General features: G+C 40.3%; 3 protein-coding genes and 2 long non-coding RNA genes across 5 annotated transcripts; 3 read left to right on the top strand and 2 right to left on the bottom strand.

Annotated features, from left to right (window-relative positions):
• The first annotated feature begins 2781 nt into the window (after positions 1-2781).
• On the top strand, positions 2782-7984 carry LOC116311327 (vitelline membrane outer layer protein 1 homolog). The gene is made up of 4 exons (XM_031728403.2): positions 2782-3055; positions 3981-4093; positions 6604-6907; positions 7911-7984. Exons 1-4 carry the CDS (start codon positions 2843-2845, stop codon positions 7911-7913), a joined length of 633 nt encoding a protein of 210 aa, XP_031584263.1. The 5' UTR covers positions 2782-2842; the 3' UTR covers positions 7914-7984.
• Positions 7985-13832: 5848 nt separating this feature from the next.
• LOC116311336 (raftlin) lies at positions 13833-138900 on the bottom strand. The gene is made up of 10 exons (XM_031728425.2): positions 138260-138900; positions 120559-120742; positions 83183-83360; positions 72390-72498; positions 64046-64508; positions 56314-56517; positions 44158-44276; positions 25418-25521; positions 19778-19853; positions 13833-19034 (listed from the first exon to the last, which is right to left on the bottom strand). The coding sequence occupies exons 2-10, from the start codon at positions 120704-120706 to the stop codon at positions 18387-18389; spliced, it is 2049 nt and encodes a 682-aa protein (XP_031584285.1). The 5' UTR covers positions 120707-120742; positions 138260-138900; the 3' UTR covers positions 13833-18386.
• A 14230-nt stretch (positions 138901-153130) lies between these two features.
• Positions 153131-153682, top strand: LOC120442606. The gene is made up of 3 exons (XR_005614814.1): positions 153131-153165; positions 153288-153370; positions 153474-153682. It is a non-coding gene; the product is annotated as an uncharacterized LOC120442606 (long non-coding RNA).
• An 896-nt stretch (positions 153683-154578) lies between these two features.
• LOC120442605 lies at positions 154579-169193 on the bottom strand. The gene is made up of 3 exons (XR_005614813.1): positions 169118-169193; positions 155583-155613; positions 154579-154644 (listed from the first exon to the last, which is right to left on the bottom strand). It is a non-coding gene; the product is annotated as an uncharacterized LOC120442605 (long non-coding RNA).
• LOC116311337 (inactive phospholipase C-like protein 2) lies at positions 158992-202752 on the top strand. The gene is made up of 6 exons (XM_031728426.2): positions 158992-159461; positions 181692-184172; positions 185279-185482; positions 191454-191529; positions 196984-197093; positions 198619-202752. The coding sequence occupies exons 1-6, from the start codon at positions 159210-159212 to the stop codon at positions 198823-198825; spliced, it is 3330 nt and encodes a 1109-aa protein (XP_031584286.1). The 5' UTR covers positions 158992-159209; the 3' UTR covers positions 198826-202752.
• Positions 202753-243793: the final 41041 nt, after the last annotated feature.

Genomic DNA, 243793 nt, shown 5'->3' with positions numbered 1-243793 from the left:
TCGTGGACCACAAACCCTTGACGTTTGCCATGTCCAAGGTTTCTGATCCATGGAGTGCACGCCAGCAGCGCCAGTTGGCAGCCATTTGTGAGTTCACAACAGACATTCGACACGTGGCTGGTAAATCCAATCATGTGGCTGACTGTTTGTCCCGTGCGCTGGTTTCTCCTGTCTTTCTCGGCATAGACTACTCCGCCATGGCTGCCGATCAGAGCGGTGACCCGGACATCCTCGAGCTTAAATCCACCCAGACGGGCCTCATACTGGAGGACAGACCCATGCAGGACGGTGGTCCTTTCCTGGTCTGTGACGTTTCCACGGCCGCCCTCGCCCAGTGGTTCCCGTTTCCTGGCGTCGTCGGGTTTTTGACTCGGTACATGCTCTCTCTCATCCGGGGTCCGGGCCTCTGTTAAACTGGTCAGCTCTAAATTTGTTTGGCCAGGCCTTCGCAAATCAGTTAAGGAATGGGCGTCAGCGTGCATTCCCCTGCCAGCGTCATGAAGGTTCATAAACACATCAAGGCGCCTCTGGAGCAGTTCTTTATACCCGCAAACGTTTCGATCATGTGCATGTCGATCTGGTGGGTCCTCTGCCGCCGTCCACAAGGTTTTACGCACCTTTGACAGTTGTTGACCGGACCACCAGGTGGCGGAGGCAGTCCCCTGGCATCCACTACTGCAGCAGTGGTGGCCAGGGCATTTTGTCAACCTGGGTCTCGCGTTTCGGCCCGCCCGCGGACATTACGTCAGACAGAGGCCCCAGTTCATTTCCGAGCTTTGGTCGGCCATGGCTGATGGACTGGGGCTAAAGTCCACCGCACAACCGCATACAACCCGCAAGCTAATGGGATGTGTGAACGGTTCCACCGGTCGCTTAAGGCTGCTTTTCGTGCCTCCTTACAAGATGGCAATTGGGTTGACCGCCTCCCGTGGGTTTTGCTTGGGCTGCGCTGTGCGGTTAAGGAGGATCTCGGCGCTTCCCCAGCTGAGCTTGTGTTTGGTCAGCCCCTCCGCGTGCCTGGAGAATTCTTGCCTGAGAACCCTCCCCTGCTTCGATCCATCAGTGCTATCGCTCAACCCACTTTTGCGCTCGCTTGGGTTCCTGGTCCTGTGCACCATTGCGTGCCTGACACTTTTGTTCCAAAGACTTTAGAGACTGCTAAGTTTGTTTTTGTCAGGCACGATGCCCACAAGACACCGCTGCGGCGCTGTATGACGGCCCATTCAGGGTTATCGAACCGGGCCAGAAACATTTTGTTTTGGATTTTGGGGTCGAAGGGAGACTGTGTGTGTTGACAGACTTAAGCCTGCACATGTTCTTCCGGACAGTAATGTAGTGCCGGCCCAGGCCCCTCGCCGTGGCCGCCCTCCTTCAATGGGGTTGACAGACTCTGGTTTCCCCAGGACTACCCCGGACCACCAACGTTTGAGCCTCCTTCTGCCTTTCCTGCTCGCCTTCACCAGCCTCGTTCACAGGATGGACCTTCTTCTGCCTGTTCTCTCCCTCCCAGGTTCAGTCGTGCGGGTCGTTTGCTTAGGCCCAGGGTCCTGGACTGAATAGAGACCTGACTGTGTGTTCAAGGGGGGGGGTGTGTGGCGGACCACCAGATGGCTCCACTCACACCCAAGTTGAAGGAAAGAGCTGGGTGGAGATTTTGGCGCTTACTGTATCTTAAGTTCTGAGAGACAGTGTGTGAATAAAACAGTTGGAGTGAGACACACGGACCTCTCGTGTCGTTATTTCTTACCTCCACACTACCATTCAGAGTAAAAAAAAACAAAACAGTAAAGCATTGTTTGATTTAGGGCACCACTACTTTCAGACTAATTAGCCACTATTGTATGTGTGTGTGGTGACCTCAGTTTTTCAGTCAGCTCAACCTTTTATGAAAAAAAGTGATGGACAAAATGCTCAATTCATGGTTTTCAACAGTAGTCCATAAACCAGTGAATGATGTCATGGTGGTTAGGTCCATCTTTTATAAACAGCCAGTGCCCTGAGGCAACAAAGCAACCCCAAACCACAACACTTCTCCCACCATGGCTCACAGCTGGTCTGAGGTTGTTCTGAAAATGTGCCTACTGTTACTGAAGCCAAACAGCTCTATCTCTGAGTCATCTGTACACTGCAAATTTTTCCCTAAAGAGTTGCCTGTAGGTTCACTGACTTACTCCAGTTATCTTCTAATGTTCTTTCTGAAAAGAAATGACTTTCTCCTGGAACACTCTAGCCCAGTTACATTTGTGAAATCTGTAGTTTGGGGATGTTTAAAAGCCCTTTCCAAACTCAAATGCATCAGCAATGGTTCTAAGAAAGAGCCTAATTATGGGAACCTGGTTATTATTTTAGTGGATTTGATGGTGTTGTGTCAGCCTTGTACAAAATGAACAGCAGTGTATGTCAACATTACTAATAGACGCTGTTTCTGCTTAGTTGTAGCAGACAAACTCTGCAGTCTATATTTGTAAGAATAGTATTTAACAGTTCTAGTCCTTGGAAGATTAACTTTAAAAATGTATAAGTGCAAAGGTTTGATTATGCAGAAATATGTCCTTATAGAGTTTCTGTTCCATGCATTCTGTGAAGTAAAAGATGAGTGGTCTGAAAGCCGAAAAACAGAGACTTCATCTCTCCAAACGCCACTAAAATCGAAATCTTTTCTTGTTCCAACACCAGCTGTTTATTCCCACATCACTCTGTAATGTTCCTCTGTAAATGATTCATCCTGCTACAAGTGGTGTATTTCAGAATCAACAGGGAAGCTATAAGAGCTTTGAGCCCGAGGCCCCTTTCACTTGTTAGTTGGCCTTTCAGAGTGAAACACAGACTCACTGCTGTCAATATGACAAGTCTGCTCGCCGTTGTGGCCGTGCTGGCTGTGCTGTCCGCTGGGTTCTGTGAGGAGCAGAAGAACTTCTTGCAGCGAGCTGGAGTGGCTTTCAACAGCAGGCAGTATAAATCTCTGCTTACTGTGAGCAACGGAGAGAGGTTTGGAACCTGGACCTGGCCAGAGATGTGCCCAGAGAATTTCTTTGCTGTTGGATTCAGTGTCAGGGTAAAACAGCGTCTCTCAAAAATGCTATAAACTTTACTTTGATTAAAAATGCATCTACTGCCACTGATAAGACAAACGAATACCTTATCTGATGGTTTTACACTTCCAGCAATTTCACATTTGACTTATTTTTCCAACCCAGTAATACTAAATATTAAATAAAAATACACAAAACCAAAAACACCCCACCCAAAAAAAACCTGAAAAAAAAAGCTCATAATTTTTTTTCTCGTGAAGATCAGGATATCGTAGCCATTGTTATACTTTTGGTACATGTTGTTGTTTACACTTCAGCAGCTTTTTTGGTTTTTGTCTCATCATTTTTAAAAGGAATTGAGGAATTGATTTTACTTCCATGCTTCAATGTATGATACTTTATTTATTTTACATGTTTGTTTTCTAGGTTATTGCTCATCTTTCTTTTGCTGTTCCTCTTTCTGGTTTATTCACGTTTGCTTGATTGACTCTTGATGAGCCTTTAGTTTATTGTCTTTATTTTATCAGAAGAAGTGAAAAAAAAGATCTTATTTTGAGGTTAAGAGGAGAACTGTTTTCAGAACTTGAAATAAATAAACTTGAATCAGTTTGTAATTGAAACTAAAATTTTGGTTCACAGATCATATTTACCATAAATTTAATTGTTCATCCTCTCCATACTGGCCTGATGATTTCTTCATCGCATGGTTCTAGTACAGAAGATGAAAGCTTAAATCTTTTTTGTGCATTAAACAGCATGCAGTGTAGATACTGGATTTCTCTCGCTGCTTCAGATACTCTGCAAAGATGAAAGTGGAACCTGAAAGTGTTGTGTAACCTGACCTGAACTTTTATCCTCAGTTTATCAGCTGCTTTACCGAGAAGCAGATAACAAACCGGACTGATGAAAATCGTTTCTGCTTCTGGGAACTGTCCTCTGTTTTCTCAGGTGGAGTCTAACCAGTACGGGGGTGATGACACTGCTCTGAATGGGATCCGCCTTGTCTGCGCAAAAGATGGAAACCGCAACTTCCTGTACACCATTGAGTCCCACACTGGCTAGTAAGCAGTCATTAGGTGCACTAATATCCAATCAGTCTTAATATTTGCCTGAATTATTTATTCATGCATTAAATCTCAGTTATAAGCCATGAACTAGAATTTGGGTTGCCAGATTATGAAATTTGGAGGTCTTTTAGTCTAGGTTAGGTGTAACATATGTAAAAGCATTTTTAAAAGAATTAATTTTCCTCCATTGTGTACCTGGTATACAAGTTTATTTATATATTAACCTAAACTGTATTGCTACAAAGGCTACATATTTCAGTTCAGGTCTCAAATAATAAAAAAATACCTCAAAATAAAGAAAGACACAATACAATACACAATAAAGATTAAATGTGCAAAATTAATAGACACAAATTAATTTACAAAGGTAGAACATATTTGAGGATTTTACAAAAGAAAAATACAGTGAAATGAAATAGATTTGTATTGTAATGTATTAAACAGAACAACATTTTTTAAATTATTTTATGAATAATGGTTATGGTATGGTTATTTTTCAAGCATCACAGAAAAACAAAACCCTCCACAAACTCTCTGCAAACAGATGGGCAACAAAACAACATGTTAAACACAAAATGTGAGTAACTTATGAGATAATAGTAATAATCATAACAATAATAATAAACATGACATTGTAATCTGTAGTGAGAATAGATACCTGGGGTCATCCATCCAAAGCAACAGGCAATGCACAAGAGAGGTGAAGAAGAGAGTGCGGGCAGGGTGGAGAGGGTGGAGACGACTGTCAGGGCTGATTTGTGACAGAAGGAGAGCAGCAAGAGTGAAACAGAAGGTTTAAAGATGGTAGTGAGACCTGTTGTGATCTATGGTTTGGAGATGGTGGCACTAACAGAAAGTCAGGAGGTGGAGCTGAAAGTGGCAGAGTTGAAGATTTCTACTGGGAGTGATGAGGATGGACAAGATTATAAGTGAGAACATCAGCGAGACAGCTCAGATCAAGCAGTTTGGAGACAGAGTTAGAAAGGTGACGCTGAGATGGTTTGGACTCGTGATGAGGAGGGATAGTGGATATACTGAGCAAAACGTGATGAATTTGGAGCTGCCGGGCAGGAGGAAATGAGGAAGGCCTCAGAGAAGATTCATGGATGCACTGAGAGAGCACATGCAGAAATGGTTGGTGTAGCAGGGGAGGATGCTAAGGTGAGATAGAGGGATATATATCTCTAACTTGAGGACAGACTGAATGTCTTTCCATGTGAAAGTGTACAGGAAACCAGTTTTACCAAAGTTAATGCATACGTAGAATATCTGTTGAACCAGATTGAAATGAGAGATGAAATACAAGGTAGTTTGAAAGCTTCAGAAGCAGATCTCCATTAATAAATAACATGAAAGGGCTCTTTCTTCTTAAGTGTAGGGGAGTCTTTCCAAACTTTGCATACAGAGAATAATGAACAGTGGATGTGAAAAGGTGTGATGCACTGTGATAGACAAGGGTTCACTGCTGTTCAGTGTTCAGGGAGAAGTGTGACAGTACAGAGTATTTTCATAATCTAAGTCAGACAGACAGATTTATGGGTGAAACAATACAGACAGCCTTGAATTCTATTTAAATAGACTTGTTTGATTTTAATTTTAGAGCCAGCTAGTTTAAATGAACTAAGGTATTTGTACAGCAAAAATAATAAGGGTAAAGGGTAAGGCATTTAAGGCTAAAACTGCGTGATAGAAGGAGTGAAGAGAAGAGGTGAAGAATATGCAAATGGTCAAATCTGCATTCAAAATAAATTGTTATTAAGGAGTTCTGATCAAAGAGTGTTGAAAGCAGACTGAAGGTGCTGGCTGACATGTTTTTCATGTATTTTTTTATGTTCTGGTCCCTGTTATATTTGTTATTTTGTTGTCTTTATTGGTCTTTTTAGTTTCTCATGAGTGTACGCCACTCATTCCTTTCATTTCCTTGTCCATTTACAATTTGTGCCTTCTGCATTTAGTTTTTTCCCTGAACTTCCTGAACTAGTCACACATGGATACAACTGTGTGATCAGCAAAAACAAACATAAAAATGATATTTAAGTATTCCATAGTCATTTATGTAGAAAAATAAACTGCAGTAGATCAAGCATAAATCCCTGTGGTCATATTTCTGATGGCACTGATTGTTTGAAGATCTCATTTAACCTGTCTCATAACAGATGTATTACCATTATTAGGTAGGTACAGCTAATAAGTACTTAATGTGTCTTATTGGAAGTGGCCTCATTTGTACAAGTTTTATTTCAGGCGGTTTAATCAAAATGTTGAGGTTGGAGCTAATTTCTAATGGTCTGTGTAATATTCTGTAATTTTTATGGTTCAAAGTGCTTCCTTTCAACAGGTACTTTGGAAGCAGCAGGATGCTGGAGGCTAATAGTTTTGTACTACGTTCAAAGAGGAAATTAAAGCATTGCCTCTGCCACAATCATAAATATGTTTGGGATGTTTAAATGTCAAGCTTATTTTCCTCCCCTTCATTTTCCCTTATTTAATCTGTTCCTGCCCAGCTTCGGTGACTGGTCCCAGCTTCAGTACTGCCCGAGCGGAGTGCTAACCTCTTTCCAGATTCGTGTGGAACCCCATCAGGGTCTGTTTGGTGATGACACGGCCGTCAACAACATCAGGTTCCGCTGCAGCAGTAACCCAACGCTGGAGGGACCCAGCATGGGATGGGGAGAGTATGGCCACTGGAGTCAGGAATGCCCTGATGGAGGGATCTGTGGCATCGAGACCAAGATGGAAGAATACCAGTATGGCCTGGACGACTCCACCCTGAATGATGTGCGTTTCCACTGCTGTGCATCTCAGCAGGTAAGATGAAGGTTAAATTGTTAGACTACAAATATTTGGTGAAGCACACATTGAATGTGTGTGTTTTAGATGATCTGTGGAAGAGAGAACAATTTTATTCCAGACATGTTACCAAATCAAAATGGTAAAATGTTAACCTTGACTCTAACCTACAGCCATAATATCAGCTCCATGAAATCTGGAGCAACTAAAAAAGCTGCAAAAAAAGCTTTTTTAGACGATGCCTTTGCAACAACAAACAGAGAACATGACTGTATCCCAGAACACTACACATGTGGTATTTCGAGTGTTTTTAAAATCACAGCCAGCTGAGTGACTCTGCCTCAGGATTTCTAATTAGCTTAAGAACTTTTGATGATCGTATGAAATTTTCTCCAGATGTTTCTGTATGATGGAGATGGAGGTTTGACTACTTGAGGAACTTTACCGCCAGATGTTCACATGTTTGGAAACATTCTGATATATTTCACAAGTCAGTATTAGTGAGAAAAAAATGTAACACGTTTCAGCACATTGTCTTGTTTACATTGCTAACTTGCCACTGTTACTCGCTGAAATCTACCTGATTTTAGCCATTCTTTGTACCGTATGTTCTGAAAGACAATAGAGGTGAATTATTCAGTAGAAGTTGGCTGAAATGTCAGCTGGTTTTATCAACGGTGATTAGAGTTTAGCCTTTTTGTTTGGCTTAAACCAGCTGGTTATGGCACATGGCTGCTGTGCCTGTGAGTCTGGTTCTGTTGGAGGAATCTTCCTGTTAAAAGGTAGTTTTTTTCTCTACATTGTCTCCAAGTGCTTGCTCATAACGAAACTTTAAATTTCTCCGTATGTACAAAGTCCTTCACAACTGAATAGTCAAATTAGTTATTGCTACAAAAGTTGTCAGAGATTTAGAGCAAAGTGATGAAGCTAGAAGTAAAATATGTAAATGTCACATAACTGGTCGTGTATACAAAATGTTGCTGTTGCTTTATAAATGTATGATTCATATTTTTTTCCACAGTGACTGCCAGCTGAGAAGCTCAGTCCAACGTCTAAAACTCAAAGAAGACGAATAATAAAAAAGCTCATCTGAAATGTGACGTTCCCTGTGATGTTTTTCCAGGCCCTGCAATGTCTCATGTTTTTTTCATTTGTCAAAAACATAGCCGAGTGTCACCTTCAACATCAAAAACAAAACGATTAAGAAGCTCTGCCTCAGATCAAGCCCTCATTTGAAGATCCACCATGTCATCCCATCATCAGCACGAGAACGGCATGTTTTCATATCCTGTCAAGTGAACCAATGAGTTCACAGTAAAGTCATAACAAGCATGAGCCGCTGACACAGCCATTTCCTAGAATTCCTACTGGAACTAAGGTAATTAAGAAATGACAAGAGAGGGGGTATTAATTAATTTACTGTTTAAGGCCTGACAAAGGTTGATAAGACACCGATTGGCACACACAGAGGTAATTTTGCTAATTAATCGGTGAGCAGTTAATCTGCTAACACAGAGTGCGTATGGAGGGTTGGGGAGGGAAGTCGAGGACGTTATCAAACTCAGAGGTAATGGTTTTCAGAACATTTTGCAAGTCAAGGAAAAGCGATTACAGCCTCTCACGTAGGCTTCATCTACATAGTGCCTCTTGGTTGTGATAATTAATACTGCGGTGCTGACCTCATATCTAAGTTCAAAGTGTACTTACTGGAGTCTGATGCTCAAGTGCACTTGTTGGTATCCTCAGAAAAACAGAGATGCTGACTTTGACAGGAGGAGGGGTCACATGGCATATAGTTGTGTTTAAAGTAAAAATACATCTCATCCATCATTTGCATTTTCCCTTAAATGTCTAAAAAGTAAAGGGAAATGATATATATGAGCACAGATGGCCTAAGGTGCAAAGGTCTGTCTATAACATCTTTCTTATGAAAGTCATTATAAACTCGGCTATATGCAGCCAAACTCAGTTAAAAAACAATAAAGTGATAGAGTTAATGGAGTAGACTAGAGATATGAATATTCTAAGGGCACCAGCAACACAAGGTGGATTTTTAGGGAAATGAGTGCAATAATCCAAAACCCCCAAAACTTTTAAATTACCCTACTGATCATTTCCCAAGTCACTGTTTGGATAAAGCTTAAAAACTGCTTCTACATTTACAATAGGTACTCCAGCCTGAGCAATCACTGAGTCATCACACTGAATATAAAACTAAAGACGGTATAAAAGATAGACCCTGAATCTGATCTGGGAAGTTAGCATTTTGGTCTTTTCTAGCAAGAAGCTACTATAAAAGGGATAAGTTATCAGCTACACAGACATACATATTGGCCACTGACTAGAATTTTACTCAGCAAAAATAAAGCATAAACTTCTTAGATGGTCTGTGCAACATTGAGTCATAATGTAAATCAGATGATCCATTAAAAATGCTTCAAAAAGCACTAACACAGTGGAGATGTTCTGTGTACTGGCTTGAAGTAGTTCTAAAAAATATTCACTCTCTTCAGAGTTATTCTGAAGGAGTAAATGATCCATAGAGGCTCAAAGTGTTTTTTATTTTTTATTTTTTTGTGTGTGTGTAAAAATGTTTTTAAAGCAGTAAAGTTGAACATTTTAACATAGGACTCTCTGGGAATTGACTCGCTTTGGAGTCAGTCTCAAATGCCTCCTGGAGGACCTGCAGTTTTTGGCAATCACACATCGGCTTTTATGGCTACGGATGTTGCCACTTGGGCAAAACATCACAGGTAGGTTTGAGCAAAGATTTCAGTTTGGGTTGAAAGAGTCGACCTTCATTGTTATTGTTATTAAAATAAAGTAAAAAATAAAGTTATGCAACTTTAAAAGGAAAAAAGAAACCGCCTTTAAGTGCTTGATTTTGAAGTCCTTTCAAATATTTGACGTTTAAATTCAGGGTACACCATAATTTTAATCTTTCCTTTTGCATGATTGTCGACGGAGTCCGGTGAGAATATTGTCCACAGTTGTTCTCTCTCACATGTAGTGGAAATACTGAGTATTTTTCATATAAGTGTGCTCCATGGATAGAGTCTGCAGGAGGCAGCACAAAAGCTCTATTCTCACATAGCTTCAACTGGACACCACACAGACATTGTAGCAGGGAGCTGGCAGGTTTAATGTCCATTCTCACTCAATCAGGTGTTCACATTCTGACATGCACCTCTGCTGGGTAATCTCTGCTTCTCAAAAAAACCCCAAAAAGTCCAGGGTTGCAGTGTGTGAAAATGGCTCTGATTATATATATATGAGACCGTTAAAGTGCCCCTTTAGACATATTTAAGTTAGTTAAAGTCTGGACATTATGTTTGTGTAAAACCGAAAGATTCTTTCTTTGCAATAATTCCATATTATGAAAAGATGAACATTTTTCCACAAACTGAAAAAATGTAAAATCATTGTTCTGTGTATTACAGCAGTGCTGCCAACTCTCTTAGACATTTTTTCTCTCTTTGGTGAACATTGGATTTAAGTGAAGTTGTGGTAGAACCCTCTACCCTCACAGAATAGACGTCAGACAGTGGATTTTTTCAATCAAATAATATTAAGAATAAGAATAAGAATAAGAACAACTTTATTTATCCCGAGGGAAATTCTCATGCTCAAAGCAGCAGGAGAGACAGAGGAACAGATGAAATAGATACAATATATACAATATATACAATAAGAATAGTGTACAGTAATTAATTAAGTAAGTAATATTAACTGACTAATCATTTCAGCACCAATACTAACAAAACCATTAGGAGTTCAGTCTATTTTGAAAATAATTTCTTTTTGCATTAGGCCTCAGTTAGTCACTAGATGGCAGTGCTGCACTGAAAGGGACTTTCACCCACATCTCACCTGTAACAGTGAGTTTTATGGCAAGACACAGCCAATATAAACATTATACTCCGATTTTATTCACTGAGTGCTGCGAGTTCTAGATGTATCGCTCCATAGCTGAAAACACTGCAGAGCTGTAGGCTCCACTCCAGAGACCCTTTAGGCACAGAGACCTGCAGTCTGCGTTGGAACAGCGTCAACCCCTGCCTGAACACTTTTACAGCATCCCCCAGCATATGCATGAAAACAACATTTTTTGAAGCCACAGAGAAACCTCATTATTCAAAAACGTGCTTCCCTCAGCAAACTGTTTTATGTCATTACCTGTGGGCCCTGGAGTGGAACCTTGTGGATGTAGCACCCTGAGGTCATAAGTTTAATATACAAACCACAGGATCACTGTGTTTCTTGCCATTTTAGTGGCTCTCCAGTGGGTCCCCAATCTGCCTCAAGAGCCATTAATGCCTCCTGCAGTGAGGAGAATGGATATGGTGTTTTGGTTGAAGGCAAAGCCTTCCTCTTAATGACCTTACTCTCCCCTGGGCTCTCAGCTCATGACTTATAGATCACACCGGCTGTGTTGAATCAACTGTAAATATAGTTCAGCTCAGAAGCACCATAGGGTTATTATAATGCGTGTCGGTCAGAGATTTTATGTGATACTGTGATGCATAAGGGACAGTTTTCAGCCTGAATTGGGTTGTTTTGATATAAGAACAAGACAAGTGGTATTTTTGTGGTGTTAGTGTGTAATAACTATCAAGTTGATCTATTCCAAGGTTCACGCAGTAATGAAGGTAATAACCAGATGGAGCAAAACTTTAAAAATGATCCTTTCACAGAGAGAAAATCTTAATATGAGGCTATAATTCTCTGCTGCATTATGCTTCTTTCAACATTTTCTCTGCGTTCAGTGGCCTGAAGTTGTCATTTCACGTCTTTCTGTAGTCCTCCAAGGATGGACTGTCCTTGTGCAGAGCGAGAACTCTGCGTTTTGAATAACTTCTTTTCTGGGTTCTGACACAGAGCACTTTATGAAGGACAACCATTGTGTTTCATGATTCTGCAGGGTGTGCGTGCATGGCTCGAAGGCTCAAATTCTTTTCTGCTGCTAGTACTCTTTGAAAGCCATTTACAAGTAGATGTTATGTCTATATGCCACAGTGTGACTTGTGCTGTGTATGAATATCCTTGTGTTGGAGGGGTAATTTGAAATATTAAACTTCCATTTCTAACATTCTGCAGAAATATTTTGTGGTCAGATTTTTTCTCAGAATTGTAGCCTGAGTTTTACGGTAGAGGAAACTTACGTTGTTACATTGAATAACTAAATTGGTATAGGAGACATTATAAGAGATAAATGTGGCACTCAAAGAATCTCTAATAGAAGTTGAAGAATTTAGTCAAAGTGTGCAGTGGTTAGGAGAGTTGCCTCACAGCAAACACTGTGTAACATTTTCATTTTCTCCCTGTGCCTTCCTGCAGTCCAAAGACATGCTTCTTAATTTAACTGGTGATTCTAAAAAGACCCAAAGGTGTGAATATGAGCGTGGACGACTCTTTCTCTCTGTTTTAGCCCTGTGACAGACTGGCAACCCGAATCAGGGTGTACTCTGCTACTTTGGCCTGTGACAGTTGGGACAAGCTCCAGCTGCAACCCTGAATTGAACAAGTGGTTAAGAAAATAGATGAACAGAAGGATTCACTTTTGCTTTCCTCCCATCGATGAGCAAATCACCAGAAACTGAAACAGGAAAGGTCACACTCCCTGGACTTCTAAAGTCAAAGGACGGCATACTTGCAAGAATTTCTTGCATGAGCTGTTTTCTAAAACTGAGCATTTTGTGGGGAGTTTTTTTTATTTATTTAGGAAAGTTGCTCAAGACAGTTTATACAGTGAGCTGCATTGCACCATCTGCCATTTTGATTTGACTGACAGCAGTCACTGTTGACCACCACACCTTCCTGCTTCTTACACACAGCTGTGCATGCATTAGCAGAAACCTAGTCTTTTTTCTGGGCACTATTAGCTCCCTGTCTTTTTTTTTAATGACAAAAAGCCCATTATTTTATTTCAATTTACATATCAATGCTATATTCACAAAACTACTATACTATATAATGTATATGATGTTGAAACAAAAAGGCTTTTTTTGAATGGAACCTTCTGCTACTGAATTTTAGCCAGAATTTTTGATTATTTAAATGTTTTAATTTAATGACTTGAAATTTCAAATTATTTCCTCAGATGTTTGAATTAAATGTTGAGATAATAACTAAAAATCTTGACTCCTGGATGGTAAAAAAAAATGTGTGAAAAACAGGCTTTCAAACCTTTTGTTTGGAAATTGATGTAAATATTATTTTAGCTATTTAACTTTCCATTTTGCACTTTCAGTGTCCCCTGCTGAGTTCTGGCTAAATTGCAGCCAATGTCTAAACAATGGGATTAATAGGAAGTGTGTAATGGCTCTCTGTAGGTCTTTCCATTGCTCACATCTGAGGTTCATCTCAGTTTCAGCGGTGTGGTGACAAATAAACCTACTTGTTACAGGAGGCTAGATGGAGGTAAGTGTACTTATGTTTTACTGTATCTGCAACCTGAACCTTCATGAAATTTTAATGAAGAGGTCTGACTGTCGCCCTACAGGAGGAGTCATACTGTACAAACATAGAAGAAGTGAACGTTTTGGAGAAGAGGGCATTTTAAATCTAATGTTGGGGCAAAAACACCAGAGTATTTAAGCTTTTTTTCCTCCTTTTTAACCAGGTGGTTCATCAAACAATCTTTTTGTTTTTTTGTCTGTACTGGTTACCGTTGAACTTGAGGTTATGGTTTGATTGTTACCTGAAATAACTGTGCTTTGGACATATCACAGCTGGTTATTAGTAGAATACTCAGTGGGTGTTGTTTTGTTTTTTTGCACTTCACTATTTTATTTCAATGAATATATAAGTCATACTTAGAGATAAAGTATAATATATGAAAATGCTTTAGCATGTTCGCCCCTAAGCTACTTTTCATTTGCAGCTGTCTCACTAAGCAAGGCTCCTTTAAAACTTTCACACAAAAGAAGCACGGACACGTGTACACATTAAATATAAATCATTTTATAATATACAAATTGTACAGATGTCATGAACAATAGGAATGTTGACATACTCAGGATAGCAAAGATAAAGAATACTTTTTTCTTCCTTGATAGCAATGCAAAAGACAACGGCACATGATCAAAGACACTCAACATTCAAGATGGCAGCTGAGGTGATAAAAAAAACTCACATCAGAGACAAAAATCTAAGAATACATTTTCCAGAGGCTGTGAGCAAGCTAAAGTGACAACACAGAAAAAAAACAAATAAATGACGGCATCCTATTAAATCATGTTCTGCCTTTTCTACTCTGCCCATTTCACACCATAGTAACACACAGGAAATGAACCATTACGTTTTTTTTTCTTTTTACAGCATTACCAAGAATGATTGCACCAGCGCCACTATTGAGGCTCAGAGACAATTATGCTGATATAAGACAGTATGTTACTTTTCCTTACAAGAAAGGGGAGAGGGCTGCGGACGTATATTTAATACTAACGTTAGATCTCCTTCTTTTCACGGACGGCTAAGTTAACACGGTTCAACATCATTTAACTGATGAAGTGTCAGATCCTATCTCACTTTTCTCTCCCTGTCTCTGTTTTTTTTTTCGTTTTGTTTTTTGTAGACCACAAAAATCACAATTACCCAGAGTCTCTGGAGTGTACTCATGTCAGAGGTTAGACTGCACAGCAACCAATCAGCCCTTATCAGGGGGAGATGGAGCCCCATAAGGCCACGGCCCCACACTCGATGGACGGATACAGGACCGGCTGTAACTTTTTGTCAAGGTTATGCTCATCCATATTTGTGGATGAACAACAGGAATGCAGCGGGAGTCGCAAAGCACTCGTGTCAGCTGAGATCATCTCATCGTTTTCATTTTCCAAACTCTGTTCCCATAGATAAAGACGGATCTGATCTATGTGTTTTCACAGGATGCCAAAGGGGAATATATGTCACAGTTTTTAGATTAAAAATGTGCAGAGATGCAAAAAAGGCGAAAGAAAGGAGCGCTGAAATAAATTCGTATTCATAAAACAGATGGATGACAGTTAAAATGTTTAGCGTGACGTTGGGGAGAAAAAAAAATTGATTCAATCTGAGGAAATAAGCTGACCAGGATTTAACAGGGGAATTTCTCAAATATTCATAAAGATCTTGTCTGCTATCAAAAGATGCCTTTTGGTATTGCCTTTCATAATTTACATTTATCGTATTCCGACTAAAACCGTGAAAGTGACAGCTGAGTCCTATTTGCTCGTCAGCTTCTCTGATACAACAGGTGGCATTACATATTTCTTGCTTATTATTATGTTCATTAAAGTTCAAACAGTCAAAAGCAGCTGAGTCAATGACGTTTAAGGAGAAGGAAAGAAAATACCACAGAGAATACTATAATATGACTTCATATCTTCATTCAATATCGGAGTGGTTATTTGTCATGTGCTCGTGCAAACTCCTGTGTACAGCTGTGGAAAATCCATTCTGGCTCAAACACAACCTTTGACCTCGTCTGCCATTAGCGATGACCTCACGCTCACAGTTCTGGTCTCCGTCATAGCGGAGGGCGAAAGGACAAGGAGCATATGCTTCAGGGGGGTCACGCATGCAGCGACCCCTCAGTTCAAAACCCACAACGGCCCTCGGGAGGTAGCTGGAAGCGTCAGTCGGCGATACATTTTTGCAAGCTTTAGCAGAGGCAACACAAAGCCCACAATAAAAATGTCCAAAAACAGAACAATCACAATAAAAAAACACATGTTCAAAACATGTTAAGAATGATCCAAAATATAATACCTTCATATAGACACACACATCTTTATCCTGTCGTTCTGAATCCCAGCAATAAAACATGTAACAACATCTTCAAAATACCAACACTGACTGTAGCAAAACGTTCCCGTTTGACTATAACAAACACTTAAATCACCATGGTGCCTCTAAAAGACATTTCTAATAGCAGACTGTGGGCCATTTACAGTATAGTGATAAGGCTAAACTGGTCACAGTTTTATATTCTACTCTACACAAAAACATCTGCCATTTTACATTGAAAAATCTCAGCGGCGGGTGGATTAATCTCCCGAAAGGAGAGCACTTATTCAGCATAATCGATCTTACTTGTGTGTAATTGAAGAGTTTCTTCTCCAGGAAGGATCCATTTTTCTTGACCAAGCTATCATTTATTCTCATAAAACAAAATATCCAAATTGTGACAAATTATACTCTGTATAAAGCCGGACAGAAGGTAGTTTAAGTTCTTTATAAATCAAATGCTAACGCTTTAATAAATAGGCTTTCTGACATCTTTGTGATGAGATGTGTGTAAGTTCTTTGCAAAATGCAACATTTTTTTGACACAAACTCTTCCTCCTCAGTGCAAATGATTCCCCGTGACATCACTGTTAATATGAAGGCTATTTGCTTCACATTGAGGTGTTTTGCTGTCAATACCTCCTCCCAATAAGTGACCCCCCATTATAAATGCATGATTACTGACAGATACCCCACTGACAAAATCCATTAGTGAGCTAATGAGAGCTCCGCACCGTCAATGTTGCCACTTCCCTCCCCTCCTGTTCCACCTTTTAAAATGGAAAGCTACACGATGCCATGAAACAGCACATTAGGACTTGGTTATTGTCAGAAATGATGTCTGGTAAGAGGTGCTTAAAGAGCTGGAGGTAAAATAATGAAGGAAATCTCAACAGGGAATGTGGGACACAAACGGCTGTTACTTTAAATGAGCCTATTCATTTCTTTTATTTGACTCTCTTATGCTCTGTGGTCTTTCTCTTTCACTGCAGCCTTCTTCTTTATTTCAATTTCTACCTCTCAATTCTGGTCTCAATAAACAACAAGGCTACGACATGTTCTGACCACACAGCTTAACCTCGTTTCCACACTGACAACTACTTTCATTTTTAGCGACTGACTGGAATGTAATTAAAAATGCAACTTTGCGCAGGAATAGATTTCCTGTATGTAAAAGCTAACTCTGAATATGAGTTCTGCCCTCGAGGTGCAAACATTCAGCTGAATTTCACATCCTTATCTAGCTTGGCTTTGAATATGGAACATTCTGTATGCAAGGTGAGCACACCAAAGAGTGATTATCGGCTCTGTTTGAAGCACTTGATGGCTTAGAGCTCAGCGTAAACAATTATCTGTTCAGCCTACTTTGGATTGCCTGTCGCAACAAATGCCTTTCCCATCACCTCTATGAGCTTTCTCATCCCTTCACATCCGAACTCACACAAGAGCAGGGTTTGGGATGATTTAGGATGTTTTTCTAAGCCTACCTGCCCTTTACATTGTCAGATGGGTTAAAGAGGCAGCCAAGACCCTACCTCTTTTTTTCTGTTCTCACAGCTTCATAAACTGGTAAGAGCTGGTCAAACAGGTAACTTTATCGCTGTAAGGCAGGAAAAGCTCACCATGCTCTGTTTTCTCTCTGTTAGGACTTATTTTTTATATGTATTTGTGTTTGTGTAAAACAATTTAGGGCTAGCTATTTAACCCTTTTTGAAAAGTTGCAAGTGGACTGCAACAAGAATTATAATGCAAAGCCCCTGGCCCTGTCAAAGGCCTGGGAACACCAGGAAGTAACACAAAAAAGGGAATCTATTAATTTTTGAATACCTGATTTTAGAACATTAGCAAAATGCAGTAGCAGCAGTTCTTGTTGAGAAGCTGCTAGATTGTTAGCTAAATGCATTAGTTAAGTCACATTAACTAAATGAGCTTCTTTCATTTCGTCTTTCATCTTTAATATAAGATCGTCTGGCCTGTCTGCTCCCTGTTGTTTTGCTGTCAGCATTTTAAACCATCACTGGGAGCGTAAAAAAAGCTCTTAAGCTAGCAGCCATTCTAAATATAACTTAGGTTGGCCGCTAATAAGGAAACAAGTTCATTTAGTTTATTCAAAAGGTGCATTTGCATTATAAACTGCTTCACTAAAACTGTCAACAAACCATTCAATTTATCAGGAGCAGGTTACAGTCTGATAGATGAGGCTAAATTCATTTAAATTTAGACGGCTAGCTACCAATAAGATTCTTTGGGGAACGCCTTTAGCAGTGAGTGTTTGATCTTACTCTTAACAATTTGGTCAACAGCAACACTCCTCGCAAACAATAAATCCAGTAATCAAAATGAATCCATGTTTGAAAACATTTTAAATGCTGGGTGACCAGGCCTTTAAACGTTAGCTTCATTCTGCACACGCTCTGATTTTGGCATCCTTCTCAGTGCTCTGGTTGTCCTCATCCAGCGACGCCACCCTGACTACCCCGCGTCAGCATTTCCTGTTTTAGATAGTATATACATTCAGTATGTGTGGCTTTAAATGAAGTTCTTTCCGAGCTACACTGAGTTAGGATGTGGGGGGTATCATCAATGAGCGATGGGAGGATTGGAGAATGCTGCAGCGATGGGGACCAAAGCCCCGTTAATTTGGATTAGGGACAACACTGGGAACCAGTTCTTAGGAATGGGGACTTTGAGAGGTAGGGTGGGGAATGAACCTTAACTCTAACGACTCAGGCTACTCTTGAGTCTCCTCTGGGCTTTGACATGTGGCCTGTGCATCAACCACCATCTCCTTGGCAATGATCTCCGTGTGTACTGATTCTTCCGTTTTGCATCTGACTGCATTATCTCCACCTTCATCTTTCTCCTCATCTGTCTCTACCCCATTTTCTATTACAACTTCAACCTCCGCTCTGCCCTCGTCCTCCATTTCTTTGGTCTTGCTCTCGACAGTTGCAATGGTTTTCATCACTTCCTTGAACTCTCTGTTTTCAGAAGGCTCTCCGTTCACTTTTGATCCTTCTCCATCCAGTGCTTCTTCTTCAGTGCCATTTTCCGCTCCTTTGTCTCTTGTTGATGCTCCTCCATCTTTCTTTGTGACAGTCTCCATACTGATTTCAATACCATCATCATTTTTTCTATCCTCCTCACACCTTGCCTCTTTCTCTGTCATTGTCTCACTTTCTCTTGCTGTCTCTCCCTCCTCTGTATTCGCCTTTTCATCCCTACTCTTATCTTCTTCCTTTTCGACCTTCTCTCTGTCATCAAGAGGCTTGGGATCTTCTGTATCCTTCTCAACTTTTGTTTTCTTTTTCTTCTTATTTTTTGCACCATCTTTGACGCAGTTCTTGTTGGACTTGCTTCGGGGCTTGAAGATTAATTTCTGAAACATTTACATTAGTATGTTAGTGGAATGCATTGTAACTCTGCAAATATGCTTTTGGCCACAAAGCAATGCAGGCAGACTTAATTAAGAATGGATCACTGTAGATCTAATATAGCGCTGGGATAACTAGCTAATTCAGACGAGTCTCATTGATGCAGAGAAGGAAATTGAGGCTATTGCGAGGGGAATTATTGGTGGCCTCGAGGCCTTCGGACTGACCAAACAAACAGGCAAAAAGTGAATGCAATATGTCCTCAATTACTTGAACAACTTCTGAAGGGTTCACACACACTGCAGGGATAGTGATAAACTGCACAGAAAAAGCAAAAAAATCTTGTTAACGATAGCAATTCCCTGACTCTTTGCGTCTGTTAAATTTGTTGCTGTGATGCCAGTTTAAATTCGGGTCACAGAAAGCATCAGCATAGATTCATTCCACTGCAGACAAAGGTTAGCTTTAAAGGTTATCACTGTTATTTAGGCTAGCCAAGAAAGAATTATAAGCCTCATTCCCCAAAACAACACACTTGTCTGTCGCTACAGAGCGCCTTATATCTAAAACAAAGAGGTTCACATTTATCCAGCGCTGTGTGTTGGCCAGCTAAAACAAAAACAGCTGTGGAATTGGAGGTAGCAAAAGGTGATGTTGACCTTAGATGTATGATGAGCAGGTGACAGAATGACTAGTGGGAGATCCCGCGATATCCAAGAGATACAAAGAGGAATGTGAGGTCACGTACCTTTGATTCCCTCCTCTTTCGGCCTAAAACGGGTCTCTGCAGGAAAACAATCTGTTTGGTGGACAGACTTCCATCACTAAAGGACACGGGGTCAAAAAGAGAAAGGGAAAGAGAACAGACCATCAGCTGAAATGGATATTCAACAAGACATGATTTTTTTTAAACCATTTTACTTATCAACGTTTAAACATTTAGAAATTCTGCAACGCACAGACAGATTTTTCTTATTTCAATATTTTTCTTCTTTCTGAGTGCTTAAAAAAGTGCTTTCTTAATCCAAGATAAATATGCACTACTGATTGGAGTAAAATGCTGAGATAACACGCACTCTTTTTGACCATTCGTCAAGATAGTCTAATAACTGCCGGCCACTGCTCATGCTTCACACTCTTATCTGACATTTTAAGGATATAGGCACACATTTGTAGCCCCACCTCTTCCCTGCTGTCATCTGTCAGTGTCATTTCTCCACTTTGCCTTTGAAAGATGCAGAAAAGCAGATCACACGTAAGCAGACAGTCTGCCTTTTTGCAACTTATGAACATGTTCTGCTGCTCTAAACACGCATTTCTTCTCTATTCCTGTATTCCCCCGACATAATCCTTCTTTCCATGCACATGTCTCACTCCTGTGTTCTGAGAAGGATAATCTGCAGAAGTACTCGCACAGTACTGACAGATTAATTGTGGCAGGAAATGCAGATTTGTTTCTGAGTGGGCTTCCTGTCTCACACATTCACTCTCCAGTCTGCTCATATTTTGTCATGCACAGCCCTTTTCTCAGCCCATTGTGCTCTCAGTAAATAGCTGCCCGCTCAGTTCTAACTCTTATCTCATGTGACAGCCTGTTTAGTGACAGTTTTATTGTTTTTTTCTGTGTTATTCAATCCATTTTCTCTTGCTATGATTGGATATGGCTTAAAAGGAGATACGTCCTGTGATAGTATCTGCCACAGGTTCAATAACACATGCACATAAAAGTCGGATGCTTTCTAAACTTAAGCCGCTTGCTCAACTTTGCACTTGAAGAAAGATGGCAGGTTTATGATCACTGCAGAACCTTAGGAGCCTGCTACAAATCTTCCCCTTCCCAACATCAAATAGACTTGAGACTCCTTTAGCAGAAGGCTTACTATCTAAACCATCCAAAGCCCACCACAACCTCTTTTTTTTTCCCATTACCTCTTTCCTTCCACCATTTATACATAAGCTATTTTCTAAGCTGTCAAGAATGCTGAATGGCTTACTGGTGAATCAAAGCTGAAAACTAGCTGGAGTTTCCAGCAAAAAGCCCCAGCCCATTAAGTTAGAAAGGAGTGGATGGCTTAGAAAATCACAGGCCTTTACTGAACCTACTTTTGGCTGTCAGTGTCAGCTGCACCATTATAACCTGAAGCTGTACAGAACAGCAATAGCCTGCACCCTTTTTTATGTGTAAATGTACCTGCTGGTGGCTTCATCTGTAAGGGGAAAAAGCCGGCTACAGAACTCAGCTGGAAATTGCCTCTTGAAATAAAAAAAAGAACAAAAAAAACTGACACATGCAATCAAACACCAGTCGTGCAAATTTTTGCTCCACAAAACTAACACACTGTGTAAAACAAGCACATGATTCCCGATATTAAGCTTTTAATACGTTTGGATACCTGCAATAATGAACAAGTTTGTCTGAACCTTCATTGTCTCCCTTGTTGTTGTCCCCCCAGTTAATGTAGAGAAATTTGCAGTCACTGTAGTTAATGGCTTTAAAATGTAATTACCATCTACATTAATTGAATGTGGAGAACATGAACGCATGCTCTGAGACAACTACATGAATTAATGTTGTGTGGAGAAGCCGCTGAGCACCAGTTAGCATTAATTTCAGACGCTGCTGAGATCAGTGACACTTATCTGAACCCTCCAGATGAAGTGCGGCCTGGAAACCCTCGCACTATGCAAAGCATGCATTTGCAAATTTTGCGTTTAAAAATGGAGGAGTCGACAGCACAAAAACAAGTGTAATGACTACTGCTAATCTGAAATAGATCATCAACCATTATTTTGGAGCGCAAAATGTTTTTCAGGCAGGGAGAGAAATGAGCGCCGTCTTGTACTGTATCTAGGCCGACTCTGATTAATTAGCCATGTTGTGCTGTTGTGTTGTGGCATTTTGAAAGAGAGGAGAGAGGGGGCCGTAGGAAAAAAACAAAGGATGAAAAAATAGAGGTAATTAATCAGCGATGCAGTGTAACAACAGCAAACATGACCAGCTGAGGTGGGGGCAGAGCAAACAATCGGTAACTGCACTCATGGAATTACTGCATACATCAAAGTACCCTATATTACGAAAGGACAGCTTCACATTATTCAAAGCTGATCTTAAAACAATGCTTCGTGTCTGTATACACATTAAAAGAATTACTGTCAGCTGACATCATTCCTCAAGCCCATACTGAAGCTCATACTGGGTGCAGAGAGATTATTCTTCAGCCATTCTTCTGTAAGTTATCTGCGGCTCTTGCTCTGCATTAAATTGCTTTCTAAATTTAAATGGGTGCATAAATGAGATGCCAGCAGTCTGAGTTTGACAAATCAAGATGGCGTGATCTGGAGTTAAAGTCTTTTTCGTATTTCTTCCACTTCTTTTTGGTGCTGAGGGACATGACAGAAAGAGGAAATCTGGACTAAAACTTTTTACCCAAGATGGAGCCCTTACTTGGATGAAAATTCATCAGCTGGGATGGGAAGCATCTAAATGCAGTGAGATCCCTACCTGACACTATGTGACACGCTGTGTGCTGTCCCTGCATCTGGACATGGCTCATGATTCAAAAAGATTACTTTAGCAGATGTGTTTTATTGCAGCACAACAGAGACATTGTGCTCAGGTTAGTTTTACATGCCATTTTATATAGCTTGATATACTATATCAAGCTATTTCTGGCACATGTTGCATGTGATCTGCAAGCATTTTAAGCTTTTTGTATATCAAAAATGACAAAGCATAGGGACACTGCTGGACTGTTCATCACACAAAGTGACATGTAAAAATAAAAAAAATCAGCTGTGATCACATGGGACTAGCTCATACACACTTTTGTAATAACTCATACACACTCGTGCACCTTGTATTCCTTTGGTTGGGTTTTTTTGGGTGGTACCTTTATGGTTCACCACAGTGGATCATCTGCCTCCATCTCACTCTACACCTAGGCTCATTTTCTGTCACACCAACCCTCTGCATGTCCTTTTTCACTACATCCATGAATCTTCTCTGTGGTCCTCCTCTTTTCTTACCAGCCTGGCAGATTAGTCTAATATTTCCACTATCCCTCCTCTTTACATGTCTGAACCTTCGAGTGCCTCACCTCTCTAACTTTGTCTTCAAATCACTCAACCTGAGCTGTCTCTCTGATCTTTTCATTGTTAATCCTGTCCATTCTGGTCTCTCACAATGAAAATGTTAAAATGTTCAGCTCTGAATCCTGTCTTCTTGTAAGTGCTATTATCTCTAAACCATACATTATAGCAGGCCTCAAGACCAGATTGTGCACCAACCGTGTCCCACTTGCTGTGGCCTGCTGACATCTATCCACTCCACCCTGCCCTCTCTTCTTCACTTCATTGCTTCGGATTGTTGACCCAGACGTTCAAACTCGTCTACCATCACTACATCTGTTCCTTGCATCTTCACTGTTACACCCGTCTCTCTCATTTGCACACATATCTGTCTTACTTCTACTGGCTTCTATCCAGAGCGTACCTCCACCTCTCCAGGCTCTCTTCCACCTGCTCCCTACTCTCACTATTGATCACAAAGTTGCTTGTGAACATCAGAGTCCACAGAGACTCCTGCCTGACCTCATCTGTCAGCCTGTCCATCACCACTGCAAACAAGAAGGAGCTCAGAGAAGATTCCTGATGGCTCTGAGTCCCTGTCCTCATGTATGTCCTGGACCGTCCTCACATACCTTTCTGCTACTGTTGCAAAGTTCCTCTCTTGGGGCACCCTGTCATATGCTTTCTCTAGAGCTACAAACCACAGTGGGAGATATAAATAATCAGGTAATGCTAAGAAAATGTCTAAATTAGGAGGTTGAGAATTCTTGTCTTTCACATCAGAGGTTAATACACAAACAATGCCTATTATGGTTAGCTTGTTAAATAGCCTGTTAAATAAAATGATCAAATGATTGGAACAGGTAGATAATTTACAGGAAATGCTGAGAAGATGTACAACCCCTTATAGGCTTCATGTCTTCACAATGTTATGTATGAACTGAATCATCTTTACATGTAACGTCTGTTGCGCACAGAAACTAAAAATTGTGTTACAATAATGTTAAAAATATAAACGACTAAAACATTCAGGAATTGGATGGCACAAACGGCACAAATCATCCTCTGCGTGTTGTGGAACAAACTCTGTTTTGAAGTGAACCCTTCAGTGTGACTGAGAGCATGCGAGGCCTTTGACCATAAGCGGATGTACACTCATACAGCAGCGATGAGTGATGAGTCAGCACAGGCTTAGATGAGGAACCGTTACATTTCTGTGAAGAGATTTTCCATCAACAGTCAGAGCTGCAGCTGCTGCGCTGCTCAAAGCTCAGCCTACGTTAGCAGAGATTTAGGTCAATTTCTGCCAGAACTGTCATATTTCTTTGTACAATAACTTGTGCATATTATATTTCACACTATGTGCCAGCTTTCACAGGAATGTAGCATATAACTACAAGTTTATAACTTTAGATGTGAATTTTAACTTGTACGATAAGCTTTTTACACAAGACCCAAATTTCCATTTGATGTTTCTTTTGTTACACGTGACATATTATGTTACTACTACTGCTACCTACTGAAATTAATATAATTATTCATGCAAAAGTTATGATCAGCTTCACCTCAAGGAAGCAAAAAGAGCGAAATGCTGCTTGATTCTTAATAATGAATAATAACTAAATAGTATTCAATTAGATAAATGCAAAAAACCATTCGAAATGAGCCTTTCTGTATGATTTATATTTTGAATTATCATACTGAGGTATAAATTTCCAGAAATTTCGGTCCTTTCCCATAAATAAATAATTAAAATGGACTTTTACTGTAACTTTTACTTGTTTTATATACACCTTCAACATAAGCCTGCACTCTTTTAATGAGTGTGTCGTTTAATGGAGACAACCTGTTGCTAGATGTATCCCTATGGCAGGGATATTAAACTTCATTAATAGGAAAAGTTATAAAACAGTTAAAATACAGTTAAAAGTTCAAAATCTGCCCACTTCTTCACATTTTCTAAAGCTGTCCAGTGGGCCAGACTGGAGTCCTGTTCCATGGGATTTATGCACACATATGGGGTAAAATAAAGCATTTTAGGTAATACTAGGTTAAATAGGGAAATGGGATTCAGTGTTTATTTTCCAATGTGTAGAAATCTCAAAACAGATTTTTAGAAATAAAAAAACATATATACATATATTTGTAAGTATTAACCTCTTGGAACACACTGAAATCCTGCAGCTCTAGTTCACACTTGTAAATGGACTTTTTCATCATTATAGTTGCCATTGCTGCAGTTCCTCCTGGCTGCCAACAGAGGTCATTAGATGTCACAGATTACTTGATCCCCCTTTAATAATCAGACGAATGGGATTACCTGTTAGTCTTGATTACAGGAGTTGGTAGCACACAAGTAAGCCTCCATCCATATGTGGCCAGAGACTGAAGCAGAGGAACATAATCAGCCTTCACCTGCAAACCCTGTGGAGAAAACAAGATGCCCATTACAACTTACAATCAACCCAAACAGCCCTAAAAATGCACATAATCCTGATCTTTTATCCCTTAAATGCCACATAAGCGAGCATATTATATTCCAGAGTGCAACTGTGATTACAGCTGTGAAGCATCAAGCTATGAAATGCAATCAAGAGCTGTCAGCTTTGCTTAGAACTCAAGTCTCATTTAGAAAAACTGCCTCCCTCTCAGATATGATGGCTTTCATACAATGTATGTCTGAAAGGTGGTTTTCAACAGCAGCGGACACAGGAAAGAATAAAAACTGAGACATAAATCAAGTGCTACAGAAACTCCCCGGCTGCCATGAGTCAACATTGCAACCATCTCTATTCCCAACAGGTATTTGTCAGCACTGTAAGTCCTTGAGCAAACACACTACTCATGTGAAACTTCTCACTTTGTGAAAACATTTTAATACCATTTGAGCTATTAAAATACAACTAAATGAGCCATATCCATGTTGTCTCAGTGATGGATCTAAATCAAACACAGGAGCTTATTTAGACTCGGGGGGCAACATAACGTTTTCAACATACCGTTGAGAACCGTACGTTGAAAACACAAGCACCTACACGCACGCACAAATTCATGGACACACGCTTTTCTGAGAGGAAGTGTGTGTGGTTTGCCGTCGTGCCATGTTAGACATCTTCTAAAAATGAAAAACCGCAACGCGTGTCAGACAGATTTTTTACACCTTCAACAACAAATGCATTTGCACGCGCACACACACACACACACGCAAAACACACACACACACCAACAGATTTACTACTTATTTAAACACCTCAAAGAAAGACCCCATCTTCACCAGGACTCCTAGAAATTAGGGGCTATGTATAATTAAGATCACTTGAAAGGCAAAAATAAAACAAAAGAGCATTCAAGCCGTTACAGCTCATCATTTCCAGACTGTTAAGCTCAGTGGTGCAGTGTGAGGTCTGATATGAGTCAAGAAGGCAGCGAACATGAATAAACTACACCAAAGAACTTCACAGGGTCTATTCATAGTGCAGCGATCATCTGTACAAGAGACCTGAGAATATTTCACACCTACACATGCTGCATTAGACGTCATGGTAATGAGAAAGATGAGGCTCTTCTCTATTTAAAGCTGCACCAGCAAAAATTTTCTTCAGCCTCCGTCACAGAGAGGTTGCGCTAGACGAGTGTCCCTTTTTCACTGAACGAGCTGCCTCAAATTCATGAATATATGGCTTCACAGTGAAAACCAAACCAGAGGCAGACCAGCTGTTTTTTTAAAAACTCTCCCTTTGTTTGGTAATAGTACAAAAACAAATCAATGAGCTATGATAATCGTGCCATTTTCTGAAGGCAGTCTATTTTAATTACCCCTGCTTAGTAGCAGGGATTGTATATAGTTGTCCACTGCAATGTTGCAAGTGATAGTGTTTGTCTGGTGATGAATTATTTTTTATGATAACAGATCGAGTTGGCAATCTAGAGGCCACACACAAAACTGTAATTTCTGATTAATTTTTGTAACTTCTTATTTGAATTCTCACAGATGTCTGCATGTAACATAAACATTAAAAACATAGTCTTGGAACTAAACTTTTACCATCTTTATTTAGTATTTGATTTTATTTTTGTGTGGGATGAGTGAGTTGAGAGGCTTTAAAAAACTGAGATTATAGCCATAAACTGTACATAAAAGATGGAAATGGCCACCGTAATATGAAGTCCCAAAGTGAGGAGTAGAGAAACTGAGGCAGACACAGACGAGGGAGCCGTAAGGTTGTTTACCTCACAGACCTCTATGAAATCAGTTTTTTAAACCAGAGGATTCCCCCCCGATGGCCTTTAAAGAGATGCATGTTTAAAACATTTATATTGTATAATGAATATTCATGTTATATAATGGGTTTTTAGGCTGTGTAGATATGATTGCATTTTTTCTGTATTCACAAAATAACTGTGATGTAAGTAATCGCAACAGTCACACTTAGTTGTAGTGAATGAGAGGACTCATAATATTAGTTCTTCTGCTCTTATCAGTTGTCTAATTCATGTGCAATTGTCCTGATTTGCTGTTATGTTGTTCATTTATATCTATTTGCCTGTAATCATGAATTGACTCACGTGTCATTTCAGACCTGACACTCCTACCTTCCACACTTTCCCACCTTTCTGTTCGCCTGCATGCCTTCCCTCATTAGTCCCTGCATGTATACCGCCAACATTTCCCTCCTTTGTTAGACTGTATTTATGCACTTTCCCTCAGCGAGGCACTTTTTTCCCTCATCTGTTTGTTTTTTTGACTTTTTTGCTCATATTGCCTCTTTTTTTCTTGGCTTGCTTTTCACCCTGTAAGAGACTTTTACCCGGCGTACTTGACTTTATTTTTATCCTGCCTGTTTTCTGTTCTGCTTTTGAGTCTATTTCTCTGAGCGGTGGCATACAATGGTATAACATTTACATTATATAATGGTGTAACACACATTTATACACAGTAAAAAGTGACCACTGTGCAGAGGACATCATCATCAAGGCATAGTTATGTGTAAGAATTTGATTTTGTTTTGTAGCATTCATATTTTGGGAAATAACACTTAAATGTAACAAAGCTTAAATGTGACCTACTGAGCTTTCGAATTTTCTTTCCAATGTTTAATGTGGATACTCACATTAAACATAGCCAGGGTTATTAAATAATGAGGTCAGAGTAAGTAAAAGTAATCCCCTTGAGCCAAAAGTACAGGCTTTAGATGTTTGGTTTCAAGTAACAGGTCAGCTTTTAAGGGATCACAATGCTAACACACCATGAAACACCAACTTATTGTGCGATAATCGCACACAAATATGAATAAAAGAAACAACCATGAGAATGATAAATGGACTGGCACTTACCTGCTGCTTCGCTATTCTAAACATTCAAAGTGCTTTTTCGTATAAGCCACGTTCACCCGTTCAGACAGACATTCATGCAGCGCTTTCTCACTTTCACACGCTCACACTAACACACCAGTGGATACAACAGGAGCAATTTGGGATTCAGTGTCTTTCTCAAGGACAGCCAGGTATCAAACTACCAACTTTGAGATTACTAGATAACCAATTCTGCTTTTTGTGCCACATCCCCTAAATGTGAACAACCACTATTACATGAATTACTATTAGTATTAATACAGCTGCTACAGCTGAAATGCTGTTATTTGACTAGCTTTTACGGCCAGCATTTGTTGTTTTAACGCACACTGTGTACAACTAAAAATACTCAGCTCAAGTGTTTCGATAGTTTATTACTTTGATACTTTTAATGCCTCCACCCCCACTGCCTCGACTAATACAATCTGTGTATATAACTTCAGCTGATTAATTATAATTCCACATCTAGATACTTCTTGCATAATTTACATAACTATTCCAGCTGCTGTGACTATATTACTACTACCCTCTGCTGACTGCTACTGGATTTCATGGTAATCATACAGAAGAATGAGCGCATCACTGACAAAAAGACTGATCAGCACGCAATGCTCATTGTTTTCTATGAGACAGACTTCAAGCAAAAACACTTAAACCCATCCCATTATGAAACTCTGCATTTTTCTTCCAGAGATTCTTATTGATCAGAGTGAAGCAACATGCACAAACAGACCTAAAGCAGCCACACATCAAGCTGTAGGTTATAAAGAGCTAATCGTTCGGATACAAGACACAGCTCCAGACATTATTTACACAAGCATTACTTTCTAAGTTCCTACAGGGAGCGGTGCATCTACATTTTTCGGTGGTTTATGTTGGAACCACTCCCAGAAACAGGCTCTCTTTCAAAGCCTGCCCAGAAAGTAAATTGAGAAATAATTTTTCTGTAATGGCTTGCTGTTCTTTGGAGTGGGTGAAAGTTAATCACAGTCCCTGGAGTGTGGCTCTTGCTCTCCCTGACTTATTATGCAGGGCCACCTCGCTGCATCAGCACTCCAGCACCAACCTGTGAGGCTAAAAAGCAAAGCAATCACACCGCCATCTTTGCCTTCGATGTTATCTGAGTGTGACTATAAAGGAGGGCCACACAGTAAGAGGACAGAGAAGAAGTATTTTAACCGCCATGGTGAAAGCTACTTAAAATTAAATCCATTTTTTTCTAAAAACATTTACGCCTTAGCCTAGCCATCCTATTACAGGATATCTTAGCAGGAATGAAAGACTCTGTCCTTCTCTTTCTCAGCCTTCAAAAGCTGGTTTCTTGCTGTTTAACCTCCCCTCTACCACTCTCAGACAAGGCACGGAGATATACTACCCAGTTTTTGTGAACATAGACCTTTAGACAAAGTTTTTTTTCAGGCCTGCAGCAGACGAGGGTTCACATCAGCTTGATGTTTAATGTGCACTCTCTGAATCAGCGATACGAAAACACAGCTCGGCTGTTTTTTCTTTAAACCCTTGACTCTGAACAACATAGACATAACAGCCCATAATTCTGTTTTTCACCGTCTCTGACTATATTTGAAGGCTATCGAGGTCAACAGGCTTGCAGACTCAGTCCAGTAATAATGAAGCAAATACCATTTAATAAAAAGACATTCAGATTCTGCAGCTCCTGATAGGTTCGTTCAACCCGGTGTGTTGTCACAGCAACAGAAGATTCAGCATCCACTTTTTAAATCCCTCCAACAACCTTTTCTGAGTGTCAGCAGCCTTCATCGCAAAACTAAAATATTCAATATTTTAGCTGATTTTTAAAGGTATTGTCTTCAGTGTTAAAACACCGAATAGCAGCGTATTGAGTGCTGGTCTTAGATGCTTTTCATGTCCAATTTGTCTGCTTGCTAATGGAAAAGCTACCATGCAACCATGCGCCTCCAGTAGAGGCAAGAGGTTCTTAAAGACTTCAAAAAATTCAAATCATAAAAACGCATTGTGACATTAGAAAGTGTACGTCTGCAGACAGACCCATTGGCGCTAATAAAACAGGCACATTGTGTCCACTTTGTTATGTTTGAGCCTACACAAAGTGCAATTATTAAGGCACGTCACATGTCCGGTGTCTTTTCAGGCACCACAGAATGCTGTTTTGTTAGATGCATTTCACCTTTACAAACAGGGTGTTTTGGGCCATTGGTGCACCAGCTGGTGCAACGTTGATGGCTGAGAGATAATGACCCATTTTCAAGACCTACAAAGGCAACCTAAGGAGGTTAGGGATGTGGTATAAGTTGCAGTTTTAACAGACAGAAAATCTTGTTTCACGTTCACTTTTACACTAATGTTCAAATTTTAATTTTTCTTGAGGTTAAAACCTCAGTTTTGACCTTCAAAACATACATTTATGAAAGAATATTATCAGTAGATCCATTTAGTACTACTTGTGACTGTGCCACACAGTCTTTAACAATACTATCTGTCATTGGTAAACAAGATATTTTTGATATTACCTAATTGATTTTATTTGCCATTACTCTACTGTTATCATTTATGTGCATTTACTTTTATAATTTTATTTCTTCCTTTCCTCCCTTGTCCCTCGGGGAACCTTTCCTGAGCTTAAAACTGGATTACTGCAACAATAATAAAGCTTACAGAGTGCATTCAATCTTTGGCTTTTACAAGGCATTAGCCTACTTTTGAGTCAAGACTAGGGCATGTAACCTGATAACACATGATGAGGTGGTTGGGCAAACAAAGGATCAGCTGGTGGAGATGTTAGTGTTCATCATATGTCAGTAAGGGCTTTTATTATGCACTTTAGAAGAGACAGAAAATATGGCCATTTGATGGTTGGAGCCGACAATTAAAAATCAGTCTAAGATCAGAAAAGCCATCAGCTTTAAAAGAAGCAGATTCAATTATTTTATGTTATAAAAAAAGAGAGGTCAAGAGAACAATTGTGATAGGGAAGGCCGTTTTTCTCTTTGCATCACTGTTTTTCTGTTCGGTTAGACAACTGGAGAGGAAAGGAACAAACAGTGAAGGTTCTGACTTAACTCAGACACTTCTGTTTTTCCTCACAAAATAAAGTACAAACACATCAGAAGGGATTAATTTCAGATACTTCAGATACTTTGAACTTGACACCTATTTTCCTATAATGCTTTTTTCTATTCTCATCACCCCTTCATGGTACGGTACATTGGCAGAGGTGAGAGACAAATCTGGTATTACAAGGAAAATCCCACAATTAAAAATGTAAAAGTGAAATTATTTGTTATCAGTGAAATTTACTGAAAGTTACGGAAGTGTAGAGCTGCCACCCAGGCAAAAGAAAAATACAGCTATATCACATTATGACATGAAAAGTTTATTGTTCTAAAAATATACTTTTCATGTTTGTACAGATACATAATATCATTATTATTACAATATACATAATTATCATGTTATAACAAAAAACACTTTCACGTTCTTACAACATAAATATTATATTGTACGAACATGATAATTATGTATATTGTAATAACCTGATATTATGTTGTACAAAAATGAAAAGTATTTTGTTAGAACAATAAACTTTTCATGTTATAATGTGATGTAGCTCTAACTTTCTTTTGCCTGGGTGGCAGCTCGACGCTTGCGTAGAAAGTACTTAAAATTCATTTGATATTTAACTAATTATTATTTATGATATCACAGTTGGGAAGATTAAATGAGGGAGTGCTGTTGTGCACCTTGAGGCGACTGTTGCTGTGATTTGGTGCTGTATAAATAAAACTGAACTGAATACAGGTTATTGAGCTAATTGGTAAATCTGAAACAGGGCATCTCTTTTCCTAGAAGATATTGCTTTTGTGCATGGTTCCCCAAAAGAAAGAAATAACTAACTGAACCAAATTTGTACAGCAGAAAATGGCCTGAATATATAATAACCTGAGAAGCTTTCGCTGCTATGGCTGGTTGATGTGGAGCCACTTTTTATGAAGTTGTAGTTAAGTTATGAACAGTACAGGCAACAGATTTCTATCTGCATTATTTGGCAGCATTTTCAGTTCTGGGACCTCCCTTTCACACAGGAGCACATCTACCCGCCGTACCGGAATAGACCCACAATAAAGAACAGTACAGTACAGTCAGCAGGCATCAGTGGGAACTGATATGACATTGATCAAAACTACACTAAAATGTAGTAGCTGGGGTTGACATGTGTTGCAAAGTGGCTTGCACATGCACTGCGACTCTCAACAGGCTTAAATAGTGTGCCTAAAGCTGACACAGAAAAACTTGTTTACAGCTCATTCAGAATTCTGGAGCTAGAATTTCAACAAGCTTCTAAAAGATCGAGCACTTTGCTCCATTTCCCAAATCTCTGGATCGAAGTCCTGTCTCTCAAAAGACAGATTTTAAAATACTTCTGCACTAAATGGACTTGCACCTAATTATATTTCTATATATTCCCAGAATTAGAACAAAACAAGGTGAAGTGCCTTTTAGTTTTTATGGCTCCAACATGTGGTACAAACACCTGAAAGCTAAACTGTTATTTAATTTAAATCTGGGCTTAAAATTTACTATTTGAAGTTGCTTATCAATGAACCAACTTCCCCTGCAACTTAATCCTCGATTTGTTTTTGTGTCTAGTGGATGGTTCCCCGTGTTCACATATGGTCTGAAGATTTAGTCATTACAAGGCAGAGTATAACAGCTGTCCCAGGGACATAACATAGAGGACGGGGTTCTCCCACAGTTTAATCACCACTTTGACATTGCTTTTTTAAAGGTTGCAGCAGAAACAACCTGTGCTACAGCAGACATTAGTGCACCAGATATATATAACTAGCCATCTGTGAACATGAGAAGCAACTCTAGTCTTGTTTTTTTAAACTTGTAATTATTGTTGTTGTATTTCTATCATGATTGTGCTCAGTTTAAATTCAAGATTCAGGATTCAAGAGCTTTATTGTCAATGCAACAATATACACAGTATACAACGTACTGAACCAGTGTGCTGTTTCACCCCAAGCCCCCCACGGTTTATAAGTATATAAAAGATATATCTCCAAGAGATATAAAGCTAGGAATTACAAATAAATAACATGCTAAATTTTCGTAAAATTAAGGGATAAAAAGGTACTAATTACTAACTATACAATACTATAATAATAACTATACAACACTAACTGTACAATAAACAAAGACAGGACGGAGACAATACAAAGTGGATTGTGCAGTAGGTACAGAGTACCAGGTTCAAGTTATTGTCAGGATATTGTAGACGAGACAGGACGAAGACATGCGCAAGATGCAAAATGTGCAAATATAGTATAATTTACATGTGTTTTCATTAACTATGTGACTGAGTGTGCAAATAAGCATATTGTTCTTAGGTCCAGTTTGTAGTGGATTTGTGGAAGTTTTTGTTGTTTTTGAGTCTTTTGGTGAGTATTATAAGGTGTTTGTAGAGGTGTTTGTGTGTATCAGATGTTTGGTGGTAGTGAGTTGAGGGCTCTGACTGCTTGGGGGAAGAAGCTCTTGCAGTGCATGTGACATGTGACAGTGACATATCGTGACATGCATAGATGTTTTAAATGTCTCTTTGTTTTCCACTTCATCTCTCTGGTAGGTACACTGGATTATCTGGATAGCGCTATACAAATACATGTGTCTTGACTTGACTTGACTACAGAGAAGTGTACGACTGGGTGTGTAGAAGGGTATAAACTGAGCCTTCAGCTGATGTGGGCTGTCACTGAGATCAGTAAATCTGCTGGGATTGTGGCTAAGCTGACCTGAACAAAATGTGCTTGATTTTAATTTCACCGATGCACGCACTGTATTGCTAGATTTAAGTTTTCCATAACCCTTCAATGTGACAGAGACCATTAATTGGTAAGTAAAAAAGAAAAAGAAAACTCTGCAACTGAGTCCTTCATTTTTGGGGGCTTACAGAGATACGAAATGTATTTGAAGGAAACCATCCGAGAAATTTAAAGGGAGAGAGGTGTTTTCATGGAACAGCTGACAAGCAAGGAGATCATTGGTCAGTCTCCAGGCAATGCAAACAGTGAAGTAAAAATACAAAGATGTTGGAATAGTACTTGGTGCATTTAGTAATGCTATCATTTTGTTACATGGTACATGTTACTGTTTGTATACCTTATAGAAACTGCACCCTATAAGCCCAAACCTCTCCCTCTGTCCTGCAGCTATCAGCATCATCGACACATTGCCTGGCGGAGCGGGTGCGACCTCTCACTTGCAGGAACAGTGCAAATTACTCTCGTTCTATGTAGGTCAGCTCTTCTCTCACCTCAGTCTGAGGAAATAGAGATATCATGGAGAGGTGATTCACATTAACGATCGCCTCTCTGCAGTGCGTGTACACATCCAGGCCACAGGCCACAGCTCTCACAGAACATAAACCAAATCAGATGTTTAATATGTAATTTTATAATGTAAATGGAACAAAAGGTTAGGAAAAAATTTTAAATCTGTATCCTTTGTTTCTAAGGCCATCTAAATAAAGTCCATGACCACGAGCCGAACGAATAAAATGTGAAACGTAAACTATTGAACTCGGTGGAGATGGATTATGTGTGCACCTGATTGCCAGACGATAGGAGTGACTGAGCACAGACACAATAGGTGTGTGTTTGTGTGTTTCTGAGATGTCTTAAAACCATTTCTTCAAAGATTCCTTACTGCCATACTGATGCTGTGATGTGGGGCCCTAATCCCATTTTAGACATCATTTAGTTTCTGGAGTCTGTGAAGTGCTGCTCTTCAAAGCCAGGGATGCAAGTGAATTCTTGGAATGAGTGACAACAATGTTGGCGCTCTTAAGCTCCTTTTCGCTTCCTTTGACTTTGGACTGCCATTCCTAGAATTTGAACTTCACTGATATTAACTTTTAATGTTTTTCTGCAGGAGTAGACACTTTCTCTAAAGTCCCCCTGCAGATTTTCTGGTTTGTCTTTTGGGTTAGGAGTTGTTGGGATCAAGGCGTGAGCAAGCAGGCGATATCAGTGTTTGAAGTGGCAAAGAGAACATTTTACTCAGTGGCAGTTGTACCATGATATCCATAGTTTTCAAAAAGAATAACAAAAACTGTTTACAGATGGTATGTGCTCGAGCTTTATTTTCTTGAAATAAAACAAAACCTGTCTTTTAAAAATCTGTCTTTTGATCCTTTTAAAATCTTAAGTCAGACACACACAAGATGGTAAAAACGCTGCACAAATATAGTGCTTTTAAACCTTAGATAAGTTTGACATAGAGTTTCAAAATGAGTCGACCCACTGGGAGCTATTGAAGGTGCTGACCTGCAGTGGGAAGTGGCTCAAGGTTCATTGGTTTGCCCAAGGACAATCAGGCAGGAGGGGGTGGGGAATCAAACCACCAACCCTGTAATTAATGGACAATCAATAAAACAAAAATAAAGCTTCTTACTATACTGTTGGTGGTACAGCCTGTCAGTCTATGGCACTGCCATTTGCGCTTGCCAAGGGTTGCTCATTTGTACTCTAATTTGTACCTTACAAAGACTAGTTTTGAATATCTGGTCAGAGGTGTTACATTATACCTTAATATAGTGGTAAACAATCATCTTTTGATACGGTACTTGTACAGCACTAGTCTGGTCTTAAGGACAACTAAAAGCTTCATCCACCTCAGATCTGGATCTACAGCCAACCTAGAGTCACCAATTAACCAAACAAGCTGTTAGGATGCCTGGGTCGTTGACCCAGGGTTTTGAGTTTATTATATTTATCATTTCTAGTCTTTGGTTTCTTTGAAGTTCTGTCTGATGGTTTATGTCTCTGTGTTATCCTTAGTTGCTGTCTCCCCTGTCGGCTATATCCTCGTGTCCAGTCAGTGTCTGTGTCTGCCCTGTTCCCACCTCTGTTCCCTCTGTAGTGCTTGCCTGTGAGTCTGTGTCTGTAAGTTCAGTCTGTGTTACTTCCTGTTTTACTTTGAAGGTCCGGGTCTTATGTGAATGTGTCCTGCTTTGCTTCCTTGTCTCGTTAGTTCTGATTTCTCCCAGCTGTGCCCTCCTTCTGTGTCTCATTCCCCTCGTTACTTCCCAGTGTACTTAAACCCTGTGTTTCTTTGAGTCAGTGTCGCGTCATCCCTCATGCTGTGTGTATCTCCCTGTGGCTCCCTGTGTGTGTTTTGTTAGTTTCTTCTCAGTTTAGGTTTTGTAGATATTCTTTGTTCAGCAACAAAGCTGTTTTGAGTTCATGACTGTCTCCGGAGTCTGCACCTTGGGTCCTATTCTTGTCTGCACACAGCCGTAACATGACAGAACAACGCGACCATACTATGGACCCAGCAGACTCCGTTTGGTATCGGCGACCCGCAGTTTCTGCCTTCCTCAAGGAGAGCGTGAGGCAGGAGGCTAAGCATGCCCAGGAGCTCCAGTCACCCTTCTATGGGTCTCGTTTGGCTTTCGGAGGGCGCCGCAGCCTCCAAACTGCCATGGCCACGGCCGAGCTGGCGCCTAGGCCACGGCCGAGCTGGCGCCTATGCCACGGCCGAGCTGGCGCCTATGCCTCGGGCGATCAGATTGAGCACGTGCTCATTCTCTCCAGTCGCTACACCTCCGCCTCCACCCCTGGATTACTAGTCCGACAAGAAGGTTAAGCGGCGGAGGAAGAGGGATTACGTGACGCCGGACGTTAGACTCACTCCGCTGCAATCCTTCGCTCTGTTTTTGGGTCTGCCACGTTCTGAGCTTCACAAACTCTCTGCTTCCTCGTCGCAGCCCGGTCTTTTGGAGGGTTCGCAGCCCAGTTTGCCACCTCCCACTTCCCGGAGAAAGCGACGTTCACGCAGTCGCCACTCTGTCTCTGCTGAGCCACTCCCGTGGTGAGTTATAATGACTGTTTTCATTCTGCTCCTCTAAGCTGGAAAAAGACAATCATATGAACACTGCTAAAACTGAGACTGTTAAGACTATTACACATGGTGGTGGTAGGAAGCTAAAAAACATTTTAGAGGATTCTGTGTTTTCTGACCCTGCTCCTTCGCCCAGTTGTGTTCCTGCTCCCAGGGCGGCTCGGGCCCAGCATTCCCCTGCACCTGTTTCAGTGCTTCAGGTGAGGGAGACTGAGGTCCAGCTGGTCCCTGCTCCGGTGCCTGTCGCGGCACCCGTACCTTCTCCTCGGGTGGGAGAGGCCGGTATCCGGCAGGTACCTGCACCTGTTTCTGACCTCGCTGGAGGCTCAGGTGAGCCCGTCCAGCGGTTTTCTTCAGGTTCCGGAGGCTCAGGGGAACTAGCTCAGCTTACTGCTAATCCACCACCTAACCCACCATTACTACCATCGTTACAACAGTCAATAGAACTTAAACTTCTATCCATAGCTCAAACGTTAGCTCACCTCTCAGCTCAGTCGCCTGCTCAGTTACCGTCTGCCTCCGCTGGAGGGTCCGAGGGGCCCGTCCAGCCTTCTGTTCCCGCTGGAGGGTCCGAGGGGCCCGTCCAGCCTTCTGCCTCCGCTGGAGGGTCCGAAGGGCCCGTCCAGCCTTCATCGCCACCACCTGCGGCTCCCACGCCGTCGCCTGCAGTGCCACCACCTGCGGCTCCCACGCCGTCGCCTGCAGTGCCACCACCTGCGGCTCCCACGCCGTCGCCTGCAGTGCCACCACCTGCGGCTCCCACGCCGTCACCTGGTCCAGCTACGGCTACGGCTTCGTTCTCGCCTGGTCCAGCTACGGCTTCAGCTCCGCCGTCGTCTGGTCCAGCTTCGGCGTCGCCTGCAGCGTCACCCTCGCCCGGTCCGGCCTCCGAGTCTTCGCCTTCGTCCGGTCTGGCCTCGGCTACAGCTTCGCTTGGTCCTGCCTCGGCCACGCCGACGTCCGGACCACATCCTGCGCCTCTACAGCGCCGGCCTCCTTCCAGGCCTCTGATTACACGTCCTGGTCCTGCTCGTCCTGTCCGGCCTGCTCGTCCTGCTCGTCCTGCTCGTCCTGTCCGGCCTGCTCGTCCTGCTCGTCCTGCACGTCCTGTCCGGCCTGCTCGTCCTTTCTGGCCACTTTCCAAGCCGATGATTGGGCGTCCTCGCCGTTGTGGACGGCCTCCTGACCTGCTCCGTCGCCGCCGGTGCCTCCCTCCCGCCCGGCCGGCCTCCTGACCTGCTCCGTCGCCGCCGGTGCCTCCCGCCCGGCCGGCCTCCTGACCTGCTCCGTCGCCGCCGGTGCCTCCCGCCCGGCCGGCCTCCTGAACTTTTTTCTGGACTCTTGGGTCGTCGTCCTCCGGGCCGGCCCCCTGAACTTTGTGTGACCTGTTTTTCCTGGCCGCCTGCGCCTGTCGTTCGCCTATGTTTTGTTATGTCGCTTTCTGGGCTCCGGTGTTTGCACCTTTTTTGTTTCTGGCTCCTTGTTTGGTTTGTTTCGAGCCCTCCGTCCTGGTTCCCCCACCGCCCGCCCTGGTTGGGTTGTTTTTTGTTTTGGTGTTTAGGTTTGGGCTGTCTGGGAGCCAGCCCTTTAGGGGGGGGGGTACTGTTAGGATGCCTGGGTCGTTGACCCAGGGTTTTGAGTTTATTATATTTATCATTTCTAGTCTTTGGTTTCTTTGAAGTTCTGTCTGATGGTTTATGTCTCTGTGTTATCCTTAGTTGCTGTCTCCCCTGTCGGCTATATCCTCGTGTCCAGTCAGTGTCTGTGTCTGCCCTGTTCCCACCTCTGTTCCCTCTGTAGTGCTTGCCTGTGAGTCTGTGTCTGTAAGTTCAGTCTGTGTTACTTCCTGTTTTACTTTGAAGGTCCGGGTCTTATGTGAATGTGTCCTGCTTTGCTTCCTTGTCTCGTTAGTTCTGATTTCTCCCAGCTGTGCCCTCCTTCTGTGTCTCATTCCCCTCGTTACTTCCCAGTGTACTTAAACCCTGTGTTTCTTTGAGTCAGTGTCGTGTCGTCCCTCATGCTGTGTGTATCTCCCTGTGGCTCCCTGTGTGTGTTTTGTTAGTTTCTTCTCAGTTTAGGTTTTGTAGATATTCTTTGTTCAGCAATAAAGCTGTTTTGAGTTCATGACTGTCTCCGGAGTCTGCACTTTGGGTCCTATTCTTGTCTGCACACAGCCGTAACATGACACAAGCATGTGTTTGGACTGTGAGACAGAACCAAATTACCTGAAGGAAACAGAGCAGTGCTAATGTCTGCAGCACTCTGTGGTTCATGAAAAAGAAAGAGAGAATAAAACTTGTTTTTCATTTGACTTAGATTTTACAGGTTTACTGAACACAGACCTTCTCCTGTCTTGCGCCTCAAAATAGAAGAAATGTCCAAACATGTAGAAATTACTAACTGGGCATACAACTTGGCACTTGAAAAGATCAAATAATTACCAATAAATACCTGTAGGAACAGAAATGAAAATACATGTAGTTACAGTTTTATATACAACGATTTCTGTGAAAAAACAGCTCTTTGAGCTTCAAATTATTTAGCAAAGCCACTGAACACAGTTGTGTTTTATCTTCTTGCAGTACTAATAATATCCATAAAGAAGGCAGTTTCTCATGGTAACCAGAGAGCCTCTTATCATTTTTCTAAGTTATGTATGAAATGCTGAAAACCCCTGCACAGAAGTAATAATTTCCCTCGAAAGGTTTATTTATTTATTTTGCTGTGATTATAGGTGGAGTAGCAGAGCCATTCTGCATCTCTGCTGCACCTAATTAGAGTAACAAACATCCGTGCCAGTGTTATTCTTCTGCTAAGAGGTATTTCAAAGGGTCAGCAGCAAAAACAAATTTTCTCTTATAGCTCCAGTGTACTGTATGTGACCATGAAGTGTAATTTCAATTTTCTATATTGATAGTTGGACCTTTGGAGAAATTGTACTGTTCAAATTCCCTCACCTTCATTGAACTGGACAACATACTAGTAAAGCATATAAAACCAACATTATGTGCATGATTGGATACCAGTGAAAAGGGTCAATGTGTTCTTTTGGGATGTGTATAAATTGACCCTTTAAGAATGACCCTTTCAAGACGAATGTCAGTTATTGTAGCTTCATATTGATTTCAGACCCTTCAAGTCATAGTTTTCCTTTTAAAGAGGTGCAAATAATTTTCAGTGCTTTTGTATAACCACAAAAAACCTGCACATTTGGGTCATGTGACTGTGCATTGGACAATAATCACATAACTGCAAACTGCTGGACCTGAATTTTAAAAAAGGGAGGATATAAGGACAAAAATGCAGCTGCATCACATGTCCCATTTCTGTTTCCCCACTTCAGTTTCCATATTTAATATAAATACGACATTTTGTAAAGGCTTAACCTTTGGGCTAGATAGTACATGCAAAAATGTTCTATCTAAAAAATATTTCCCCCTTAGCATCTTAGAGCTATCCATAAAATCTTTGTACCATGTTGAGAATTTAAAATATCACTTGTTGCACAACATGCATGCATCATAATAGACCTACCACTGGGTCCAGCTAAGCTGAAGTGGATAATGGGGCTATTTAAAAAAACATTTTAAGAGGTATGAAAGGTTTTCAGCAACATCACACTCCTCATACACATCAGGTCCACTAAGCTGAATATCACTTCATCTTTTAATAAAACACACACACACACACACACACACACACACACACACACACACACACACACACACACACACACACACACATATGCACGCACACAGGTGTTTTTGTGACTCTGGTTCTCTTTGCCTGCTTTATCTATATACAGAAAGACTGAAGCACAACACTGTCCTGCTAATGCACTTTGTTCCTCTTGATAAATAAATTCTCCCGCAGTGGCTCATGGCAAGCAAACATATTAAGACCAACCTTGACTGAAGTGTGCAGGCGCACATGTTTTCTTTGGTTATTGCTCCTGTGAAGCTCAGTGAAAGAAAGGAGGGCTTTCACTACATTAGTTTTGAGGCAGTGTCTGTATTGATTTTCCCATAGGACATGAGAGATGAGAAACTGGTCCTAATTGGAGTTTCATACCAGAGACTCTTGATGAGTTATTCATTTTCAGACACTTCACCACAATCCATATGTTTCATATTTGAGTCTTTTTTTTTTGCTCATATTCAAACAAGTATGTATCAGACACCTGACCAAAATCTGTTTGCTAAAAGAAATGTCTGCAGGAGCTTTTTAGCACTGATGGCATTTTTATGCACTTCTACATGCTTCGCCCACTTTACGCATGCTTTCAATTTATTTCTCTTGATTGTCACTGGATGCATTTTGTTGTTTTTTGTGCCGTCTCCCTCAAGGCACTGCTCTGCTGTCATTTAACAGAAACTGTTCCCACTTACATCTTAGTTTGTCAGTTTGACATTTATTGTTCTTGGTTGTTTTCTTCTCTTTCCTTTAATTTGCTTTGAAGTCAGAATTTTTTGCCCTATGAATATTTGTTTGTCTCTCACAGCTGTCTTTGTCAAATAATTTCTTATTACAACTGAATTAAACTAAATGAATGTCCTTATAAGACAAACATTTTTTTTTTCATCTAATCAAATCTAATCAAAAACAAATAACTAAAAAAAAAGAGGTAAGTTCTAATAGGCAGTCAGGCCCCATAGTTTTTGAATAGATGGCCTAATTCCCTATTGTGGCTTTTTTGATCCCTGTCAGTTTGCAGTCTCCACTGCGGGATGCCTGCAACTGCATATGGATGGGGGAACCAGGAGGGACAGGCGGCAGCGTCATGGGAGGCCTGTACAGTAGCCACGGGGTGAGCACTGAAGAGTCAAAGCTGATAACCAACTATCACCTCCGTCACACACGGCTGGGTGAGAGACCCTTGGAGACAAAGTCATCTGCAGGCATCTGTTAATGATCCTTCACCAAGTCCACCTACTGAGACCTTTTATGACTTTTGCTTCTCCTTTATAAATCCTGTTGGCCAAATGCTCTCTTTGTAGCATCAGCATCTTTGCTTCCGCTGAACTAAACAGTGAGTTTGAGCTTTGAGGGAGGGCAAAACTGGTTGTGTAACAAATGACTGAATATCTCATTTTTATTATTACTTTTTAGATTTTTTTTATAATTTCTGGATGCCGAAATGACATTTTATCGATCACCCTGGCTCACAAAAATCTAACTTACTCTGCCACTGTCTTTCCATCCTCTTAATGAGCGACACTCGACGTCCAACGCTGCTGGCCAGTGAGCGAGCCACAATGCCAAAGAAAACCTTGTGGGTATCTCTGTAACATCTGACAGTGACAGAATTTGATGCCTTTGAATGAGAAAATGTTGAAAATATGTTCCCCAATTATTTTTAAAATTGTATGATTTTTGTTATTATTACATTTACTTTAGTAGACCCATTTTTCTACTTTTAATGATGTAGAAAAATGGCTCTACTATAGCACTATTCTGCACTTTGGTTTAGAAACAGCATTAAAAGCTCAGCTCTTTTCACATCAAACTCTTCAAAGTAGATTCAACTCGTTCATAAGTGAAACTAAAGACATTTTTATCCCTTCGCTGATGAACACTGACATTCCTGAGATGATACACTCCTACTTAATGACAATATAAATGGTCACATGCCCTCACTGAAGTGATTTATTTTATCACTCTTTTTCTCTGAGCTTCATAAATCCAACAACCTGTCAGTATTTTGGATAAATAAGTATGTTAAGCACTGAGGGGAAAAGAAATTGACGTATATAAAGAAGAAGAAAAACACCTTCAATCAACATTGAACCTTTTTTTTTCATTTTAATTATCCTGGCACCAAAACAATAATGAGCTGTGAGGATACTTTGCATATCAATTTTCGGCAGTTATCACAAATAATGGGGATGATGTGCAGCCCTGATCGCCCTGACAGAGTGTGTTGTCAATCTGATTTGGCATGGTGCAGATCGGTGGGGTGAAACGGTTTTTGATAAAGTCCCAGTGGAGGAGCTGATTGGATCTCCTGGAAAACTGGGCGTTAGTTTGGCATCATTCTCAGTTAATGTGTCTGAGGAAGTCTTGAAATCCATTAAGCTGTAACAGTATTACCATTCACCCAGACGAGGGGAGGCTGTACTGCTCCTGCTAGATGACTGCAGGAGTCTTTTTAGTGGCACATATGGCCATCGGTGCTGGGCTGGTCAATCAGAGAGCCACATTTGGGGGACAAAAGTCTCCTTTCACACTTGGACAGCTACAGGCTGCTAAAAGTCTAAATTCAATTACAGAGATAGCATCTGAAAACACAGACACACAAAACCGAACTCGTCCACACTCAGCTGCATGCGCAAGCATGTATACATGCAGACACACACATACATACAGATGAAAGGCAACAAAATGGCCACAAATCCTTCAACTCCAGACAGAAATCAATTTCCAGCTCGGAACTTGTTGAGGAGAGACACTAATCATCACGTAGATAAAGGCTTGTTTGCTCCTGATAAGGGGAGCGACCGCGACACATGTCCCATAAATTGAGATTTGTCTGATTTGCCTTTGGGTTGTAAGGAAACGGTTGGCTGAAGGGCCACGATATCTAAGCGATAACTGATTTCAGTGCTACAGGAGTATACTCTTAGAGAGGGGGACACAGACTGGACTCTGGCTTTTAATGTGTGACTGTACATCCTTTAAAATATCAAAATCTGCAATTCCAAAACAGTCACATGTATGAAATGTACAAGAGCATAAATTCCCCTCTACTAGTGACAGACAGAACATAACCTGTGACTAGGAAAAAGCAAAAATCCCTCCACTCACATCGATGACGGTCCACTGCTCCACAACGATGGCATCGTACGCCGGGATGGCCGCGTTCGACTCACCTTCGCTCGCCTCCTGGAAGATGAAGACACTTTCCACTGACTTAGGCAGCAAATCTAAAGAGAAGGGGGAAAAAAAGTAAAGCCATGAAAAGAGTATTTACTGGATGGAGCGTGTCTGTCTTGTCTCTTCTCCGTCAGGGCCTCCAGGCCAGCGGAAATGGAATGATATCAGCCAGACACATTCACACACAACCCTTTATTACATAGCCAGTGGTGCTAGCCATTTGTATGAGCATTAGGCACTTATGCATTATGCAAGGAGACAGTGCTGAAGAAAGGAGCAGGTATTCCCCTTCTGGGATGTTAAAAAAGAAGATGAAACATTACGAGCTACATCAGTGGTTTTCAGGATCCAGAGCCTGCTGGTCTTAATGCTTGACGGTTAAACAGAGGCTAATTACAGCTAAAATAGGATTAAAAACTAGCAGTACTTGGTGTCCAGAGGACTGAGAAACACTTCTTTAAGAAAGGTGGACAGATTTTAGTGATGGCAAAATGTAGCAACCAATTTAATGAAGCTGGGCGGTAAGGCACAAAGCATAAATCCTTTTGCTAAGCCTGCATTATTCACCTTAAAAAGACTTAAACTGAATGAATCACATAGAGACACTGACATTGATGCTTTAGGCCACTTTTCAGATTGTGTGCTCCTGACCAAATAGATTTTCCAAGCTTCTCTTCTGTTGGAGGCTAACAATTGCAGGATTGGCATCTGAGAAAGAAACACCACTCTGGCCCCCATGAGCCAGGACCCCTCTCCACCCAATGTCTCTTGTTATTCATTTGATGCACATGCACATTACATCCAGGCGCACACACACACACACACACACACACACACACACACACACACACACACACACACACACACACACACACACACACACACACACACACACACACACACACAGACAAAACACGAGCCTCGTGGTCCAGTCTTCCCAGCAGGCCTGAGAGCTTTCTCATTACTCTCACACCATTTACACACTAATACAGTTTGCTGGGGCCCAGGCACCAATACGAGACACTCCACATTTCATTACTGGGCCCTAATAATAGGGGGATGAGAGGTGGCTGGAGAGCCTGTGGAGAAAGGCGGGGACAGAGAGATAGAAAAAGAAGAAGGAAGTAAGCAAGAAAGAGGGAGAGATAGAGTGGAGAATGACATTCCCTTTTATTTCCACCACCCGCAAAACCCATTCTGGACCCATGCATGCCCAATTGAAGACATCTTTCAAATGCAGACGTGGTCAGTGTTAACCCCCTCCTGCCACTTTGCCTTTGCTCTTCCTCTGTTCCCTCCATCACCCCCCTTCTTTCCCCATTCCTGCACTTTATCTAATTCTTTGGCCCGTCCTGCTTGGCATATTACTGCGAAGAAACCTTTCTGGAAGGTGTAAAGCACTACGGCCTGGTGTCGGTTCTCTGCAAATGCAACAGGGATCATTCAGGTGAGATCGACAGGGTTTCTGTCTCGTTGCTCTACAGGGAGCAGCCTGTCTCTGGTGATAATGCAAACAGACTCTTGGCAGAGGAGAGAAAGAGAGCGAGAACCAGGGAAGTGGAAGAGAAGGAGGTGGTTGCTGGGGGCGTTGAGTCCGTCAGGGGAATGCGCTGGTTGCGTGCACGAATAAACATTATCTTGTGCCTATTGACTGAGAGCTGAGCTGAGCAGCCAGCGGGCCGACTGAGAATAAGTTGTTTACACTTGCAAAAAACCACCGTGCGGCCTCAGTAAAATTGTTCTCCATCCCCTTGTGACTCACATACTCAAGGTCGTGGGGCGAGACATGCAAATACAGCTGCACTGAAAACAGGGAGTGACAGTGTCGGGGCTAAAAGACAAAGAAGCAAATGGCAGGGGAGACTCAGATAGCTGGAGTGGCAAGGTGACAGCGAGTGAAACGCACCAGCCGATACCAGCATCCAAATGATACAGGAGAGGCTCAACAGCAGGCACCTAGTGGGTGTAGACAGTGCTGACACACACAGACTGAAACTTAAAGTGCTGAGTGTTTAGTGTTTGCCGTGCAGGTGCTTGTATGTAGATGCGAGGTCCTTGGCTGTATCAAGTCACTTTGGAAGCTGCTTGTTCCTAATATTCATCGACATGTACACAAACCTGCTCTTGTGCATTGATTTCAGACACATGGTGCTTAAATCAAGCAAACAGTGGAACAGAAAGCACTCTGGATGTTTTTCTAATAAACTCATGTGCATCACTGCTGCAAACACAAACGTGAGTTACTATCTAGAAAACAACAGGGTGAAACGTATAAGGTCATAACCTGAAATTAACAGACTCATTAAAGATTTTGTTTGTTATATTAAAAAAAATGTTTTGACCCTACGTTCCATTTGTCATTTGTTTCCATACAATTCAATATGTAAACTAAGCAGAATACAAGAAATAGGCTTGAGTTTTGTAATCTATCACATCTGTTAGACATCAGATTTTATTTCTTTTTGGCAGAAGGCATTCTTTTGTTTCATGTGTAAGCCGTTTTAACCGTCGTGGTTCACTGGGACACTGAATGGAGCGGAGCCATAGTTGACTCCACCTCTATTTCCCCTTTGGACAAATCCCCGTTTGTCCACGCCAACGTATCCTAATGTCTTCATTTTTCAACTGATGATGGATACACTTTAAAAAGAAGAAAATTAATTAACATTTCTGTATTTTTGTATCAGTCTATCAAGACATAGTTGGTTAAATTAGTGGATAAACATATTAGTAATATAAAGGCTGTTTTCACTGTGGTAGCAGAACAATGCAACTTGTGTCCATTTTTCAGGTGGAAAACCATAAAAAATGGAAAACATTTTACATCAGGGTGTTGCTGACGTCGTGTCTGTTTGGTTGCTGCTTCTGATCAGTTAGTGTACAGTGAAATTTCAGAGGCACAAACCAATGATGTGGTTGTGAGAGCCTCTGTAGCTTTGACTGATTTTTCCTTTTTTTAGCTTCTACATATAGCAAGGGCTAAGATGTGGTGTTTCTTAGCTGACTCAATTATAAACTGTAAACAGCTAAAAATGTTGCATAATTTATGATCTGTTGGCAACAAGGCAACTATTTGGAACAGGTCGAACAAGTGAATCAATAGCTGAGATGTTAATTGAGCTGTAGGAGTTGTCTGAGACATGTTGGTGGACATGTTTGTAGGTTACAATGGTGGCTGTAGCTCAGGAGGTAGCGCAGGTCGTCTACTAATTAGGCTGGTTGTTCGATCCCTGACTGCTCCACTCCAGCATGCCCAGATGCTGAACTCCAAGCCTCTGATGTGTTCGTTGGAGTGTGAATGTTAGATAGAAAAGCACTTAGGAGTAGAACAGTAGCGCTTGTGTGTATTGTGGAACCAGCCCGTTTACAAACAGCTGGATTGCATCTCTGAATCCAAATGTATTTATTAATACATTTAATCTAGTTGCTATTATTACATTAAAAATTAATATTTTGAATATTTAACCTTTCTCAGCGCTATTAGACAGATCAGTGAATGTGAGTGAGCCCACTTTACTGCTGGCGAGCTGGAAAGTGACCATGCCTCAGGTCATGTCTGCTGACATGATTTAAACATGCGTGCCAGGTGCCGCCTCAGAGAGCTGGAGACAAACCGCTGACAGCTTATCTATATTTCAAACAGCACGAGTGGACATTCACAGCGAGGGACAACTAGAGAACGGGATGTCAGTGTCTAATGGGTGCGGATTGGATGTGGCTCTTCCCCATAGAGCCAGATGCATGACAGCTGGCAGGTCTGCACCTTTGGGTTACCAGGCAGACTTCAGCTGGTGAGGAGGGAACAGAGGGTGGGCAGCTTGGTGACTGGAATGCCACAGAGTGTCGCATACATGGGTCACATCTACATATGGGTATGAATACAACAACTATGTTTAAACAATAATATGTATTTTATATGAAATATGAATTTGTGCTCGGTAATATCATCCCTTCATTTCCATTTTTTGCTATGCTAATAAAGCCAAATGGGAGTTAGTCAGAGACTCTGTAAATGCACTTTTGGACCCAGCTAAAGAGAAATACTGAAAGTGGCCATTTTTCTTTTCTGACAGCTGTGGAATGGATTGATTCTCCATCCTTCTGGGAATTACATGTGTGAAAACAGGCAATTATGCAACTACATTTTTGTGACTAAAGCTGATGTGGGAGACATTTCTCACAGAAACCACCGTAAACATCAGCAACATTTGTGCTTCCTCACTACTGTCAGAATATTTGTTAGCTGTGTGCCCGCTGAGATATTGACACATACAAAAGGATAATCCAATCAAGTCATTTTAGACACTTGCAGGTTATGATGAATAAGTTTAATGCAACTCCTTTAAAAATCTACTCATCAATCAAACCAGTCTGTGTGATAGTGAATCCTTGTGTGAAGCATGAGCCATCTGAGTGCATTCGTATTTGGTCTCATGCCCAAAGACACTGAAGTGCTCCCAAATGTGCGAATCTGTTTCCTCGCTGGAACTCTGAGATTTTCTGTCAAAACCTACATACAGTCAAATGAAACTGTATCGAAATACATGCATCCTGTGCCAACACACCCACAAACACCAATTCTTTTTCTTTTCTGAGTTTCTTTCACAGTTTGATTAAAAAAAGAAACTTATTGGAATTTCATATTCACTGCCTCTCACTTTCTCTGTCTCCCTCCCTTTTTTCTGCCTCCGTTGGCTTTGCCCAAATTTAGAAAGCAGTAAAGGTTGACTGTCATGCATATGAATAGCTCAATGTCTCACAACCGGGTGACAAATCCTCATTGTGGCTCTAGAGATAGCTTAAGCTATACAAGTAACAAAAGCAAACTCCTCGTCAACACCATTACTGTCATTTCTTTAGTAAACAAACTGAGGCCCCCCCACCTTGGTTCCAGCTGGGAGGTAGTGCAAATTTGTATGCTGTGTTTATGCATGCGTATGTGCGGATATAGGCTTATGTGTGTTTCTGTTTGCAGCAAGCTCCCCAGTGTGAATGAATCTTTAATGCATGTCATAAGATTGGAGCTGTATGCAGCTTAGAGTCTGTAAATTTAATACAGCTATAATATATCCGACCTTGTGATCAGGCGAGGTCTCCACAAACACTGCTGCCACACCGTCCGGTACTTTCACCAGCTGAGCGCTTCATTGATGCACACACATACACGTGCGTATGCAAACAATGCCACTTAATGCTTTCTCATCCAGCTTCACCATGGAAACCCTTCTTTAGAAGTAGCATGGGGACACAGTGTGTTTTTTGTCTAAGTGTGCATCCCTTTGGACCGACCTGACTGTCAAGGTAACGTAGCACTTAGAACACAAGGCCTGAAGAAACATGAACAGCGATTTATTTGCTAAAAACAAAGGCTGGCAATTTATAAAGTCCAGCTCAACAATCTGTGATACTGATCACTAAACTTGCTAAACTTCAATCCTGTACTTTTATAAGTATACACGAGTTTATTGCTTCATGCAAAAAGCAGAAGGTCTTTGAACTACAAAACAGAGAAACCATATTAATGGTACCGATTAATTGTTAAACTTGTCTAAATATGAGAATGGTGAATGCATGAAGATCAGTAAATTGGAACTCTACATATAGGTAAACAATTCAGAGATATGAAAGCCTTATTAATGCTATGTACTAAGATATTTTATCAATATTCTGTGGTTTAAAAATGTATTAAATCATTAGTTATCCAACCATACTGCACAATCAAACTAGTGTATCACAAAATAATCATGAGCTACTTCTACCACAATATGAAAGTGTCAGCAATTTAACAAGATCACAAACATTATAATAGATAGATGATAAAATCATAGATAAAAATCTACAGGACATTTCTCTAAGTCAAATATGGCGGCCGTCCAACCTTGGACCCAAACAGCCAATCAAAAGCCAGTGATATTTCCTCACCCATGTATGCACACAGATTAATTTCACAACAGTTTGTGGTGCCATATATCTACTTATTAGTAAGGAAACCCATAGGTTTTGCTGGCTTACTGTATTGATACCAAATTAAAATTTGTTTATGACCTCTGCTTGGATGAATGTCAGGTGACTTTGAGCATATACTAGGAAAAGTAATTTCAAACCTTTTTGGGGCAAAGTCAACAATTTTTTAATCAGATTTGATTTCCTACTCTGTACTTGTGGTTTCACGTCCCAGTAACTCTTGGAATTTAAGTTATGGATCTCCTTGCTTTAAAAGAATCCACAAGGACTCTTTTGTTACTAAGACATGTATCTTGCCTCATTTCACCTGCTTTCACACTTTATATTTTTAGTGCATACATGTGTTCACGTTGACATGAAATATACTAAAAGTACCTCAAAGTACCCAAAGAGCCAATCAAAAGCCAGTGACATTTCCTCACCCATGTATGGGTGTATACTGACAATGGTCAAAAAGATGAGGGTCGTTTTTTTCAGACAGTGATTTTTAATGTGTCCTGGCATTACTTGGTCTATATGCATGCTCTCAATACAAAGTAGTTAAAGTGTACTAATAGAAGTATAGAACTGGAACACAGTGACAGACAAAAATGAGAAATACTGGGAATTTCTATGATTACTGGTTACTGACCAGTAATCTGACCTGATTACTGGTTTTCCACCAGCATTTGACAGATGGTTTCATCAGTGCCAGGCTTCCTAAAAAATTATTACATATATATAATCTGATAAACACTCTGGAAACCTTTGAATAATATTGGCTCCTGGCCAGTCTCATTGTCCATATTTCCTTATTTCACCATAATTTAGTTTCACTTTTTTGGGGAGCTGATGATAAATACTTGTTATGCATGGTTCTCTTGGTGTGGGTCATTACTCCAAGCACAGCTGTGTTTTACTGAAAAAAATATCAGAATGAAATTCATGTTGTACTTTCAAAAATGTCAACTTGTCATTTATAATCTGCTGTGGATTACACAGCATTACAACTGCTCTGAAGTTTCCAATCAGGCACATTTGTGGGATTTTAAGCTGATGCTCTGAGCATTTTTCCCCCAGGGTAAAAAAATGCCATGCTCTTCCTGCCTTCAGGCTATTTGCCTGTAAGCACAGCAGATGCTCTTCAGTTGCCAAAGCTTGACTTTGTAACTTTGTAACAATCCCAATCTCATCTTGTTCAGGTTATTTTGTAAGGAGCTGTCTGAGTTTTATATTCACATAGATTTTCTGAAAGAAAATACTTATCTGTCTAACACAAACAGACTTTGGAACTAATTTGGGAATATCCAATTTGAATGATGTATGTTTATATTGTGGTGGCATAAAGACCTCACAAAATATAACTGCACGCTGTATGTGAATTATTAGGGACTTGCTCTCCCCACATGCATAAAGCAGAGGTCAAAAGCTCCCTGTAAATTAATATACACATCACAAGGGGAACAAAAATAACCTAAGTATAATGAACCCGTGGCTGTTTAAAGCTTTTCTTCTGGCAGTGCTTATAAATAAGGGTTCTGTGTCAAATGTTAATGGACATGCATAATCACACAGCTGCTGAAAAAATCCTGGGGGGAAAACTTTGTCATTAGCAGGTCATATTTCTGTTGGCTGCAAATCAATTCATGTTATGAATAATAACAAACAGGTAGAGAGGATGAAAATAAGGCATCTGGTAAAGAAACTTTCCAGAATAATAGCTGTGGGAATACTCTGTTTTCTTAATTGACTTAATGAATTTACTTCACACGCAAACACAACTGGCAGCAGTTTTGATTAACAAATGATTTATATTAATACTTAGATTAATTATAGGATCACTTCCTGTAGCAGTAGGTTAGTGTTTGAATTCATGCTAAAACCACAAATGTACTATAACATATTATGAACCTTACTTGGTCGAAGCAGATAAAGGCTATAAGCTTTCACTGCAATGTCTCTTCAACATCAAGGAAAACACAGGGTATAATATTATAAGAACTATATCCATGCTAGCTGCTCTCCCTGCAGCTGGCACAAATAAGATGCTAACATCAGTATGGTAACATGCTCAGTGTCACTATTCTAAAGCCCTGTCAACAAGAGAGACCCATTGCAGAAGTCCCACGTACTTTGCAGCCGACAGCTGGTTACTAGATATGTCAGGTTCTAGCTGCATGGATAACTCGCTATGTATTTGGCAGTATTCTTCATTTCTATTGGTCCTTTCAATCACACGCCTTAAAGTTTAGGTGAGTTTAACCCAGTGCCTGCCCACTTAATGTCACTAACAGTCACTTATGTCACTGCTGCATGACGTTTCCCTGATATTTTAAGGTCTCTGGCAGCTACATCACTGCTAGCTGAGTAGTTTCAGTATTTATAACATTACCAAGTGAAGTTAAAAATGTCACAAGTCTAGCTTATATGTTGCCTGAATAGTGCTAGATAGAAAGTAAAAACATCCATCGATCCAGGTGAGACATTACTATAAAAATAAGAATTCAACATCAAGGAAAACACAGGGTATAAACAAAGTCATTAGGATTCTAACTATAAACTCTATATACAATATGCCCACAACTAGCTTGAAACTGCCACTGGACATTTTTTTAAGCCTAAAGCAGAGCTAGGGAGTGATCAGCTACTACTAGCTCTGTGTAGCTTGGTTACTCTGATATGTGATGTGAATTTTGAGTAAAAAAAAAACAGACTTAAAATAAAATGTGTGTACAAGAAAAACTCATCAACTGCTTTGAGTATATTTTAAATAAATGAACCCTGAACAAGTCATGAAAACATCCACATGTCACTCTAATGATCTCCCTGCATATATATCATTTATATATCCAGGTAGAAGTCTCATTGAGACCGAAAATCTCTTTTTCAAGAGAGACCTGACCAAGAGGGCTGCAGCTTTAATTATGCATGGCCTCCTCCACCACCTGTGCAGCAACCAAAACCTGACTTTGTGCACCTAGCTCTTCATTTCTGCTGTAAAGGTGAGTATATTAACATGTGAGTCTATTGGGGATGACTTGCAATAGATGCAGCCTCAAATGACCATTAGAGCACCATGTGGGAGCTTCCAAGTTATTACACTCTGAAACAGCTCTTAATGAGACTCAGTGTCTCGTTTCCAAGAGAGATCAATTGTACAAATAAAAGTTAAGTAAAAAGAATAAAATGAAATAAAAAGCTTGATTCCATTTTTCAACCCTGGATGTCGTTTCCTGATTCAGTGAGACATTTTATAATGAAGCTCATACAAACTAAGCCAGCTCAGCATTACTAAAGTAATAAAAGATGTAGAATTCAAAGCGGCACAACAAAATTAAAGTTAAAAAAAAAAATAGGGCAAAAGGTCAGTCTTAAAAAAATAGAATAATTATACTCATTAGACACACATGACAACCTAGCCGCTCTGTGTCTCGAGGCTGTAAATAAGGCTGTCACTGTCACTATATCCTCCCATCCAACCGCATATCTGTCAGTCCATCTCCTTTATTGTATTGCTGTCAAACATTTACACGTTGTTAATGAGGTTGAGATGGTCCCCTGCAACATGTAGATTGTCTCGTTCTGAATTCAGAAACTCTTTTCAAAACAACACTTTGCAGGAATGGATACCAATTCTAAAGCCCTAAGCTGCACGGCTGTTTGATGTAATTAGCTGCTAACAACAAACGGGGTGCTGCTTTGAAGTCATACTGCCAGCTGCTCTCAAGAGACCAAAATCCAAAAAGTACAGCATTCACCTCTATAAAGTTATCTGTTTTCCAAAGTGGTTGAGCATAAGCTGTGAGGCAGTGAAGGTAGAGAGTGCAGCTGATATGCTTTCTATCCTAACGAGTAAATTCACTGTTCAAGAGATGCATATCTTAGCAGCACGAGAAAAAATGCAAAATATGTTAGAGGACCTTAACAGGCAGAAAAAACGGAATCATAATAATACACTTCATTACTCCATTCTCAGGACATAAAATATGCAAGGAGGCACTAATTTGTTATCAGGTTAATTATCTGTGTTTCAGAGCTGCTGAGGCGTTCACTTTCCCAGATTAATGAATTATGACTCTTATTTACTCTGGCTGGCTTTTTTCTCCAGTGTCAGAGTAAAGCACAGAGCCGCTGGGGTCTGATGGAAGAGGAAAACCCAAACAGGAAATAGTTTAAAAGAGGATACCAAACGTCTTCGTGACTTACATCTTCCCAGCGTATGAAGATTATGTCAGAGACAGCACACTGATGAAACTGCAGTGATGCAGTGTCTTAATTTACTTCAAGGCCTCTAGCATTTCACAGTGCTGACCAGCATCTAATGTTAGCCATGTGTTGTATCTCATCTTCATTCATGTGTAGAAAAAGTATTTCAAAGAGTTCAATATGTGCTAAAATGTAATGCAGAGTTTAAAAGCTGAGATTTTTTCTAATATTATGATGGAATGAGGAAAATAAGCATAATTTCGGCTAGTTTTCTGATTTAGTCTTTGGGCGAAGGATCTGTTACCGAAACTTTGGTCCCTTAAAAACAGATTCTACAAAATCATATGTCGATATGTGTTTATAGAAATTATAATTTCGTAAGCATGCTAAAATGCTTACAATGCCAATGTTAAACACGTATAATCAGGCTCAACATCCTAGTGTGTTTGCTAAGGTTTCACCCAGCTACCGTTTCACTGTGTTTTACAGGCAGTTTCAACTCTCCAGATCATGCTAGCATGTTTCACCAGAGAAGTGAAAAACAAAGAGACTATAAATATCTTCATAAAATCTAAAATAAATATAATAAATATAGTAGACTGACCTGCTGCCGGACTCAAGTCATACGACTAGCACAGGTTACATGGCTTGAGATACTGAAATTTGCATCAAGTATTTTTCTCCACTAGGGGAATTAAGACAAACTCATTATTCAAGTCAATTTTACTGCAAAAACTCTTGCGACTACTTGTCGAGTAGTAGTTATGGGCTATGGAGAACAACTACTAGGATCTGCAGCAATCTGCTAGCAACCAAAGCAACCTAGAGCAAACCAACCATATGGGGGGCTTTTAGAGCCACACCCTCTTTTCAACCAATTTCACCTAGCAACCAGCCAGCAACCACTTGACAAATGGTTGGGGAATGCACAGTTTTCCCTACTGGTTATCTTTCTGGTTGCTTAAGATATCATTTCTAATGTGATTAAGAGCACAACCTTTTTTCTGATAATCCAAATTGTTTGCGTCATAAGTCAATAGTTCTTTGTTTTGTCGTACCATTCACTCATATACTTTTTCACAACACAGTATGTGAAAGCTCAGTACAGTACACTGAGCTAACTTGGTGGAAGGTGACTGGAATAATAAGACTGGCAAAGACAGCTGTGTTGCTTGCGTCATCGAGAGGACAGAAAAATGGCATAAAATGGGTAAAAACTGTGCAAAAAGACTTCAGAACTGTCTGTGAACTCATTATTAGTATAGCCAGTGATTTTTTATTAAACGTTTATAAAAAATAATAATAATCCTTAATTGGGGTCAGAATTTCAAACACAATAGTGATTTCTTCTGCAGTTGTCACACAGTGTCTATGTGAAGTTTCCATCCTACAGGATTGCACCACTTCTTGACACAGAAGGAGAAAAAGTACAAGAGCAATTTACAAGTGTTATTCAAATATAATTTCATTGCTTTCTGGAAGAAAATAAATGTTAGCTAATGCATAATTAATGCCATACAGGGCAAGGTGCATCATTACCTGTCACAGTCTTTTCATTTTATAGAGGTTGAAGTGAACTGAGCTTCTGCCTGACATTCACATTTTTACTGGCAATACAGTGAAAGGAAAAGGGGTAATTTGGGAAACTTTTTTATATTTAATAACTGTAATAGCTTTGAGCATGCTAGTGGAAGAATTATTCTGCTGAAGTCAAGAAGCCAAGCAACGATAAAGACTCTTTTGATATTTAAGGGAATATGAATGCATTATTCAAGTGTTTTTACATTTCAAACCTATCATTCTGCTTGTGTGTATGTGGAGTTTACCCAAAATCACAGTGTGTGGAACTAAAAAAAACACACTGAATATTTTCTCCAAAAATCATTTTTCTTAGAAAACCTGTATATGCTGCAGGAACAGCGAGTCAAGCCTGCTTACCATTCATGTTGCCCAGGTGGAAATATCCATCGACCAGCGAGGCTCCGTTGTTGAAGTGCTGGGTCATGTGATCCAACCAGTTGGCCTCCACCCCTTTGACCCCTTCGTCACAATTTTGAACTCGCAGAGGCACCTTGACAGTGTAGTACTTCACCTGGCCCTCTCGGATCGGTGGGTGGTTGTACAGCGCCAGCAGATCGACCCCTGTTTAGGCAAGACATAAAACAAAACCAGTCACGGTTTTATTGGTTTTAACTCACAAAGGTTTACGACAATACAGATGTAGCCTTTATGGAAGCCCCAGAATTTACTGTATTATTACTGAATCAATGCTGTACATTGGCTGCAATCCAGAATGTAGTTTGGCACTGTCTGTAGGAGGACTTTCCTTCTCTTCAGCTGCCAGTAGTTATACGAAATATCTGCGTAAATGGCTGCCTGAGAGACAGCCCTGTTTTGTTGCTGTAAAGCAAAGGACTGTCTGCAGTATTCATCTATAAAAGGATGTAGAAATGAAGCATTTCTTCTCAATCTTTAATGACTACTTTGGAAAATTTCTATTTCCTGAGACTTTTCAACACTCAGAAAAACATAGTTAAAATAAATTGGAAGTACATTTATTTCCTATGAGAACAACTATTAAGAAAACTCCGCCAATGCGTGGACAGTCAACAAGCTTCTTGGCCGAGAAAAGCTGGCTCCAGTGTTCATGGTCACCAGCCATCAACGGCAAATAACAATTTGTGTGCTTTCATGTTTTCCAGCAAGTTTATTTTCATTTCCTGGGAAAAAATGTGCCACTGAAAAGATGAAACTTCTCCACATAAAGCTGTCTATTACTAAATAAACAATACAGTAGAGGGGAGGGTTTGCGTTGGTCTGTAAAAAGATAAAATACAAAAGCTGAACTCAAAAAATGAGCCAGCACTGATGTGGAATTTACTGTATTAATATGAATACATTGAATCAAAAAGACTTTTCAATAAACATGACCCTGAATTGTCAACAATTTAATTTTTATGACAGTTTTTGGTGCTATTTTTGTCTCAACAAGCCAAGATTATGGCCTTAAGTAACAACAAAACTGGAGTGCATATAAAAGTAAAAATGAAAGTTACATTAATAAAATGTAATAATAAATAAAATAGTATTTTTCAGGAAAATGTGCGTGTTTCTTTCTGCATTGTTTTGTATTCGATTTCGGTTGTCTTGCGACCCGGTGTGTAGAATAAATCTGTATGCAAAACACTGTGGTAAAAAATTTAAACATTACCATATCTGGAACAAAGGTTCCACCTGACAGGTGCAAAATAGACGAGAAATGAGAAAGTAATACAAGGAGAGATTTATGATGCCCCAAGCTGGACTCACAAATACGCTGGAAATCTTTTCCAAGGATGTTGCTTCTCCAAAAACAAACGTGAGATGAATCAAAAGCAATTTAAAGCTACAATTTATCCTCCTCTTCTTTTTAATGTTTTCCAAAAGTGATGTAACTCTGCTGATGCAGAACTTAAAAGGGAGCGTTTCATTGTGACCAAGTTAATTCATAGTATAACCTTGAATAATGCATTAAAAGCGCTGCAGCTAGCTGTTGTTTACATCAAGCAGAAATATGCATAATGCAGTGGGCCTCTGGAGAGAGAAACAGGCTTGGAAATTTGCCCACAGTACGTATGTCACTGCTCCTTGCTCATATCATACTAAATCAAAGTGTAAAGAGTCTTATTTGTTGTGATGTGTGTGAGTGAAATATTTGCTCTGCTTAGCTTTGAAAAAAACACAGAACATGAGATGTGAGCGGGGGTTCGAATCGGGCCGAAAGCATTTCAAATCTAGCCTGGTAACATTTTCCCCTTTCTTTCCAATGCAAATATCACGCTGTCATTCCCCAAGTGAACCAGATGGATGAGCAGAATGTGCGGCAGTGCCACCCACCCAGCCACACACGCACTTGGGGTGGGATGATGGCGGTAGGGGGGAGTCATGGCTCAGTTGCTTTGGTTCTTCTGTCTGTCCATCCGTCCAGCAGACACCCAGGAAGAATGAATAATTTATAACCATTTCTTGTCTGGCTCCTCTGACTGATCTGACAGCTGGCCACCAAATTCTCTAAATCTTGTCATTTGTCACTCCTGAGAAAAGTCAAATCAGCAGCAGTACACTCACACACCCTCCCCTCATGTTGCCCGTGCTACAACGAGGACAATATGGCAAAGAAATCTTGGACAACATGTAACCACAAAGTGACTTCCCATTCAGCACACCTCTGATTTGCCAAAACAACACAATTTCTTGGTGTGAATGATTTTGTGGAGGGCTGCATGGGAAAACTGCTTTACAGTTTATGTGGACGAGCCTGAGATGGTGCATCACTGTAGTTTGACCCATCAATTCTTTCTGTATCTCTGTGAGCTTCAGGCAGGCCATGAAGACGACTGGGTTTGAAAAATTCTGTCATATAACTTAGTGATTTAAAATCGCTTTGGGTTACTGCTCTAAATTTTTGTAACCGCAGCATAATTAGATAACTAACATTAAAACCATATTCAACACAAATTACTTCATTTCTGTTGATGGGTGTTGTAGAAAGTAGTTACATGTGTCATTTATAACAGCTTGACATAATATAAGAGCCAGTAGCAAGAAACATGCCATATGGCCTCTGTCTGTCTCACAGTATTAGTCATTTTCTGTGTAATAACTGTTTTTTTTTTAAATGCATTATAGTTTATTACTGTCTAAGTATGCTACAATTATGGCTTCAAGGCTACCATAATTCAGGCAGAACGGTAGGGACCTCATTTTCTGAGCCTGTAAGAGTCTTTTTAAGCAGTGCTCTATTCAGTGGAAATACACAAAAACCACACAGCATTAAGAGCCTTGCCTATTTAGTAGGACACAGCAGGGAATAATGTACCAGAATATAACATAAGAACACTGACTTCAGATGTCCATCATGCTGGATAACAGTAGCTCAAACTGGAATCCAGGCTTTCATCTGGGATTCTTGAGTTTTTCAGAAATAATTATGTGGAGACTCGTGGCAGTTCAACCGTGACAAATCGTCAGTATTTTACGCCTCGGGAGTGAGAACGGGTTGGGCAGTTACACCCATTACAAAGCATTCAAAGCATCATTGTTGCATGAGGCTTTTACTTTTAGTTATAGTTAGTTATAATGCTACAGTGTATCATAAAGATTGTTAATATGGCTGATTTTTGGACCAGCCGGATTGCACTAGGCAAATTTTATTTTAAATGTCAGTCAGAAATGTATAATCATTTACTTGCTTTTGTGGTAGTTACATTGACATACCAGTTACACGTCAAGGAAAATGATACACTACACGCACACACACACTTTGTAATGCTCCTTGTGTAAACTGCATGGGAGCAGTTACTTTCTGAAGGAAGAACACAAGGTTAAGCAATCTTTTAAGAAACTCTAACCAACATCAATCTCTAAAACACATCTCCTGCCAAGTTCCTCCTGAAGCCAGCAGGACCCAGCACTTGTGCTCAGTGGCCTGTAAATGACACACAATAAAAAACAATAGCAGGACTATCATTTGCTTTTTGGATTCAGGCCGAGAACAAGACTTTAAAGCCAGAAAAGTCACCTTATGGGCAAATAAATGGACCTAGTCCATAATTTTTCTTAATGTTTCAGATACTTCCTGTGGCACTTTTTTCTGCTGCTGGGCAGTAAAAATTTAATTAATCCCCTAATAAACTGTCTCTGAAACACACAGATACAGAGAGCATGACTAAGTCCTTTGAACCTAATCACATGAATGCATTACATCAACAGGCAACAACTAGGCCTTTCAGAATAAAGTTTGTGCAGCTAACTCGACTGTTTTTGTTGCAGCTGACGGGGCCAGCTAACAAGAAAACGAGCGCATGAATGTGGTTGGGAGTTTGAAAGCATGCTGCTTCAAAGGCTCATCTGATGGCAGCTCTACTGTTCAAATAACGAGGTCGGCGGCAGCGGCACTGGCGTGATCTTAGCGGCGCAGCTTTCCAACTCCACATGTCATCATTAAATCTGAAAAGCTGGACACTGATCCCATCAGAGCAGAGATAATGCTGATCTCAGTGAGGAAAACCGAGCAGCTGAAAGACTCCTTCTGTGCACATTATGAAGATTTCAGACTTGTATGCGTCAGAATTAGAATTTCATGTACACATTTGTAGTTTTATTTAACTTAAGATATCTCAGGCATTTAAACAGCTGACAGCAGATTGCACCGATCAGGGTCAATTTGAGGAAAAAAAAATGGCATCCATGTGTTGCTCTCCTATTTTATCTCAAACACAATCACTGTCAGTTTTACAGCATTTATAGGTATTGTCTTTTTTACAACCAGAAAAGTCAGTGGGGGAAGACATCGAGAGATTGACTTTGGGCTAAGGTTGTAAAAAGTCAGTTTCCTTAAATATTGAAGAACAATAAATACTCAACTTTCACATTTTTTCACCATTGAATTTTAAAGTATGTAAACAAAGCCATCTTCTTTACCCATCAATGTAAATAAGGCTGCAATTATACTGCAGTGTTGATGTGAATATGGACAGCTACAATTTCTAATCAGTTTGACGTCTGCTTGAAGGACTAATGCACATTTGGTGCCCTGGGAGTTTTGCTTTTATAGATGAGGGAAACTGGAGAGTACACAAATGTCAGCACTGAGCTTTTTGTTCACACTCTATAACATCTAAATTTATCTCACTCAGACCCCAGCAGACCTGCATCTACTTGCAGATGGCGATAAGTGCTTTCAAATGCCGAAACATAACCATATCGTACTTTATTGACCAGGATTAATTAGTGCAGGAAAGGATAATTTAAAAAAAAACAACTGTTGAATTCAAAAGTTACTTTCACGAGCCACAGTTGTCATTCAGCTGTTGCCACCATGATACGCTTTCCATTTGCTCTTCCACTAAAGCGTCCAACCATTTCAGTCTTCAAACTTACAAGCTCAGTTTCTATCCAGAGCTTCGGTCTGAGGGAGGGTGTTCCTTTTTCAGTCATAATCCACAGACGTTTGCCATCTTCACTGCCAACACTTGCACAGCGCTCACCCCGAGATCTGAGGATTAGCGCGGACAAGCCAGCAGTAGCAGAGACTCTTGGGCCTCCTCAGCAGGCTGGGCATTAGTAAAGAGCGACAAGGGAGCTTGGCAGGCTCTCCTAACAACCCGGCTGGCTGCTACGCCGGCGCTGCTGGCGTTGCCGCGGAGATTCAGGGCGATGGAGGTGGGGATAGAGAGAGCTGTGAAGCTGAGGGAGGTAGAGGACGAGGCAGTGGGGGATTATCTCACTGCAAAATGCACTACAGGGAGGCCCAGATGGACCAGTGGGCTGTGGTTTGCTGCGATGCCAAGTGTGTGTTACCGCAAACGCATATAGATAAAAATACATGCAGACAAAAGCAAAATCTTCCATATCAATGAGTGCATTCATTATTCAACACCTCTTATTAGGTGCTTTGAACCTAAACATGCTGCATACTGTGCATACTGAAATGCAGTATATGCATTAACACTCCCACTGGGACGTGTGTCTAATGCACAGTTTGCACATTGCGTTGACACATATCACAAATAGGTTCTGTGGAAGGATGAGAGACTGTAGGGGGTGATAGCGGTGGGTGTCTCCATCTGTTAATCTGAAATGCTCAAATAAAGCTGAAACTATAAATGTTTGTGCTGATTTCAACATCAGAAAAGGGGGAGCTCATAGGTGTAGCTGTGCTTTGCTCACTTTCTGGAAAGACATCAATCGAGTCATGAAATGTGCACCTCCCAGAACTTCAGAACTCCACTTCATCAGTTAAGTGTGAGTGTGAATTCGCAAATAAGACGACTCCGTTTTGTGTAAGAGATAGAGAGGATTATATCCCAAGGCAGCACATTGTTGTGTAACATTGAGGCAATCACAAGAAATGACACCTCCGCAGTTGCCAAGTGTTTCAGGAGGGATGTACGACACAATGCTATTCTTCAGTTAAACAGCCAAAAGGTATGGCTTCAGATAAAATCCAAACATGAAGCCATACAGACATGTAGACAGATAGTAGCCTAAGATTAGAAACTGTGTGACATAATACGTGACAAAAGAAGCTTCGGTTTAGTCGGTCCCAGTGACAGCAGGATTTAGCCCGTAACTAATGTGGCAGCGCTGGTTATCGATTGTAGTTTGATTAAAGGAGACCTATTATGCTTTCATGTGTTTTCTGTCATTTATATACTGTTACAGTGGTGGATGCTCATATTAAATAAGATCAAACACTTAATCCCTGTGAACCAAAGCTTTGTTTGGCTCACAGGGATTGAGTCTCAAATGTGTTTGAAAGCAGCAGCTGTCCAGAAGAAGGCTGGCTTAAAGAGAGGGGTAAGGGAACGTAAATGGCTTGTTTCAGAGGGAGGATGAGCCATTTACTTAAGTGACTTTGCATTTTGAGTGCCTGCAATTGTCAATAAGAATGTGTTCTTCATCACTTGTCTAGTTAAATGCTTAAAACAAAAAACAAGAGAATTCAAATCGAGGACCACAATAATGTAGATTATTTTGAACTGCTAATCATGCACAGCTACTCTAGTAAATTCCCAAGTATATAGGGCTGGAAATTAGAAGTGAACAGGAATAAACACAAACCCGCAAAGTATGTGTTTTTATCCAATTACTGGGAAGTGATAAATGCTTCAATATCATTCATCCAGCATTTGCAATATGAAATGAGTCATCGTGAAGTAGCCCGGGTTACATCAACATAGTAGCAGCTACGGCTTTTCACAGTTTGAAGTTTTGACCTTTAATTATCTTAATTATCATTCCCTCATTAGGCTTTTCTGTGTAATTTGTAGGGATAGCTGTGCGGTGGGTCTCGTGTCATTTGGACTTAAGAGTCTTGTCAAGTGTGAAAGCTTTGTGAAGTTTTGAAATTTTGACCTTTAATTATTGTTCCCCCAGTGGACCAATTAGTCCTATTTAGTTAAAGGGGTCTATTCACACAAAAAACAAAACTGTTTATTTATTCAACTGACTAAAATGATGAGCAGCCGTGCTGAAGCTTTTTGTTTTATATGCCAGGAATTTGTGAGTATTACATTTTAAAAATGTCCGTTTCCTCTTTTTAGAAACGATATTTGTATCCTCATTACTCAAGAAAACTCTTGAAACTTTATGTGTGATTCTTGGATATAAAGTTGTTATTACAGATATATTTTGTTTAAAACCGGGCTATTGATTTAACTGTAACATTTTTGTGACCCAGTCGACTCTGTAGTCTGTTAATCTGAGTTGTGTCAGTGCTGTCGGGCTTGAAGATAACATGTTGACCTCCTGATGGAGGAGAACCTTTAGAACTGGTTGGCAGTAGTTCTAATCAATAAGTCTTTTGTGTTCTCCTTGATGATTGAGTGCAATGATGCTACTTCCATAAAGTGGTACTCATGTGTCCCTGCTTTCCCAAAGTGTTCTCATCATGTGGTGATATATATTGCCAGTTTGTCAGAACCAACTCACTACTTGAAAAAAACATCTTTGCATCTCTGTGGAAAAATAAGAAAAAGGTTTCAGGTCTTATCATCGCATTTCTGCACTCTTTCCCCAGATTCATTTATTTTTCACAGCTCTGAAGTCCTCATTTACATGATTTTTCCTTAACACATCTTTTCCCTCTTAGTTTCAGCGCATGACGGTAACCATGGAGAACACTTACCGTCACCTCTCCGCAGCCGGTATCTTGGCCTCTCCTTTGTGTCCGTGCTGCTGTCTTTGTTATTATTATGAGATGCTGAATCCTCCTCTGTCAGTGCCTCACTTTGTTCTGACACAGGAGATGCTGCAGGTGAGACCTCCTCCACCCCTGGCCCTGATTCATTCCCAGTATTCTCACTTTGATTCTTCTCCCCACTTGGTTCTTCTTCCCCAGCCTTGCCAGAGGCTTCGTCATTCCCTTCCTTCTCCACCACATCAGCTCCAGCTTGAGGTTCTGCATGGTTGGTGGGGCTTGAGGGGTTTGAGGGGCTACAGCTTCCCAGGGAATCAAGCACAGAGCAGGGGCTGGAGTGCAGAGACAGGGAGGGGGTGTCGGGTTCTCTGATCCTGGTACACGGGGCGCCGTATGGTTCCTGGACAAATCCTACAAACATCACCCCTTGGTCAGCAGCATCCTGTATCTGCTGTTGGGAGCAAGGACAATGAAGAAAAAATATTAAAAGCCAGAATGATGACAAAAAATGATTTACAGTGCCTTATTTTTGGTTAAATTCAAGTAAAAACAATCAGTGATTTGACAGAAAATAAATCAGATGCTGATTTATATCAGTATTATTAAGGCAACAACATGTAATCATAATAAAACATTATATTTTTGAGGTTCTGGAACCCTGGTGGTACCAAATCTGAAGTTATCTCTATATTTGTGATCACAGGACACATTTTTTGGTTACATCTCATCACACAAGCTGTTTATCTACTATTGGTCATGTAGAGTAGCTGCCAAAATGAGATCTTATAATCATCGGCTTCAGAGGACTCTGATTTGATCAGACTTTTATTTTTAGTTATGACTCAAAATGAAACCTTGAAAAATGACCATTGCTGCCAGAGGCTAAGTAAGTAGACTAATTATTCTAACGTTTAACATGCAAGATGAAGATGTCCACTGGTAATTTTATTGATGTTTTGGAAGCTACAACATGAGTCAATTGATCAATTAAGTTATCTGCAGACTAATTAGTGGCAAAAATAGTTGTTTTAGCCCTTGAAATGTCTTGAACAGTATCCAGTGATCAGGCTCCAGATTAAGAACAAGGAGACCCCCAAACAAATCTTTCCCAAGAGAGCTGAAACTAAACTTCAGGAGTTGGTTTGAAATCAGATAACTTGAATTGATAGTTTTTTTTCCTTTCCACGGCTTCATGGAGTTGTTTGCATCTGTTAAATTTTTGTTTTTCCTTTTCCTTCACTTCTCTTCATTCCTTCCCGGCAGCTTCTCCAATCACAGTTTTGATTAGATTGGAACAGCCACAACCCTGTACTCAGACCTGGGCCACATCCCAGATTCAGCGCTACATTGTTTTCTCTGTCTTGTTGTTGTCTGGCCTTTTATGTCAATATTGGGGTTCTGCTACAGAGCGAGATTGAAACGTTAACTGTCAGGGAATGTTAATGATGCCATTCTCCATTTCTGCCCCGGTCCACCAACCAACCCCCTCTCCAAGCCAAGGCGGCACCCGTCTCTATCTCAAGTAACATTGAGGGAAGAAAATAAAAATCAAATTGCAGGTTATTCACTATGAAATTAAATTGGAAAACAGTCACATTGTTTCCAGCCATATTGTTTAATATCAGCTGAATGCTCTCTGGGTGCTTCCACATCATATTCCCCATACCAATATGTTGAAATGGAATTGCTGAGATAAAAGAGAGCAACTGGTGTATCTCATTTAATGGTAATGCAGGCAGTCAGAGAGAGAAATGAATGGCTCTGACTGTCTAATGTTGGTGCAGTTGATAGAACAGTAGATTCAAACAGCAGCCTGTAATGATTGAATTTATTTTTGGTGCCATTATTATTGTTATCATCATCATTTCATTAAACCCCTTGCTTGACAATGTAGAACCATTCAGATTAGATTTCTTTCTCAAGAGACATCTTGACAATAGACCACCAGCATCAGGACTTTTGTTAAGATTGCAGATAACCACAAAGATAAATGACAAACTGAGAGTCACAAACAGTGCGTTCACACAACAACAGCAGAGCCAAAGCGACGCATGCACAAATAATGTCATATGTCTTTCAAACATAAACAAATAATTACATGTGAAAAAATGAGTAGTTTCCATTCACCAGAAAATCAAAACTGCAAACATTTGCTTGTATTGCATCCTTATATCAATTATTTGTCTTTTTCCCTCCTTTGTGTTGCAGTTTCCTGTCGCGCTGAGTCCACCTGCTCTCTATTTCTGTATCGACTCCTCGTGTGCATATACAATCTTAGTCTTTTTCTAACAACACAAGTGCTTTGAACACAAATGCTAATCTGTACAAAGCCATACTACCACCTCTTTTAAGGTGTATACAGTGTTAAGATAAGATAAGATGACCTTTATTAGTCCCACAGGTGGGAAATTTGTTTTGTTATAGCAAAGTGCAAAGTTATGTAGCAGAAATTAGAAAACACTGGAAAGCAATAAAATACAATAAAATAAAATAAAATAAAATAAAATAAAATACCATATACAATAGAATAAAATAGAATAGAATAATATATACAATAGAATAAAATGGAAATACAAATACTATATACAACTGAGTTGTATACAGTGTTGCTGGGGTTAGCACAAATTATTATCATTTCAATTCCATTTTATAAAAAATAGCACCAAATCACAACAGCAGTCACCTCAGGGCAATTTATATTGCGAGGTAAGACCCTACAGGAAGACAACATACCACAAATACTGATTTGATCTCTGGGATTTTTTTTAGCTTTTGGCTCCTGTTTGGTTTCACTATTATTCCAGGTATACTGCGAGTCCTTGGTTCCTTGCTCTATTGTGATTAGTTTCAATTTTTGTGTTTCCTTGTGTCATCTCTTTTGTTTGTCTTACATTTTATTTCCTCCTGATTGTTTTGATTGCCTGCACCTGTGTCGTATTTCTCTCACCTGTCTCTTGTCTATTAAGTCCTCTGTGTATCGACTTGCCCCTGTATTGCTGTGCTTTTGTGTTTCTCTGTGTCAAGTGCTCCATGATCTCTTGTGGGTTTGGGGTATTTTGTTAGTTTATCATTTTGTTTACAGTTTAAATAAATGCTTCATTTTTGTTTTAATGCCTTCAGTGTCCTGTGCTGCACATTCTGACACAATAAAAAAAAACCTGACAATGTAATCAGATGCAAAGTCAGAAGATCACAGGTTACATCTCATCATTTGAAATACTTAAACAAACAAACAAAAAAACAGTCAACCTCAGATTATTACTAGAGAATTACTCAGTTCATTAGGGGGTAGGTCTAACATTGTTTCCCTAGAGCCAAACAAATGATACACCAGCCAACCAACCAGAATACTGAATTACCATTATTTTCCTAACGTGGGACAGACATTGTTAACCCAGACACTAAAACCACATTTTGAGTCTCAAAAATGCCTTCAAACTTGTGGGGACCAGGCTTTTGGTCCCCACAAGTATAGTAAACTTCCAATTTTTGGTCCCCACAAAGATATAAATACACACACACACACATATATTGACACATTGTACTAGTAACTGTTTCTTTTTTTTTCTACACAGCAGAAATGAAGGTGATCCCTGCAAGAAAATGTAAACACAAAAGAATTCACAAAGAAAATAGAGCTATTTACACGGCGACAGCTTTTTACACTATTTTATGTTTCAAGCAGCTTAATAATAACTTGGAATAATTTTAAAAAATAAACTAACATCATTCTTGCTTTCTTAATATATTTGAGATCATCAGCTGTGCTGTATTGAAGTTATGTTAACTACAGCAGCAATCCAGTAATTATGGAAAGAAGTTGGATGAGTAGAGAAACAACAGTGCATCATTACTTTATGACATGAAGGTCAGTCCAGCGAGTTACCAGCATCACAAATTGCCAATTAACAATGCCTCAGATTAGAGTCAATGCTTCATAAGTTCACGCAGGAGGAACTCATCATCAGCACCAGCTGCTGGGAGGAGCCTGTGTGAATCAGGCCTTTAAGGCTGAACTGCTTCAAAGGAGCCACTACTGAGGAAGACCTAAATGCACCTCAAGGCTCTAAGAGATGTTTAACCGAGAAGGACAGTGATGGGCTGCTTCATCAGATGTTCTGACCTCAGCGCAGCTTCAACTGTTCTGGCATGAGTTGGAGAAAGTTTGGAAACCCTTTAAAAATCTTTAAAAACTCCAGGTGAGGCTAAAGTGTTCAAAGTCATTAATGGTTTCTTTGGAGAATCTATTTTTACACCTTTCTGCAGCTTCCACAAATCTATTTGTAATGTATCTTCAGCAATGATCTACAATGTAAAATGTGATGAAAAACCCTTAAAAATGTATCGCAACTTTTGACTGTTACTGTATAAACTATACACAACATCAGACACAGCAGAGTTATAATTTATATGTTAAAAAATGGTGAAAATGTGTTTCTATCACACACTGTGCTGTCTTCAAGTGTTAGTTTTTCTTTGTTTCAGAAAACAAATGAGCTTTAACGTCTAACAGTTATTGAGAAGTGACTTTGTAATTAGACTTTACTTAAACACAGAGAAAGCAATTTGACAGCTTAAACCTAAAAACTGAACCTTAATGCCTGCGTGTAAATGTCTTTGTTTTCCTTGGTTTCAAAGCATTTCATAAAAAAAACTGAACTACTCTTCTTGGCTTAAATTAAATTCTTATTATTGGATTATCATGCAGCGCTTATTGTCTACTAATGAGAGTAGTTTGATTTTCTTTTAGATAGAAAAAAGCGGTTCGAGAGTTACTGCAACTACAAGACTGCTTGTTTGACCACATCAAACAAGGGTTAATGCTATTTCTGAAAATGAGAACAATTGCTAATTCAGGAGTCATGTCCTGCATATACTGCTGGGGATAAAAGAGTAAATGGAGAATAAAATTAAAAATCAGCATTCCTCTGAACTTCTCAATTTAAATGAACACACAAGTCACTCTGGCCCAGATGGAGCCACCTCAGGTCAAGAAAATGAGGATTTGAGGTCGAAATCGCATCATTTCTCTTCATTAGCAGAAATGATGCTGAGCACAAACTTGATGAAAAAATATTCAGGAAGTAGCTTCCCTGATACTGCCACCAGAATATCAACAGCCTGTAGTGAAAAACCCATTTCAATTTTGACTTGAGACCACATTTTCTATTTCCCCTGTAAGTTATTAAAGTGGCACCAGGAGGAGGTGTCTGAAGGTCAAGATGAAAACCCCGGAGAGAGAGATAGAGAGCGCAGACAGAGTGAGGGTAGAAGTGACAGAGGCTAAAGGGATAATGACAGAGACTGAGACAGAACGGAAGAAAAAGGACTGAATATGAAAGTTAAAAAAAGGAGACGAAGAAAGGAAAATGGAGGCAGCAATAGAATCCGAGAGAGCGTCTCAAGAAAACTGCCCTCTTTGCTCACTTCTCTAGCACTCATCCATGTCCACTCTCCTTTTAATAGATTTGTAGCATGGCCTCCTGCTCCTACTTCAACAGGCGTGTAGCCGCTCAGTAGATTAAAATGATAACCAACAGTAATGAGGTCCTACAGGACTGCAGTTGCATGACTAATCGAAGGGCAAAATGCAGAGAAAGGTTCAGAAGCGGGGCTCGAAAGGCCGGCATCAGGGCTGGTAATATATAGATTAGGCAGGAGAGTTGAATCATGATGACGCAGCATTACCAGCCTGCAAAAGAGGAGGGCGTGTCGTATATATCATCTGAAGTGCCATTTCAAGCAGGCTTTCAGCAGCAATGTACACAACAGTGACATATGATACACAGCCAATTCATTATTAAATCAGTGATTTCAAATCTCTGGCTCCTGTTTGCTGCTTTCATCTTCTCTATGGAAAATACATCTATGCAAGCTGCTTGGTTTGCTAATTAACATTAGACGTGAACCATGAGGGAAACACGGCTTTTATCACAGATAGATATGCACAGCTTCTCTGAGACACGGGGGTAATATTCTGTATTTTAAAGTTATCGTAACATTTATTCTGCTTCATATCTCAACATGATGACCAGCAGAGGATTATCAATACCACAAATCATAAACACCAAAACCCACTGAAGTGCTAGCTCGTTTGCAGCTAGCTGGTGGACAAGCCACCAGCTACAGAACCAATCAGAGAATACGTGGAGAGCAAAAGACAACTGTAACTAGAGCGGATTTTTGACTAAGATTCAAAGAATGAGACCACAGTTTGATACCAAGTTCTTATAAAAAAAAAACATCACATTCACTAAATAAATGAATAAAAAGAACTTTATGTACAACTCTGGTTCTAATAATTTGGGTTTGCTCCTTTATTACTGTAAGAAAATAATTTATGAGACAGCAGGTGTTTACGCCAGGTGTCACATAAATTTATACCAGAATATTTCAATGAAATTTCTGATAACAATTTCATTTCATTGATGCTTACTGACAGCAGCTTTTCTAAGTGTAAGTAAATAAAGAGTATTTTCCATCCTTATCTTCCACTGAGCTCTTGCCATTAATGACGCTCTTTCAAGTTTGAAGTGTGAATCTATTGAAACAAGGTGGCAGCAACAGCAGCGTTAGCGTATAATAGTGACACGGCATCAAATGTAAGCACAAATGTATTTGAAGAAATTTCAAGTATAAAATAATTGGTTAACATTTTAGTTAAACAGAAACTAAACTAAGAGAACCTTGTAACTAATCAGGAGCTGCAGCATATTGTCACATAATAAAGATGAAAAATATTCTCAACCAGGGACATTGTATGTTGGGTTAAGCTTTTAAGCTTTTCCACCCTGTAACCCCATCAATAAAGTCCATTCAGCATTCATTTTTTAACAAAGTGCAGCTAGCAAGTGCACCAGTGGTGCTCTGTTCAATTATTTGCTTACATTTACTGCATGTGTCTTCTCCTTCATCGCCTTGTTGGTCTTAATAATGTGTTTTTGCTTGAAGTGGTGAAAAATTGTTTTATATAGGAAGTGATCTTAATACAACTCTAACAACAATGTAACAATGATTTTAAACTTTGACATTAATAAAAAAACACTAAAAAACAAACAAACAAATCTTACAATTATGGTTATGTGGTGCAATTATCCAACTAATTAAGACAGCTGCCGATTACTCTGTTACTACTTTAATACATCAGTTGTTTAACACTGAATCGGTCAGGTTACTAAGTATTTCATGTCAAACGATGTAAACCAAAAACAGGAAGCAGGAGAAGAATCTGTTCTTCTGAGGTGAGATGGAGGTGCAGGTAAAATGACTCTATTGCTGCTCATTATTTGCTAATTGTTGTTGGTCTGTCAGTATTTGGGTCAAGCTAATCTCATTTTGGATTGGATCTAATTATGTGGGTCGAGGCTGGAGATGCTCGGGTAACCTTTGATCAGATCCCTCTTTTATAAAGTAATTATCTTGGGTTTAGGTAGATTTTTTTTTTTTTTTACCATTCTTTAATCTGACTAATGCTCATACTAGACTTAATTACTTACTGTAGGTCTGGTGCCCTCTCTATGTGTCATAGCTTTTAGTTAATAATCCTAAACTATAATATTTTGCAAAGACTGTGGATCTTGTACTATTTGGTCACCATTTGCAGAACAAATAGTTTTCTTTGTAGATAATTTGCCATCATACTCATGGCAAAAATTGTTGAACATCAGAGCAGAAATAGGATTTTTTCACGAAAGAAAAACAGACAGCATTGCAGAATGTGGACATGATGTTGAGAGTATAGAAAGAGCACCTACTGGCTGCAACAACAAAATATCAGCCCATATATCTCTCAGTTAAATCACCAAACATCAGTATCCTATATCCGTTTGGCTCTACTGTAGTTTACCAATAACAATTCAACTCTGCAGATATGACTGAGTGGCAACAGAATGAAAGTTGTAATGTTGCTATTAATTTGTGGAGCATTCGCATCTTGCTACGTCTGCGTTTTATCAAGGTGTAAGGTTGCAATTATGTAAAAAATAAATAAATCAAACTTTTGTCACTCCTCTTCATTGGCAACTGTGCTCCAAACATTGGGTGACAAGGTGTTATTAAGAGATTACAACATGATTGCTTGCTGGCACAGCTGTAGGCATTTAAGTGTTGTGTTCTCTGGGTCTTCAGACAAGGTGACATGCTGAATAAAGCAATTTAAGGTTTGATAGCAAAAATAATGAAGTCTAGAGAAACCACCAACTACATTCATCTGCTTGGAATAAAAGCCACCGCAATTTTTCTACAATCATCCCTCCCTATCTCTTGCTATCCTCTTTCCAGCTGGGCACAACCTAACAAGACATTCAGCTTGGCATTTGTAAAACAGACCTACCTTCTTGACGTAGCCCTGGATGAGCTCTGGGGTGGGCACCTGCTCAGCAGACAGGCACTCTTCCAGCTGGAGTTTGCACGGTGGGCCGACTGGCTGGCTCCTTTCCACCCTGCATGCAACACAGTTGGGGTGACAATGAATTTCAGCCTTTCAGTGAACCGGCCTGTTGAGCAAATGCTCAGAATACATAAAACCACCGATGCAAACCCACATTCACAGCCAGCTTAAAATTATAAAATTACAGTCACAAACAGGGTGCTATTGACACCCAGGAATCAAATACAAAGAACCCTCTATCAACAAATTATGCTGCATCAAGAAGCTTTGTTAATGCTATTGTTGCCCAGTGGGAGGTAAAAGAAAAATACAATAACACTTAAGTGAGGCAAAGATCCACATGGATGAAAGAAAACACACACAGTAAGCAGGAATTTCAATGCAAATCTCATCTGCCCCCCCTCCTCCCTGCAGCCCTCCCCTTTGAGGCCATATCAGTATTTTGAGCACAGAGAATCTATTTATATGATATTGTATTTTCCTACTTTGTCCTCTGGAGGAAATCCCAGAGCCAGCCCCAAGGAGACTAATGCCCCAGCTTCTATCTCCCAGCTTCTCATCCTGTTGACAAGGCGAAGAAGCCCCACACACAGTTTTCCTCAGTGTGCAGCTGAGTCAGTGTGCACATACAGTACGTGTTTGCGTGCAAGGGCTACACGTCTGTGCTCTGCATGAGCTCTGGCTTTACACGGACACCTGATGTGCAGGAGGGTAAAAGATGCATGCATGCAAGCTGCTGTGTGTATTAGGGGCTGCCCTTGCAACTTCTCAGTTCAGGCTCTGAGTGAGCGTGCATGTCTCATCCTCTTTGTGTGTCGCTGTGTGATCCTTATGCTTCATCGCAGTGATTTTCCTGCCATGGCCCCACTGTATGTATCAAAAAGAGTAGTTTGGTGAGATGTATTCATGTGCTCAGCTAAGAAATATTTCAGAATATATTTTCAATGCAAACAGACCACAAATAGTTGTTTTCTGCAGGTAATTTAATAAATGTGAATTTGTATTAGGATATGCTTGTTGGTGGATTATTTTAGTGGCAGAGTCATGCTCCCTGCACTTTCCCTTGGTCAACTAGCCATCACCTGGCTCTTCAGCTTACAGATGAGTAGCATAGATAGTTTTATTTAAACCTAAGTAAAAAAAGAAAATAAACCTATTTACAAAATGTCAAAATACTTCTTTAATGTTTGGCTGGCTGGAGCCTATCACAGTTGCTATAGGGTGAGAGTCAGGGTGCACTTGGTACAGGTTGCCAGTTTGTCTCGGGGTCATACCTACATGAAAATTTCAAATTAAATGGCAACTGCAGTCTCTGAACAATTGACATTAACGTGAATATCCTTAAATTTCTGTGGCTGAAATTTCTGAAACGAGTTGGTGGGAATTTCAGGTTTGAGTAGGGAACTGCTAACTTTGTCTGAGATAGCGAACTTTAAGTGCACAGAGGCTTAAAGCGACAGAAGCTGAGACTGTTTCAGACAGAAAATGAACTGAGAGGCTGCATAAATGGCCAGTAAAAAATGAAAAAAGCACTTATTTTTGAGCTGTGAATCATGAAAGGTTTCACCAGTAGAGTTCCAGAATAAAATACGGAGCTGAAAATGAGCATAATAGCACCCCTTTAAAGTCCAAACTGTCAGATTTTTTAGGCATAAAAGACACTGTTATAGTCACAGGGAACCCAAGAGCTCATTTATATATATATTTTTCATTTCACTCTCATTTTCAAGCTATTTTTTTCTTCCTTGTCAAAAACATCGAGCATGTAAAGTAAAATATTGTATTGCATTTTCACTTTAAATCCTGGCCTATTTGCATATTAGACTTCAGAGTATGAGGGATTACTGAGTCATTTCACTTGATCGATTAAAAAAAAAACAGCGAACGCACTTATACTCAACTGTCACTGACACCCATCGCTCAGTGTATACTGCTGCTGCAGCATACAGCAGAGCAGAAACTGGGCCGGCTGACTTGTTAAGCAAAAATTTCACACGCTCTGTGAAACATTCATTACGACGAGCTGGGAGCTTCTTCTTCTTTTTTTTTTTGCAGCGTCATAACAATCAAAGGCACAACGGCAAAAGCCTGGTGGCAGTGCCAGAATAGGTACATGTATCCCCTGTTGGTTGCGACATAAATCTGAACCAACCAGCTCGGCTGGGCTTCAGGCACTTCTTCAGGAAACAAAACAGAGAAATGGAGACAGAGATGCTGTCAGCTAGTAGAGTTTACACAGTGCAGCAGAGAGGGAAGCATTTGTTTTGTTACAGTCTCAGTTTTTAAAATCTGATTTCACATTTTCGACCTTATGAAACATGCTTTGAGAAAACACCCAGAGGTTTATTGTGCAGTTATGTGACGGAAGTTAAAAGACAGCTTCAAAGGATGAAATAAAGTGTCCTTCACTTTATTGGATGTTGAAGGAAAATTAAAACGCCTTCTGATCATTTGCCATTAAAACAAAAGCGATTCAGTCCTTCTAAAAGACTTTTAAATAAATAAATCACTCTAAAGCAAAATCATTTCCTTTACTTTTGTGCTATTAAATGTTTTCTATGGAGGAGGTTTGGGAAACTAATACTAAATGTTCATGGAAGAGACTTCTGCAAGCAGAGAGAAGGAAAGGGCAGGGAAAAACAATTCAAACTGAGCTCTCAGTCCTGGAGGGAGGCCTTGGGTTAAAAATAGCAGCTGCATCACCTGCAGTCCATCTTCACTGTGTGAAACGGTGACTTTTCATGCAGCTTGCAGCACCGGCTGTCAACCCCTGAAGCCTCGTGTGGTTAGACGGGTGTCAAATGCCTGCCCACCTATGTGGAGCTCCCTCCTGTGTGAGTACACCTGCTCCACTCCATCCTCTCTCGTCTCTTGCCACAGACGGGTCACATGCTTTGTTTCTCCGTAGAACATCTTTTGTTAGACTAATCACTCCCACTGGAGCTGAACGTTCACATGGAAACTAATTGCATATTACCTGTTAATGGCTTGCTTTGGGATTTGTTTTAGCATTGTAGTGGCAACATCATCTGTAAATCTGTGGTTTCCAATTACACTTTGTTCACTGAAGTATGAAAAGTGATTCTGTTGATACATTATTGTTTTCCAGTGGACACCAAAGTGAAAAAAATGTCCAAAACAAGTTTAGTTGTTGTCTATTATTCAAAATATTATTCTCAGGACAACGCTCTGAAGAGAACTTTTGGCAACTTACAACACGATTAAGAAGAAGAAGAGGTTTGGCTATTGATTGGTAATTCCTGGCAATAACCACTTACTTCTTTGGTAGTAGTTGAGATCATAGCTGTCTCACCATAAACCAAAAACAGACTATTTACCCCTGAGTGTTGCTCAATAAAGAGTTAGGTAGTGAAACATCCAATCGGAGAGGCCACTGGCCATCGTCTGATCACTTAGCCACTTGGGACAACAGGCTAATTTTTAGTGTAGCAGGAGGCCTATTCACTTGTCATTGTTTATAAATACTGACACATCCATCCACCCATCCATTTTCTTCCACTTATCAAATTTAAAGATGCATTTGGGAAGGAGCCTATCTCAGATGTTATAGGGCAAGAGGAAGGGTACACCGAGGACAGGTCGCCAATCTGCTGCAGGGGCATCACAATTTGGGCTTGCCATTTCACCTAAAATGCATGTCTTTGGATTGTGGGAGGAAGCTGGAGTATCCAGACAAAACAGGGAGGGGGGGGAGGGTTCAAACTTCACCCAGAAAGGCTCCAGCCAGCTGGTGGACCAGGACCGGGACCTTCTAGCTGTGAGATGACACTGCTAACCAACGCAGCCCCAAGCCTCTTCTAAATCTCATTCTAATGTAATGACTGCTCAAAGTGCTGTTGCTCCAAACCACACAAGCCACATTGACCTATTCACACATTATTTGTGGGTTCAATACCTTGCTCAGTGGCACTGAGGGAGCTGCTGACTGAACGGCTGGTTAGTATATGACCAGTTCTACCTCATGAGCCACAGCTGGCCATTATGTTAAGGGGGAGCTGTGGCTTCACTGTTGACCAAAGTGGTGGACATACTAACCACGAGAGTTGTCACTCTCGTTACCCTGTGCTTATCTGCTTAAAGCACGATTACAGCATTGAATGCATATTCTTCAGCTTGCGGGCCAAACTTGCCTCCAGCAACCTGAAAACCTCACAGCAAATGACTCATCCCCTCTTTTACTTGCCCACAAAAACTGATACCATTGCTGAAATCATAACCTCGCACCTCCTGTAGTATATTTCATCGAAATATATAGCTAAAACATACTTTCACTTACACTAAGTAAGCATGTGTGCTTTCAGTAAAATGCTTTAAATCATTACTTTAATATCACCCAATTGAGAAAACGGCTTGAGAATAGTTAAACTGCACTCTCTGTATGCAAAAAAAGCTTTTCACTCACACGGCATAAAGAAAGTCAAGGGTGCATAAAAGCATTCCACGGCAAAGTCAGCGAATGACTCAAAATATGAATTTCCTTCTGGCCTTTTTGCATCAGAAACAAAGTCGTGTCAGTCCTCTCCCACCCCAGCTCATCTATTGCTATGACGACACAGTCAGGATGCATCTGAACCCATGTTTAGCACTCTGCCACTGTGGTGCTTTAATAATACAGCACAACTCTTCTAATGTCACATTTTCACAGGTTCGTGAATAATTTCACCAGAGCGAATCCCCCCGTAATGGTTTTCAGACCGTACCTCTTTATTTTCCTCCTTTTCCATCCCTCTTGCACACTCTCCACCCTTATCCTCCCTCTCAACCCATCTCTCTCTTTCATCTCTCACTTTCCCTGCAAGCACACAGGAGCTCTTTGCAATTACCCAATAATGATGAATATATCCCATCAGACATTGCCTGCTGAACTGTAACCCTATTCCATCGTGACCAAATTGAACACTGGAAAATTTGACAGTTGACATTTTAAATTTTCAAACGGTGCAATCCATTTTGTATGCATTTCTTCTTCTTTCCCACTGCAGGATGTAATGGGCTTGAACACCACCAGTGACAAATTAAAATATAGGGTTTTTAAAGTTTTACCCCCCCAACAAGATGTCAGTCAGGTGACTGCGTCTGAACACGTGTAGATGACATAACGGTGAATGTACACAACCTCTTTGTTAAATTCCCACAGCATCACCCCGTCCATTTGAATTGCCTTGTTGACTGAGCCTTTCACACTGAGGTTAATACTGTAGAGACTTAACTGGGATTGTGTCTGCAGACATACTGTGCATGTCAAATATAAATATAGCTGCTGTACACCAGTCAGCTCCTCTATTTTGACTTTCGCTTTGTTTTCTGTATAGTCACAAAAAGCTGTTCATTTTGGAGCGATGGATGAATGGCTGCCTGCTGACATGTTTTCATTGTAACCCTCCACATCCCCCAACCCCTCCACCCCTCCCCACCTTCTTCTTCTTCTTCTTTTGATCCCTGGGCCTGACAGGGAAAGCGAACAGCAGAGGAGATGTTCTCCTTTCTGGTTTTGCTGATTTCTCTTCCCTGATCCCCTGGTGGAGTTTTGGATTCCCTTGGGCTGATGCTGATGTGAGCAGCTGTCTCCACGGTGACAGACACTGCAGATAAAGCCTGGGCCTTGCATTCGGTTGAGGCCATCAAAGGATGGTAGACTTCCCTGCCCTTTTCACTCAATGTCTGTCTCTCCTTTTTTTTTAAACAGCATTCAGCCTCCTTCTGTCTTTTTCTTTCTGTCCAGCTGTGATTCTCTTTCATTCCTCTTCCCCCTTATGGTGTCCCTTTTCACAGGAGCAAGGCAAGCATGTCTTTAAGAAAAAAAATACAAGAAATGCAGTCTATTCAGCTGCTGCCCTTTCACTCAATGAGTCAATATTTTTGCTGTCCAGTTTTCCAGAGCCAAGGGGAGCAGAGACCATGTGCACAAATATCTGTGCATGCCAAAAGTGAGCCTGAAGTGTTCTATACAACAGCATCGGAGGTGATTACTAATGGACACAGAAGGGAGGGAAGATAAGGTGCCATGCATTCTAACTACACCAAACCCCTGCAGGTGGGGCACGGGTGTCCTGGGGAAAAAAAGGACTGAAACTAATTTGAATAAATATGATTGTTGACAAATCTGCAGATGCTTTCGTGTTGACCTTTATTTCAATAAAATCCAACTTGTGATATTTTTTTTTTTTTTGGCTTATGAAGGTTTCACAGCATCATATAAGGGCATTTCATTAATTTTCTTTAATGTGTAATTGTAATATAATCCATGCATTTGGTGTTAGCATAGTAAAAGTCAGCTTTATTTTCTGCATAAATAGAAAATAAAGCTTCTCTAATCATCAGGTTTAAAATGAATAACTCAGTTCTATTTTGCAGTTCTTTTGATAGGAAGGACAGAAAGGATCTTTTGATTATGAGATACAAATGTCATATGCAATGCACTTCAGTATAAGGCTAATACATATGGTTATCACTGTAGTTTTAGCAAGTGCTAAACAATGATGCAGAAAAATGAAGCCAAATGGAGGTGCCAAAATCTGCAGTTCCTGAAGCAGCCACTTGGGATCCGTTCCAAAAATAAAATCAATAAATTAGTCTGTAAAATCAATTCCTGTAGACTTCCATGTTGAAATCTCCAATTTTCCATTCTCTTGCTCTTAATTAGGTGTCACCTCAGTTAGAACTTGAGTTAACAAATAATTAAAGCATTTCATTCATTCACTCTCTCACCTGATGTGACACATCAGTCACATCAGGTGTCATCGTTTTGGTAATCGTTATAGAAACGAGTTTGTTTCACAGTCTCTGCAGCATCCTACTGTAAACGCTCTCTCGACCTCTCCTCTCCATTCATTTATTTCCTGAGCAAGCGTGCATCAGATGACCGTATAGCAACTAAGTCTTTTAAAAATGTTTTTCCCTTTTTCTGGCAGAGACGTCACTGTCTCCCAGTGGCTGTCAGGTGAGTGACAGTAAGCAGGGCATATCGTAACGACCTGCACTGCTCAACTCTGCCAAAATTACTGTAAATAATGATAAAACAGAAAGTCTGACAAACCCAAATTAAGTTGTCATGCTTGCTGTGATGAATTATCCCACACTGTGGAGGCTGTTTCTCATACTGTACAACAAGAAAAATCAGTGGAGGGTTTTTCTTTTTTGTTTTGTTTTGTTTTGTTTTTCGCTGAAGGGAGAAAAACAAGCCTGATATCTGCAGCAAACACTAGCAGGGATGAGGAAAAAGCAAGAGGTATCTTAAGACTGGCTCACTCCTCCAATGAATTTAAATTATCATCAGCATACAAGTGCACAAACTAATTTGTTTACTTCTCATTTGTGACTTTTTTTGAGCTGCATTATTTATCTTTTGTTCTGTTTTTGTGTAATGCTTAGTTTGCTTGTTTATTTTCTTTCTGTTATATTTTCCATAAAGATAAACAAAGTTTCATTTCATGTTGTTTTATTGAAACTTTATCACCTTCCTGGTTGCTTGCCTGTTTCTGTTTTCAAATATTTATTTCTCTGAACATCAACAATGAATTCCTGTCAGAGTAAGCCTCCCTTTAGTTTTATAGTTTTTCTTACATGATCACTCTGTGGTTGTGGTACAACTGTCGGGGCACGGCAGCTCTCATTATTACACTCCTTACTCTTGGTTGCTTGTAATATTGGGTATTGGTTTTCTGCAGTTATTGCATTGTCGCTGTGGGTGAAAGAGTTAGCTAAATGACTGAAACGTCACTGTAGATTAGTGACTGTGGTGTTGCATTTTTGCTCAGCAAGTAAAGATCTACAGGAACAGTTTGTCAGTATTTAGGAATGTGGTTTAAAGGAACAGTTCACTCCAAATTTTGCAGTTTTTTTTTTCTCTGAACTTTGGTGCTTTTAATATATTTACATTGTTTCGTGTGACACAGGAATTAAAAACAATGTGACAACTAGATTATATATTATGCCTCCAACTGTCTTTTCTGCTCCATCTGTGTGAGATCCAGGTCTGCATGACAACTGTGACTCACAGGCAGCCACAGGAGACAGCATTTTGCGGCACCATCATGCAGGGATGAGCTGAAGTGTTTGAGGGATTTAGAGTGTAACTGCTTTAAAACAAACAGGAAATAATAAATGATCTGAGCATGATAGTTTTTTTTAACACAATTTCTTCAGTTTCTCAGATTGATTTGGACAGTGGTTAGCATTGTTGCCTCACAGGAAGAAGGTCCTGTGTTTGAATCCACCATCTGGAATCTACCAAGTTCTGTGTTAGTTATTCACAGTAAGATGTAAACATGGTTATTTTGTTGGCTGCAATCTACTTTTGTGTATTGCAGGAGTTCTATGCAACAAATTGTCAATAAAACCAGACAGTCCCAGATTTAAACCCAGTGGGAGTTTCCCCCCAAAGAGGGACAAAGGACCCCCTGAGGGAAACTCCCACTGGGTTTAAATCTGGGACTCTCCACCATTGACCCTTAGAACTGAAGAAGCTTCTCGGATGAGAGGTGAAACATCTTCAAGCAACTCAAAGAAGTCCAGACGCTTTTCTTTCCAAGCTCCTTAGACTACGATGACCTGGATGACTGAGAACCTTCACAGACACTTCACTGTTAGCGATAAAAAATGGTAATACTGTAGTTTAAAGTCCACACTTTCAACACAAGGTAAAATGGAGACAAAGCTCAGATCATATTAAATTGGTTTCTTGATGATGGGTTCACTGTACTCAATTGACCTCCACAGTCACCAGATCTCAATGCAGTAGGACTTTTGAGGTGTGACTGAACAGTAGATTTGCATCCTGGAGGTGCAGCCAACAGATATGCAACAGCCGTGCGTTGCTATCATGTGAATTTGGACCAAAATATCAGAGGAATCCAACCAGCACTTTATTGAATCTATGCCACAAAGAAATAAGGCAGGTCTGAAGGCAAAAGGGGGTCCAACCCAGTACTTGCAAGATGTGCACAGCTCTATTAAATTCTTGGGAAAGGCAGAGACTTCTACAACCTGGATAACTCATATCCAAATAATCAAGATAAATAGTACTGCAGGAGGTAAACTACATAATTTGATTTTGGATGTACTCTTCCTTTAAGCTGTGAGGAATTTGATTTTTCTGAATTTGATGCAGCTCAGGTAGATCAGAGAGTCATCTTTATCCCGAGTGTCGTGCACATACATTTATATCAAGCCACTTTAGTAGAGGCGCAAATGTAAAGATAGCAAGTCAACGAGGCTCAACAAACAAGCCAAAAAACAGGCGAAAGGTTCAAGTGCTGTCTGTCAACCCATACAGACTCACACACATCCATGCCCTGCAGCCAGTGGACAGTTTTTGGTAAACAGGCCTGAATTCTTAGCTGGGCTTCAGAGCCAGACACAGCAGCCACTGGGGCTTCAACCTGTCTGCATGTCACTGCTGCCAGAAAGAGGAAAAAAAACATTCTCTTCATAGATTCTGTCTTTTTGATTGTCATGTTTTTATTTTAACTGACTTCACAGTTTGTGGTCCTGAATAAACTGATCACATTTCATGACCCTTGGGGCCATCAAATCCAGTCAAAACTCAGTGTTCTTCTATTTACAGGAAAAGCGATATTAAGAAGAAATCTGACCGGTCCAAAAGTAACCATCACCCCGTGCTGTCATTCACTGCCCCTTCATGTCCTTCAGCCACCATTGGACCAGCTCCCTGGCGTCCTGCCTCAACTGAAATGTGCGCCCACCCCCACAGTTCCCAGAAAAAAAACGGTGGGGCTCAGGCACGAGGCTGGAGGGCAGATGTAGGGGGCAGTAGTGACTTTGGGCCATGCAGCCAGTTTTGGCTTGAGCGCCGAAAAATCCCATGTGACAGCTTGCAGAGCCGCAAACAGATGTTGTGATGCTGTGGTGTCAACATAGCAACACTGGAAGGTTGTACAATTGATATGAGCCTCCACAGTGTGTTTTCAGATTACAATGATGAAAATCTTTTTACTATTATGCATTCCAAAAAAAGAAGTAATTTCTGAACTATAACACAATAGCAGTAAACATAACCATTATGTAGACCCTGATGTCTGCCACCAACCAGCCAAGCTACCATTTTTGCAGAAGATGAAGCAAAACCTGATTCCCACTAAGTGTTTTTCTGCATAATGACACCAATTAAGGTACATTAGTAATCTTAACAGGCTTTCTTAAGTGACTATAATGGCTTCATCGTTTTGTGCAAACAAAGGTCTTATTCCCACAAGTGTAGCTAAGATGTCTAAGGCCCATGAAAGATGATTGCCTCGGGGCCAGACCCCAGTCTTTGTTTGGTAAAATACTTTTAAAAAGAGCCCTTTCTTTCCAGTTGTCACAACCTTTTGGCTCTCAGTTTAATGGTGAGGCTGATTCTTGTCCAAAAAACGCCTCCCAAAACTTTTTTTTCAGTATTTTTTTTTACTTCAGAAAACTTCAAAGTAGTAAACTTTAGTAAACTACTAAAGTATTTTTACTTTTTTACATCCTTTTTCAAATATCTCTATTTGCAATTTTAACAGAAACACTTTACTGACAGTATGCCATCTCTTCGGGACGTTGTTGCACATGAAGAAAACTATATGTTGTTTTTTTTCATAAACCTCACAATGACTAACTTGCCTGGAGAGGAAGTAGCTTAGCTAAGATTGAGTAGGAATTAATAGTTTAACTCTCTCCTATGTAAACATATTCTTAGTCCAGTCAGTTACACATTTAAATGTTTCTCTTACCCATCATTTAATCGGACCAGTATGGCCCTGTAGAGCTGGTACTGTGGGCTGTTAGACTCTGGACCACAGGGGTGGATGAATGGATGAACAGCAGCCAGAATGAAACCCTGCTGGTAAAGCTCCTGCAGCTGACCTGGCAGCTCTCGCACTGATGAGAGGCGCAGAGTGGAAGTCCCACCTGAGAATAGAAGTGGGGAAGAAATGTGTTAGAGAAACATGTTTGCATGTGGAACAGGTTTAATGTGAGAGCTTACAGCTTAGTGATAGCTGCCGAAAAGTTCTCATGAAGGTTAAGTGTCATTTGTTTGTCAAACAAAGCAACCAGGACTATTTGGATTTGTGTTCATTTAAGTTTTCTGTGTTTTCCTGTCAGCCACCACTGCCTATGTTCATAATTCAGCTATTCTTCTGTTTACTCTGAACAAATTACAGACTCTCCAAAGCAATCACTGCTGTTGCAAGAGTGGGTTTTTCTCCTGGAAAAAACGACAAAGATGAACTAAATTTCCTCTAGTATGAAGTAAATTAAATTTAATTATTTGTTCATAAATCATGTTAGTGCACACTTCCACACAGGAATTTACACAAAATGTAATTTGAAGCCATCTAAATTACACAAAAACAGATTTCCCTCATCAACTGATCGTAACACAAAGTATATGTACATTTTTGAGGCAATAATTAGTTTTAAGCCATTAACAGAAAGACTTTTAGCTTGCAATAGCAACGTTTTGACACTGACTGTCATGGTGACAGATGCTTTCTTTTTCCCCCATTTAGTCTCTTGGCCTTTCTCAAACTTTCCATATTTGGCTCTTCTCTACCTTTCTACTCAATGTCCTCAGACTTTCCTCCATTATGAATCACCTGCTCTTGCTCTTCCTTTCGTCACACTCACCCATCGCTGACTCACTGTTGCACACCTGTTTATTTTTCTGGATCCCAGCACACAAATGTATAAGTATGGCAGCATGTTTTAACCTCACCCATTCTGCCTGTGCCTTCATTTGGGTCCATTTTCTTCACTCCAACATCAACTATGACATGCACACTTGTAACACTTATTCTAGCCTTCATGCAGCTCAATGTGTAGTGCACAAAGAAATATGTACAGTCACAAGGGATTTTACCCCTTAACGCCTAGACTATCATATTTAATACACAGGGCTGCACATAAGTGGTCCGCAGGTGCACATTCGCTGTCAAAATAAAAGATGCGCACCAGATAAGTAGTTGCAACGCGCGTTTGCGTACATAAGATTTTCTGGAGGAGGACAGACATTTGTTTAGACCTCTTAAAGATGTCGAAGAAGCAAGCTCCTTTAAGCAATTACTTTGATGTTCCTCCACCTCCAAAGAAATGTCAGAAGGAGTCCGAACCGCAAAAGAAGCGCGTATTCTCGGAAAAGTGGTTGCAGGAGGTGAGCTGGCTTCAAACAAATGATGAACACACAGAGATGTGGTGCAGAATATGCCGTGAAAATCCCACCCTAGAGGACAAAAACAGTGCCTTTTATATGTACGCAAACGCGCGTTGCAATTTCTAATCTGGTGTGCATCTTTTATTTTGACAGCGAATGCGCACCTGCGGACCACTTATGTGCAGCCCTGTTAATACATACAGTTTTTTGAGGTTTTGGGACTTCTACTTGATCTACTTTTTTCTCTTGAAAAATCTAAATAAATTTCACAATACACTTTTGAACAATTAAAAAATCTGTAACAAATTGAAAGTCAAACATAGTAATTAAAATGTAATTAATTTCTTAAAGAAATTTGTCAGATGCTTCAATAAACTTTCAATTTTTGAAAAAGATTTGCATTTTTATGGCCATTATTTTACAGTTGAGGCTTTAAGGGGTTAAAAAATATACTAATGGAAGTACTGAGAAATATTTCTCACTGCAGTTCTTGGAGTTTGAATCATTTCTGTCACACAACCTAATGACAGAAATTACCATTCTTTGTCACGGCTGTTAGCGCCTTTTGATTCACCCTTTTTTCTCTCACTTGAGCTCTTCGTCACTGTAGAAAAGTTTTTAGTCCAGCTAGACCTGCCTACAATTACAAATCTATTGACAATTATACTGATTCTTGTCCAGAAAGCATAACAGATATTGAGTTCAGATACTGATTTAAGAGTCATTTCCATCTTCTTGGCAGTTAGCTTTTTGCTCCAGCTCCTCAATCTGTGGGTTGAGCAAAATCCAGTCAAAGCTGATTGCTATGGCTCTGTATCACAGCAGCCCTCTATGTTCTGACACTCTGAGTTGCTCTCAGCTCAACTTAACTGTCCAAGAAGAGAGGATGGAGCCCCAACATTAATGAGCAGCAATCACTGAGCTTCTAAAAAAAGAAAGTTAAGGGCAGTGCTGCTGCTAAAAGCTCCTTCTCAGCATTATTTTCTTTCAGCAAGGACCCCAGACATACACTCGAGGGACAAAAACCTGCAGCAGACCGCAGCTGTCAATGGTTTCACTCAGGGAGCAACCAGCTGTAATACAACAAGCCACACACAGCTTCTGTCAGACAACATCGCCAATTTGGATGTATGGTAATGAGTGTGGGAAGAGAGAGTGGTTTAGGTTCAGGAATGCAAGTAATTGCATTAGAAAATAGAGCTTAATATCTGGATGAAGAAGAGGAATGATGGAGAAAGAGCCACAGCAGCGGTGACAACATAACAAGAAAGCCATAAAGACGTAAAGATGGGGCCTGGGCCTGGATGGATGATGGCTCGGATCACAGCAGTACGCTGTATGTGGCAACATTTACTGCAGGCTAAACAGCTGAGGTGAGTGGGAGAGAGCCAAGATAAAGAGCTGGGTGCAGAACGAGAGACCGCAGAGGGAAGAGACGAGAAAAGGGAGGATGAGGAGGTCTGGTTGTCTTTACAAGCTGTCACAAGACATGGGAAATGTCACTTTGGCTAATTAGAGTCAATGAAACTACACAGAACGAAAGGTTCAGATCCATGGGAAAAGTCAGTCTGCTAAAGTTCAATGGGAGGTCAGAGTGAGGGCGAGTGTGGGTTCACCTAACTGACGATGCCAGCAGTGTTGGCTTTTTGTGTTTGGTCTCAGGTAGAGTCAGCAATGCTAACAAGCTTTTCAAATGATCCCAGTACAGTCCATGAAAAGAATGAATCATCTTTAGAGAGGTAATCAACATGCTTTTTTGCTTAACTTATCAAGTAAAGTTTGATTGCACAGTGTAGTGGCTATGAAATAATGGCATAATCAGCATTTAGACTGGCTCCCTGCAAGCCTTGCTTTCATTATGCAGTTCTGTCTGCCACCGTGTGCGAAATCTCTCAGGAAAATTAAGGCTTGACTGCACAACCAAAACAGGAAAAGGATAGCGCTTTTGTTTTCCCCGGTAGCTATAGGTAAGTTGCCCATGTAGCTGAAGTGGCAGATGGTAGAGTAACTGTGGAAACTTTAACAACAAGAAAAGTTATCAGAGGAGGCAAAGAAGGTGTAGAGAAGAGTGATAAATCAGGACAAAAGCAACCTGGAGTTAGCATTATTACTACTAAATCAGCAAATGATTAAACTTGCCTATTCATTAGCCTTTTGCAACCCTTTCTTTTTAATTTTATTATTATTTTTTTGTCATTTTAAAGTTATGTGGTCTTTGCAACAGGAACGCTGGGGATGGGACTGGGTGTCACTTTCACTGAAAACATCAGAAAACCCAAAACTATACAATGCACTCAACATTCTAGTTTGTTTGTTTTTTGTAATCATGCGGCTCTGAGCTTTTTAAGACATCACTAGACAAACGTGCACGTGAGAACATGCCCATCACAGTTGAGTCTGACATAGCCAGTCTTTAATCTGCCAGCTCCCTACTTGCAGTGAGTGACCGTCACATCCTGCCTCCAGCACGCTCTAAACTACACGGAGAACATCCTCTGAGTGAACAACTTCCTGCTCCGTGCTGCATGAAAGACACGACAACAATTGAAAATATCCTGACCTGATTAGTTGTTCATGTGTAGAAATGGCTCTGATGTTCCTGAACATCAAAGGAGCAAAGGCTAAAAAAATCTACAAACACTAATAGTCTATTCAATACTCCAGCCTCTCTTTGTGTATTGAATTCCTTCTGCTCAAGATGTGGGGATTTTTTTTCTTTTTTATTCACACAGTTCAACACAAGGACACGAGGAGCCAGATTAGGGTCAGTCAGTCACTGCACATTTAAACTCGTGACACTCACACTGTCATACACAGTGTTGTTATTGTGTGAATGCTTGTGAGGCAGTGAATTATGACATAGCTCCTGTATGTATGTGAATAAAAAAATACATTTTGTTATCACAATAACAAAAGCAGTTAGAGCTGGTGCTGCTGGATGACATCAACCCTTCAAATGTTTAATGTGATTTCTGTATTTTTTTGTACTTTTGGATATTAAAAAACAAAAAACATTTTCAATACCAACACAATGCAATGCCTGCTTATTCAGCATTTATTTCACCAACCCAAAACACTTTATAACACCAGCACTGTGGTACATACATGCAATATTTCAGGAGTGCTTTTTATGAGCTAATAGTATGAAAGCATTATGCAATCTTATTTGTGTAGCTATAATCTAATTATATGCTCAAATGTATTCTGGGATCACTGTATTTTTTTATAATTTTATATTGTAATCCCAATTACATGCGATCCATTACTGCCCTCTCTTTGCACTTTGCAGACAAAGTCATGTGACACTGCATGCTATAACAACAATGATGTGTTGTGCTTTAAGCTGGCTACGCTATATCATCAGGTTTGCAACAGAGGCACAAGGGATTTGTGGAACAACCGTGCTCGTGCCAATCAGCTCCTGTGATGTAGATATAGAGCTGATTCAGTCCAAACCGCTACTCTTCCTTCTGGGTACAAATCCAGAGATTCATTGTGGAACGGCTAAAGTAGAAGACGAAGAAGATGATGAAGAAAAAGACGAGGAAGGGGAGAAAAAAAATCACATGCTGTTCCTCCAGGGAAAAAGAATGCTTCGGCTAAAAATACTCCTCCAAATTTCTCAATCACGCTCTGTCCTACTGTGCCACAATGCAGGAGCTTTAGAAGTTAAAAGGCGTGGAGGAATTAACACAAAGAAATAGGCCGCCATTGCAAATGGGTGAAACGTATTTTCCCCTCCTCCTCTCTCGCTGCTTTCCTCCACTGCTGACTGCCTTCAGAAATGGAATTAATCCTTCTGTGATCTGTGATTTTGCTTTTTTATTCCTTCCCTTTTCATTTTGGTGCAACATGAACACCCTGTCCTTTCCCCGGAGGGATGCTACAGCGTGTGCACGTGGTTCATGAGGTGCTAGATATGTGGAAAATGAAACCAACTTTGCTTGCTCTCTGATCCCCTTATTTGAGAAGAGTAAATAAGGAATGGTTTCAATTAGGCAGTGTGAACACTGCCGCTGGCAACTTCTTAAGTTGGCTTTAATCACTGTGTGAGCTGCTAATAATCTCAACCAGAGGCCTTTAAATACAGAGACTCTACATTTATTTATCAGACCAAATTTTATTTATCATGCCATCCCCAAAGCAATATGATGCCCAGTGCTGAGTTTCTCTGAATCGCTTGCTGTTGTAAGGATGTTTACTCTGCCCTAAAATCATGTTAGCCAAGGAGAATCGCTTTGTTTGCGTAGATGAGAGTAAATTAGCTGCCTTATAACTGCTCTATGCAAGTGTCGGTGTTGTTTTTGTACTGCAAATATTCCGGCCTTTTTGAAGGAGTCTGTGGTCGATCAGACAATGAATCTGGTAAACCTTACATGGCACACTGGCAGCCAATTACTTCACTCCATCTTTTTGTTTACCCTGGAAGAAAATTCTTGCACATATCAACAGAGAAGAGCCCTAAACTCACAGGAACAAATCGCTTTGTGACAAATAATGAGAAAAAAAAGAGCTTCTGGCTGACAACCAACAAATTGGTTTTCTGGAAAATTGTGTAAGCACAAAGCCGTCAGATAGAGACTGCCATTAAATACAGAGGAGGAGACAAAGGAAAGGCGTGAATGTATGTATGGATGTATGGACGGGGAATGATGGCTGTGTCCTCTGGATAACAGGAAGATGCATAATCATTTACTCACCATTTGCTGTGCGTGACAGATCATGGTTAAGAATAACTTAGTGCTGCATGAGTATGACTACTTATTAATATCAGAGTTTTACAGTGATCCTCTGAGCATTACAGGCAGATGAGGGAAAAACTGGAGCCGTTTAAAATTAAAAACTGTGGAAAAGTCCCATAAAATTCATCGAGCCATGGTGTATTTCTTACTTATTAAACATTCTGACTGAAGTTAAAAGTTCACGATGTTGGACGTTTTCCAACATATCCATGAGGCAGCCTCCAGGGCTGGTACATCAAGTCCATACACAAGTGTCACAAACTGCAGTTCCTGGAGTGGCCACTTGGGGGTGGCTCCAAAAGTAACTCAATCCCCATCGACTCCCATGTTAAAATGTTGCACTTTACAGTAGAAATAAACATGTTTGAAGCAAAGTTTTTTAATCCAAAAAGGTGAAGTGTTGAAATGTTTTATTTTTATTTCTATTTTTTATTCATTTATCTATTTATTCCACTGGACTGGTGCTTTGTTTTGGTGTTTTTGGAGCATTTTGATTTAATCATCTGGCAAATATTATGACCTAATATGAGGTGTGTGCTTCAACTTTGTTGTATTAAATTCTGGTATTTTATTTATATTGTGATTACTGCTTACTAGCGTTAATTTAGCACTCTATCCTCTCATCTAAATATCGTCACTTTGAGCTATATTTGAGGCTTCAATATGTAAAGCCCAGAAAACCAGTGGGTAATGTCATGGAGCCTAGGTCCATATTTTATATTGTCGATGATGATTTTAATAACTGCTAGATTATAGCATAAACCTTTACAAAAGCTACTTAATGAAGCTTATAGAATTTATTTTCTGCCGCTATGGCTAAAGTTGAAAATGAGCTAAATTATGTAAAAATGTTGAACTTCTAAACGTTAAACTGTTCACACTCCCAGTTCCCCACATCATGATGAGGACCCTTAAGTGTGAGATTAATGCACAGGGTCGTCCCTTTAGTTAAATTTTGCCTTGTCGCCTGATATACTTCATGAGGTCCCTAAATGTCTGTGATAGACAGGATGAGACTGCAGGCAAATGTGTGCTGCTGGTGTAGTTACTGTCCAGGGACACTTCACTGCTGAAGGAACATTTCAGAGAGGTTTGCAGCAGTGGGAGAAGTCTGAACTGCACAGTTTTCTTAACATTATGAAAAGGTATATTTTCATCACAAACAATATATTTTGCTGAACCTAATCAAAGAGTTTTGTAGCCTAAAGCCAAGAAAAGAGTGAGAGAAGAAGATATGTCAAAAGCCTAAGTGAATTGAACATGTAAAAATAGCTCTCCCAGACAGAACTCAAACATCTGCCTTCTGGTCGGGCGGCATGTCATTATATTGGCACCACTTCGCTGACCTCTTAAAACTTATTGCTTATTGTTCGTCATTTATTCTCATGGTGCACTATAGATATCAAAAAATTATTCTATAGGCATTCAAATTAAATCGAGAAAGAGGTCCTGAGCGAGCAATAGCATGTAATGAGTAAGGCGTAGGAATGGACTGAAGCCTCAGAATGACAAACTCACAGATGAAAAAGAATATCACTTATAAAGAAAATGCAATTAGCACAAGTAATAAGGAAGAAACATTTGGAACTAACTGTGATATACTGCGTGTGTGTGTGTGTGTGTGTGTGTGTGTGTGTGTGTGTGTGTGTGTGTGTGTGTGTGAGTTCAGCAGAGTTCATAGTGAAGATGTAAACAGTTTGAATATGCGTAAACGAGAGAGTTCAGCTGAGGAACAGAGTAAATAATAAACACCCGTTCCACTTACAGTGTTCCTGTGATGCTGACCTTCCACACATGGCCACACATATTTAACTGACTCATCACTTGGAACTGGCAGAAGCCCCCATTTCACATGTTCCATGTCTGGAAAAGACCCAGATATGGCTTAAAAGACTTATATTTACACCAACAAATCTGATCGCATCTGTCTGTGTTTTCCTGTCCTGCAAATCCACAGACCCATAAAAGAGTTCAGCCCATGTGTTAGAGATGTGACTGAAGCTGTTTGCCAGTCACACAAAAAATGACAGCCTGGATGACGAACAGGAAAGGGCTCAGAAGGAGATCTAAGCAACACGAACCGTGATGTTCAGAGTTTGCCAAGATCATCACAACATGCAACACCCCACGGACGGGGATGCAGGAATGCTGGAGCCGCTCTCGGTCGCATCTTTTAAAAGTTAATTCATATGCAAATTTCAATTTGATTATTTAAATGCCATTATCACAGTGTCAATAACCTGGAAGTAGCAACCTCTGCATCCCACTTACTGAGATGCATTCAATTACCTTTTAAGTATGCATCATAGACCTCCTTAGCATCTACTTAAGGTAGTTCGGGCGATTGGATGGTAATGCCTTCCAGTTTTTCTCAGCAACATTCATTGTGCATTCAGACTAAATATTTGCTTGTATCAGTGCAAGAGGCTACGACAAGAAAAGATTAATGTGTCCTTTCCCTGAATATGACCCAGTTGACCTACTGGGACTGGTGTTTTTACAGCATTTTTCTAGTCTTGCTCACCCTTCAAAATGCTGGCATCAGTGGCAGTTTGGGTTTCAATATCATTACCCCTTTGACATGCTGACTGAAAGAGCTGGTGGAATCAAAACACCAACCTTCTGGTTTAGCAGATGACCTGCTCTACATCATCAACCACAATTGTTTATGTACTGGTGTTATCACCCTGGGATTGGATCAAATACAGTGGTGCCTTAAAAGTGAACTTTCTAACATGTATTTAACATTGTAAAACCATCATATTTTCCTAATCAGCTACTTTTAGTGTCTAACCTTAACCAAACAGAGAGTGAAAAAATTGCCATCCAATAAACATTAAAAATAGTTCAACATATGAGTCAAACCCCAGTGTTTGTGCCATAACTACCTCACCTACCACCTCAGGCAGACCTTTTACTATTGCAGTGGAAACACTCCTATGTAATTTTAGAAAAGCCCATGATAAGCACAAATAGCCAATATAATGATGTGGTTGGACGGCTTGTTGGAAAATGCAATCCAGGATTAGAGACAGAGTCTGAAAGCATATGGCATACCAAGACAGGCTTTTACAACTCTGGACACACAGACAGATTTATTTATTTATTTATCCATTTTTACCTTTTTTGACTCCAACAACAAAACACAGTATTCACATTACAAACCACCTAAAGGCAACCTCACACATATTTGATTGTCCCAGAAAGCAGTTTTTCCATCTGTGTAAGATGTTCAAAGTCATGCCATTACATAGCAGACTTTATGTAGTGAATATGCATCTTCCTAAACACATATCTAAACATTTACAGCTTTCAATTGGATTAGTAACCTGACATCAGTACATCTAAAAAGAAATTCTACTTTCTACTCATTGTGACTACAGCCCAATATGATCGTAGACTGTGTGTAAAATGTATTTGCAGTTCTACATCCCCCATTTGTTTTTGGACTGCATGTTTTGAAATGTTATCGTTAGCATCGCGTCCAATATGTGCAATTATTTTTGGATCCATAAATGACCATTTTTAGACGAGACAACAGAGTGCTAACATTTCAGCTGATGCTAATTTGAATAGTTAGCAGGTTGCTTAAACGGCATAGGTGAAACATACAGATCCATACATTTGGTAATTAGTGCTAAGTAGTCCCAGAGAGCTGAATCTGTTCATTTTGATGTAGCATTTGCAGGAGCGTGCATGTTTTGAGCATGCATCAAGATATAGTGCTAACTAGCACATTATGGAATTAAATATAGGACTTTCACTGACCAAAAACTAGAGCACATTTTGCACTTTTTGAGCAGTCTGGACCTCACAGGAAGCCATCAAGTCATTATGTACTGTCAAATAATTCAATCAATAATCCACCAAAAGGTACCAACAGCACAAACATAGTACAAATGGCCCACTTAGCAGAGATCAGGTTTAGCAAGCAGCTATCAGCTACAGCAGCCTGTCAGCATTTCCGTCAGTTAAAGCAGCCACATTCCAAATTCTAGGCCTTAACAATATCCAAACGGATGAATTTTAGGGGAAAAAAACAAATCAGAAGAAAATGATTCATCACCATATAGCTCTCATGAAGGAAAAATTAGCTATGGGGACTAAACTCAGATTTGGTACCAACATGTAAACATGCTATTTTAAAAGGTGAAGTCATTTCAACCAGTTACGGGAATTGACTCACGATGTTGCCAACTGAAGTTTTTGGCAGTTTTGCAAAAACCAAATTAAACAGGTAGCTTCAGTTCAATAGTATCTTTGAGAAATATGATTGTCTCTAAAACTCTTTGAACACTTGTTAGCTTCTTGCTTACCGTCTTGTAAACCTTGCATTTCACTCTTGCTACTATCCTCCTTAAACAAGTTGCCACCGACATTCATCTCCACCTACTCCACCCTGCATATACTCTGCTCTCCACCTCTCTTGTGCACCGTCTGTTGTTTCGGATGGTTGACCGCATATTTAAACTCTGTTGCATTCTGTTCTTGGTTTATCCAGGATACATGTAGGTAAGACTTTGTTTGCTTGTGCAAAATTAGAAACACTTTCCTCTACCTCCAAGATTTTGTCAGTATGCTCTTGAGCAGGGCACTAAATCCGAACTGAACAAATGTTTCTTCTGTATTGAGTCCCGAGCAAAGCACAACACATGTATCCTTATTCTACTTTCCATGGATAAATGTGACTTTCTACGAATAATAAAAGTAACAAAATAAAAAAAATAAATCTGTCAACTTTGAATTGAATCCCTGCCTCTGACACTGGCTCACTTCCCCTTATAAACCCATCTGCCATGTAAGCACCTCTGAGCTGCAGCCTGCCGCATTTCCATCACTCACCACATTTAAAAATAAATGAGTAAATATGAAATTAATAAGCTGAAAGATTGGAGTGCCGAGGCTGTGCGCTCACACACGTCACGCACCGCCTCTGGGAGAAATGGTTCAACCACATTTGCATGGGGGAGAAAATAACCCAGCATATATTATCCACCCACTGCAACTGATTTTTGATCCTGCTGCTCCTATCTGCCACATCTCTCATTTGGTGATATTGACTCATATCATCATGATTAGAGAATTGTTTGTTTCTGCTAATACTAACAGCTCAATTAGTGGCTGATGTGTTCATACTGGTGGATAGAATTGCAGAGGACAGAGTGTTTTTATTTTGTTACCAATGAAAAGAAGTCATTGAAAATGCTGCTGTGTCACTGGGGACGGGGGGAATATATTCCTAGTATGACATCAGCGTGGCTTAGCACCCATTAACACAGACAGGGAAGAAGTAGACTTAGTTCACACCTGGTGATTCTCAGCTTTGTTTCATGCAATGTACCTGTAATGATTAAATTCATACCAACAACGAAGTTGGCTATTTGGGTTTTTCAGCCCAGAAATTTAAGAAGTTTTTTAGCTTCATTTTTATTGCAGCTGCAATTAAAATATTGGAATCTACTTTCTCAGCCCTAAAGACAAAGACAGATAAAATTTGTCCAAAATGGCATCAATAATAAGGCGTCTCAGTGGGTTACTGGTCACCCAGCTTTACACCCCTGTCCTACATTCTTCTTCGGTCATGGATCACACTCCTTCAATGCTTCAGTTACTCCTGTCTACTGTAAAGTTGAATTTGCACTAGCGCAAATTCATGAAAGACTCTTGTTACATCATGGAGGCACATTCGTAGAAAGAGCAAGGCCTAATTAGAGGCGTAAACTCTCAGCTGGATTAGATGGATAATAAAACATGAATAATATTAAAATTTTGTTTGCTTGTTTTTTCCAAAGTCCTTTGTTATGTTGTCCTCTTTGGGACACCTGGAGTACTGCAGTAATGTTGCCTCACAGCAACAAGGTCCTGGGCTTGAATCCAGCATCTGGCCAGGACCTTTCTGTGTGTAGTTTGCATGTTCTCCCCGTGTGTGTGTGGGGGGGTTTCTCTGGGTACTCTGGCTTCCTCCCGGAGTCCAGTGACATGCATTTAGTGGGTTAGGTTAGTTGGTGAGTCTAAATTACCCATAGGTGTGGATATGAATGTGAATGATTGTCTGTTGATCTGTTAGCCCTGCCTCTCACCCTATGGAAGCTGGGATAGCCCCACCCCAAAACGTATATATGGATATATATATACCGGATATTGCAGGTTTAAAACTTGCTTTTTAAAGCATAACTAATAGTTTTTCAATGAAGAAAACAATCTCACATATGACTGACATTTAACAAATTGTTTTCTGAACACAGCTGCAAAATAAAAATCTCCAGAAATCCTTGTTTTTGGCTACCCAGCTATAACTCAAGAGGTGACTGTGTGGCTCTTTTTATCTATCATTTATTTGACACAAGTTGCAATATTGTCTCCTTCCATCATGTCACCTTTAGCCCCTGTGCATATATGGCTGTGCGTACATTCGACAGCACAGCAGGGAGACACTTTGTTTTTAGGAGCGTTATTTAGTTATTTTCTGTTCCAAAGAAACCACCATGTAGTGCTGCAACATGTGTTTCCCAAGCAGAATTATAAGCTCTTACAAGTCTGTGCTCTCTCATAAAGTCTTAATAAAAGCTAAGCAACATGAATATACTGTAATTGGCCTTTTGGAACTGAAGGCACCACCCTGCTATTCTCTCTGTGAAGTAGTCATATCGTTATTCAGTGTCCAATTAAAATGGCCTTAGTCTCCTCAGGAGCGCTCCAATCCTGTGAGGACCACCTGCAGCACCCTCTCTCAGCCTCAGCAGTCCGCCTTGAGTCATTAGCCTTCATACGAGCTCAAAATGGAAATGCCAGCAACTCCTCTGTCCGCCGCCTCTTTTATTTTTCCCTGCTCTCCCCCTGCTCCGCTTTCTCTCATCCCTCTCCCACAGGAGGGGGAAGTTTTCTCTGCTTGCGTCCTCTGTACATTTAGCCCATTTTTCTGCCTCTGCTCTCGCCAGGGAATCTACCCCACTACCATCTACTCTCCTTCGCTCTCTCTATCTCGCTTTTACCACCACTGCTCTCTGCTGCTTCCCCTCCTACAAAAAACCCCACCATCCATTCCCTACTGCGTTAAGAAGAGCAAAATCTTTGAAGGGTCTCTTCTGCTCTTAACCTCTTTCTCTGCCTCTACAATTGAGAGTCTATATTCTGTATTTTTCTCTCATTTCTTGTCCTTAATGTCCAGATAGTGGTTCAAGGCAGGAGAAGGTATCAGCAGTGTGATAGTGAAATGAAAAAAACAGCGAGCGATAAGACCTCAACTTGGCCAGCATGGCCAAAACCAATATTTGCTGTTCATTGTAAGTCACAAGTTGTGCACAGTCCAAAAAGCCTATGGAATTAAACCATTTTCAAGGATATATAAAATACGAAATCACAGTGCAGACAGGCCTGTGTGGCATAATTATCAAACTTAAATCTCTAGTGCAGAACTTGTATGGCCCCTTATAAGGGGCCATACGAGGAAAAGCTCCAATAACAATAATCCCTGTTTGTCCTCGTACTCGATCAATTTCTTTTGTTCAGACGGTAATCATCTACTGAATGCTAAAATCCTTTTATTTATCCTCCTCTTTTTCTTTTCAGCCTTTACTTCATTGCTTGCAGTGTGTCTGTTACTGTGGTTGAGCCCCTTTTGAGTGTTAATAAACCAGTAATTGGTACGCCCATCCCAGCAGGTTGACCAGCTTCCCCATTTTATGTGAGACTGTACAGAAGTTTGAATATTTGTAGCCTGTTAACAGATACCCTCCAACTCCACTTTTAGGATTAGACATTTTTGCTAAAACTCATATTTATGTCTGGATAAGGTGACTCTGAAACATCTGAAGCCTGCTTTAGCTGCTTTCAAACCAGACTTCTAGGTAACCTTTTCATCCCTTTGGTGTTTTCAGTCAGGGCTCATGTCTGCTCCTCGCTAATGCTGGATCTGCTGGAGGTGTCTTCCTGTTAAAATGGATTTCTTCCTCCCTGCTGTCACTGTGTTTGCTCCCGGGGGATTATCTGATCATTGAGGCTCTCTCTCAAACACTGTGGAGTCTTTACCTTACGATACAAAGCTCCTTCAGATTACTGTTGTTGTTGTGAACTGGCACTATAAAAAAAAAATTGAAGTGAATTGCAGGAAACACTTAAAGCCTTAAAGTCTAACTCCAAACTATTTCTGTGAATAAAGCAGCAAAGGCTGTCATTATGGGTCGACTGCAGGTTAATCTGTCACCCTTTTTTGCCGCCTGTGCTGCGCCCATTGGGAAAATTGTAAGTAACCACAAAGTCACGAGCTATGCATATTTCAGAGGAATATGATGGAAACTACTACAAATAACAGACAAACACAGCTAAAAGAAACACTAGGATACGACTTTATCACTAGATGAGGGTGGTAGAACGTCAGCCTGAAAACTTTTGGTGCGTTTTTCTCACTTATTTTTGAATTTTGTGACACAGTACAAAAAGATTGTGCTGATGTTTGGTAAGCTTCTTGGATTTCAGTAGTGATGCATCCAGACAGAACCAAAGCTTAAATCACAGTTAAAAGGTTAAGCAGTTATTGAGATAGTCTTTACGAGACCTAACTTCTTTTTCCTTTAATTTATCCAACACTAAACAGTTGGAGAAGTCGCTTGAAATAAAATATATTAATCTTTCACAGGATGTAATCGTAAACCTGTAATCTGCTTAGGTTCTTTAGTTTAAGCTCGATCACAGTTCCACACTGTGACTAGAAAGCAGTAACATCACCTTACATTGGTTAGTATCTGATCACCATCGCACCCACACAGGATTTGAAATTCTGGTATAGTAAGAAAAACAAAGGAGTCGGTGGGCATAGTCAATATTTTATAAACTTCTCTGGCAAGGCAGACGGTTTAGAGTTTATTAGAGTTTACTGCTTTGTAAGATAAAAATAAAAAGGTCATCAGTCATGGATCATTAATAACCTGTATGAACCACACAGAAATTCAGGCAGTGGTTTAATTAAAAACAAAACAAACAAAAAAACCCACAAAGATATTTTATTGACTCTATTTTTTTCAATTTCTTTCTCCTTTTTTGTGACTGACATAAAGCTGAGTTCAAAGTACAGTGGCTCAGCGTGCACTGACAGACAGAGGGGACACTTTTGTCAGCTGTTTGAGGAGATGTGCTTTAGTAGACTTTAGTCTTTAAGCAGAGCCAATCTGACACCAAATGCAGACACCATTATTATGCACAGACACACAGAACGGTGCATGAAGCAGCTCCCGAGCTGCGATGCATAAAAACACTGCACAGATGTCCAGACTGATTGTGTTACGCTCATTAATGACATTAAAAAAAAATTAGCTGCACTGAAAGGGACAAAGTGGCATAGATTTATTTAAAATTGCATAAAAATCTGAGCCTGATATTTTGTTTATACTGTATTAATTTAACATATTGATTGTCTTGAAAGCTCTCCAACTTGAAATTCTGTTGCTTTTAGGGAAAACTCAGCTCTGTCTTGAGGGGTGTGGTCTTCCCCGACTCCCCCATAATTCCAGCACTGTCTCAGGCTTTTTCTTTCCAGATGTTTAGCAGATATGTTCACTGTGTGAACTATCTTTCATTTACACTGACATCTGGCAATTAGCACTAAACATGATAAAGAAATTAACAAAGCCATCCTTAAAAATGTAGATCTTATACAGTCTCAGCTTTAAAGATCTGTGTTACATTTCATTGTTTGGCCTCCAAAGGAGAGCAAACTGTACATTATTGTGTAAATGAAAAGAGACAGAGTTAAGTTGGATTTACTGTCCATTACATCCCTGCAGGGTGTGAACACTATCGACCCCTCTGCCTTTTCACCTCTCTGTCTGTGAGGATGTAAGGAGCAGTCAGGGCTCCTGCTGTGTGGACTAATCCATGTTTCTCTCTCCATCTTATGTCTCTCTCTCTTTCTCATTCTCTCTCTCTCTTCCTCGTCCAGGATGCCGTCATTAGCAGTCTCAGCTCAGAGTGCAGTTCGGTGAGGCCCTGGGGCCAAAGCTTTGTGCCTTAATTACCCACCTAATGAGTCACTGGGAAAGTCACTGGGCCTGCTGGTGCCTCCCTCTCTCCCCCTCGTTCTTTTCTCTCTCTTTCTCTCTCTCTCTCCCGCACACACACACACACACACACACACACACACACACACACACACACACACACACACACACACACACAAACTTACTGTATTTACTTCATTCCCCTTTGACTTATATGCTTAATCACTTATGGTGCGCACACATATAATCTCACACTTGCTCTTGCTCCTTCCACCTAATGACTGCAGTTTAACTCACTCACTCACTTTCTCGCCTTCTCACTGGTTTACATGTGGATGGTTGAAAAATTAAAGGAAAAATCTGAACTTTTGACCCCTGTAGTGAGCAGACCGGGTTGGTGTGTTTTGCTGTGCTAGCATGGTTTGGATCCTCTGCACCGTCCATGTAGTTGCTGCTCCACCTCTTTTCCACAGTCCAAAGACATGCATGATGATTGTCTGATGATAATTGGTAATTCTGAAATGCTGCTTGTGGAAGACATGTGCAGGGTCTACCATCGCTTGCACAAAATGAGCTGGGATAGACTCCAGTTCCCTCACCATACTAACTGGCACTTAAGTAAATGGATGGATGGGTTTGCAGGGTCAGTGCAAATCGATACAGAGTTGTTGTGAGTGATCACCTTCATTCAATGATGATGAAAAATTTCTATCCTGATGAGGGTGGTCTCGTCTACAATCACAATTTCCTCATCCATAGGCCACAAGGTGCCCAATAAATGGGATGATGAATACCTTTGTTAGATATCACTCTCCACTAACATCAATATGTCAAATGAGGGAATAACTTTTGGAAAATCAGTGTCATTCCTCCAGTAGAGTTCCAGAAACAAAGGAAAAGCCCAACGTAAATTGTCTTTGTATGGTGCTGAACAACTTAAAACCTGCTGGTTCTGTCACCTCTGTGTATGTATTCCTGTTTTCAGTTGCTTGTTTGGGCTCTTGGACTGTGTTCTACATAACCGGCCACATCTGAAACTACTAAAAAGACCACCTGTCCTCACTTAAACACCTAAACAGTTCCTGGTAAATCTCCTTTATCCTCTTTAATTTGACAAACAACAATACGGCACATCACAGGCAACATATGGCAGCGTGATGGATTCGTACAGCCCAGTTACTCTGCTGACTCTGAATAAACCTCTGTTCTCTTTGTGTTTAAATACAGAGGACTCATTGTGTTGCTGTTTTCACGAACATCTTTCTGTTCACGTCGAAAGACATAAAACTGCAGCTCACATAACTTGGTAAACAGCAGTTCCAGGACTGCTGCTGACATACAGAAACCACAAATGCAAGTAAATAACAGCGCCTTTCTCCAGTGATAAACTATATTGACTATATAATGGATGATTACAATAAAGGCTCGTTATTGTCTTAACTTTTTTACCACACAGACACAGAGCATGCTGGTTTTATCGCTAAGGCTCAATTCATTTTCTTACTAAAATGTTACGCCTGCATTTCCAGAAGCTTCCACTCTGCAGACACTGTTTTTGGTGAAAAAGTGTTGCTGCAGTGCAGCTGGAGGCCAAAACCTGAGAAACAGTGTGGTAGGTTTAGATCGTCTGTCTGTGGTTGCAGACAGATTTATTTATTCAGTGAATCCTGCATTGAATTGGTAAAGAAGCCAACAAAAGAGTAGTAATAATTTGTAGAATCCCTTCTCGCAGCATTATAAACCACTGTGTTGTGTTTTGTCATCTAGAAAAGTCTTCAAAGCCAATCGCACTCTGAGGATTTGCTACCTGAGGCAACACTGCCCGGCAGCACAGTTCCTGGTTTGAATCACTACTTACGCTCGCTTGTTCATTCTTTTACCAGCTCATTCTTTCTTACCTGCTTTGTATTGCTATTAGCCCCTTAACCACTCACTTAATCACTGCGCTGCTTCTGCTCATGTGTGCAGAAAAATCAATCGGAAGCACCTAATCAGCAGACCACATACTGAACGTCGGAGTGCAGTTATTCTAATAAAATCACATTATATTACAGAGAATTTCTAGACTCCAGACGCACTCTCTGTCTGTGCCTTCGCACCTCCTGCGCTCTCCCGCCTCACACTCTCACAGTAACACAACTGATGGAATCACACCTGCATGCAGAGCAGAATAGTTCGCTTCCTAGATGCTGCGAGCGGACATAGCTGCGCTAATAATGTGGGACTGAACTGCTTCTAGGGCCTGAATCCCAAAGCCATGAAGCTCTTTATTAAACCAGTTCGAGCATAACGATTACACTGAAAACAAACAGGAGTTAATCATGTTTTCAGGGAGCTATTGATTTTTCACATCACTCATATCAGTCTGGCATTATTCGAGAAATGAGTTCCTGCTCTAATGAAATCATTCCCGGAATGAAAATCAAGTTGTTTTTCTTTGACCTTTGCTTTTAATTAACACACTTGTTCATTATGACAAATTTGGATTATATATTGTTAATCATGAGAGTGAATGCAAAAAAAAAAAAGAAAATAGCTGAAATTTCAAACACTGGCAAAAACTCTCCTGCACTTTTATTCCTTCAAATCCTGACTCCTGTGGTTTGTGGTGCTCAAAAATCAAACCACACAGAATAAACAGGAGGAAAATGGTAAATGAAAAATTGGTGGAGCATCTGCCCTGGGGAAAAATTCAAAGTCTTGGCCAGAGGAGCGAGGAAAATCTCAAAGTAGAAAACAAACTAGACATGCTTTTTTTCTGTTAAGATGCCCTTGAGCAAGGTTCTTAACGGCCAGCTTCCCCGGTAGTTCTGCTGACTGGCACCAGACTACGGTTGTTCTGGACAACTCCTAGGTCTTAATGTCCGTAACGAAGTGAGTGTGAAGGGCGCTGCTGGATAAGAGCACACAGCAGAGGTTTCTGGGTAAATAAACATAAAAACAAATAGCCTGGATGGCCAGCTAAATGCTAATGCAATTGCTTTTTCTTTGTCTAGACAGAGCATTTAAGGCTATTTGGGCGAATGTCTAAATACATAAGCATTTCTCTGTATCCAGAGCACCAGGAGAAGCTTTTACTGGAGATGGGGTTCAAACCGAGTGAAATTCATCTACTGTTCCCTTCGCTAAATGACTTGAACGCTGTACAGCTTAATGAGAAAGCATGGAATCTCTTGATGGGAGGAAAACTACCTGTAATTTGTTCATCCAGTAATAAGGTTTCTATATAGAAAAGGGAAAAGATCTGTATCTTTTCTCTCTCTTTCATTCTCCGTCTCTCGCTCCCTTTCTCTGAGGAACTCAAGTGTGCCTCCATCACCAATCCTCCGGCTGACAGGAGGCCTCCAGAGTGCGTTTTGTCCGCACGACGCCACCTCCTCCGCTGACAGCCCTCAGTTGCCTGGAGACGTTGCTTGAGAGACAAGCTGCGGTAAATGAGCAGGTTGTTGATCAAAGTCCACGACGGCTCCACTGCTGCGTTCTCAACAGCGCGCCACTCAGGCGCCACACACCACTCTCGCTTCCTGTTCTCTGCTAACTACAAGTTGTGGGCTTTTTCCGTACAGTACACCCTGACATTAGCCTCCTGTCAAATCGCATTTGAAGCATTTTCTGCCAAGACGTCCCGGCTTGATTGGGGGTGGGGGTGGGGTGTGGGGGTTCTTCCATTAGCAATGCAAAAGACTGCAAATTTGACTTTTAAAACATGAGGTTCTGCGATGATTAAGCTCTCTGACAGGCTTGGGATGTTTTGGTGGCACTGTGGGTCTGCCATTAGATGCTTTGAGCTGCTGATTGTGGTGCATAATTTGCTCTGAAGGCTGCAACCAGGGCAAACAATTGTTGTTATTGCTGTTGTCACCTGTCAGCCAAAAAAACCAAATTCACTGCCGGTAAGGAGAAAATCAGCTCCTTATTGTCTTGTATGATAAAATGCTCCTGAGGATTTTTCACCGTTGTGCCTGTAAGAGTCTGGTCGGTGTGTGTGAGGCCAGTGGGAAAGCAAACATTCAAACATCTACAAGTAAAAGTAAGCAATGCATCTGCACTTGGAACTGCATCTGCTGGCCAGTAACAGCACTTTTTATTTAAAATGGGCAACAGCAAGGTGCCATAATGTCACTCCAGCTAACAACTACCATAAGTTCTACCACAAGCCACTACTATCCTACTCAGCACCTGACCTAATGGTCTACAATAGAGAAAATAGTGTGCACTATGGCACTTGAATTGCAGCTTGCACTGGAAAAAACTGCCATTTGGCTTAGGCCAGGTAGTTAACCTATTATGCTCAGTTCGGCTTCTCGGTTTAGCTCCCTTTCCCTTCCCATTAAGCCAGCTTTCTTCTGCTTGGCACCGTCCCTGAACTAAAAAGTTTATTAAATAAACTGACATCTGAGATTTTGGTTCACAGGGACAAGATTTTGCATACCCTGACCTTATTATTTGAAAGTTAAATCAGGTTTAACATTAAAAATAATAACAGTAATAATAATAATAAAAATTACCAAAAGAAATAAAAAGCATAAAATGTCAACTACAAAGTTGCAATTTGCTTCTCCGATTTTATTTTCAATTTTCATGAAGAGGTGCATGTTGCTCAGATAAAACTTGTTTTCCTTCATGGCAGTCTGCATTGGCAACTTATCAAAGTCACACAGCTTATAATCAGAAGTGCGCAGTCGCAAAAGTTGCAGCTGCATCTTAAAGGCAACATCAGCATTATGTCTCAGCACGCAGAACAGCTCAATGACTAATTGTAGGGTTACCCCAAAATTCCTCAGGCCAGTAAGCAACAGTGTGCTTGAAAATCTCACCATGTGCTTGTGAGTCACAGGTTTTTGAGTGTAATCATTAACACTATACCAAGCAGTGTCTAAATATTACAACAATCAGTGTTTTTCCTTCGTGCGATAGTTTTAAAAACCTCACTTTCTGCTCTTTCTTTTGATGTATATTCCTATAATAAAAATACTTAGGGGAGGTCTTGAATGATTAGTGATTCCGAATCACTGGTAAGTTAAAAAAAGTGAAGGTGTTAATACTTTTATTGAAAGGCTTGAAGGATTTTTTTTATTTATCTGGCAAAAACATTCATTTGGACTAAAGGAAGAATCAAGGTTCAAAGATCAAGAAGGAAAAAGAAAAGAAAGAAGTTGTTTTGGCTGTGTGGTAATTATGACCAAAATGTTATATGTTTTATAGAAAAAATTCTGAAACCATAAAAAAAATTCACACCCATTATGACCAATGGACATAGCCGCTGTGTTGTCAACCACTGATTTGTGAGGTTCCACTTTTGTGGTTACAATCTTGGTGTTTTAAAACCCGAGGGACGTAGTACACTCATACTGCAGCGACTTGTCAAAGAAAGCCCCGTTCAGAAGCACATCCGGCTTTATCCTCCATTTTGACTCTAATGAGGACCAAAGATTGTAAAATGAACATCATGCTACATGCAATAAGATTGCAGTCTGGTCACTGAGACCACAAACTCATCAGGAAATGTTTATTAAGGCCACAGATAATTAGAGTGTAGCATTGTTGTCTCATAGACTTTTATATACAGATATAAGTTTATGTATATACGTAAACGTCTTTTTTAAACGAGAGAAGTTGCCATCTCAGTGCAGATTTAAAGTGCTTCTCCATTAGCTTTACAGTTCAGTCTTTTATATACAGTCTATGCATTTAATAGTGTTCTGCCAAAACACTTCTCCCACCATCACTCAAACTCATAACTCATAAACAAAAGGGGACATGCCACCAGAGCAAAATGGTGACGCTAATCTTTTGTTACTACCTATAATGTTATACGAGTCAGGATTGGCATTAATGTAAAGTGCTACTTGACTGGCTGGCAGATGCGTGCAACCACAGTGCAGTAATTCTAGTCTTTTAGCTCTTAGGGACATTTAATCTTTGGTCCTTAAATATACTCCAGGGATGTGCAACCGGACAATTTACCATTTCTTTTCATATACTGGCGGCTGACGTGACCCTTGCTGTCCCCCTGTGGTAATTTCTTGAATGAGAGGCAAATTGTAAAGAGCTTTGAATAAAAGCCCTATATGGAAATGCAGTCCATTTACCGTTCCATATAAAATGCATAAGTAGTCATTATGCACACACACCGCCCCTTGTCTTTGCTGCTGCTTGTCTAAAAGTCTGTCAGTGGCAACTGTCAGATAATCCTCTCAGCCTCTCGGGTCAACAGGTAGAGGGGCTGTGAACTACTCCCTGAGTGCAAGATAAACATGGAGAAGTGGCATTTAGAGGTGGAACAAACTTCCAGAGGACATTTGCCACATTCCCATCATGGCCATCGTTTAATTCCAGGTTGAAATTTGACCTTTACTACCCATTTTGGCTTCTTCTTCTTTTAAGTTTATGTCGCCCTTTCTGGACTTCTGAAAGATTTTGATTGGTTAATCTTTTCACTTTATTGCTGCTTCTGTTAGTGTATTATTTAAAGTACTCTGAAGTGCCTCTGTGTCCAAAATACACTGTTCTTATGATAATATATCTTATAGCAGCTTTTCATGTGTTAACTTTTTACTATTTCATATTTTGTTTACACAATTTAAGCTGTCACATACCATAATTTATATGTGGAGAACAGGTCTTAAATCTTATCTATGAACTAACTACAGCTGATAAATAGTAGTAACGTTGCTGATGTAACACCGTAACACAGGAGTAAAGATGGGCACTGGGGAAAAAATGAAGCAATGTACACTTGGTACACACACACACACACACACACACACACACTTAAAAACACTCTTACAGCAAGCCCCAAGCCCTTGACATTCCTCCAGCTCAGCCATTGAAATGTCTGCAGCGAGAGCTGTTTTTGCCTCCTCAATTACTACCGAGGCCCTGACGGGAGAAGAACCCGACATGTCACTTCAGATACTCTGCTAGCAGAAAGCCTGTCCAAACTACCTGGCTGGGAGAGGTTCAGTGTCAGTGTAGAGCTGTGACAAGCACTGCAGGTGTGAGTAGGAGTGTCAAAGGTAGCTTTAGGGACATCACAATTTGATGCTGGATGTGCTGTGATCTTGATTCGGGGAAACATCTGGGAATTTGCACCTGTAGAAACGCACTTGTCACATTTTCCTCTCACCTCTGACATCTCAGCTACGCTTCTGTTAGTAACTATAACTGAAATCATTTCCTGTTGGAGTGGAGGGGGGGAGAGTGGAAACACCGGTCAGTGTAAATACACCTGAAATGGACAAAAAGTACCACTGAAAACCAGATAAAAGGTGGCATAACATTCAGTGGAACATAAAAACAGGCTCCACCAACTGTTAGTCTGTTCCACACTTACAAGTCGCGGAGTCAGTCTAAAAATAACAACAAAGTGTGAAATGGTTTCAGGCTTGCATATTGCTCTTGATTGTGAAACTGTACAAGGGCTCTGGTGACCTGCTTATTGCAGAACAGAGCAGTTTAAAGTTGCATCCAAGCTTTTTTCTGCCCGAGTCTCTAAACACTCAACCGACTTTCGACCTGAGACGCCCGTCTTCTTCCTGTTATTCTTAATCTGCCTTCAGACTGTACATTAATGTATAATAATCCAACCCAAATACAAAGATGAAGTGGTTCTGGTTAAAAGCCAAGTGATTTACATTATAGAAAGATGCAGGTCAGGTAACCCTCTCAAAGTAAATTGAGTTGTAAAGTTGGCACGATAAACCTGCAGGACCAAGCAAGCCAAATTGCTGTTTGACTGCCAAGGTGGACTTTGCTTAATTTTCTTTTCTCTTTGTCACAACAGTTACTTATTTTTCAAATGTTACATGATTTGCTTATACTGACACTAAAAATTCAGTAAATTTAATTTACTGGCAGGGAGAAAATATCCATCTATTAAGCTTGAATGCCATCAGTGATCAATATCCAACCTTTAGCAACTAATGAGATACTACTTGATGCATCTTCAGCGGCTCAGTGAGGTGCTGTACTTAGAAAACTATCATTGTCTATTGAGCTAAATGCTAACATTCACACAGCTAACATAGTAACAGTGACTGTGCTAAGTTACCTATTTACTAGGTATTATCCTGCCATGCAAACCATCTTACTGTAGATTTGAATATTAAAAAGCTGGCACTTGCTAATTAGCAAAAGCACAGTTGAGGCTGACAGGAACACCATAGTTTGCAGGCATTTAATGAGATGAATTTATTTTCATATGATAAAAATGAAACATGCTAAACACTTATTCTATACTAATATATGATAAGACAAATGGTTAACTGTCTGCACTGAAACAGCACCTTTGCACCTTTGCTATTCTACAAAGCATTCACACAGCAGTCCGTTCAAATCCTCACAGCATCAAATACAAATTCTGTCAAAGCCACTAAAGTCTTAGAGAGATAAAGTGATGCCCACTGGCCATAGTGAGACCGATGTCTCACTCCCCTTTTGTCATGTATGGATGACTGTGATGATGTCTTTTGTATCAAATTTAAAGGCACAGTAAAGCATCAATTTTAAGTGTATAGCTCTAATGTGAGAGGCGCCGTTTAACCCACATTCTTAACTTTTTCTACTTCTCCTTATCAGTGTTTGAGCCTAACCAGCGGCTGAAAGTAGAAAACATAAAACACCAAGCTCCCAAACGGGGCACGAACCGCAGTCTGCTGACTGACAAACTTGTGACCTCCGTACTCCAAATGCAAACGTTGCCGCTCTTTAAAAGAGCAACATTGTCTGTCAGCACCCATATTATCAAGACACCACTGACAAAGACCCCTTGTCCACATCTCTGCAACACCAACAGGATCTGACAGAACAGCATTATCTGATGCTCTGAGTGGAGAAGACGTTACACAAATACACAATCGCACGCCAACATCTGTGCACAGTAACAACTTGAGGTTCACTGAACACTACATACACCGGCATGTGGCGGAGCTGGGATGGAACTTCAAAGCCGAAACATTTATACCCAACCTGAGGGGTAGACTACGAAATAAAAGCAATGGGTTAGTGAGGTATGCTGTCCCTCAACACATAACCCAGTTTTGTTTAGACTTTTAGTTTTACAAGTAACGTCAGGAAAGAACTGCAGCACCGAGACTCTATTGAGACGTACAATACATACATCAATTTATGAATTAAGAATGGTTTTCTGCTGCGATCCACTCTTGCATGTATTACAGTTTAACATAATTTTTTTTTCATTTTCCTCATAACCCTCCATGACTTATTAGAGTGCGTTTTGCAGCACTTGATTGATCAATTTTGTGCGACAGAAGAGGCGCATCAGATTCCTGTTTTATGTGAGCGTGCACTGAACTGAAGAAGAACGTTTTACAAAGAAACTTTATAGCCAGTATCTGAGGTTGCAGAGCAAACTTCTTCTTAGTACACCCCTCTGCTCTACCACCTGAGCCACAGCCATCTATCTTATCTGAATCATGCTTTGCTTCTACTATCATCATTCAGTGCTGGCACCTCACAGCCTGGCAAAATAAACTTGGAGGAGAACAACACGAGGCAAGGAGAAACAAAGACATTTCAAATCTGTTGGACGTTTATGGAGAAGCTTCTATTCAAGGCAACCTGGAAGGCACTTCATCCTGCACATGCATGTTAGTGCAGCTGTGTCAAAAGAGCTTATGATTTAACTGTCTCACAAATTACATTATTGTAGTATTCATTCATGCATGTGGCACACATTTTAGCTAAATCACTATATGCGTAGCAGCTAGGACTGCAGCTAAATGCAGCTCAACAACACCGAATGTATCTGTGAGCTTTGAGGATTTTAATATGGCCGAAGTTGTTGTAATTCATCTTGTGGCGGCCATGAATGTCTGTACCAAGTTTAATAATTTATTCAAGAGTTCTTGAGACATTTCAGTTCAAATCAAAGCTTCACTACAGGCCAAAGAAAGGTAATTTCAGCCTTATATAACAACTAGACAATATATCATTTAATCCTCATTCAGACTTTGAGGTGGAGGTATATGGATGGATGGTTTTAGACAATTGAGATTTTCACTGGGCTGCACTGGAGGGCCATTGGGAACCAGGGACCAGGCGTATGCTAATAGGAACACAGTGCTAATCCATCACCCAGTCTCTACAGAAATAATTAAGTCAAATTATAGACAACCCCCGCAACCGCACCTTAATCTCCCTCCAGATGGGGACCCTGCCGTACAACAGGTGGCCTCTCCTCATATGAACCTACATCCCACCACTGTCATTTGAATCCCTGCAAACAATGGTGGACCAGAGCAGCCAGACATCCATGCGAAATATGAGACACGTACATAATTATGATGGAGCGAGCATACATGTGTGATATCTATTTCATAATTAACCACCTACTGTGACTCTGACACCTGTCTGTGTCTTTTGTCTGTGTTTCTAACAATGGGCTGAAAAAGGGATGCAAAAAGCCAGTGCGTTCAAATGACAGCCTTACACTTTCATAGTCCAGAAAGATGGAGTCGTCGTGCTCTGTTTTTAGGAGTCAAAAGAAGCAAACATAGCACCTGCACTCAACATACTTAGTCCTTTATTTGATTTTTCTAGTTTTGTTTATAAATTATCTGGCTTCATAGGAACATAATGAGACATATTTTCACAGCTGTGGTGCATGTGGACATAAAACCTGGACAAAATGGTTTTAAAACCGAGGTTTAATTTTAAAAAATACAGAATATTATCGTAAAACGTTCAACTGACATTCAGCTGTAAACCTGCCGCAGGTAAAACTGCACAAAGGTGACGAGCGCAACCATCATTCCCCTGCCAGTGATAGCGTCTGCACAGCATGTTTACACATATCATCATACAGTAAACTCTACCTAATCAGTGTGCTTTTGCCCTCAGACACAGAAGAACAGAGAATTATACATCCATGTTGCAGCTGGGGATGATGAACTCTGATTGCTTTCCCCTCGTCCCTCTCCCATGACTGCAAATTCATCACACCGACAAATCGCTCCCTGCATCCCACGTGGGTGTGAGCGCAATCAAACCGTAACGTGCACACAAGTCGACCCCAATCAGCACCCTGTTTTCGAATGCCACCCATTGATGTGATGGGTTGAAAACATAAGCAGGTCTGAAGCATCTCAATTCCCATTTGACGGTGGCTTCGGGCGAATTGTTACTCCGTGCCGGCAAGAGTGAAATCACATTAAAGGCCTGCGAGCGCACTGTACCCGCAGATAGGTAACTCACGGCACCGTCTCTCATCAGCTTTGCAAAGATTCAATTCAGCTTTGCTCCGCAAACATTTTCCGTGAAGTTCTCGCCCCATTTGTCAAATGCACTTAAATAAAGCAGCTGCTTTTTTCACTTATTGATGTCATGAGTACTGAAGGCCTTACTGGAGAACTGATTTCAGAGTAAACTGTCTCGCAGAGGGGCGGTGCTACAGAAACATGCACTGCTTCTGCCAATTCTTTCTAACGAGTAAAAACTTCAAACAAGCTTTTGAAAAACGTTTGCTTTCCAAATCCTAACACGTCCGCTGGGAAGGGTCAAGACGACTTCAGAAGATATGGAAGTTTTAGCTGAAGTTGGTTAATGGGAGTGGGAAAACATCTGGCAGAAGGAGAAAGACTTCCACAACCATTTATAGTGGGAACTGTTGGGATATGTCTAAATCATTGTCTTTCATCCATGCGGGTGATTCAGCACTCGCACAAACCAAGCCCAGAAGTTGGATAGAGGGGACGAGTATTGTGCTACGTCCAGCAGACATTCGTTAAATATATTAATGAATGTCTGTTTCTATGGAGGGCCACAACTACCAAAATGAAAAATACGTTTAGAAATAAATATATTCATCACTACATAAACTACTGTGCCAATAAATGCCAAAATATATAAATAAATACTTATTTATGGTTTCTTTTCTTTGTATTACTCTTTTTTAGTCGTATAATTTGCCTCTTTATTTCTTGTTTTCTGTTTTTAATGACATATACTGTTTAGAGTCATTTGTTTATTTACATTTATTTGGCTGTTTTGAGTCTCCGTACTCTTGAAGACATCAAGAAGTGAAGGTGCTTCTTAATTGTAATTTTATCTTGATGCCAAAGCCAGCACCAGACATACGCTGTGTTGTGTTGCTATCTCCAGTTTTGATGGAAAAGCTCCAGCACATGCACTACACCTCATCTAAGAGGGAAAAAAACAACCTTTGTTTTCCTGCCAGTGTCTATTATCACAAAACTGAAGACTTTCATTTCATTTTCAGATAAGTGCTACCAGAAAATGACACCTTTTCTAATACAGTGATTGATGGCAGTGAAAAGCAGGCTGGCTGCCGTCAATGTCATAAGTAATTTTTGTTTCAAAATCTGAATTTCGGTTAGCTGCTTGTTTTCCAAAATAAATTCATGGCATTAAACAGAAAACAACAAATGTTCAACACTTTATTTAAAACTGAAGCCGTTCCAAGCTGTTGTGAAGGACACAGAGTTGTACAGAAAGAGCAAGTTTGAAACTGTTTCTGTGTCAGCTGGAAGAAAGCTGAGATTTTCATTATAAAGCTGGAAAATCATAGTGATTCACAGTGTTTGCAGCATTTTCACTTTCCTAAGAAAAAGACTGGAATGGTGAGATCGTGCTTTGTAATGTCACTGAGCAAATACTCGCTGCTGGAAGAAAAATCATCACTCAGATTTTGATGATTGTTTGTTTTCACTTTGACTCAGAGATCACGTGACTCCTTCATGAGCTGAGAAAATTGTCCGACCTCTTGAGCTCATTAAATCATCTCGCAGCCACTGGAGAAATGCATAAGCATTCCTTAAGATAAAACCAACCTTTTTTATTTCAGATCATTAGTGCCAATATCTTTACGTTTTCACAATGATAACTTGTCTAATTTGTCTAAGCATCTATACAATACCTATCATCTGAGATCTGAGAGAATAACAACATGTTTGGCCTGGGCAACGCTCTGTTGTTGCCAGTAGGCAGGAAGTGAGGTCAAGGCTAAGGTCACTTCCTGCACATTCTGCTTGTGTGGCTTCAAAGGCTCCTCACTGTCTAACAATAGCTGTGGCTGCATGAAAGAACCTCTTTTTGTTTTTTTTCACACACATAAATACATTTGTTCCTCTTTGGGAGGTGCTACCAGGGCCAGGCCAGAGACCAGCGGAGGTGTTTTGTTAAATTTAGATTGTTTGCTCCTCTGCTGTGGAGACCCTGATTGCATTTCAACACAATCAATACTGGCATATTGGATCTGAGAGAGAGGGCAATAAGAGCCAATAAAGCTTTGAGGGGGCGCTCGGGCGTATTGTCTGTCAGGCAGGCAGAAAAACAGCAGAGGCCGCGTTAGAAGAAGCAATAAACAGGAAGGCTCGACAACACAGTGTCGTGTGCAAACACAGCTAAACGCGAGACAACCCGACCTGGACCAAGACACAGAGGCTCTGAACAGATGTCACCCAAAAACATGTGTATATGTACACAAACATACATGTAGGAGCCTCAAACGCCACCCACAGCCCCTATCTCAGATTCTATCTCTTCCCCTCATTTCCTCTCTTTTCAAGACGCTCACAGTCACTTGCTCATCTAATGACGCACACAGGTTCCCCACCCACATGCAGAATTAATATCTCAAAAATAAAACCCAAAGAGCCCCAGGATATGTTATTTTGCCATAGCACTGGGACAAGTCTTGATAACAAGGCCTTTTAGAAAGCGCAGTTATGACTGGAATCTCATAAATCTTCAGGGATTTTTAGATTAAAAAAAAATAAAAAAATCCAGACGCCTCTGCAGCTTTTCTAAACTTTAAAATGCCTCTCTAAATCTCACTTGCCATGGTACACCTGCTTCCATTTAGTTTTTTCTGTTAGTCTCTGGCCCTCTGACCTCCCATTTTATTCCCTACCCTCCCATCTCCCACAATAAGAACTGCCATCTGAGAAACCTGTAACACACTCAGTGAGCAGGCTCGAAAAATCCAATTCAAAACAGGTGCAGCATATTTTGGAGAGGGATGTTATATATATAAATATATATAAAATGTGTGTATGTGTGTGTGTGTGTTTGTAGAGGGAGAGAAATAAAAGACACACACATCATGTACCTGAAGCTGATCTGGGTTAACTACAACAAAGCCTTCAAACACACGTAGCAGCCTGCACAGAGTATGCAGCATTACCAGAAAAGCTAATCTTAAACATACTGCTGAGCAGGGAGGGAGGGCGAGGGCTGGGGGAAGAAAGAGGAAGGAACCAGGCAGAAATCTGCGTTTCCTGTTGCTGAAAACTTTGTCAGCAGTTGCAGCTGTTTGAAGCTTAACGAATGGAACCTGCTGAGCTCCGGCTCTGTCACACGCGCCTAAAATGCTGCTCTGACATCTTTGTCTCTGCAAACGATGGCTTGGCATTTTGCTGCCTGAGTGGCTCGAAACAATACAAGCAGCATCCACTAAGTGTGCCACTTACTATGGATGGAGGAAGAGAGAAGACGCTGTGATTCAAGCCTGAATTTGCACTGTTGGTTTGGCTAGCGGTTCATGGAAGATTCCACGATTTTCCGCTAATCACGCTGAATACCTTCATCAGGAGCTCTCAGTGTGAGATAGCAGGACTGTTCTTAAGGAGGTCCAGATTATAAATTCACTATTTTCCTAACATAATCACCACTTGCCCCTTTTGATTTCTCAGACCATCAGAAATACATTTCCGATTCAATTCACTTTGGGCTGCATCTAATTTACAATCATGTTTGGATTTCAGCTGTACAGCCACACTCTGAGCACTGGGAATATAATGGAAATATAATGTAAAAACCAGATGACCGTGAATTCAGTCTTCAATGTCATTCTCCCCTCCAATAGCTGCGATTCAATTCCACCTCTCAAGCTGGGGAGGCAGGGGATAAATCCAGGCTCCCCCGCCATCCCAAGGACTAATCTCCCCTCGGAAAGCCACTCCGGCATGCAGCGTTCCTGCTGACCTCTCCCACAGCTCTGTCTTATATCTGAGTGGAGTGACGGGAGGGAGCTACTCCTGTGTGTCACTCACCTGCTGCCACAGCTACAGCTCATATTAACAAGGGGACTCAGGGCTCCAGGGGTTTTGCATATAAATGATGTGTCTCATTCCCGAGATGATATCAAACGGTGTGTCTAGTTCTTTGTGTGTGTGTGTGTGTGTGTGTGTGTGTGTGTGTGTGTGTGTGTGTGTGTGTGTGTGTGTGTGTGTGTGTGTGTGTGTATATGGTCTTATGCCTGTTCACCAGTTTTGATTTCAAGGACGACATCTTTATTTCTCCGGTATTTCCCGACCACATGCCACAAAGCAGCAACATATTGAGCATGTTTTCAATCTTTCATTCCTCCTGATGTTTTTAACATTTCAAAAATCACATTTTGGGAAATAAGATTCGTGCCACGCATCCCTGAGTGTGTTCGCTTGTATTCACAGTCAAATGGCTTCTTTCCACGCCATCTAACACGAGCTTTCTCTCAGTTCCCCGTGGGGTCATGATCTCAATATCAAACAGACTCTCTGTTTTTGTTTTTTTCCAGGTCTTTCAGAGGCGATTGAATGCTAGCAGCAGAGTGACCGTGAAGCTGAATGCATGCTTTAAAATGATAAAGAAGCATGAGGCAGCAGCAGCAACTCATCACGCTCATGCTTAGTGCTGAGCTTTTATTACGTAGAGCTTTCCACTGATTTAGTCTTTCTTTCATCACCGTTTTTCTGCAGGAGAAGGTGTTATTTTCATACATTTGGTAGCCGGTTAGTAGCCTGAGGGGCCATTGGGGCAGGAGTTGCAGAAAACTATGATCTAACACCGTGGCAAGCAATTACTATAAACATTATTCACATTGCAGTAGTCATAGTAATGCGAACACATGAGGGCATACTGTCTTACTCAAGAAGAGTAAAACCGACACAGAGGCCGATGTCTTTGCCACATTTATTCCACAAGAAAGGTTTTGTCTTATGTCAAATTTGTTCACACAGACAGTGAGAATGGTTTCTGAATCACCACTTGGCTTTCACAGTGTTTTGTAGTGCTCTCCCCTCACAAGCAAAATATTATAACATGTGGGTGATGCTTACACGCTAACAGCCAGAACTGTAGGATGACCATATTAAAGACATCTACTCTCAATGATGTCACTGAGCGCCAAGAGTAGAAAACAACGTCTGAAACAGCTTTTAAGAGCAGTCTGAGACTTGTGCTGCAGTTATAAGTACACTGTTACCACGGTGGATGCACAGGTTTTTTCCCCTTGTCTCTGTATGTATACAGCCTGTGGGCACTGAACCACCAACTACCTACTATTCAAGCATGTTGTTTATGAGGGGCAACCAATCAGAAGAAACGTGGCCCATATGAGGAGGAAACAAAAGTAAAACAACTTGTTTCAGACAGCTGTTTTAGTTCTAGTGGCAGCACAAGGGCCCAGTATAAGGTAAACAAGGTGCATGTTGTTAATGCAAAGCTACTCTAGTAGGATAAAATTCTAGAGCTGTGAAACATAATGATAGGCCATATTTAATGAAATCGCACTACATATAAATCAGCTTTTATGTAAACTGTGACACGAAAAGAACACCACAGCTGGAGATAAAGCAGATAAGCACAGGCCAGCACGATCTGAATTTGACTCTGAGTTTAAAGTTTCGGCTTCCGACATCAAAAGATAACAAGAGCAACGCTCACAGGGGGATCATTATAGGGTGCCACTTAAAAGTTACAGTAACACTGAGCTGAAAGGGAGGTAAAAATGGGACGCACGTCTCGAGATTCTTGATTTTGCTGCTTTAAAAACTATCACAGTAAGGTACTGCGACAAAGAAGGTGAACTGAGGTCAGACAGGAAATAATAAATGACTCCTGGTTAAACACGTTGGTGGGTTTTTTGTTCTATTTTGACAGAGCAGTGCAGCGCTGTGGTGGCTTTAATCGCTTATGAGTTCAAGTGTTTTGGCCACTTGTAACACTGAAGTCAATGTTTATCTCTTTTGTTTGTGCGTGAGTATCCAGCAGATGCGGTGCACATTGATTGTAATGGTCTCACTCTTCTGCTGATTAACAAGTGGCAGTCACATGCTACCGAACGCCGGAACAAGACAACAAAACCATGGAAGAGAAACCCACAAGCCGGCGATCGTAGATTTAAACAAATGTTTAAAAGTGTTTCATGAAAAAAATATAATCAGTGCTTTTACCGCACCAGAGATACATTTGCAACACAAGATTGTTGTCTGTGTGTCTGTGGCTCAGGTGGAAGGTCGGGTTGTCCACTAATTGGAGAGTTCACAGTTTGATCTCCAAATAGTCTGAGATGATGGATTGTTTTTTCTTTTTAATTTGTTGCTGGCTTCACAAATCAATACATTACACATTCCAAGAATTGTGGTCAGGGTAAGGAGTTACAGTGATGGTTAGTAAAACAGTAATTCACCAGTAATTGTGTAAAAAGTGAAAGTATGTGCAAAATGCAGACAAGGTAATTGTCTGGAGAATTCATAGCGGGCCCAATGTGTCCCACCCCTGCACGCTCTAGCCGTTGCCCAAAACAAACAGACTTTTTCCTTTCATACTATCTGCTCTTTAGCCGTAGTTTGGACCTGACTCACCAGACATTCACATGTGAAAAAGACTAGAGTATGCCCTGCAGGACCGGCGGGGCCGATACATGCTTTGGTACAATACTGGGTTGGAATGAAACCCACATCAGAAAACTCCACAGGGTACCTTTTAAGAGCAGTAAAGACAGTTGATTTTAAGAGTCATAATTCATTAATTAAGAAAAGTATGTGCAATTACCTAAAGATGTAGCGTAACAAATGTTCTGTTGGAGCTGACAATGTAAGTATCTATATTTATGTCCCTGCCCCACAGCTCTACCAGAGACTATTTTCATATTCATAATCTTTGACTCTGCTTTAAATATTTTATAGGTTTCCTGGAGAAGAGGCCAGACACATGAATCATTGCCTACACTTACATACATGCTACAAGGTAATTACAGCCATGAGTAACACACTAACCCTTCAGCCTGAAAATCTGCTGATGCATGAAGTGATTCAGACACTCGACCATGCTCCCAGGATTGTTTCTCAAATGCAATGTGTTCCTAGCTCAACTAGGCAGACACACACACACATATTTTAAGAGATGAACAAAGGCAGAAACATAGACAGAGGCACACTGACAGTGACAGAGCGATAAGGCAAGACAAAACTGATTACAGTAAGTACCAACCCCCATCATTAAAGAGCATACTTGAAGATAATAATGTGGCCATGAACCAATGACAAACGCACGCAGTTCAACAAAAGGGAGGCACCCATCCACCTCCCGCTACCCCTTCAAGCCCCACCCTCATGTCAGGTCCCATATGACGGAGGATAGAAAGCCTCCCTGCCCCCCGGACGCCCACATTCCCCGGTTCCTTCATCCATCCAGTCCAGTCTGCCTGACAAACTAATGGAGACTAATCAACTGCCAGGACGAACACGTTGCACACTACATCTCCCTGCTTCCCGTACCATCCCCCCGCCGCCACTGCAACAGCCCCCCCCCTACCAAAACTCACCTCCTGCAATCATTTTAGCTATAACTGTCAGGGGCAGAAATAACAGAGTGATAGCTATATATAGCACCCTGACTCTCCACTGGCCTAGTACAAACACATACACACAAACACACAGCCTTGTCCCTGCGCACATTCATTCCCCATTAGCTCACCTTAACCTTTATGACCTCCATTATGCGTGTGACCTTATTCTAATCCTAATTCTAGATATAATGTTAAATTAACCTTCACCTGAACGCTGGAGTCAGCGTCTGTCTATTCAGTAGCTACAGGTCGGCAAATAAGTTTACACTTTGTAAATGAATGTCTTTTCCAGTAACACAGGAACCAGTGAGCTCAGTGTGTTTACACAGAGTCTGACAGTTGGATTCTAATCACTGAAAGCACAATACCCATTTGCCTATGTTTCATCTGTTTTTAAAAGTATCATCCAGGTTATGACTAATAGCCTAATAATAATGTGGGATTAGTCTTCTAAACGGCCCTAGGTGTGTGTATGCTTCAGTGCGGTTTCTTTGTTTTGATTCTGCGGGCAAGCTGCAAAATGTCATGGGAGTGAACTGGAAGCAAAGCTGAGTCTTTGAAAAATGAAAAGTACGCCTTGCAGTTGAAAAAGAGGAGGGAGCTCTGCTTTTGGGGGGCATTAGCAAAATTACTTTCCTGTAACAACAGCATGAAGAATAATGGTTATGTTAGCATGCTTTGATTAGTACTGCACACTTAATTTGGACAAAAATCTTGTCCGTGTGCGTGCAGACTACTAATGCTGTCTCCTCAGATGACCATAACATATATATAAATGTATGTATTTATATATACATATATGTGTGTGTGTTTGTGTGGACACATGTTTGCACCAAGTACTCAAACAGAAGAAGAAAGTGTGTAAAAATGTGTTTTTTAGCAGCCACGGTAACTAAGCACATATTTTCTTTATCTCGTGAGTCTGTGTGATTCATGCCAGCAAAATGCAGCCCAGGAGACACCTGCTGTAGTGGGAACTACCACAGAGGCAGTTTGGAGTGTAGTGGCATTGTGTCTATGTGCCCTTGTGTCTGTGAAGGTTCTCAGTCATCCAGGTCATCGTAGTCAAAGGAGTTTGCAAAGAAAAGCGTCTGGACTTCTTTAAGTTGCTTGAAGACGTTTCACCTCTCTTCAAGCAACTTAAAGAAGTCCAGACGCTTTTCTTTGCAAACTCCTTTGACTCTATGTGCCCTTCTGCCTGCCTGTGGACAGACTTTGTTAACACACTTTAAAGACCGGTTTAGTTTGACCCCTGTGCCGTCATTCACTGCACTTTAGACTCCCTATAATGTTTATCTTTATCTGGTTTAACTCAGGTTAAGATATCTTCAAAGATGGGTGTGGTGTGAGTACTCTCACCACAGCTGCAGCTGGTGAATTGCATTGCTTAGAACTAGTTCAATTTAAAATACTGTGGCTAGAATACTGTGCACTTTCTTTAAATCCAAGCCGTTTTCACACAAACCATCTTATTAGTAGACGTTTCATGCCATAACAAAAGTGAAGATGTGTGCTCCTCACATGCATTACAAAGCATACAATGTAATAGCCAAACCAAGAAGTTTGGTCTCTGCATCTCAGGAAACAGCACCAACATCAGTCTTATAAACACCTAACATTTAGGACAGGAAGGAGAGGCGGGGGGTTTCTGTCTGAATCTATGTGAATATGTGGGCATCGGTATATGGATTCTACCCTGTAAAAACAAATGAATCATTTCCATATTTCTTTCCATGGCTCAAGCAGTCTCAGTTTGACTTTAGGCGTAATCTTCATAGTTAGCATGTTCACTTTCTTTCCAGCCCACCAGGCAGGTCGGAGAGCACAGACATTCAGGGCAGCTGAATCATTCTAAAATCACAGTAAAACTAGCTGAACAGAAACAGCTTTGTGACCTTGAACAAAAAAGTCCGTCACCGCAGCAGGCCACCTTTTACTTTGTTTGCGTCCCCTGCTAGCAGCTTGGACCCTGCCTCCCATAATTAATGGCCGCCAGCAGGAAGTTTGACATGGATTGGTCTGGAAAGTTCTATATCATTAGCATGACGTGAAAGCATGACTGACTAATTGTCAGAAAAGAAATTATAATGGATGTTGCTATACAGGGAACAAGCACTAATTAACACTCTGTCATTACAAGAAAATGCTGATGAAAATTACAGCTTTTATTCCACGAGTGATAGATTTCTGGACTAGACAGATTAATTGTACTGGAGGTAAAGAAAATCACACATAGAGCACAGAATGGTGTATTTTGTTGCAGGTAATCCCTTGGAAAACTTGTGAGGGTCGCTGATCCCTTACCATGCAGAGATATGATGCAGCAAAAGCCTTGAGCTAGTCATATAATTTCAGCTGTGCATGTGAAAGAAGCATTAACTTAGATTGTTATGACCCAGCAGCACAAAAAACACATTAACATATCAGTTACAATACACTGATCAATAGCAGTGATTGTTGCACAGAGATTTGTGGACCTCAGTGGTAAATATTGTGGGTTGCACTCTAGCTCTGGTTTCTGAAATTAAAAGGATCGAGGGTTTCGCTGAACACATATAAAAGAAGGTTGTTCCCACAGGCTATCGTCAAAACTGAGTGAAGGTAAAAAGAGCCTTGTCCTTCTTACCGTCTTTGCCGATGAGGAAGTCCAGGTAGCGGTATGTGTAGGCCACGCCCACCTTGGTCTCCACCTGTGGTCTCTTCAGGGTGGAGTAAATCTTCCCTGGACTGTTCTCCTCTGATACTGGTTTCATCTTGCGCAACCCGCAGCCCATGGCTCCACAGTTTTTAGGTCACTCTTTACAAAGACCCTACAAAAAAAATAGGCAAAGTGCTTCTTTAGCTGAGCTAAAAAGTAGACATTGCATTTTGGGTGCTGTTGCCCTGCCATTCATTCTCATTGGACCACCAGTGTTGTGGAGCTGTGCTTAGCTGCGAAGACTTATTCAAATTTAAAGAAGAGCTCTTAACAGCTGACAGGCTCTTGTGATCACTGGGGAACAATTAGCATTCCATTGTGATGTTTCTGTCACTCACAAATTCATAATAATTCAAAGACTTCTGAGATGTAAGTGTTCTGTTTTCCATCTCGCTAGCTGAGCTACAGTTGCAAGAGAGGTTTATTTTTTGTTTTGTGTTATGGAAACAAATTGAACGGGGACTATGGACGAATTTTAAACTGCAACTTATTGCTTATTTGAAAAATTATAATAACAAATTACATGAACTGTAAACCCCCCTGTAAAAAAACTGTAAAAAAAAAAAGTTTGTTAAAGGTTACCCCAAAACCCGTGCACAGGATTTTGTCCACCAATGGTCAAAAACAATAATATACAATAACAATATATAGCTACAAACCAAAACTTGGCTTTCCAAGCTTTGCAAATGGCCAAAAGTACAATGTTGGCTCTTACTACTATAACCAAAATGGGAATAATTTCGTTGTGTTCACTTCTGCTGTGAGTTTCAATTGAGAGTTTTAGTTTATTGTTGACCACCTTATTAAAATTAGGCTATTTTCATTTATTAATTTGCAGTTTTGATCCAATTAAAGTAAAAAGTTGTTAAACTTGCTCAACTTTTTAAAATCCCTCCAGATTTAAAAATGTCAACAGATATAAATAAAGGATGTGTAATTTGGTCTTTTTTTACTGAATGAAACAGGAAGGTCAGGGTTAAGTGTCGTATGATAGTTTTGATACTATCATGATACTTTTTTGCCACATTAGACAAATTTGTAGTACAAATTTGATTTACCGCTCATTTTATGATTGCATGTTTAAATTATCACACACGTTTGAATGGCGAATGCCAAACAAATGCAGATGATCCACTGTGGCGGTCACCCAAAAGAAGAAGTCTTCAAGAATTTTAAGACTACTACATCTGGGAAATGACCAAAAAGTAAAGATTTCACTGAGTACTAACCTCTTCCCAGTAAAGAGGACCAAGCCCTGGGTGCAGACCTACAGAAGTGAATAAAGCTGTCTAAATAGCAAACAGATTTCCTAACCATATCAGTGCATATGTGATCACATTTTCCACTTCTTGTACATCACTCATTCTTTAGTAGAAGTTTATCCGATAATTATTTATCTCTAGTGAATGTCTGCCACATGGGAATTCCATACTATGTTTCTGTAAGGACAAGACGGTGCACACGCGGCACAGAGTTGTGTATTTTCTCCTGGAAAGCTTGTGAGGCATTTCTTATCATGCATTGATATAATGCAGCAAAAGCATGTTATAATATTAGCTATTCTTATAATTTGAGCTATGCATGTGAAAGGAGCATTAGTTTAGATATTTATGACCGAGAAGCGCAAAATCACTTTAATGGATCTGTTACAATGCACGGATCAATAGCAGTGATTACTGCGCAGAGGTTTGTGTATCTCATTGGTAAATATTGTGGATTACGTTGTGGAGTTTTGGCAAACCTAAGCAAGCGGTCAGGTACAGTCTCGCAGGTCCTCAACAAGCCAGGGTTTAAAATAAAGCTGTTTAAATAACAAATAGATTTTCTAACCATGTCAGTGTTTAGAATGTGTAGTTCTTGTGCATCACTGATTCTTTATTCTAATTTTAGATGATAATTATCTATCTAGTTAATGTCTAGTGCATAGCAATTCTATATGATATATCTTTACTATTTCATGAAATAGTCAAATGTCTCAGTTTCAACATTAAAATTTTTTTTATAAATAACAAAGCAGCACGGTGGCACGGTGGTTAGCACTGTTGCCGCACAGCAAGAAGGTCCTGAGTTCAATTCCAACATCAGGCCGGGGTCTTTCTGTGTGGAGTTTGCATGTTCTCCCCGTGTTTGCGTGGGTTCTCTCCGGGTACTCCGGCTTCCTCCCACCGTCCAAAGACATACAACTTGTGGGGATAGGTTAATTGGATAAACCAAATTGCCACTAGGTGTGAATGTGCGAGCGAATGTGAGTGTGAATGGTTGTCTGTCCTTGTGTGTTGGCCCTGCGACAGACTGGCGACCTGTCCAGGGTGTACCCCGCCTCTTGCCCCATGACAGCTGGGATAGGCTCCAGCGCCCCCCGCGACCCTGAAAAGGAGAAGCGGAAGCGAATGGATGGATGGATAACAAACAGTTTTATGAGATTTGCAAATCACTGCATTCAGTTTATATTAACATTTTACACAGGGTCTCAACTGTTTAGGAACTGGTGTTATAACAGACAATGGAAAACCTCCATTGCAGTAGTAGTACCTGATAGTGTACCAAAGTGTTTAAATAACACACTTATTGATATCAGTGAGCATCCCTAAGCAAGGACCAGACATGCACATGGATATACACACGCGCAGGAAAGCAAAGATTCTTCAGAAGGAAAACTAATAAAGGACAACATGTTTGGTAAACCTCTGTACATTAACATAAATAAATAAATATTGTTATAACCTGATTCCTAGGGAGGCCAAATTAGCAACAACCAGGGAGTGAGAGGCCTTAAAGGGCCACTACTACAGATGCCACCGCATCCCAAATGCTTTGTGCTAGCAACACTGCCTCTCTCCAGTGGCTTCATCTGGGAATAGGTGACATTTTATTGTGTGCCACTGATTAAACTCAAGAACGGATGGATGGATGGACAGATGGATAGATGGATGGCAGTGGTGCCCTCTTATTCCACCTTGCCTAATGAAGATCCCTCTCTATTACTCCATTATTCTCTGTACTAATTACAGCACATCGAAGGGGCTTGGTAGAATCGGAGTTGACCGTTGCTTCAGAGACGACAGGACAGGAAGTGAGGAGGGGCACGGGGGGTTCCGATGTAGGAAGGAGTGGGAGGCAAAAAAGGAACCAGCTGCAGACGGGGCTCTGTTAATGAGGTGAACGGCAAGAATGAAAAGGTGAGAATCAATCAAGGCAGAAAGAGGAAACAGGGGTGGCCGGGTTGGAGATTGTTCGCATAAAAGGGGTTTGGGTGGTGGGGGGCAGCGGGTAATGCATGGCAAGTAGAGTCCGGAGAAAAAAGAGAGTGTGCAATTAAAGTCGGCTGAATAGAAAAAGGATGATCAGCATACAACATGGAAGCAGGGAGAGAGAAAAACTGAGATTCATCACGGCTGTCGTGCCAGTGTTTCCAGTGGCACCGACATGGACGTCTTTGTTGGGCTTTATAAATCTCAACGTGTATAACAGTCATATTTCTCCAGGCCTCATAATAGCGCTCAGAAATGGACCGCAAGCAGATGGATTTATAGCTAATACCAGAACACAAGCACACAGCTATCCACCCAGCAAAAATGCACTGCAAAGACGCTAAGGATGACTTCACTGAACAATATTGAGATTAAGTCAAAAAATGAAAGCCATCTGCTAAAGTCATTGAAAAGATGACTAGAAAAATGTACGCCTTTATGCCTACGTTTGCTTGAAAAGTGAAAGGACACTTTTTTTTCCTCGATACTTTTTCCTCATTGCAAACATGTCAGACGACCAGCAGATTTAGACCCCAAACCGTCCAGCTCTGAAGAAATGTGCTAACCAATTAACCTAACATGCAAGAACAAAAGGTTGAGAAAAGATCCCCATGCAACACATAATGAGTACAAAATGTGCATGGAAGTAGATAAATAGCATAAACAGGTTTTTACTTATACAAACTGCTGTGATAACTTTACTAATGTAGACATTTTTACACCTGTAATCGAGAGGAAAAAATGCACAGGGGGTGATGTTAGTGAATGGTTGAAATTAGACTGAATTGACTCTCTTGTAATATCCTGAAAATATTACATTTCACTTTCAACCAGATTTAGACATAAAGGTGAAATCTTTAGAAACTGGTCAGTCAGCTTTAGCCCAGAAAACAGTATCCATGTTTGCGGGGGGATGTCCTCTTGTTTTGTATAGTGAAAGCTTCAGAAGCCTTCTAAATAGTTGCAGCATGTTTCTTATGTACTGAGGCATTATATGTTTGCCACTCAGCACGTGCCAAGCAGCACTAGTGTCTTGCTTCCGTTTCAAGAACACAAAAGCCAAGCACAATCTGCAGAAGATGGCACAGTCAAAGCCTCTAAAAGTGCTTCAGTCTCCCCTTAAATTGTCACTCAGGACTGCACTACACACTGCTACAGTTCATCGCGCAGCATCACAAATGACTCTGCCATCAAAGAAAACAAAGTTTTAAAAAAAAGAAAAAGAAAAGATCTTTTTCCCAAGTGTTGGATTCCTACTGTTGCCTACAGTTACTTGTAAATAGCTTTTATCATTTCTCCCTCTACCCTGGAGAGAGAAGGAACAACAAGAGGGAAGGCGAGGCTCTGTCATGTAGTCGACACGAGATGGAGAAGAAGTAGTCAGAACAATGGGATGTGGAGGAAAGGGGATGGGTTGTGGGGGGCTGTGGGAGGGGTGTTAGAGGAAAACAAAGTAGATGAGGAAAAAAAAACTGGAGGAACTCGTATTTGCATAGCTCCTTGAGCCCAGAGAGGAGGCAATGTGAGGTGAAGCCAAATGGGAGTATTTTTAGAGTTGAACTGATGGAGGAAATGTGACTTGTTTATAATTTTTTGAGGCACTTTCTTGCCAGGAAACTCTCATCTGAGGTTGAAGCTCTGGCCAGTTGTAGCACTGAAATTGCCCCCCCCACTCCGGAGATTGTGAAACAGAGAGTTAGGGATGCTTTACAGGGCTGACAGATACGGGGTAGTTATGGGAAAGAAAAAAAAGACAGGAAGAGGGCCATTGATTTCCCTTTTGCTGAATTAGCAACGATCCTTTTGCCATTTTGCTCCATCTTTTTTCTCTTGCTAATGGCATTTTGAGGTTTTATTTGATAAGAGGTTTTATTCGATAAGATTCCCTTCTCATAAGCCAAGATTGACATTCAGATGCTTTGTTGTGGCTGTGATGCACTTAGTTTTGGCCCTTACAAGAAAAACATCCCATAGCACTTTGTATTGTGCTGAATGCGATAGACAACATCAGGGGAGACGCTTGCCTTGTCCTGCCGTTTTTTTTCCCATCTGTCAATCAACAACAATGATTCAGTCCAAAGGTCTGCCTTTCTTTCTGTGCTCACATTGATCCCTTGAGTTCATAGCCTGTTGTCTCTTAGGATTTGGCACATTATTAGACCTAAACAAATTGATTTTCAGACACTTTAGGGCTTGAAGTCTCCACAGATATATTATCACCTGGCACATATTATCATTTTTTATGACTGTAAATTTAGCATTTGATTATTGCACATTGTTATTATTATTATTATTATTATTAAATTATTATTAGTAGTATTATTGTTTACTTATTGCAACAGTAAGGATTCTGAACAGCTAAACGTCTGGCCACCAAATGAAAGTCTACAGCCATGAACTTCACTGTTCTTTTAGCTTTGTTTTGGTCTCTCTCAAAAGTCAATTCTACTTGCTTACTGTCATAGGGCAAGGACCCCACAGTATTAGAAGGAGAACCTAAAGTAAATGACAAAGCACTGGGAAGAAAGACCTTGGGTGGCTTAAAGAGCATGGAATAAGAAGCATAGAGAAGGCAGAAACACCAACAAACAGGCCAAACACAAAGCAAGAATACAACACAGGCAGAAGTTAAACACATTAGAAGAGAGAGTAGAAAAGCAGCCTTAGGTACCAAAATTCAGGAATGGATTATGGTGGCCTAATGTAGAGAGGATGTCTGCCTCCCAAACTGATAGTTGAGCCCACAGAAGAGGCGCCTGACAGCTGAAGGCACAAGAAAGTTGCTGTCCGAGAGCAAAGTCATTTAAGTATAATATGATACTATGAGGTTTTTGAGATATGATGGGACCTGATCATTCAGAACTTCAGCAGAAGGATTTCAAATTATAAACTGCATTTAAGAAGCATTCATTGAAGAGTAGCCTGTAGACTGGGTAAGTCTTTGTTGGCATACTCTCGCTGCAGAGTCAACTAAAAATGGATAACACGCTAAAAGATGGAGATCCAAATTTTTTATTAACAAAAACAGGCTCACTTTCTATGAAATTCTAATTGTTATCCTTGTATGTGTCTTGGATTTGGTACTCAGAACATTGTGTTTGGTTGGTAATTGAGAACATTATGGAACAAGTGAAAATCTGTAAAACCAAAACAATGAAATAGTCTAAAAGGTGTCCAGAAAGCCCTGCTGATATTTACAAAGACAATAAGTCTTTGTAAATTTGTCAATACATCCAACAGCCTTCAGAATATGAACAATATTAATCTACTGTTAATGAAAATATTGGATTGAGAAGCTTTACATTCCAGTTTCGTAATTAGGAAATTGCACATCAGTGTGGACGATGATCGCACAAAACCCCGTCTTCAGCTTACAGGCTTCACAATACCAAATGAGTTACTTAATGCTGTCCGACTGAGATCTTCCCCACATTACAGGACCGTGTTACAAGGCTTTGATAGTAACATTGCTGAGATCAAACCCAGCAGCATGGGAAGCTTCAGAGTGGATTAATGCAAGAAGACATTAATTAGGACACTGTGTTCGTGTGTTCTTCCCTGTGTAGTCTCCTTTTTAAGCCTCTTTTCTTTTCTCACTCTCTCTCTCGCTTTGTCTCCCTCAGCCTCTTTGGCTTCTTCTGACTTTTGATCTTTTACAATCTGACAAGTAAAGGGGCGCTTGACTGTGTATGGTGATGGGTACTGCTGATCCAGTATCATCCATGGGTATTGTGAAGAGTACTGTCAAGAGCTCTACAAGGCTGAGTGGTTAGAGAGACCGCCATGAAAATCAGCGGACATGACCGGCCTCACATGAGGAAAAACGGCACTGGTTGTTGGCTGAAATGCATCGAGTGACTCATGTCTATGTTTTCTTGACAATCAACCCCTTGTAATGACTTATCTTGAGAAAAATGCATTTGCAAAAAACAGTGTTGGAACAAACCAATGTGAAAGTGCAGCGACTTGAATGGCCGCTTAAGGCTGGCTCCAATCTCCTGTGATAAAATGCCCAACTTTACAAGAGAAATCAGTACTTTAGCCTGTCTCCGTGTCTTTCTCCCATACACTATGCTAACACCAGCAACTCTGATACAGCCCACTTATATGTGTTCCAATTAAATGATTTACCGCTTTACCTGAACATGCTCAACTGTCAACTTTGTCTTCAGGCTGGAAATGAATAAGCTATATGATGTGTCTCTGTCTCTTATCCTCAGACCCCCCCCCCCCATATCCATATTGTTGAGCCTAAAACTTCAAAAACATATTGTGATGGATATACTCTTAAACACTTAAATGGTGGTGACTCTGTTAGGTGGAAGCAAAAAGAAGGTGAGTACAGCTCAGTGGGTCTGAAATCTTTAAGCTAAACAAAGAGACTTTTGCTCAACTACCAACAACTGTTGTCATAATTTCAGCGTGGTTTTGCACAAGTGGTTGACTTTCACGAGTCGCCTTTTTTTCTCTCTTTATAAAAAAACCAAAGTTGTTCTTTTGAAATGACGATTCATTTCGTTTATTTTTAGCTGAGACTGCACCTGGACCCCATTTATAATTATGTCATCATGTATAAATAGTGAATACCGTAGAATAATAACTGTTGGACGGTTAAATTTCACTCACCTTTAGTTGGTGATCTGTTAAAAAAACTGATGACATACACTCTCAGCACACTGACTTAAGTCACTGCCAGTCTTTGGTATATTTGGGAAAACCCCTTTACCATATGCTGCCACATGTACGTGTTGCCATGGTTACCGCATTAACCATACTTCCGAGCTAGACTACATATTTGAATAATGATTTTGTAACAGTTCACCATCAGCAGTTTCACATTTGTCATCATGCTGTTGCTGAAAAATCTCACAATCCTGCAGTTTCTCTGCATTACTTTTATACAACAGTCTTACGCTAAGTGACTCACGAGTTTACTTGAAGCTAGGCCAAAACCCTGCTTGACGCTCTCTGGCCCCGGATCTAGTCTCCACCAGTTACTGGCTGGCATCGATCTAAATGAACTAGGCGAAACTGGTAATATTGATTGAACTAAACAACTTAGTTGTGAAAGCACCATTTGCCTAAATTTAACGTGACTTTCATGAGTGTTTTTTGGGGAACAGAATCTTACAAAAAGCCTTGTTCATGGAGAGATCACCAGATTAGCAACTGATTTTTCCAATAACTCGGCCTCAAAAACGTCCTTCACTAACCCTTTGAGTTTCTGTCTCATTTCTGCTGCTTCGGGTGACAGCATGAGCTAAATGCCTGAGAAGGTTTGCACACTGGAGTTGGAAATCCCCTACTCTTCCCTTTCTTCCCTCTTTTGCCCTTGCCACCCTGAATCTTCAACTGTGGGAAAACAGAGAGGATGGAAAAGAAGAAAGAAAAAAGACAATGGACACTCAGGCAGGATGTTAATGCTGTGACCTTTTGTAATGACACGGTCCTTTCAAGAGAACGACCTACAGTAAGTGCGTTTACATGCACTAAGTAACCAGGTTATTCAGAGAATCAGGTTAAAAGCATTTACATCCCCTGTGGTAAGATGGTTATGGTAAATTTGTGTCATTCGGTGCCTTAGAAACCAGATTGTGTGTTCAGTAAAAGTGTACAGTAACAGTAAATTTAGCTTCCCGTTTTTGTCTTTTTATCATGTTCCATAGCCCACATAAAGCACAGCAAGAGAGAAACAGACAGGCAGAAAGCTAGAACTCAGCTCTGCTGAAATGTTCAGCTTTCAAAATACCTTCTTAGATGTATATAGAGCACTATACAAGGTGGACTTGCATGCATCACTTATTTTAAGCTGTGTTTCCTTTTCCATAGTATGTATATAAAAGACGCACATAGCCACCATAGTGGCACAGATTCCTTGTTGACTCCACATACTAAAGCCTCGTTTCATTTCTGCCATGCTGGCTTGTTTTTATTATATTGACCAGAGAGGGCAGTGCTAAAGCTAGCAACTAGATTGAACTACACGTGTACATTTTGACACTCACTGACAGTGAAGCACTTTGGATGGGCGGCAAGCAAGCAAGCATCTCAGTGTCTTTCAGCCTATGTTAGTAAAAGCAGAACTGGATCATAGCAAGCATAAGAATGAACAGTGAAAAGTTGGATCGTAATGCACGAGTTGATATTTTTGCTGATCGCTGATGTTTACTATGATACTGGGTATCTGACTTTGAGATAAATGAGTATGTTTTAGTGCTGATTATGTTCATTCTTTGGTCAGTAATTATTTTACTGTACTTCTCTTAAAGCACCAACAGTAGTAACATCTTGACTAGCATCTGAGGGAAATTCCTTTTTTTTACTGCATTATGTAGCTACATTTCAGTTATAAATGCTTTAGTGACATTTGAATGAGTTTAGATAACATTAAACTGACACCCTATGGTGGACCTGCAATTTACAATATATATTGTATTCAGAGGAAATTTCTGTTATATCCCCAGAAACCTCTGGGTTATTTTCCCATAAATTCTAAATTATTCTGGGTAAAACTGCACAGCTTGGCAGAGAAGGTGAGTTATATTATTGTACATTATTAAAAAACAGTTTTAGGGAGCACTGGTGACTACTACGGATGTGAATAATCACAAGTTACCATCATAAAGGTGCATTACATTTATTTCCAGCTGCATTTAGTAACTGGTAAAAAACAGTGAATGAAATCGTCAGTACTGGACTAAGGAGATGCTGCAGTGTGTTACAGCAGCTGCAGAAGATAGAACAAACTGGTTGAAAAAATTAAACTGGTAAATTTTTAAGTGATGAGTAACATTCAAAGAAGACTGAATCCTACAAAAAAGCTTCAAATTGGAAATGTTCCCAAATCAAACCTTTACTTACTCTCAAAAAGATGGCAATGGTTACTAAAAGAGACATTTTACTTTTTCCAACTCATTGAATTTATATTTGCTTTGAATGCCCAAGGACGATACATAATGGCAAGTGCGTGGCACAAAGAAAAAATGGAAGATAAAGGGTAACGGGTTTAGGCAGAGAAAATGGTCAAATAAGCAACGCTGTCTAGCCGAGAATCTCAGCCGTTTCAAGGCCCATAGCATCTCTGTGGTTCTCTACAGCCTTGGCCAACCTCTCCTTATGGTCTCAAGGCCCGGTTACAGTCCATCCACACACACACACATATCCCCACATACACATTCATCGAGGGAGCTATTGCCATGGGAACCAACCCCTCTATGACTATTCCCTTCTCAGGAGAAGAATAGGCACCAATCTGTCCCAACCTCTCGCTTTTTTTATTGTCAGATTCTCTCTTTCTTCTCTTGTTCTGGCTGCTATAAGCTCTCAGCCCACCTCATCACCTGGACTGATTCCCTGTTTCCTAGTCTCCTCTTTCCACCTGTTTCCCTCCTCTCCTCCCCGCATGTCTTTGACAGTCATGAGTTTGATTTGTCATGCATAATCTATCCACAGTGGGATTTGTACATTTCTCACAAGTGAAAAGCAAAACATTATCTCAAGTCAACCTGCACAAAAACCTGTCTTGGTTGTTTTTGCGCTGTAGCCAAAGAAACATGGTGAAAGAAAGCTTGTCATTTCAAGAAGGACGAGAGAAGAATATCCTGTTAAAAAGAGAAAACTTGCTGGTTGCCCCCTTTTCTATTTTTTCCTTAAACACGGAGGGGTTTGAAGAGATTTCCCGTGAGTGACTCATTGCTTTCTGTGAACTTGCTCCAGGCAGGTCATTTTTTATTAAAGCCAGCCGGAGCTAAGTTCTGAGATTTTCAGACACCCTATCGACATGTCCGTGTTGGACATTAACCAATCAATACTGCTGCAATTTTCTTGACCACCCATTACAACAGAAGTCAATTTGCCTTATAGAAATATCAAGAGGGGTGTTGTTTTCTTTTTCTGTGCTTTGAGGGTAAGCTGCTACACAACTGGCTGAACACTGGCTCTCTGGTGTTTGCCGTCTTGCCTGGAGGAATTATCCTAATATGCTGTCTCAGGTCTAGAAAAAAGCCAGAGGCTTGAATAACTTTGTATCTTCAAAAGCACGATCACTGTCATATTGCAGCCGAGTGAGGGAAAATAATCTTTGCCCAAAATCTTGTAACCAAGCATTTCAGACAGAAAGGATATGAGTTCCAACAGAGGCTGTCAGGAGCGGTCAGGATGGCCAGCCTAGTCTCATTCCTGGTGTAGCAGTTAGTGCCATATTGCCAGAGCTGCCGGCCTAGCTCATTTACAGAAAAAAGGAGTTTTTTGGTGTCAGAGCTTGATGCACCTGGTTAAGGCTTGAATGAGGCAGTTCTGTCACTCTCAACTCATCATTTTCAGTGCATTTTTCAGTGCATAAGGTTACTCTTGAAATGGGTGTGCTTTCGTAAATCTAACCAAGTAATTTAGTTCCAAATCCTAACTTAGCCCGGCGTAAAATTAAAAACAAAAAAACACCAGTATAAAGAAAAGCAGTACAAAACACTGAAATCCCTGACTGACAAACCTGCCACCACCATGCCTCTTCATCTCTTAGTGGCCAATATTATCGCTGCTGATGCATCAGGGCAATGAAGCCTAAGAACACCATTTGCATAATGCAGAGATGCGGGTAGTTTCTGATTAAACAGTAATATATTACAGCTCGGGATGAGAATGCACTGGGATGACTTCCTGACCCTGTGAATACCCTGATTGAGAGTCGGTGACATTGTACCTCCAAAACAGTTTTGTCTGATAATCGCCTGCCTTCAAAGCACAAAGTGGGTGTTTCAGAAGTCGAGCATTTAGTCTGGATAGCTTTTTTTTTTTTTTTTTTTAATTTCAAAAACTGATCGGATTGTACCATTCCTCTGTCTGACTTCCTGCCCTCTTCATAAGCTCTATGCAGCATGACGAAGCTTCCATCAAAAATAGCCTTGGTGCTAAGTATAAGTGATGCAGGGCAAAGAAGCGCTTCTGGGATGTTTGTGAAATGCGCTGCGGTGCATCTAGTGGAATCACAGGCATTGGCTCAGTGGACGCAATTAGTTCCGGCGGTCGTGTCGCAGCCAAAACAGGACGCAGACACCTGCAGTGTGATTCAATCATGAGAACTTCAAAACCTCCTGCCTTATCTAGCAGCGCATGATGTTTACTGTTTAAAGATTCAATCATAATTATGCCAATTATGAATTCTTGTTTCAGTTTGAGTCCTAAATACACATTGTCATGAAAATATCTGCAATTATACATGAAATATCCCCTAGTATCCCTTTTCTCCTTCTGAATTTATATTATATTGATATTAAGGTTGTTAGTCACCTTCAAGCATAGCAAATATTTGCTGTTTTTCATAATCCAAACCCTTGTGCATATATATGTCCCATATCTGAAGCTTGATGGAGTTTCTCCTTAGCATTAAACAAGTACAGCATGAAATTAGAATAGAATGAAACTGAGACACATTAATAATAAGAATAACTAAATGTACGAAATCTGTGTATTAAATGCTCCAGTGTTTGGTTGATTCTGTCTGTGGTTGTTTGTCCATACATACTCAGTGCAGAGGAGTGTGCACATTATGGTTTGTACCAACCAACGTTTGCCAATTACCTTAATCAAATTTCACACCCCACAGGGGGATAGACTGTGCCCGGATCAGATAGCAAACATAAGTTGATTAAAACATGTTTGCTAAAAGACTGGAGCGAAAGAAAATCAACACAGCTTTAGGAAATACACAAACTGCTGGCTGAGAGAGAGGATGAAAAAACATCTGAAAAAAATATATAACTGCTACTGCGTGCTGTAAAAAACAGGTTTAAATGTTTCAGTGATGAACATTCAAGAATACAATATCAGACTGATTCGTTCACCTGATTTTACCAAAAATAGTACAAAAACAACACGTCAAATGTTTGTTGAAGATATTTTTGAAGCTGCTACAGAGCCGTGCTTACCACTGCAATTCATTTTTTAACAATACTTAATGAGCATTTGATGAATGACAATACCAGTTGTGGTAATTTTGATGTAGTCTATTGTTGCAAAGCTGCTGGAACACAAGCAGAATACATTGACTAGATTTTATCGTCTGTTGCTCCAAAACCTGTACATATCGATCAGCATTAATGCTGCATTAAGCATTAATCAAAAAACCTGATGCTGGGGTTATAAATACTATAGTATCCCAGTATCCCCAGTAATACTAAAAACTACTTTTGTATTAGTTGCTCATTTGCAGCTACTGTTCATGTGTTCAGCTAGTGAGGGAAGGTACAGGCAGGCTTATAGCCCCTCCCCTCACTAGCAGCTAAACGTGTAAACAGTAGTTGACATTCAAAACAACCAATGGACATTTTCTGAGGACTTTTATGAGCTCAGTAAAGCTTGTGTATCAGCAACACTTTTGAACAGTTGTCTGTTAAATTATTAACCTTTCCAGCAAACTTTACCATTAGCCTTTTAGCTATAACAATCAATTGATTGTTAATAGCTGAGGCAACGTGAGCTGTGCCCCAGAAAAGACAGCAGTCTTATTTATATATTTTTTCATTGCATGGTGGATTTTTAACTGTAGTGTTTATTGACACTGGTTTTCGGATGTGTTCCTAATCCAGTGTAGTCATTTCCACTATAGTCGTGCCTGCATTTAAAAGAAAATAGAGATATCTGTGATTGAGTATTGGTTTTCAGCATATAGATATTACAATCAATTCTCTGAACTGTGTAAGTTACTTCATGTACTGCAGATGATGAAATTCCCAAAATCTTCTCAGTTTTATGTTGAGCAAAAACTTTCCTAAGCAATCATCCACAGAGTGGTGAATCCTTCCCATTTTCACTTCTCATCTTCACTGGGATGTTCTTTTTTATTCCCACTTGAGTATAATCAACCTCATTTGTTAGCAATGTTCCATCAGTGTTACAGGCATCAAAATTAGCATTGATTTTACAGTAGAACAAAGACATTAAATTGGCTCTTTTGACTTTGTATGATATGCAATTGCATATATGGCTTCATATGATTTGCAAGCTATGGCATTCTGTTTTTATTTACACAACTTTTTTGAAATCTTAGTTTGAGTTTCATGTACAAAAGGTTTACAGTTTCCTCAGGTAATAATAATTAATCATTACTAATGTCATAAATCTGTCGTTATAAATGTTAGTAAGTCATCAATAAAGGTTAATGAATCTGCCATTTAAAAAAAAATCATTTCAGTAGAATAAATGTTGTCAAAGTCATTAATAAAGAGTCATTAGACACACTCTAATAAGCTGTCACCAAAGGTTAGCAAGTTATTTGCATTTCTAAATGTTAATAAATCATTTATAAAGGCTTTTTTTAAAACAATAATCAATCATAGCTGCAGGTGTAAATGTTGAAGGAAGAGGTTTTATATGTATATATTGCCCATTATTCACAAACTCGACCTGCTGAAGCCTGATATTAAATTCAAATGAACTTTAGAAAGCATTTTTAACACAGAGTGGGGACACATGAGCAGGAGGAATGATTACATGTGCGCATGTGAGTATTGTACTAAGACAGAAAACAAGGGCACGGTAAATGTCATGCAAGAGGGTGAACACCAGCCAGAGGGATTTTTCATAGCCTGGCAAACCATACATTTTTTTATTACTGGCAACTAATCTACCGGTATAAAGCTGGCTACTGTGGCAAAACTTCAGAAGTGTTTGTGGAGGGTTTTCTAATGGTGTGAGTAACACAAATTAATATCTAATGTACAAAGACTAGATGCAGATATTTGTACAAATTAAACCAGAATTATCTGCATATACAGTTCATATCACTAGCGGTACGGAGAGAATGTTTTCTTGTAATTTCAGTGAATTAACCATTTGGACACATGGTTATTTCACCTTTTGCCCTGAGAAATTGTGCTATTTTCAATGTCACATTACAGCAGGGTGAAGTCCAAACCACAATCGCTTCCACATTTCCAAAAACCAGGCCGCAGAATGGTCAATGTGAGGGAAAGCCATATGGGGTTTCTCTGGAGAACTTTTTTTCCCTTTGTGTGTGTGTGTGTGTGTGTGTTTGTGTTAACAGTGTTTGCTGTACGTGTGTTCATATTCTCAAGTCATATGTATGTATGCATGCTCACATGTGCAGCACAGCATGTGTTCAATGCATGTTAATACATGTACGCTTTGATGTGCACAGTGTGATGACAGAGCGCATGGCTGTTGCATGGTTATGGTTTCCTTCTGTGTACATGCTATCTTTGTGATCTTTCTTTCATATAAATTATCATGACTTAGACTTAAATGTCTTTAAGTTTGTGTTAACGTGTGTGTGTGTTTTGTGTGTAGGTGCACACATTTCTTTAAAATTTTACTGTAAAAGCATCAGAGGAGAATATTTTGGCAGGTCCTCAAATATTTAAAGGGCTGTTTGAGGGTGAAAGCTTTGCTTCAGGTTTCAGGGTAGAATTAGGTTTAAGTTAGCGGCAATGAGGGTCATCACAACAATAAAAGTGCTGTTTGTTTGTGTGTGTGTGTGTGTGTGTGTGTGTGTGTGTGTGTGTGTGTGTGTGTGTGTGTGTGTGTGTGTGTGTGTGTGTGTGTGTGTGTGAGACAGACAGCCTGAGACGGAGAGAACTCCTGACCCACCATCGCTGTAGAGTTAATACACACCGACGTTCCGCAACTCACCAGCTGGAACTAATTAACAGCAGTTCACTCACTTTCTGTCTCTCTCTCACACACACACACACACACACACACACACACACACAGACACACACACACACACACACACACACACACACACACACACACACACACACACACACACACACACACACAAACAGCAATTTTTCCTCACCCCCCCAGCTTTTCCTGTCTCTCATGCCCTCATCTTCCTTCACCCTGCCACCCTTCCCTCAACCCCCACCCTTCCTTTACCTCCTCCCATCCCTCAGCTTGTTTTTTCCCTTTAAACCGCCTCTTCTCATACATGCACACATGTGTGTAGTGGATCACATAGTCTAGGCATGCAAACATCCACATGTGCTGACAGACACGGATTTACCAGCACGCATGCTGCACAACACAACACATGGGGAAACCCACTCCCTTGACATAGTGCAGTACAGTAGCACACAAATCACGCACTTGCTTGAATTTCTCCTCACTGTTACAGAAGGCACTGTCAGGGTTTGGTCTGTGATTGGATCCTGGTTGAGATAGTTGGCATTCCCAGCACAACTCTGCACCATCCATCATGCATGCAGCGCAACTATTGATGTGAATGTTTAAATAAAGGGTTTATTAATAGAGTAATGAACAGGTGTGGGGATGCAATGTAACACATTCACATTACTTTTGTTGGCAAACTCATGATTCCTAAAATCAGTAATTACATTATAGTTGCTAATCAGTTGTGTCACTTGCATTATAGAAGTTCTTTAATTATCTAAAAAGAAAAAGATGAAGCATGCTTTTCATCTACATTTGCATAACAGTTGCTTGACCTCAGTTACTCTCGGAGATATGAGACAATAATTTCGGGGAAGTCCACGACTTCTGAGGGGGGAGATGTACATTTCTTACTAACCATGAGTGTAACCGTCAGGTCGGTGCAAACCACATCTATGCACGACAGAAGCAGCTAGGTACTTCTGTGAACAAAACATCAAATGTTTACGAGCAGCTGCAACAGGTAACGAGCTAAACTGAAGCTAGAACACTGGATCAACAGCGATTTTCAAGCTGATCATGTGCCGAACCCAACCAAGGAGCCAAAACTTGATTTTCAACAGGTAAAAAACAGCAGTGGTGAAGAGGCTTGTACCAGTGTACAAAGAAGAGGAAATGCTGCCTCTGCTGTAGAATCACTGTTAAAATTACATTTATCTGTGCTCTATTGGCTGATAACTTAGTAACCTTGTTAACAGCTTTGTGATATTACTTAAATATTTAAAGACAAGTACTCTTATTGTGATAGGGAGTTGATATCTGTCATGTACGGTTTAACATCATATTGTTAACTGCCAGATAAAGAAAAAGTAATGCAATGGTTTGCAAGACACGGTACTTTTTACAGAGTAGATAGGTAATGGATTACTTTTTAAAAGCATTAGGTGATGTCTAGTGCAATACTTTTACCCGGCACTGATAGTGAATGAATGCATTCAAATGAGTGCATGTGTGTTTGGCAGCAGTAAATTTATAGCTTGTTGCTTAATACACTGCTCAAAAGTCAGACTTGTGGCTTGCGGCAACATCTAATGAATGAAATCTCAGCAGTAAACAACTGCTACCATGCACTCCAAGTTTACAGTGGCTGCTGTCCAGAGACACGGGCGTGCGTACAGTAACACATCTGCTTGAAAGTTCAAATTCATTCACATGCTCAGGAGCATGGAAACACAAAACAAACTTACCTCTTTCACAATCTCGTTGAAAAGTTCACTGCTTGGACACAAATGCAGCAACTGGACCAGTGCTTCCTGCAGAGAATCGCATTCTACTTCGAGGGGGGAGAAAAGCTCAAACAGAGGATGGGTTCAGGTCCTGTCCGACAAGCTGTCAAAGGCTGCCGCGGAGCTGGTTGGTTTAAAGGAACCACAATCCTCTGGGCAGGCAGGCAGGCAGGCAGGCAGGCAGGCAGCAGAGAAACAAGAGTGTTGATTCTGTGGGCTCAGCAGCAGCAGCTCCAGCGGTTTGCTTCGTCTTCCTCTTCACAACCTATTAGAGCTCAAACACACTTGCACGCTCACTGTGCTTAGGTCATGCTCAAAGTATGACTGTTGTACACCAATGTTTTGCAAGCACAGGGAAACCACATCCTGTCACATATTTACCTCCCTCTCCTGTCTCTCCCTTCCTTCTCAACCTATCTTTCTATGTAGTGTTCTCTCTCTTTTCCTGTGTCTTTCTCTCGCTCCCCTGTGATTGTCTGAAGCAACTGAGCGCTCTGACCCAGCGTCTGTTCAGAGCAGCCTCTCTGCCTCAATGTCTGTCTCTCCGGCAGCCGCACCAGTTCCACACGACTGACTGAAGAATCCATCTGAGGAGAGGACGGGGGAGAAGAGATGGGAGGGAGAGGAAAGGGAAAGAGGGAGGGGGAATGACAGAGGGGAAGCGGGGAGGGGGGTCTTCATTGGGAAATACCAGAGTTAGAGAGAGGGGGGAGGAGTAGGGGGGAGGGGGAGGAGGACGGGTGGTGGGTGTTGTTTAGAAAGTAAAAGACTTAAGAGACGAGGGCAGACAGAAAAAGTGATCAATATTTCGTTGGGAGAGGGAAGTAGAAGGAAACCAGTCGAATGCTGTGCCACATAGTCGATATATTCAAACCTGCATGCTGTGGGAATGACTGAAGAGTTTTGGGAGCTGGTGATAAGTTTGACTGAAATAGGGTTGCAACGGTTGATTTGTTGAATATGGATGTGTGTGTGTGTGTGTGTGTGTTTGATTCTCAGCATTTCACTTGTCTGTAGTGGTTATGCATATTTTATACGTCTGGGTCAGAACCTGTTAGAGCTCTGTATTTATTATTTAAGCTAGCTAGCATGTTGGACCACTGTCTGGGAAACAGGAGCTCTTAGATACATAAACCGTGATTTCCACAACAACAACACTGTTGATTCATGCTGGGACCGTCTGTCTGAGCATTGCCTCTGCAATGCAAACCATTTATTGACAGAAACAATCTGCTGACAGATTTGATAGTTTCGGCTTGTCAGTAATTTAATATCTGTATTTTTCCAGGAAGTGTCATTCAGATCAAAATCTATTCTAAAAGAGAGGCAAGTGTAGATTTTTATCGAGCCTTTGGATAATTGCTTTCATTTTCTGGACCGCAGTCTTAAAGTTCTGCTTCACTCTTATTTCTCTGATATTCCTGTTTTAACAACTAAAATACCTTCGTGACCAAGTTAGCAGCCGCTGAGGAAGGGCAATTTTAGAAACAATGGTGGTGTTTAAATTGCGTAATTCTGTACTTGAACTTGCTATTTTTAGTGCGCTGACACAGCGCTGCGTGCTGTTTACGCAGCACTATTTAAACATTTATAACTGGCAAAAAGCTGAATGTGAAATCCTTACCGTCAATGGTCATCATCTTGGCTTTATAGCAGAATGGGAGAAACTAGTAAACAGTTTTTATGCATTAAGAGGAAACATTATCAGCACTAATGAGGAAGTTATAACTACCTATCTAACAGTTCTATCAAGCACTGATGGCAGATGTGGTGTGAAATTTGGGGTGGGGTGAAAGATTGTCATCTTCAAGTATAGAGTATTAGATAAAGGTATAGTTGGAATCGTTAGCTAGGGTAAGAAAAAACATCTAATGTAGCAGTCATCATTTCCTGTACGCACAAAACGTGCTGTGTTTAATTTAAGATAACTCAATCTTGTTGAGTCAGGCACTACACCAGCACATTCATATCACACTAACAGAAGTATGCAAATTTAATGAGAGAATAATCAGATTAAATATAATGTCAGTTATATTTTTATGATGTGCATTCATGTTAAAATTCCTATTTGATATGCAGGCTTACAATAAGTATGATTATTGTCACTTTATTTTCTTACCATAACCAACTTAATAAAGTTGAAGTTGAAGCTTAATATAAATGCTGACAACAACATGTTCACCTTTGCTGCAGTTATTGTCACTAACGAATGAGGACAAGACAGCAAGAGCGATTTTTTCAATTTAACGAGATACATTTGGTTGAATTCGAGAACAAGGTGTTGAGGTCACTGATTCAGAATACCTGCTGAATGAAGATCTTGTACACGGGCCACTAATTTAACTGAGTTTTGCATTTGTTTCTCAAGGTTGTGGAGAAAGCTGTGGACAAATAGAGCTGTTTCCACAGCAGTACTCGGGTATTAGACAAAACAATATTATGCTGTTTTTAAGCCATGCTTGTTTCCTGTCTGTTAAATCACAGCTCAGGTTAAAAGTGGAATATTTTACCAGATGCTGGATGGATTCTGTACCAGTGTTTACAATCCAAATTACTCTTTTATACCAGCTATGCAATAATTTTGTTTGAATAGACCAAGACAGCAAAATGAAAACACATTAACCTGAGAGAGAGTCATCATAAGCACTGCTGCTAACCTGTTAAACATCAAACATGTTAGCACTGTCATGGTGGGCACACAGTTAACATTTAGCTCACAACACCTGACAATAGTGCCTGACAGAGGTGCTAACATGCTGCATACTCTAGTTTTATTAATCTGCATGTAGAGTGAGGCTTTCATTAGAAAGAAAGCACCAATCAAAGTTTGCTGTCAAATAAATGTAAAAATATGACAATAGTAAGAAGTCATTCTTAGATATTATGTATCTAACAAACTATACTCACCAGTCCCATACAACACGGTCATGACATTGGGCTCTTCTCAATGTCACGTTTAGCCTGAGAGTTGATTTACTTGCTCATTTGTTAGGGAGCACTAATCATATTGGCAAGATGTTTGAAAGAAAATCAGCCTCCAGGCTGCAAATTAATGATATGTCTTTCTTGAAAATGGAGATGTCCTGCCTTTGTTTGCCCTTTAATCTCCCTTCTCGAAAGCACACAGAGAAACTGCCAACACCCATATCTTAATCTGGGAAATGGGAGTCTGATTTTGGAAGGGAATTTTTCACCTCCAGAGTAAAACGGTGTGAGGGCTTGTTCTGGTAAATCATATCTTTCAAACACTGTGGAGCGGCTTAGAGTTGAAATCGCTGCATAAAAGAAAGTTTAATTGTTAATTTTGGGCATAAATTTGACTGGTTTTCCAGCTGTTTTAACTGAATGAAATCAAACAGATGCCAAAATGCTGGAGCCGCTCCGACTGGCACTGAGACTTGAATGGCACTAATGATCACCCACGGTGTAATTGTCAACATGATTTAACTTAGTGTAACAGCTAAAAAAACAGAAAGTAAAAAAAAAACAACAGATTAAAGAAGATGACATTTACATGATGCCATCTTCAGACCTTACACTTTAGTGGTTTTATTGTTTAGGTGCTAGTTAGGCATGTCTGTAATTGGTGGGAAACTTGACCCTAATGACTAAAACAAACACACAGGTCATGCTGCAGAATGGCTTTTTCCACTGGAGAACTGTGGGACGATGGAAATGGGACAAACAAAGTGAAACGAGTGATAAAGGTGAGCAGCCAAGCATAGTGTTTATGCAAGCTGTGTTTGTGGAAGCATCAGTCTTACATGACTGGCTGAGGACTTAGACAGACAGCTGATTGGATGTTTAAATAGGTCCCCTCATTTTGCAGTAAAATAATAGGAATGTTCAATCACTGGATCTATTGTTATTACTCAAGGTTTCATTCATTTGTGTTCTGTCTTTGGTCATCAACTGCCTTCCCATGTCCTCTGTAAATAGAGATGTGACAGTGCCCCCTAGTGTTCAGTGTGTATGATGGCATTGAACATAAACAAGGCTTTTAATGTGGCCTTGATTTTTTTGTGCCCTCTTCTTTTTTGTGTATGTATATAGACATTTAAAATATAGTTAGGCAAAATTCTGCCCCGTATAGTGAATTTTAGTTATTTATTTGTTTCTTCGTGTATTTATTTATTTTTACCATTGCCATCTAAATTTCACTAGTCAAGTCAAATGGCTTTATTGTCATTCCAACCATGTGCAGTGGTACAGTACACAGCGAAACAAGACAACGCCCCTCCAAGACCATGGTGCTACATATGACATGTAACAGACAATCAACACAGGACTACATAAAGCACAAGTGCAAAAATTGCAACAAAAAAAAAAAACACAAAACAAAGACAGACAGACAGAACAGAACGATACAGACACCAGACAGTGCAGACACAACAGTGCAATAGAAATGTGCAAAAGACAAAGACTTAGCATTGTGTAAAAAGTAACTTGGTGTCTGAAGGTGTGTGTGTGTACGTGTGTGTGTGTGTGTGTGTGTGTGTGTGTGTGTGTGTGTGTGTGTGTGTGTGTCACTGAGTGTTCAGGGGTCTGAACTATTATTATAAATCAGAACTTACCATTTAAATTTCACATTGAAAAGCCTGCATCCAAACAGAAACTCGGATAACAGTTATCTGTCCTTAATGAATGTACCAGATCTAAAGAAGTTGGATCCTGTTTACCATTGCTCTTTACATTTTATTGCTGGCTCCAGGATGCCCTGTATGTTTCTGTCTCTGTGCTCGCAGATTTCATCTAGCATCACTTTTGGTCAGTTAAATCTGCTGTATAAATTAACTTGACTTTCTACTGATTGAGTTTTAAATATAAAATACTCTGCAAACCATGCAAACATAAATACAGTACATAAGATGAAAACATGAGCTTTAAATTTAATACTTGGTATAAACTCCTGTATTCTTCAACACAGCCTGAAACAAGAAAGCTTACAAGAAAGCTCAGGCAAGCTCTAGGAATTTTTTTGGTATTGCATGGTGATTAAAAATCTGACAGAAATTTTCTGCCATGAGATGCTAAGTTCTGGGCTAACAGGTCTTAAATGTACTGAAAGTAATAGGCAAAGCAGTAGAAGAAAGTAAAAATTAGGTCCTTGAAGGAGTTATCTACCATCTATTTTTATGCAAAGGTAAATGAACCATGTGCCATATTAATATAATGATAAAACTACATTTGTACTTTAGATTATAAATGTTATTTAAATCTAAATTCAAATTCTAATGAATGTTTATAGCTTGAAACTTTTATGTAGACACCGTCTACATTGTAGATAACCGAAGAAATATCTATCTATCTATCTATCTATACACACACACACACATATATATATATATATATATATATATATACATAGATACATATATATATATATATTTCTAGGAAACAGGTAAATGAGTACAGTGAGGGGTGACAGTGAGATCTGGCATGTGGGGGAACAGATTGTAGTCTAGTGGCTCAGCATGAGGAACAGATTCACAACTCACAAAAAGTTCTAATGTGACCTTCAGTAGATTTTCTTAGTGTACAGGCTGTGATCAGCTGACCTGCTGCTCTTTGTGGCTCTACACAACTGAATTGAACAAGATGTCAGGTGCAGTGTCAGGAGCTATCTTGGCTGATTTGCATTTGCTAAACTTACAGTATGCTGCATATTGTCTTTATACTAGACTGTATACAGTTGGTGTAAAGGTGGAATTCTGTGTATTAAACTAAGCGTGATCATCTTAACTGCCAATTAGTCTACACATGATGTAACCGAACACTGACTATAAGGACCACAGCCACCGTGCACCAGTTCAAAAAAGTGCTTGACTATAAATTTCCCACAGCACAGCAAGCTAACCTCTTTATCCCATACAGACAACATGCAACATTTAAATGACACAAATTTAGTACAGTTACTTTGTTCTGTAGTATGTTTCATAATATGAAAATACATATTTTATCAAAACACATCATCAGTGTGTGATGTGCTTTGATCCAATCTGTGATTAAAAAACGCATTGCATGTACTGTTTAAATCTGCAGTATATCAAGTGTCACTGAGCACTTACCTTTAAATACAACTTCTTTCTCTCCTGCTCTGTCTTCCTTATCTTTCACCATCTCTGTGTGAATTTAGCTCTCACTCTTCTCTCTGTGAAATACAGCAGCTGGACCTTTAGCTAGCAACACACTGTGCGACAAATGCACACAAACCTTGACAAGCTAATACAAATATTGCATTTGAAATTACCTGACAGCTAAAAAATGTTACTTCCGTTATGCTTCCCCCTCTTTTATAGCGCCAGCTAAATGATAAAGTACTATGTTAGGGACAGCTGCACTCGTTCCGCGAGAGCAAAAGCTGTACCTGATACCATTGAACCAAAAGTAACAAGCATGAAAATGTGAGGAGTAGAAAGTACAGATATTTGTGTAAAAAACAGAGTAAAAGTAAAAAGTTATCAGAAAAAATAAAGGTTGAAGTAAAGTGCAGATAGCTGAAAATTCAGCTTAATACAGTATTTGTACAAAGTATTTGTACTTCGTTACTTACCTCCTCTGACCGTCAGTCTGAGCATGGGCTGGGTTTTTTTTTTTTTATATCTGTATAAATGCATGTGTAACACAGTCAGTATTATGGCCTTTGTTCTCACAATATTTTACAAATATTTGCCCCCAGAGTCAGAACAGTATTTAGGGAAAAGCCTGTAAATTATGCTGCCACTTTTTCCACAGAAGAACCCGAAATCATAAGAACTGCCTCCTGTGCAGACAGTTTAAGTCAGTTTCAAAGGCACAAAAATGCTCTCTCTGTCAGAGTGATTGCTCTTAATGTGCATTTGTTCTTGACATATTATTGCTCATGATCTGGGGGCTGTGTTCACCTGCTTGTACAGTGTGTCACTTGTATTTGTGGGATTGTGTCTGTAGTCATTAAATATCTTCTGCCCTTTAACTCAATAAAACTGTTAGCTTGATAAATAAAGGATTTTGTGTCAATAGTGTAATTGTTCTTTTTGTATGCTTTTACACAGCTATGTTTACAGACTGTTTTGCCATACACTAATTTGTCAAAAAAGACAGCACACCAGCATCCCACATACAGACAAGCTTGACTCAAATTTGACCTTTTGTTTAATATAGATATGCACATAACAATTTCATTTTCTTTGACTGCAAGACTCCTGAAGCCACATCATAAGACAAATGTACTAAATGACTAAATGATAACATGGTTTTTGTTCTAAAATATCGAAATGCTTAAGATTAGTGAAAAGGCATTAGTACTCTCACCAGAGATCTTTTTCAAGAACCAATTTAATCATGTAGATGGATGAAGGCTGCAGTGAGATTGTTGTAAGATATGTTAAAAATGTACAAATGTACATGTTACAAATGTATAATTCAGAAATAAAACTGATCATTGCAATTTTTTTCTTTTTTTTCTTACCTGTTGGCTGTACAGACTTTTCTGCAGAGTGAAAGCATTCAGTAGCCTTTTTTCTCTTAAAATCAAGAAAGACTTGAGCCTTTCTTGCACATTTCCACAGAGCCACACCTCATAAGGCTGTCAGTTTTCTGCCCAGGGTGTCTGCCTGCAGCTGCACTTCTGTTCTGTAATGGCTACTATTACTTTAAATGGTGTGCTTTGATTCTTACTTCATGAGAAGACCTTATGTTTCAAGGATGTATGCATTTCTGGATGTACACAATGCCAGTGGTACATGAAGAACTACTCCCATTCAATCCATCATTGTATGAATACTTATCACCACTGACAACAGAGAGCAAACTGAGTGAAGTTTGTATTTCTGACTGAACAATTGCTTTACAGCTTGTATAACTGGGTATCCATACGTCACATATCTCACTCTTTAAAAATAGCTTACATCATCGTTTGAACTTGCAGCAAACTTGATTTCATTACTTAAAGGGTAAAGCCACGCTGGTGCCACAGCTTTCAGAATGGCAGTGCGTGAGTTTTAGTCAGTCCACCACTTTGGTTCACACTGAAAAACATTAGCAACTATCATATGTTAAATTAATTAACATTAATTCATGCTTTATACATTTAACATCAGGTGGATTATCACAAAATGTATAAAAACCCACAGGACCATGACGAATGATTTTGGCTTTTCCTTTAGCATCACCATGGAGTTGACATTTGTAGTTTTCAGTGAAAAATCTGGGTAGCTATTATGGAATCCTATGAAATGTAGCAGGGACCATCATTATATTAAATTACATTAATCTGGAAGACCCATTTGTCAAAAGTGACTTCAATAAGTGCACTCAAACTCAAAAGAACAAGAATTACATGTAATTGAAAAGTTAGAGAGCTATGTCGCTATAAGTGGGGTTTTTTTAAAACCCTTTGTCTTCTTGTCTGTGTGAAATGTGTGGACAACTCCTGAAGATGCTGCAGTGCCAGTGCCTCTTTACTGCTAATGCAGTGCCAGTTTTATCAAGAACTAGTTCCACACATCTCCACAGAAATAAAAGTCTGGTGACTGTGCCGAAAAGCAAGTCACTGCAAAACAACCGGGCTCAAAGGCAGTATTATACTGTGGGAGGTTCTACCTTTTCTTATCAAACAAAACTTCTGTTATATAAGGCTATGTAACATTCAGTTTTCAAACCTGTCAAAATGACCTGTTTCTCAAAAGGTATCCAAAAGTTGGTACAAAATGAACACTGATTTTAACTGATTATCTCAGGGCTCTAGTACCATCACCACACCAAACTGTGATACTTTTTATGTTTATTTTCCAAGCTAGCACAATAAACTATGACGCTGAGAACAACTTTTCTTGTGAAACACAAAAACAAACCAGGACAGAAAAATTATCTGAAGCAAAAGTTTGCTGGTGACCTGTCCTGGGTGTACCCTGCCTCTCAGCCAGTGATAGCTGGCATAGACTCAAGCCCACCCGTTACCCCGAATTGGATAAGTGGTTACAAAAATCAGTCAATGATTGGCTTATTTGATGTATATGCACACATTTACATCCTCGTCCCTTTTATTTAACTTTTATTTATCATAAGGTAAAATTTATAAGATTAATAATTACTTTTGCATGAGGAAAACATGCACAGACACCAGGGGAAACCATGAGGTTAGCAGTAAGCTATCATGCCACCTTAAGTCTAATATATGTCGTTGTCATACATCCATATTCTCTTACCCAACTTGGGGTTGCAGGTGGCTGGATTCTACTCCAGCTGACATTGGGGAAGGTTCACTCAGGAGAGGTGCACACTAGGTTAACTGCTGATTCTAAATGGCTGTAGGTGTGAATGTAAGCATGAATGATTGTCCGTCCAGGGTGCACCTTGGAAAGGCTATTGACTTTAATAACGACATGTTGCTAAAGACTGAAATAAAATCAACTGTGAGTCATAATTAGTCCCCTTAGGATGCTAACATTGTAAAAATTTATGATGATATTAAAGTCAAAAGGCCACTTGTTCTACCATACAGGACCTTGAATTTGATAGGTTTGTCTTCTACCCATGCAACAGCCACTTAGTTTTACCCAGTTGTATAAAAAAGCCTATTTTCTCTTACGCATTACAGCTCATTTTGAAAAGTGCTCCCGATTTCAGTGATAAAAGTAACCAGTGTGACAGAGAACTGACAAAAAAGATTGTGCTATGCTCTGAATTGAAGAAATGTTGCTCCAAGATACCATTTCTACTTTGCCTATGTATAGTTCCTAACAGTTTAAGCAACGGTGTAAGCCACTCATTTCCAACATTTTATCTGCAGACAAACTGCAAAAAAAATTCTTGATTTCATCCCCAGAAAAATATTAGGAGAAAAAAAACATGATTAAAGGATTTTGCATGTTGTGATTTTCTGCATTTTCAGTTGCTTTTTGTGTTTGACAAACTGATCTGATCTTTAAAATGATTAAGGTTAAAATAATATCACTGTGAATTGTTCAACTGAATTTGCCTTAAAGATCTGCTGATCCCCATTCCTTCATGCTGTTGTCAATTAATCTTTTAATGTGTTGCATTTTGTGCAAATGCAAGTTATGGGCACCTCTTTAGCCTACCCAAGCAGTACAGCTTTAATCCGTTTTTATATAAAAGCATACAACTTTATCTTCTAATCCATCAGTATCAGTATTCCTTATTTGCTTTGACCTCAGAAACCTTTCCATTCTATGCTGTGTAAACACAGGTCAATACATCAGGTAGTCACTAAACCCTCGGGCTTAACAATTCCCTGTTTACTCGCGGTCAGGTGCACTCTTTTGAAGAAAGGGCCCCTTTAGTGCAATGAGACAGAATGTCTTTGTCCAATATCCAGTGTTTTCCCTCGATACTCCTGGAGGGGGATGTGTTCTGTTTTCGACTATACTGAGCACTTGACATGGATCTATATAAGGAGGCAGAGGAAAGCGCCAACTCACCTCATCGTCCTGAAGACCTGGAGCAGGTATGTAAGATCTAAGCATTTTTATAGTTTTTCTTATATATTATACAACAAAGGCAATAGAAAAAAATATACATATTTATATATTTTGGGGTGTTGTTTGTTTATTTTTTAACACGGATTTGTTTCAGAAGAATTTTGTCTTGACAGCATTTCAGTATTTATTTAAAACTATTTCATGGATGGATGGCAAGCTAAAAACTACACCAAAATAAAAAAAATTAGATCTAAATTCTATGAAATGCAACAATGTTTAAAAACATCATGAAAAAGAAAAAATGACTTTTGTTTTATCGTTCTCAGAGAAAATGCTAGCATTCCTCATTTGCATCGTGGCAGTGCATCAGGTGCTCTCAGCATGTGTTTTGGTGAGTAGAAGTGCAAAGTTTTCTTCTCTACTACACAATAATGTGGCATATGTTATCATATACTGCAAGAATTTTGCATGGGCTGAAAAGTCTATATATTAGCGTTTAAAACCTCTTTATTTGTTTTGTGAGTCCTCAGTAGAGTTTAAACTAAAATATTCTTTATTTTCATTCACTTGGTATTGTTGAATTAAGTTTTTCATGCAAGACAAATGATGCACAAGTATGCAATTCTCCACTATTATCCACATTTTGGGGACCATTGGGACACATCAAAGGTTTTGCAGTGTTAATTGTTTATGAACTTTCCCAGCACAGCAGTGAATGAAGTTGGTAAAAACAAACAAACAAAAAAAACAAAACAAATAACAGCATTAGAATCGCTACAAGTAGAATTAGCATTTGTAATCTGTTTCATTTATGAGAAATTAACTTGAATTTTCCTTTCATTTTCAAATGCTACCTTCCATGGTGTGTCCACAGCCAGGTAAGCACTGTGGAAAATGCATTAGGCATGTTTGCAAAAGTATTTTATTTTCATCATCATCTGAAACTGTGCCAGTAAGTCTCCCCGTAAGATTTATGCATTTGGCCCAGTTCTCTCTGTGTATTCTTTTCTTATGTCAAGTCATTTTAGAGCAATTAAACCAGGATATGTTTGTGAGTCATATCATGGATATTAAACCACAGGAGTAAATACCACTCCTTATTATGTCTGTAATCCAGTGTTACACATTGATTTTTAATGTCTGTGTGTGTGTGTGTGTGTGTGTGTGTGTGTGTGTGTGTGTGTGTGTGTGTGTGTGTGTGTGTGTGTGTGTGTGCGCGTGCGTGCACGCGCTCATGCAGACATTTGCCCACAAAATGCAACGGTTCAGGCTGAGATCGTAGACGTGCACAATGCGTTCAGGAGAGCGGTTCAGCCTTCGGCATCTGACATGCTGATAATGGTCAGTCGTGCTTTCAACTCTAACAGTGAATGTGGCTCCACAAGTGTTTACTCACAATCCTCAGCATTTGTTTTCCCTCCTTCGTAGGAGGGGATAAAAATGATAAAGTGGGAGAGGTTTACTGCACCTCACCCACAGTCCTGTAAATCATAAAAGCCTTTGCAAAATCCAGACTGTATAGTTTAATGATAAGGAGGTGACTCAATCCTAACTTCCAGTTTTTATCCAGTTGTTATTCAAGCGACTCAGATTGTATGCAAATGTATTGAAGCTGTGTGACATATTCAAATACATTACACCATTTTATTTCATGGATAGATTTAATCAGTCTAAAATATGATTTATATATTAATCACATGTGATTAATGTTTCTTTTATTGAAGTGTATTCAGTGTAGGAAATCAAGCCAGAGGTTCTGAAAGCAGGAGAATAACGCTGTTTCATGTCCTTGCCAAACATACTGTGTGCAGTGGTGTGAGGCTTCAGCAGAGAAGTAAAAAGAAAAATTGCACGTTTGTGTTGGAACCTTTGGTAGAATAGCAAACTGGCTTGTGTCAAATAGCAAGGGCACTTCAGTTAAAGCCATTTCATATTTGAAGCATTAGAATAGGATGTATTTTCTAACTTTGCATTCTTATTTCTCCCATTTTTCCAGGCATAAATGGGCTCCTTTTCAGCACAAATCTAACCAGAGAATGATTTTTTTTTCCTTAGGGATTGTGGGTGTATGTTCAAAATGTAATGTTTTTATTCTTTTTCTTTTATAGAGCTATAGCGATGAGGTAGCAGCCAGTGCTCAGGCTTGGGTTGACCAGTGTATTCTGGCTCATGGAGCACCCAGCACCCGCCTGCTCAATGGTATATTTCTCCACCCTTTATTCCTTCTGTTTCATTCCTTCTTCTTTTTTTTTTTTTTACCTTGCACCACATCTCCAAATCTGAATCTGTCTCAATTTAAAGGTTCCCTCTGAACTGAACAAACCTGTGATTGATGGTCAGAATCACAGTGAACTTTATCTTATCTTCAGTCTTAATACCTTCTTTTAATAACAAATTACACAGAGTAGAATATATTATCTGCGAGGAGATAATCATCTATAGGCTTTTAATGAACCCCATTTTATCTAAATAATTTAATCTACTGTGACATGAAAACAAAAGTCTACATTTGTAGATCCTAATAAATAATCAGTGCTGCCATGTTTCCCACTGTCAAAAAGGATATCACTTGGGCGAGAATCTGTTCTATTCATCTTCTCTTAAGTCGTGGACTGATGTCATCGGTGCGTGGCATAGTGAGGTAGAGCGCTACAATTACCCCATTGGATCCACCAACGGAAAATCTATTGGTCACTATACACAGGTAACAACAGCTTATACAGCGAGGTTTCTGCTTTCTTTTACCTGTTTGATAGCTGCTTCTTTTTATTAACCCTTTAAAGCCAGGGTTATCATAAGTTGTTTACATGACTTTTTGTGCATTTTTGAGACTTCGCCACCATCACTGTGATTCATTTCCCTCCAAAAAACTGAAATAAGTTGCATAGTAAATCGAAAGGAATAAAATGAAAAAAAGAATGGATGATGTAGCAAATGTGTTACAAATTAAAACTCATATATGCAAATTAATTCTACATGTTTTTATTCATCAGACGGTTCTGTAAACACAACATTTTCGATTAGAGCTTTTTTGGCAATGAATTACTGATTGAGACTTTAATGGTTAACTGTGGATCAAATGACAAAGAAAACGACTTCTTTCATTTGATACAGCTTTCAGCATCTTTGGAGTTGTTGTTTTCTCAATTTATTACTGTCTTGCTGAAGTCTTACAGATCTTTACTCAGCAAAACATTCACACAATAACAAAGTGGATACATGGTACCTAAGGAGTAAAACACAGAACCCAAAAGAGCATGAATCTTGGGCTTGCACTGATCAGGTGGCCAAACAACACAACTCCAGCTGAGTGAACATATTATTCTTGAACTGAAATAAACTGAAAAGTTTCCACATGAATATAAGCTAATATAAGCTTATCTAAGCAAAGTTATTCCTGAAAGTAGATCACAGAGCATTTTAACACCAGGGATGCCTTTTGTTCTCAAGTAGCCTCAGTTCTTGGTAGCTGTTTAATGCTTTTGGTCTAGACTGACAATATTATGCTGTAATACTATAGTAATATCTGCTGCTTTGTCAGATAGACATTTATATTGTGAATCACCCACTAAGGTCGACACATTAATAAAGTCTATCTGACACATTTGCTGTTTATCATGCTGCAAGAAACATTTTTGCACCACTCCGAGTAAACTACAGACAGTTATGATGAAAATCCCAAAGGTCAGCCCGTTCAGAAATGACGCACTGAACTACGGCTAATGATTGGCTGATCAAAGCGCTACATGAAAACACTGGCTCACAGGTATTCCTAATAAAGTATTCTGTGAAGATTATACAAAATACACAGAAAGAGTAAGAATTAAGTAGAAAGTGCAGACAGTGATAAGAGAAGTCCAAATGATTAAGTACAAATATTCCTTCTAGTTTATCGTTGTTGAATAAAAGTATGTTGCTTTCTGTTGCTGTAGGATGCTTTTGATGTCATGATGAAGGACTCTGTTTGTGTCTTTCTCTTTACTAAATATTCATTTTATGGTGAATTGTATGTTCAGGATGAGTGGCCCTTGCTGCTTTCAAAAAGAGAATCCAAACCTATTTAGAAAAATGAAATTTTTATATTTCAAAAAGCAGTTGTTTAATCACTGTAAACAGGCACTGTGTTTTTAGGAAGATAAATTTGTCTCTTTTAACTAAAACAAATGTAGTGCTTTAAATACAAATTAACTTGCAGAGTGTAGTGCCCAAATTTTTCCAGGCAGCCAAGAATTAGCAATCTTAAAACAGGACAAACATAAATGAGTTATGTTCATATTTGAGCAATCAGTAGCTATTTCAATGTTTCCACACTGGAGTATCTCTAAAACCAACGTCTTTTAGTTTTTCTCGTCAGGTCATATGGAACAGCTCATACAAAGTTGGCTGTGGAGCAACGCTGTGCCCTGACAACATCTATTACTATGGCTGCCATTATTATCGCGCGTAGGTGACACCTTTCACACCCGTAAAGCCTACAGTGGCTTTATTTAGCAATCTTATCAGTGAAGGTAATAAACTGAAGTTTGAGGGTGGAGCAAAAACTGAGCACACTTTTTATTTAACAGAGGAAACTTCAGGCGATGGGTGCCTTACACAGCTGGACCCCCATGTGAATCCTGTCCTAACAACTGTGTGGACAAACTCTGCAGTAAGTAAATGTATTACAAACGTGGTGTTTAATTACTGGGCTGGTAAAATGTGTTGTTGATAATGAAGACAATGAGTTAATCATTGACTTATTTTATTTATAGACAACCCCTGTCCTTACATAGACCATTACATCAACTGTCCAATCTTGAAAAACACCACTGGATGCAGTAATGAGCTGGTGAAGGCTTGGTGCCCTGCTTCGTGCACATGCACCACCGAGATCATTCCAATAGGCTGAAGGCTAAACTGTTGAGTCTGCAAACTTGGGCTTCAGCCCAGTACTGTTCACATGTTCTTTGTTGGTTCTCTGTTTGTGACACAAGAAAAGATACCAATGACATATGAAAGAGAACATGGAAAAAAATAAAGAAAAATCTGTACCATTGTCTGAAGACATTTTTTTAACACTTCACCTTTAATCAAAGACAGTTTGGTCGTCGTAGATTTCATTCAACCTGCTGATTGCAGATTGTGGACAGACCGTCATAATGAATTGCAGTATTTTGTCGGAACAAACATCAAATAAAGTGTTATTGTTAATCCACTGATGCTGGCAGCACCAGATGGTGCATTTAAATATTGACTCAGCACATACTCATACATTAAGTATTAGTACATTAAAAATAGCATATTCTGAATATGCTGAAGTTCAACTGTCATTAAATGACTGAATATGAACAATCTTCAGTAAATTGATCCTGTATGTAATGGTCATCATGAGCTTTATTATATTTACATACACATATTTATTGAGTTTACATTAATATGCATTAATTGCCTTCACATTCGTTGTTATTGTAAAATGTCGTGAAAGCCAGCAGAGAATTTCCCACGGTTAAAGATGGCTCTGCAATATCAAGAAGCACTGTAAAAAAGCTGCAAAAATGACATTTTTCTCATTAACTAGTGATGACCTAAAACAAACAATCAATAAAGCAAAGAAACGAAATGAAATATTGAACACACACTCAGAGATAAGGGTACAGTAAAAATCTATTTCAGTACCGACAGGTATAAATCAACATCGAGTGGAGGGGTTGAAGTTTTTAAGAGCAAAGTCTACATTCTATTAAAAAAATGTAAAACATTAATTGTATTCTTAGATTTGAAAGTTTTACTGTTGCTTATTTCTGTTAAATTAAATTTTTACTACATACATACTGGCAGAACATTGATAAAGAGGTATTATGTGGATTTGAACTTTCTTGGGGGTCTTTGTCCTCCCGGTGCTTGGTGGGTTTTCTCTGGGTACTGCTTTCCCTTCCACACAGTCTAAAGACGTAAATGTTGAATTAACTGGTGATTCTAAACTGATGCAAGAAAGATAAAGCTTTGATGGATCAGCAAGAAAAAAAAATGACAGCCCATTTCTAAATGTATGAATAAATATTAATTAAAAAATAGTGAATGCGCCCGACTGTATTAGTTCTTATACTAAAGAGCAAAATGGTTGAAAACAAAAAGTTAACTACAAATAGTAGCTCTTGTCAAGGGGACAACGGTAGCACCTAACATGGTATCACAGAGAACTGTTTGGAGGCACCACCAAAAAAGCTTTAAGCTGAACCAGAGCCAAAGGAAAATCACCAACAACTAAACTGTTTTACACACTTGTGCAAAAAGACTACGTTGAAAAAGGAAAATGCTCTTTTATATTTAAAATATAACAATGTATATGGGAATGCTGAGAAAGAGCACAAATGCACTGGCAGTTAGGGTGCATGGGTAGACTTTTTGTTTTTATTACTATTATTTGTGTTTTGTAATGCAAACGCGAATGGTCACAGGATAAAGTCAGAACAAACTTTGCGCTGCACAAAAAAAGACATTGTACCATTATGAGTCAGCAGATGTCTCTGTTGTACAACTCACCCCACCTCCTGCTTTTGTATTTCACAACACTCGCTTTGCCTGCTTTCATCTGAGGCAGTGGACTATGAACAAAGCCTACTAAACCATGTAAAATACCGTTAAGCCTCATCACTCACTCTGCGTGTCTTTTTGTAAAGGAGGCTATGAATTTAGGCTCTACGAATTACATATAAGGTCTGTGTTGAATATGCATGACTAATATTTTAAATCGCTTGATCACCCTTCCTAAAACCTGATTACCTTCTTTGGTAGTGTAGTTACTGTGTGAGAATATTTTCACAAGAAATTTGATGCAACAGTGCAATGGGCCTGTTATTTAGTAAGAGCCGTTACTTCACCTTTGAGATTAGTACATCTTGCGAGCACCGTCTGTAATAATAAAAGGGAATTAGACAAAATGGGAGCTGTTTTTGATTCATCATAAATACGACTCAGATGAACAACAACATTAATCATTCAGAACATGTCCTACAGTCATGCAGAGAAAGCAGTTTATATTTCAAAGCATTAATCTGTTTACTTTCAAAAGTAAGTGTAGAGTCAACCCTGCCAAGTGACTGTTAGAAAACAGCATTCCCTGTGGAAGAAAGGCTTTCCATGGAACATTGTCTTTGCTCTTCCTAAAAGCAGCTTAACAATATTTTGGTTATCCATCTATTTCCTGTATCTTCAAGGACTTCCTGTATGTGAAACCAATGAATAAAACTGTGAGATTAATGACATTTGGCCAAGAATCTTTTGTATGCACTTTCTTCGTGCTCCTGTTGACTTTTTTTTTTGTTTCGTGTTGTTTACTTTCTTTTTATGCATTATTCACAGCTGATCCTTGAAAAGAAGATAGTATGATACAGAAATATATAATAAAATTAAAGTAAAAGAAAGCAGAACTACACCAGCAAGTCTTATTTATGTTTTTTGGTGGGTTTTTTATATTCCATCCATCCATTCGCTTCCGCTTATCCTTTTCAGGGTCGCGGGGGGCGCTGGAGCCTATCCCAGCTGTCATAGGGCGAGAGGCGGGGTACACCCTGGACAGGTTGCCAGTCTGTCGCAGGGCCAACACACAGGGACAGACAACCATTCACACTCACATTCACTCGCACATTCACACCTAGTGACAATTTCGATTATCCAATTAACCTATCCCCACAAGCTGCATGTCTTTGGACGGTGGGAGGAAGCCGAGTACCGGAGGAACCCACGCAAACACGGGGAGAACATGCAAACTCCACACAGAAAGACCCCGTCCTGATGGTGGAATTGAACTCAGGACCTTCTTGCTGTGCGGCAACAGTGCTAACCACCGTGCTGTCTAGGTTTTTTATATTATCCTTGTTAAATTTTGTAGGTAGAATGAATGGCGACTGGAACAGTATAACTACAGGGTTTATTTTCCTCACCTGATAAGTGAAAATGAGCCCTAACTGTTAAACCACATTATCAAAATTGCATTTTCTCATTGCTCTGACATGACATAAGCGACACAGCAGGTGTAAGCATTAAAAATGAATTTGACCCTGAAACGCTTCCACAATTCACACTGAGCCCCTTCCCAGGTGGTTGGACCTAATCTAGCACATAGTTCCCCAGGTGTGACATAACACGAAACACTTGCCCAATGAAGGTGGCAGTTGTGCTATTACAATAATCAGCTACTTTCACTTGCAAGGGAGTTTTTGTGAAAGCAAGGAAAACCAGTATACATTGTCTTAATTCCATGTGACGAAGAAGAAAACACAAATGCACTATATCATCCACATTCCATGGAAGACATAAATTATTCAACATAATGATTATTGTGGCTGAAACGATGATAAAAGATGTGTTCCAAACTTCCAAATGTTACCATAAAAAGAGGATTTGGGTTGGTTTACACTGCATGCATGGTATGTCGTGTCTCCTTGGAATACAATACAGTGTAACCTTTATTTTACCTCAGACAGATAGGTAACGTCTTGGGTTTTATAGAAATTCTAATTCTTTGTATCCATTTATAGCTCAAAGGTTTATACAAACCTGGAATTGTTCTTGGTGACTTTGTGGTGCTGTTGGTTTTGTGGCCTTTTTGCATGTACCTTTGTTTTGACTTATGTGACATAAGTCAGCAAGAAAACACTTAAACTATGTGAGAGTAATGTGAAAGGCATGTGGGTATTTTACAGTGTGTGGCACGCAGGCTTGTTTCCTATGTAGGAAAGTGAAAGTAATTGATGTGTGTGTGTGTGTGTGTGTGTGTGTGTGTGTGTGTGTGTGTGTGTCTCTAATATTTCCTGGTAGTTTACAGCAGGGATTTCTAACTTATTTTAGTCAAAGGGCAAGCTAATTTCAGCTTAAGTGGGTAAGATCAGTAAAAGCATTGTGTAATCATTTATATTTAATAATTTAATAAGTAAACTTTATTACACGTCCAAATATTCTCTTCTGGACATGAAGTAAAACTTTGAGAACTATTCAGCTCAGCCACAGGTAAGGTTTTTAAAAATGTTGCTCAAATTTTTTAAAACCCTAAAAACCATTAAAAACCTTTACCACATTTTTATAACTTTACAACAAAGGGTATTACTTCTTACTCAATCATTTTTCTTATTTCCTGAGAGTAATTTATAACACTAATGATGAGCAGGTGAGCTCTTTTGAGATAAATAACTGATTTCGTTGGCTGTACATGTACATTGTATTTTACAGATCACAGTGTAAAGTAATAAAACATTTAAAAAAAAATATTTGACATCTTTATGAATTAAATCACTGGACTAGATCTATAAATACGTTCTGTATCTTTCAGTTTCAGCACCACCACAAAAGGACCAGTGGTACATTTTATTGATTAACAGGAGTAATTAAGGTTTATTCTGCAAATTTTACAATTTGCCAAACCATCAAGTGGACCAAACGGGCCCCTGTGGCGGACCGGTACAGGCCCGCGGGCCGCAAGTTTGGCAGCCCTTGTCTTTGGGTTTGATTGACAGCTCAGCCTGTTTCTCCTGCTGCGCGTTCACGAGACATACACAACTTTGTTCCATGGAGACTACTGAAGAAGTATGCGCGTGATTTAACGGGAAATCAACGTTTTCGTTTCTTTTCTCATTTTTCTTTAAAAAAACCCCTTAAGAACCGCTGGAGCCTGACCTGAAAAAATCAGGGGAAGCATTTCTTCATTTCTTTCCTTCCCCTAGAGTTTTAGTTGGCTGGGAAAACTAACTTCAAACAGCTAGCAGGCGAGTGGAGTTAGCTGTAGCTAAGCTAAGCTCGGCTCGGCACACAGTAGTGAAAGACACCAAAGGGTGCTGTGCTCAAAGAAGACGGGTCATTCATGGATAATGTGGGACCAGGCGCTTTAAAAGGCAAGTACACGAAACCGACGAGCGTCACATGAAGCTAATCGTGACTTTAGTGGAGATGTTAATTGACCTGATAAGTTTCTGTTAACGTTATTTACCTTAACGACCACCGGTACGCTGGTGTGGGTGGGTTGTTATTATTGTTATTACAGTTAAATGGACCGTAATGGAGTCGCTGTGTGTGCGAACTTGTGCAGAAATGCACAAGAAAGCATGCACATACATAGGAAAAAAACGGCTGTATTTGCTGCATTTGTGATGACAGTCTGTAGTGATTGCAAGTTAACATCCGCTTTCAGCGCACTGCTGAACGCCTTCTGTACAAAAGCTGCCACTGTTCACGTTACTGCTGTTACTACTGTCATGCTGCCTAATTATGCTAATCGCTGTGGTTTCTCTCCACAGAGCACAATGCACGGAGAAAACCCCTCTCTCTGTAGGAACCTGTCAGCTATCTGCACCGAGAGATGATACGGCGTGATTTGGTGTAAATGTTACATCGAGGCAATAGGCCAGGCAGGAAATTGGGAGTACGGCTGAAACATACGGCTTTGTTACCCAGCAGCTCGTCAGCTTGTGTGTGTGTGAGAGAGAAGGGAGCGTGTGTGTGTGCTCGAAGTGCCTATGGCGGAGTTTGGAGAGGACGGCAGCCTGCCTCCATTGAATCCCGAGGATACTGCCGTGCCCAGCGACAAGGCAGCTGGTAAGACGCATTGCGAAGTGTCGGTCTTGAATGGAGACTGTGGGATATCTGAAAATATGGTCGGCTCGGGATCCCTCGTCGCACCTGGCAGTCAAACCGGGGTGGACAACGCCAACACCTCTGCCGGTCTGGACACCAAATCTGAAATACCACGCAGGAGCAGCATTATCAAGGTAAACATTGAAGTTCAAGCCTCTGTGTTATACCATTCATTCTGGTGAGCCAGTGTGTGCACATCTACGCTGGACACAGGATGTTGGAAGTTACTGTGCAATCTTTTCTGTGTACATCTTTGGTTTTGTGCACCATGATTGCTGTGACATTTTCACACAATAGGGGCCAGTAATAGGAAGCACGTCCTGTACTTTAAATATGTCTATAGCAGAGTGTATTGTTGACTTTAGCTTGAATGTCAAGAAATTCTGGCTACTAAAGCACTTGTGCCTGAAGAGCCACTATACAGTTACCAGAAGAGAAGAAACAGACGTTTAGGTGAAGCATGTGGTTCAAAGTAATATGCTGTCTGTGCTAATTTAGGAGGGAAAACTAATGTGTGCAATAACAGAGATTAAATTGGAGAACAACAAATACATGTAAATGAAAGCTGACTGAGGTAAAGTGGGGATGAGAGAGTGGAAGGGTAATGATAGTAGCTGGTGCTCGTAATAAAATGTTATGCACGACTAAAAATGTTTAATGTTTCCCTAGTGCTGTCTGATTGTGGCAGATTAGACAGATTATCGTAATCATAGTAGTTACTCAGTGTCACTTATTGACTTTGGGAGCATCTTTCATTGGTTGAGGTTAAAAACATGTCTTTATAACAGTGAATTATCTTGAACTTACTTTAACCAAACATGCCTCAGCTTGGCAACTAGTGAATTTGGGCTTGCACCAAAGCGCTTCAAAACTTACCTGAAAATCACTAATTACTAATCCTGTTATATTTTTCAGTACATCTGGTGGTACACAGCAACAACAGCAAAAAAGTTGATAGTTAATTCACTGTACCTCATTTTCCAAAATATAAACAAATCTTTTTGCCCCCACAGTATAGCTCAGTCTGCTGAGGCTGTCAATCAGAGAGGTCTTTTGTATGTGACTGCTTTAACATTACGAATCATAAAACAGTCAGCTCCTCCCATGTTTTCCTCCTGTCAAAGTCAGGATGCATGTCAAGCAGCGCCTGACAAGAAGAACATTCCTGCATTGTGCGCATGGCTTGTTGTAATCAAAAAGTTCTGCACTTCCACTCGTAGAAAACAAAAGCCATACCCGATTTGAATTTCTTCATTCTGTTTTTTATAGTCGTCTCCTTGCGCACCTCTGGTCCACTTCCAACTACCAGCGCTGCAACCGTTTCCAACTGGAAGGAGTTGTAGAGCAGAAAATGCCGAAGCCAACCTTCTCAAGCTGTGCAAAGAGCGGCTTGAGAAGGCTGGTTGTGCATTTTCAACCACTTCTCACATTTTATCTGTAAATTCATTTGTAAAGCAATCACTGATTTGTCTGATTAGAAATGATCTGCAACTTATGCACCATAAATCAAATTCATCATGCCCCCCCCAAAAGAAAAGAAACGTCACGGCGCATTTTTTGCCAGAAAAATCCAGCATCTATGCAGCAATTTAAGGTAACTGTTATCATAGTATTAATATTATAGAAGGTAACACAAGGAAATGCAGCTGAGAGAAAGCCATGTGGTCAGCGAGAGTCTGCAAGCAAGACATTTAAGTCTTAACATGTTCTAGGTGCTGATTCTGAATACTAATATGGCTGCTGAAATGCACTAGTTTGCATGCTTCTGCGAGGTATGCAAATACTAAACATTTGACACATACAGAGGTCTAATCTGCTGGTGCGCATTTTGACTTTGGCTCTCAGTCTAAAGCTTTGTCTTTTGGTTTAGTCATCTCATGGGTGTAGATGTTGGGAATATTGCTTAAGGGTATCAAAGATGATGACACTTCCTCACGTTGCACATTATGTCGAAAGCCCCGAGACATTTTCTTTAGCTAATGTCAGCAGCTCAGTAATGTAAATTTTCCCACTGCTACTGTTGTTGTCACAATGTGAGTCACAAGACTGCACAGGAGATGCTGTCTAGACTGAACAAACTGCTCACTACTCTGTTCTTCACATAATTTGTACTCTCTGCCTGGTAAACGTTAACCTAGCAGAGACTCAAAATGGCTCCCAAAAGATCTCAGAAATGTATGCCTTTTTAATTAAAATATGTGTTTACGTTTGGCTTCTAGAGGTCAGTAAATTAGCTGTTAGACCAGGGATTTTATTTCCTCAGGGGCCTGCCAGATTTAAAATGCATGAGCCGTGTGAGGAATTTATTCAGAGGCACCTATCAGAGAGCAGCATGCTTTTGAGTGAAGTCTGTGTCCTAATTGTGCATTAACACAAAATGAGCACCCAGTTTTAGATCTGTGATGTTATACCTGAGCAAAGTTCTTCTGCTCTGGATGCAGGGCAGGGTTCAGGTGCTCACATTTTTGCCAACCGGTTCAGCAAGGCAGCAAATTCTTGGCAAATTGTAGCTGCTGAGCTTTGATGTTACCTGAAGATTGATGGGGATAATATCGAGATTTTCACCTGTAAAATTCCAAGTAATCTCTCACTATGCAAGAGTCCGTCTTAGTTCCCGAGACATCTGAGGGTGAGGGCATGTCTTAACACATGCTCTGTTAAGAAATGCTCTGAATTCAGACACGTTTATTTAAATATAAGAAATGTGAAGATTTCTGACTTCTTCTCTAAGATATTTTTGATTGAACTGAAAAATTTTTATTAAAGAAGATGCAGAGATCGATGCTCTTCATGCAACTGTCCAATTTTAGTTAACTGGTCTAGAGATTTCCACATGATGGTGCAGTGCCAGGCTATCCATGCAGATGAGAAATCCTTCTTAAATGCTCAATGACCTAAATTCAGTAACCGCCATATCAGATTGTCATGAAGGCTACTGTTGTACAAAGCATAACGAAATATGTGAAATGTACCTCAGGTCAGTTTGAAATGGTTTTGTGGCATTTCCTTAGCAACACAGCACGTAGATGGATAAATATCTAGTGAGTCACAGCAGAGACGACTTACGACAAGTTGGAGACAAAAAATATGTCACAGTAGGCCACAATTAAGAGAAGTCGGTTGGGTAAAAAGACTTGTGTTCATACAGGAAGTGAAATTATTAATCAGCAATGGATAAAAAAAAAGTAAAGAGAAAACCCCCACTAACAATAAAGCTAACTAAGTGGAATTCATCTTCCAAATTTTCCCTTTTTAAAGCTGAAATTATTAAAAAAAAAATCAAGTTGCATACGTAAATGTGGCTGTGAATGGAAAATAAAACTGCAACATGCTAATCATTCACTGTTCCACTTGTGTGATGACTAAACTCCCTCTGAACATCCTGAGGAATACATCCAGTAAATCAAGAATGCAGCAAGCTGTGCCCTTGACTACAAGGAAATCCTTTCTTGCAGGTATTTGTTTTTGTTCCTGATAGGTATGACTGATCAAGTAATGCACTGAGATGTTGGCGGTGAAGGAGTAGGCCAGCGTTTACGAGACAGCTTGTTTCACACCATCACTTCTTGTTAAACTCTTTCTCTGAAGCGATGGGAGGATGTGGTTGGGACATCACCCACCACGGTGTCATAGTAACAGCTTGTAGTACCTCTGTGCTTAACAACTTGACTTCTAGAAAGGTTTCTGTTTCACATAATTAGTGTGGGTGTGTATACATGTGTGTGGTTAAGAGTTACAAGCCAGTGCACATCTAATGCTGCATGGTTGGGGCCTTTCTTCCTAAATTACATACTGAGTTAAGCCAAAGTCCTTAGGTGACAAAATTACACCATTTGTAGAGCTTTTAATTTGGTGGTTGCTGAATAATGCTATACTCCACCCCAAATCTACGCTCAGCCTGCCGCTCATCATCCCAGTGACAGAAAACTTTGATGTGCCAGGACCTCCATAGAACCTGAGAGGGTTTGTGGAACCCTCGTAAGGTCTGTGATGGATTAGTTGACTAGACCAGGAGTCGGCAACCTTTGTTAAGTTTATTTGACCAACAAAATTCTGTGTGGAGCCACAGAATATATCTGAACGTTGTAATAAAAATAAAAATAAAAAATCCAGCTCCCTGTTACTAATCAGGGCTGCAGCACCCCTTACACTGTGATGAGAAGTTGCAAACAGTTCAGGTGGAAAGTAAGACAGATGACAGTCCTGCTAATGGTGCAATTTTGCAGTGTGTTGCTCTAGAAAGACAGTAGTAGGTTTTTTTTTTTTGTTTTTTTGTTTTTTTTTAAATGGATAAGAGTTAAGAGATACAAAGCTAAATGGTAGGACCTTATTTTACATAATTTTGACAAAACCTGATGCATCAATGAATTTATTGGTTAATCTAAACTAGAGATGGACCGATCCGATATTACGTATCGGTATCGGTCCGATACTGACGTAAATTACTGGATTGGATATCGGAGGGAAATAAAAATTGTAATCCGATCCATTAAATATCAAAAAAGCACCTCACAAAACTTGCGACATGGCGTAACTCGGCTCATAACCGTAGCACGTCGGAGCAGTGCGCTCACGTTATAGAGCGGCTGTGTGTATTTGTAGCCTCGCTACCAAACCAGCATTTCATCTCCGAGGAAGTTATCCCAGAGAGAAGTAAAGCAAGTGTGTAAGTTCATCTCTGAATGTTTGTAAAGCGTTCCCATGTTAAGCTTAACAACCGATATATGGAGCGACTGCCTCTCTCTCTCCCTCCCTCTCCTGCGGCTACTTCAATCATGAAACTGATCAATGATCAGCTGATCGGCTTTTCTGTCGCGAGTCCGTCTCTCTTCTTTGTTTTTGGCCCACTTTGCACCAGAAAGAGGAAACCAGCGGCTGAACAACAGCAGCACGTTTAAGCTTGATATAAGCTGTTGTTAGAATTTATTTAATATTACTTTCACACCAGGATCCTTTTCACGTAGCTGACGGCTGGTAACTGTGCAGGGGCGGATCTAGCAAAGTTTAGCCAGGGGGGGCCGATAGGGCATGAACAGGGAAAAGGGGGCACAAAGACATACTTTTCTTTCTTATTCTCATTTAAAATGTCTAGCTTTTAATAAATAATTATCCGAATCTTACACCCAAAGTTTTAATCTGATGTAAAATGTATAGAAGTCCATTACTGTATATAGTAACTATTAAGTCTAATATACCCTAGTAAGCTATAGTCTTTTTCCTTTGGGAAGGTACCATCTGTGCAGTCTGCAATTCTGTTGAAGAAAGATGTTGAATCTATTTAATTATTCTTGAAAAATAATTTATTTCTGTGCATTTTTTTTTTTTTCACACTGCATCAAATTAAAGTTGATTACGTCGATTAAGCATCATGAGGTGGAGGGTGGGGGGTGGTTCCCTATTTTATTTTATTTATTTTTTTTGCTGGGAGTTTTAGAACCCTATTAGTTAGGTTGCTTACTCTTTAAAATACCACAATAGGGAGGATGGAGTAGGTTTAAGTTTATTAGATTGATCAGTATTGCTGAACTATGAAATATTTTGGGTGCAGTGTATTTTTTGCATACAGGTATAACAGAATAGCTTTAGTGTTTTGTTTTGTTTAACTTGAGTATGAACTTATACAAAAAGCAGCAAGATATTAAAAAAACAGTTTTATTGATTAAAAAACACACTATATCGGATTTATATCGGTATCGGCAGATATCCACATTTATGATATCGGTATCGGACAAAAAAGTGGTATCGTGCCATCTCTAATCTAAACTAACACATTTCGTCATCAAAGTCAGACAGTAGCACAAACTAACCCATTCAGGTACCTATACATAAACATGTCGTTTTTAGCAAAGTAAATTCCTGTTTTTACCCGTGGACTCCTGTGGAGTCTCATGCCGATGCAGTGAAAATATTCTACATATATTGTATACTTAAACTATATTATTTATTTCTTGTAGACAGCTTAAATTGGTTTTGCTGCCGACCTTGTCAACACTCGATCATGCCTTCAGTTTCTGTGAAGGTCGGTGCTTCTTTCTGCTTGGGGCTGGCTTTCTACCAGGTAGGCTCGGTAAGGTCAGTGGATCTGTGGCTCACACAGCCCCAGAGTGGAGGGAAGAAAAAACTATCACAGACTGAAACGAGGTAGTTTACCCAGTGAAGGGTAAACCACCATTGTTCTACCACAAATCGGTTCTAATACATTTGTTAAAAATTGCAGCAATTGTTTAATAACCAACTGTTTAAATACTATCTAGATATTTACCAGAGTTTTGTTTGTGACATCTCGCATTGTCTCTTTTGTAGAAAATACTGAAACATAAAATATCAATGTGAATTTGGTCTGTAACACCTAGCCGTAGCTGAATGCAATGGAAAAACAGAAAAAGTCTATCTTGCAGTGGAAAATAATACAGCAGGAGAGATTAGAGTTATTTTTAGGTTATAGCTTGTCTTAATAATTGAAAACAGTTTTTACTGTTGTGATTTCATTGTCCAGTGGCCACATCCTCTCTATGAAAGATGAAGTTTCTTTTTATAGTGATGTTTCAAACCCTCTGAAGGTTTGAGAGGATTTGAGAAAAGAAACACTTTCAGATGAAATGTATTTACTTGTAGCTACATGTAATACTTGTAGTTATGTGTCTTTGTATTATAAAAAAAACCCCAAATAGCTTGAAAATGGAGCCACTGAACCTTTTTTAAAAGGTAAAACATCCAGTAATCTGTAGCTGTCCTGGTTTACATATTGAAGTGGACGCAGTGACGTGGTGGTAGGTTTCATCTTTAAACGATTGTGACATAAAATTCACACTAGTGGTTTATATGTAACAAACAGTGAGGAGACCCTAAATGACACCAAAACAAAATGTTTGAGGGCATTTCATCTACATTTTTTCACTTTATTGTGCTTTAGTGCTGCAAAAGCATTTAGGCACTGGTTCTTGTGATTGTAGTTCAAACACTCTGAATATCTGGTTTGGAAGGTTGTGTGTTCACAGATGTATGCGCACGTTCAGTAGTTTAAAGTACAACTCTTCTTTGACAGCTTGAAATTTAAAACAAAAATTTTATTTCTGCTACTCCCAGTTTATCTACTGGGATATGGCTACGACTTTTACTAGTCCATTTTCGTTCTTTTTTTTTTTTTCCTTCTTTTTTTTTTTTTTTTTTTAAGCGTTCACCTGTGAAGCTTTTGGGTGGCAGTGCATCTCGTAGCTACACTTTTCTTACCTCAGATCCTTTCGATTAAGTTGAATCACTCCATTACTTTGCTTTATAAACAACAGTTTTTTTCACAGCTCTGGTATGAGAAGAACACAAACTGTGATGTCCTTCTGTTAAAAGGGAAAACAATATGGCATTAATTATGGCGGACCAGCCGTGCTGTGAGTCCAAACAAGTTACTTCATGGTGATCTTCATCACTGTATCAGATTGTTCACTTAGTTTCAGTGGCAACTCATCCAGTGGGGCTTTTCCCATTTTTAAAGATCTACATTTACACAAACACTTTACATTACGTCAGTGCAGAACACTGAATGTTTTCTAGCAGTGGTTTGTTGTGTAAAAGCAGACTGTTTGAAGCGTGTTTCCTCCCTATAGTGATGAGCACAGACTGTATATAAAAGATGAATGTAGCCACTGTGATGCCACCCATCAGTTTTGGTTTCTGCAATGTTGGTTTTTGGAGGCAAAAGTTAACATATTTGAGCATGAGCTCAACATAATAGCTAAGTTTAGGTACCATAAAGCAGCAGTCCCCAACCCCCGGGCCACGAGTCGTTTGGTATCGGGCCGCGAGAATTGAGGTTCGGGTGTGAAATGTATGGTTTTCAGGGTTTTTATCGTTATTTTTTCTTAATCGTTTTTAACGTTAACTCGTTAACTTTTTTGGTACCGGTACTGGTTTTATTTTGTTGTATTTATCCACAACACCTTAAAGGCATAAACCGATCCGTAGTGCAAAAAAGGTTGGGGACCGCTACCATAAAGTGTGCAGATGTAATGCACACACACAAATATCAGGTAATTAGTATTAAGTACCAGACTATTAAAATACTAGAATTTCACTTCACAAAACTGAAACACAACTTATTGGATAATACTGGTGTTATCACACACTATTTAACAGATAATTACATAAAAAATGCTCCAGAAAACACCAAGAGGAAGAAGTCCAGTTCAGTGACTCAAGGACAGCTAAATATTTTGTATTTTTACTGTTTGGTTTATTAATGCTGACATAAGCTCAGTATCAACTAGAACTCTCTGCTGTTTCTTCTCAGCTCCTGGTATGCAATGCACATGCTACATTATGCACACCTTTTAAGATTTCAAGATCAGGTTTCATACAACTTGAAGACTGAGGCATCATTCAATGTCAGTCTTAGCTGGTAAATTCTCTGAATACTTGGCTTGTAGTGTTGTGGAAGCATTTCCTTGAGTCAAATATCGATAGATATACACTAAGGATGCTCTTACTGTGCCTGCTGTAACATACTGCAGTCATCAGTGTTTACCATGTTTATTAATAGCTTTTGAGCACTGGTGTTTCCCTTATACACTCTAATTAACTGTGCTATATAATTACTGTTGAATGCACAGCCATACATTCCTCCATGTGAGTACTCACACTGGAATGTATAAATGTACAGTCACTGCTTGTCCTATTTTAAACACCCAGAGCTAAATAAGTATGAAAACTAATTAGGGAAATGCAGTGTGAAAAAGAGTCTCAACAAACTTATTAGTCCCCCAGCAAGAAACCAACTGATATAATCCTTAAATTCTGCAGTTTAGAAAAAAAAAGAAAGACAAAAGGTCTGAAGTCTTGTTTAGGGCATGATTAAGTAAAGCGGGTGGCGAAACAATTTCCTTTTTAAATATGATGTTGCAGGTGGTGGTGTCATTGCTGTTGCATTGTCACTTTAATTATGCATGCTACTATGTACATCTGAAGTGTTACAACAGACTGGCCTATCATCATTTAGCCTGAATCTGCCAAGAAGAGATTATTCTCAAATGCAAACTGAATTTATTTTTCTTCTTCTTAAAGTTACTTAAATAATGCGGTGTGCGTTCCGGAGTCTTATCCATTTGTCCGAACTAGTGCCGCTGGCAGCCGATTGTATAATTTATTGATGTTTTTTTGACAGCTGTTCTTGATGAGCGTCCTACTGTGCATCACACATCTAGCCGTTGTGTTTACGTATGCAAGGCAACTTGCAACAGCACTTACCTGAATCACTGCCTATTAATTTACCAGGTCGGGTGTCACTGATTTACACAAGTGTTGTTTGCTTCACCAAGTTATTTCAAGGGTAGCTCAAAAAACTTGGCAGCAAATATATTTCTACCACATTAACGGCAGAAGTCCTTCTATGCCCTTGTAATGGATGGCATTATTTTATACTATAATATGCAGTCAAGTATATTTTTCACAAACACATTTTCACAGGATGATATGTAGTCCTGTGAAAAGTAAGTACACCCCATGGTTCAGTAGCTTGTATAACCATGTTTGGCAGAACTAAACTGAAGGAGTTTTGTGGGCATTTGTTAATGCACAGCTCTCTTCATTTCAGTTGAGATGAGGTCTGGACTTTGCTCACATGCAACCTGAAGGCAAGCTAAGCTGTGCTGCTATGTTCTTTTTAGAGAGAAAGACTTTCTCCTGGCAACCCTCGCAAAGGAGCCATATTTTCTCTCAGTCTTTTTCTAACTGTTATTAACCTTAACATTTTACATGCATGCATGAGGCCCGTAGAGCTCTTGAGTTTGAACGTTCTGACCTTGAGGTGAATTTGCTGGAAGGTCTTCTTCTTGGAAGATTTTGGCAGCGTGTTAAAACACCAGAATGCCCCAGACCAACAAACTGCCAAAACCCCTGGTCACACATGCTTTTGACTGATTGTATTTGATTAGCGGCACCTGGCTGCTACTTGGCTTCTTAATTTCTATGGAAGCGTAAGAGTGCGCTTTTCACAAAAAAAAACAAAAAAACACTTGCTATCTGAATTAACAAGACGTCTTAAAATCCTAAAAGAGCTTGTGTTGACTTTAAAGCTTGATTTCATTGTTAATGATGGCTCACATGATTTTTTTTTTGTAAATATAGTTTTCGCTGGAAACATTGGGATATACTAGTGCCTTTGTCTCATGAGCCAACATCATTGGTCACCACGTAGACACGTGGATGAATTTTGAGTGAATTACCCCTAAATGTATTAAGGGTTTGCTCCTCATTGCTTATGAAATCAAGGTTTCAGGGCATTAGAGGCTTTCTGGGATTTTAACATGTCTTGTTCATTCAGAAAAAAATGAAGTAATAAAATTTAATAGTTTTTTTGGAATTTTTGAGATAATTGTTTCATTAATTCAGGAAAATAGGGCCGCTTTTGTCAAGTGAAAGCACTGCATCTCTGTAATATATTAATTTAATTTCAAATGATGAAATAATGAAAAGAAAAATTCAGATAAATTGATTATGAATACAGTTTTTGCAGCACTACTATAGACTTCACGCTTTATTTTCTGTTGTCCCATTAGTTCTTTTAACGTGGATAGCTTTGGGTAACTGTAACTTCTACGCAGTAAATATTTAAATATGTAATACTCACATAAAAATAAACTGTGAGAAGATATTAATGTGTATATTATCTCCAGCTCTGTTTACACGGAGTCTTCTGTTATTGTAATTAGATCACATTTAGTGTTTATGTTGACTTTATAAACTGGGAAGCTTTGTGTGATTAAAATCACAAACTAATATCCTGCCTGCAGGGACCTTTAACAGCTGTTCTCTGGGAGTGTTTATCAATAACATTGTTCTTGAGTTCTGATCACTTTCACTTTGAGTTATGTTACCGATGTTAGTATGACAATAACATTAATAGAAAGGTAGTGCATTAATATGTTGGATTGATTCTGCATATTAACCTTTTGTAGTCCTTGAAGAAATGAAACAAAGTTAGTCAGGTCTTTGTTTTTTGTCAGTGCCTTCTGTTCAACCGTAAGAGAGTCCACGGATGAATCAGTTCAGCTGTTGTGGCGGTAATACGACTCCTGAAGGTGGAAATATGATGCAATTGAGAGCTAACGGACGGTGTTAATTTTGCTTGCATCGCGCTGCCTCATCATGGACGCCTTATCAGATGCTGAGAATGTGCCACTGCTTTTCAGTCTGTCTTTTTTTTTTTATGCTGAACTCTGACATGACAGTTTTGCTTCATATTGCCTGGTGGAGTTCTTACCAAAATGTGAAATGCAGTGTTGACCTGCCATCAATAATGCAAGAATTTCTCGAGGTTTAACAGTTTTACAGTCTACTTGGAGCTGTATCATTGCAAGACTTGTCTATAAGGGGTGTAAAGAGCCAAACAAAATTGCCAGTTTTTCAATCTGAAATCATAATTAATCCCAGGCCTCACTGTATGTCTTTCCTCTGCTTTGCTTCTCCACATTTCCTGCTTCCTCTTCTGCTTGACCATCTCAGATTTGCCTCAAAATTTATGGTCAAAAGTTTGGATATATAATGATGTGATGATAATGATAATATGGATATATAATGATTGCTGTGAATTTTTAGCTTCATTTATCAAATACTTTTAAAGATTTATTTATTTTATTTTTTTTACACGGCCTGTCAACCCACTTCCAACATGTTTGTCGAGCTAGTTTTACTTGCTGCTATGCTAGACCTGACTTGCAGTTCTGCATATGTGAACGGTTGTGTTGAAGTTATTCTACAGCTGGAGGAACTGACTGGAGAATTCCTCACAGAGTATATAATGATATATTTATGGAGCCTCGTGTGGAGCTCCTTGTGAATTTTTCCCCTACAACCAATACTACCACAGATAAAATTGCGGTGAACCCTCTGAAGGCTTACCTACCCAAACCTCATATATCCTGCAGAAAAGTCTAACTTTACGTTGTTTTTTATATATGTCGGTTAAAATGCATTTGTTTGTTTTTTCTTTTTGTCTTTTTTCCCTAATTGCCAAGACTTCAGAGAACAAACAAACGGGTTGTCTGTGGTGCTTAAAACAAAAAGGGGTACCGAGAAGGTTTGACATCCAACTTTGGCACCTAAAGGTTCACTGCAAATCCACTCGTTTGCTTGCTAACGTTGTTGGTCTTACCTGCAATAAAATTGGCAGCAGATTAACTGAGTATTCTAGCAGACTTGTTGGTCTCCATGTACAATGTTTTCCCTGCATAGAAAAACGTATGGTGCCTTCCAAAGAGCCAAGAAATGAAGGAGAAAAATCAGCTGCATGGTAGACTGAACAGTTTAGTTACTAGTTCAGCTGTTCTTGGATGCCATCTTAGCTTTTCAAAACAAACATCATGGACACTACTTGGCTAACAACTTGTCATTTACAAGCTATTGTCCAGTGAGCATTGCCTTCTCCTTTCTGACTCTAGTGGAGACCTTAATTGACAAAATGAATTTCATGTTGTACAGAGTGAGACTTCAAACCTGTTATTGAGGCAACAAATGTGGTTGAAAAATATTTAATTTAATCAATTAATTTAATTTAGGGTGTATTTTTTTTGCTTTAGTGTCTTCCTCGTGTGTCCTGTTCACCTAATCCACACTTAACCCAGCCAGGAATTCAAAGGTCACAAACAAACAAAAACTAAATGTGATATTTATAAAGCAGCTATTTTGTAGATGGTCACTGGTATAATATGCTCTGGAATCATTATTTTGGTTGCAATCTGTCTATTGCAGTCAGAGGTAGGGCTGCTCAATTAATCGAATTTTAATCTAGATTACGATCTGGGCTTTCAACGATCATTAAAAATGACTGAGCCGATTATTAGCACCTCCCTCGTGCTTTACTCTCGCGCTGCTCCGTGTGGCAAATCGAGCGCACCTCTCTGCGTTTCGAACACGCGTCACAACAATTAAGAGGACCCGAGGGAAGCTTGGAAAGCTCGGAAAGCTAAGCAGAAGTTATTTGGAGAGGAGAGGATAATGGCTGCTGAAGAAAGAGTGCCGTTGGTTGAAAAGAGGTAAAACGACTTCAGTGGTGTGGAAACATTATGCGTTCACGGAGTCAGACGTGGATCAAATATTGTGCAGTATTTTGAAGTTCACTAAACATAGATGTTTACATTTTTCATTTATTTTTTATATTGCAAACATTTGCACTGTTATCGGTATTTGCACACTATTTTATACTATTTTTTGACAATCTTTAAAGCCATTATTCAATACATTGTTATTGTTAAATAAATATCGTCAAATAATCGAGATCTCAATTTCAGTGAAAATAATTGTGATTATCATTTTTGCCATAATCGAGCAGCCCTAGTCAGAGGTTCAGGTTTCTTTTTGTGGCAATGAAAAATGTGTGTTAGTAAAGAAAATCAGTGTGGGCATCTCTTAACAGTTTAGGTTTTGCTTTGGAGTATTTGTCAAACCACCAGACTGGTTGTAGAAAAGATAATATGTGGGCATGTGGGCTGTTCTTTTATCTTTATGTCACGTATGTGGGAGTGGTTTGATGTTATTGCTGCCTAATGTCTGAGGTGACCAGCTGATATGTGTTTGTTTATTGGTCTCTGAATAAGACCCACTGAATTTGTAGGCAAATTAGCTTAACGTGGGAGAATATAGCATTGATCTGGTTTAAGCAGAACCTTTTAACTACTTTCAGTGAGATTGTTGTGCTTAAAGTAAGCACAACAGTCCTAATCAACTACTTCAAATTAATTCAGATATGCAAGTCAGATGTATAAAGTGACTCAGGGCAAAACTGCAGAAAACACACGCATAAATGTTATGCATAGAACATTTTATATTAATCATAAATGAGACGATAACACAATTCTTTAAATGCATACAGAAAATGAATGTCAGATGTGTTTGAGCAACATATGAATTCTTTTTTACTAGAAACAGCTGCAATAAAATGGTAATAAATTCAGAATCATGTTGGAATGAAGGAAGCAATTGAACTTTCTAAAATTCACCAAGTCAGCAGACAAAGTGTGGTGTTTATGTGTGCGTTCTTTGGAATGGTTGCTGAGTCAGACAAAGTAAGGAGATGGGGAAGAAGCAGTTTGAGACGGGATCAGAGATTATTTATTTATTTAACAAAGTAGAATCTCAAAAAGCAATATATTATAACCCAAGATTTTACTCCGTGAGGTCTAATGAGGTAGTCATAGTCATACCACTACATCGATGCAACCTGCAGTGACTGTACCTTCAGGTACCTTTGTTTCCTCCTATGCATTTATGGCTACTTCTTGCCACCATTTTTCATATTGACTGGAAGCAACTGAGATCTCGAAGCTTAGGTGATTGCATTGTAACAGTATCACATTTTACATTTATAAACATTGTGAATTTGAAATATAAATTAAAGAAACTTGTGATTTTGCAATAAACAATAACAGTGCAAAGGAGTAGCAAATGGCCCAGTCTTTATATTTGGAGGAAGGATGAAAGATCCACTTCTATGAAGGAATGTCTCTGAGCATATGTCACTCCCACGCTCAGTTCCAGTTTATTTTTCCATCACTGGTCCTGCTGACTGTTTTACCAGAATTATTTTAGATACTAGATTGTCAAATATGATAAACATGAGGTGTAAAGCTCTGTATCGAGTTTCCTTTGTGGCGTAAAGGGTGTTTGGAGGTGAAATTCTTTTCAAGGCAAGAGACATAACTTCTCTGCGGAAATCTGGAGAAGCCTCAAAGATGAAACACTGAGTCATTATTTCCTTATGAGAATTAACCTGGCCTTCTCTTCCCTCCATAGGGTACTGATTGCCCTTTTGACTGTAAGCCACTATGTTTTTAACTCTCTGAAAAGAGGTCCGAATTCCAGTTTACCACTGTAGAAAAGAAGAGAAGTGCTGTGTTGTGGAAAGGGGGTCTTTGACCCTTTTTTTTTGGAGTAGCATGAAAGGTTGCAAGCAGTGTTCATGGATTAAAGAAATGTCCTACATACTGATGGAAAATATTGTGGTGACCTTGGAATGAGATCTATTAATGGTAATGAATCAAAACTCAATTATGTTTGGTTGATGGCTGACATTTCTCTCAAGGTCCAGTAAATTCATACCAGCTATAAAGATAACAAGAAACCAGTTGCAGAAGGTTACATGGTCATGGGTAAAGGCTTAGAAAAAGGGCATTTGATGATAAGAAGAAGAAGCCTATTGCTTCTCGTTTCATACAGCTCATATCTACAGGACAGGTATCATTTACAGTATGAGTTTCACTGGTTTAAATTCATTACTAGCTTATTGTCATCACTTTGAATAGCAATTAGGAAACTGACTAATTACTCAGTGTTGGATTTTTTTCTTCCTTATCTCATTCTGAAAAGAACCATAACAAATTAACTTTTTGTGAGGGCCTTACAGGAAATTGAACAGAAGTTACCCCTGTGTATGTGTCCTAGCGCTTGTTGTGTAATTCAATTGATTGAGCAGGCTGCCCTCACAATGTCATGAAAGATTGGTCAGGGTATCAGATAAGGTGATCAGTATGCCCCTTTAGGCATATTTGTTACTGTTGTTTTTAATATTATTACACTGCAGATAATGCTATCAACGGCTCTTTACAGTTCACACAGTTTAATAAAAAGTAACAGCTTTTGTCTAAAACTCAGTAAAGAATCAACCCTGTGGAATATTAACTTTCTGTACTATTAATAAGTAAAGATTCTTATTAATATCACAGAATTAACAGATTAATTTATTGTAACTGTGACTAATGTCTCAATCTAATATTGAGGAGATGATAGGCTGTCTATGCCCGGAGAGCTGATGATGTAAAGCCTGGAACAGCTCCATAGAGAACAGTTGGAAGAAAATGGTGGTAAGCAATTAACTCAGCCCACCCAAGGCAATTTTTTTCTTGTTAATTGTATCCTCTTCTTTTTCAGTGCTGAAAATGTTGCCATAAAAAGACTTAAGTGTCAAATTTGAGGAAAAATTTTAACTGTGTGGATTTTGTTGCACATTTTGGTTGATTGTCAGGAGAGCAAGTCCTTTGGATTGTGGGCTGTAGAACATTAAATTGTAACAAGATGAATATGCTTTTCACTTCACCTAACAGCTGTTTCTCATTGGTGTAGTTTGTATTTGGCAGATAAGAAGGGTTTCTGCTACAATGGTGGGTGAATCTACATTATATGGGCAAAAGTGAGGCTACACCTTTTAATCACTGAATTCATATGTTTCTTTCAGTCCCATTGCCACTGGTGTATAAAATCAAACACTGCCAAGTTCCAACAAGGAATGAGGAGTTGCAGTGCTCTGCTTGCTCAGTAACTGCAGAGTTTCCTAACCTCCTCTGGTATTAACATCAGCATACAAACTGTGCACTGGGAGCTTGATGGCGATGGGTTATCATGGCCAACAGGCATTGCCAAGCATTTGACAGAGTGATGTAAGTCACGCAGCCACTAGACTCTTGAAAAGTGAAAACATGTTCTGTGAATTGACAAATCATGCAGTCTGCATTTGGTGAATGTTAGAAAAACATCATCTGCCTTACTGCAGTATTCCAAGTGTAAAGCTTGGAGCAGGAGGGATAGTGGTATGAGGTTGTTTTTCTGGGTTTGTGCTGGACCTTTTGGTTCCAGTGAAGAGAAATCTTAATGCTTCAGTTTACCAGGAAATTTTGGACATTCCAGCATGACCCTGCCTTAGTACACAAAGCAAGGTTCACAAAACAATGGTTAGATGACTTTGGTATTTGGAAGAATGTGAGTGGCCCGCACAGTGCCCTGAACCCAACCCAAAATGCGATGTCATAAAAGCCTATGTATGTTTATTTTGTGCAAGTGGCTGTATGTACCAAAACAGTCCTAAATGGTATCCAAATGCACTTTTTGACTCAGGAGCCAAGTGGACTAGTAGATGGAAAAAGTCCATTGGCCAAAAATATTTTTAATACTTCAGAATTATAAATTGCCTTTTGATGTTGCATATTGATTAGTCGCACTACATGTTATGACCTACGCAGTATCATGTATTGAGATGCACCCACTGGATTGGCTGGTGACTAGAATTGGTGCGTTTTCAGCTGATTGACCAGGACCAGCTGATGACTATAACTGACTCTAACGATCCACTGCCATGTGCCAATGACCCGTCCACATCGCTGTAATCGTAAAAATCTGGACGCACAGCAGCTGTTAATGTGCTAGAGCAGCATCTGCCCTTTACTTGTTTTCACAGCTCTGCCAATCCCTATATAAACTTAGTATGCTCGGAAGTCTTTTCTCGCTTTGTGTGTGGCAGCAGTTTGGTAATGTTAACTGTTCAACATTTATTAAATCCAAGGCTGAGATGATCTCCTCAGCTCAGCTCACATTAGACCTTTCATGCACTGAATCAAGAATCTTCCTTTCTACAGCAGTCACCCTCCTTCGGATGCTTTGAACCCTGGTGTAGGGATGTGAGCTTAACCAAAATTTAAATCCATTTATAATTGCAGCATCCAACAACTATGAAGAAGACAATTGAGATAATTTTCAATTTTCAATTTTTTTTGTAATCATGTGTTGTTTTGCATCTTCTTTTTATCTTTCTTTGACAGCTATGTTCCTTTGCTCTTCGTTAAACCTCAAACACATCCCCCTACAGGATGTGGCAGGTTTAGATCAGCTTTGATTACAAAGAGTAGTAAAAACCAGTTCAGCCCTTCGCACACACTTTGTTTTCAAGAAGCCCGGCAAGGACAAGCATAAAAAAAATGCCAGTTTTCCTTAAAAGTTCAAGAAATGCACGATTGTGTCAAACACCCAGCTATGGTGTTAATTAATCTTGGTCTCAGAACATGCCAAAATAATTGCAAGTAGATTTTTTTTCCATAATTGATCAGCCCCATCATATTCCTTGATTTGACTGGCTAGTAATCATGTCTTGGCTGGAGAAGGCATAAAGGTGGAATAAAAGATGGAAATAAAATTTGTGACCTAAATGAGTCGAGGACATAACTAGAGTGCCCGTTAACAGGGTAGAGATTCTTAGTATAGTTCATTATGACTGTTTTGGTTAGCTTCTCACATGCTAGGTGTTGGACACCCTGTCCTGATTTACTCACACTTTGTGGGAGTTAAACATTACCCCTGTTGTATCCTAGGAAGGTTTGTTCTTACTTAAACTCTACTTAGTCTAAGAGAAGGGATGGGAATGGATGTCATTTGCCAATCTACAGCTGGAGCAAATTAATATATGATAGAAAATAGGTAATTCACTATTTTGAATGAAAAGATATGCTTGGTTGCGGATTTTAGATTTTCTTCTTCCACTAATCTCCTTGTCTGGTGAGTCAATTTTGGACAATGCCATGGATTATTATTTGCCCCTAAAAGAGTAGACAGTACAGTTATTGCAGGCTGCCATCTTTTGCGCAAACTGACAAAAAAGGCCACAGCTGATCAACCCGCTCCATGTCAGTTAGATTACACAACACAAAACCTCTTAGAGATTAAGAAATGGATGGTTGAAATACCCAACTGAAAAGTTCTTATTTTGGACCACTGCACAGAAAAACAAACAAACAGAAGACAAATACTTGCGTAAATGAAAGGTGAATCTGTTAAACAGTATGGGAAAAATACAGCAGGTTGGCCTTTTTAAATACATATTCCTTTTTAATTTCAGCATGAAAAACTCGTGTGAAAAACAAGTTTTAGTCACAAGTTTCATTTATATTCACTCAGGAAATGGCAGAGCTGTTAGATTTATCTTGTGTTACCTCTTTCACACTTCATGTGACCAACAGACTCTTACCATATGGTACAGAAAAACAGCTGGGTCTGCACCAGGTCTGAACTCCTGTGGGATTTGACAGCAGTGCAGCTAGAGAACAAAAAGTCCCCATTTGCTAATTTTAATAAAACCGAATTCTCATTACTGGAAGATTGTGTATGTTTGTTGTTGTATACATACAGTATAGTGAGCTAATATCAGTTTAATTGCAATATAATATCTAATATCTTTCTTTTTCTTAGTTAAAATATTTTTTTACTTAATAAAACCCAGTGGATTGTTTTGTTTTTATTGATTTGCGTTGCGTGCACAAGCAGGAACAAGTCTGTTCTAGTTGTCCAACAAGTTTTTAGCATTGCCCCCAGGTGGTAACAGTGAGTTACATCAGGTAGTTTGTCGGGAAGCTCTGCAGCTCTTCTAGTCCCTTAGTGCTGCACAACTCAGCTAAAATATGCAAATATTTTTTTGTATTCAATATTTCTTTCCCTTGCTTTTACCGTTATCTGGTTATCTGGAAGCTGGCAAAACAACTAAAACTGAAGAATGCATTCCGAGCTGCCAGGCACGAGAAGATCGTATAGAGGGGCGAGATTAGATGTTGCTATGGAAACAGAGGACACATGGAAATCTGAAGACGACTACTAACAAAAATTTTAGTAGTTTTTTGGACCTCTGGACTAGACCTCATTTTATGTTTGGACAAAGTCTGCCACGTAACAAGTCAGCCACAACTATTTGGCAATGCTTTGTGAAAGGAGGGCGATCTTCAAAAAACAGTTCCTCTTGAATTTATTATTTATTTATTTGCACGAAATGGGTAATTTTTCCTCATTGTTTATATTTATTGCATATCTAACGCGATATACCCTGATATGGCCATATCTGAGTGAGGCTGATATCAGCTGTCCAGTACATCAGTTTTGGCTTTGTGTAAAGGTATTTGTACCCAGATGAAATTCATTTCATTCACTTAATTTTTGTTACTGTATATTTAAGCCTGTCCTGGCACAGAGCTAAAAGGTGATTTATGCTGCAGTGAGACTGAGGTGATGGTTGTTGTCGAGGATTTAGGTAGAACAGTAGAGGAAAGAGTAATGGGTCCCATGCGATGTCTTCAGTTGCACAGACAGTTCATAACTGCTCGCTGAGCCAGAAAAAAATGCAGTTTTCAGTCCATTAGGGAATTTAGACTCCTATGGGATCTTTGAGCAGTTGGACATATGCGGTCTTACTTAGTTCTCTCCCCCACTATCTTGCTGTCGACACACACACACACACACACACAGATATCGAACATACACTGAAACCATACATAAAGGCTTAGAATTAACCTCCTTTTTTCAGGGTGTCTGATGGTAATACCCAGGGTATTATCTCAGCATTGTGAAGCACAAACAAAACATTTAATATCTCATTTATGTTCTACTGTCGTGCCCTAACAATGCAGCACGGCTTTCCTTCTCTCAAAAAAAGTAATATAGTAATAAAAGTAAAAAGCCAAACCATCTGTAATAAGCATAATGAAATGAGGCTTAATGCAGAATATTTCTCAAAAATGAGAAACTTGAACCTCGATTGTCCTGTTGTGTATTGTTCGGTTGCAGAGGATTCAAAGAAGGGATGACTAATAGCGTGGCACGGTCATGTATTTTGGATGCTTACCCAAGAAAATAATGTTTCTGTGTTTGCTTACAGTCCTTGTTACCACACAGTGATGTTAAACAGACTGAGCGGGGGTTAGATAAGGTTGATAAGTACTGAATACAGCTTGTACTTACTGGTGCTATAATGTCTTGCTCATGAAATATATTTACACCCATACTTTTCTAACATATGGTCCTGTGGAACTTTTCTACTCTAATGAAGTTACAGCCCTTAATTGTTGACCACGGATCCCAAATAAAGGTCCTTTAAATCTGACTAAAAGCCAGCAGGGAAAGAAAGATCACCATCTTTCTTGTAACTGTTAACATTACGGGGAAATTGTAGCTAGCTTGATCTGGTGCTGTGCTTTGACTTGGCAAAGAAACAGATGAACAGAGATAAGTGATGGAGATTAATATGTACCCTATAAAACAAATAAATGTAGTTATAAATAGCCCATCTGATCATGATTATGTTGTCTTTTAAACACCATGTAAGGCTAAATGAAGCTGCACTTGCAACGGAAAATATTGTGGATCACCTGACTGAAAAAAGACTGTTGCATAACAGTTTTTTTTCTAAGGAAACATTAAATAGTAAGACAAGGGTGCTTTGGCAATTTATACCTATTGTAGTGCACTGGGTGTGTGCAGTATTTTTATCTCCCTATACTGACTGTATTATGGTTACTGCCTACTGATGACTATCCTAAAATCCACCTTTTTGCCCAGATCAGAAGGATTATGTAAGAATTCCCAGTTTAGGTTAGGGCAAGAACTGACCTTAAGCAACAGACTGCAAAATAAGCTCCATCCATGATTGTTACAGGGGCACAAGATAAGAGTCAGTGTCTGTTTTGTTATACTCCAACACACAGATGCTGATGAATCAATTTGGAAAAAAAATTACATTATATAATTGTTTCGGTCTGTGTTTCATCTCAGAAGCGCCTACTGACAGATTTGCTTGATCGGCTTGATCATTTCTGTTATGTAAGATGTTTATTACTACGCTTGGTTGTATAGATGGTTTTTATGTTGTAGAAGATTTTGTTTCAGCCGTCCATCCTCATCATTCCAGCTACTTTGACATCTTAATTGTACAAACTAATAAACAATTTCACTGAGAGTGGGCTGTCGGCAGCAGGGAGAACTATCAGGAGTGTCCATTGCTTTTGCTGCATCTTGACCTCTATATACATGATGTACTAATGAGTAGCCAATCCCTTTGTGCCTCTAAAAACAATAGCATTTCGGTCATTCAGTCATTGGATTAAAAGAAAATAAAGGTTGATGTTTCTACTGGAATGCATTGGAACGTAGTCTAGTTACATCATATAGCTGAACAATGCTGCCACAGGATGATTAATAAGGGTGTGGGTTTTTCTAAAATTGTGAAATGACTTCAAATAATGTCAAGTGTAAAATGCTGTTGTACTGAAGGAAACTGCTGCGATGGAAAGAGCAGGGTTCATTGAAAATGTCAGACGTGTGACTGCTGTAGATGACTGGATTCGTGTGGGCGATACTCTCCTAAGGGAGATTCCTTGTTGTATCTGTATAATACTCAGCGACAGGTGCCTTAAGTCAACCAACAAGGTTGCTGCTGTTGGACCAAGAATGAAGACTATCTGGGCAAACAGTATGTCAGAGTGGGCAGCATACTGGTAGGAACGTAGAGCTACATCAGTTGGGTGCTGTATTTAGATTTTTCTTGAGTTGGAAAGAAATTGTGCTACAGGTCTACTAGAGGGATTGATGACTTAACCTGGGGGAAAAAACAAAATAGTGAACCACATGGAACAGTACTTTTTTAAATATGTGATTTAAGTAAGCCTAGACTGGCATTATCCTTTTAAAGTTAGACCTTGATAATCACTGCGTACTTTCATATCTTCATTGTTGTTGTTTCCTGTACTTTAAATGAAAAGATTTCTATTGATACACAGTGTTTTTCTTTTTCTCTGCAGGATGGAAAACAGCGGAAGGAAAGAAAGAAGACGGTCTCATTCAGCAGCATGCCCACTGAGAAGAAGATTAGTAGTGCAAGTGATTGCATCAGTGCCATGGTGGATGGCTCTGAGCTCAAAAAAGTGCGATCCAATTCGCGCATTTACCATCGCTACTTTCTCCTTGATGCCGACATGCAGTCTTTGAGATGGGAGCCTTCAAAGAAGGAAATAGACAAGGCAAAAATCGATGTAAAATCTATCAAAGAGGTTCGGACAGGCAAAAACACAGATACTTTTAGAACTAATGGAACCTATGATCAGATATCAGAGGACTGTGCTTTCTCTGTCATTTTTGGGGAGAACTATGAGTCCCTAGACTTGGTGGCGAACACTGCAGATGTAGCCAACACGTGGGTCACAGGGCTGAGGTACCTGATATCCTATGGGAAACATACCTTAAATATGATTGAGAGCAGTCAGAACAACATGCGCTCATCGTGGTTAGGTGAGCTTTTTGATGAGGAGGATACTACAAACAGCAAGCAACTTTCTATATGCACTGCTGTGCAGCTGGTCAAAAAGTTGAATCCAGGACTCAAAAATGTGAAAATAGAATTGAAATTCAAGGAGCTGCATAAAGTTAAGGACAAATCAGGTTCGGATGTGACAAAAGAGGAGTTCATTGAAGTCTTTCACGATCTTTGTACCAGACCAGAAATATATTTTCTCTTTGTTCAGTTTTCCAGTAATAAAGAATTTCTTGATACCAAGGACTTAATGATATTTCTGGAGGCAGAACAGGGAATGGCACAAGTCAGCGAAGAGACCAGCTTTGAGGTAATTCAGAATTATGAGCAATCGAAAGAAGGCCAGCTCAAAGGTTGGCTGTCTTTGGACGGATTCTCTAACTATCTTATGTCCTCAGAGTGCCATATATTTGACCCTGAACATAAATCAGTCTGCCAAGACATGAACCAACCCTTGTCCCACTACTACATCAATGCATCACACAACACCTATCTGATAGAAGATCAGTTCAGAGGCCCCTCTGATGTGACAGGCTATATCCGTGCTCTCAAGATGGGCTGCCGCAGCGTAGAGCTGGATGTGTGGGACGGACCTGATAATGAACCTGTAATTTACACTGGTCACACAATGACCTCACAGATAGTTTTTCGCAGTGTCATTGATGTTATTAACAAATATGCCTTTGTTGCCTCTGAGTTTCCATTGATACTGTGCTTAGAAAACCACTGCTCCTTGAAGCAACAGAGAGTCATGTTCCAGCACCTAAAGAAAATCCTTGGAGACAAGCTCCACCTAGATCCTCCAAAACCTGAGGACTGTTACCTTCCGTCTCCTAATGACCTGAAGGGGAAGATCCTACTGAAGGGTAAGAAGTTGGGCACAAACTGCACTGCTTCAGAAGGTGAGGTGACAGATGAGGATGAGGGGGCAGAGATGTCTCAAAGGATGAGCATTGAGACTGCTGAACAACAGACAGTTGCACTCAAGAAATTTCAGCTGTCCAAGGACCTGTCTGATCTGGTGACTTTGTGCAAGTCTGTGGAGTTCAAAGACTTCCCAACAGCTTTCCAGAAACAAAAGCATTGGGAGCTGTGCTCTTTCAATGAAGTCTTTGCCAGTCGCTGTGCTAGTGAATTCCCAGGTGACTTTGTTAACTATAACAAGAAGTTCCTAGCACGGGTTTACCCTAGTCCCATGCGGATTGACTCCAGCAACATGAATCCACAAGATTTCTGGAAGTGTGGCTGTCAGATTGTAGCAATGAACTACCAGACTCCTGGCCTGATGATGGATTTAAACATTGGCTGGTTCCGTCAGAATGGGAACTGTGGCTATGTTCTGCGTCCAGCGATCATGAGGGAGCAGGTTTCATATTTCAGCGCCAACACTAAAGATTCAGTGCCTGGTGTTTCTCCACAGCTCTTGCACATCAAGATTATCAGTGGACAAAACTTCCCAAAACCCAAAGGCTCAGGTGCCAAAGGAGACGTAGTAGATCCCTACGTGTATGTCGAAATACACGGCATTCCCGCCGACTGCGCTGAGCAAAGGACTAAAACGGTCAACCAAAACGGGGACAACCCTCTGTTTGACGAGAGCTTCGAGTTTCAGATAAACCTCCCTGAACTTGCAATGGTGCGCTTTGTAGTGCTGGATGACGACTATATCGGCGATGAGTTTATCGGTCAATACACAATCCCGTTTGAGTGTCTGCAGCCAGGTTTCCGCCATGTTCCGCTGCAGTCTCTGACAGGGGAAGTCCTGCCACATACCTTATTGTTTGTTCATGTGGCAATAACCAATCGAAGAGGAGGCGGCAAACCTCACAAAAGGGGGCTGTCTGTACGAAAAGGCAAGAGGAGTAGAGAGTATGCAAGCATGAGGGTGCTATTGATCAAAGCTCTGGATGATGTCTTCAAAACAGCCATTCAGCCACTGAGAGAGGCAACAGACCTCAGAGAAAACATGCAGGTAAGGCATCAAGTATTGATTTTTTTTTTCCCACCCTTTTTTTGTGTGATTAATTAGAGTGGGTCTGAATTAACAGTGTCATCCAAGATATATTTTGTACTGCATGGATATGCATGGAGAGTTTATGTCTGAACATGTCTGAACAGTAGACTGAACATAATCTATTAATTATAACTAGATTTAATACAAAACATCTAAAGTAATTTAAAAGACTTCATCTTTGGAAAGGAAACAAAAACCACCACCCTGGACTGAATTAGATTGACCAAGTCCTTATGTGTGTCAAAGAATGGAGAGAAACGAGCAAACATAATGGCGAGATCCATGTTATAGAAGTTATTCATAACTTCTATTGTGTAAACTGGACCACATTTTTTTAATGGTACCAGTGATGGAAAACAATATAAAGCTGTTTGTTTTAACTGCTTAGCTTTAACCCACAGTATTTAATGGACTCCAGTCCAGACATACTTACTGTGATCCCTCTTTTCAGAAAAAGAGACATTTATGTCGTTGTTCAAGCTTTCAAAGAAATGCAAAGGGCTGCATAGGAAATACACTGCTCGAGTGTCTCTGCACTGTGGATGGTCTCAGGTTGTGTTTCTTCAGGCGTTGTATTAGGCTTTATTTTGGTAGCGTTGTTTACATTGCGGTCATTGTGTGATAACAAGCCACTGGCCTTGTGATTATAACACATCTTGGCCCTCCTGCCAGTTTTTCCCTCTGGTTGTTTATGTGGGATTTAAATTTGGCCTTTCACAGGAAGGTTAGGGTATCTGTGTCTCTGTGTGTGTCTGTGTGTCTTTGTGAACCTGGTGTCAGTGCAAAAGGATTGAGTGTTTATGAGTGGCTAATAAGAGCCAAAATGAAAGTTCCCACAGGTAATGAATGAGCTTCCAGCCACTTCCTTTGAGAAAGTGCTGTTCTGTGTGGTTGTGGGGCAGATGAAGGGCATATTTTCGAAAGCTGGAATATTAGGTTCCTTTCCTTTTAGACTTTTTGTAATGCTTATGCCATTTGATGTATGTTTTGCTTGGCATGCCAGTGTAAACCAGCATAATTTCATGCAAGCCCGACTGTAATTACGCTTTCTCTACTCTCTGCAGAATGCCATAGCGTCCTTTAAAGAGCTGTGCGGCCTTTCAGCAGTGGCTAACCTGAAGCAGTGCATCTTGGCCCTTTCCCCTCGACTGACTGGGCCTGACAATAACCCCCTTCTGGTGTTCAACCTCACTGAGCAGTACCCCAACTTAGAGCCTCAAGGCCTGCTACCAGAGGTCCTAAAGAAAGTCGTTACCACATATGACATGGTGAGCAGTTTTTTTCCATGATTCATTCACTTTACTACACAGTAGTAACTCTAGTGAATCTCATAAATTACAGTAAATAAAAAGAGGAGAGAGGCATTCAGTTCCATGACCTGAAATAATGCCTAGAAACAAAGTAGCAGACATAATTTAATCTCTTGTCGTCTGGATCTAAGTGTGTTCTGTCTTTGTTGTCCAAACTCGTGGTTCTTTTGCAGTGCATAGAAAAGAAAACTTAATTTGGATTTGGCAGCAACCCATTCTACTCATGCATGCTTTTGCCATCAACAGGAAGGGATGATCTAACCAGGCAAACCAACGCCAATCAGATCAATACTTGGCTTTACTTGACTTAATGGGGACACACAGAGATGGTTAGGTAACAGGGCTGGAGTTCTGTTAAGTAATAAAATCAATGTTTACAAGTTATGCAACATGCCATTGAGGCTATTCCCAGCTACACCATTAACCTTAAAACACGATGTTCTCTGACATTGATTCTTGGCACAACATGAACAAGGAGGCAAAAGCGATTTTCTAGCAAAAGCACAGCAACAAGAGAACAATTTTGTCTCTGATTTGAAAACTTAATAACCACATAGATTAGGTATCAACATTCAAGAAAAGAAAGTCCAAAATCTTTTTTTTTAAACCAGGCGGTAAACATGATTTTTACTGCTGGAAAGATGGACGTGTTAATACAAGACTGGCTTACTTCTAGAACCAGTCCCGTGTGGCCATTAGAGAAACTCCATTCTTGGCTCTTTTGCCTTTAGGTTCAACTCTTGATTCAAAGAAGGGGTACACACACCTGTGCTTTTGCATTATTTGTTATCCAAATGATACATTATGCATTAAACACTAAAAAAATGGAAATGGCAAAAGCTTCGTACCTTGCAACTCAAGGACGAACATAGGATTCAGATGCAGACCGATTAAGGTGACCCCTCTGCTCTATTCAGACATGAGAATGGAAAGCTAGGTAATTGGCCCTGATGGAAGGAGCGCCAGGAAAATTGAGTTGGAGAGGAAGAAAGAAGAAAATGACGGGTGTTTGGGAACTAAAATCAAATAAATTAAGATCAAGGGCTTAAGTGGTGTGAAGCTGCAGGCCTTGATCATCAGCAGAGTGCCAGAAGTGATGGCAAGCACAAAGGTGTGGCGGCAAAAGATGAGCTGACAAGTGCATACGCGTAAGAAAAAAGAGGAGATGCAACCTTAAAATAATGTTAAATAATGTATGGATAAGTACAATTAGAAATTCAGGTAGTGTGTCAAAATCCACTGCAGGGAGTAGCCAGGCTTTCAGCTCCTAATTGGCAAAAACAGAATGTGGGTCTCAATGCTGCCCATTTGTGTGCTAAGAGAAAGAGCTGGAGAGACTCGGTAGTATGCCAGCTCGAGCTCTTAGGTAATATGGTCTGATTTCTGTTTGTACTTGCAATAGATTAACTAAGGGCACAGAGTGTAGATGGAGAAAATACAAAGTCTTTGAAACACCGAACCAAGGGGACTTCAAAACCCTTATGTTAGGCTTTTATTGGAGAATAAACTTTGTTCTACCATGGTTCTGTTAGGATGTCTGTAACCGCATACATCAAACAAGACTCATTAACACAATATTTTTAATAACATTAAATTGATGGTTGTTCACAATATATTCTCTTTTTAGTTTTAGTTTGCAGAAATGTATCATTAAACTAACGTCACCTTGAAAATAAAAGACTGTTTGTGTCTTTGTTAATGTGGGTGGTAATAATAATAATAACGATGGCCATAACATTTAGAGGATGCAGTTTAGTGTGCAAATAGGGAGCAGTCCACCCACTTACCTTACTAGAATATGCCTTTAAAGACGTTTGATTTGCTGTGTCTGCCACCAAGACAGTAATTTCTTTACCCATCAGGAAAGTAATCACAGTGTGTGAGGCAGCTCTAAGTGCCGCAACTGCAGCTGCAGAGTGAGACAAACAGCCACAGTCACTTAGTCATGACTGCCTGTAGAAGAACATGGTGAGTCACCATATGGGTTTGTGCAATGGTGTCTGTCCCCCATACTGAGCACAGTATCAGGCAATGACTCTGCATAGTCATGCTTGGGGGGGCGGGGGGGACTGCACGTTTATATTTATCTTTAGAAAAACGTCTGCTGCGTCCTCACTCATTTTCTTAGAGTGCGTTAGAAAAAACAGCAGCTCAGGCCGTGACAAGTCTGTCGACATGCTCATAAAGGATAAGGCTGGCATTATTTCAGATTTTCCTTATTAACACATCTGAAAAGACCAAAACAGTAGGAAACAAAACAAAACAAAGCCCTCTAATTTCATGGATTATACACCCTCGATTCCTTTCCTCATATCCTCCCTTCTCATCTTAGTCCCTCCCACCAGAGATGTGAGGAGAGAAGAATCGAGGCAACGGGGATTCAACAAAATGAGACATCCTCGCCTCTCAGCCATCAATTTAAAGTGATCCAGAATAAATAAGGCACCGCAGCAACATAAATTTTGTTGTAGTCCAACTACTGCTGTATTTTATTGATTCAGATATGTGATCACATGATGCAATTCACAACGTGGTGCAATGTGACAGGGTAGGCTGTCATGCAGGTGATTAACCGAATTGCAAATAAATGAAACAGCATGCGAGTGCAAAGATCCAGTTGTTTGTGGTGTCGTCGTGTCACCTGGGATTGTAAAGGTAAGCTGTGTGCTGTGCCTTTTACATTCTGATGGTAAAATCGCTTCTGTGCATCCTCGAGTATTACTCCTCTCTCCTCTGTCCTTGAGAGGTATGTTAGGAATGAAGGCATCCTTCAGTGTGGTGTCCAGTGATGGATTTTGGAGTCACAGGCAGGAGGACAGAGAAGATGATGAGGCACTAAATAGAGAAATGAGAAAAGCCTAATGTGCTTCTGGAAGGAAGTTATATGGTAGCAAAATGTCCCATAGTTTTGATTTTGTTTAAAGAGACAGCTTTAATAAATACAAACCAGGTCTGTGGCACTTTTTCAAATTCTTCTTTACGTATTTTTTTGTGACTCGGCAACAAAATTCAGTTGCGGATCAAAATTTTGGCGACCGCTGAGTAACGTATGGTCGGCGTACAGGGAGTGCAGAATTATTAGGCAAATGAGTATTTTGTCCACATCATCCTCTTCATGCATGTTGTCTTACTCCAAGTTGTATAGGCTCGAAAGCCTACTACCAATTAAGCATATTAGGTGATGTGCATCTCTGTAATGAGAAGGGGTGTGGTCTAATGACATCAGCACCCTATATCAGGTGTGCATAATTATTAGGCAACCTCCTTTCCTTTGGGAAAATGGGTCAAAAGAAGGACTTGACAGGCTCAGAAAAGTCAAAAATAGTGAGATATCTTGCAGAGGGATGCAGCAGTCTTAAAATTGCAAAGCTTCTGAAGCGTGATCATCGAACAATCAAGCGTTTCATTCAAAATGGTCAACAGGGTCGCAAGAAGCATGTGGAAAAACCAAGGCGCAAAATAACTGCCCATGAACTGAGAAAAGTCAAGCGTGCAGCTGCCAAGATGCCACTTGCCACCAGTTTGGCCATATTTCAGAGCTGCAACATCACTGGAGTGCCCAAAAGCACAAGGTGTGCAATACTCAGAGACATGGCCAAGGTAAGAAAGGCTGAAAGACGACCACCACTGAACAAGACACACAAGCTGAAACGTCAAGACTGGGCCAAGAAATATCTCAAGACTGATTTTTCTAAGGTTTTATGGACTGATGAAATGAGAGTGAGTCTTGATGGGCCAGATGGATGGGCCCGTGGCTGGATTGGTAAAGGGCAGAGAGCTCCAGTCCGACTCAGACGCCTGCAAGGTGGAGGTGGAGTACTGGTTTGGGCTGGTATCATCAAAGATGAGCTTGTGGGGCCTTTTCGGGTTGAGGATGGAGTCAAGCTCAACTCCCAGTCCTACTGCCAGTTTCTGGAAGACACCTTCTTCAAGCAGTGGTACAGGAAGAAGTCTGCATCCTTCAAGAAAAACATGATTTTCATGCAGGACAATGCTCCATCACACGCGTCCAAGTACTCCACAGCGTGGCTGGCAAGAAAGGGTATAAAAGAAGAAAAACTAATGACATGGCCTCCTTGTTCACCTGATCTGAACCCCATTGAGAACCTGTGGTCCATCATCAAATGTGAGATTTACAAGGAGGAAAACAGTACACCTCTCTGAACAGTGTCTGGGAGGCTGTGGTTGCTGCTGCACGCAATGTTGATGGTGAACAGATCAAAACACTGACAGAATCCATGGATGGCAGGCTTTTGAGTGTCCTTGCAAAGAAAGGTGGCTATATTGGTCGCTGATTTGTTTTTGTTTTGTTTTTGAATGTCAGAAATGTATATTTGTGAATGTGGAGATGTTATATTGGTTTCACTGGTAAAAATAAATAATTGAAATGGGTATATATTTGTTTTTGTTAAGTTGCCTAATAATTATGCACAGTAATAGTCACCTGCACACACAGATATCCCCTAAAATAGCTAAAACTAAAACAAACTAAAAACTACTTCCAAAAACATTCAGCTTTGATATTAATGAGTTTTTTGGGTTCATTGAGAACATGGTTGTTGTTCAATAATAACATTATTCCTCAAAAATACAACTTGCCTAATAATTCTGCACTCCCTGTATGCTGAACATGACACGCGAAGCAGACACAAACAGAAAACATAATATTGCATTGCAGGATGATGATGAGATGAAGATAATATACACGAAAATCCAAAGAACTGTTAATAATCAGTGTATGAGTGATAATATTTGTGCAAAGTTTTGTTCAGATTAAGCACCAGTTAAGGATGAGGTGGGACTGCGTCATTACAGTAAGACTGTCAGAGCAGTGAATTACAGCCTCTGTTGGATTAAGTACTATATATTTTTCCCTCTATCCCTCTCTGTACGGGCCTCCCTGATTGCCCTCTTCTCTGGGATCTGGCTGGCAGGCTCCAAAGATCGATGTTGGGGCCACAGTGATGCTTGTTTTTGGCTCTGTCTCTCCAATCTCTGCAATAAAACCCTGTTTATCATTCCTTAATTTCAATGTTGGCAGCTGAGCCGGCCGCCTGGCTTCGCAGCACAACCTCTCTATGCTTAAGTCACACCGGGAATGAACAAGTCAATTACGACCATGCAGCATTAGGGTATAAATAGCATCCCCATCAGATGAAAAAATTTAAGCTATTACTAAAATAATTGTGGCAAAAGATCCAGATGGTCTGCCAGGCACCCTGTTTACTCCATGCTTATTTACCCCCGTCTCTGACAGCCTACATATGCACCATTAACCTCCTGAAACAACATGCTGCTGCCGTCTTCCTTGTGTTAAAAAAAGCTTTTTCGTTATTTATTTATTTATTTTTTTTGTTTACTGTTAGGAAGAAGCAGCGCTGGCATTTAATATGTAAATGGATTGCCACAAGAGTTTAAACAGTCTGCAGGTCAGCAGAGTTTGTGCACTCAATTAGGGGTGCGCATAAGACCAGAGGAGCTAAACTTAGCATCTGTCGCAGCTGCAGCTTCACAGAGAACACAGTAATGGTGTTGCTGCTTCAGAATGACTGACATGTTTTTAATTGAAATGACCTTAATTATCAGCACTTCCTTTGAAAAAAATACTTTCCAACCAAAGTAAGATTTGCACATATATATTTTTCTCATTTAAAACAAGACTCTGTTGGTGTTTTAGGAAAGAAAAGTAACTTTTAATAAACAACCTAATTGCTTGTGTCTCCTACCCTCTAATTTTGGCTTTCAAAAATGCAATTTAGCAGCCTTGCCCACTCACATCCCCTGTAATAACAACTTGTTTTCTGAGCACTCCCTGGATAGAAACTGCCTGCTAGCAGACAGACTGCTTCCTGCTTTGTTGTGGGATGCTAGTTTTTGCTGATGTGGAAACTAAAGGCAAATGTGAGCAAATATGTTTGTGTGCTTTCAGGTAATCCAGACCAGCAAGGGGCTGCTAGAGAGCTCAGAGGGGGTGTACGAGAGAATCCTCCAAACCCAAAAAGCAGGTAAGATACAGTCACACAGGAGGAGGAAAACCCTTAAAAGGCAGAATTTCCTGACACCATTAACCAGCATCTGAGTGTTTGCCTGTGGCCCCATGTTGCCTCTGAAGCCACAGAGGTGACATGGGATCAGTCAATATGAATTAATTAGAATTTTCTTATTTGCATCAGTGGAATTACCATTTGATTCATGTTCATTAATGTGATCCAGTCACTGTTTCTCTTTGAAAAGCTGCCATTCAAATAGAGGTGTTTAATTCACACCTGTAAGAGCCTCTGTCCTGTATTCTGATTACCTGGTTCGAGACTGAGTGAAATGGGGGAAGACTGTGTGAAGTTAATAGATGGCAGTCTATCCACACACACGCCATTCTATACCAGTTACAGCGCCATGCATTTATGGAGTCTTGGCCAGGGGTGGGCAATCTCAGTCCACGAGGGCCGGTGTCCCTGCAGGTTTTAGATGTGTCCTCGAACCAACACAGCTGATTTAAATGGCTAAATTAGCTCCTCAACATGTCCTGAAGTTCTCCAGAGGCCTGGTAACGGACTAATCATGTGATTCAGGTGTGTTGACCCAAGGTGAGATCTAAAACCTGCAGGGACACCGGCCCTCGTGGACTGAGATTGCCCACCCCTGTACTAGCTGATTGTAACATATCGACTTTGTGTCAATAAGGGAAAAGCGAATCCATTCAAGTTTGGTCATCCTTATAGGTCACTGGATTTAAGATGCAGCACACAGATGGGCTCCGGAGGCACCGTTCTTTCTTTAGTCTGTGTTAATGATTGAAGAGGACTGGCTTTTATTTTGGGGCAGTTCTCGTTTCATGAAGCAGCTACAGCAGTGAACCACAAATATGGGTAAAACCTCTTAATTTTGAAGCTAACGTGATTCATATTGTAGCACTTTCTCACAATGAATCCTGTCTAAGTAGTCTAGAGGGCTAATTTAACATCGAGTAAGCCTGCTGGAAACGCTTAGTGAGAATGGAAGGGCGCAGAGATGGACCATCATTACCACAGCTCAGCTTTATTGGCTTTCAGATGGATGACTTATAAAATATTCATTGTCTATTGTCTTGCTGCATCAGAGAGGATGACGACTGTGCCTTTTTAAGCAATGTGAATCAAAGGCATTTTGGTGTTTTTCAGTTCAACCACCTTCCAGACCATAACAATTACCAGCCAGTGGCTTTGGGCTAAAGATGTACTTGAACTTACTGACATCAGAAAGATCCCCCAAAGCCTTTGAATTTTTATTTAGACCATTTTCTGTTTGGTTCCAATTTGGACTGTAGCATGCACAATTCAGAACAGCTTCTGTCCTAAATGTATGACCTGTTTGTGTCCCTCAGCCATAATAACACCCTGTGATCTGTACGGCCTTCATTGTACACATCAAAAGGCATCTTTTTTTTTTCTCTTTTCTGGCTTTTGTTTGTCTGCAGTTTACAAATTTAGACTATGACGTTACTGTTACCGGCTTACCACAGTGAGATTACATGTGCCAGCTGTTGTGTTGTCTTATCTTCCATGTAAAGTAGTTAAAAAGATAAAAGCCTGAAAAAGATGCCTGCCAGGCATTATTAGATCATTTTTACCTCACAAAATTGCATTTCATTATCAGTTCTGTTGTGTTCCGGGGCAGATGCTTGATCTTGATTTGTTACTGATTTATAGGAGATTTAAAAAGTGGCCATTATCATATAATTGAATATGCTAGTATGCCTACGCAGGTTACCAAATTGAGTTTTGAATTAACCACATTTTAGTGGTAAAGAACGGCGCATCACTCTTGTTGAGCATTCACCTCTTTAGTGTAACCTGGCTCATAGCAGATTACAATTTAACTGGATCATAATAGCTAGTAAAGTGTTGTAGGCAGACACAGTCTGAGTATGGCATGTGAACAGTTCACTCGTTGATTAAATGTTATACGCTATATTCAGTTAAACTCTTGCAGAAGTTGCTCCTTGGTCCTACCTGACAAATGCAGCAAATGCGAGCGTTTCCTGGTTCAGCTGCGTTGAACTGCATGGCCTGTGTGGAATACATTTCGACCAATAGAAATGCAGAACGACATGAAACAGCATATAGTACACGTGAAAACCATGAGCTGCCTCAAAAATGTAGGCAGAGTGCAGCGGCCAGCGCAGTATATGCCACTTGCTGTGTGGAAGGGCATATAAGGACACTTGTAAATAAAACAATAGTCAAACAAATGAGTAAGACGGGAGTACAAATTTAAGAAGACAAACATATTTTTTATTTCAGAAGCTTCCATAGAAGCTTCATGGGGACTTTAATCTCAAAGTATATTTATATATGATTATCCAAAATCAGCTGGAGAAAATTAGACAGCCAACAATTGCAAACTAGGACACAACAGATGGCAAACTGATGAACTTGAACATTGATTTATTTTCCATCCCAAACTGACATAATTCTATCCCAGCGGTGCATGCAGCATGGTTTTGTGCGTCTGTTGAGTAGAAACTGGGTCAGTACAAACCCAATTCCCCCTTTACAGAAAGCAGAATGTTTCAGCAGGAGCAGCTATTAAAGCTGTGAATAATCCATCACATCAGATCAGACGGGGCCCAAGACGGAGGAGAGGGAGAGAGAGAGAGAGAGAAAGAAAAAATGGACGTAGGTGGTGTCGGCGAACTCAGTCAGGTGTTTGTAGCTCAAACAGGGATGTCACCTCCCTCACCCGATACTCACTTAGGTTCCAATTAACATTTGGGGGATCTAAAGCTGCTGCAGACTAACATGATCAGGACAGAAGATGTTCTTTTAAATGCCAAGTGCAAAATTACAGTATTCAGTGCAAAGTGGAGCCACTGTGACATTTGGCAGAATACAAAGCAAAGAGGCAAAGTTTATTTTACAAGTTAAAATGACAGATTCTCAAAAATCAAACGTTCTGATACAATCTTGTCCCTTTTAAGCTTTCTTTAATCTGTTTGTAGGGAAATGGATATTTATTCATTTATGATATTTTAAGGATATAATAACCATTACTTTGATTTTTTTCATTTTGTGGCTAATCATCTGACTGCTTGTCAGCTTTTCTACTTTAAGATGTAGATTTGTGAACATTTCTACAAAGATTCAACATTTTATCATCACTCCAGTTTATAAATACAGGCACACAACTGGTTACACGTACAGTTGTGTGAGTTCTTAGCTAAAAAGCTTAATTTCAGCAATGTTAAACAATAAATAGAAAAAAGCACAATTGACCAAGAAGCTATTGTGTTGTTGCAGCATCTCTGGGGACTGGCCCATTGTGGTAAAGAATGAGTTGAGATTTACTGATCAATATACGCTTTATCCTCACCCATGGCCACGAGCTGGGAGTAGTGTACTCTGAAGGGGGTCTGGGCACAGACACAGGGCGAAGAGCTCAGTGAGGGGGGGCTCAGAGCAGAGCCACAGCTCCCCCTCGGCACTGAAAGATGTAGTTCACGCCTCCTGGACACCACCTATGCGATGTGTTTCTGGCATGTCCTACCCAGAGCACTCCAGACTCCATGACATCCTGGAGAGTCCAAGTCTCTTGGCAGGCTTGGGAATGTCTCAGTGCCCTGTGGGATGTAGTGGGGAGAGGGAGGTCAGGCGTCTCTGCTTAGACTGCTGCCCCTGTGACCCAGACCTGGATAATTGCTTAATCTGGATTTGTACTCCATGTCTGATAAAATTAGGTTTTAGTGGCATGTGTGGTATAAGTAGATATGATCCTGTCTTGCTGAAAGAATTATGAATTTAACCTATTGAAAAATTTAGGTCATGCTGCGATCCTTCACATTATGCCTCAGCCTTCTCGAAGTGGTCTTTACTGTACAGTTGCCATCTTGCAGCATTACCTCAGAGATTAGAGTCTGAAATGCTTTACTAAGAACGAGCTTTCCCCTTTCTTGCCTGCCAGACTCCATAAAATGTTGCTAGGCAACCTTCAGTGTGAGTTAAGTGTGTGTGCGACGTGCACCTTCTTCAGCACTGTCATGGTTCACGTGCACAGCAGCAGCAGCAGCAGCTCTGTAGTTACAGTAGTGACCTGGAATTAAACAGATGTCATTTCACATTCGATTATAGCAAAAAATGGTGGCGAAAATACAAAAGTGCAAAAAACAAAAGTGGGACTTGGGAGCGGTGACGTGACATCTGCTTCAAATATGATAAATGTGTCACAACTGGCTGTGAATCCTGTCAGCTTCCTGAGGTTGTGTTCATGCCTGAAGTCTGGTGACAGACGCAAATCCTCAGCTGAGTGGCTCCAAAACAGCCCAGCCCCACACACCTATTATGGAGATTTCACACAAAGGGGGTTGGGGGGGGTTGTCTCTCTCTCTCTCTCGTGCACACCATGTTTCCATGGCAACAGCACTGACAGGAACTACGACTGGCTCAAGCTGTTATCAGAAGCGGAAATGTATGTGGAGTTTCCAGTGCAGAGATGTTACGCAGTCATGGAGTCTCTGCTCTGTCTGCCTTTGGTTTATGGCTCTCAGGCTGAAGTTTCCTGTTGCTGCACTGCAAAGCAAAGTCAACTTTAAACATGTCCTTAGTCAGACTCAGTCACGCAGAGGAAGGAGGGGGAAAAATAGGAGAGGAGGGAAGAGGTGGGAAAGCTCCTCAGGAGACAAATCCCTCCTCTGTGGGAGGCCGTGATGCTAATCCACAGTGAAAGAGCGTCGTGTCCGTCTCCCACACTCTCTCTGTTTCCGGGTCTCTTTTATCCCGCCTCACTGTTTCATTCACCTCAGTTTTTTTCTTTCCTTCTCTTCATCTGTATTTGTGTACTCCTGTCCCTTAGCATCCCTGTATTAGAAGGGTTTACACAGGACTTGCACACTAGTCACTGCATGATATAGATTTCCCATTGATGATGCTGAAGAGAGGCACAAAACAGTTCCCCACTGACAGGGACATCCCAGTGAAAATCAATGTATAAACACTGTGTGGATTCTAATAAAACAAAGCAGTGTCAAGAAACGTCGGATACATTTTCCTTCTGCGGTCAATGAAAAGCTGAAAAACAGACCACATTTTCCATCACATCTGCTTTCCACAAGACTGTTAATATTTTCATGGCAGGCACTTGAGTTTATGCTACAGGACAATCTCACCTGCTTTCCAGACCTGGTATGTATGTAACTGTGGCCACTGCGATCCATTATCACCCCGTATGTGTGCAGTGAGGAGACAGTAATGCTCTCCCACATCCGGAGAATCTCTATACTTCCACAGACTGAAGTTTTCTGCTGCTGGAGAAATGTGAAATGTCGACAGTACATGCCAGGGTCTTTGCTCGCATGTGTTTCCTCACAGTGACAACAAGCCTAGCAGCCAGTCGCATATCCCAGACTCCACTCTCGCAGCAGCTGTTCTTCTTTCCTAAACCAACACCGCACTGACTCGACACTCATTCTCTCTGTTTCTCTCTCGCAGCTATGGAATTTCACGAGAACCTCCACGACCTGGCTGTGAAGGAAGGCTTGAAAGGCAGAAAGCTGCACAAGGCTGTGGAGAGCTTCACGTGGAACATCACCATTCTCAAGGTGAGATTTTCAGTCACATCACTTATAAGTCAAGCCAGTTTTATTAATGGAGGCCAATGCCACCAAATTGCTTAAAGGAGCTTTGCATAATAACCTTTATTTATCCTACAATGGGCCCTGCTCGGTTCATCCTCTCACCTCGCTTTAAGCCACATTTCTTCTGATCCTTTTTGACATCATGACATCAGTTGAAGAAAAAAAAATGCCTGTAAGCAAGTACTTAGAGGAGTCTTGAGATTGTTGGGACAGGGATATATGCTCAGCTTACTTACTTATATCCTGCTACAATGGCATGTAGACTGTATACAAACGAAACAAAGGAAAGGAATAAATAGATACGCTACAGTGAGCTGCATGATTTATGGCTAAAAGCACAGAGAGTGTTCCCTGCCACAGCAACATTAGGAACCAGAGCTGATCACTGTTAATCAATAAGGTGTTACAGTGCAGATAAAGTTTTGATCATAGTCAGTCTGACAAGATGAACTAAAGTGCACATTGATGATTGCAGCAATGCTTTGACATCAGCTACTCTGACATTTAAAGGAAGTGACGACAGAGCAACACCCCGCGTCTCGTCTGCTGGGAGGAAATCTAATTGTAGGTCAGGAAAATGATCTAGTCGGCCATAAATGTTCTTTCACAGTGACGTGTTCCACAATGATAAAGGTTCTCAAGTATAAAAGAAACAAAATATGAAATTGTCTCTTCATATAACTTGTGTTTTAACTAACTTAAATTAACTATTTAAGCCAGCTGTGGAGTTTCAGTGTTAGAACTGCAAAGACGTTCGGGTAATGTTAATGCATACAAGTAGAACTAGGTGTGAAAAACAATTCAACTTTCATTAAAAACTCAATTGTATGTTGTGCTTATAAAACCAACTGCAGTGAAATTAAAGTATACAGGAGACGTGTTCAGCTCTGCGACCTGTTCGGGGTCTGACTCTGGCCCAGTCACAGCTGGGATAAGCTCCACCCCCTCTGTGACCTTGAATTAGACAAGCATTTAAAAAGATGGACGGATGGATGATTTGTTACATTTGTGACTGCACAGCAGAGGCACGAGGTAAATTTGTGGGACGTGTTTAGTGAAACTGGAATGTTTATGGACTGTGAGTCAGTGACCTTCACAAAGCATTTGTAATAAACTTTTCTGAGCCAATAACATCTAAAGTCTGACACTGACACAACTCTACAACACATTAATCTAAACACAGAGGTAAGAGCGATCAGCTCTGCAGCTTCCTCCCTGAGCCTGGTTCAACTAGAGGTCTTTAACCCCACTGTTCCCAAGTGCTGTTCATAGAGAATAGAAAATATATGCTAATAATATACCATGAAATATTTGGGGTGCTCTTTGATATTGTATGGTTTTCTTCATTTTACAGTGTAACACCCCTTGCGATGTTTGCACAGTGAATTGGCGTTGCACGAATGAAACTGAAAGAAGTTTTACAAGCTACAGTTTTTCCCGACACCTAACTTGCTGCTGTCTGACTCTGTGATCTGCGTTTACCTCTCAGGGCCAGGCGGATCTACTGAAGCACGCCCGAAGCGAAGTCCAGGAGAACCTCAAGCAGATCCACTATGCCGCGCTCACCTGTAAACTGACTAAAGGTAGCGCGGTGAGCGGTTCCTTCGGCTCCTCTGAGTCCAAGAGCAGATGCAGCCTCGAGGCCATCCCTGAGAAGGCCATGGCGGAGGAAGAGCTGACGGACGAGGACAACTAAAGACCCGCACACCTGACGCCCACGTTCACACCTCCACTCTGTTCCTGCCCCCTGAGCTCAAAACCCAAAGCTTGCTTTCACTCCTTTGGTCCTTCACCCAGACACTGCTCTGTGCACGCTAGTGTTTCTTCACATTCCATCACAAACATTCCTGCATCCCAAGCGCAGCTTTAACCTCTCCAACTTCTGCCATCAGTAAAATGCTGCTGCTTTTCCAGGCACGGGCTCAGTTCACCGAACAGTTTCACTGCAAGTTTATTCAAGTCTAGAAAACTGGTAAATTACTAATGGAGCATTTGCTACACATGTGCCACCAAACCTTCCCAGTCATCAAGCTCAGATCTCTACATCCTCCACCCCACTGCACAAGTTTGCTGCCATTCCTCTGACCCCAACTCTTCTCCTGACTGAACCAGGAGAGATGAGTGAACTACCAGCCACGAGACTGTTTAAGACATTCAGCTACTGTTTGGAGACAGTGCACTTCTACTCAGCAGAACAGGTGTTAAGAAAAGATATGAAGGAAAAAAAGCCGCGGATTGTTTTAAGAGATTTCCTAAAGCACAATTTTCTGGATTTACTGTATGAATGTAACGGGACAGGAGGAACAACAAGCCGACGGAAGAAGTCAATAAATGGTAGACGAACACATGTGAATGGGAGTAAAGAGCTGTTTACAATACTGAACCATGTTTTTGTCTGCCAAAACAGTATACTATATGTATATATGGAGTTTTCTGTTACCTTTTTTTCTGCAGAGTGCATCATTTTATTATTGTACACTTGGAAATACAAGATTTATTTTATAAAAGATATATGAATATGTCTGTGGAAATACAAAGTTTTATTTGTCTGTGGACATCTGGTAACGAGGTTTATCACGAGAAGTGACCCGAGTTTTCCCGGCGGAGCGCTCCAACAAGTCGAGGCAGAAGGATGAATAAGAGAATGTATTCATACAGTTTCTTTGGTGCAAACAACAACAAAGTCTCAAAATTCTGAACCAGCAACTGCACGGAAGAAACCGGTGACTGGACGTTAATGCACTCAACAGCTCGCAGTTTTAATCACATTTTAGCATTTCATGGGGGAATATCTTGGGCTTTTATTTTTGGAGCGTGCTCCTCCCACACGAGTGCTGAAACCTGTAATAAATATTAAAAAGATTAGAGATTTCTTCCAAGAAAAAAAAAGCCCAACCAATTCCACAGATATTCAAAATAAACCAAATGAGAAATCTGTTCTGGCTGTGGAAAAAAAAGAAACCTCATCAGCCTGTTTTCTTGTAATTACTTGGTTTTGCTGAGCAGAATCATTGAATAGATCCTACAGGGACTCATCTCAAGGCTTCAAACACTGCCGCTCTCTAAGACACAGCTGAAGACATGCGCACCATACGCACCTTTGGCCTCTGTCTTGGTGCAAAGGTCACAGTAATATTAAATGGATTTTCAATGGTTTTGAAAACAACAACCAAATAAAAAATAATTAACAAAGAACCGAATTAAATAGAACAAATTATTGACCCCCCAAAAAAGTGCTGGATGAGCCTTAATCTTATTACACCTACCATTTTTAACAGACGAAAACAACCACAAGTCAAAACCAGTGTTCAACAAACAGTGATAATCATCAACCATTACACAGTCCACAACAGCTGTCTCCATGATTAAGTGTTAAGTAATGAAATCTATACGGACAAAAGGGACCTAATTGAACCCCAACATGCTTGAAATCACTAACCTCATGTGTTGGGAGCTTGTGAGACAGGAACTCAGATTGTAGACTGGGTGGAGCCCCGTGACTTTGTCGCTGGTTAGTAAAATCCTGTTATGAAGCAGAGCGCTTTCCCCATTTGTTTAAGAAAACCCAAAGCTAGCGATTGATCCCATCGTCATTAGAAGCGTTTACGTTATTCAGAAAGCGAAGAAGTCGGTATTTTACCAGAGATTCCCCTACCGTCAGAGGTTTTTTGCACCCAGAGTCATCGCCCCCCTGCTGGCCATGAAAGAATACAAGTTTAAGGCACATTAGCTTCTCTTTAAAGACCTGGAAGCCGCATCCATCTTTTATACTTTCCATGTTTGAGATGCTGAGAGAAACTCAAGTGCACTTGGTGCCTGGAAGGTCTGGGTAGGAGAGAGTAATGTTGGCCAAGGTGCAGGGAAACCATTGTGAGTACACGTTAAGTCACAAGTTTTAGTTGCGTTTGTTCAATACTAAATACTGATTGGCTATATTTATAAAACCCTGCAAACTGAAATTTTAACCTGTGCATTTACTTGTAACACCAGGTCCTCCACAAACCTTTAGTTGAAAGTAAAACCTGTCTTGTTATTGCAGTACCCCGGTGCACCATGGCAGAGGTGCCACAGGACTCCTTGTGTGTCTGAGACGTTAGCAGCTTTGATAAGAATGGCAGTATTTGACACCACGGGTATGAGAACACGCTGCACTCACTTTGTATGGGAAGTACAAAAACAAAAGGCTATGGATTCAGTTTACGCCACAAAGATGTTTCCCTGAAATGCTTCATTTTGCATAGCACCACTTGTCCACTCTTAAGTTCTCACGTGACGAAAAACTGTATCAGACAGCTCAAGCAGTTTCTGTCTGTGATTAACAGCACTTTGACAACCCTTTGTAAGAATATAAACTCAGGTCTGAAGAGATGGCAGAGAAGGACACCGACTTCAAAGTAATAAAAGCTTCATAACCATTCCTGGTGACAGAGCAGCAATCAAGCCACAGTTACTCTTTGATTAAACTGTGCCTCGTTACTGCTAACTAAAACCAAGTGCAAGCAGGGACTGAGAAAAGGGTGTTGTCTTTAAACATGACTTTACTGTTACGTTCCTCCATTGACTTGCTTTTCATTTGTCCCTCCAATATTATCTCTATTTATAATGTCACAATAGTAAAGTAGATATTTTTAATTACTGGACAAAGGAGGCCTAGAAAATGATGTAAAATGCATTTGACATTTCAGAGCCTTTAAAAGGAGGCCGGTTATCCTCGTCTTTCATATATACATAAAAATAGTGGATGTTCATATTTAACATGGCCAGTTTCAAATATGGAGATCAGCCTTTGTGTGAGTGACCTCTGTGGGCCTCCTGCTATCCAACTGTGAGAGCGGATATCCCTAATGTGGTCACCTGAGGTGCACAGAAGCCCCACCCACCAATTTAAATGATTTGTTCATGAGGGGCAGCCAATCAAGAGAATCTGGTTTAGATCAGACAGATGATGACCTGAGGGACGGCACCGAGGATTATTCTGAAAGCTACTCTACACGAGTCCAACAATAATGTGTTGGACCACAGAAGGTCTCCTTTTGAAAATTTTCAATAGGAGTATCTATTTGTTGCCTTATGGGCAGAGCTTAATGATCTGTGGAGAGTACAAATTAAGTCAGTGCGACTTTGACACTGGTGTTGCGATTTAGGAAGATCCAGGATCATAAATCGATAAAGCGATAAGGCTGAAACCTTAAAAGTTTAACTTTGTGACTCTGCTCACCAGCTGCCCATCTTTTACACTCAACAAACATCACTTGGGTTGTGGCACGATTTTTCTTTTAAAACAGGGTGGAAGCCCTTTTCAAACAAGCCGAACATTAATATCTTTGTCCACAGAATAAAAATGATTTAACTGCTAGCTGTCAGTGTAGCCAAACACATCCATAAATGTCTGCATCCTTTTTCAAATTCTTCCTCGTTGCTCATGATGATGTGCGTTTTTTTCTTTTCTTTTTTTTTTTTAAAATGCTGTCCACACTTCCTGCAGATCATGAACCCACAACAAGACGTCAGTGCTGTGCCAGTTGGCGTATTACAGTTGTTGTTGAGAGCATTTCAGCTGTATTTCAAGTCTGTTTACCTGTCAAATAAAAAAGAAAATGAACTCAATAAACATTGTTGGATAGATCATGTGTTTGTGTTTGACTTTACATGATACTTTCTAACATGGGGGCAGGAATGGCTTCCTCGTTCTTAGGCAGTGTTTACTTCCTTCTGGGATCTGCTCTCTCACTGCACAGTGATCAGCTCGCCCGCCTCCCTGCAGCAACCGTCCTCCACTCTTCTTCAGGCTGTACCGTGTCACACTGACCTTCCCACTCCAGTCAGCCCTGCTTCTGCCTATTTTTGCCAATGTAGGTTGCTCTGTTAGGTAATTTACATCCCAGCGTCATACTGAATCCCCATTTGCTCCTTCTCAAAGAATAAGAAAATCCCTCTTGCGTTAAAGGAATATTCCACCTATTTTTCATCCCCTCCCTGCAGCTTTGACTCACGCAGGCCTCACTAATGGTTTCTAATCCAGGAATCAAATCCAAGTCTCCTGCTGCTCTTATTCCAAGTCACATTACAGCCTTAAGAATGCTAAATGTTCCCAAGGTTAGTATCGCTTTTAATATTCACATCAATCATGTTCGCAGTGCGCGAGTCCACAAAGATGTGACTATTTTCAAGGGCAGAGATGCCTCGCTCCAACTCCCCCAGCTGTGGGGTTTTTTTTGCACATGCATCAGTATTGATTAGCTCCCTGTGTGTTGAGCTGAGCAGAGTGAGCCTGGGGAAACAAAGCTTAGGCTTGCTTTGGATGGGTCTGTCGCCAGCATGCACGCTCACAAGCGCTCGTGCACAGGTAGCAAGAAAAGGCAGACCCTGTTTTATGGTTAAGACAGCTGTGCAGTTGCTACCAAACACATAAACTTTATTTATATAGCCAGTCACGGAGTGTATTATGTTTAGAGTCCCTAACTGAGAAAACTGCAAAAACTGAGAAAAGAGCAAGTAACCAATACTCGATTTGACACATGGTCACTAAAAAAGGTTTAATTGATAGTTAGCTGTGGTTTTTTTTTCCTTTTTTATTGGGGGTCAACCTCAATGATCTCTCCTCTTATCTTTGTATCGTCCTACCTGCAGTGGTGCCAATAAGCTCCCAAAGGTGCACACACGAGACTGCAGAGCCACACGTGGAGGCAGTGACAATCAGCTAAATGGGTGTAAAGAACACTGAAACTGACCCGAATGGCCCTCTGATGCATTCCGTAAAGAGCTTTTTAACTAGCGTTAGCATGTCACCTGAATGTTTATACAGCAAAATGTCTTTTATTAGCCATCGGAGAGTTCAAAACGAGGGTATCGGCACTTTCTGAGCCATGCTCTGCTCTCAGTGGGACTCATTAAATATTGTTCTATAGTGTCAGGGCTGCAGGTTTTACAATCTTACTAGTAATTTCCATCTTTGTGTTGATCTGCTAGATAACAAATCATAATTGAAAGCCTAAAAAAAAATGACGTATCCAAGCACTCCTTTCTGGAAAAGCTTGATTTAGCAAACGTCACCTGAAACGTGGCAATGTGATAATCGAGGCTGTCCTAACGTATAAATTTTGTGGTCGAGTAAATCAACTTCCTAGGAGAGCTTTCTTACAATGAAGAGGGCTCTCAAACAATACGAGGGCGGAGGGTTATGACACTAAACATCGTCTGGAATTAATCAGCAGACGAAGCCTGGCTCACACTTTCCCAGAAGTTAAGCAACAGCACTGCGGTTAAGACGAACGGATAGACGGATCGGTCTTGAGCGCAACGTCTGAACCTAAATCATCATCTGCATGTTTACAGCACTGCGCTGGCACTCAAGTGAACTCTGTGGGAAGCTGTTTGGACAAGGCATAAAACAAAAGGCAGTGCAGCTCAGGCTGTCAGTGAAGATGCGTTCTGTTTGGGTTTTCCAAGCAGACGTCACTGAATCCTGTGCTAGCTCCGACGCTGGCAGAACAGTGTGTGTCCCTCCTGCTTGCGTTGGAGGAGTTTACTGCAGCCAAACAGCGTTGACGTGCTGTGATAGACTCCAGATACCTTTTGGATATGAGGTCTGAGATGGAGTACAGGCCATCAGTTCATCAGACTTCATCCTTCTGTTTTTATATCACTCTATATCATGATATTTTTTTCCTCACTTGTTTCCTCAGCTTATTGATTCCTCCTCCATCCTCTCAACAGATCGAACTATTCTGATCTTGACACCTCGTCAGTCAGCAGTCGGATGACATTTAAAACCCCACGGGAAGCCTGTGTGAATGTGAAGAGTGGTGTGAATGACCCCTAAGCCTGGAGTGTAGAGCATAACTCTAAAGATGGGGAAAAGAAAAGACCGGCTAAATTCCCATGTTGTTATTAGCAGAGCCGGGTGGATACAGAATTTTCAGGAGTAAGAAAATTCAGACATAATAGATAACACACAAAACATAACCACAGAGTAGCGTGGAAATATAATGAAAAGGGAAAATGATGGGAGCCATTATTTAACTGTGTAACTTTTTTAAACACTATCCTATTGGGGTTGGTTAGGACTTCTGAGGCAGCCAATAGATACCGACAGGCCAAGCGGAACATAGCTCGGTCAGTGGCTTAAGCTGAACACTCAGGTGTGGGAAGAGTTTCCGAGAGGCCATAGAAAAAGACTTTCGGACTGCCTCGAAGAGATTCCGGCAAACCTTTAGGTGACTCAGGAGGGGAAAGCGGTGCTCTACCTGCTCTAAATATAGTGCGGGTGGGGTGATGCTGACTTCGACTGAGAACATTGTCGAATGGTGGAAGGAATACTTCAAGGACCTTAATCCCACTGGCACGTCTTCCGTGGAGGAAGCAGAGTCTAGGGATGAGGGGGATGACTCGTCTATCTCTAGGGGTGAAACAACTCCTTGGTGGCAGGGCCCCTGGGGTGGACGAGGTTTGCCCTCCGTTCCTGAAGGCTCTGCCTGTTTTGGACTGTCTTGGTTGATACGCTTCTAGTACTCCTGGATTGGCAGACTGAGGTGGTGGTCCCCATCTTCAAGAAGGGGGACCCCAGGGTGTGTTCCAACTATAGGAGATCACACGCCTCCCTGGGAAAGTCTATGCCAGGGTGCTGGAAATGAGAGTCTGTCTGTTAGTTGAACCTCAGTTGCAGGAGCAACAATGTGGTTTTCGTCCTGGTCATGGAACACTGGACCAGCTCTTTACCCTCTTGAGGATAAATGGCAGTTTGCCCAACAGTCTACATGTGTTTTGTGGACCTGGAGAAGGCATTTGACCTCGTCCCTCGGAGTGTCCTGTAGGAGTTGCTTTGGGAGTATGGGGTGTCCGGCCCATTACTATGGGCCATTCAATCCTTGTACAACCGTTGCAGGAGCTTGGTCTGCATAGCCAGCATAAGTTGGACTCGTTGCCGGTGGGTGTGGGACTGGACACCGAAGGGTGGCTGGCATCTCCCACAGAGATAAGGTGAGGAGTTTGCCCATCTGGGAGGAGCTCAGAGTAGATCCGCTGCTCCTCCATATGAAAAGGAGCCAGTTGAGGTAGTGGGGGGATCTGACAAGGATGCCACCTGGGCGTCTCCTGGGCAAGGTGTTATGGGAATGTCCCACCAGGAGGAGGCCCCGGGGTAGACCCAGGACATGCTGGAGAGATTATATCTCTCAGGTGGCCTGGGAATGCCTTGGTTTTCCCCTGGACAAGCTGGAGGAAGTAGTCGGAGAGAGGGAGGTCTGGGTTTCTCCGCTTAGGCTCCTGCCCCCGCGACCCGGCCCCAGATAAGTGGAGGAAGCTGGATGGATGGAACTTTTCGTACACTCGGTAGCAGCTTGATGAAGACAAAGACACTGCTTCACTCTGCACCACTGAACCCAGGGAAAATCTCGCCAATATTTTAAATAAACCACCATGATGTTACCGATTAATTGGCACAGTCCTGTTTTGAAGATTCAAGATGAGTGGTGTCACTGTCACCAGCTTCACCTTTTCAAACTGAATGTAAAAAATAAGAGGCAGACAGGGACAATAAACTGTATGTTTAATGGCCACAACGTGTCCTTGCTTTATCATCTAAAACTACCATAATTTACAACATCAGCATAATGTTGTACTCAATAATACTTGAAAAAGCAAAGTATTTAATGAAGGCTTTGAGCAAGAAAGCCAAGCACTTGCTTTGTCCCACAGACTTTCATACGACTGGATGGTTGAGGCAGTTCCGCACTGGCTTTACTTTTCAGATCAAGAACTAGCATTTCTGAGTGATAATGTAGAATACTTTATAATGTGAAAATCATAGTCACAAAAATGCATTTTAAAAATAATAATAATTTTATAACTGCTTGTTTTATTCAGCCAGCAGACAAAATAAAAAATACAAAAATGTTCACATGACTCTAGCGGTGTAATGGTTCTAATGTATTACTCCTGGACTGTTTAATAAATGCCATTGGGTTCAGAACTCCCTGTGATCCAAACAGCTGCTGCCAGAAGTCTTTTTATGTTGATATATTTGTTTTCCTGGAACTTGGCAGCGAATAATTGCAAGAGTTATTGTCCATCAGCTCTTGCATGCTAGCAGGATTAACCTTCAATGACGCATTTGCAGTGTGACTTTAATTGATTTTGATTTTACAACTTCATCAATCAAAACGTCTCCATGTGGTAATTCCCATAAAGTTTATTTAAATGGCTCAGTCTGAAAAAAAAAAATCAATACAAAAACAAAGTTAAGTGATTTAAAAGCTAAAACTGAACTACTGGCTTTAGTTGTTAATTTAGGATAAAGATGAATGTGTTTTTTTACATTTTAAGGTATTTGACATACAAAAGCGGAAGATTATCACACTTGGTAGCTGAAACTGGATTTTGTGCCTCCTTTAAATACTGGAAACAAAATTACCAAAAATGACCCTGATTAATTTTCTGTGGACCACTTTATTAATTTACTGCATAGCTTCTGTTGGTTGACACTAACCACTAATATTTTAATAATAAATAATATCAAAGTAATGGGTCACAGAAACCTTCCTTATCCCATGATGCATTTCTAAAATAAAACATGCTGCTATCGACAGAGTCCGTGCACTCTGGTCCTTTTATTGACCCGATATTGCGTGTGGCTCTGAAACGACCAGTCGTTTAATTGATTATTTGACTGACTCAAAATTAATCTAATGATTTTTTGCATCATTTATCAAGCACAAACGGTAAAGTGGTGGCTTCTCATGTCATCTTTTTTTTTTTTTTCCCCTTTAGGACTTTAAACAAAAAAATAAACATTTGGGTTTGAAGCTTTTGGCTGGAAAAGCATTTAAAAGAGACCTGTTGTCAAACTGTGGCAAAAATAAAGAGTTCATTTAAAAACCTAATCCAAACAATCCAACTCATGGTTATTCCCATATCGACTGCTAGATATTATCACCGATCAATGAAGAAATTGTTTTACAGCTCAGGGTTGTTTATTCTGTTTTCTGTAGCTAAGGGGGTATTAAGAGTCGCATGCTGACATGTGGTTTTCAGCAGCGGTTTATCATTTTTGGTTCCACACAGCAAACAGAGGACAAACTATTGTGAGGATATTTTTCCATAGCGCTAATTAAATAAAAAAAAACCCAAAAAACCCAACTTTTGTTCTACTAAAATCTCGTCCTCTCTTCGGTCATTTGATTGGTCCCAAGGGGTAATTCGCATCTCTGAGTGTGTGGATTGCAAACTGCTAGCCTTCCCAGCCTAAATGAAATACACTATATCGCCAAAAGTATTCACTCCATCCATCCAGATTATTGAATTCAGGTGTTCAAATCACTTACATGGTCAGAGGTGTATAGAAGGAACTAGGCATGCAGACTGCTCTCTGGAGCTCGTACAGTGATAGGATGTCACCTGTGCCACAAGACCAATTGTAAAATTTCCTCGCTACTATATAGAATAGAATAGAACAGAATAGAATAGAATAGAATAGAATAGAATAGCCCTTTATTATCATTGTACATCTACAATTAAATTGTGGGTGCTCCACACCAATTGTGCTGGAATAAAATATAAATAGTAGACAGCAGGAATAATTAGTAAACAACAGAAATATATACACGACTGAAAGTGATCAGTGTTGCAGGAAGACGTATGCTATATAATAGTCAAATGAATGATAAACATGGACTTTAGCGATGACTTTATGCTAAACCCTGTTTAATACAATGAATGCACCCATCCATCCATCCACTCATCTGCCGTCTAACAGGAGATTCCCAGGCCTCCCTCTCACCAGCCACCCCCTCCAACACTTCTGGGAGAACACCAAGGTGTTTGTAAATCAGCTGAGAGACACCATCTCTGGCTCCCGCTTTGCCTCACTCATGAATACGACAGTGATATAGCTGATTTCCTCAGCTCTGGTCACAAACTCATTCCAAAACCTTTTGGGGGAACGTTGGCTCACGGCACAGTGAATCACAGGAGCTCTGTTGTCTGGGGCAATATGCCCCCTGCAGGGTCTCCCAAGTCAAACTGGCCCTGGACTGGCCAGTGTTTAAAGGAGGAGGCCTTGGTGTTTCGATCCTTAGTGGTTCAAACTGGTTCTTTGGTTGTGGTACAGTGAAAAACAGTTTGTTTAAAGTGGTTCAGAGCCTTTTCCTGAAAATAAATCAGGTTAAAATAAACCAGAATTAGCCATTTTTATTACTCCTTTATTCATCCAGGTAAAAAAAAAAATCTAATTGAGATTAAAAATCTCATTTCCAAGAGAGACCTTAACTTGTTTAAAAAAAAGAAAAAAAAGAAGGCACATTTCAACAGAACAGTTTGTCCATCTTTAATTAAACATTTTAAAATGAGATGCTTCTGGGTGGTAATTTAAAAGCTCAATAAACTTATTAACTTCTGTTTATTAACCTGTATTGACCACCAGAAACAATTAATCAATAGACGCAAGCTTGTTGATATAAACAGCAAAGGATAACACAACACAAATTCCTGGTGAATATTCAATAATAGTATGGCTTTTTCTTGTAGCTGTAAAAGATTAAAACTCCTTTAAAGACATTTTGTAGTTATTTTTAGGTCCAGAGAGTGACAGTCTTTCAAACGAGGACATCAGACCATTCAAATTACCTGCGAATCACTGCAGACTCCCACTACATTTGTACTTCTGTCTGTGCCTTCTGCTCACGACTCTCCTCGCCTTGAGGCATCTAGACCTGGCACACACGAACGCCACACACTGCAGCAGTTACTTCTTCCATCCTTCACATCTTTTCTTAGTGAATATTTCATGCTCTGCTCGACACTAAGCTGCCTGTCCCAGAGAGCCATCTTTCCCCTTTGTGGGAGGCAAGTGTTTGCTCTTCAGTAGCACTTAGTGCGTTTTAGAGTAGATTAAGCATTGCCACGATCATGACCCAGTCATGAGCCCCATGGTGCAGTTAAAGGAGAGACCGAGGAGGCATATACAGGCCATGTTCAGGGAAGCTTCACTAAATTCAGACTCTCAGTGCTCATCTTAAGGCTGAAGCACAAACCTTCTCTTTCAAAAGATGTGAGGAATGCACTAGAAACTGGGCAGATGCCATGGATAACGCAGCAGCCAATGACACCGTTTTTCTCCTCTGGAACGATGAGATACTGTTTGGCAGACTTATCTCAGGAGACACTTAATGGAAGGAAAATTTATATCAGCAACAGCCATCAGGGCACTCAGTTTTACAAGGTGCCTTGTATAACCATGAAGCGTTTTATGCCTATAGGCAAGGAGTTAAGTTTATTTATTGACACTGCAGGTTTAGCCTGACTAAACGATGTTTCATGCTATTAACATCAAAGTAGCACAGCAGAGCTTCATAATTATCTACCTGTGGTGTTATTTTGGGGGAATATTCAGTGTTTTTTCTGAAAAAAGTCTAATTTATTGTGTTGTTTATAACAGAGATGATATTCTTATGGTAAAGGCTTTAAACTAATGTTTTACATTTCTGCATGAAAAGAAGATCGACATGTTAGGCCTTAGAGTGCTAGGAAGCATTTACACCGCATCCACATGTAAAGAATTTATGAAATATTGTGAACAATCTAACATTTGTCTGGAAACTTTTAGTATACTTATTAGGGTTGGGTGATATGTAGAAATTTTCCAACCGACAATTGTCAGTCCAATAATCGACGATGGGCAATATATTCGCGCATGCACAGACTTTTTGATGGGCGGAGCAATGTAATCATGCACAGACTGATTTGAGTGTTTGCAACACAGAAGTCCAAACACGGACAAACTAATTTCCCCCAAAAAATTAACGTTAACACATTAATGCGGCGTTAACGTGGTCATCGCGATTAACGCGATTAAACTTTTTAGTGCACTCAACCCATCTGGAGCGCAGAGTGAACAAACTTTGGACAAACTGCCCGAAATGGGTTGACAGAGACATTTCAGGGATTTTGACTCAGTCTGCGCTACAGATGGGTTAATTGTTAATCGCGTTAGTCGTGATGATGGCATGTTAACGCTGACAACAATAAAAAAAAAATAAGGTCGCCACTTTGGGATTTCTTTGGCTTTAAACCAGATGAAAGAGGTAAACCTACGGATGTAACCAAAGCAGTGTGCCGCTTGTGCAGACGTATAGTGCGAGCGAAGTACTCAAACACAACTAACTTGCATGAGCATGTACTTGTCCACCATCTGGCTGAGTATGCTAGGCTATCACCAGCTTCTGCAGCTCCATCAACAAGCATTTGGGCGTACTCTGAGGAGGGTGCATTTGCTCGCAGATTACAAAGGGTGCTGTTAAAACAGCGCTTTTTTTTTCTCCTGTTGACTGCTTTTATTAGCTCCATCATTATTAGCAAACTTACTCGTGGGCAAATAAATAAATAAATGAATAAATCGCTCTTGTAAAAAAGATCGATGATAGTCAATATATTTGTCCAATCGCCCAACCCTAACACTTATGGTGACATAACTCTAACCACACTTCCTTTTCACTTCTGCATGGACAGAACTCTGAAGCCCAGATTTCAGTATCAGATTGGTACTTGAAAAAGTCAGCGTGGTGCACCCCTACTAATTTGCTGCAAGTTGCTGGATTTCATCATCCTGCTCTGTTGGTTGCCACGTGTTGCCCGTCTCATCTGTGTGGATGCCCTTTTTGTTGGGAGAAGTGTTAACATTTTTCAACCAGCTACTGTGATGTGGGTTTGTTGCTGAGAAAACTAGCTTACAAAGCATGGAACAGCTGTTCTGTGTCCAGATAACATATGCAACATCCACATACAGCACTCAAGTTTAAGCCAAAGTCTACTAACATAAAACACTTTGGGCTCAAGCAGGGTTTGGTAATGTTATAATTTTCCTACTGGCATTCATCAGTCCAAGAACCAACAGTTGTACATTTATTCATTAAGGTGTGTTTGCAAACCCCAATGCCTCATACACTGGGTCAAAGAACAAAAATACTTGTAAATTATGCTAGAGTCAAAGCCCACACTCTAATGACTACCACAGTCGCATGAAGGATGCCTTGCAGCCACTAAATGAAGGAACATCCATAAAGGCCTTCCACAACAACAGAGACATGGTTCTGTGGAAGGCCAGCTGCCGACTGCAAATATATTTGTGCAGTAGCCCAACCCTAGCAAACTGTTTATACAAAACTGAACTAATCATCTTAAAGGATTAACTTCATTCACAGAGGTAAGACTGATCCGTTTCCCTTCTCACTTCTAAGCTTGATTTATAACCCTGCATTGAATCTGTGCAGTGCCTACACTGTAGCCTACGCAAGTGGCCGTCGCTGTTGTTTATCCTTCTACTTGTGCGCTGGTTTTTGTGAATTACTCTGCAAACGGAGCGGATCCTGTTGGACTTGGAGTTAATAAATACTGAACAACAGTTACTGCCCTAGAAACAATATGAATAAAAGAAACGGCATCTATAGAGTGATTTTCAGGGCAAAACAAAAAAGAAAAAACTACAGAGGAGAATACTACCTCTTGCATTAGCAATATTAGCACGCGAAATACAATTATAGCCTTTTGAACTCTTTCATGGAAGCATTATCAGTGCACTAATCAAGATAATGTGTTTACATGGCATATTACTACCAGATGGACTGATCACAGATGTGGTCAACATGTAGTTACATTTCTTGGTGGAAAAACACCAAGTATCAACACAAATATCATTTTTTTAAAACATTGTGCAGCTTTTCTTTAAGAGAAACCTCCAGAGGCTTTGGTTCAAAGTAAATCCAACAAATTGTAATGCATGTGATCAGTGCTGCTGCTAAAAAAAAGCGAGAATGATAAGCTGGCCGAGGTTTCAGGAAGGAAGCGGAGTTGAATGACCCATTCTTGGGGACAATGTCACACTGCAGCCTACAGTATTTCTCAGAGTGTGACACAATAACGACTTGTTCTTGCCATTGAACAGTGCAGCTCTGTTTGGACTAACGCCATAACTGCTCTGTCAGAATTCTGCTTCCCCTCGCCAGCTCTCCAAACAAACTCCGACTATACTATACCACATAATGGCTCCTTCTTCTCACACAAAGCAGCAGAATACGCGGAGTGAAAGTAGCTGATGTAATGGTGCGGTCACCGGGGCGTGCGTCTCGCCTGACTTGCTCAGAGGCACACTGGCAGGATATGAGCTCAGCCGCTCTTCTCCGGCACTGCTCTGAGCTGATACCATAACTCACGCTCACATCGCCTGGATGTAATGGTTAAGAGGAACACTGCACGCTACAGCACTAACGGCAGAGGAATGACATCCATTCTCAATCAAAGCAGATTGAGGGTGAGCTTTCCGTTACGAAGAGGGATAGCCTAGTTCCCTTTGACTTGATTAGAGTGGCTGGCGAGCCAATAAACTCTGGGACAGATATTAATGTAATTGCTGAAGCAGCTGGTTCCTGTCTGAGTTATGATCCATTGTTTGAGGGGAAAAACCAGAGAGAGGGGAATCAGAGAAAGAGGGGAAACAGCATGGTACAATAACCACTTGTTAAAGAGAGAAAAAGAGGAAGTGCGAGAAATTGTGTTTGCACAACAGACAGACAGTGTGTCTGATCACTAAGGCCCATCGACTTTTATCTCAACAACTGAAGTCCGTGCTATACCTTTTTAAATATTCACGTTTATCTTTGAGGGAGACGGTCACTGCATCGCATACCTGGCAGGAGCTCCTGTTCTTGCCCATAAAAGACCGCTCATAATTAGTCTCATGTTCCTATATGTTTGATATTTTAATAGCATGTTCACAAACACTTAATGCTGTTGAAAATGTGCGTCACCATTTGTGAATGCTGGTGGACAAAGAGGTTTTTTGGATTTGAAATTGCGGTCCTGAAGCAGCCAAGAGTGATCATTAACTGTGCTCGATGTTAGTTAGCTGCTGAGCAGCCAGCTGAGCAGTGAATATTGGAATATCAGCACAGGTCAGCCGATCACAGCTGCACAGCACCACGTTATTATCTGACTTATGTAAAGCAAATCTTTTCCTCACAATGTACAGCTACACCTGACCTTTAACCTCTCATTAGGCCCCGGTCACACAGGCCTAGAGACTGGTTGGCACCCCCCTGGAAACCTCGGGTCATTAATGGTCAAAGCACAGCCCGGTGTGGAGTTCCACCTTTTTTAATGAAAAAAAAAGAGGAAGATTAATAAATGTTTGTTAACTTAATGAATAATCAAGTTAAGTAACTGAGATTAGAATTACTGCTGCAATCGAGGAGCCTTAATCAGGAGTTTATCGTCTGACATGAGTCACTTGGTAGGTTCAACAGTACAATGTTGAACTAGTGAAGTAACTATTCCCTTTTAGAGATTTCTAAAGAAAGTTTTTACCACAAGCAGCCACATTGCTACACCTCGAGGCGCAATATCTTCAAGCATTATCTAAATTATTGCGAATTTCAACAGCCACCTTGAGATAAACTGTAAATACAGAACTATAAAAGTCAACACTGATAAATAACCTTGCACCAAAATAAAGTTTCAAAAAGCTCCAGAATTTATATTTCTACTAAAAGATCTTTGTTGTTGCCAAATTCTCCCTGAAGTTTCAATCCACAAGTCTTTTAGTACAATATCTATTTCTTAATATAATAAATAATGATAATAAAAGAAGGCCCAACATGTGTCCTGTGCTTCTTACCAAAGCTGCTTCACACACATCAGTTGTCCTCCAGTAAAAGCAGAGAGCCGTCATTGACTGTTTATCCAGACCAAAACACAGCTTCTCAGAGGCATTCATGTTGGATGCTGGCCAGCTGTCATCACTGAGTAAACACCTACATTATGTTATTTAAATTTACTCTTCTGGCACAAGAGGTCATGGGATATAGGAGGAGTATTCGTTTCCAATATTGTGCTGAGTAAAAAACACAAACAAAGGAAAAAACCAAGCTTGGGGTGCAACAGTTTTAATAAATGCCATCTGCAAGGAGATGGATGTGAATTATGACCTCAGTGACTTTCTATTAAGTCACTGGACTCGTAATTGAATCCTATTTAATTATCTGTTACTTTGTCAGAAGCCTCAGTTTTTTTTCTTTGCTTCTTTTTATATATTAAAATAAATGGTCTAATCAGCATCATGACCTTCTGATATATATCCAGTCTTTTAATTCATTCACAAAGACTACACACAAACACAGAGGTTGGCATGCTTCCGCCTTGCTTGCAGCTAGAATTCTTAACCAGTGTAACTCAGACACGAGGGACGATGAAGACAGCAAAAACCAGCCTAATGTTAAACAAGATGGAGCTACGTCGGTCACGTAGACACACACATTAGCTTCAGTAAGCAAAATATAGAACACAGCCGAGCTGTAGTGCAATAAGTAGCTGCTCTGTAAGAAAACATGACAGAAAACCTTAAACACAATGTTGCGAAATCAATCAATGTAGAGCAGTGAAACAAACCACGGAGGCCCCAGAAAAGTGCAACCAAACGGTGAGTTTATTAACACAGGAGAAGAAATTTCAGCATGAGTCTCCCCACAAAAATACACTGGATGCTGGTTTTATAGCACTGAGGATCACACCCCCACGTGCGTCAATTACAGGTCAAAAATACATTATGTACAGTCATTGTTTACAGACAATGGTACATCTTGTACATTTTTAATGGCTAGACACAGACATATAACTTCTCTTTTCTATAACACCTACCAAATAAGGCAATAAACTTCAAGCCCCCAGGGTCTCTGAGGCTGGTCACTAACTCTGGTCATCAGTCACCAAGTAGACTAAAGGGCAACAGGTTACAAAAAGAAGCAGAAGACACTTGGGCCTTCGCTCAGGCCTGTCACTAAATTCATGTGTATTGTAAGCATGCATGCAGTCAACCTTCTATGTTCTACAGTGAAACTTAAGACCCTTTTGGATGAAACATCAACTCCAAGTCAGCACAAATATGCAATGTGCATAAAATAATCATAACTAAGCCTGTAAATAAAAAGGTCAATGTGATGACAAACATCTTCAATGCAATATGAACCCTGTAAGAAATATTACTAATAAAATAATGCTGTAAAACATGTTATTAATGCAATTATAATAATGCAGGTTATATGGCAGCAATAAAATAATTTCTGAATCTCCACAACAACTAGGTCATAGAATATGCTGAACAACTGTCCAAGAAAAGGGTAACAGCAGCACCAGACCTGCCAATCCTGAGAAGCTTTGGAGATCGCTTCCCATCACGTGGCGTCTGGTCACACATCTCTATGTGCTAAAAGTATTTAGCTATCTAAGCTCAGTTGTTAAGAAATGCTAAAACCTCCAAAAACAAATGAAAAAAAACAAACAACCCTGATGTGAAACAATCATGAACAAATAAAAATATGACATAAAACTTTCTAAGTGGTTTAATCTGCTAATATCTTTTATTAACAAAATCAATGGTGTCAGTTAGGACAGTACATGACTACAGTGAAGAGCCAAAGAACCAAACCACTGAAAATATTTAATAAAAACAACTATAAAACTTTCTAGCATAAGATAAATGATCCTCTGTGTCCAAAATGCACAATTTTCTGTGTATTGTGCCAAAAAAAAAAAAAACTACTCGTGACAATGAGATGTGAATATAGACTCTGTGGCTAACCTGTAACAGCTGCATAGTTCTGACATTTGCCCTTATAGTTACAGACAGTTGGCCGTGAATCTTTGATCATAATAAAGATTGCAGTCAAACTAAAGCTGGTATTTTCTCACTGAAAAGAAAAAGAAAAAACAGAATTGCAATCCTTAACTGCCTGGAAGGTCTCCTGTGATGCAGACTGAGACAGGAAGATGTTGTCTGGAGAAGCAGAGAGTCTGACGTGGTTATCTGCTGCCACCTGGTGGTAAGAGGCGAGCATTGTAGTGTAAATCGTGTGCAGTCACAGGGGAGTCAGACACTTAACGCACAGCTGCGCACATCAACTGCACCCTGTCCACACAGCACTTCCTACTCTAAATAAAGACATGACCCGTTTTAATTTTTCATGTTTGCCGTTTCCAGGTGAGAACAGGCCAGCATCAGCACATTCAAGCAAACGGTCTGCAGCACAGCAAGGCACAAGACCTTTTGTATTAGAAATCAAAACAGAGTTGTCTTTACGTGAAGCTTACTCCTGGTAATAAAAACAGAATGCTGGCTTGCTCTCATGATTGTAGTTTTTATAAATTTATCTGGAATAAGAAGAAAAAATAATGTGTGGTTTATTTCTGTTTGCACATAAATCTCATTTCCACTAGATGGCAGGTGGAGCTCAGAATCGCCGCCTGTTTCTCCGTCCCCTGAAGATGCTCCTGAGTTTTCCATCTAATCATGTTTTATTCTGCTGGGAACTGCCTCCCAGAGTATCACACCTGCCCACTTCCTTTCTGCCTACATGCCGGGGGAATGCAGTAACCTGCTCCCACAATGCAGTGCAGATGCCCTCCATGAGGAAACACTGCTGTGGCACTGTGAGCATATGGCACTTTCTTAAAAAAAAGAAAAATAACAAAATAAGTCAGAACTTAACCTTTACTATGGTACGCTGTATATAAAAGCTGACAGGCTTAGAGGCTCACGGGGTGTGAAGGATGCTGAAGCCTTTTTTTAAAATTTAAATATAAATTTTGCATATGAATACAAGCTTCCCCCGTCTCCTCAAAGGCAAGATATATAAAGTGAGACTTGAAACTTTTGATGGTAACAACAGTGAAACTCTTCAACCATCGATCCTCTGAGAGACTGACTGTTGCTACAACCTGCAATTCATTAAAGCTCAGTGTAATCAAGTTTCATATGAATAAAACAGAAAATACGCGACTTATTTGCATCTTTATTCACAAGATAACCGTCTCACCCAGATGAATATGATTCAGCTGAGAGTGAGTGGCTCTAACTGAACAGCTAGAATAGCAATGATGCTGGACTGATATTTGTAAGACAGTTTTCTTACAAATCTGACACAATCAGGAACATGCTGTCACTAAATCTGTGGCCTCTTACAACCACACTCAAGTAAGCTACTGAAATTCAATATCTAAAAATAACCTATAGATATTTGAAAAGATGTAACATCTTTTCCATCTTTGTCTGCACAGAGTCGTGTGTTAGTATCCCCGGAGCCCTTTGTTTACTGCTAACCGCACTGCACTGCATTGTTTGTCAGGCAGGTTTGATGGAATCAGAGTCCATTAACATGGAAGGCAGCGTCGAGGTGACTTTAGCTCCTAATTAAAAACAGATGTGTCCATTTAATAGTCTTAATACTTTGTGGGAGAGCGAGACAATCACCGCAGAAATATCTATTTGCCTCATTAAATCGGGAGGCTTGATCATGATGAGAAGCAGGGTAATGAATGAAGACAGACATGTTTACCGGGTTGTTTAAATAGTGTTTGCTGGAAGGAGACGGGGTGGAATCTAGATGGACTGCTGTTTGGTGGTGGCGTGAGGAGGAGGGAGTCCTCGGCTAGGTGAAGACTTGTGGGATAAATGGCATTTGAAGTCAGGTTTATTAAAGAAAGAAAAAAAAAAAACCCCAATGAGCCATTGTTTTATGGATACTTGTATCTTTTAAATCTTACAATTGTTTCAAAGCTTCACATTCTCACTGGCAATAATTTCAGATCCATTTAGCACATAGTAAACATAGTTGCTTTCATTTGAAGCAAAACATTTCAAAGAGAAAGGCAAAGAAAGACGGTGACTGAGGGCGTTTTCACACTCTACTTTTTGCAGGGATGATGTCAAATGTCCATGTCCAGTAGTGGTTGGTATTTTGAGACAAATATATTTCTGTGACTTTTGTTCTGCTAATTTCCTGGTTTACCTCTTTGAGATTTCAGTTTGGTTAAAATAAATTAAAATCTTCTAAACGGCAATTTTTAAATACTAGCATGAGGTAGGGTCTCCTTTTTGATTTGTTAACACTGAAAAGGGTCATTGTGTATGATTTGGGAGTGAAGTGCAGTGAAGACATGGCTGTATTTGATAGATTTCTGCGTGCAACAACCTTCTGAGCTAACAAGCTATCCTGGAAATCATGCTAGCTAAGGTAACTGAGTGTTAGTTTTTTTGTGTCTTGTTTTTTTTAAGCAAATGCATCTACAGTCTCCAGTTTTGTAGGGGACCATGTCTTGTTAGAATATTTTAATACAGTGCCCAAAACAACTAGTTACCACCCCTGACACAGTTTGAACCAAATTCCACAATTAAATAATTAAGTGTAAAGAGTGGGCATGGTACAATCACTGCCCAGGTTCACTCAAATGGAAGAGGTGGACATGGTTCCGGGATACACTGTAATTCAGCTGTTTTCCATTTGACATCCTTGGATGACAGATGGAGTCTGACAGTGTCGACTGTCTTCTATGTCTGTGCACTAAAAACAAAAGCTGCAATAAAGCAGTGAATAGAATATAGAACAATATGCAATTTTCTTTTCCTTTTGTTGTGGTAAAGCAGACATACAGCCTAAACATCATATTTACGTGAAGTCAGTGGTGCCTGTTGGCAAGTTTTATCCATATATGATCCAGCAGCTCTGTGCTGCCTTAAAAAAAATATTCTTACTAAATATTAAAGTTGCTATATGCTATTATTTAGTTTACATGGCATGACAGCATAGCATACCACTTCCTTTGTCAGTGTATGTCTAGGTAGCTGGTTTCCAAACTTAACAGTGACAGATTTGTAAACACTTGCTAGCCTTACAAAATGAAGGCTACAAGCAATCATAAACTGCATAAACATGACCCACTGGTTTGTGGAAACCTTGGAAACTAATTCTGAAACCTTGAGTTTGCCATTTTAGCCAATGACATGTTGTTTTTGTTTTTTCATACAGTAGACCCATGTCAGTCACAACAGCCTGACCCTAAATCTAGCTTGCTTGTCTACTTTACTTTAAATGGGACCATAATTTACAAAATAAATTATATGATGCATAACACCAGATACAAGCCGCAGAGACCATAAAATGGTCAATAGTACCCTGGTTACTATATAATATACTAATACACTAATACTAATATACTGATTACTAGGGAAAACTGTGTATTTCGCAACTGGCTGGCAAGTAGTTGATGCAGGTAGTTGCTAGGTGAAACTGGAAACAATGAGGTATATGGCGCCGCACCGAAAACCTCCTTGCAATTGCTTTGGTTGCTAGCAGGTTGCGGGTAGTTTGCACGGAAAATGCAGATTTCTCTGCAAAAACCAAAAAACTGCTTGTTTTTAGTTTGTGTTATACTTTTTTCCAAGTTTGACTACAGCTCAGATTAAAAAAAAAATGGCATGTGTGTGCAGAGAAGTCAGCGTCTTTCATCCAAAATATGAGCGATTTTAGCAATCTGCTCGCAAGCAAAGCCATCACAAGGAGGTTTTTGGTGAAGCATTCTTTCACACCGATTTCGTGGCAACACCCAGTAATCACTCACCAACTGGTTGTAATACACATTTGTTTCTTGCGACCAGAGGTTGTCAAGGTTCATCAACTAGTCTCAAGGCCTGTGTGACTGAGGCTTAAATCATTTACATACGGTTGGAAAGATACACCATGTCAGGTATTTGAGAATTGCTCTTGTATTAGCACACAACACATATGCCAAGTTCATTTAATCCTAAAAACCTCAAGCGTTTAGTAAGGCACACAAGCACAGATACAGTATAAGCATGAACAAAAGCAGCAATGTGAGCCCAGTGGTGCAGTGTGGCTGCATTTTTATGTGTATGACAGGGATAAAGATGTGTGTGGACACTTCAGGCTTGCTCAGGGATCTGCTGTCACATCCCATCATCGAAGTGGTGCATTCACACCAGCCGCGGCTCCAGGACGGCTCACTAAGTGGGTGGTGAACCTTCTCCGGGTTGACAGCGGCGATCATGTAAGGATCAGTGTCAGCGTCACTGTTACAGTCTCTGCATAGTGAAAAAAATCCTGCATCATTTAATAAACTGAAAATGAAAATTGTTTCTGAATCACTGTCAGCTCTGTCAGATTATTTACAACAGTGAGAGTGTGACCGACGGAAGGAGAGCCTGTTAAACAACGAGGACAAACAGACTGAGAGTAGAGTTGTTAGTTGGCGTCTTGACAAGAAAGGACCAAGTTTAATGTAATATATAAAACTGACACACTGCAAATGTCCCTTTTTTGGTGCTACATTAACATCCTGGAAAGTTGATTCTGTTCATCTGCATATAGCATTTTAGTGGGAGAAACATTTATCACTCATCAAGTGACTTCCTCAGCCAGAAGCAAGCATCAACACTTTTTTCAACACGAACACATTTTTCCTAGCAACTGGTGGCTACAAGACAGCCTCTAGGCCTACGTGTCAAGTCAGTCTCAAGTCCAGCCAGGCTCTTCTGGAAGAAGAAACTGCAAGACTCAATACGAGACACAGCTGTACAGAGAAGACTGATGATTTGAAAGAGGAGTGAAAGAAGCCATCTATGTCCACTGTGAAGGACCATCCTTGAACAGAGGATGACACCTACAATCCAGTTTTAAGATCTCGTCTCAGATGCCCACTCACATCTTGCGACAGTTGATCTCAATAGGTCACATGATAGGATGAGGCAAGGTCTCACAAAGGTTTCACCCGAAACCTCTGCTGATAATACGTATGTTCCAATTCATAGGCCGCATCCTTCGAAGGCCGCATTTGAAGGCCGATTATGTCCCAGCCAGGCGACGAAGGCTCTCCCAGTTCGAAGGCTGCTCCGAATGCGGCCGACAAATGCGTCCTTCATTTCCCCGAATTTGAGGATGGGTCGGGTGTATCCTTCATGGCCGAACCTATCCCAGAATACATAGCCAATTCCAGTTTCCAACAATGGCGGCAGCTACTTAGTTTTAATATTACTCTTTCTGGGTCAAAAAATAAAGTTTTAAGATATTTTTCAGGCAAGAATGTAGCTGTGTAAACTTCAAATATCTGCTCGGTTGATCAAGACATCACTTATTTGAGTGCTCTGATGTTTTTGGAGACGTCTGTTACCCACCAGCTCGATAGCTAGCCGGGAGGTCGAGGCTCAGTAGAGCCGGTGAGAACGCCGGACTCCCCGGAACATCACTTTCAAACCCCCGGCGTCTTTCGCTACTCAGGTTAAACATGATATATAAGTCACTTAGTGTTTTGTTTGTTCGTGAGTAAATCGGTTTGACTGAGATTAAAGTTATAGTTTCACAGCTGAATAAACGCCAAACAGAAAACTGATTAAACAGAAGTGTGAGATGGTCGAGAATTTACTCCAATGTCGTGTTATATATTAGCGAGCGAGGAGCAGACGGCTGAGTTTATTAAACTCCACCGAGACAGCAGTGACGCCAATCTGAAGGCTAGACCGTCCCATTTCACAGCCTCGCACTTCCAGCCTTCTCGGTCTTCAAAGGACCCGACCCACGTAGACCGCGAAGGCCTCCAAAGGACGCGGCCTATGGATGCTAATGACCCACACCCTTTTCACACCTTGGATCGTGTGATGAGGCACATGATCAATAGTGGGTCAGTGACCCTCTTAAGGAAAAACTCCTGCTAGGGATTAAATACCTGGGACTCTCCACTGTTTAGTCTTAGAACAGAAGGAGCTTCTCAGATGTGAAATAAAGGGTCTTTAAGAAACTTAAATAAGTCCAGTCACTTTTCTTTCTCCTTAGCGTATTCAACAATCATTTTCAGTCATGGACCAGCTCCTAGATATTTCGCACACATTACAGTACAAATCCACAAAAAATACAAAGACATCAGAATTTCACTCAGCAAAGTCACTGATTTTACTGCTCAAATGTAAAGTCCCTGCGATATATTCATCCTGCTCTCGTCACTTCTTCCCCTTTAGAGCACCATTTTTATTCTTTTTTTTTGCTTTGGCTTACAAAACATAATTTATAATGCAGCTGTACAGACAAACTACTCTAAAACACTCACTGAAAAACAAATTATTGCATTCTTAATGTCAACAGTTAGGCACACATTTTCTACAAATTACAGAGAACAAGATCAGGAAGTAAAAGTAATATATTACCCAGCGAACTTCCTGCCATCAGAACTTAGAAAAGGCGCCCACTTTTAAAATCAACGGAGCGCAAAATAATTGAGGAAATATTTGGGTCTAAAATTCAATTCACAGGGAAAACATGGTAAAAATGGTAAATGGCCTGTATTTGTATAGCGCTTTACTAGTCCCTAAGGACCCCAAAGCGCTTTACACAACCAGTCATCCACCCATTCACACACTGGTAAAGCATAAAGTCAAACTTTGTAACCCAAAGTAAAATCATGACTCAAACATATAGTATTGAATTCTTGCATCCTTCGCCACTTTTTGTAGAGTTAACTGAAGAAATGGGAACAAACTCTCCTTCTTCTTCTTAATGAATAAACGCAAGACACTCTGCCTCCTTGAAAATAATATATGACAAGCAGCTCAAGACTATAGCAAAATACTGCAAATACATAAACTACATGGTTTTTTGTTTTTTTTTAACAAGACAACAGTATTTTGGCCAGTGTAGGTCATTCATGGAGTGTAAGCATGAACTGCTCACAAACCCAGACAAAAGAATACTGATGTGGCTCACTTATTGGTTGTGAGTCTTATAAATAAAGTTTCAAACCAATTAGCAGAAAACCTTTCATCGTTACACCTCTACCTCAGTTTCTACTTAATTTCAAGCCTCAAGAAAACCACAGGGCAACATATGTCCTTAAATTTGAAATAAAAAGTCTGAAGGCACAGAGACTATTATTAATAGGCCATGCTCGAAAGAAGTAATTTAATCAACTGGGACATTTCTTATTCTCTCCACTTGAATTCACTGTAAAAACAAAGCTTGGCAGCTTGTCAATCAGTCACCCAGTGTACAGGTTGTTGGTGAAGTTGTTAGCGTTGATAAAAAGCTAATTGGCACTGGACAGATCTGCTGTGTGCGCTGGAAAATAAAAAGATCTCCAGAGATCACAAGTCACCTCCAACTGGGAGCTGGCAGGATGTGTGTGTGTGTGTGTGTGTGTGTGTGTGTGTGTGTGGAGCGAAAGCCATGTGAAACAGACACATTAGGAAAGGTCAAAAGGGAGAGTGCGAGTTAACGAACTGAGGATACGGAAAGAAAAATGTGATGATGAAGATTATGTTTTTGTAAGGTTTTAGAAACACTTTATTTTAAGTGTAAGAAGAAGCAGCAGCAGAAGAAATTATTTGCATAGACAGCCAGTGGAGTATCTCATGTGGGTGATCTGGAACTTTTTTTCAGTTTCATCAAATAATGTTTAATATTTGGTCTTAATCACTGATTTGACTTTATATACTTTATATACTTTTTAGGGCTGAGTGAGCGCATGGCAGATGGTAACAGAGGAGGAGCTCAGAGTGCAGGTAGGAGTGGCAATGTGAAGGTGAGCAATTAATGAGAGACTTGAAAGTATGATGCAGAACGTTAATATTAACATAGTAAATATGTTAAATTGACAGTAGAACATAATACAACAGTATTTTAAAAAAATAACACAGGCATATAAAACAAAACATTTCAGGCAAGTCGGAAGCTTCAAGTTTTACAGAAGAACACAAACAAAATAATAAATACTCAATTATTCGTATAATAAAATGGACATTAATACAAAATAAAATCTCGAAACTACCTCCATACTGTATAGTTTTGTATAGGTGCAGACATCCCCACAGATAAATACACAAAAATATTCTTGGTACACCTCAGAAAAAATTCAAGTCTTTTCAACCACTATATGAGTTCCAACAGGGGTTCATGTTTGATATGGCTGCATGTGACTAAAGGGGATTTCTTTTCGAAAGCTTAAATGTACTTTAAAAAAAAAAGTGTGCGGTCAAAGATTTCGTCCATGAACTCTGTGTCCGTCACAAAGCTAAGATTAAGGGAGACAGGACTCTGGTAATTTCACACACATATGATTTTTAGTTTTCACAACACCAGTGTTTCCTCACCTTAATCGGCATGGGATAACTTTGACTGTCATTATTTAGTTTTACAGGCCAACATCGGTGCATAGATCCAGGACTTACTCACAATAAATCCCCTGAGCAAACCCTTATAAGTGCTCACAGACCCAGATGGAGTTGACTGTAAACATGGCTGCACGAGCAGGGACCCAACAGTCTTCAGAGGGGTAATTATTATTATTAGCGCTCCAAGCTGCAGTAAATCCCCCCGAGGTCTAAAGAACAATGAACATGCACGTGGGTGCTGTGACAGGCACTTATCCAGGTATCACAGTGAGTCAGCTAGACGTTAATACCCAGGCTAATAATGGCTGCCAAGTGGAGCTAACAGTAAGCTAATAGAAGCAATGAGGGACAGGCAGGTGAAACCATGGGGACACGCCTCACTCACACTTGGCCATCCAGAGGCATAGTCCTCAGGCTGTAATTAGTAGCCAGTGACAACAAAGCTCTACAGAGAAAAAGCAGCATGCCAAGCAGGTACACAGGGATCTGTGCAGCAATAATAAATAAATAATCAATCCCCAGAGCTAAATATCTATTACATGCAGGTGAAGTTTACCAAAGTAGGAAAACAAAAGTGTTAGGATGAGGCCCGAAATTAGATGAAAACAACTGGAAATTTAAAAATGTACCAATATAAGTAATAACAACAGAACCTCATATAAACCTATAAACCACTCATCTTTACTTCTTTAAACATGTTTTACTCCACACCCAAACAGCTGCCGTTTCTAAAGACCAAGAAGAAGTTAGACGCACTGACACAAGCAAGGTAGGGAAGTGAAAAAGTATCGAGTTGTGATCTTTTCATCGAATTTGTTGCCACTTAAATATAATTTACAGTAGCATTAGAATAGCCCTCAAACACAAGACATAGCATAAATAAATAAATGAATTCAATGTAATTATGCAGCACAATAAACAACAGCTTTAATCGCTTTTCAGCTTAGAAATTAGTTTAAAAGTCAAATCAAACATCAGGCCTCTGATTCTAACAGCACTGACCATTAAAGCTATTTGCTTTTATTCAACACCCTTGAACCCAAAGCCAATGGGCCACAAAAATAATTTGGTATGACTTATAAAAGTACACTGTGCCCATTATTCCCACACACATATTTTAAATGGGCCTCTATGATTGTCACATATATGTTTGAAGGATTTAGGCTGAGGAGTTTTACAATTTAAAAAAAAAAGAAAATAAATGGTAATAAGTATGTGCTTAATCAATGTTAAAATTAATAAGGCTTCTCTCACCTGTAAGAAATACCTGTGCCTTGAAAAGCTCAATAACATCTCGATGAAGTGGGCACCGAGGCTCGTATATGGATCACATGCGGGACTTGACCACAGGTCCACAAAACAGCTGTTCAACTATCCGTCTACACTGTGTATAGCTGGGAAAGTGGAGTTACAAACAGGGGTCAATTATTTAAGTCAGCCACTTAAATCTGACATTTTCAACTGTGCTTACTAGCAGCATGTCTTGTTTCTTGCCTTTGTGGAAACACAGTTTGCAGTGCATGCTACTCTGTTGTTGGACTTTAAAGAGCCAAAATATATCCATGCCACAGAACTCCGACGACTCTTCTTTTCAGGAATGCAATCGTCTGTTTCCGTTGGAGTGCCATGTTTGGCAACACCGTCGCTCAGGTTTCCCTCAGTGCGTCAGTATGCCTTTCTGTTGAACTACTCACGTGTACGGTTGCAGTAGCACTAACACGAGCACGTTTTATGGATTTTACCATACCAGGACACGCACACACAGAGTAGACTGCAAATGACATGTTATCTTTGCCCAAGAGCTCAAACAGGAAGGAGGCCAGCAGGAGTAACAGTTTCAAATGTACATGAAGTACAAGTTTATTTTTCATAATTATGGTCCACGACTCTCTCGTACCTACAAGAATTGTGCAAATTGTGTAAAGCTGCCCTGATGAAATAATCTAACAAAACCTACAAGAAAATAAAGAAAAGCAAGAGATCAAATTTTTGTGTCTCTGATTTCACAAAGAAATTATGCATCTAACCCGCTCAGTGTTTATTCATTTTGCACCAAATAGTCTTCTTTTTTTCCCAGTGATGAGTGTAGAAATGAGTGCATAGCAAGTGCAAATGTTTTCGTTAGGAATCTAACAAAAATGAGGCAGAAGCCCATTATCCTTCCTCAAAATACATATCAGGCCTTCACCAAGACACAATTTGTGTCCTCACTGATGGCCTAAGATGCAATTACCACATCCAATAAAACAGCACACATTTTCATATTTCATTGTCCCCAGTGAGTACATGACTCAGTTGTGGAATTACTGACCTGCTCTGCTCAACTGGCTGAGTGTAGTTTTAAATATGAATGCCACACATTTAACATGCATCACATAAGCATCCTCTCTGTCTTGTACTGTGGAAGTAAATGTGGTCTTAGGGACGTCAAACATGTCTCAAGCTTAAATAGACAGGCCGAGGATGTGACCCTGATTCTCTTTGTCACTCGTGCTCTCGTCCCACTAAAGTAGTTTGGCTTAACATTCAAGCAGCAGCACTTTAGAAATCAAATAAGTGAAAAATCTAAAGCGATAACATGATCTGAAATTCAACCTGAATAAGACCAGGTACACTTCACACGCTCTGCTATTTTGTTAATCTGAATCTAAAGCCACAACCCAGCCCACCGAAATATTCTGTAAAATCTGCAAAAATGGTCTGATTAGGATACCTTTCTTGATCATTTATTAATGAAATAAGGAAAAAATGCACTAAGGTTACTGTAATAGATACAATAATTTATGTGCGCACAGTAATATACAGACTGTTAGAAAAGGAAGTGCTAGTTCACAAAGCCCTCTGTTAGGAGACTTCCCAATGCGGCTGTTGCTGCTACACAGTATCTAAAGCCGACCCCTCGCTGCACCGAGCCCAGGGGCTGATGGGAGTTCTCGGGGGAACCATTAGTGAGCGGATCGGCAATGTGGTGCGCAGGGAGCGAGTGCAATTCATGGGAGAGCGCCGAAAGAACTCACAACACTCTAACAACACCTGTCACCCCTGCGCCTAATGAGAAACACAATTAGCAATTAACAGTGCGATCTGTCAGGGCTAATACCTGCCTCCCTGCACACACGCATGCACGCACGCACGCACACACACAGCCAGGGGGGAGAAACCAGACCCCCTTCATCAGCACTTCCATGCAGGTATGAAATGAGCTCAAGCAAGCGGATCAATTAGACAGGTGATGTAATGTTGTGAAACTTAAGCTGATGCCTCGGTGGCAGATTTTCTTAACGGCGTCCTCACCGATGCTCCACAGTGACTTTTAAGACAGGAATTAAGCGTGGTTTTTATCACTCAGCAGGGAACTGAACTTAGGAGTTGGACGAGCAGCATGCTGGATATAGATCATCTAGCGTCAGCTATTAAACTGTGTGTGCAATGGGAGGTTTGTCAAAATGCACTTTGCTGGTAGATTTGGTGCTCTATTCTCCTGTAAACCAATTGCCACCATGGGGATTAACAGGAGATGAACTGAACAGAGTATAAACAGCAGAGACTATAAAGTCCCCTAAATCAGCACATTCTGTGTGTGTGTTTTTCTTGGGATCCCTGTTAGTTGTCTCATGACCTTAACTTCCAAAGATCAATTCAAAGACAATATTGACCCTCCCATTGATTACCTGTGAGGGGATATCTGAGGGCATGGCTGTGTTTTCAGAGGTGAAGAACAGCAGATTTCTTCATCAGATAAGTCTATTTGATATTGATAAAACTATGTTATCTTCCACAGTTTTTTGCTCGCTTGTGAGTTACTACACTAAAATATTGAGGAAGATTTTTCTTCAACTCAAAAACTAAATATACCAAGTAGAACGGCCCTAGAATATTATATTTTGGGGAAAACTGGAGTATGAAAACACTGGATGTTACACTGGCTTAAATATCCCAGAATGCAATGCTGTAGATACTGGGTATTGTTGGAGAGCACTAAAGGTTGAGCTCTAATGTCAGCTAATGTTAAAGTATTGAAATGCATGGCTACCCTTTGGTACACTGTGTGTGTTTAAATGAGTGTACTCCATCCGCCTCGAACAACAGCAGCTTACGATTGCTAAAGTATCTTCTGTGGACCACGTAAACATGTTGAACAATACCACTGTGCACAGTTTGGGATTTGGTATGCAACACTGGTTATACAGTTGTTATTATTAATGAAGATGTCTACATGAATCCTCATCCATACCACTTAAACATGAACCACCACTCATCAGGGTGACCGCATAATGACAGCAAAGAATGATCAATTCACACAGAGTGTTTTTAAAACATTTTTTTGGGTATGGAGAAAAGGCCGAACGACATAAATGACTTTATATTCTCAGGTATCAAAGCAACACATTTTCATTCTGGGCGATCACATAATGCAACTTTGTCAGATGTCACCAGTGTCTCACCACTGGGGCCTGAGCCTTGATGCGCTGGCTGATTAACCTACCAAGTCCCCAATGGGAGGAAAGAGGTGGTGGTGGTAGTCACAGGTTTATTAGCCAAGAGACTGAAAAAACTGTGACGCCTGCATCCAGTTCTGAGTTTTGTGTTTTGTACATGCTTTTCCCCACTCACTGATTTATTTCATTTCTATTCGCTTTTTACTTTGACCATCATTTGCTGGTTAGATTTAAGGCACTAAATCAAGGGTGTCCAACTGCAGGCCTCAAGGACCGGTATCCTGCAGGTTTTAGATATCAACCTGGGTCAACACACCTGAATCAGATGATTAGTTCATTACCAGGCCTCTGGAGAACCTCAAGACATGCTGAGGAGGTAATTTAGCCATTTAAATCAGCTGTGTTGGATCAAGGACACATCTAAAACCTGCAGGACACCAGCCTCTGAGGCCTGGGGTTGGACACCCCTGCCCTAAATGCTACGCCTCTTCCCAACACATGCAACGAGCACATTTTATGGATTATACCAGGACACACACCCCAACACGAATTGGAAGTGACAGACATGTCCCGCTAATGCCATAAAACCAGAGAGCAACACCATCAGGACAACTTGTAACTGAGAAACAGCAGAAATTTGACAAAACCTCAATTTAGAATTTATTAGGCTATTAGGTTACGGAAAATGGTATGGCGGAGTAAACATGAGTGCGAATGATTGTCTTTTTGTGCTAGCCCTGCGATTGACGAGCCAATTCCCCATCACCAGTGTGACTTATCTCTCGCCCTATGACAACTGGGATAGGCTCTAGGACCCCTCACAGTCCATGACCTTGAATTAGGATGGATGGACGAGGTGAGAGGCTGATCAAACATAAAATATTTGATCCGTTTCACTTTTTAATATTTATATGCAAGCAAGAGAAAGGTCAGAGGTCAGATTTGGGTACTCGTACCTGACCCTGGAACCGGCAGGCAGTCTTGCTCAGTGATACTTCAGCAGTTTAAATTGCTGAAAAAGCAGAAATGAATCACCTAATGATTCAATTTAGTAAGAATATCATGTTCAAGCCTAATTAAAATTTCTCGTATTTATAACACAGACATCACAAAAACTTTTGCAATATGAATTTCTAGCAAACCGGCTTTCTCACACATCCCGCAGCTCACACACCAGTATAAACACTGCTGTGTTCTAATTGGATTACACCCGTCTGTGTGTGTTTGCAAGTCTGTGTGTGTGTGTGTGTGTGTGTGTGTGTGTGTGTGTGTGTGTGGCATCTCCAGCATAGTAATTGTGTCAGCCTTGCTGGTCAGTGGGGAATTGAAGTGTTAAATCCAATTCTGAATTTGTATCTCTTGTACAGAGGAGGGGGAGATGTAGCGCGAGTACCAACCATATGTCACCATCCCCAATTCAGAGGGATTGAATATGGATGAGAAACAACTCGGGTTCCTGGCGTCGCCAGCGGTAGCAGGTTTAGACTGTGACGGTGTGTGCTCATTTGTTATCGGGGAGGAAGTGGAGTTGTAGACACCACCAGCAAGATTTCCGTTAATGAAGATAAAACTGATTCAGTGGCTTTGGCCTTCGTGCTTCTTTGCCAGTGTAATGCCCAATAACGGGCTGCTCCAGACAATATGATGAAGAAAAGGGAAGGAATTTTAAATATTTTGCATGAACTGGATTGTTAGTTTTAGTAAAAATGTGTAATGTAACGCTATCCTAGCTGAAATGTGTCATATTTATCTCACATTTACTGATAAAACCTGGTAAATATAAACTGGAACTAAACTGCAGGAGTGTTTCATGTCTTTTATTACCTAAAAAAATTAAATAACTTAAATGCCGGACATCTATTTTTCTGCCAAAGTTGCTTACTGCAATCAACAGCTTTAGTATACGGAGCAGCACTAGCAAACACTGGACTGCTGCCTCTCCAAGGTCTCCAAGTCTTCCTTTTCCCCTGAACATTCACTCAGCAGATTCTGTGACACATTTAGGTTAGAGATATTGAAACAAATCTGTTGAGGTTTCTTTCATTCTGTATCCTCACAATATTTGATTCTATACTGCAGAGTCCAATTTGTGTCCATATGAGGAATGCAGCTGCTTTTGTGGGCATCTGCAGTTCCTTGTGTCTGCGTCTGTTTGTCCAACATAAGAACTGTTTTAGATGTCTTTTGTGTCACTCAGCTGAAGGATAGTCTGCACAGGCAGGCTCTCTCCTACTGTCTCACTATAAATGCACCAGACAATTATCAGTACTATATTCACATGGGTAAAATCAACCATTATATGAACTTTGTACAGAGGAGCTGACAGGATAAAGTCATTTAATGTGCAGTCCAGCTGCGTCTGACATTTCCATTCTTGCAGCCCTGTCTGGCAATCTCTAGCAAGGTTCTGTGTGTCATATTTATGTATCTGAAAACATCTTTATTTGATCATCATGGATTACAGCATTAGCTGTAGCTAAAAGGGAGCATGACAACTACACGACGAAGCAGCAGAGACTTTTTTCTTTGCGATAAATGACCAAAAAAAAAAAGTCTATACTGGAGGAAATGCATTGGAGTCTAGCTTCTGTGGGATGGGTTTCATCCACATCCACTGTGTGAAAAGACACCTCTGGAAACTGTTGAAGAAATATCTTAGAATTAGCTTACTAGGGCTGAAACTGAACTGACACAAATGGTCCAATCATGCACAATCAAACCTTTGATAGTTTCTATAAGGCTGTAGATCTGCACTGTAGATCTGCACTGTAAGGCAAAACAGTTTCGATTCAAGGGCCATGGACACAGGACCTCTGTGGCTGTCCTGTGGTGTCTGCTTTGTGTCCACACTGTATTCTGTAGGTTACAGATCTACACCACTAGAGGACTAAATGATTAAACACTGTCACCCGTAACAATCAGTATTAGAAATGCTAGATGTTTGTGAATTTGTCACAGCCCTCAAATATGTAACCTAAACTTTTTCCAATCACTGAAATTGGCAGAGCACCCTCAGACCGAACTACCTGTGCTGTGTAACTCTAATTTTTGCTGCTTGTGCTGCAGCAAGTTAACAGAATAGTTGTCTTTTTCAGCCGTTTACTTTCCTTGTAGTCTGATCAGATGACTGGAACATCATCACACACATGTCACAAAGCATATTATACTATTCGACTGGCTAGTCTATTGCAGGGTGAGCACAAAAAGAATCATTCTCACTCACATTTAAGTGCAGTGCAGAAAAATGGCAGCAATCAAAATTATTATGTAGTTACACAAGCCTAAACAAAACATTAATCTTGTGGGTTACCGCTGTTGTTGAGGTGACAACATGAGGCGATAATAAGGTGTAACAATACATTTACTAGTATTTGTTGTTTTCTTTATGCTTTGACGTGAATGATGAACATAGTCCCATGGTGCATTAATTACCGTTAACAGGCGGGTAAACATAGTGGGATAGGCAGGATAAAAACTTATTGTGAAGAGAACAAGATATTTACCAAAAGATCCACATAGTTTCTTTTTACTGAGCTAAAACGGAAAAAAAGGTAATGAATAAAGTATTGGCTCCAAAGCTTGTTAGCAGCTTTGCTTCAGGAAATGTATGCATATAATCTATAATGTCTCCTGGGTTTCATGGCAGTATCCCAATCTGTTTCCCCTCCAGCTTCAGAGTTCTTTGACTTATTCTGCTCATCTCTACTTCAGAGACAGCCATATAAGCTGCATACACATACAGTAACCAGTGCTGCCCTTCCTTTTGCAGAAACTGCAATTCCAAAGAGGTTCTGTTCTTACAATTATGTAGTGTTCCCATTTCAGTTGATCTGTAAGTCCCTGTGGTTTTCTCAACCACCATCAAAAAGTACCACATCTACTGAAAATGCCAGGCTAACCTTAGTGGTGTCAACTTGCAAAGAGAGACTACCCCACTGTGTATAATGACACCTATTAAAAAGGCAAAATTGAGCCTTTATTTTCAGTCAATTAAAATTTTAAAAGAAGGTGGCACTGCTGAAAGTAGCAAGGAGTACGTACTTGACCTGGTAGTTACTGTGGTTATATAACACAAGCTTACTGGAATCCTATTTAATCAATTAATTAGCTAAACCATAATGATTGTAATCAAAGTCCACTATAAGTCTTAAGCGTTCTACAGGGGAAAAAAAAGACTCATATTTAGTTAAACCACAAACTGTACATGAAAGATGGACATAGTTTCAGGGCTCTTACTAAAGACCAGGAGGTGGTGACTCGTCTGGTTGCATAAGACCTAAAGATGTACATGAAAAAATGACCTCTCTGCTCTATCGAACCATGACCTCAGTAAACACTATGCTGCAGTTTAATCACTAGATTCATGCTTCAATTAAGACAACATGATGTTCTTATGGTTCCAATTAGTGTCAAAATAGAACAAAATCTTTTAGGGTGAGCTTACCTAGTGAGCAAATCAGTAGTGTCCCTCAGTCTGATCCCACCTCTCATTAGTCAAATCTGATTTCAAAAGACCAAGATGGTGATGGACAACTAGTCATAAAAAAATATACAGAGGCAGTGAATTGGAAAAACAACAACATAACTCCATGTCTACTGTCTTAAAAATGGATACTTTGTACAGTCCCTGCTCTTCTAAACCTTCATGTCTCAAGTTTAACATTTTGACCAACTATATCGCTGAAGTCCTGGTGCAACTCTCCTGGTGTATTTTTATTTACCTTCATCCACAACTACTTATCCAGTTTTTAGCATACATAAAAAAACAGCTCCCATTAATATTTACGGCACAGCTGTGGCTTCTGTGTCATTTAGACTTATGGGAAATGGGTTGTGTAAACAGGAGCTAAAAACAGAAACATTGAATAAGCAATGCTTTTTTAAAACCACCATTACTCATGTACATAAATATATGAATAGAACAGCAGGACAAAATGCCCAGTAAGGCCCCATTCCAATGCTGTTGTGTTGTTTGAATTATTACCAGTTGGTGAAATTTTAAATGAGGTTCTCTTACTGAAACAGGACCCAGAAGTTCTGATTTAACTTCAGGGCTTTCGAAACAGGCAGCTGTCGAGAGCCCTCCAATATGGCAGACAATGGGTTCATTAAATCAAACAAAAGCATTAGATATAGCACATGTGTGCAGTTTACATGCTGTTGGGTTTGTGGGGGTATATTCTCAGTGCAGCACAGCAGTCCCAACATGTGCTCTAATGTAAGGAAACATATTTATATGTTGCAACACATGTAAGGAGCACCAACTGTCGACATGCACTAGTTGTTCATAAACAGGAGTTTTGTGGCGATTCGTCTTTTTATCATGCAGGGCTCTAGAGTGCGACTAATTTGGTCGCAAATGCGACCAAATTTTTCAGTGGTGCGACTAAAAAAAAATATTTGGTCGCACCGGTGCGACCAACTGTTCGGGTAACAAAAAAAAAACAAAAAAAAAAAAAAAAAATCTCTGCAACTCTCTGTGTGGTCAACAACAGACACACATTATGCCCCTATCGTGGACTAAACCAATCAGAAAGTCAGGGGCGGGACCTCTCTGATTGGCCGTGGTCCAGTTGAAAGTGCAGTTGGAGAGAGGTCCATCCATCCATTCGCTTCCGCTTAGAGGGAGGTGAGTAGCTTGAATAAAGCGATATCGATTCATTAAATCCTGAATTGACTTTTAAATATAAATGTGTTTTGCCAGAAACGCCAGATTCTCAGATTAAAGCTCACAGAACTATTTCAACAACCACCAAACAGCAAATGAGAGCAGGTACACGGATTCCACACAAAGACGTAAACACAGAGCGGACCCGACGCATCAGAATCAGCTTTGTCTTTCTCGGCTTTCTCACCCCACGGCCCGAACACGGACACGCTGTCGGAGCTCAGCGATTCTGATGCGTCGGGTCCGCGCTGTGTTTACATCTTTTTTGCGCTGATTCTGAGCTGCAGGTTTTGTCTCTCCAACCAAAATTCGCCGAGCCAGCAGCAAAAGAAGCAGCAAACTGCGCTTCACATTTGATCAATGTCGTCATGAATTCCCTCTGACTTTTGCTGTTTTGCTTCCACCACGATAAAAATCACACTTCATGCACAGCTCTCTCTCTCTCTCTCTCTCTGTACTTCAAGAACAGTTTCCCATCTCAAATCTCTGTTTTCTGCATTATTCATTCGCTTATTACCCACCAGTCTACCGTTGTTTACAGCGCTGTCGGCCGCTGTCTTTTCTTTTCTTTTTCTTTTTCACTTAAATGACCTCGGACAAGAAAGCCTAATTTCTGCTGTTCAATACTGAAGAAATTTAAACTTCTTAAAATTATGCAAAATTGCAGAATATTTTTAAGGTTATCTGCTATAAAAAGCCAGACCAGAAAAATCTCCTTCATGTTTTTCTGTGTTTTATTCTCAGTTACTTTCACACAAAGGCATCTGCTGTGATGTTCACAATTCTGATGAAGTCTCACATGTATCAGTACTGATAAATGATCAGAATTATAATATTTGTGACTGTGTGAGGCTAAATTGAATCGAATCAGGACTTTGAGAACCGGAATCGAATGGATGATAGAAATCAGTGATGATATCCAGCCCTAGTGAGCAGCCTAGGCCCAACAGAAGTGGATGTAGCTGTGGGTAATAAGAAAAGAACGATTGATAACTTTTGTGTTAAATTAAGGACTGATCCGTCTGAAATTCATAGCCAGCTCTGACACAGTGCCATCAATCTTTGAATGCTGAAAAAGAACAGTGTATCCAGAAAACACATTATATGCTGCAATAAATGCACTGCCCAAGTGTCCCCTCTCCCCACTGCCTTTCAGCAGCAGGCAGCAGCAAACAGGTCGTCAGAGGAGCCAAGATGATGATTAAGTTTAACATTTTCTACAATATTGACAAAGCACTTTAAGCACAACATTGTTAGTTAATCATTTAGAAATGAATATTGTCTGTATGGACTGCAATTTCCCCCCCCAAAAAAGTGCACATGTAAAACTGCAGTGTTAAGCGATGCAGTTGAAAAATTTGAGTGCGCCTAACTTTTGTGCCGGTGCACTTTTTGCCATGGTGCGCCCATGGCAAAAAGTTAGTCTAGAGCCCTGTCATGGAAAAAAAAAAAAAACCTTTACATCATATGCATGCCCATGTACTGACTTACATCAGGAAATGGGCTGTCCATCCAATGTTCATCACTAACCTGTTGGATATATCATCTGAGTCCTATGGAACACCATAACCAAGTAGCTGGCATAGTAAACAGACAAACCTGTGTCAAGTATGGCCTAGAAGTCCAGAGGCCAAAATGGGATATGCCCCCTCAAACCACCTGGCTTTGAGAATGACCAAGCTAAGATCCCGTGAGACTTCCAGATCCAGATGGACAAGCTGGTGTTGACTAACCAACCGGACATAGTAGTGGTGGACAAAGAAGAAGAAACACAGAGAAGCTCTAGAAATACCAGGAGCTGAGAGAGGAGCTAGAGAAGATATGAAGGGTGAAGGCAACAGTGGAGCGCTGGTGGCAGTGACCCCCCCCAAACTGGGCAAGTGGGACCAGCAGATCCCAGGAACTCCAGAACTCTGTCCCAGGAACAGCAAAGATACTGTGCAGGACCCTCAAGCTGCCAAAGGACAAAAGACCACCCCACAGGGGCGAATGGGGATACACACACACGCACGCACGCACACACACACACGCACACGCACACGCACACACACAGTTCCTCTAAGAGTGCTGGTGACAGTAAGCAGGGAGTCAAACACATGCACATTCTTTGGTACACTGACAACTGTATGATAATGTTACATTAAATTTAAGCTGAGCATACAAATATCTAGAACCTCCTGGGTCACTATGTTACAGCAAGGAGACTTGAGTCAGAGCATCAGCAGTTTGTGCATAAATGTATGCATCTACAGAAGTCAGACACACACACAGAGCTCTTTTTCATTAAGAGCAAGGAGTGTGAGTAAAGTTTGCTTTTGTAATTGCACTGCTCTTACAGTGTTTGACAGGCAAACAGTGATGTGGTGTGGCTCTTCAATGTGCCAGAAAGTCCTTAACAAGCAGTGATTAACCAGAGGCAAGGCTATGTCAAATCACAAGTTTACAGTTTGGAGTGAAGCGCAAGTAAAAGCTTCCTTTTTCAGCAGAAAACGACACTGTGCTCTGTGCTGTAGCCCAATTATGTGATTTACACAGGTAAGACAGGCGGATTACTTACGAACAAATGTTGCTTTGAGCACAGTTGGCCTTTCCTGACCAGTAAAGACTAGCATTTTTAGAGATGCCAATGGGAGCTGCCCAGTACAACCACAGTTCTCTGCTGCTGGCCACTCAGCTCCTCCACTGAAGTAAGTGGAGCCTTGAGCTTTTGTGTAAGTGCCTTGAACAAGGGCACGTGTGCGATAATTGCTGAGGGAGAGTGGAGAGTTGCTCATTTACTTTCTCTGCTCAGATATTTGAAACTGGTCAGGGAATCTGAACAAGCAGGCTACTAATCACATATTTTAGGGCTACTCAAATGTAAAAGCACTTCACTGAGTTTTTTTTCCAGTAGTTTAAAAAGGCAGAAATTAATCCTTGTAGGGCCTCGGGGTACATGGACAAAGACTTTCATGCTTCATCTGCATCATTTCACTCACTACTGACTCAAAAGAAGATTGTTACTTTCATATGCAGTATTCTGCCAATATGGCTCTCTTCTGGGATTCGAGGAGAGCAGTAACAAGACCCCAGCAAAGAACAGTGCAGGCATCAGCAACTTTCTACCACTTATCTGGGTCCAGGTCATGGGACGGGAGTCTAAGAGGAGCTGCACAGACCTGACTCTACCTGGTCACTGACTCCAGCTCTTCAAGGGGTTATTGTGGCATTCCCAAGGTATCCCAGAGAAATGCCCAAACCAACTTTACACACTTAACAAACAGCATCCCTCAATGAATCAAGTCTTTATCATGGCAGATTTCCTAGTAGGGTCCCTTAATACAAAATGGTCCCAAGACAGGGCTTCAAAAGACCCATATGATGAAGAAATCAAAGAATCCAGTAACCTCACCCAGGCTGCAGAGTAGGGCCCTGTTTCCCAGAGTCCCCACAGTTTAGTGTATTTTTTGTGAACTGGGCAGTAGCCAAATGTGGACAAAACGTGTCCACCCACACTGGTTTAAGAACTACACAACTAAGTAATTAAAAATAGAATTCCATCTCATCATCTTTTTCCAGTGGAAAAAAAAACATTAGGAAATGTAAGGTATAATGCCAAGAACTCAGTTGAATGTGTTAGGGCTTACAGTACTGATAAAGGGCATCGTGGAAGTTCCTACAGTGATGACAAGCAGAGTAACTACACTATATCAGGAAGCACAGTTCCCCATCATTATCTCTCATCTCTTGGCAAACTTGGGCTATATCTATCAAGTCCACAGCAGCTCTATACCATCAACACTTGTCTCTACCCTTCTCCCCTTCCACTCCCGCCCCTTTCAAAGCTCCTCTTTTTCTAGCCCAAGAGAGGAGACACGGCCATAAATCTCAGAGTAGCTAATGAACTGCATTTAACAATAAAATGCACTGGAAATGGAACATTTCATTTACAAGAAGATCAATGGCAGTGACAAACACCCTTCTTGGAGCGACTAGTTAGCGGGATGATGTTCCGCAGGCAATCCAATCAATCACCGCACACCGACATGAAGATCAATCAAAAGAGGAAAAAGAGGAAGGAGGGGGGAAAAAAAGACTTGAAGCTTTTCTCTTTATAGTGTATTCATGGCCTTTATTTAAAGAAGGCCACTAATCACTTAGTGCAGAAGCCCACCTTCTTGTCCTCTTATTTCTTTCACTCTGTGGATATTCTTGCCGTCTCTTTTTGTTTCTCCCTCTTACACTCATGAGGAAGGCAGTTGAGAGGCAGGAGGAGAGTGAGTGATAACCATCCGGGGAGTCAAGTGCTCCATCACCGCCATCCCCATCTGCGACCCGACAAGTTCATAATGCCAGGCATCTGCTTTCATTTATAAAGGCCTCACTTAGCCCTCACACACACACTTACAGTCTCTCCAGCTATTTTGCTACGCCCTCGCCTCCTCCTGCCTTCTCTCTCGTCACTCTTTTTCTCCCCATCCGGCTGGCTGAGAGGGAGAGCGCTCTTGTCCTCTTCCTCACCTAATCCTCCTCATCTCCTCCTCTTCTTCTGCTCAAGACCTCTCAGGTCCCCTGCTCCCCCATTTATCCTCCACAGTTGTACCCATTGCTTTGCTTCCAGCTCTACAGACCCCTCAAAGTCTACCAATTTTCATTTTATTTTCATTGTAAAGAAACACATAATATTTGTATAAACACCCAAAAAGTTATGGCATACAAAACAAAACTTTGAATTTATTCAATTTAAACTTAGTTAAATGTAGAAAACAGAACAATTTTGAGAATACCCTTTTAGCATGATGGCATTTGCTTTATGTAAAATTAGTAAAAGCTGCGTTCTTCAATAAAGAAATTATTCTGCAGCTGCTTTCATGAAAAAACATGTGCAATGCTATTTTGAGCTCTTAAATATTGAAGCATTGAAACAATGAATTGATCTGCTGAAATTATTCTGACGCTCTCTTCACAATTAATGAATCATTCTCTATCCTGGAATGTGCAAGTTTGGCAAAAGAGACATTTGCAGCCATTAGGTGGTGCACTTCCCTCACTGTTAATAGGAGGGACCTCAAGAGAAGACAAAAATATGAGGGAGAGAGAGAGAGGGAGAGAGGGAGAGGGAGAGAGAAAACTTGCTTTGCCCATTATGAAGTAAATTTTCTGAAATGGGTTTTTATCATGAAAAATAAAATGCAACATCTGTTGTAAATATATTTGGATACATTAGTGTGTCCTCTGAGGGCCACATGGAAATCACTGGCAGCCTGTGTGTGTGCGCGTGTGCACGTACGCGTGAGTGCGCGCGCGTGAGCATGCCTGCATCATTGATGTGCTGAAGTGGCCGCACACACTTTTAAGCAAAAGGCAGAACAGAGCTTTGGACTGAGCAGTGGACTTCTTTTTGCCAGAAGCCTTTTGTTAAATACCTCATGAAGTACCTTTGATGGAGTACTTCAGCATTAAACTTCTGTCTGGAGCAGTAAGAAAGGACAAATGCAGTAATAAGGCAGACAGATCATGAATGTAAACAAAGTAGAAAGTGCCTTATTACAATAATTACATTTTCACAAAAAACACAAAAGGCTCAAGGCTTTAGAAAAAGATAACTGTCCTAGAAAGATTTTTCAAACAACTCTCATGTGTAAAGTAGTTTTGTTTAGGCGTGACTTGTTTAAATAAACACAAAATAAAAAAAATATAACCAACAACCCGTTGAAGATATTAACTACTGAAATGCTCCAAAATGAACACTGCTGTATTTGATTTGATTGACAGGGCAGCAAATGATCTCACACACTGCCAGCAAACACGTCACACACATAACATTACTGCAAGAAGTTACTATTAGAATTATCATTATCTTAGAAGACAGTGGTGCGATGCATTTCAGTTGTCAAAAACTAACTAAAGGCTACTCAAATGTTGTGCTTCTCCACCGAGACCTATGCCATATCTCACACTATACCTCAAGTCACTCAAAAATGTTATTATTAGCTCTTCCTTGGCCTTCACCTTTCCCCTAAATTTCCTAACACATGGACTAGTAAATAATTCTGTATACTGGCTGAGAGGCCATAAAAGTCAGCTGCACATAATATCAAAATTAATCCAGAGAGAGCCCACTTTTTATCTGAATCTGCTCCAGTTTTTACAATTATCAGATTTACCACCGACATCCTGTTTTGTTTTAGTTCCTGTTTCGAGCTTCAGTTTGACCAGTTGATTGTGTGAAACCACATGGATGAATGTACTGGGCCACCTACACCTACAGGAGCTGATCAACCACGCAAACCTATGCCATGAAGCTCCTAGCACAGTCGTTGTGCTGATGTTAACGCCAGATGAGATTTGGAGCTCTCCAGTTATTGAGTCAGCTGAGCGTTGGTGACCTTTACACACCACACTGCTCAGTAACTTCTCGTCTGTGGCATCCTATTAAAGTACAATGCAAAAAAATCAGTGATTTCTTGAGAACTAATCATTCCTCAAAAGACAGACTACATTGCTAGGTGCTTGATTTTATACATTTGTAGTGATGGACGTGAAAACACCCAACTTTGAAGATGTGGTCCGATACTTTTATCATGTATTGCATCCGCAAAAGATTTGGGGTTGAACACACATTAGTTTTGTTGTCCTGGTCTTTGTCTTAACCTTACTGCATCAGCAATCATCCATTTTTACCTTTTTCAACTTTTATTCACCAAAGTACTTTCACCTAAAGGTTGTAACTATTGTTATCTTGAGTAATGAAGTCAGTATTTTGTCTGATTGGTTGGTTGTCACAAGTTATTTTAGAGGGCCGTGGGAAAGACATCAATATATCGGACAAATAGCAACTTGTATTGGTTGACATGAGGGGCTGTTATTGCTAAAGCTTCTATAAATATCACAGTCTTTATGTTGTCTTATGATATAGGCCAAGAAAAAGACTAAATTTGTTAGGTTGGTATGCTGCTGTAAGTGTGTTTTTTATACAGTTGAGAAAAAGCAACATTGCAAAGGACGTGATTGAACAAAGGCAAAAATCAAAGCTTTCCGATTGCTCACTTGTCTCGTCTGACTGAATCCCTGTTACAATGTTCTGTATTCACCAAGTTTGTTTTTGCAGTTATATTTTTGCTCAACATCAGTGCTAATGCAATTAGTCAATGTTTGTCGTACTGCAACGATGAATATTTAACAGATTATGTACCTGTGTGAGTTGGTGTTTTTTATTCTGGCTGATTGTGGTAGTAATGGAGCTAGCTAACATTAAGAGGTTTAGTGAACATGACGGCAGAAAAGACAGAGCCCTTTTGTTAATCTGGAAAAAAAATACCCCGGTTTACAGCTCACATCGCCTTACCGTTTGACGGAGGTGTTCTTTAAAGCATCGTGCAAAACATACTCTGGTAATTAGTGCCACTTTAATTAAATATATGCTTGTACAAAACACTCATAAACTTATATAACTATAATTAGTACCTTGCATGCCAGTCAATTTCGATACAACACAATCGCTGTACATATCTTCAACCACACATTACATTTGATCACTACAATTTATAGATGGGCACCAAAGATTTGTGTTTGCTCACTACAGTCTGAAAACTTCCAGCCTAAATCTTTACAAAGTGTGCTTTGGGTAAACATTCCAGGATCATACAACCATGTGGGATAAATGGTTGGGATAAGTGGTTGGTCAAATAAAGTTAAAAATCATATTCTTTTTACCGGTACTTTAATTTCAGGCTCAACTTCTAGCCAGAATTCACAGATGTTATCTGTAAAACATCCAGAGTAACATCGAGTGCTTGATTCTGTTACTCATCACATGCCAGTGAGGTTTTGCTGTAGAAATTATAATATATCTCATCATTGTTAGTTATGGAAAACAACCTGGGTTTAAATTATGACACTTATTCCAGTTTTACCAGTGTTTAAATGCATTTTTCAGCCTCGAAAATTACCAGCTTTAAACTTAACATAGCGACTCCTTATCTGTAGGAGGCCTTTGGTTCAACCCTGCTCCAAATTACAAGCACAAATTATAAGCACTTCAATCAAGAATGCCACGTTGGCAAAATTCACATTTTCTTTAACTGTCTAACTGTAGCTGTATGCATCACTGCAACCAATACCATATACGAAGTTTCAGCATCATCTAAAGACTTCTCAGTGTTTCAGCATCGTTCACAGACTCCTCTGCAGCCATTTACTGAAGCCAACGTGTCCTTGTGACACTGGTGTTGACAGTTGACAGCTCCCTCCCTCCGTGCCACCGTCTCCCCCCAGCTGGCTGGCTCTAACGCTAATGGTCGCCCTCAGTAGGAGCTGACGGGTCGCGGGCGCCTTTGCCGTCATCATTAAGCACCATTGGTTTAATGAACGCAGCGTTTAGGAGTGCTTGGACCTTCACGCTCCACTGCCTCATTAAGTGGGAAGCAAACTAATATGGGGAGCAACCTAGAGCTCACCTCTAGAGATGAGAGGGAGGAACACACAGATGCACAGTGACTCGTATCTGGAGGAGGCCTCTGGTGCAAAAGGCTTGAACCAAGGTGTAAGATATAAATGCACAGTAGTGGACTAAACATGGAGCTGCAGT

Source organism: Oreochromis aureus, linkage group 11, assembly GCF_013358895.1.
Source record: "Oreochromis aureus strain Israel breed Guangdong linkage group 11, ZZ_aureus, whole genome shotgun sequence".
NCBI classification, from domain to species: domain Eukaryota; kingdom Metazoa; phylum Chordata; class Actinopteri; order Cichliformes; family Cichlidae; genus Oreochromis; species Oreochromis aureus.
This window is presented reverse-complemented; position numbering and strand designations above follow the sequence as displayed.

Coding starts and splice junctions, on each gene's coding strand:
- LOC116311336 (XM_031728425.2), bottom strand. CDS start 120,706: ATGGGCTGCGGGTTGCGCAAGATGAAACCAGTATCAGAGGAGAACAGT. Junction 83,361..120,558: donor CTTCCTCATCGGCAAAGACG/GTAAGAAGGACA, acceptor TTCTATTCTCAG/GTGGGACTTCCACTCTGCGC. Junction 64,509..72,389: donor TCCAGGGCTACGTCAAGAAG/GTAGGTCTGTTT, acceptor TGCTCCCAACAG/CAGATACAGGATGCTGCTGA.
- LOC116311327 (XM_031728403.2), top strand. CDS start 2,843: ATGACAAGTCTGCTCGCCGTTGTGGCCGTGCTGGCTGTGCTGTCCGCT. Junction 3,056..3,980: donor CTGTTGGATTCAGTGTCAGG/GTAAAACAGCGT, acceptor CTGTTTTCTCAG/GTGGAGTCTAACCAGTACGG. Junction 4,094..6,603: donor ATTGAGTCCCACACTGGCTA/GTAAGCAGTCAT, acceptor GTTCCTGCCCAG/CTTCGGTGACTGGTCCCAGC.
- LOC116311337 (XM_031728426.2), top strand. CDS start 159,210: ATGGCGGAGTTTGGAGAGGACGGCAGCCTGCCTCCATTGAATCCCGAG. Junction 159,462..181,691: donor GCAGGAGCAGCATTATCAAG/GTAAACATTGAA, acceptor TTTTCTCTGCAG/GATGGAAAACAGCGGAAGGA. Junction 185,483..191,453: donor TCGTTACCACATATGACATG/GTGAGCAGTTTT, acceptor GTGTGCTTTCAG/GTAATCCAGACCAGCAAGGG.